This window comes from Telopea speciosissima, chromosome 1, assembly GCF_018873765.1.
Source record: "Telopea speciosissima isolate NSW1024214 ecotype Mountain lineage chromosome 1, Tspe_v1, whole genome shotgun sequence".
Lineage (NCBI taxonomy): Eukaryota > Viridiplantae > Streptophyta > Magnoliopsida > Proteales > Proteaceae > Telopea > Telopea speciosissima.
The window spans coordinates 82,577,212-82,843,835 of record NC_057916.1 but is presented as its reverse complement, the minus strand read 5'-3'; the positions used below and the strand labels follow the sequence as shown (position 1 = coordinate 82,843,835).

At 38.7% G+C, this 266,624-nt stretch overlaps 15 protein-coding genes and 2 pseudogenes across 23 annotated transcripts; 9 read left to right on the top strand and 8 right to left on the bottom strand.

Moving 5' to 3' along the window:
- The first annotated feature begins 19,835 nt into the window (after positions 1–19,835).
- Positions 19,836–20,592, top strand: LOC122640518 (protein SPIRAL1-like 5). The gene is made up of 2 exons (XM_043833735.1): positions 19,836–20,162; positions 20,249–20,592. The coding sequence occupies exons 1-2, from the start codon at positions 19,935–19,937 to the stop codon at positions 20,321–20,323; spliced, it is 303 nt and encodes a 100-aa protein (XP_043689670.1). The 5' UTR covers positions 19,836–19,934; the 3' UTR covers positions 20,324–20,592.
- Positions 20,593–29,744: 9,152 nt separating this feature from the next.
- On the bottom strand, positions 29,745–54,241 carry LOC122640510 (mitogen-activated protein kinase homolog MMK2). Its single transcript, XM_043833724.1, has 6 exons — positions 53,846–54,241; positions 51,279–51,408; positions 34,369–34,506; positions 32,416–32,748; positions 30,489–30,672; positions 29,745–30,373 (listed from the first exon to the last, which is right to left on the bottom strand). The coding sequence occupies exons 1-6, from the start codon at positions 54,013–54,015 to the stop codon at positions 30,201–30,203; spliced, it is 1,128 nt and encodes a 375-aa protein (XP_043689659.1). The 5' UTR covers positions 54,016–54,241; the 3' UTR covers positions 29,745–30,200.
- A 6,837-nt stretch (positions 54,242–61,078) lies between these two features.
- Positions 61,079–61,886, bottom strand: LOC122655691 (annotated as a pseudogene).
- Positions 61,887–63,877: 1,991 nt separating this feature from the next.
- On the bottom strand, positions 63,878–66,432 carry LOC122670743 (UPF0496 protein 4-like). Its single transcript, XM_043867722.1, has 2 exons — positions 66,286–66,432; positions 63,878–65,150 (listed from the first exon to the last, which is right to left on the bottom strand). Exon 2 carries the CDS (start codon positions 65,134–65,136, stop codon positions 64,063–64,065), a length of 1,074 nt encoding a protein of 357 aa, XP_043723657.1. The 5' UTR covers positions 65,137–65,150; positions 66,286–66,432; the 3' UTR covers positions 63,878–64,062.
- A 3,832-nt stretch (positions 66,433–70,264) lies between these two features.
- On the bottom strand, positions 70,265–73,465 carry LOC122649188 (probable serine/threonine-protein kinase At1g01540). Its single transcript, XM_043842563.1, has 7 exons — positions 72,858–73,465; positions 71,984–72,088; positions 71,679–71,801; positions 71,402–71,572; positions 71,143–71,272; positions 70,829–71,038; positions 70,265–70,681 (listed from the first exon to the last, which is right to left on the bottom strand). The coding sequence occupies exons 1-7, from the start codon at positions 73,448–73,450 to the stop codon at positions 70,520–70,522; spliced, it is 1,494 nt and encodes a 497-aa protein (XP_043698498.1). The 5' UTR covers positions 73,451–73,465; the 3' UTR covers positions 70,265–70,519.
- Positions 73,466–78,278: 4,813 nt separating this feature from the next.
- On the bottom strand, positions 78,279–105,474 carry LOC122663580 (CAAX prenyl protease 1 homolog). Of its 3 annotated transcripts, none has more exons than XM_043859168.1 (14): positions 105,344–105,473; positions 104,808–104,955; positions 104,581–104,665; positions 104,380–104,475; positions 103,391–103,456; positions 103,112–103,210; positions 102,219–102,332; positions 101,924–102,034; positions 100,860–100,922; positions 99,001–99,093; positions 92,058–92,171; positions 79,147–79,218; positions 78,957–79,022; positions 78,279–78,622 (listed from the first exon to the last, which is right to left on the bottom strand). In XM_043859168.1, the coding sequence occupies exons 1-14, from the start codon at positions 105,372–105,374 to the stop codon at positions 78,506–78,508; spliced, it is 1,275 nt and encodes a 424-aa protein (XP_043715103.1). In that variant the 5' UTR covers positions 105,375–105,473; the 3' UTR covers positions 78,279–78,505. The 3 variants fall into 3 exon arrangements, with proteins under 3 accessions (XP_043715103.1, XP_043715113.1, XP_043715120.1); XM_043859178.1 differs by having other exon boundaries at positions 105,339–105,362; XM_043859185.1 differs by lacking the exon at positions 102,219–102,332 and having other exon boundaries at positions 105,344–105,474.
- Positions 105,475–105,642: 168 nt separating this feature from the next.
- Positions 105,643–115,322, top strand: LOC122663565 (heat shock protein 83-like). Its single transcript, XM_043859162.1, has 5 exons — positions 105,643–105,654; positions 112,812–113,001; positions 113,088–113,229; positions 113,309–113,589; positions 113,702–115,322. Exons 2-5 carry the CDS (start codon positions 112,864–112,866, stop codon positions 115,157–115,159), a joined length of 2,019 nt encoding a protein of 672 aa, XP_043715097.1. The 5' UTR covers positions 105,643–105,654; positions 112,812–112,863; the 3' UTR covers positions 115,160–115,322.
- A 7,935-nt stretch (positions 115,323–123,257) lies between these two features.
- On the bottom strand, positions 123,258–126,460 carry LOC122649052 (40S ribosomal protein S10-1-like). Its single transcript, XM_043842412.1, has 5 exons — positions 126,395–126,460; positions 126,258–126,306; positions 125,878–126,157; positions 125,618–125,756; positions 123,258–123,592 (listed from the first exon to the last, which is right to left on the bottom strand). The coding sequence occupies exons 1-5, from the start codon at positions 126,395–126,397 to the stop codon at positions 123,515–123,517; spliced, it is 549 nt and encodes a 182-aa protein (XP_043698347.1). The 5' UTR covers positions 126,398–126,460; the 3' UTR covers positions 123,258–123,514.
- Positions 126,461–136,522: 10,062 nt separating this feature from the next.
- Positions 136,523–157,071, top strand: LOC122642814 (sphingoid long-chain bases kinase 2, mitochondrial). 2 transcript variants are annotated; one of them, XM_043836418.1, is made up of 12 exons: positions 136,523–136,736; positions 136,827–136,903; positions 138,524–138,577; positions 138,687–138,746; positions 150,753–150,830; positions 150,971–151,017; positions 151,126–151,166; positions 151,362–151,446; positions 151,529–151,643; positions 151,764–151,886; positions 152,017–152,117; positions 156,480–157,071. In XM_043836418.1, exons 1-12 carry the CDS (start codon positions 136,613–136,615, stop codon positions 156,607–156,609), a joined length of 1,035 nt encoding a protein of 344 aa, XP_043692353.1. In that variant the 5' UTR covers positions 136,523–136,612; the 3' UTR covers positions 156,610–157,071. The 2 variants fall into 2 exon arrangements, with proteins under 2 accessions (XP_043692353.1, XP_043692361.1); XM_043836426.1 differs by having other exon boundaries at positions 151,764–151,894; positions 156,480–156,613.
- A 4,368-nt stretch (positions 157,072–161,439) lies between these two features.
- On the top strand, positions 161,440–163,208 carry LOC122642829. The gene is made up of 5 exons (XM_043836437.1): positions 161,440–161,885; positions 162,274–162,428; positions 162,573–162,639; positions 162,872–162,923; positions 163,023–163,208. Exons 1-5 carry the CDS (start codon positions 161,519–161,521, stop codon positions 163,114–163,116), a joined length of 735 nt encoding a protein of 244 aa, XP_043692372.1. The 5' UTR covers positions 161,440–161,518; the 3' UTR covers positions 163,117–163,208.
- Positions 163,209–163,798: 590 nt separating this feature from the next.
- On the bottom strand, positions 163,799–165,319 carry LOC122660915 (protein ROH1-like). The gene has a single exon (XM_043856175.1). The coding sequence runs from the start codon at positions 165,119–165,121 to the stop codon at positions 163,853–163,855; it is 1,269 nt and encodes a 422-aa protein (XP_043712110.1). The 5' UTR covers positions 165,122–165,319; the 3' UTR covers positions 163,799–163,852.
- A 17,691-nt stretch (positions 165,320–183,010) lies between these two features.
- On the top strand, positions 183,011–183,299 carry LOC122655677 (annotated as a pseudogene).
- A 5,997-nt stretch (positions 183,300–189,296) lies between these two features.
- Positions 189,297–190,803, top strand: LOC122659074 (myb-related protein 308-like). The gene is made up of 3 exons (XM_043854251.1): positions 189,297–189,541; positions 189,643–189,772; positions 189,878–190,803. Exons 1-3 carry the CDS (start codon positions 189,409–189,411, stop codon positions 190,554–190,556), a joined length of 942 nt encoding a protein of 313 aa, XP_043710186.1. The 5' UTR covers positions 189,297–189,408; the 3' UTR covers positions 190,557–190,803.
- A 3,504-nt stretch (positions 190,804–194,307) lies between these two features.
- LOC122658918 (monodehydroascorbate reductase, chloroplastic/mitochondrial-like) lies at positions 194,308–209,284 on the top strand. 2 transcript variants are annotated; one of them, XM_043854177.1, is made up of 16 exons: positions 194,308–194,579; positions 194,658–194,757; positions 194,883–194,960; positions 195,462–195,533; positions 196,155–196,273; positions 196,368–196,452; positions 197,226–197,315; positions 198,015–198,116; positions 198,231–198,320; positions 198,542–198,622; positions 208,057–208,128; positions 208,221–208,315; positions 208,453–208,511; positions 208,626–208,688; positions 208,783–208,823; positions 208,975–209,284. In XM_043854177.1, exons 1-16 carry the CDS (start codon positions 194,416–194,418, stop codon positions 209,083–209,085), a joined length of 1,422 nt encoding a protein of 473 aa, XP_043710112.1. In that variant the 5' UTR covers positions 194,308–194,415; the 3' UTR covers positions 209,086–209,284. The 2 variants fall into 2 exon arrangements, with proteins under 2 accessions (XP_043710112.1, XP_043710049.1); XM_043854114.1 differs by having other exon boundaries at positions 194,309–194,579; positions 208,423–208,511.
- Positions 209,285–216,496: 7,212 nt separating this feature from the next.
- On the top strand, positions 216,497–217,282 carry LOC122655670. Its single transcript, XM_043849935.1, has one exon. The coding sequence runs from the start codon at positions 216,497–216,499 to the stop codon at positions 217,280–217,282; it is 786 nt and encodes a 261-aa protein (XP_043705870.1).
- A 4,801-nt stretch (positions 217,283–222,083) lies between these two features.
- Positions 222,084–233,390, top strand: LOC122665149. 5 transcript variants are annotated; one of them, XM_043861254.1, is made up of 12 exons: positions 222,084–222,315; positions 222,435–223,187; positions 223,300–223,398; positions 223,603–223,811; positions 224,707–224,900; positions 225,137–225,245; positions 225,373–225,692; positions 229,585–230,004; positions 230,216–230,303; positions 230,744–231,385; positions 231,467–232,330; positions 233,011–233,390. In XM_043861254.1, the coding sequence occupies exons 2-12, from the start codon at positions 223,120–223,122 to the stop codon at positions 233,172–233,174; spliced, it is 3,177 nt and encodes a 1,058-aa protein (XP_043717189.1). In that variant the 5' UTR covers positions 222,084–222,315; positions 222,435–223,119; the 3' UTR covers positions 233,175–233,390. The 5 variants fall into 5 exon arrangements, with proteins under 5 accessions (XP_043717189.1, XP_043717175.1, XP_043717162.1 ...); XM_043861240.1 differs by having other exon boundaries at positions 222,448–223,187; positions 230,744–232,330; XM_043861227.1 differs by having other exon boundaries at positions 230,744–232,330.
- A 2,845-nt stretch (positions 233,391–236,235) lies between these two features.
- Positions 236,236–261,351, bottom strand: LOC122648810 (protein REVEILLE 6-like). Its single transcript, XM_043842043.1, has 8 exons — positions 261,030–261,351; positions 259,814–259,871; positions 259,257–259,380; positions 258,988–259,164; positions 258,748–258,873; positions 238,201–238,310; positions 237,746–237,805; positions 236,236–236,378 (listed from the first exon to the last, which is right to left on the bottom strand). Exons 1-8 carry the CDS (start codon positions 261,263–261,265, stop codon positions 236,337–236,339), a joined length of 933 nt encoding a protein of 310 aa, XP_043697978.1. The 5' UTR covers positions 261,266–261,351; the 3' UTR covers positions 236,236–236,336.
- Positions 261,352–266,624: the final 5,273 nt, after the last annotated feature.

Here is a 266,624-nt window from a genome sequence, read left to right as displayed (position 1 = left end):
CATGCTTTCATTGTTCCCTGCGCTGGTGGAAAGGATACACAACTAAGCAATGATCTCTTGCTTACAAATTTTATATGAAGTGAAACTCGAGTGTGATTAAGAAATACAAGTAGAGAGACCATCCCCAAAAGTAATCCCAGTTGGCAAGTTGACCATGAAGTAGAAGTCCAAAACTCAACAGATTGAGCTCCTCTCCAGGGAGCCCAACGCCCAGGGAGTGCACAGGAGGCATTCAGCAGTTGGGCTGTGCTGCACACTTCTCAATGGTTGACTGGGCGCACACCGGGATGTATGTGGCACAATCCAGCCCATGGATGCCCCTTTGGGCACTCCCTGGGTGCTGGGCTCCCCTGGAGAGGAGTCGGATCTGAGTTCAACTCCCCTTGGGGGTCGCTAGTGCTATATGTACTACCGTAGATGAGCCGGCTGCCCATATCCCCATCTTGGAGGAGTCAACACCTATCCTGTGACCCAACCCAACAATAATTTTAAAGGAAATGTTCTAACTTAAAAAATATTAAGGAAAAATCACTCTAAGCAAGTGGTATAGCCTAGCCTAATCTCCATCTATTCATATGTTTTTTGGGAACATGTTTTCGGTTCTCTATCCAGGAGTGTAGTCCTTGTGCCAGCACTAGGGCCAAAAGGAGTGCGAACATAAATTTTAATTGGGGCAGAATTTTCGCTTTTCATGTGGGTGGGGTGATCATTTCACCGCATTTTGTGTTTAGATGTAGAAGCTACACCCTCGCACAAAGTCTTCTTTCCAAAGTTTTGTGGGTTTTGTGAAAGGCATTGCATAGGAGCCAATTAGAACAGGTGGAAGCATCAACTAGGGTGGGATTTTTGTCTTTGTTTACACCACGGATCCACATCCTCTACTTCCATCAGTGTACTTCCATCCTACTTCCACGATTTCTCAGCATGCCACCTGTCTTTTTTACCATTCAACGGCTTGTATGAAATTAAATCAAATTTTTTTTAAATTCTGAAGAGACCCTCTTTAAAACGGTTTAAACCCCTAAACCAAACCCACTAATCGAACCAGATTTCACTCAAACTAAACCCACTTCTAACCGAACCATTTTCACTCAAACTAAACCCATCTCCATTTCACTCATCCCCATTTCATTTAGAACGAAAAGCCCTCAAACGAGATGTTGCAGAACCTCGCCATCGCTCCATCATCTGGCTACCAAACTGAGACGGAAAATGGCTCCATCTTCGACCGACGATAATAAACAGAAGGAAAACTCAGCATAACCTTGCTGGCTCATTGGAAAGAGTTTAATTCCTGAACCACTCTCAGGCTTCAGTCCATTAGAGCTCTAGAGTCTTTATTTCTTACTGAACGAAACGCGAATTCGCACTTGGGTTGTTGGATTGTAAAAGGAATTAAAAATGCAAAATCAAAGATGAGACGAGCAGCAGCAGCAGGAGAAGAAGAAGGGTCTACCGCAAACCGCCTCAGACCTGTTCATATAGGGTAAATGGATAAAAGAAAGAACAAAATAAAAAATCAAAGCAGATGATGAAAAAAAAAATACAGAACACTGTAAATAAAATCTCCATGAAGTTTTTTCTTGTTTCTTGAATTCTGGGTTTAGTTAATCAGCCATAATAGGGTAGTTGGGGCTTGAGAGATTTTCACGGTTTCGCCTCATTTGGATCTGTTTCTGTGCTTCTCTGCTTGCATTTCCATTCGTCTCAAATTCTCTTATCTGGGTTTTCTTTCTTTCTTCTCATTTTACTGTTTCCTTGAGTTACCATCTAAGCTATTTCCTTTTTCTGCTTTTTACCTTTTTGATGTGTTGAATTTTCTTCTCGTTCTCTGTTTTTTTCTCCATCCTCATCCAGATAATTGTTCAACTTTTCTGATCACAACTTTCTATTGAAATTTCTTAGGCTTTTGTTTTGTATCTGCCCAGTTGTTTCCCTCATACTTTATTTGGGTTCTCTTCATCTCTCTTTTATTAACAATTTGAAGATTACGTACGGTGTTCTTCAACCTTCACCATTGTTGTCAAGGTCTTGGCAAACGATGAGGGCTTCTCTTAGACCTCGGCTCAGACTCGTTGCTTCCCAGAACCCCATCATGGTCGCCAGCTTCGTTGTTTTAAAAAAAGGAATAAAAAAAAATGTAATCTTCCAAGCTCCTCTCTGATTTTGTTCGCCGGAAGTTTCAAGTCCTCTCTTCCGTCGGAGACGATATGACGACCTAGTTAGGGTTCATCGGTTCATTCCTTGGAGGTTGGGAGATTCACCCAGTAGACCCTTCTTCTCTTGCTGCTCGTTTCATCTTTGAGCCAGTCGGGTTGGGTTGTTTAGGGGTTAAGGGTTTGGTTCAAAGGTTTCATCTGGTTTTGAAAGCATTTTGAATTTTTTTGAATGGTTTCATTTCTAGACGTTGGATGGCTATCAAGCCAAGTGGCACGCTGAGAAATCGTGGAAGTAGGATGGAAGTACAGCAGATGGACGTAGAGGATGTGAATCCTTAAACCACACATGCGCTGGCATCTTGGGGAGGGGTCAGGATTTCTGCCCCTACTAAATATAATATTGTCATACGTTTTCGTAAAAGATTTAGAATGGCAGTTTGGTAGTTTAAAATAAGGTGGAGGGCAAAAGACAGTTGCAATGGTGGTGCGTTGGTAACTGAAGGAAAGGAGTGTCAAAAGCGTTACGAGGGGTGAGGGGTGGGGGGTGGGGGAGAGAAGGAATGAGAGGTAGAGGGACCGCCGCGGAGAGTGTACGAGTGCCTCAGTTGTTGTCGCGTCGACGCAGATCTTCTCTTCTCCTTCTCTCCATTTTTTTTTTTGGGGGGTAATTGGGAGCTTTACATATATAGTTGATAGAAGGGCGGATCGGACTGAGGAGAAAATAAGATACCAGCCAAGAGATTTGAACTCGAGATCTCTTGGTGAACATGGACATGAAATGCACCACGACTCACCAACTGAGCTATGCAGTTATTGTTACCTCTCCATTCTCTAAAAAGGCTATCAATCGATCGATCCATCTCCAACTTTGTCTCAAGTCTCAACTCTAAACCCCGTAAACGCCAAACTGCCTTTCTCACTCGCCACTCTTTCCTTTGGTATGTCTGACATTTTCAATTTTTTCGTTTGTCTGTGATTCTACAACGTGCACCCACCAGGAAACCGGACTGACAGCGAGTGGGTCCTCCAGTTCCATGGCCAGAGCTAGGTTTCTTTCTGCGTTTAACCATCGGATGGCATCATTCGGATTCCAATTGTGTGATTCACCCGATCTGATTCTTTAAACTATATTTCATTAGAATTATTTTTTTTTGAGATATTATATGATTGAAAGAAAACTTTATGAACCAAGAAATTCTTCTTAGTTGAATAGAATCCTCGTCTGAAAACGCATTCAAGAATTGGATAGGGACGAGATGCAAGTCACGTCTCTGTTGGGTCAAATATCTACAAAGATATTGATATTTATTTTCATTATTTTTTTGTCCGACTAATTCCCCGAGGGATTGTGGAGCTTCCTTAAGTCTCGTCCCTTGCCAATTGTGCTATCCCTTGGGGTTCAAACTCCCATTTTTTGTTGCCAAAGCTTTTTGGATTTGAATATTAGTGATATAGGGGTGAGAAAGGCAAGTTGTATAAGAGTAAAGTTTATTTTGTTGGCCCAAAAATATGCTACTTGACATTCGGATGAGCCTAATATTTTGTGGACAAGTTAAACCCCAAACCCTTGACCCATTTGTCAAGTTTTAGTTCAATAAAAGTTTGAATAATGGAAAAAACCAAATCTACAAGTGGACTATGGGAAAGTACATGCCAATATCTGGGCCTGGCCTAGGGTCGGCTTGGGCTTGGGTTGAGCTAAGAGAACTCAGGGCTGGGCTAAGGTTTTAAAAAACCCGATCCAATCCGACCCTGTTTCACAAGTGGTTATCTAATAGTTAGAATTGTCACATCATCTTATCAGATAAACTTGTGTATTTGCACTGTTAAGTGGCAACTTTTCATTTAAATTCCATGCAACAATGGAAGATGATATTTTCAAGAAAAACATAAGACAAATCTCAGTCATCTATTTTTACCTTTTTTTTAAAGGGATTTTCTTATTTAACGCCCTCAAAGTGTCAAATAATTTGTAACCTTAGTCTTTGGTCCTTTTGGTATGACAACTTTTTTTTTTCAATGAAGGTAATAGTATCATTTCACATGTGTACTCGATAAATGTGCATGCCAATGGCATCTTACCTCCCTCCCTCCCCCCCCCCTCCAAAAAAAAACATAAGATTTATAATTTTTTGGGAAAATATCATCCCCCTCCCCTCTAAGTTTCCTTAATATCAATCCAGTACCCAAGTTTTGAAAAATGACAATTCCCTCCCCTACTTTATAAAGATTCTATCAACCGTACCTTAAGTGACTAACTCTGTTAAAGCAACATATGAAAGGACGATATTACCCTCATCGCTAACCTCTTATTCCAATTTTACCCTCTTTAACCCCAAAACCCTTCTTCATCTTCTTCCCCATATTCCCTGGGACCTGGATCCTCTACTGCCTAGCTGCTCGGCAGGATCTTGCTGCCCAGACACGGTACTGCGTGCAAAGACCGCCTTACCCCCACTTGGGCAAGGCATTTGAGCAGGGGTAAGGTGGACATTGCGTGCAGCACCGTGTCTGGGCAGCACGGTCCTGCTGGGCAGCTCGACAGTAGAGGATCCAAATTGTATTCCCTGCCCTATCCGATTCCTCTTTCAGAAACCCTAACCTCGTACCTCGTCTTCTTCCTCTTGTTTGAAACCATGGGTGTAACGAGACTGATAAAAGCCGAAGCAAGGTTGGGTAACTCAAGGCAACATTAATTACGATTGCCATCACCAATGATGCGATCATATTGAACCCAATTGCACGCAATCCTAAAATTAATTTCAGATCACTGAACTATTTCTTGCACAATTTTCATCACTGAATTAATTCTAATGGAGGAAACTACTTACTTTTGTACCTGAATAGGTTTCCCCAGGGTAGATGATACCGTTCTCGTCTTGATCGAAGAAAGCTACATGTTGTTGAATGACGCTCAAGTCGTTATGGTTGTCACCCAACGTTCCATTTGCATACTCTGTATCAAGCGCAGCCAAAGCCCTTGCCATGTCTGTGTTTACAATTGAAAAAATTAACAAAGAAAGACATCAAGAACCATGAACCAATAGAAAATTACAACAAACCCATTTGTTTGGAAAGCAAAGAAGAAGAGAAGATCTATTACATGAACAAGAAAGGGAAGGGGGGGGGAAGGAAGCCAACTTAGAGGGCGGGCTTGGGGAGATTCTGCTCCAAATCCTCCTCCGACTACTGCAGCGCCGTTGTTAAGTAACCTAGAGGGGGTGAATAGGTTACCACTAGTGGATTTTGCCTATTTTTCGATTAGTTGCACACTTAGATTAAATATAGCAATGTAAAAAGCAAAAGTAAATGAGGCACAAGATTTATAGTGGTTAGGCTAACTTAGCCTACATCCACTCCCCTCAATCTTGAGAGAATTCTACTAGTATTTTCCTTTCAATACAATAGGTGGGAAAATGACACATTTACAACTCTTTTTAACAAGATAGGAGGATCCTTACAATCTTAGTTTCAGGACAAGAGTATCCTTTCAATCTTAGTTACAGGATAAGAGTATCCTTCCAATCTCTTAAGGATGAGAGGGTCCTTGTACTAATCTAAGTACGGTCTAGATTAATACAATAATGCTTTTTCAAATCAAAAGCATAAACAAAATAAATACAGTAGAGTTGTGGTATAAATACCTATCAAAGGGTAGTGACACTTTACCCATTGAGTGATATCGGTGCACAATGATATGAATGATGTCGATGATAATGATGCACCTTTGATCTCTCAATGCACTTCTCTTGATGATACAACTTAGAGAAGATGTGGAGAATAGAGAGCTTGAGTTTTTGGACAAGAACAATAAGTTGGAGCTTTGAGCTCAACACTAAAGAATGCTCTCAATAATGATTTAAAACTCTCTTCAAATGATCTCAATTGGATGTGTATTTTTTATGTTCAAGGGCTGCTTTTAGAGCCATTTTGATGCTCTATTTATAGCAAAAATATGGGTGGAGTTTGAGTCCCAACGGATATAAAACGGTCATAATTTTAGTCTGTCGGTCGATCTATAAAAATTGTCGATCGGCCGTAAAAAATTAGCCGTTAAAGCCAATTTTTGGGTTGTAGATCGATTGTCGGTCGACCTATGGATCGACCTATAGGTGTCAGTCGACCAACAGTTCTGTTGGTTACAACCGATAGGCCACTGGAATCAGGCTTGTGTTTTTCATTTTCTGTAGGTCGACCGACAGATACTTTGTCCTGTTTTTCACTATCTGTCAAGTGATTTTGAGTCCGATTTGTTTGGGACTTCATAGGGTTTCGTCCAACACTTTTATGGACTTATTCTTAAGTCTAAGGCATGATGATTAGTACCTCCTAGAGTCTCTAAGAATGTATGCAATGCGTATGCAATTTGATGTGCATGTGTATAGATTGTGTTCTAAGTGCACTTGGTTCTTCTTGGAGCTTCTTCCACTTGTGGGTGTGAGTTCTTGGCTTCCTTTAGAGATGTTCTTCAATCTTCAAACCTCAATCTACGATCATTCTTTTGTAAGAATGGTGAGGTGTCTTGAAGTTCTTCCATCTTCAAGTTGTGAGAGATTTCTTCTTCAGCTTCCAAGTCTTGGGCTTCTTTTGAGCTTGATGTTGAACTTCTTTATTCAGCCTTTGTGCTATATCTTTCAAGTCTTGGCTTGTTCTTCCTTATTCTATCATCAATCCTGTTGACATAATGATACACAATGGCTTATACCAATGCATTTGTTATCATCAAAATAATCATGGATGGAGGGAAGTGTTCTCCCAACAGCCGTGTCGTCCCTTGCTGAGACTTACCACCCCTTATCGCCGCCCACCGTCTTAGTCGCACCCGACGATGATCCATTGTTATTTCCTTCGTCGCGATCCAGAGACCATCGAAACCCTAACGTCTCAGATAATTCATATTTAGAACCTCCATCTTACGCACATGTGATCTTCAGTCCATTTGGCGACGAGAACGACGATTAAATTAAAACATGTTGATTTCAATCTAAAGACGCTGAATCTAAAACGTTTAATGGTGTTTTGTGTTTATGGGTTCTTTGTTAACAGGAAGACAAAGATTTCTTTTCTTTTTTGTTTCTCAGATATTGGGGTAACGAATGGAAGAGACGAGATGAGGAGATGGGCGATTTCAATCCAAAGGTTCTATTCGTTTTTGTTTCTCAGTTGTGTAACGGAGGCAGTTGAGAACGAGATGAGACGAAGAAGACAGAGGCATTTCAGTTGCCTATGGGACACCAATGGCATTTCAGTCGCCTGTACCCAGAAATAATGAAACCTGTTGCCCTGCCCGGAGGTGTTTCAGCCTCTGTCTATATGATCCTGCCTTTCCCCATAAGTGTTCCTTACTCTGGTTCTAGGCTTCGAAAAACCATCGCAAGAATAGTGTTCAATTCCAAAGAAATCTGCAGGGGTCTTTCCCAGTTGAAATAGAATTTCAGATAATGGATAGTGAGAGGGTTTTTGGTTAATGGAGGAAAAAAAAGAAAAGGTGAAGGAGAAAAAAATGGTTTTAGAAAAATTGGAATTAAAATAGATTAAGGGTAATCTGGGGTTTTAGAAAAATTGGACATGTCCACGTGATCAATTAATGGTGTTTTTTAATGGTTAGGGTACGGTTGATAGAATCTTTATAAAGTAGGGGAGGGAATTGTCATTTTTCAAAACTTAGGTACTGGGTTGATATTAAGGAAACTTAGACGGGAGGGGGATGATATTTTCCATAATTTTTTTTAAGAGGGGGTAAATTTATTTTTGGTAGAATGAGGGGATAAATGAAATTGTGAATTCTAGAATATTCCATATCAATTGTAACACAAAACGGTCATCTAAAACCTGGGGTAAACCGTTACCCATGTAGCCAAGCGTGGTTTTCCCTTAACGTCCATTTGTTTAGCGGAAGAGTGGGATAGTAAAATGGGTGAGCCCACCCGCCGGAGGCTCACTAGGGCCCAAAAGCTCCCGGTTTGTGCGTGGCACGGGGGTCATGTACGAGCCCAGGGGGGATTTAGTCGGCCTAAAGTCAGATACCCCTCCTGTCTCAAAAAAAAAAAAAAAAAAGGTGGGGCCCATGTGTATTGGAGTAAAAGACCAAGAAAGGAGAACAAAGGGAAGGATGGAAAACATAACATTGTGGAGCCAATATTAAATAAAGGGGTGCTGTTTTCTAGGTGAGACGGGGTCACGCTGCACACAGTGGCACAAAAAGGGATAGAATTTCTGCCATACATGGGGGCATGTTGGTCATTCTGACCCCTATTGTGCATGGGCATGGCCCCTGTGTCCCACACAAAAAACATGACATTGTTGGGCCAATATTAAATAAAATATTAATTTCATGTTTTCTGGGTGAGACGGGGTCACGCCACACGCACCAGCCAATGAGAGCGCACATAGTGGCACAAAAAGGGACAGAATTTCCGCCATACATAGGGGCATGTTGGTCATTCTGACCCCTATTGTGCATGGGCATGGCCCCTGCGTCCCACGCAGAAAACATGACATTGTCGGACCAATATTAAATAAAATAATAATTTTATGTTTTCTGGGTGAGACGGGGTCACGCCACACGCACCAACCAATGAGAGCGCACATAGTGACACGAAAAGGGACAGAATTTCCGCCATACATGGGGGCATGTTGGTCATTCTTACCCCTATTGGGCATGGGCATGGCCCCTGCGTCCCACGCAGAAAACATGACATTGTCGGACCAATATTAAATAAAATAATAATTTTATGTTTTCTGGGTGAGACGGGGTCACGCCACACGCACCAACCAATGAGAGCGCACATAGTGACACAAAAAGGGACAGAATTTCGGCCATACATGGGGGCATGTTGGTCATTCTGACCCCTATTGGGCATGGGCATGGCCCCTGCGTCCCACGCAGAAAACATGACATTGTCAGGCCAATATTAAATAAAATATTAATTTCAACTTCTTCTTCATCTTCCTTCAACATCTTCTTCTTCTTCTTCTTCTTCTTCTTCGCAAGAGACAACCAGGCAAATGGTAGCACCTTCATTTCAAACAAAACATTCTTCTATGCAACACAACTCCTCAGCCTCCGCTATTGCAACTGATTGGGATATTATGGGAATCAATTTAATGCTACTATCCCAGGAAGTACCGAGCTAGTACCTGCTATAAATTGGGCCTTCCACTACTCCCTCTGAAATCATATGATTATTACTAATCGAAATCAATTAATAAATGAATGGGTGACCGGTGGTAGTACGTACGTTCCACCAACTAATTCTTGCGTTCTTATACTATAATCATAGATTAGGTATAAAGTTGATCTCAACCGTTCATTAAGTTTCACTCAGTGACAGGTTCTTGGCTCTTACGGTGAGAGCCCCGTGCTCTCTCTCTCTCTCTCTCTCTCTCTTTTTGCAATCCTTCCCCTCCCATCGACCTATTTGCATATCTCTCCCGCCCTTCTCTCTTTGTCTCCCCCCTTCCCAAATCCCAACCCTAGCTCCCTATATCTCCCTCCTTACCTTCACCATGAACCTTGCAGAAACCCCTCCCTACCCACTCTGTGCATCAGCATCCCCTCCCATCCCACTTATTTGCATCTCTCCCATGCAAAACCAAGAGGCTGGTCGATTCTTTCCCATGTTAATAAGATGGAAAGATGACATTCTATTCTTGCTTGCAATAGATGGTAGCGTCGCCGATTCGAAGTTCCTAAAACCAAATCGAACAACCAAACCGAACAGAGAAACACATTACATTTCGCGGTAATGATCTAACTAGGGTAAAGATTTTTTATAGATGAAAAGGAGAAAACAAGAGAAGATGTTAATTGCTATTTGCCAGACAACAAAGCAGCAGCTAGTAATTGATTTGCCCCTTCTCATTAACAAGGGGGGTGGCCAAATAAGAGGCAGATGCACTTCGAGAGAACCTTCAAATAAAACGATTTATCATTCGATTGAATTTTCTAAAATTAATGTTTGTGATTCATATATATATGCCTTGGGGGCAGCTCAATAAAGGGTGAAGGAGAAGATATCCTTGTACTCTCAATCAAACCAAAGATAACTAATGATTGATAGTAGGATGGGGGAGGATAGGAGCCAATAGCCTCTGAAATCAATCGCACTTCATCCACCTACCTCTACTTCAGAGCACAAGCTCAAAATATCACATCACTTTTTTGGAGGAGTAGCAGCGCGAAGGTTGCCACACCTATTCGCACCATTTCTCATGAAATCAATTTGTTCTCGGTTACCTCAAGCTATGCAACTTGGCAAAGGCGGAGAAGTTTGAGCCAACTCCAACTTCCCAACTCTCCAACTCTCTTAAATTACAAATCAACGATTTATAGGTATAGATAGAAGAAGATATCTGCTTCCTTTTCATGTCACCGAAGAGTCATAATGCTTCCTTGATGTTCATTGTAAGAAACGAGAGAGAGAGAGAGAGAGAGAGAGAGAGAGAGAGAGAGAGGTGGGGAAGGGGATTGCAGGAAGTGAGTTGCCGTCTTTGGGGAAGGGGGAGAGATCAAGTCGTAGCCGGTCTCAGGTAAATAGTTCAACGGCTGTGATTGGATAAGTTAAATCAACGGTTATCAAATCAAAGGAAGAACGAACTATCAAGTTGTTTTTGTGTACGTACTGCGACCTTTTAGCCTAAATGAATAGTTTTAGTTAAAAAGTTTTTATCATTTTCAGTTTCGATTTTGTTGTCGGTTCAAGTTAACAATTTTGGGCCCAATTGGGAATGAATCATTTTTTAAAACCTAAAACATGAAATCTGTTGCTGTTGGGCTTGAACCATGAGTGTGGCCTCGGCATGAGTCTCTCTCTCCTCCCATATGAAAAGACATCTCTATCTCCTTGTTCTCAGGAGGAGAGAGAGATAGACACATGGGGAGTGCGGGTGTTGGCGTAGACCACACTCCTAGACAGAAAACTACCTTCCTAAAAATAATTAGATGGATGCATATGGGCTGTACTGGGCTGGGCTTGGAAGAAAAGGTTTGGGTCCAGGGGGGGTCAAATCCTCCCTAGACAAGGAGTGTCTGCAATACAGTCTTATCCCACAGGCCCTGCCCTGCCATGGCTCTTCAAACCACTTGGAACAGAACTGCTCGTATTGTTTCTGCAATTAATCTTTAACTGACTCATCTTCTTCTGTGATATAGAGCCACATCACAATAGATCTTTTCGGGTCTCGTCTCATTGTTTAGTACATGATGCGTGAGTAGAGCAGAAATAGATGTTGCGAGTTATAAAGATATAGTCCCACATTGTTTATTTGGGACCTTAGATGTCTCTTAATATACCCTTAGACCATCTTCACCTAAAGCCTTAAAGGTTTTAGGTTGGACCCTAAGTGGTATTTCATGGGCTTTTTCCCTCTTTGTTTGACATCTTATGTGTTCCTGCTCACAGCCCAGATGTGCATGGAAGAGTATTTGGGTTATGGGCTAACCCTGATAACCTAGTTTTTGGATGGACAGGTTGATCTGGACTTGGTGGGCTTCAGAAACTTAGTTTAGGACATGTGAAAATGCAAGCCTCAAGTACCGGGAGTTGGCTTCATTGTTTTAGGAATGAGGTTCAATAAAAAGCAAATCATAAAAACCGGTTTTGGAAAATAAAATTTAATTTGGTTTCATACGGTTTGAACCAAGGCAGTCAATTTAAATTGAACTTGAACCAAATAAAACCGAAGTGAAACAAATAAACCAACATCGAAACGAAAAAAACGTAAAAGAACCAAACGTGAACTGAATAAAATTGAATAAGTTGAACCGAAATTTCAGAACCATATAAGAACCAAAGCAGACCGAAACAAAATAAGAAGCAAACCGAACAGGTTTGTTTTGGTTTTATTATTATTATTCTTAAAAATCTATTCAGTCTCGGTTTAGTTGCGGTTTGTAAATATTGTATCTTGAACCCAATCAAAACCGAACCAATTGACACCCTTATCATTGGTTGCCCTTTCCTGATGCTCTATTCGGAATGTGTATCGGTGGGTTCATCACCTGTTTCGATGGACCTAAATGATGGGCTTCCTATAATGGTTGTCTAACATGCAAATGTTGGGCTTGAAGACCCGCCCATTAACAGAAGGAGGTTATGGAGAGAGAGCTTGAGCTTTCCCAAGGCAAGTGATGATCCGTCCGAACCCAGGTTAAAGCTCCTTTTAAGTTTTAGTGGAATTTCCCCGAAAGCAAAAGGAAATTGTGTAGCAATTGAGAAAAAGAAAAGAAAAAAATTTATTTTAATGAAACATAAATTAAAATTGGGAAAAAAAGATGTGCACAACACTAGCTCAAAATGAAATTGCACATCTCCTCACATATTGTCATAAATTTCCCTCTCCCTATTGTCAGATTCCAAAGGGGGTTCTCTCATTTGTTCAAAATTGCACTCTAGCAGTGTAAGGAACCCTCTCCCTATAAAATTTTAGAAAATGACTTCCAATGTAATTTTTTAGTTTGTCTATGTGATAAAAGATTTCACATTCATCTCAGTGGTCAAATTTTAGGCTAAAGTAAGGAAATGGTTCAAACTATGACTCAAATTTGTATTAAAATACTATAATACTAAATGATATCTATTATAAGTTTAACCATTTCTTCTATTCATTTTAAATTAATATAGTACCAATGAGATGCTTTTCTGGTCCTCACTCACAAAACATATAGATTTTCCTTTAGTTTTTAAAGTTATTTCTTAGAAAAGGGCAAAAAAAAAAGAAGTGATGGTATCTTGGTCATTCATTGACTTGCCACCCCACACCCCCCCCCCCCAATTAACCATGACAATATATATATTTATTTTATTTGCATACACAATAAACAAGAAAGGAAACAGAAAGAATGAGAAAAGATTATAAAATAAATTTTGTAGTTACAGATATAGTTGGAAAATCGGGTTTTGACTGGAGCGAGTCGCCTGAGTCGAGTCAAAATTTTAGAAAACCTAGTCAAAAGTCGTGTAGGCTAGGTCAGAGTAAAAAATGATAAGACTGTGTCATAAATCATCTGAATCAAATAAGACTCAATATTTTTACCCGAGTCATGACAAACTCGACGAGTTTAGTAATTTTTTTAAAAACTATAAAGCCTGTTCACTTAGAATTTGAGTTGAGTAAAATAGTAAATCTGTATTCTAAAACAGTAAGAAATCCTCAACGCTTCGACTCCTTTCTCTTGTTCAATGGTATAAACTCAAAATGCATTGATTTGTGATTTGATCTTGTTTTTTTTTTTTTTTCATATGTTTTTTCTGTATTTTTCTGATTTTTTATTAATTTATACATATTTATTGTATTAAAAAAAATTTGACTCGCCTTGATCGGGTTTGACAAGGCCGAATCACCATGTTTTTCTGAAAGACAAGTCGAGTGAGAAAACCTGGTTTTCAAACTATGCTTATAGATTGATTTATTTTAAGAAAAAATCTTCCATTGAAACAGATTTGAGTAATGAAATCCTCTTGAAAACCCAAGCTTCGGATGGAGAGAGACCCTTTAAGGCCATAAGCCCAACAACTACACATTACTCGACCAATATGAGACTAAAACCCCTCCTATTCCTGGTCATGGAACGCACTCACTGCATCACTGATTGTCAGTTAAATCACACACTACCTTCCTCTATCGGATGTTTCCGAAAATTGTACAGAATATTCATGCTGAAACCAAGCCCGGCCACCTTCTTGGCTTGGCTTGAACATTGATAGTTGCAAAGTGACTGACCTAACATAAGCCTCGGATTCACATAGATAGCATCATAAAAAATTTGGAATCATTTCAAATAGGCCACAATGACATGCTGTGATCATTATCTATAACATCTACCAAACTTTTGTGACCATAGAACATTTTTTTTTCACCTAACCATCTGCACTTTTTTGTTCCCCTTAGATCTAAAAGTCATTGCTTTAATTATCTGGTTCTTAAAGAATTAAAAATCGATTGTCGGATTGAAAAAGTAACCTTCTAACCCAAGCTAGTAGAATCACCTTATTAAATCCATTCTTAATTTCAATATTCCCTCTTATCTCATAGCCTGTTTCATAATTGGATTCTATCAATGCTAATTTTGGAAAGGGTTCAAAAGCTCAGGGAAAGGTCTTGCTCATATCCCATTGCGAATCTATAGGATGGCGATTGCTTACTCAAATAAGTAATAGTTTGGAATAGTTTGAGGACTATTTTACCAGATGTACAAATCATTATCTGTTGGAGAGTTGGGGACGGGCATTCAATTGATATATGGAAGAAATGAGGCTCGATCTAATGTATGGGTAGTAAATTGGGCCAGCCTAATAAAAAATAGGTTGAAGGGTTTGATTTGACGTATTCCATCAGTTCTGGAATTTTTGACATATCGGTCGATCAAATACCTAACAATAACAAAATCCGGTGTCCTTACAACCAAAGCCACAACCTCTCACTTAATCTTACAATCAGTATCCCAACAAACAACAGATCCCGACTAAAGCAAAACTTAAAACCATTTTTAATGTTGATAGATGCAGATTCTATAAATGTAGAGGTGGAAACTGACTGGCTTCTATTTCCTTCTTGCATTTTCCAAAAAAGATTTGGGCTGCTGTGTAACTCTTGGTTTTCAAACTTAAAATCTGTAAGATTCTAGTTTAATGGTTATGATGAAAAAATTAATCACCAACCCAAGCATCTCCAAACATGATAAATCTGTAATCCACCGTATTGGATCTTATGGAATGCAAGGAACAATCTAATTTTCAAGAAAGAAGAAACCCAATCCTTATCATATACTTAAGTCTGATTTCAAGATGGGAATGAGACCTTAATCTTTCTCCATCTTACATTCTTGAAACCAAACACACACTCAGATAACCCCCTATGCACATTTGAACCCGCCTTGGTGAATTTTGGATTATGTGGCTGAAAGAAAACTGTCCTTATTCTTTTATGAAAAGTGTCATAATTCTTCTTCTTCCATTCAAAGTCCAAAACTGTCCTTGAAGACCCAAAGAGTCCCATTAGATCATGGTTTTAATGTACGGTATCGGAATGAGTATCAGAAACCTGCAAAACCGATAAGATACCGGGAGTGACGATAAAGTAACGCAGAGAATCATAGATAATTCAGTGATTCACCATCTTTGGCTAATGTGTTTCAGTATACATGCCTCCTCTCTCTTGATCATCTGGTTTATCTAGTCTATGGAATAAACTTTTCCGTGCCAGAGGAAATTCAATGAGGATTAAGTTTTCATTCACAGTGAAAAAGAGAGATTCTCTACCACCATGGGTGAAGAGAAACTAGGTCCATTCAATAATGCTTATTCTATTAGAAAATTCTAAATATGCTTCTCAAAAGATCTACGAAACATACTGAGTTTTTTGAAGACCAAAATTTTGTCTCATTATTTTGTTCCTGGTATAAAGAACCTAATTTGTGTCACTCATTCTTTATATTTGTAGCCAAGTAAATACATACCATCTACCCAAAAAAAAAATATATGTACTGACCCTCCCTATGAAATGACGCAAACAACCCTGGTTTTGGCTGGGCTGGATCCTCCAGCTCCCGCCATGGCTGGAGGAGAGCCGAATTAGTTATCTTGTGGTTATTTGGCTTAGCATTGTACTTGGGAGGCAGTCTTAACACAGAGTATTGAGTCATTGTCATAATGGGAATTTATTTGAAGAAATGGAGTAGGAAGTTCTAACCACTTCTAATTCGTACTTATAGACGATAATGAAAGGAAGATAGATAAATTTGAATCCCCTTATTCTTCTGTTATGAGAAAAGGGGCTTGGCTCCCTCCTAATGAATCAGCCAACTAAGCTCCTAAAACCTCTCTTTATCTATCGTTTCTTCTCTCCTTCAAGATATAGGTAAGCGTGGACCAACTCTGTACATACCACTTCTAATTTTATAAAGTTGAAAACACCTTATCTAGTTCAGTCCAAAGGTCAGATGTCGTGGCTTAAGATGTTCTTTAGCCGTGGGTAAAGGGAAACTCGGCCCAATAACTAATTATATCCTCAAAAATTCAGTTCACCATTTTACATCATAACCCATAGGGCTCAGGGAATGCCATGAGTCAAGTATTAGACAAAAAGAAGGATGCCCATGAATCATATTTCTGTCACAATGTCGACGAAGCACTAGTAATCCTATATGAGACAGGGACAAAAGCTGCGTTGCGTGTGTGGATTTAGTCCCACATCGGGTGTGTGCATGTTGTGTGTGTTGTGTATATCCGCCATTCCACCTAAAAGCCGGTTAACCTTTTGGGATTGATATGTGGTTTATGTGATTACACTTTCATTAAAAAACAAAAAACAAAAAACCCTTGGATCTAAGCTCACCAAGATATTGTGTAGCTGTGGTTTGGTGTGAGGTGTATGGTGGTGGTTAGTATGATTACACTTTCATCAAAACAAACTGCGCAGTGTGCATAGGTTGAGGTTGAGTCCCACATCGGGTGTGTGCATGTGGTGTGTGTTGTGTATATCCGTCATTCCACAGTCCTAAAAATTGATTAACTTTTTGGGATTGGTGTGTGGTTTGTGTGATTAATCTTTTATTAAAAAAAAAAAGATATTGTGTAGCAGATTAAACTCTGAAGATTAAATACAAAAGTATGCCTGTCACACTTGATGTTCATCAACCAACATCAAGAAGTCCTTGAAAAGCTTGGAGTGCTACAGGCTACCTAAGAAACATTTTGAGGGCAATATAGGTGCCTAAGTCTTTTCCAAAGATAAGATACTACACAAATCAAAGTCCATAATCCGAGAAGGATTCCTTGGTCCTACAAGCTGCCTTACAACTTCAAATCTGCTCCTTTTCTGCTTTAACTGAAACGATACAAGTCATTGAGGGGCCCAAATCGCAGTGCCAGGTCAATCAAGGCTTCCATTTCCCCAACACTAGTGATAAGCTACTTATGTTGTTTCTTCTTTCTTTGTTAAAGGTCACTCAACCCAGTATCTTGATTTCACATTTTGTAATCATCTCTTCAGCTCACATAGTATTGCAGTGGTTAGAGCTAAACCACAAAAGCTTTATGTTGATTGAGGACTATTGCTTTATTAGTAGATATTTTTGACAGATAAATAGAAGCATTCAGGTGTCTCTTTTCGAGTGGAATCATTTCTTGGTTACAGAATAACTAGTTACTTTTCAAGTCCTTTGGTTTAGATTATACTTATAGTACAAGGAGGCTTCAGCTATGATGTTACATCTCCATCACACCCTAAAAAGGCATATACTGCAGCTCTTTCCCCCCCCCCCCCCCATGGGTCTACATGCTTGTAAGCACTAATCCATTTGGACAATCAAGTATTTATTGGACAAAATGGTCCAGCTCAGATATATTTAGTGCTACCAAGTGATATGGAACCCAATGCTAATGGTCACTAAACCATGGTTAAACTCTATTAGTAACATTAATGGCACCCAGACCCCACCTGATACTGACAGCTGACCAACTTTGTCTTCTACTTCCCAAAAAGATGAATACATAAGATATGTCAGAAATACATCCATCCATCTAGTCAGTGTGGGCCGGAAGCGCCACTTGGTATGGTGGGGGGATTAACAGGATGTGAAGCATTTGATTGGGGGGTGTGGGGGGAATCGAACAAGCGATTTCTCCCCTGGAATTAGATATTTTTGACAGATAAATAATAGCTTTGCTATGTTGGCATTATCTTGGGTGTTTCCTACCATAGACCTGGGTTCATAATTTTCGGCCACGAAAAAAAAGACAAGAAGTGACCCACAGAGCAAAAAGAAAGGAAGGATAGGAAGGAAAGAAAGAAAAAGACCTATTTCCTCAACAACGAGAATAATAACCAGTATCTGATTCACAGTGACTGTTTCACATGTAGACATGTAAATGTACAGGGTAACTATATGCATGATCCATCAAGAAAAAAAAAACATTATTAATAGTAACCGACTCACAGAATAGCTTAAGATAAACGTATACAATGCAAATGACAAGCTACGCAACAAGTCAGTCTTTTATATTTTAAAAAGAATATACCTATTTGGTTCATTTTCGAAGATTTGAGATTTTAATAAGCCAAGCATGGTTGTTACTTGTTAGACCATCAACATCTATCTGATTCTTACCATCATAAGTGAATGGCATGTGGAACACCTCTTAGGAGTTTTTCTGTCCCAAATTCTTTTTCAATTAATACATTAAGTTTTTATCACATTCCTAAATTAGCAAATATTGTGTATTCTTTTAAAACTTAGAAATTCAAATTAAATAAATAATAATAATAATAATGCACAATACTTTTGAAATTTTAAAATAAATTTAGTTAGTAATTAATGATACAACTTGCTCACCTTAAAAAGTAAAATTTGTCAAAATGAGTAGTCTTTGTGGGATAGAGGGAGTACTAGTTTGGAATTTTTCAAAGTACTTTGTTTTCTATTAAAGAAAAAAAAAACACCACCATTCCCACCTTTTGATTATTTTGGCAGAGTGAATACTCTGCAAGATCAATTGTGAGAGACACAGAGTAATTTAAAAAAAAATTTGAGAGGCTGAGAGGCTTTGATCCAGTATATATACTCAACAAAAAGCAGAAGTCATAAATAATTTTAGATTTGATCCAGTGAAGTAAACTATGTATTCTATAGCTTAACCTAATTTTCCCTCTCCATGGATTAAATATTAGAAGAAAAGAGAATGCATGAATCCAGTAGAAGGAAACATTTACCATATGCATGAATATCTAGCCTAAAGCTCAGTGAATTGTTAATAGTTGGAAAAACATTACAATTTCATCCCAGCTTACCAGGCAAAGAAGGCTAATTACCATAACCGTTTACATTGATATAATTACTGAATTGATCACAATGTTCTCAAACATTTATTTAGAAAATTCCCTCACAACATATTTATGCAGACATGTATGATGAATCTGCTGAATGCCTCTTAATGGTCTCAGTAAAATTTCACTTTGAGTTTGCAAATTTACTGTTTAGACATGGTTACTCATATTTGTGATCCTTAATCTAATGACAGGAACCATAAAGGTGGGTTTGTTTGTAAATGGTAATTATCATAAAAGCACCACTACTTACTAATGGTTCTTTGCCATCTTACCTGAATAAAGAAAGCTAATTATCTGCAATTTTTCTCTTTCTAATTTTAGCGTTTGCATGACGATGGCATTCATAAGATCCATAAAGAATCCTTTCAAAAATTTTCACACATGATTATATCCATGCGGGTGAATTCACAGGATAACTCACATATGGGGAATTGATGTTCTGGTATTGGTTTGTAAAATCATTGCAAAAAATTTATTAATGTATTATGCCTATGCACATCATGCATATACAGAAATACATCCATAGAACTATTGCAGGTTTCTTTTGTTCTCCCCAGACTACCATAGAAATACATCCATGGATTATACAGAAATACATCCATAGAAATACATCTAATTTTAGCGTTTGCGTGACGATGGCATTCATAAGATCCATAAAGAATCCTTTCAAAAATTTTCACACATGAATGTATCCATGCGGGAGAATTCACAGGATAACCTCACATGTGGGGAATTGAAGTTCTGGTATTGGTTTGTAAAATCATTGCAAAAAATTCATTAGTGTATTATGCCTATGCACATCATGCATAAACAGAAATACATCCATAGAACTATTGCAAGTTTCTTTTGTTCTCCCCAGACTACTTCAATTTTGAATTCTTATAAATAAAGGTGTCCCTCCCCTTCTTGCTAAATAGATGATACAAAGAAGTTTAGAGGATAGCCATGAGTAGAGGTGAAAGCTCTGGAGGTGGTCAGAGTTCATTGGGCTACCTATTTGGGTCTGATAAACAACCAAATGCACCACCGGCCTCCCCAGTGGTTTATAAACCGCCATGGGGCGACGATAACAGCACAGAAAAAGCACCTATTATGTCTTCTCCTTCCCCGAAATCAAACAGTTCCAACAATTCTCCCAAAGCTCATGGCCAGAACGTAGCAAACATCATTACTGTGAGTATCCTCTTGAAGATGAGTTCTTTAGTCGATGAATTTCTTCATCTACTTCATTTTGTTTTCTTTACCTTTTCCTATTTCAGGGACGTCCAACTACGAAGGTTAAATCAGTTCCAGGTGGAGACTCATCTCTCGGCTACTTGTTTGGAGAAAAGTGATGTTGCTCTCTCCCAATCTCTTTCTCTAGTAGATTATTATTAAGTTGTGGGTTTCTACTAAAAGTCTTAGTGATTTCAGTTTCGATCATCATGTGGCTTTACTGAGTGCTTTATTGTTGTTGTAGTTTGGTCTATCATAGACAAGGAAAGGGGTTAGACTCACTGGAAAAAGGCACCAGATGGATTTCTAAACTTATTCTGATGTCTAAAATAAGGGATGAAGTTCCCACCAATGCATGTGTATATTTTGTTTGCTTTATTCATGGTGATTTTTGGTCTTAATTATGTGTTAAAGGATGAGAGTGATACTTCCTAGTTCCCATATTTGGCTTTGTTCCAATGCCTCTTGTCATAATGCTTAAAATGGACAAGTGACCCTAGTGCCTAAATAGATTTCCAAACATGATATCATTAAACTTCCTCAAACTCAATGGTGGCTAAAGGTATTGTTAGTGTGAAGTGCACAGAACCCTCTTTTCTAAAGTTCTTTCTTTTTAAGGGGGGAGAGGGGGGATCTCTTTTCTAGAGTTCATGGCAGAATTGATCCTATGAGAACCAGCAGTCCAAACATCCCCCCCCCCGGTTGATAACAACCTAAAATCCAAATGTTATTTGTATACTTTGCTTCCTCAACTTCTGTTCCCTTCCTCTCTTCCAGCTGCAAAACTCATCTATTTTCAATTATTAAAAAATGGCAGCAATCAAGGTTACACCAATGAAACACTATTCCACGCCGCATTGCACCTTGGTTTTAAAGTGATCCATAGCTGTTCAGGTTATTGATGAGTCTCTTATTCAACCTTCACTATGTATCAAGTTTGTGAGTGGATAAGTTGGATCATCTCACTCAGTCCCGATTATATTCTTCAAAGAAACATAAACTAGCTAGCTTAGTTGTTGAAGACTAAGTCAGGAAGTGTTGAGACCCAATAACCTACTAACTGCAAACCCAGCTAACTGAACAAAAGAACAACAATAATAAGATGTCTTTGTATTGAGGAAGGTAACTCTTAACTTCAGTTATATCCATGAATTTATTGAAGACGTCTAACTAGGTGATAACCACAGCAATGTGAAGAGGTGTGTCTACTTCATCAGGTTACCTACATCTATTTTGTTATCCCCAAATCACCTGACTAGGAGGTTGATCAACGTGTTTGCATTTTCATGGATCTAGAAAAAATTATCCTCAACTCAGTTTTCAGACTTAATCTTGTCAGCCAAGAGATTTAAGTTGTGCAGCAGTTTATTAACATCAAAACAGTCAGAATAGCAATCCAGGAGTAAACTTCATCACCAAGAACAGATAATTCCTCAAGGAAGGCCAAAAGCTCCCCCACTTTGCTCAACAACAGCACTCTCAAAAAGAAAAACTCAAGCATTCTTGATTAGGTATACCATCCTCATCCTAACAGTCATTCAAGACCAACCTTGTCTGCACCATGAAATAGTGCACTCAAGCCCTAGTGCATATTCAAACTTCCCAAGCCATTGGAACTATTACCTTACCTAGAAGAAACTCAGGAATGATTTTGTTGTTTCTAACAAAAGGAAACTCTTCTAAGATTACAATCACTATCAGCCAAGAGGCAAATAGATTCCTTTATGGTTCCCACAAATGTGAAGACTGAAGAGAATTAGTACTAAAATATATTGACTGATGAAACCCCAATCTTGGGGTGTCTTTTAGTCCATGTTTTCATCCATCGAATATGTCCTAGAATACATTTGTTCTTCACATACATCCATACGGGGATTGTGGACGGTACAAGAGCTGGGCAACCACAAACATGAGCCACAATCCAAAACCCAACTTGATTGGCTACTGTGATATTCCACCTTCCATCTATAAATAGAAAGGATAATGTTTGGAGATAATAAGCTGGCGCTGGAGGGAATTATTAGCATTGGGAGTGTTCTTGTTATCTACAAGCCGTGCATGTACAATAATTAGTTAGTTAGGGTACATTAAGCAATCGCTTTCAAGAATCAAATGAAAATCAAAAGAAGAAGCTACTGAGGACTATAATTAGGATTTACGAGCAGAAACAGACATCATAGTTAGGAGGGAATGGGCCAAAGCTTCGCCAGCTGGGAAAATAATCAAGCACCTTGCCTACGAAGTACAAACAAAAAGATTTGCCGTGCAGATAACTCTACGAAATAAAAAAAAATGAGAGAATCTTATTTGAATTTAAAAAGGATCGCAGAGTGAACAGGGTAACGATGTAAACAGTAAGAAAGAAATTGTAAAGAGTGGTGATAATTGAGAAATGGGCTTTGCAATAATCAAGATTAGAGTGCTCTAGGCAAAACAAAATCATTATCCATCGAAAACCCAGTTGAAAAAGGAGGAGGGAGAAAGAGAAAGAGAAAGAGAGAATTTACCTAAAAAACACGGTTGTTGGCAGGTGAAAGTATGAAATCCATCCATCAAAAGCTAGAGACCACACCAATTCGACAATTTTTATGTGAAACAATGTCGTCTGCCGTCACCAACTCCAAAAGACAAAAGGCAATGGCAAATGGGCAAAAACCATAAGAAACGATCCGAATTGATTATTAAGTTAAAATAACGAAAAGGAAGATTACCCACCGTTCACCCTTACCTGCAATTAATAAGATCATTAAATGGGCAATGGATCACATGCATTTCTGGCATTAGCTTACTGCATGCGTAATCTCTTGGAGGCTCCGAGAGGGGAGGGTCCTGACGATTTAAGAGTTTAGGAGTTTCTGAAACGAGCCTTCTTGATATTACCGGAGGAATGAAGATGAGAAAGAGTAGACGAACTATTTCACATATAGGGGCTTCAAGCAATTTACGCAGCATTGTAGTAGTATCTTTACTGAACCGGCCAGACCGCTTGATTTGACCAGGCCCAACATGATATATGTATAGACCAGACCAATTCTGGCCTCCAAAGCCAAACAAAACGTGCAAATTTCCATTTGATCGAAGAGAGAGAGGAGTGAACATCAACAAAATCACCAATAGCCTTGGTTGGTCCAATGGTTAAAACCTTTGTATGCTACCTTGGAAAGACAGAGGAGTTAACATCAACAAACTCACCAGTCACCAATAGCCTTTTTTGTTCCTTTTTTTTTCGATAGGTAACTCACCAATAGCCTTGGTTGCTCCAATGGTCAAAACCTTTGTATGCTACCTTGGAAACCAAGGAACAAGTATTGGTATGGTGGAGAGCAAGTCGAGGCTTCACCATTACAAGGATGATAAAGCCAAGGAGTGGAGATAGGCCATACTATTCTGCACTCAACGAACAGGCCTTCCTTGGCTAGGGAGTCGGTAATGTCGTTAATTACCCTAGGCACATGGGAAAAATGAGCTTCAATAGGGGAAGCTGAAAGGAGCCTAATATCATCAATAACTGGAGCAATCTCCAAGAACAAGGAGCTCTGGATGCGAAAGGATGTTGATCACCTCCCCCTGTTTCTAAATAAATTCCTCTTTTATCAAAAAAAAAAAAGTATTGGTATAGTGAAAACCCTCTTCTCTCAAAACAACAAACTCATGCACTTGTGGTGAGCCCAACCCTGAGTTCTCTTAGCTCAACCCAAGCCCAACCTGGCCTTAGGTTGGGCTGAGATATCTCAACCCTGATTGAGTCGGGCTTGGTTGGCACTGACTTGCCCTCTTTTTTTGTCATTTACGTTGTCCTATGCATTAAAAAAACGAGACACATGTGATTAGGTGTTGGTTTGTTTCATACTCAATTGACTATTAGACTTTTCTTTGGGTTAAAAAAACTTAGCTCAATCTTAAAATTGTAAATATTTTCCATTCAATAGATAATTAGCCATTTTTGGGTAAACCAATAGCTAATTAGATACTAAACAAAAATTGTCAAATGTAAACAATAAATTGTAAAGCATAACCTAACACAGGGCCGGGTCAGCCGGGGCTTAGCCCGAAATCTCAACCCTGGCTCAGCCCGACCCTGACGTAGTGCTTGAAAATTTCAACCCTAATCTGCCTCAGGGTTGAAAAAACCAGCCCAGGTCCTGTTTGAGGTCAGGGCAGGATCGGGTCGACAGGGCCAAACTTACACCCCTATCATGCATGCATCACAAGTACATGTGTATTCAATGATCTGGGCTAGGTTTGCAGCGTTGGATTTCATAGAAAAAAAGATGTAAAGAACCTCTGGTTTGCCTCAGACCTTAAAATACATCCAAATTAAAGTCAAAACTGATCTTAAGCTGATCTAGAGGTGGATTATTTTGACATTTTTCGAAACTTGTATTAGAAAGGCCTAGTCATCAATGGTGGACTCCTGATATTGATCAATTACCACGTATAATGAAATTGGTCAAATGACAAAACAAGGTTTTAAAAATCTAAAAGCATCACGAGGCACACAATAAGACATGAAATGTAGATAATATCTTTAACAATATGTACCAGTCCATATTTGGTGTATGACTAAAATCATCACAAGGCACACACCAAGATATGGATTATTTTGATCTTTTTTAAAATTTGTATTAGGTAGGCCTAGTCATCAATGGTAGACTCTTGATATCAGTCATATAATGAAATTGGCTAAATGACAAAATAAAGTTTTAAAATTTAAAAACATCACGAGGCACACACCAAGACATGGAATGTGAAGAATGCCTACACCAATATGTTAGGAAGATGATATATAATTGAATTTGGCTAAAAAAATTGGTGTGTGACTAATCCAAACCTTGCCTCTCTATCCAGTATTTTTTTTTTGGTCAAGCGCAAACGTCAGCTCAAAATGGTTAACCAATATTTCAAGCCGCGAAGTACAAATAAACACAAACACATACACTCCACCCACCCGATGTAGGACTAAAGCCCCACCATGGGAGGCAAGCTATATCTTTTTTTGGTCAAGCGCACACGCCAGCTCAAAAGGGTTAACCAACCTTTCAAGCCGCGAAGTGCAAAACACAAACACAAACACACACACTCCATCCACCCGATGTAGGACTAAAGCCCCACCGTGGGAGGCATGTTATATCTTTTTTGACCAAGCGCACACACCAGCTCAAAAGGGTTAGCCAACCTTTCAAGTCGCGGAGTGCAAATAAACACAAACACACACACACCCCACCAAACTGATGTGCGACCAAAGCCCCACCGCAAGGGGTACTATCCAGTAGTTGGAATTACCACATTATCCTACCACATAGCACTACAAGGTTGAATGGGGGTAATGCACAATGACGATGGATATGGAATGCATGACATATTTTTACTTGTTAAGGGAGTAGCAGCCCAAATTTGGGCTAGGTTGAGGTATGTGCAACTCATCTTTTAGTTACACAACAAATTGTCATGGGTCCAGTCCATACTACAAAAGGTGTATCTATTGGGGGTTTCTGTTCCCCACTTATAATCCTAAAACCTTCCTCAATAGTTGGGCTTATAAGTGAGATGGGAGGGGAGTATTTAAGGTCGTGACAACTCCCCTGTTCAATCCCAGGCACCCTGCCAAGGGACCCACACTATAATGCCCCGCTTAGTCATGGACCATCGCTAAGGGGACCCACACTCTAGTGTTACCAATCCACATCTCTAGTGCCCCTAAGTCTTGTTCTGATACCAAATGTCATGAGTTCAATCCATAGTTCACACTCTAAAAGATAAACCTATTGGTTGTTCTTTCCCCCATTTTTAAGCCAAAGACCCTTGCCAAAGCTGGCCGATGTGGAATGAAAGGTAAAGGTGTCAATTGGTTCGGTTTCAGTTTTTTGGTTCGGTTCAAGATACATGTGGAAATCGAAAACCAACTAGGAGTCTAATTTCAAAACCATAATCGAATCGTCACGGTTTAGTTTCAGTTCGATTTTTATTTGCTTCATTATTAGTTTTGATCCGGTTTAACTCTATTTTAGGTATTTGAGAAAACTTTTTACATCTTTACCAGCAAAAAAAAATCCCTTGATTGTTTGGGTCATAATCCACTAAACATTTTTCAAACAAAAAAAGAAATAGAGTTTATCATCCACATTGAGTAAAACATTACAAGGGAATAAAATTTATTCAATTTTTTATTTGTTTCGATTTGAATCATGATATCGTCCTTGAAACCGAAAAAAGATTCTATATTTTGAAATAATAATCAAACCAATTTGTTTCGTTTCGATTCGATTTGTATTTTAAATGGCTAATTTCAATTTTTTGTTTTATTTCTAAATTGGCACCCCTAATAGGAGGGAAGTCTTTAAGGTCGGGACAATACGCTCAGGTTAGGGGTCACAGATCCTAGTTTTTTTGCCTGCATTCCAAATGCAAGCTATTTTCAACCCACTGAATGGTACAAATTAATAGATGGGCCATTTTTTTTTTTATGGAAACAAAAATAAATTAAGAAAGAAAACTATTTACAAATGTGTTGATATCATCAACTGTCTCTAAAACAAAACAAAACAAAAAAAATGAGCATTTTCCTTTAAAGCTTTCTCTGCTAAATATTTAAACAAAAAAAAAAAATTTGATCTCCTTATTGGTAAAAAAACAAGATATCCATCCACCAAAGCAGTAAAAGATGTTGAAAAAGGAGACAAAAGAATTCTAGGGCCAGCAATACTTGTCTGGTTCTTTCACCATATCACTCAACAATTGCCGGTCCAAACATGCTTGACATTCCATCCTAATTGACTTGCCATAAGAAGACCTTTGATAAGACCACAAGCTTCTGCCTCTACAACCTTACTTGATTGCACAAAACCCAACTCTAGTAAAAAGAAATGGCCTTGGTATAAGATACCATAGGCTCAACCTGAACTGGTCAGAGTATTGTTAGTAATTCCTGCGCAAACCAAAATAGGATAACTTAAATTAGATAATGAAAAATTACTAAAATTATTAAGAAAATTAGAAGAGCATTATATGACTGAGAAGTATCAAAAGACATAAAGGGAGATAAATGAAGATCAGCAATTCAACAATTAATGTTTTATTTATTTATTTATTTAAATCATTAGTGGATTTTGTTGGATATTAGAATGAACCACCTGATTCCTATGTTTTCAGGTAAAGTAGAAAGTAATATCTATCACGCTAAAAAACCAAGATTTATCTTAAGTCATCAAATGAGGGGAAATAAAATAGAAAATGAAGCAGGATAAAATGGTGGATCTTGAAAAGAAATCAGTTCTACCACCCAATGGCCTAGTAGCTTATATTCTTTTAAAAGAGAAATCACATAAGGGAAAAATATGCCAAATGAATTCAAAATGAGTATGACAAAAGGAACAAGATGTATCCAAAGAGAACCACTTACCTAAGTTTGATCCCATGGAGATACCATTATTGCGAACTCTCCGAAGATGCAGTTTAAACTTAGGATGGATGTTGAGTTTCCAAAAAAATAACCACCATTTCCTAATAGTGGGGTAATTAAATGCCTCATTGGGATGGGAAAAAGGTGTCTCTATGGAATTTTTAAGTAAAAATATAGCAGCCAATTTGGTGGATAAAGAAACTGTTTGAGAATTTCACATACCAGAGAATGATGGGCCGTGTTGAGGGATCTCTTAATATAGGGTTGTGTGAACAAAATATTCCTAAAATAAAAAATAAAAAATTCTCTATTATCATTGCTTTTGTTTGTTGAACATGGACAAATAAATCAACCGTAGAAGTTTTGCCTATTAATTTAGCAGAGCTGGTTTCTCTCACTTCATTCTTCCTCTATCTTCTCACATTATAATGGATAAATTCAGGTTGTTTCTAGTCAAGTAGTTGTAGTCATTGAGTGTGGAAAAAAAGAAATGAAAAACGCAAATAACAGTCACACAATGTACATAAGGATTTACATTGTTCGATAAGATTGCCTATGTCCATGATGAGATGAGACCTGTTTCACTATCAAATAGAAAAAAAAATCAATGAAATTTATAAATTATTGAACAACAGGTGTAAGGACCCAACATGGTTTCAAAAATCGAATCAGAATACATACAATCGGCCAACTTTGATTTCAATTAGGGAAAAAGAATGCTAACTGGTTATGTGGTTAGTGTGGTTCCTACACCTAGACACAAAACCAATGTCTTTGCGCACGAAAAGACCATTCAGCCCCCAATGAAATAAAAAGTCACATCCAAACCAATACCTCTATGAGTATTTTTATTAGTTACCATGCTGATGTAGGGGCTACACGACCAGTTAGCATTCTATTGTTCTTTCAATTAATGTCAATTCTTACAACTTAATTTGAAATTGAGTATGAATACTTTTTTATTTTTGTTTCGGTCATTTTTCCTTCTTTCACTCAATCAAATAGCAAAAAATCAATGAAATTTATATCTTGTAGCAAGATCTTTTAGGTCTTTTAGCATGGCCTCCTAAAAAGCTTGAACATAGGGAACTCTAGGACTAGCAAACAGCTCTTGAAGAAACCTTCAAAGACACTCTCTGTTTCTCAGTAACTACTATTCGCTTAAACAGCTTTCAAAGGCTTCAAACATAAAAAGAACTATACCTCGCATCAGAAACAGCCTCTCCCACTCCAGCCATTAGAGCGACAAACAACAACAGCAGCACAAAAAAATAAGAGAAAACCACCTCAGAGAAACCGCCATTGTCGCTTCAAAACTATCTTTCCCTCTCTGAAAATGCAGCGACCTTTTGTGAAGCAAAACCCTCGATTGAGGAAGGTGGAGGATATTTGGTTCTCTTAATTAGAAGGATAGAATAGGTACTTCATGTCATAACAAGGGCAGTATTGCCTTCAAGAAAAAAATTAACCTACTGACATCACTACTTAACAGCCCTTGACTAACGGTAGGTAGTGTGTGTGTGTATTTTTTTTTCGAAATCAGGGGAGCTGCTGATAAGTTCCATACTTCGTGTGGGTGTCTTACAATATTGGCAAACCTCAGGATCCGGCGCTGATAATTTCCCTTTTTTTAATGGAAGGCTTTTCTCGTCCCAGCTCCATACAATACATTGGCTGTCCTTGCTTTAAGGTCAGACATCCCAGGTCAAGTAGACTTTACCATAAAAGTTCTTAATACTGGTAAAACTGTAGCAAGGAGCTTGCATCAAAATATACAAGCCCAACAATCCAAGACAGGCAGGAAGAAATGTAAGATCATCAAAATTTATCAAACAGATTCTTCAGTCACATTTGGATAAGAAGTGAGATCAGAAAGTACAGCGCCTTAAGACTTCACATAATATCTTCCCCAGAAATCTTTGGGCTAAACTTTTCCTAACACATCATTTATTATTTTGTCCTTTTTTTTATTATTACAATGAATTATATTTGGTCATATGGTTGACTGTGAAAACAATCCAACCATATGATTGGGGGTAGTTCCCCCTAGTGCTAACTCTAAGAACAAACCTGCGACAGCTGCAGATCATACAAAGCACCTGGTTCCAAGACAAAAGGCCAAAGAGAGAGAGAGATGTATGATCCAGTAAGTACATCAAAGCAATTTCTTGGATTCACACATTTTTTTATAATAAATTGAGAGATCCGAAGCAATGAGCCTCAAAGATTACACACAATCTCTTATTCAAATCTATTGTCAAAAGCTCCCTCTAGCCCTTGATACTAATGGGTTTGAACAGCTGCACCAAACATGGTTTAGACCTCAAGAAAAAGGCCTTCACTGCCATGTATGTAGGGTGTTGATATTCTGATGAACATTGATCCTGCAAAAAGGTTTGCGCCAATCTTCTACTGTGAGTTCTATGTTACAGGCTTCTATAGAATCTGAATGTGCGCTACAATGACAACTTGTTTAGAGGCTTGCAGTGTCTCTAGTGCAGTTTCTGTCTATTCCAAAGGGGTGGATAGGTGAGTTTCAGGAAACTGATTTTCCAATATCTTTTTACATTATAAGCTACAAATAGCATTAACAATCCCTAATGAATTGGGTCGGGATTGAACTTCACAGATTCCCTCCAGATGAGCTCCTTGATATTCTCCTCAGTGAATGATGGTCGCTCAAAATCAAAACAGAAAGGCCTAGTACAAACTGGCTCATCATTGATATCATGAAGAGATGACACATATGGGTGATGTAAGGCCTCATCAACTGCAGACAACCAATATGAAGAAAGAACCACAATCAAGGAAAATGAAATTAACAAATAAAAAGTAAAAAAAAGCTAGGTCTCATACACGTGTTCAAAAGTAAACATCTGCCGTACCCGTAATGCGTTTGTTCGGATCAAACACCAGCATTTTCTCTAGCAAATCAATAGCCCCAGGAGACATACTGGGGAATCTAGCTGAGAACTGTTGTTTTGGGTACTGCGGAAGCTGCCTAACATATCTCCTTGCATTGTCACTTCTGAGGAACCCAAGGCTGGAGTCATCCGGTGAACCTAGTAGCTTTTTAAAAGAAAAGGAAAAGCATGCAAAGTTACTTATACTCAATGTCAACCTAATGAGAAATAACTTACAGCTTTGCTTTCACCATTGCTCTGAAGTTTCTGTTAGAAACTAGAGGTACAAATTAGCAACAAAAGGAAAATCAAAGAAGATCACAATAATTGAAATTTTTTTTTTTTAAATCGTAGATAAAAGAAAGAGAACAGGGACAAAGCGAAAGCTGGTTATTCAAGTAAATTTGTTTCACTAACTCTTGCAAATGGACAGTAGAAATATCTTTTCTTTGGTCAAAAAGTAGAAATATAGCTATACCTTCACCTATTCCCCCCCCCCTCTTTCTTGTTCCCTTTTACCCTTTGCTGGTTCAATTGTTTGTTGGAAAACCAGGTTCTGACTCGGGTGTTGCCCAAGTCAAGTCAAAGAAATCCAAAACCTGGTCAAGATTCATGTAGACTTGGTTAATATTAAAAATTGACAAGACTTGTTCCAAGTTATCCTGCTGCCACCATGAATCGTAGATTTTACCCAACTGGAGAGAAAATGGTGAGTTATGGTCATTTTTTTTCAGCTCGCATTAGTTTTTATCTTGTACAACATTTCTTTGTGTATAAAATCCCCAATTGACTCCAAATAAACCCCAACCATCGTTTCAGACCTCCAATGAACCTTTTCCTTTCCTCTCCCGAAATTGTCAGACGGAAATTGCATGCCTCTGATGAACCACAAAGATCAACTAAGCCATGGCGCTTAGTGTTGTGTGTGTAGAATAATGGCATTGAGAAACTGAAACTCATCCAATCTCCCTTATCCTCCATCATCCTTTCCCTCACATGTGATTCTGGATTGTCCCTATATTCTATGTAACATATATTAAACAAAAGGCATGACTCAATTTGACTCGTCATTTGCTCATCCGAGTCACTAGGTTTAGCCTAAGGCGAGTTGAGAAAGAAAAACTGGTTTTCCAACAATGCCTTAAACAATAATTGTTAAGACTTGATTGAATTGAGTTGACATCTCAAGGGTAACATGACTTGAAACAGCAACAAAAGGTAATGAAAAAGTTTGGGTTAAACACCAGAAATGAACTAGTGCAAGAAACAGGAGCCAGCACCTTAAGTGGCACATTCTAGCGACTAGACTGAGGATAATTAGTTTATTTTCTTTAAGGATAAGCATAGTCTATTTTGAAGGGGATATCGGTGGCACATTCTTGATAAGTAATGGCGTCCAACCCAAAAGCCCGAAATTTAGAGTGGGGAGGCCCCTTCTAAAGTCATAAAACCCAGCAAATGCATACTACCAGACTGATGTGGGACTAAAAACCTCCCCATTCCTGGCCATGAAGAGCACTCACTACATCAACTGCTCCCTTGCTTTGCGCTATGGGCCCCCACATGGCTGGTGCACAGACAATTCACTCTGATAGCAATTAATGGTGTCCAACCAAAAGCCTGAGCTTCAAGGTGGACTGGCCACCTCTAAGGTCATAAGCCCAGCAGCCGCACACTACTCAACCGATGTGGGACTAAAACCCCTCCCATTCCTGACCATGGGTGCAATCATTGTATCAATAGTCCGGAAACTTGTACTTCATTTTCATGAAGTAAAAGCATAAATTGTTTAGGGGATATCTTGGATCTAAGAAAACAAGACGCAAGGACTCTCTAACATAGATTAATCAACCTATCATAAAAAAACAAACATAGATTAATAAAAAAAATGAATGTTTCACAGTAATACCTCTGTGATGAGCCTCAACTGATGAACATAATCTTTGCCAGGAAAAAGGGGTTCCCGGATCATGATTTCACCTAGAATACAACCCACAGACCAAACATCGATAGCAGCAGTATACTCTGAGCAATTTAGGAGCAATTCTGGTGCCCGGTACCATCGAGTAACAACATACTCAGTCATGAAATCTGTTTCAGAAGTCGTCCTTGCCAATCCAAAGTCCCCAATCTTAAGGTCACAATTCGAATTTAAGAACAAATTGCTGGGCTTAAGATCACGGTGCAACACATTTGCTGAGTGTACATACTTCAGTCCTCGTAATAACTGATACAGGAAATACTGCAAAAGTGGTATTCAGATATCAATATCATGCAATGATACCCAAGCAAGTCAATTACATAAAAATCATATAAAAAACATGTGAACTATTTCTGGGGGCAATCAAACAATACAGAATACATTGTGCCATTCTTATCTGGGTAGATTGTCAAAACTACAAAGGATGCTTTCTATCTCTGGCACATCTCTTCAGCAGACCCACTATCCTCTTGTTAGGTGAGCTGGATAGAAGTTTCAACATCAAGGCCAAAACAAATAGAGGATTCACTTAAGTTATATGCCCGTGGTTAGTGCTTTTTTAATGTCTCATACTGTGCACACTTGCAAAGTGCAATGGAGTGTGTTGATGTATGGCGATGGATGGTGTGTCTACTTGCTATCCAAGAACTAGCCATAGACCTTACCATCATCGTGTATGTGTTGAAGACTAGATTTTCATTTATTCTGATTCACCTACCTGTGTTGCTTGGATGGAGTGTGTACTTATTATTGGCTGGAGTTTACAGGTCTAAATGTATATAACAGCAGTTCTGAGAGTTGTGGTAGTGAAGTCAAGGATTGGAAATGTTGGAATCAGATCACTGTTCAAGTATTATGTGATAGTAGTGGGTAGAAATTCTGTCACGTGGAGATAAAAAAGCGGTCAATAGTTGCAAGGTCTAGTAATAAGGCAGGTTTCATAGCTATGGCTTATGGTAGCTGTTAATTTTTGTTGAACTCTTCTCAAGGAGCTGGGCCCTGCTAATAATGGTCCTAAAGTTCTTATTGCAACAACAAAGCTGCATCTCTTCCCCATTTCTCTATTTCTTTGCACTAGCATTAACTTTCCCAAGTTATATAATCATAATTCCATAATATCTTTCCTGATTTATTTTATATATTTCATTCTTTAATTTCCTATTTATTTTTTATGTTAATATCTCCTGAGACATATCGTAAACATATTAATGCTCTTTCACCAAATATGTGCTAGTTATTTTAAAAGTAAGTAGCATTCTTCAATTTTATAAATTTTGACATAAATAAGTTCTCTGAATTTTCCAAGTGAAAGAAGATATAATGATTTCCCCAACTTTTCTCCTTTCTCTTATCCAAAACTATTCATCAAGAGATCTAAGGCAAATATGCCATAGATTGATAGATCTAATGCATGCATTTAGGCTTGACATGCAAAACTTAGTTTCTTTTTATAGAAAGGGGAGAGCTTATATACTTCTGTTAAATGTTTTCTAAAACTCCCTGGTCATCTCAGTCAACAATTAACAGGTCTTGACACAATCTGAACCGGCAGGAATCTTCATTACATTCAGTCATTTTACTACATTGATTGTGGATTTCCTCAGGAAGCAACAGAGATGTATATCATGCCCAACATATTTTTTTCCCGTCTAAGACTATAACGATCAGCCAATAATACCATAGAAATTGGGCACCCTATTAACCAGTAACACATAAATAAAGAGCAAGTGCGAGTTCTCTATTACAGATTGCCAAATTCCTTTATACGTTCGCAGAAGGTTGGGAAGCACAATCTACATTAGCTATGAATATTGGAACTACTAGCAGTCTTGAGATGATAATTTCACTCTAAAATGTCACAACATAATTCTAATGTCAAACCTGACAATGATCATCTGCCAATGGTTGGTTGGAGCGAATTATCTGATGAAGATCAGTGTCCATTAATTCATAAACAATATAAACATCATTGAAGTTCTCTCTGTTTGGTGGTCGTATAATGTCTTTGATGGCAATAATCTGTCATGGTCAAAGAACTGAGCAGTTAGATCATTGAATCCAGCATCACTAGCAAGAACCATTTTTTAAATTTCTAACTAAAACAAAAACAGGGCAAAGAAAAGAAATACATCCAAGAAAGAACAGCATGATGATTCTACATAAAAAGAATGAAAGTAAAGTGATCTTCTCCCTCAAAATTTGGGACAGAAAAGTGTCCCAAGGAAACAGCCCCTCCGCGAAGCAGGGGTAAGGCTGCGTACATCTGCCCCACCTCAGACCCTGCAGTAGCGGGAGCCTTGTGCACTAAGACGCCCTTTTTAAATTGTCAGTGTCTCTTCCTACCAAGAAGTGAAACTGAATTCAATTGGTTATGCGTCAACCCTCAACATTTCAGGCTTATGTCATAATAACAAAGATTAACATCATGCTTCCTTTTGAAAGGCAACTCAAATAGTTACAAGTCTTTGGCAATACCCAATGGCTTAGAACCGTCTAGAAGATATTTTTCCCGAAATTCTCTTTGGAAGGAATTCTTCTGACAGGGTTTCAGATGCCCTCTCATTAGTCAAAGAGATATACTGTCATGGATTTTCATATGAACATATTGCTCTCTCGAGTTCCCTGCTAAGTGAACAATTTAACCAACAGTTTGAAGGGTTTCTAGATAAGAGCTCTGTTATGAGATGTAACCAACATTCACAGTTTTGGATTTCAACCCCTGCCAAAACCGAAATATTTCTCTGAAATGGCCAAAATCCCATAAAAATTTGGACCATTTCTGTGTCCAAAAAGTGGAATTTGCCTTCAGAAAGTGCCTATGTAAGCATGATTACATTTGAATCATTAGAAGGGAGGGAAAAACCCCAAACGTGGTACTTTGGCTTTGGACCCTAAGTTTCTAGTGTGTAGCGTAACCTACTATATCTTTCCCTTACATAATCTATTACAAATAATTTAATTCTAGAACACACAACATTCAAAACAATTGAAACATGCATTAGGAATGAAGAACCATAAAAGTGGAAAGCATTCTTTTTTTTTTTTTTGGGTGGAAGTGGAAAGCATTCCACAATTAACAAAGTGTGAAATTATTTAACATTATAAATTCATAATACATTGCCAAAAAGTGTCATCATAGACAATAAGTGTAATATATTACAAGTTTACCGCCATAGAACTCAATAACACATACGATTATGGGAAGGGTCAAAATCACAAGGATGCCCCATTGCTCATACTCAATGACAAAAGCTTCCCATTTCCCATTTCATCCTTTGCCTGAAGAAACGCTCAGGGTCCATCACAGCAGCCCTATAGGTGGAACCGTCAATATATGCAAGATAACCCAACCTAAGGAATAGATCAACAGGCTGTGAAGATGCATATGTCAACCCACTGTAACCGCTTGGTATGGTGGGGATAAATAGTTGGGAGGCCGGGTATGAGAAGATGCCGTCCATGAAAAATGACTCACTTTGTAATTGACCACCATAAACCCCCCCCCCCCAATATCCACAATAATCGGAACTGGAGCTATCTTGGGCGAAGGAGGGTGGATGCCATTGCACATACCCACTGTATCCACTACCCTCCTCTATACTTAGGCCATCAAGAGTACCAGGCAAGCTCATGACGTCTATATCCATGCTATCTTCCTCCTCATCTACTCTGAGCCGATGACATGGACCTCTTGAATAACCTCTACGAGCAGGAAGGGCATGTGCACCGTGGTCGGCATCCTATGTGGAATGATCAAGCTGAGTCTCCCTTGTGAATTGGATGGGCTCGTCAGTCCTCTCATGCTGTTCCTCTTCCTCTCCCCTCACTCCTGGATATCACGCCCGTCATCATCATCATCATTATCACCAACACCATAATGATCAAATGGGGACAGAGTGGCAAGTGGCATTGGAATCCGACCAGTCGACGTCTTCCTCCACGTTTCCCAAGCCAGATTGGGATTCAAAAGGATGTGGTGTCTGTGAATGAACACAGCCCCTGCATGACATAAATGCATCAACATCAGCACCTATCTTCTCTAAAATCTCAAAATTAGGCCTACACCCAAGCTCATCCAATATAGGGTACCTCGATCCTTCAACCATTCGTAGAGGGGATCCTCCTCATCTGAATTCTATTGAAAGGTTGTTGAGCTCAATTGGGCCCTTGTCATAGCTGCCAAGGCATCAGCACCTAGGCATCCATACTCTTTCTTGGGTCCCAGCTGACAACACACCTTGTTGGCCTTAACAAGTTTATGTTGATTTATGTTTATTGATTTGTTTTTTGACGAATATACTAATATTATATCCTATGCTTTGTTTATTATATGTTAGTTTTCTCATATCAGGCCATTACTAGCATAATTATATCATATTGCATTAATATGGCTTCTATGTTGCGTATAAACATAATAATATAAAAGGCATTTTCTTATTGACATCCCTTAAGAGGTCAAATAATTTAAAACCTTACTTTTTTACCTTATATTATAACACATTTTTTCAATAAGGGTAAATTTTGTCATTTCACATGTATATTTGAAAAATGTGCAAGACAATGACATCTTTTGATAATAAGGATTCATCTCCATGGTTGCCCATGGGAAACCAATAAGAAGCATCATGGGGTTTAATATAAAAATTTATGGGTAAATTACATTTAAGGTGCCCAATTTTTGATAAAAAGCCGTTTGAGGTGCCTTAAGTTCTAAAAGGAAAGTTTGAGGTTCTTTTGAGCTTAGGTTTACCCCAAATTGAATCAATTTACTAAATTACCCTTTTAATAATTCATCCATCCCCACCCAATCCGACCTCTACTCCCCCGGGAACCTGCAACACCCCTATGTTCGTGATCCTTGTGATTCTCGTGCTCAATGCTCAATGTTCAACGCCATAGTTGGGGTTTGGCAAAAAAAATTGAATTCGGTGAGTTTTACCCCTCTCATCCCCACTCTAATTCCTCGCGCAGGGTTGCACGCCGACACACTCGTCGGTGGTCTTTCCTCCGGCAAACACTGTGAATCTCAAGTTCTGGTCACAAAGGTTCCACTTGTCGTAATCCCCAGCCCACCCCGATTCTGATGGTGGCTAGATTTTATGGGTTTGACGATCAAACTGTTCCAAGACAAGCTTACTCACTGCAAACCCGCCCCCTGTCCTGATCCCTGGTTCGGCGTATCATCATCCTCAAGTTCTGGTTCATCATTGACCACTAGTTCTGCGCATGACTGGTCTTGATGGAGTGAGTAAGGTAGTGTGGAACCTCAAGTTCTGGTCAATAAAAATAAGAAAGAAATCAAGGAACAGAGAAGGGAAAAATGAAAAAAAAAGATTTGCTTCAAGGGTTGCAGCACCTTTCCCTGTCACAACCTTTCGATTCTCTTATTTTTCTTCTGGTGTTTCTCTTGATTGCAGACCCATAACCGACCAACCTATAAAATACAAACCAAAACAAAACTATCAGAGGGTTTTTTTTTTCCTGCGCCGCCTCTGTTCCTGCTACAATCGCACCCAACTCTGCATCGCCACTCCATCGTCAAATTCACCAAAACCAGCCACCATCAGTATTGCCACCTCTACCAACTCCAGCACAAAAAATAACCCTCCATTGCTTAATCCATCCGGACTGCAACCTCCCTGTGTTCCTTCATCAAACCTCACCACCACCACATCCTCAGCCTCTGGCACTGCTACCTCCGCATCTGCAGAACCAAATCTCTGCAAACCCGAGCCGTCTGCAAACTCACCTCCGCCCCGTGACCTCAGTTCCTTTGGTGGAAGACAAAGTGTAGTGGTGGGGCCGCGGGAGTGCAAATGGGGTAGGGGCGTCATGGGCGGGCATGGAAGAGGAGGGGTTGGGATTAAGGGGCTGTAATAGGGGGTGCACACGCTCAGAAAAGGAGTAGGTTGGGGTGGTCAGGCGGGGATGAGGGTGTGGTGTGCATTGGGGTTTGCAGAGCCGGGTGAGCTAAAGGGTAGAGGAGCATGGTGGGCAGTGTTGCAAGGAAGGGTGGGGTAAGGGGAGAGGGTGTTGCAGGTTGCCGGAGGAGGGACCATTGTGGCATGGTGGGACAGGGCTGCAGAGAGGATTGGAGTGGGGACGCAGGGTAAATGTGGAAATGTATTTAATATATGATCAAAGTAAACCACAATGAACCCCAAACGGCTTTTTATAAAAAATTGGGCACCTCAAATGTAAGTTACTTTTTATAACCCATCTCTTTTCTTGACCCATTAAAAATAGGGTTTAACAAAAAAAGAAAAGATCATCTCTTTTCATGCCATGGAACGAGGAAACCATCCCATACCCGAATGCACAGCGGAAAGAGATCGATTCGGGTTTTCTTTCACATCCCATGAATACCAAACAATTAAGACCTTAATGAATGATAAAAAAACATTAAGATCGCTAACATGTAGAGCCTCAAGTGTTGCTTCTCCTCCAAATAATGGTTCTTCTCCTAATGAGCACTTCAAGAAAGCCCAACTCGAATCTCCTTGATGCAGTAGAAGATCCCCAAGCCAAACCAAAATTTCTTCTCCAAGAACATGATCCAATCCAGCCCAAAAACTAGGTTTTCTAAAACCCTAAAGTGCTTCACCACTCAAGAGAGCAAGAGAGCAAGAGAGCAAGAGAGAACAGAGAGGAGAGAGAATCGGGTTCCATGGGGGAGGGGAAATTCGGCCAAGCAGTTGTGGCCGTCCCCCCCCCCCATTAGGTTTATATAGTTGGGTCTCTAAAGAGCCCCTCCTCCATAGGTGCCTCAGTGTTGTGCACTATAGTTATGGCAGCCTTATTAGCGCAATAGAATCTCATAGGTGCCTCAGTATCAAATCCCAACTCTTTGGACCAGCCGTCTCAACCATAGGAGTTGACACACTCCATGAGCCATAGCCCTGGACTCTTACCTCCCATAAATGTACAATGTCCTAATGTAAACCGTCTATCAAAAACTGAACCCGCCCAATCTGCATCAGTGTAGCCCTCTATCCTCAGATGGTTGTGCCTGGCATATAATAGTCCTTTTCCCGGGGTGGACTTCAAGTACCTAAGGATACGATACACAACATCTAAGTGCCCACTCTTGGGGGCATGCATAAACAAACTAACCACCCCAACTGCATAGGTGATATCTGGGCGAGTCAAAGAGAGATAAATCAACTTCTCTACAAGCCTCTGGTATTTCCCTACATCAACAAGGGAAGGTCCACAGTCTTCTCCTAGCTTATGATTCTGATCAATTGGTTTGCTGGTTTGCAACCTAACATCCTTGTCTCTTTCAACAAGTCTAGGACAAACTTCCTTTGACATATATTTATTCCCTTCTTAGACCTTGACACTTCAATCCCCAAGAAGTACTTTAAGGGACCCAAGTAAGTCTTCAGCCTAGCTATCTTAGCCCTGTCATCTCCAGTCACTACAATGTCATCAACATACACAATAAGGGCTGTGATGGTACCATTACCTCGCCAGGTAAATAAAGTATGGTTAGCTTGACTTTGGGAATACCCATTCTTCAAAATGGTCTGTCTAAACCATGGTTCGTGATCTCGGTATCGGCTGAATCGGATTGGATCGGGATCGAATCGATCGATGCGGATCGGGATTACCCAAACTCAGGCAAATATGGCACTTCTGTCCCTGTTTCCTTATAAATAAAAATAAAAATAAAAACTAATTTTTTTACATTTTTACCCCTGTCCGTACAGCTGGATAGGATCGGTATCGGGATCAGTCTCGGCCGATACCGATCCAATCCAATTGGATACCTCAAACCATGGTCTAAACCTCTCAAACCAAGCCTTCGAGGACTGTTTGAGACCATATAGTGCCTTCTTGAGCAGACACTTTTCCTTCAGCTGAGGGAAACTTGAAGCCAAGTGGAGTCTGCATGTATACTTCCTCTTCTAGACCACCATGGAGGAAAGCGTTCTTCACATCCAACTGATACAATGGCCAATCTTTATTAGCCGCCAAAGATAAAAGAATTCTTATTGAGTTGTGCTTAGCCACAAGAGCAAATGTCTCCTTATTATCAATCCCATACACCTGACTGTATCCTTTGGCCACCAACCGAGCTTTGTATCTCTCGATTGTACCATTTGATCAGTACTTGACTATATAGACCCATCTACATCCAACCGGAACTCTCCCCTTGGGAAGATCAACCAATTTCCAAGTACAGTTCTTCTCAAGAGCCATCATTTCCTCATACATGGCTTGCTTCCACTTTGGGTCAGACATAGCTTCAGTGACATTTTTGGGAATGAAAATAGAAGAGAGGGCAGCAGTAAAGGCAACACCTGTAGGAGAAAGAGCATCATAGGAAACAAACTAGGCTACAGGATTAATGCAAGCTCTCTTTCCTTTTCTAACAGCAATAGGAAGGTCTAAATCAGAAGGAAGAGGAGGGACGTCACCTGACTGAGGGGGACGTATCTCAAGATGTGGATCCAAGGAGGACTCTTGGTAGGTCTTCTTTTGCTTGTTCATCTTTCTCTTGTACACAATGTGGTAACCCTTCTCATTACCAGAACCACCACCTGAATTATCATCAATAGCAGCAACAACCCCTTCTTTATGTTTCCCAATATCAAACAGAAATGGAGAAGTAGGCAAAGGTAGGAGGAAAGGAATTTCAACAGCCTCTTCATTCCCACTATTCTCCCCCTGAAGAGGATGTTGAGAAGAAGTGAAGAAAGGTATAGATTCAAAGAAGGTGACATCTTTGGAGAGAAGTCGCCTTCGGGAAGATGGATGGTAGCACTTATACCCCTTGGTAGAGGAAGAATATCCAAAGAGAAGGCATTTGAGTGCCTTGGGGTCAAGCTTAGGTACCGTTTGATAATGTTACGCGTGTTTCTATTCCGTTTCTCACCAAAAATGTTTTTTGGTGTTTTTGGTTGCAGAAACATATTTTGGGTTGCAAAATGGTGTTTGACAATGTTACGCGTGTTTCATAGCAATTTTCTCCATCTTCACCTCTGTCGTAGCTAAAGCCTCTGCACTTCAAATCGAACCTCTCCTGAAATAAAATAAATAATAAAAATGAAACAAAATCAAAGCAGCAACCAAAGGTGGAGGCGATGAATCACAGCGGCACCGTCCGAAGCTTGTCGCAGCAACCAAGGTGGAGGCGATGAATCATAGCGACACTGTCCAAAGCTTATTGCACAATCAAAGGTGGTGGCAATGTAAAAGTTGTCCATCTTTAATCGACATCCATACTTAATTCTAACGACAAGTATCACAGGTCCATGATAATGGAGGAAATCAAAAGTGGAAAAGAGGGTTTCGGTAATGGTGGGGTTTTGGAAGGACATGAAGAAAGATTTCATAACAAATAAATAAAAAAAGGAAATAAATTGGACAGAGAAGGGATTGAGGGTTAGTGGAAGATTTCAATGGATGGAGAAGAGGGACGGTGGGGTTTTGATTATGGGATTAGGTTAATGGCAAAGTGTTGGGATTTAGAAATCAAAGAAATAAGTTCAGTAGCTGTGGTTGCAAAGAGAAAAATAAAAAGAAATGGTGGTTGGGGTTTCGGTAATGGTGGGGAGATGAGTTTTAGGTTAGACTAGAGAGGAAACAAAGAGGATTTCAGGTGGAGAGAAAGGGAAGAAGATGGAATTGGTGATGGTGTTCTCGGGTAATGGAAGGTATATAAAAAATAAATACATAAAATAGAAGAAGACGACAGAGAGGAAGAGGTGCAACGGCTGCGGCAACGATGGCTTGATTCTTCCCCAACTCAAGGAGCACCCAGCGTCTCTGTCTCAAACCATTTCCCTTGGTTCTCTCATTCTTCCCCCTATTTTTTATCGGGTAACACTTCCCTACATCTGGTCAAAATGGTAGAAACAACTTTTACTTGTTTCTACAAATCTGTTTCTGTTAGCATAAATGACCATAAATTTTGATTTATGGTACCAAAAACACATGAAACAAAAAAGGTTTATCAAACGGTTTTTTGGGTGTTTTTGTGTACCGGGAACACAAATAGCACAGAAACATAATGTTATCAAACGGTACCTAAGTCCTAGCAGATTTATTGACATGAACATAGCAGACACATCCAAACACCTTGGAAGGAAGAGAGAAAGCAGAAATCTGAGGAGACAATAAGTCTAAAGGGGATTTGGAGCCAAGAAGTTTAGTGGGCATGCGATTGATTAAAAAGGCAGTGGTAAGAACGACTTCAGACCAAAAAAATTTGGGAATATACATGCCAAATTGGAGACTCCTAGTAACTTCCAACAGTGGCGATTTTTCCTCTCAGCCACCCCATTCTTTTGAGGAGTGTCAACACAAGCAACCTGATGGATAATGCCATGATCTGTAAAAACTGTTGGAGCCCCCCGTACATATACTCGCCCCCTTTATCAGAACAAACAATTTGAATGCGAGTACGAAACTGGGTACAAATGAGCTGATAAAATTTTTTAAAGGCATTATAGACATCACTTTTTTGTTTCATCAAAAAAGTCCAAGTTGACCGGGAATAGTCATCAACAAAGGAAATAAAATAACGATAACCAAACAAGGAAGTAGTGGGAGCAAGCCCCCAAACATCAGAATGCACAATATGGAAAGGAACATTGGATCTATTAACATGATAGAGATAAGGAGAACGACAATGTTTGGCAAACAAACAGAGTTCACACTGAAATACATGGGAAGAAGAAATGGAAGAAAACAAGAACGGCAATTTTGTCCTCATAACACCGAAAGAAGGGTGGCCCAAACGTTGATCCCACATGCGTAAGACCGGGCAGTAGATAAGGGGGAGGTCCCTGGATTAAGAAGGTAGAGTCCTTTTTCCTCACATCCACTGCCAATAATCCTCTTTGTCACCAAATCCTGAAAAATACAATGAGATGAAAAAAAAAAGTGACACAACAATTCAAGGATTTGGTTAGGTGGCTCACAGATAAGAGGTTCGTGTTAAACTTAGGAACATAAAGAACGGAGTCAAGGGAAATAGAAGAAGTAACACAGACACTACCCTTACCATAGATAGAAGAAAGAAAACCATCAGTGACCCTAACTTTTTCCTTACCAGAACAAATAGAGTAGGAGTCATAACATTGGGATATGTCAGTCATATAGTCAGTGGCTCCAGAGTCAATGACCCATGAGGAGGTAGTAGAAGAAGCAGATGTAGAGGCCTGTAAGGTGAAAGCTGAAGAATATTGCACTGTATGTGTAGAAGAAGAGCTATTCAGATATGACAAAACCCTGCGAAACGTTGCAATATCATCCTGAGTGAGAGAACTAGTGTCTAACTGTAGTCCAGATAGTTATCCCATAGGTTCAACCTCAGTCATCATAGTGTGCTATGGCTCCCCCTCTCCTACTGCCATGCATACTAAGGGACATCCATAAAGCATCCAACATCTCTCTCTAGTGTGCCCAGATTTCCCACAGTGATCACAACTGAATCTATCCTTGTCATTCCCTTGGGGTGGCCGCCTCTTCCTCCAACCTTAGACATAATGTACGAACACACATAGACAGTGGGGATGATACTCAAACCAAATGGGGAGTACATTCTACCCCAAAATATCTTCTCAATACGCAAAAAAAAAAATTCCAGCAAGTAGGTAACTAGGTAACCATAAAAAAACTAGAAGAAAACCGACTCACATACACCCGTCACGATTTAACTTCATTCCATTACAACATATAAGTCTCAAATGATGTAACTCACCATACACAACATTTCAAGCAAATATTTTGCTTCTTCGAATAGCCTTCACAACCTTGGAAGCTTCGAATATCTCATAAAATCTTGAAAAATCTCCAATCAAGTGAGTATTACAAAGTGGAAATCCATTGTATTTTAACTTGAAAGCTTCACATACCATATCGAACAACAAACAACCACTGAATAACTTAAGCACAACTCTGACAGTCCAAACCTGGCAGTAAAACAGAGCAGCAAAGTTTGGTGTTACAGAGAATGAGGGCTAGGTATTACCAGCTGAGCCTATATAGGCTTGAAAATAGAACTTAGGGTGACTCCAAGGAACCTGGTGCCAACCTCTACAGATCCTAGACGAAGGAGAAAAACTGAGCCAAGCCAGTTTTTTTCACAACTGGTGGTACTGTAGCGGTGGCAGAAAAACTGAGTTGTAGACCATGGGCTTCCCTCCTTTGCAACCAAGCTTTTGGGGGCTTGAAAGAGAAGCCTAGGACAACTTCAATGAGCCAAGACCCAACTCCAACAGATGCCAGATGAGAGAGAGAGAGAAAGCCATTCCAACACAGAAATCACTGTGACGTGAACAGTGACGTGAACAGTGACGTGAACAGTATTTTCAGCTCATATTGCTTCATATACCTCCTTTTGATGTTCCTATGAACCTCTTCCAAGCTTATCTCATGGTTCCTTTGAGTTTTTCACACAATGGTCTCTTCCTTTGGAACCCCTTTGTAACTTAGGGTTCCAAAGAGAGAGAAATGGAAGCGGAGTACCGGTAGGACGACTCTCAAACCGAAGACCTGCTCTGATACCAAGTTGGGAATGGTGTAAGGATTGACTCAAGAGAGGAGACAAGGTAGGAGGTGAGAAGAGTAGAAGAGAAGATGAGGAAGGAAGAGAGGAGAAGAAGATGTGAAGCCAAGTTAGGGAGAGAAGATTCTTCTCCCCTATTTGATTTACTAACATGAAGTGAGAATTACATACACCTCCCTAGGGAGGTAAAAGGTGAAAAAGTAAAATTACAACGTAAGACAATAAGATACTAAACTAGTGCCCAAACTACCCTTATTACATAAACTCTAACATTCACTTCCGCAATTCCGGAAGCATCATCCCTAGATATAATAATATCACCTAGGGATATAATGAAATTCCTTGATTGGTTCTTGTTCTTTCCAAAGGAACAATCTTTTTTATTTTACTGAGGGAGCCAACAAACAATTAGAAAAAATTCTAAATTCTACATAGACAACTAGAACAACCACCTTTGAGCCCTGGCGTTGGACAAACACAAAGTGATCAGAATAGCATTGAGAAAAACCACTATGAGTGACAATAGAGATGAATTTGTTGAACCATGCTCTAGGTGATTGTTTTAACCCATAGAGGGCTTTGTGAAGTTTGCATACTTTAGCTGAATTATCCCCCTAAGCAACATACCTAGGAGGTTGCTCCATATAAACCTCCTCTTGTAAATCACCATATAGGAAGGCATTTTTCATGTCCATCTGATACAAGGGCCCGTCTAAATTCACAGCCAAAGATATTAGTACACAAATGGGCAACAAGAGAAAAAAGTATCAAAATAATCCACACCAAATGTTTGAGTGTATCCTTTTGCTACCAACCGAGCCCTGAGACATTCAACAAACCCATCAGGATTGTATTTGATGATGTAGACCCATTGACATTGCACTAGATCTTTACCTGGAGGCAGATCCACCAAAGTTCATGTCTGTCTAGACAACAGAATATCTATGTCCATTTCTATAGCCCCTTTCCCCTAGGATGAGATAATGCTTCATGATGATTCTTAGGAAAAGAATTAGTACACAATGGAAGAGCAAAACTATGAAGAGGAGATGGAAGATGAGATATAGACACATAATTCTCTAAAGGATAGGTAAAGAAGGATTTTTAAGTGCAGGATCGAGTACTTTCGAAGTGCAAATAGTAAGTCATTAGGAACCTTAGGTTCAGGATCAGACTGGATGGTGGGCTCGACAGGAGCTGTAGCTGAGGTGGAAGGCCTGGTTTTCTTGTGCCGCTGGTATACCTGTAGTGGAGGAGCATCATCAAAGGGAACAAATGCAGGAATAAGTGTGGTACCCTCAGTATTGACAGAGGGTGATGCTGGTAGAGAATAATAAGATGTAGTCTCAAAGAAAGTACTGTCAACACTGACAAACTGCCAATAAGAAACAAGATCATAGCACTTGTACCCTTTCTGAGTCCTTGAATAACCAAGAAAAATACATTTGACCGTTCAGAGTGATAACTTATCAATGTGAGGTTGTAAGATATAAACAAAATACACAGCCAAAAACCTGTGGTAGGACAATAAACAGGCGAGCACGAGGGGATACAAAATAGACAAAGGAGATTGGTTATCCAGAATTGAGGAGGGCATCCTCTTGATTAATTAACAAACAGTGAGGACAACATGATGAGTCAACATCACACTAATAATTGTTAAGAACATGCATATAAATCATAAGTGTCCAACAAATGTCTATTTTGTGTTCGGCTACCCAATTTTGTTGTTGGGTTACTGGGGTATATGAACAAGAAGTTTGATGAATTATACCATTAACTAAGCAAAATTCAGAAAATTCAGAAATTTCCCACTAAGTACATTCAAGAGCATTATCAGATCAGAAAATTTTAATGGAGCGTCAAACTGAGTTTTATCTCATGATAAAAGTTCTAAAAAGCATTTGGAAATTTGGATCAATCTTTCAACAAATAAACTCACGTCGACCAAGAATGATCATCCACGAAATTAACAATGTAAGAAAAACCTAATCTATTATTGATACGACAGGGACCCCAAATATCAGAATTGTAAAGAAAATAAAGACCGACTCCTAGACCCACTATGCGAAGGAAACAAAGACTGATGATGTTTTCCAAGTTCACAGGCTTCAAACTCAAGACGAATTTGCAACTTGGAACTATCAACTGAAGCTTGGACAAGGATAGATGCCCCAGGAGATGATGCCACTAAAGAGGAGAGGGTCCACTACGAGATGTAGCAGTAGTTGACGGTACAATACGTCAATACCATCCAGATAGTATAAGCTAACCTACTCAAGCCCGCCACCAATCATCATTCTTGTCTGAAGGTCCTAAAACCACAATAAGAAAGGTAGGAAGTAACATCACAATTAAGTGATTTTGTATGTTGGCTAACAGATAACAAACTCAATGGCAGCTTTGGACACGAAGAACAGATGACAGCATTACGGAAGTGGTAGGAGAGACTGTTACATGAGTGGAGGATCCATTAGGAAGGATAACTAGAGAAGAAGTTTGAACTGGTGACAATTAAGAAAATAAGTCCGACTTACCAATCATGTGGGAAGATGCCTTAGAGTCATTAATCCATAGAGTGGTGGACTGGTGGTATGGATGGCTGAGTTACCTATGTGTTCTAAGGTGGTGGTGGAAGTGGAAGCAGATGACTCAAGTTGTTATAGAGGCTTTAGTATTTGATTATAATCTTCTCAAGGCATAAAGATAGTGGAAGGAGCCTCAAATGCAGATGCTAGTGTTGTGTCACTAGAGGTCACTATCTCACGAGAACTATCAGTCATAGCTAGGGCTGCAATAGGGTCAGGTTGGGCCAGGCTTTTTAAAACCCCAACCCATCCCTGAGTCCCCTTAGTTGGGCCCAAGCCCAGCCCGGAACTGACTCAGGGCTTGAAAAATCCAACCCTGACCTTTCAGGGTCGGGCCGGGCTGACCTTAATTGGCGCTAACCATAGGGAGGGGGAAAAGAGATGCAGAGGGTAGGCCACACCGAGAAGAAGAAAAAGAAGAAAAAGAAAGAACAGGAGAAGACAGGGCCAGGCTCAACCCAAGGCCTCAACCCTGACCCTGACCAAGGCCAGAAATTCCCAGCCTTGACCCGCCCTTAAGGCCAAGGTATCTCATCCCAGGCTATGTTCAGGCTCATGGCAGGCCAAGGTGGGCTCGAGCCGATAGGGCCAAACTTGTACCCCTAGTCATAGTTGTGTTGACTAACTCATTTGCCCAGTATGGTTGACCATGTTTAGCCCAACATGTCTCAATAGTATGATTGGGCTCATCGCAGAAATTACACTGTCAAGAAGTTCTTTCAATTTGCTATCCACTTGTACCACAACCACGGTCTCTACTAGAGAAGGAGGAAGTGAGGAACCTCATTCTCAGCCAGCAGCAAACGTTGATCCTTCCCTAGGAGCATGGGAGGGATCAACTTTTGGTGAAGTAACTAAACGCTGAAGACAAGAGAAAATTTCATTCAATGAAGGTACTTTTTCCCTTGTAAAAAGTTGACTTTTAACCAACTGGTAGTCAGGGTGGAGGCTGGTCATAAATTTTGCAACATGGAACTCAGCTCATTGAAGCTTCAATTGTTCCATATCAGTATTAAGAGATTGATGGATCTGAAGTGCTTCAATAATCCCCTTAAATCTGTTGAATAATCATTCAATGACTTATCTCCTTGCTTGAAATTGAAAATCTTCTCATAGAGCTCATAGGTTTAGGATATATTCTTATCTTGAGAGAAGTTTTCTTTTAAATCATCCCAAATCCCCTTAGCAATAGTGTGAAACATGACATTGGCTGAAATATCAGGGTCCATACTATCCCAAAACCAAATCTTGAGTGTGGAATTTTCACGCATCCATTCTTCATAGGCGGCAATAGCAGTAGGATCCTTCGAACCAGCAGATGGAGGATCAAAAGTAAAATATTTCATCTTTCCGTTGGCATGAATGTAGACTTGGACAGCTTGAGCCCAGGAATCAAGGGGAGCATCAATCAAACAGCCAAACACTGTAGTAACCCAATCAAGCAACAAAAGCATTATGTTGAGAGGAGCCGGCAGCAACACAACTCCTAAACAGAGCCTAATAATCCCAGGTTTGGGAGATTTCAATGTACTAGAGATCAGCAGGTTAGAAAGACCTGAAATTAGAACCGAAGGAGCTCCCTGGGGTAAGGAAAGAATATCCCAAATTTTGAATCAGAACAGATGGTTAGATCACAAGTAATTCAAGTAATAAGAGGTCTGAAATTTGACCTAAAAACAGAGCAGTCAAATGTAGTATAGAGAAAATAAATTGCCGAAAATCAAATCATCAGAAGAGCCCCAAACTTGGATCGAGTAGTCCTCTAGGTGAGTGGAAACGAACATCAAAAACTCATCAACATCACATGGCAGAATATGGAGTAATTTCAGACATCAGCAACTTGAAGAAAATTTTCCAGAATCTGGAACACAGAGCAGTCGCATGTAGTATGGAGAAAATAAATTGCAGAGAATCAAATCACCAGAAGAGCCCCAAACTTGGATCGTGTAGTCCTCTAGGTGAATGGAAATAAACCTCAAAAACTCATCTACATCAGATGACAGAATATGGAGTAATTGCAGACATCAGCAACTTGAAGAAAAATTTCCAAATCTGGAACCGCAACCACCATGTGCAAAATTTGATCTCTGGATCAAAATACCTTCATGATCATCAAAGTATGAGGAGTAGAATGCCCTAGTTTAGCTTCGTATCATCATTAACTAGGCCAAAAACGATATATAGGCAGCATAGATTGCTGCAACCAGAGAACAATAAGAATCCTTTAATGGACTATCAAACCAACGATTGGATGAGGAAGATTACTGGTTAATAATGCTCTGATACCATGTGACAATACCAGAAATTAGAAACCAGTAACCATACAAGAGAGAGAAGAGAAGTGACTGCTGAGAAAACTAGCCATCAATAGTTCTCAGCAGTCCCCCATCGTATGTATATAAATCAGCTACCAGCAGTAGTTATCACTTAGGAAAGTATCCTAAATAGGATACAACAGAATATAAGATCAAATCCTAGCTAAGATAGAAAGAATATCCTAATCTAACTAGGAAATAACAAAACAAATCTAATCACTAATAACCAGCAATGATAGGGACACTCCCCCTATTGTGGTACACATAGACTTGAACCCCCACGGTACAATATGCAACCTTTAACAGTAAACATTTTATATATAACTATGAAAGTCTTATACATTGCAAATTAGCAATAAACAGATGGAGCTTCTATATTTGATAGCCCAAGCTGTGGTCATAAGAGTTGAATAAAGATGATTATGATAAACTTTTCATAACTTAAACTGAAGCTTGAATATTTGATCATCTCACTCACATAGTCAAGCCCCCTAATAGAAAAGGAAGAAACATGTCTCACCTGATCTAGAAAGAACAGATTCATTAAGCAAACACTGAACAAAAGAATCTACAAGCAGAAAATAACAGATTACAGGGCACTACTCCGCATTGCTTAAGCTTATTCCTTTCGATAAGCATGCATGGGCATGGTTAAACACTAATCTTAAGTATTAGTTTTGGTAAATCATGTGGATTAAAATAGGTATTTGGTTATTATGCATGAATGAAATAGCTTAGGAGAACTATTGATAGAAAGAGAGGTTATGATGGTAGTTTGGTCATTTGGAAATACTAATGAAACAGTCCATTGTTTAGAATGATCTGCAAAAGAGATTATGAGAACATGCCAAATCTAGCTTCTTGCAAAAACAACAAGCAATAGAAAGCTCTCCTAATTCTTTTGCATTACCCGAGAATGCAACTTAAAAGTTATCGCCAGCACTAAGCTGTAAGATAACTGAAGAGTCAAAAAGCTCCTCGCAATCTGCCCATGGTTACTGCTTTTTAATGTACTTGTCTCATAATGAGTGTACACACAAAATTTAGAAATGAAGTGGAGTGTGTTGACAAGTTGATGTATGGAGAAGGATGATGTGTCAAACTTTCTATTGACGAACTAGCCGTAGACATTAATGCCAGTATGTGTATTCAAGACCAGATTTTCAGGAAGGGACCTCAACTTGGCTGGTTTGGCTAATGGATCACCTAGTTTAGACAGATTTAAATGCAAAGTCATCCACCAAGTGACAGGGTGTTATGGAGATCTGATTTCCAAGCCCTCCTGGTGTCCCAGGTCAAACAGACTGGTTGAGCAAGGCCAATTTTCTTTCAAAAACTATTAAAAAAATTTATGATATGAATTCTTACATTTTCATGATCCATGTGACGAAGAAGCTTAATTTCTCTTAATGTCCTTTTGGCATCAATTCTGTTGTCAAAGGCATTACCAATCTTCTTAATTGCGACCTCTTCACGTGTCTCCGAATTTACAGCAGCACTGGAGGAACAGAAAGTTTAGATTAATCCTTTACTATTTAACTTGTGCAGCATAAATAAAAAACTAATACAACTCTCTGAGTATCTTAAAATGAACATGTCAATTACCTAAACAATTATCTTAATCTAACACATTTAAACAAGGGCATCTTGCAAAACCAAATTATTAATTAGACTTGGACACAAATATTCTATATGAAGATTAAATTAGACACATGGAAAGAAGAAAACTGTCGTGGAGTTTTTCCAAACATACAACTGGTCATCTAATTGGATGTTCTTCAGTGGGCAATGTGGAGCTGTAAATCACACAAGAAGCAAAGTATTAAGCCCAAAAAAAAATCAACCAACACAAAAACATTCATATAGAGTTTTTTATTATCCAAATAAAGATTGCTTTTGAAGCTTCCCATCTTCTTCTTCTTTTTGTTTGGTGGGATAGCATGCACATCAATTGTCGGTTGTTAGTAGATAAATATGAGTTTTGAGCCGAGGTCTTAGGTATGAATCTCTAGATAAATATGAATTTTGAGTGGAGGTCTTAGGTATGAATCTCCAGACTTTACCAACTTAACAAGCTGAGACATCTTCCTCTTAAGGGATTACAGCATTAAGTTATTCTTACAGTTTTACATTACCAAGAGCCCCACAAAATTAGGAAAAGAAAAAAAAAAAAAAAGAGGAGGCAGCTTTCCTTAGATTGTGAATGCTAATTCCTGGTATAAAATTTCCAGATCATTGCGTCATTGCGAGCAAAATGTGATACATAAAATACAGTAATACCCCAAGTTGAATACAATTTGGCTCAAGAAAACCAAGTCAGGAATATGCATACGTAAATCACAAGCCATTAAATATTAATCACATCTTGTGACACCTTTTCCCAGAACTTTGAAATCAAACAAAGATCTGCAGAAAGAAGATTTCTTTTGAATGTAAACATCATCCCTGAACCTTAAACATACATCAAACCAAAATAAATAAATAAATAAAAACAGAGATTATCCTCAAAGTCAAAACAAGAAATTAAGATTGCTTTCCGGAAATATAATGAAATTTGGACAAAGTTTTCAAGGGCACAAAGAAGACAAAAAACCAAACACTGCATCAAAGTGCAAGTAGTAGGCCTAAAATGACTTTGGGAAAAACAGTGAGAAAAGACATGCATGGGTTAGGGTTGACGAGAAGTATGGCCTTGAATAGAGACAAAGGGCGAAAAAGGATCTGTGCAGCCAACCGCATTCCGTTGGGACAGAGATTAGTTGAGTTGAGTTGATTACTTGCATTAAAGTTTCAAAGGAATATACTTAAGGACCTTCACAATTGTTCAAGCCTCTTACTTTCCTCTTAAGTGGAGCCACTTAAAGTAAGGATTCACATAGGAAGACATGAACTGCCGTTAAAACTTAAAAGCTAAAGAAAGCTCTTCCTATGGGGAAAAGTATTAACGCATCTTCCATCTTAGTTGTACATGGTTAGCAGAGGAAAGCTTTTGAGAAGCACGTTCTCTCAAAAGCGTAGAGTAATACATTTGACTCAATTTAATCAAGGAGAAATGAAATAAAAAAGAGAAAAAATAATAAGAATATTAAATAGTACATACTGCATCAACATATCTAATCATCTAGTGATTTTCCTAAAAACATAAGAGAAAGCATGCAGCGGATGAGGAGTCAAAGACATAATGGACCTAGGGTTGAAGGCTTAGTAGAAATTGTGATCGAGAACAATCTTCAATCAACGAAAAGAACCTGATTAGCCCATTCAAATTTCATAAGGAATTTATGCATTTAGAACACAAAGATGATATGTATCATAGAGGAGCAGGAGGCTGTGATTATCAAAGGTAGGGGACAGTAAAGGAGGGTTACTTCAGAAAGTAAGCCGAACCAAAAGTTTCAAGAGCTAATGAAAATTTTAAGGCGCTGTAGCCTGAGCTTCACCGTCAAGCAAGTCCAAATTCTAATCTAAAGGCTACTTAACACCTAATTATTTAGAACCAGACATTACTGAGGAGATTAAACATCTTTTTCAAAAATGGAACATCCACAACATCATGAGAAAAAAGTCAACCCCATGACAGACATCAACCTCTCTCTGAAAGTATCTCAAAGTACCTGTAAAATCTCAAAGTACTTATATTTTTGCCATGAAAATTGAAAATACGATTTGCCAAGATGTTTTTTTCCAATTAAATTACTTTGTATCGTATTCCTACAATATTGACAAAGAAATGGAACAAATTCATGTAACCACAATCAGAGGCCGTCACGCATTTATGCGACTGCAACAAGTATTAAGCTTCCACCCTCTGAAATTTCCGAATTCTCAGCCCTATTGCTAATATTCAACCCAAGTGGAGTTGAGAAGATTTAGATGCGGAAGAACAAGCAAGAAAGAGAAAGCTTGAAAAATAACCAAAAAAAAAAAGATCTTACCAGACAATGCCATAAGCACCTCTGCCGACAGGTCGCATCGGGGGAACGTACTTAGTAGGGAGCTCGAACAGATTTCCATAGATATTGTACTGAACGTAACGGCCGCCATGAGTGAGAACCCCTCTGATATTACCACCATCAGCTGAAGTGGAATTCGACTCCCCAGACATACTTGAGAGGCTTGAAGCTGAAGCAACCCTCTTCGAAAACGCAGAAGTGGGGATTCAGATAGAGAGTTAAAACGGAGAGATCAATAAGAAAGATTGCGCAGCAAAATTCAGCAGAGCAGAGCTTCCGCCGAAATTTCTCAGATAAGAGGAGAAAAGAAAAGGAAACCAAAATTAGAGGGGTCTGTCCGTTCCGATTTTGCCACTTGGGAGTTTGGTCTCTCGTCAATCAATCTTTTGCCTTTAAACGCAACTTTCCATCTAAAATCTAATGTTCCCCCTGAAAATCCGTGAAACTTTCCCCCTTTTCTTCTCTCTCTCTCATCCTCTCTTTTTCTCCTGTTTAACTTCAATGGCAGCTTGCCAGCTTCTGTTGTGAGATCAAATCGAAGTCAAAACGAAAATTCACACGGTGCTTCGAGTCTAAAGCCGCATCTGTTTCTTAAATATTGACATAAATACCCCTCAGATTCCTATCCGAAATTCCATGGAACCTGCAAGTCGGTCATTATCCTTAAAAATCCCAACCTATGAAATTCAAACGGAAGTGCGAGGAAATCTACCCTAGGTTACCGTAGTGGCCTAGTGGATTTTTTTTAATATACAAAAGAGGTGTAAGGTGAGGTGGAGCTTAATCCTTAATCTATTGCAGACCACGGAGTTCATCTGATACCACGCTAATCATGTGAGGCTCAGTTTCAAATTTTGCCTCAGTTGGACCAAACCCATCTGGGTTATCTTCCCCTGCTTAAGTGTTAATATGGAAATTATATTATATGGATTTAAGTATCGGTATCAGTATCGGGATTTGCTTACGACACCGATACATATCAATTCATACTATAAAAAAAGTAGGGGAAAAATGCCACCGGGTCGTGTTAGATACGTCGTCCCTGCACCTTGACTCAGGGGCAGGCGATATGACCACTGCACCTCTGGTCATTTCCGGGGTTCCAGGGGTGTGTCGATTATTTTGTGTGCCCCTATGTCAGGGTGCAGAGGCAGCGTGCCTGCACATGAAAAAAAAATAAAGAATAGCTTGTTACAGCCGAGATCTTCCTTCCACGGTCTGGTTCGATCCTGCACACAATAGAACCAAAGGGCAAAGCGGGTGAGTACCCCGAAATGGGTTCCGGGGGAGGACTCTTCAATGCCAAAATCAGATCTCAAAGCATCAGTCAACAGAATCGGAGATGGGAAGTTTGGTTCTAGAGCTTTTGGGCCTAATGGGATGGTCTGCAGATGCTTACATTCTTCTCATCTCCTCTTCTCCTCTTCTCTTATATATGACGTTGTCTCCTCTTGTCCCCATTCCTTAGGGTTGTTTATTCTTCAAGTTAGGTGGGAGATTCCGGCAAGAACCACTAACCGAATTTGTCAGTATTGTCAGTGATTGTGTCTTTGGTCGGCCACGTGTAAAGCTCTTTGCACACTCGAACTTCAAGCATGAGACTGTGGTTGGGGGTTCGATCGGGTTATGGGTCTTTATTCCTTGAACGTACCATTCCCTGATTCAACCTTTTACATGTGTTCTCATGGCATTTGAGGTCAGATTCCATATGTATCATAGCCAAAAATGAAGATTAAATATAAAATCAAGCTATTCGAAACAGAGTTGTAGAAAACAGTTGGAATCGGACTCAGATTCTTCTGTTTCAAATTCAAATCGATTCACCCGATAGGATTCAAATTTTGATTCCTCAAACCATGTGTGTTAAGTTTCAAACCAAGTGGAGTTCACCATGGAAGATGGATCATAATAAAGGTTGAAAATTTCTTATTCTTCTAAAGGGATTTATGTACATTTTGTGACTCTTAACGGCTTGGCTTTTTACCCAAAAAAAAAAAAAAAGGGTTTGGCTTGGCCTTAGCAGTCCTTTGCTCGATCAAAGAGTAGCTTCATGCCAAGGGATGCAAACACATGATTTGTTGGAAGTGGGCCCATCAAATTCAATAATTAAATTATTTAATTCATTTTATTAAGGAAATTAAATATTAATGGGTTATGTTTGTCATTAAGTTTTCACCTAAAAATGTTTCACTAGGGATAAAATTGAGCATTTCATTCATACGATAGTCACACTATATGTTTTTTTGGAATGATGATATACAAAACATTAGGTAAGTATACATACCAGAGTGGATAACTTGAGAATCTTTAATGGAGTATTATCGAATGTTTAAGGAGCAAATTCTTATAAGTAGCTTATGATTAATCCCTTAACTTGAGATCCTTATTATAACAGCAAGGCATTATGGGGGCGGGGGCGGGGGCGGGGGGGGGGGGGTGCATCAATAGTTGATGTTTCTCAGACTAGACGTCAGTGTGTTGGATTCATGGTGCCAAATTATGTATGAAAAAGATGCTCAATATAGGATCCACTACCTATGATCGCTCTCATTGGCTCCCTCGTTTGTGCAGGATGTTGATGAGAGAGAGAGAGAGAGAGAGATGGTAAATCTTATAAATCTGACTGAGTTTTGGGTGGGGGGGGGGGATGCATCAATAGTTGATGTTTCTCAGATTAGACGTCAGTGTGTTGGATTCATGGTGCCGAATTATGTATGAAAAAGATGCTCAATATAGGATCCACTACCTATGATCGCTCTCATTGGCTCCCTCGTTTGTGCAGGATGTTGATGAGAGAGAGAGAGAGAGAGAGAGAGAGAGAGATGGTAAATCTTATAAATCTGACTGTGAGTTTTTTTTTTTTTGGGGGGGGGGGGGGGAGTGTCGGTTCCTTTCTCTCTCCCTCCCTACCCCGACCTCTCTCACTTCTAGGGTTTATACTCTAATTCTTGAGTTTCTTCTTCCTTTTAAGATTGTGAAAATCATGGTTAAGAACCCTTGCAGTGATTGTGAGAGAGATCTCCCTCTTGTATTCGTTGGGCAAGCCTTGTGAAAGGGTTTTCCATAGAGTTTCCCTACGTTGTTAAATAGAGGGAAGAGATAAGTTACCTGACTGTTCTCACTTTCGAATGGTTTAACATTTTTTATTGTATCATATACTAACGTGAGAACTAATCATAGGGAGTAGTCACCTTAAATTTAATTTTTCCAATGCATTCTTGAACCAAAACTCTAAAATGGTTGATATAAATGGTCCTAATCTAGAGGGAACAAAGGTCGTTCACGCGCTAAGCTTCACCATCCATCTCCTAGATAGTCCTAGATTGAGGCTATGTTTGGTATGCTATCTTGGAATAGATCTTGGGTCTAGGATGCATTCTAAAACTCGATTTTTTTCTATTTTCTTTTTTCAAAATGCATTATAGACCTAAAATCCATTTTAAAATGCATACCAAATACAACTCAATTTTTGTGGACCATACAAATGTGAAAAGCCAACACTTGTAAGTTAGTAACATAACAATGGTTGGTAGTGTTTTCACGGGATGCAATATCTATTTGTATACGCTTTCTATTGTTTTTTCTCATTTTGCTTCTTCTCTCTCGTCCTCTTATTTTTTTAAGGTTCCTTCCATTGACGTAAAGTTCTGAAGCAAAGCCACACGCATTGCTTGTGATTTCTTTTTTTACCTTTTTTAATTCGACGAGTTGCCGAAAGAGACTGTGTTATTGATTCCTCGCTCATAATGTCAATGGAGAAGACTAGAATTGGAAGTATTATTAAAAAAAAAAAAAAAAAAAGACTAGAATTGAATGGAAGGGGAAGATTTCTCCTTCGAGAAGATGACTTATACGTAAAGGTGTCAATCGGTTTGGTTTCTATCATTCGGTTTGGTTCGATGTCTTAATGGTGTGATCCGAAATCGAAACGAGAATTGAGTCGGTTTTGGAAGCAGAAACCGAATCTAAACTTGTTCGGTTCGGTTCGGTTACTTGATTTGAGTTTCGTTTGAAAATCAGGGGGTGAAGTGTGATTTACCCAAAAATTAAAAACACTTTTTTAGTTATGTTTGTGAGTTATGACATCATTCGGGTTTTCGGAGGTTCTATGACGTGAGTCGTGACAAAGGTTCTAAAACTTAGATTTCGGCTAGATTTTGATCAGCCAGAAATCAAGACGAACTCTGTTTCGACTATATCTCGATCGAAACCTGGGACTATTTCCAGGCTAACTCGAACCTTGGTTTCAAGGCCCATAAGTTTATTTTTTATCCTGATTCTTGTTGTGCTGCCTATTTTTACATTTTAAACCCAATCCATGCATTAGTTTCATGTAGAGAACACTAAAATATTACTTGTGGTTTTGATCCAAGTTTGATACTGTTTATTGTTCTTGGATATGCTATCGAATAAAGTTTGATCGGAACATAACTCCTTCAATATAAGTGAAATTTAAGCAATCTTGGATTTATTGGAAAGCTTTCAACAAAGCTTTCTAACAAATCCAGGATTGCTTAAATCTGATTTATATTGAAAGAATTATGTACCAGTCAAACTTAATTTGGTATGCGCAAATGCTGTCAAAATCACTCTAAATGAAAATATTTTTTTGAACATCAAAACAAATGAATATTTTACCGCACTTTTGGTTTTTAGCAATGTTTTATCATATTAAGATTTATGGAATGTTTAGATTTGAGAAAAACCCTAGCAATAGAAAGTTGAAAATTGCATCTACTGTAGAAAATCCAGTTTTTGTTCTTGAACTAGGGGTTGACTTTTTTTTCCTTTGGGAATTTTATTTTTTAACTATGTTTATTGGATTCAAATAGGGGGTATTTGTTTATTTATGAATAATAACTTAAGTAAATGAAATATAAATACAAAAACATTTTCTGGTTTTTGACCTAGTTTCTGGCATAAATATCTATCTGTCCTAGTTTCGAGCCAAGTTTTCCCTAGTTTCGATGGACATCTATCGAAACCACCCAAATATGGTCGAAACCAATCGAAACCAGGTCAAATCTAGGAATTTTATAAAATCCCCCCTCAACTCGTCTCGAAAATCTGCGAAACCGAATTAACACGATGGTTTCAATAGATTTCGATTGAGTTTTTCTTCCATGATCGTGACACATGCCTCCTCCGGCATGTCAAATGAGATTGAAATTTTCAAACTACATTTTATATTTTGGATCAACCGAGTGTGAAGAATGAATCTCTTTACTCATGGATTCTAGTGCTTAGATGACACTCGAAGAACACATACTAAAGGAAACTTTAGATATTTGTCATAAATTTGTGATGGGGGAAGAGTTCCCTATGCCGCCAATCTCTCACACTACAACAATCATGATGTGGCAAATGGTTTCTTCAACAAAGGGTCCTACGTCAAGAAGGGGAAAAAATGACCCACATGATCATCGGATCCCTAATGGTCGGATATGAAACGATACGAAAAAATTAACCTCATACTATCACTCCTGTTGTTTAGTATGAAAAAAATCTCTCACACCACACCAATCACAATGTGACTAAAGGTTTCTTCAACAAGATGCCCACAATGTCAGAGAGGAAAAAAGAAGTATTAGTGTGTCCCACAGCAGGATGTCAAAGAGTATTAGCCTTCAGAAAAAAATGCATCATGCTTCATAGGGATTGTTTGCTAGGCATGGTCATCAAATTGACTCACCCACTTCTTTGAGCACTCTTCAAAAGAAGTGAGGAATCCTGCAAGCTCATTTTGCTTCAAAATGTATAAGTTTCTCAACAAACAAAATTCATCTGATCCAGAGATCTGTCTGATCAAAAGCTCTTACACCGACATGTCAAGCCTCGTGTGAATCACACAATAAGGAAATCTGTGTGTGTCTTCTTCACAGGGAGAGATCAAGGGCCTGTTTTTGACAATGTTTCTATTCTAAAAAAAAAAAATTGAATCAGAAAAATAAATTTCATTTGGAGTATTTTTATAGGAAAGAAACATATTTGGTAACGCTGAGTAAAAAGTATTTCTAAATCAAAAGAGAATTTTTTTTTTTTTTTTTTGATGAAATAAAGAAAATTGCATTAAGAGCAAATCAAAGTACAGCAGTCCGAAAAGGATCCACAAAACGTATTAACAGACTTAGATAGTCTAGCCCTATTTGCCAAAATATGAGCTGGCCTCACTACATCCCTGTCCACTTTTTTAATTACTATATTATCAAAAGAACTGTACAAAGACACTGCCAAAAAGGAGATGAAAGAGTCTCCATGGCCAGTTTGCATATTGATCCTTTTGGAGCCATGAAGCTAAATTTGCTGAATCAGTCCACACAGTCAAGTGCTTGATGCCTTTTTCTTTCGCTGATTGGATGCCTTGTGCGATTGCTTCATCTGCATTTTCCGACTGGCTTGTTCCAAAGCGTTTGAAATGCACATTAATAGAAGTATTTCATCCAACTTTTACAAAATCACATAAATGCACCATTCACTAATAATTACATAAATGCCATCATTTCACTATTAAGTCTCACAGTGATCTAAATAGGATTTTCAAATTACATCATCATAATTACAAAAACAAAAAATGCCATCATTTCAATATTCAATTTTCCCGTACATACTCTGATATTCAGTTCGAAAAGTATAAAATGAGAAACTATATGTGCATAATGGGTGTAACTGAAAACAACATAATGTTAGCATCACTTCTTTCATCTTCTCTGGAGTCTTTCTCAACTTCTTCTTCTTCTTCTGGTTTTGAGGGAAATGATTCAAGGGGATTTTGCATATATTCAGCATAATAGCAGAAAATGGTTTGGTTGAGAATTCATCCTCATTATTTAGGGTGCAGACTGTTTGATCCAGCATTCAATTATAGAAACTTTCCAAACCTCAAGAGTCCCTTAAGCCACGTTGAAAACCAAAGCTTGTTTACAACCCATAAGAAATGGGTGCAGGATGAAGGATGTAGTTGCCTTTCAAGTCAACATGACGTGCAGGCAGAAAGCTTCAAAGAACTGGGAGTTTCCCCACTAATGATCAAAAGATTTACCAAAACATAATTGCTCTGACTAATCCATCACCATTGTATTCATTGTGAGATAACAACCTCAAAAGTAGAGTTTCAGATGCACATACCTTGTCCACTGGCATATCCAGAAACTTAATAGTTAGTCTTCTAGCTTCAATGGCCCAAAACAGCCATGGAAGGACCAAGGGAAACACAAGCATATAAAACTACATTTAGCATCCTTCAGTATGAATCGCAATGAACTGAATCTGGCAAGGAATGTACGACAGCCTTAAAACTTAGATTGTCTGAACTCAACCAAATCTCATAGTGGTAAAAGAGCAATGTATCATGGGTATGTTTTCTAAGATACTCAAACCCTATACTTGAGCCTTTTTATATGCTCCTCCTCAGTCCCTTCCCCCCCCCCCCCAAAAAAAAAGTTGGGAACTGAATTATATATTGTGAGAGAAAGATCTGGCCATCAAAAGGTCTCTAACTTGACCGCCAACTTCTCCAGTCCTACACTCCTACCCAAACGAGCTTATCCGGCACGTGAAAGAAAACAACACTTGCATAGATCAAATCATACTGGAAACCTGAACCAAATCTACTGAAATTCATATCCTCACCTTTCAAAATCAAAGGGTAATTGTACAAAAGACCCTGAGATGGAAGCGCATACCGAAATGCCGCCATAAGAGAAAGCTCATCCGTTTCTAGGCAATGGAAGTGTTCTGGAATAAGGCAATGGATCAAATGCAGCCCAACATGGAGTGTACAACATCCAAACTCGAGGAATTGGGAGTCTAGCTTTAGCTGAACTGACCCTGCAAGAAACTCAAACACGTCGCACCCTCCAACCCAGGGTTCCCCGTAGTTGCTGTGGTGTTCCTCTACAAACAATTCTCCAGGGCATGGCAAGGAAATGTGATTGTTCGCTTCTTCTCCTTCGTAGTGCAAGATAACCCCTGAAACCTCATCCAAGGATCCAAATTCAAAATTAGCAATGTTTGAAAGAACAAAGAAACAAATAAATAGTTACTGCAACCGAGTAAAAATTGAATTTAAATTATATTCATTCCCACCTGGATATCTCCTACCTATAAATCTACAAAATTCTTTGTTTATTAATTTATATATAAAAAAATAATCAATTCAGGCCAGTTGTACCCCCACCCGCCTCAGTTTCTTGGCATGTGTCTGAAATTCAGGCTAACAAATCCCAATACATCAGCCTGAGAATTTCAGGGACATGGAACTTGCTTAGGCAGTTCGCCAACCACACCCGAGCCCTTTTATATTTGACACAGATGACAAAGTAGAATACAGAGGAGTCTGTCTCTTTCCAGATATCCAAAAGAATTCGAACCAACATTGTTAAACCCTATATCTGAAATAGGATATGTTGCACATTGTTACACTCTGTGTCAGTGTTGAACAAATACCCAACTCTAGGGGTGATATTCATCACTGTTGTAACTCTTTTTTTTTTCTGGGAAGAAATTATGCTGCAACTTGATGTTGCATGTTCAATTCGATTCAACAGCAAAACAATAAATTGAACACTCGAATATGAAGAGAGAGAGAGGAGCGTACTGGTTTAAATCTTCAAGCTGTTGGGCGCTGGTGCAAGGGTTAATGCCCTTGCGGAGGACATTGAAGTTGCAAATGTAGGTTGTTCTGCTGGATTTGATCTTTCACCCATTCAGTGTCTTCTGTGAGTTGAGAAGTCGGTCTTCAGTGAGAGGTCGATGAGAGAGATGGTAGTGTAGGAGAAGAAGGGGGGTTTACAGGTTTTGTGGGAATTTCTAATCGAAGTGTTCAATCCATTTGTATCTGGAATAGAAGAACAAATTAAAATTTTTTTTTTTCCCTCAACATTCGTGTTCAAGTTGGCTCATCAATGGAAAACATATAATACTGGGCCCTTTGTTCAAGCTACAAGGGTAAAGTAGAACCATCTCTGACAACGCAAATTTATATTCTTCGCTGGATGAATCAGTCTGCAAATGGGTTCCAATCTGCTCCTCAAACAATCAAAGGCAGTAACAAAGTTGCTACAAACTGGAGCCTAAAAATCATTTCAGAAACAAAGCAATTGTCGAAAACACCATTACCACCACCACTTCAAAGTGGTGTTTCTTCACTGGCAAATGACATGATAGACTTGCAGTATATAACAGTAGACAGTAGATGAATGAAGAGAATTGAGCACAACAACCAGCACAGGGAGGATAACTAAATAACCCTCAAGCATTTTCTAGATGCAAACAGTGCTGCTATAGACAAAGTGGACAACAAAGCCAAAACATTACAAAAAATAATAAAGAGGGGACATGGGCCATATTTTTGCGGCAGGTTCATTGATCAGTAGCAACAAATCATGAACAAGTTGAGTAGAACGTGAAGGTTATCTGTTTCAAACATACCATCAACACTTCAAGAAAAAGTAAGAACTTACCCAACAAATTCAACATACTTTGAAAAGGCAGGTGGTGCTAATATGGCCCTGCATCGGGTATGGGCATTTTAACCACAAAACTAGGTGAGGCCCACAAGTACTTAAATTGACATTTGTGGTTAAAAATGCCTATAACATTTGGGTACCATTTGGCTAACATTCACTTCTTTTAGATGAAAAAAGAGCTCAAAGCTTTATCATATGCAAATAAATCCAATCATGTATCCTCCAAAACCTTCAGTATGCTGAACCTGGCAAACAAATGGTATTATTTATTGCTGAAAGGAAGGCACAGATTACCATCATAATTTTTGAAGAGGACCAAGACATGGATAGCTTGTCTTTGAGGTACAAAATCCCCTTCGCCACAGCTTGCTTGAAGCTGAAAGCCACGACAGCATGGTAATGAGAGATTGTAAAACCTCACCGGCAATAAAACTCTCACATGTACCATTTACATAAAGACGATATGAAATCTACAAGTTCCAAGTTTTGTGGAAGGAAAGTATGACAGTTTCGGTAAAAAAAAAAAAATTTACAAAGGGAACTCAAATGCTCACTAGAAACAATTTTTTCATAAGTGTATCACGACAATACATAATACATAAATATATTGAAATACAACATCAGTGTCACACAACTTACACTCCCAAAGGCCCGAAAGTATTGTAGACAATTGACCAAACAGATAACTTTGTAAACTACTAAATATACAAGGTACTTTTGCACCACCTATTATCACCTCACAACCTGCTCTTCAGCATTGTTCTTTAGTCTGCTGTAAGAGTCAGAATCATCTATTCTTAAATTACCGAGCAAAGCATCACGACCAGTCAGAACGATATGGAAGAAACCCTCTACTTCCTTTGAAAGAAGATCCAAACCTTGCAAGAGCCTTTCAGAACTCTTTCTCAAGTTCAAAACAGAATTCTGCAATGTTTCTTCTTCAACAGGCACATTACTTTCGCTGCCAATCTTGGGATACAACCTCTTGACACTTACTTCAACAGCTTCAAGCTCTTTCAACAGTGTAGGACTTCCATTTGAAACTAGACTCCTAATCACTCCATTTACATTAGCTTGCAAATCGTTGAAAATCTCTGCCCACAAGAACTTGTCAGAAACATGCAAATTCACCAATGGCTTTGAAGAGCCTGAGAAAGCTGCTGCAAATAGGCTACAGACAAATGTTGTCTGAACCTTGACCCCATACATGGCTCGCATCAAAACCTTTCCCTTTGCTGAGTTCTTAACCTTATTCAAGTGAAGCGATTCGATGAGACCATGTAAGATGGTAGAACAGTTCTCAAGCTTTGGGTTTCTGAGACTAATCTGCTTCATCCAATCACCAAGAGAAGAATGAGCCCGCAAAAGTTGCTCATGTGATGGAGAGGCTTTAGAGATGTCCAACAGATGTAGAACGCATTGAAGCAAAAGATGAGCTTGGTTGATCCGAGAGAGCTCAGAGCTAAAGGCAAGACAAATGTCAAGCAACTTCACGCTATTATCCAAGTAGATATCCATCCATTTCTCATCCCAATCAGCGACCGGGAACTGAAGCTCAGCAATGAGAACTTTAATGTCAGCATATGTTTCAGAAAGCAACTCCATTGCTAATCTCATCCATGAAAAGCTAAGGACATCGCCCTGGTCTTTCGGCTTGAGCTTCTTCAGCCTTTCAGCTTGAGCTTCTTCGAAGGAATTTAACAATCCCACAATCTTCGGAGACAGGTTTGACCTCCTCGGAAAGATCATTCGTAAAGGGTTTCCAAAAGGAAAGGCTGGTGGATGCCCATCATGCGGCCGGCTCATTCTGATATGCACAACTATCAAGAAAGCTTATATTTAGAAAACTGCCTGTCAGCACAAAATGGAAACAGAGATGGCATAACAGTATTAAGGATGAGGATTTTTCTAAAACCTATCCAATAAAAAAAGGAGGATGAGGACCATAGTCCAGAAAACAGTGCGCCATAGGTTCTCTCATAGAGAAACATTCTACCAAAACCAAGGTTTAAAAACCGGGAATTGTACATGGGATTAGCCACCATCGATTCTGATTTGAATCAGTTGAAATCAGCAACGGATAAATTGGAATCGGGAAGAAGAAGCAATAATTTCCGCTGTGATTCTTTGGAGTTTTTAATTCAAAAGACTATTAGATCTTGCTAATTTGCCATTAAGTTTCTGTTATTTTTCACAGACTAAAAGGAGAGAAGAAAATTAAAAATCGCAACAATTGAAGATCAAAGAGCATTTATGACTGAATCCAAAATAGGTCGCAGTAATCAGAATTAATGGGAATCAGGGTCAACAAGGCCGATTCCAATCCGATTTCTGAAACCATGAACGAAACCCTAAATTTTAAAGATAACCTTAGGACATGGTTAAATCTACTGTAATCCAAACAAAACACGCAGAAATGAGTGAAAAAATGATACATTTATAAGGGCATCTGAAGCAATCTGAAATTATCAAATCGATTTCAGTCCATTTGCTCACAAATAAAGAGCCCCTTAACCGAAAAATAATCATCACTTGAGAATAGGCTTGGAATCAAGACTACTCAAAACAATCAAACTTCAGAAAGCAACAAAATCCACAACTACCAAAACATGCATATGCAAGTAAAATGCAAAAAAAAAAAAAAAAAACAAACAAACAAAAATGAACCGAAGCAAACAGATTCCCAAAATAATCACACGAAACCCCGCAAAATAGCTAACCAGATGTTTTTCCTCTTACTTCTTGCTTAAACTCCCCATCTACACCTCAATTAACAAAGACAGAGCACATAGTGACCAAATCGGGAACCTAAAGGTCAGGAGCGAGATATTAGACCAACACAAAAAGCTAATCTATCAAACCCTAATCAAATATTTTTCTCAAAACAGAAATTAAAACCACAACAAAAATATGTATAAATTAGATCTTCATCGGGAAAGTTGATTGTGTTCGTACCTGAAACAGCCCTAAGGAAAACGAAACTGTGAAAAAAAAGTTGCAGACGCTCAAACACTACTCAGCTAGCACGGACCCTTCAACACTTTACCATGAAGCTTCAGGATTAAAATTTGGTATCTTCTGAGTATAAGCTTCATATAATAGGTAAGGTCTGTTGTCAACGGTTGTTCATAGATCGAACGGTTAAGGAATCAAGAGTCTAACTTAACAAGTAAGCATCAACGGTTAGATCTGATGGTTACAATTGAGGTCTGCGATGCTTTGCTTGTTCACGCACGAGTCACGAGACTCACGACTTCACGTTTTCTGTAATCCTGCTACACACAACAACAACTACGAAATGTCAAAAAACTCCAAAAACACTCAAACTTGGTAGGCTACTTCTGGTTCTGGTCCTCTGGACTGGGGACCATTGGACCATTCAAGAATGGACCTCACTTTTGTAATCTGTTATACACGTGGCAGAAATCGAAAAGATGTGGAGGGTTTGAGGTTGACTCCAACCATCCGATGTTTTGATTTCGATACATATGTGTCAAACCTTGCCCAAACCGGGGTTTTAATAATCGATAACGGCACTGGTCTGGATTGGACAAATTTACCCCTGTTTCTTTTAAAGTTTGTAAAAAAAATTATATTTTTCAGTTGTCCGTACTGATCCATCGATACGGGATCGGCCAGGAATCGGTATCGATCTCCACCAATATTGATACGAATTGATCGATTCGATACCGATTGCTCAAACCATGGAATCGACTGAAACTAGCTTGAAACAAATTGGAGCGAAATTGAATCCAAACTAGATACCAACCCAAAATTCATAAATAATAAACTCAATTGTTTCCATAATTATGGATATATTTACATGATAAATTGAACCCAAAAAGTACTAAACCATAGCTTATCGATTGATGCACCTGATTGGATTAGTTTTGGATTCACCCATTCTTGTCATCTCATGCTAAAACTAGTTAAAACGAATCGAAACCGAGCCAAATTGACTGATTGACACCCATATACAATTAAAATCCTCTGTAGTACCGTCAGAGCAATGGTGCATATCCAGCGGCACAGTAGAGGCCATGTGTGCCACCTGGCCTCTGTTGTGCCGTCAAATGTGCACCGCCTCCCCACCAGTACTGCAGAGGATATCTGTTACAAGAGCATATTGATACTAATACCAATGTGTCTTACCAAAAAGAAAAAAAAACCAATACCAATGTGTAATTTGTATCAAAACATCATGACAATAACCAAATCGATACCTAAAACCATGAGACTAACGGCCTCTCATTGGGACGAGAGAAGGTACGTAAACTTCGTAAACAAAGGGTGAAAGTTAATAATGACATTCATTATTTTAAGACTCAATTCTAACGTCCGATTGAAAGGAGAATCAGTTTCTTTTCTCACTTTGCCTCTTCATAATCTATGTATACCATATGTTCTTATAGTAAAGCTTTATTTATCGAAAAAAATATATATTTGTAATTATTTTCTCCTTTTATTATAAGAAAAATCTTATTGTAACCAAAGTAATAAATTAAGAAATTGTATTCTTACTATTTGCCCTTTGAAGATAAGTTTGGTCATTTTCACATAAATATTGTATTAAATATTATGTTAAATAACTTTAACTTTTTAAAAATTATTTTTCACCCCTACATTAAATAAATTTTGAGAATAAAACAATTAGAATTAAAAAAGAAGGTTACAACTTCCTAGTTCCACCACTTTAGTGACAACAATTTTTTTTTTTAATGGAAAGAAGAAAATTAGTGACAACAAGTTACACCCTTTATTATATATTTAATACTTAATATAACTTTAAATTTTGATTTGATAATTAAAATATGATTAACAACACACACAATTATTGTACCCAAAAAAAAAAAAAACACATCCAATTCCAGTACACCAATAAATATGAAAGCACTATATTTTTTGGGGAAGGTATTCTTTCTCATGCTTTCTCACAAAAAGTGAATATCCTACACGTATTTACTAAAATAAAAAATATCCCGCATAAATTTTTGTATTTGTATTCTATCTATTTTGAAAATGTAGGATCCAAATGGATTGATATTTTTTTTAGGGACTTGATTTTCGTGCTTGGTCATGTATAAGAGAAATCTTTTGCACTGGTTTTTAGTAATCATCATATTAAGTACTTTAATTTGAACCGTCCAAGGATAAAATAATGGTAAAAGATTTTGCATAAAAGAAGTATAGGAGAAGTATCTACCATTACTTTATCCTTGAACAATTCAGATTAAAACACTTTAATCTGACAGTTACTTTTCCTCTTATCAGATTAAAGTATCTTTACATTTTGGATTACTAATTGGTGCTATTGTGATAACGTGCAAATTACTTCCCAGTTCCCATGCTGGATGCCTAGGGAAACCCACTTTAGATAATGAATCGCCCAAACTCGATATCGAATCAGCTGGATCGGCCAAACTCGAGCAAATATGACACTTTTGGTCCAGTTTTTTTTTTTTTTTTTTTAATTTTATCCTTGTACGGGTGGATTGGATCGGTGTCATCGGTGTCATCTAGACTGATACCGATCCGATCAAAATCGGCCAATCCAATCCCACCATTCTGTTGATACTTGTATAGTCATTAGGATTAAAAAACATAGAATTGAAATGCGGATCAATCTCTGCCGATCTCAGTCACGATCAAATTAGAATTGGCCTGGATTGATCTGGATCAGTACCAAAATTGGTGTTTTACAGGCTTATAGGGGTTTTCCGACAAGCCAAATTGTCCGGAATCGAGTTCAGTCTAATTGATTCTGATCCAGATCAGCCGGATTCGGGATCAGCCTTGGCCGATTCTGATCCGGATCGGCCAATGCGATCCAGATTCTTGAAGCCTTGACAGTCACACATGGATAATGAATTATAATCAATTATTAGTCACCCATTAGTCTTTTTTAAATCTGTGAACGAATCTATTGTAGTAGTAAGTAACTAAAGATTGATTCCTGTTAGTCGTCACCTCCCCCACTAATGATCACAGTGTCCATAAGGATTACCTTTCCCATTCCACTCAGCCTCCAAGCATTTCTCTCAAAGTTTTAAAATTTGGAATCGGGAATGGAATCGGTCAGAGAGGATTCCGATCCGAATTAGACTGAATTGGGACTCTTATTATTTTATGATGAAAATCAGAATCGGTTTAAGAATCAAGAATCGGTCCGATTCAAAATGATTTATGAAGAAAATGACCAAAAATCGACTAATTCGATTCCAATTCTGATTCAGAAAACAACGATTAGGAACGGTGAAAATCGGGATCGGTGTCTCTTCATTACCGCTTGGAATATCTTCAACAACCAACATATAAAACTTCAAACACCATGTGAATGCACGCGGCCCCAGCAATTAAATATTTCTCTTCAACTTAAAGAAGAGCAACTGCAGCCTGCAGAGACAGTAATGGCATCGAAGTGAGGTGCTTTACTGGTCAATAGCCAGTATTTCATCACTGCCATGGCATTTGAATTCCTTCATAAATTATGCTCCGAGCCATGACATCCATGAAACCACAGTCCAAAAAATTCATTAAACTCAGAAACCCTGGGGTTAGAGAGAGAGAGAGAGTTATTCAAGACCCAGAAACCCACCTCCAGCCTGCCTAACAGCTGGCCCTTGTGGTAGGCAGCCCAGATCGGTGGTCTATGCCAACAAACCAGGACAAAACCAGTTATTCACTCTCTGTTACAAGCTTACTCTGAATCACAAGTGAAGTTTTTGCTTCAATTTAGTACATAGATTAAGAGGGTTCTAGTTCTACTTCCATAGGGCATCCGGATGCTATGTTTAGCAGAGACTGATCGAATAAAAAACTTTTATAAAATAGAATTTGTTTCATTAGAACAAGATGGATACATAGTGAGACAAGTGATCTCAGAACTGTTAACAGAACATAAACGAAATTGTTTAGAGACCTATATAGGAATACACAATCATTTCCAATTTTGAAATGGCCTATTCATCAGGACTAGGAATCAATATACCCTATCATATACAAATGAATCCCAATTCAAGTTAGGGCAGCTCAACTAACTACCTACCATCTATAAACATATAACAATGCTAGTGAAGATTTTTTTTTTTTTTTCAAATCAAAACTAAAGTGAAAGATTGATGAACGAACTAAGGGGGAAAATGAATTAAATAACTGGGAAAAAGTTTGTCAGTAGACCTATTTTAACCAATCATCTCCATCTAGTTTGCTGGTTTGGATTTCTGCTGCTCTCTCCTTCACTTGTATCAGAGGTTCCCTTGGTTACCTGTTTATCACCCAGTCTAGGAACAACCTGGTTTGTTGGTTGATATTCCTGATGAGATCGCATACTCTCTCGCCCAATTCGACGTTCCTGCAGAAAAGGAAAGAATATATAGAGATAAGGCGGGAAGTGAAAGCAAGCAGTACAAGCTCTCTCGTAATTTTTCTTTCCTGAATATCTGCTAAATAAAATTTTGAAGAATTTGAGAGATTATTTGAAGAAAACCTAGGAACTTACATCACGGAATAGTAAATCATCCGCCTCAAGCATGTGGATCACATGCCCCATTTTAGGTCTTTTTTGCGCATCAGGGTCAACACATCGCAGAGCAACCAAAAGAACCCGCTTGAGTGCCTTTGAAGAAGGCATTTCAGGCAATTTAGGATCCACTACTTCCTCTGATTTCCGATTTCCAACCATAGTCTTTAACCAGTCCACCAAATTCACCTGCAAATTGATGATATACATTTTAGTTGTAACCAAAACTTATGAAAGTTTGATATTAAGTGAGGTATGAAGAGTAAACATGCAAGTATTTCAAAATTAACAACCTCTCCAGGTGGTCGATTGTATTCAACAGGATTCCTCCCAGAAATTATTTCCATGATTAGTATTCCAAAGCTATAAACATCACTCCTCTCATTCAACATACCAGTGCAAGCATATTCAGGAGCCACATACCTATAAAATACATGACTTAATTAGTAATAGTCAAGAAACAGCTTTGATTACCCCAGAACATGTATATATTGAAGGAAACTAAGAAACAAAAATCCACCAATCCAGATTTAAACAAGGAAGCTGACTAACCCAAACGTTCCCATGACACGAGTTGTAACGTAACTCCTCTCGGAACATAAAAGTTTAGCAAGACCAAAATCAGAGACTTTGGGGTACCACTGTCGGTCAAGTAATATATTACTAGATTTTACATCTCGATGAACAACTTTTGGCTCAAGACCCTCATGAAGATAGGCCAAACTGCAGAGACATTTTCCACCTGGGTTAGATATGCGTGAAAATGAGAGGAGGGGGAGGAGGAGAGAAAAAGAAAATTAATACAAATTTTAGAGGAAAACTGCAGTACCCTTTCGCTGTTCCAAGGATAATATTCATTCGAATGTCCCATGTAAGAGGGGTGACTGGCCCCACCTCCCCATGAAGCCATTGATCCAGATTACCATTGTCTACATACTCATAAACAAGCATCCTAATCAAAAAACACATGAAACAGTAAGTCATACATTTATCAAGCTTCAAATCAGATTGTAATAACTCAGTTTCCACAGAATTTCATGCCCAGGTAGAACCTAACTACCATCAGCAAAAACGCGCCATATGGGACTTGAGCTTAGAGACAATTGCACTTAAATACATGTCAAATATTCATACCTGTAAGCTCCTTCCACACAGTATCCAAGCAATCTGACCAGATTTTTGTGTCTAACTCGGCCAATTACCTCTACTTCTACTTTGAACTCCCTCTCAGCTTGACCCCTGATAATTCATTAGTCCAATCAATTAACTAGAATATCATGAAGCAATATATATACAATCAGAAAGAAATTTCCCCATACATACAAGGATACTAAGCCAAGACGCAAAACTAAAGTGTCTGTAGTGAATCTATTTTCTTAACAGTTACACAATTTCAGGATAACAACACAAATTTAAGTTTACACAGTTGAAATTTTGTTTAGGCCATCCTTGAAGTGATGTGAACAAATTGTCAAAAATATTTAGGATATTTTCTCAGCTTGACAGTCCATAAAAATAAGACAGCAAGTTTCGAAATATCAGTATGGAAGCAAGAACTAAATTGAATTAGAACCCCAAGATCTTTTTCTTTTTCCCACAATAAATTAAAGCAGCATGGGAGGGTTCCAATAGCCTATTTTGAAATAAGAAGAAATTGAGTCTCTGAATTCAGTTAAAAAGTTTTGTAGAGCTCCTGTTCTCAGACGAGAACATATTGGTTGTGGTTCATAAAACCCGGTTAAAAGTGAGATAAAAGTTGCTTCTCTTAGAAAACAGTTTTCCTCTGTAAAGAATAAAGAACCAAACATGAAGCCAAGTAAACAACAAAGCAACAAACGCCACTGAAATGTAAGGGAGTAAGGGACCTTGGTCCCTCCAGCTTACATACACCAAGAAAAAAGTGTAATCTATCCATCAAGAATTCCTTCTTCTATAAACCAAAAACTGTAAATAAGCAATTCCGCGTTCGTAGAATAAAATACGGCAGACGATTCGGGCGCTTTCTTACCTGTTATTCAATAAATTCTTCACAGCAACTTGAGTGTTGTCCGGCAAAACGCCTCGATAAACGATTCCATAACCACCTTCCCCAATCACATTCTCGTCCGATAATCCGTTGGTCGCCGCTTCAAGCTCCCTGAGAGTGTACCAGTGACCCCAACCCAGATGCGAAACCTCGGGAGGGCCGACGGCCATGGAAGTGGAATCGGTGGCGTTAGTCGATCGGCTCTCTCCACTGGCGTGGGATGAAAGTCGGTCGGAGAACACCACACGATGCTCAGGCTTCCCAATGTCGATCTGGATCTCGGGGAAGGCAGGGGGCAACGCAGGGCGCTGATCCGTAGCAGTAACATGTACAATCTCTTGGATTTCCTTGGAGACCACGGGGGTAAGCTCACTGGCACTAAGCTTCTTCCCCTGACGAATACGGTTGTTTGGAGATTTACGGCGACGAGACGCAATGCAGAGAGAGAGGAGAAAGAGTATGAGAACGATAAAAGCTCCGATGCAGATTCCGATCACGACCCATAATCGGAGACCGAAGATTGAGGTCCGCTTCGAGAGCTCACTGTTTAGGAACGCCGCATCATAGACCGACATAGTTGAGACTCGAGAGCGAGATAGACAGAGAGATAAGGATTGAGAGAGACGTCAGTCGTCAGGTTTCTTAGGATAGCCCAAACGGGGATATTGTAGGGGTATATATTACATTATATCGCCAGAAAAGCGGAAGTTTTCCGGTGAAGTTCCGGCGAAGAGGTGGTTGTGTGTGGGAAGGAAGTGAGAATTAGCTACTTCGCTTGCAGAGGACAAATTGAATGTGAAAGAGAAAGAGAGACAAAGTGGAGTCTGACAGTGAGTGATCTGTGAGACCATGACTTAATGGAAAATTGAATTACGTAATTATATTATATTATATATCTCCTTAAGATTAGCTAGAATGCCATAATTGTCCCAAACTTTTATATTACACGTCTCTATAAACCTGTCTCCCCCCTAATAGAATGCCGTAACGAATTGATAGACATAAGCCGAACGGTAGTCCGTACAAAACTTCAAAAACTTCGTATCAGAAGCACGTGGCATTCATGCATAGAAGAAACTGGGCCCCTTTTCATCCCTGCAAGGCAGCAATTGTGCAATTATGGGCCTGGGCCTGAACCTGGGCTGAATTCAGGATCCGACCGTTGAAATGATGAACCAAGGATTCAAGTATTGGATTGCATAGAAGAAACTGGGCCCCTTTTCATCCCTGCAAGGCTGCAATTGTGCAATTATGGGCCTGGGCTTGAACCTGGGCTGAATTCAGGATCCGACCGTTGAAATGATGAACCAAGGATTCAAGTATTGGAAATGGGTTTGACTGATTACGGTCGGTCGGATTGGAATCCGGAAGACCGGATCTGGATCTTGATTCCACTCTATAAAATCATGTGATGGACACAATAGCCCTTTTTAAAGTTTGTTGATTTCGAATATATATCAGATCCAACCGAATTTATCACACACATGATCGTCCAATTGGGACTGAGAAAGGATATTTTGGACGTTGCCAAGAGGGAGAGAGTTAATGATATTTAGTATTTCAATAGTCTATTCATAACTCCAAATTACCTTCAACGAAGGGTGGTGGAAAACTTTCTTCATTATCTTATTTTTATTTATTTATTTTTTTTTAGGAGAAAACTTTCTTCATGTCATGAAATGTGGGAGTGGGTTCAGGGGTCGGGAGGTTACCACATGGGGAGAGGATCCAAACTAGGTTTAGGAGGGGAGGGGAGGGGAGGGGAGGGGAGGGGGGAAGACAGGAGAGTTCATAGGACATAAAGGGGACGGGACCATAGTTAGCAAAAATGGAGTCTTATGGTACAGGTTTTAAGTCGTATAAAATTGCAAACAGATGGTCAAATTAACGGTCAAAAAATTAAAGAATAGTAACAAAATGAAAAACAGACGGTATGGATTTTGAACGTTTATATTTTTTAAAAAAAAGAAGGTATTATTCTCACATAAATTGAGAAATTTTTATTTGAAATAGATGTTTTTAATTTCGGTGTTTGTGCATTGACCTTGAATTGAAGGTGATATCATGAAAAATATAGCTCTTTAAGTCATCTTTACGTTGGTGAAAGAATCAGGCCGATCAAAGTTCGGGAGAGAGAGATGTGGTCAGTTAAGTAAGTCATTGTTCAACAAAGTCCAATGTCTTGAAAACACCCAAAAAACAGGAACGTGTTTTAAACAAAAATGCTTATCGTTTGCCATTTTTTCCCATATATTTGGGGAACATACGACGAAACATGGTTAAAACAGTAAAAAACAGGACTATGTTTTTGCTAACAGAGGAGAGGACTACCCACCGGTGCCATAAGGCAGATGTGAACTCAGGAGAGTCATACCTCAACCTCCTGGGATCCTGCATCCATCAAGTTGACTACACATCCAGCTACGCTACTAGCTGGTCACAAGAACGTGGAATATATTTAGCATAGAGTGTGAAAAATGCAGTTTGTCTAAGAATCAACCTAGATTATTATATAGGAAAAAGTTCTCAAGACACCAATATACAATCGGCGTCTTATTCTCTCCTAACTTAACTATGTGAGTCTAATATCATTATTAATGTCGTCATTGATGTGGTGTGAGAGATTTACTTGAAGACTCCTGAAGAAATTTTATTTCCAGTAAAAGAATAAGTATCAAACGATATGCCACGTAGGCCATCGCTTTCTCTACCATTTATATCATCTATCACCCCTTTTCCATGTGATACAACTATAACTACTGAAATAATAGCAAAGGGTGAGACCTACTTCTCAAGAAAATTCAGTTGAACCTAACCAGCCAAATCGCACAGGGCACTCTTGCTAGACTTCTAAGCATTCACCCCATAAAGCATGCTCGTTATGGATTGATATTTGACCACTTAGATGAGTCTCTTGTTCCTATCACAAGGATCTAACCATGTAGATTAATGTGAAGTATGAAATGATAAATCTAAATTTTTATTGTTGGAAAGCCTAAATAAGACTATTTATTTTGTTAATACGTTTAGTTTCGACGGTATTGAAAAAAAAATAAAGCAGAAAGAAAAAGCGTATATTGGGAATTCATCAATGATGTCCGCAAAATAAGGAAATAAGTTGAGTTTTTTCTTCTTTTTTAATCAATTAGAATCCAAGGATAAAACCTTCATGCAAGATCATTAAGTTCATCAAGGCGAACCAAATTTTTGTTGTTGGAAAGCCCAAATAAGACTATTCATTTTGTTCATATGTTTATTTTTGACGGTGTTAAAAAAAAAAAAAAGCAGAAAGAAAAAAAAAAGTTGGGAATTCATCAGTGATAAAGTCCAAAAAATATGCATGAAATTCATAGAAATTAAGGAAATAAGTTGAGTTTTTTCTTCTTCTTTTTTAATCAATTAGAATCCAAGGATAAAACCTTCATGCAAGGGTGTCAATCTGGAACCGTAGCAAATCGCACCGTTGCAAAAACGGTACGGTATGGCATGGTCAAACGGTATTGACCACGGTACGGTTTGGTAACGGTTTTTACATTCATACCGTCGGTATGTACCGAAACCGTACCATTTTACCGAAATTTGTACCATGTATCAAAATTGTACCGTCTTACCAAATTTGTAATGTAACCGTACCATTTTGAGGTATAAACATGTAAAAAAGAAAAATAAAAGAGTATACACCATACGGTGATACACTAAATACTAATACTAATATGGCATTCTTTGATTTACCAAAAAAATATGGCATTCTTTGTTTTAAAGATCCCATATTTAGACCATTTTTTAATACCATTTTTGTGAAAATCAATTTCATACCGTTTTTACCGTTTTGTATATCGTATCGAAACCATACCATAGCAGTACAATAATGGTATTGGGAATAGGATTTCTAAACGGTATGGTAACGGTATTAGGTACCTATTTTTTGTATCGTACCGTATTACCGAAACCATACCGGTTGACACCCTTGCCTTCATGCAAGATCATTAAGTTCATCAAGGCGAACCAAATATCTACCACATGACAAATTAGATGGAGCCCAAATTTTATTTATAGGTAGACCCCCAAGTACCTACTCACATGTAAAATTCCGGTCAATACAAAGATTGTTAAGTGACAAATTAGAAATTTGAAAATTCAAGAGTAAGGGATAATGCACAGTTCTACATGCCTCTCTCCTATATGGTTGCTTGACCAAGTCACTGTCTGATGGCTCTTGCCTCAGTTTCTTGGGATGAACCTGAAAAACTGCATTCTATAGAACTTGATAATAGACACCATTAAAGAACAAGCACGAGGCTCATTTAGATTCTCTGATTGTAGGGTCAAAGCTGCCATCAATGATTACTAGGAGATAATTTCAACTCGGAACTTTGAACATGGTGGTATCCAAAGGAAATGGGAATGGTAGGTAAGGAAGGATCATCAAGCATATGAAGCAATTTTAAAATATTCACTCATCTGCAAATGTTTTTTTATTAAAGAGACTGATTCTTTTCTGACAAAATAAAGTGAAAAAAGAAATTGCCACAATACTAAAAATCCTCTTCCTTTTTTTCACCTCCAAGGATGATGTATTAGGATTGAGAATTAAGTGACTTGAAAAAATAAAGTAGGGTGGGACACTTATATGTTCAATTCACAGAACTAATGGACCTGTTGACCATTAGATTATGCTATTCCAATGGTGAGATCCCCTTCATCGGCAATGAATGATAAATTTTCTCTTTAAATTTATGTAAGAACTAGAACCCCTCAGCAAAATATGTAGAGATGAACTAATGCAAATTCCCTTGAAGCAAAAGGTAGTTCAATTTAGCCCCCTTTTCTCGCTCCTCACAAGCCAATTCATAGAATACGAACCAGGCTTTTTAAGAGTGATACAGAATCTACAACCAAGGTTCCTGTCTATAAACTATGACCATTCCTCAACAATGAGAGAATCCATTCTAGTTGTACTAAAGAAATCTAACACCTTGTCTCCACTATTCTAATCTTCTCATCCAAAAAATCAATATGAAGCAACCTAGAGAAGATTAAGCTACCTTTTGACATATGGCTGGCAAATGGGCAATGCATTGAAATGGAACCTTGCTGGCAAAAAGCTGGATCTCTAGGCAAAAACTCCTTCGCAAGATTTCATTTCATCAGCAGTTAATAAAGAAAGTAAATGTCTTACTCCAGGTATAATGGTCCAAAAATTCAATGGCCGAACTCAAATGCAAATCGCATTTCAGCTGGACTTCCAGTTTCTAGTGCAAGAATAAGGTCTGTATTTGGGCCAGGATTTGTAAGGTCACTGTAGAAAAATCAACAGAACGAAACAGCTAGAAGTAGAATACCATGTCAAAGCGTTGTTCTTGTTCCTTTTCTTTCTATTTTCGATGATGGCAACAGCGTATCAAATAGTTTGTTTCATGAAATGGGAACTTTTGCGGTGCTACAACAGAAATGTGAGACTCTCAGTTCCAACTTGATTCATATGGAAAAAGTAAAAGAAGATTGATTAATGCTCATCCTTGCAATGGTCCAACTTGATGACAAGATGGAACATCTCTAATGGGTGCAGCAAGGCAAGGCACTCATATATGTCGTTTCCTGTCAAGAAATTATCCCTCATTCTTCCTTTGTCAGTCTGCTTTCTTGTCAGATTCATCAAGCGCTGCCAGTCTTTCAACAAGTGGAGGATGAGAATAGTGATAGGTTGAGTACCATGGATCAGTGTTCATTGACGAAAGATTTTCTTCCTGCAAGCCAATAAGCCCTCTAAATCAAGTGCACAATTAGCATATACAACAAAGATGAATGTTCACCTCCGTGCGTGTCATAGTCAACTGCAGTGTTTTCCATCAATAATTGAGAAAAGCTTGTCGCTTTGACAATTCTAGTTCAAGAGCTTAACTTAAACAAATTAACAGACTTATTCCCCAGGTGGATAAGATCGCTGGACCTAAGTTTCAATGCCAGAAATGTAAAAATGGAGGAACGGCGGAGCATTCCCACATCACTCCATTCCAGTCCATCCTAGATGAAGAGAAACAGAGACCAATAATGTTTATATATGAAACTGACAATAATCACCTGTAATTTCACAAGACCTGCTTTAAGTGCCTTCACAAAACCAAGCTTCTTAGCAAAAGCATCAGCCTGATTAAAGAAACAACCATTTCAGTTTGGGTAGAGAATCAATGACACTTCAAAAAAGTTTGAGGGGGTGAGACAGAGAGATATGACAACAAATGTGACCAACATTACAGTGACAACTAGTTACCTGGAATTCAAAAGATCGACTAACAAGATTAAGACCAAAGCTAACAAGATGCTGGAGAGGAATTACGGTGTGCTGCAAATAACAAAAAAACCCATGTTAAGGACAAAGGCAAGTACCTGCTGAGAGAATGCATTCCCCCCCTTGAGAATCACACGTCCAGACAAAAATAAGAAACTAAAATAAACCTAGTAAACCCAAATTATGTTGACTGAAGGATTGAATAAAAGTAGTAATACGTGCAATATCGAAAGATCAACTGAGATTATTTAACTTATGCATGTCCAAAATACATGAATATACTATATGTCTATAATAATGATACCATGTAATATGTAAGAGGATAAGCTAGCAAGGGATTGAAACATATCAGGAGCACAATATGGTGTAGATTCACATATTTCATTCTTTACCATTCCCTACTGTTGTATCAGTTTTCTCTTCTTGGTGCTAGCATGTTATTATACTTTGCGTATCCAGTGCCCTTCTCAGGTACTCTACTCATAATATGATTAGTATTCCTTAAAAAAAAAAAGAGGAAACAAAGTAAACTCGCTTCGAACTATTGATAAATACAACAACCAACAGTTATCCCAGTTCCCACACCAACAGTTGGGAGGCCATTCCCCACTATCAGCTCCATTCTGCCACATGGAAAGCTAATCTGCTCATTTCGACCAGTGAGTAGATAAGGAAATTCTCTAGATTGACGACATTTCAAATTTAGTGGCCCATACAGCCACACTAAATAGAATGGTCGACAATGTAAATTAAGTTTACTCTCTTGTTATGTTGATAGTCTAAGGGGCTGATTGATAACACTCTCAAAAAGTGATTCCAGTGTTTTTTGATTCACGGGAGCAGTTTGGTAGTGGAATTCCGCTTGGCTACTTCGGTTTGATTTCATTCTCCCAAACAAAATCTTTCATCCTCAAACTTCTCCATTCTCAACCTAGGGCAAATCTGCTTTTGTTAATATCTTAACAGGTGAAGGACTAAAGTTTTGGAAATACCTTCTTCTGGCTTCTTCCGCTCCTCAATGTCAACCTTAGCCCTCCACATGCTAAAAACAATTTATCAAATCTAAAATAGATTTAGCAAAATGTAAAGTAAAATCTCCAATGGCCTCAGCAACGGCCTCAGCTCCTATACCCGTCCTCAGACGTACTTCATCTTTACTAAGCCTTCTTGTCAGCTTGAACCCCTACAACATATTGTAAATATGGGCAATAGACCCAGAGTCCACCATCCATGTATTAGTAGGTTTCTCCGACAAATTAGACTCATAAAAGACTAGGCTTCTTCTTCTGAGATGCCAGGAAAGCTCGGCATTCCCTCTTCCAATGCCCGTTCTTCTTGCAAAAGAAATAAGTTCTCTTCTTCTTGCTTTTCTAAGTTTTCTTTGACTCGACCTTAGTGGCCTTCCCCTTGTCAGTCTTCTTCTTACCCTTATACTCAAAGGAAGAAGGCTTATTCTCTGTTGTCAAGACCTCCACTTTTTGGATGCAGCCTTTACCTCTTGCAACATGTTGCCAAGCTCAAGAAGTTCGATGGAGAATTTATTCATATTATAATTAACAATAAAAGATCTGTATATGTCCTGAGACGGAGAGTAGAAAATGACATCCGTTTTGTATTCTGCTTGAAAGATGTCCCTCGGTTCTTTAGCTCTTGGAACAAGTTCCGCATTTTCTTCACATGATCTATAACTAGAGTTCCTTAGGTCATCTTCGTGCTAAGGAGAAATGTCACCAGTTGATGATGGGTATGTCTTTCTTCTCTCCCATACATCTCCTTCAACTCCTCCATCATGTCCTTTGTCAAGAACAAATCCTTAACAGAATCAGCGATGGTCTTTTCCACATAATTCAATGCAAGGAGCTTGGCTTAGAGTTATTCTGACGGAACAACTCATAGCCCGCTTTGGCTTTAGGGTCCTCGGGGTGTTAAGGAAATCAGGTTCTTCTTGCTCAAGGATTGACATCAGACCTTCAACAGTTAGGAGTAACTTGATGTTCCTCCTCCAGTATACATAGTTTGGGCTAAGTCAAAATATGGACTTTGATAAGGTTAACGTAGTTGATTTGGGTCGACATAGTATTAAATCTACATGATGTACAAAAATAATGATTAACACGATTTACAACCATTGAAAAATGGTTAATCATACCTTAAGCTTCCCTCTTATCTTACAAGGTATGTATTGGAACTTATCAACCCTTACGCTCCTGACTTAGCCCATCGGAGTTAATCATTTGCATGTTGGTTGAGTGGACCATTATGTCCGTCATGTAGACTTTCAATGTAATTTAACCACTGAAATGTCATGCCCATTCTTATCGACTGACACACTCAAGTCAAGTGCAGACCCTTAATTTTGGAGAGAATTATGATATTGTGGGTTAATGCCTATTATCGCAGTACACGTACCATTGACCATATTCTCTACCTATCACATATGAGATGGGAGTAGACAATCTTATCAACCTATCCAAGTATTATACTATCGGCATCTACAAGAGTACATCGACAAGATCTCTACGCTCACAAACTAAGGAAGTCCATGGGAATCCCACCGACCAAGGTTTCCCATATCACACTTGCTTTAAACAATGAGGGATAAAGGGAACACATAATATCATAACTATACATCCAATGTATAAGCACATAAACACATCCATCACCAAAAGAATAAATACCAATGGTTATGGGATAGCACATATAGTCAACATGAGCTATCCAATGTAAACTCACTTTGATTACATGATAGAAGGGAGTAATAATAGCCTCATATGTCGCTCCCACTCATAACAATAATTATGTGACAATGCAGATGCAACTAATTATTACAAGGAAATAAATCAAAAACACGTTCCCATTCATGAACAGTAATAGTAGGTTTTGTGTTTTTAATAAAAAAAAGAATTTTTGGTTTAGAGTTTTTGAATGGTGATCTCTTGGAGATGATGCGTAAAGGGATTCTTTCCCTCACCCACCTTCACCATTTTGCATAATGACTTGTTTTTAAATAAATAAGAATGTATGTGCATTGGATACACATGGCCATTGTGACATGAGTTGTCATGGTAATGGTGATTTTATGTGTATTTGGCTTTTCTCACATAAAATATGGAATCTTTAACTTTAGCTTCAAGTATAAAATGAGGATCATGGTTATGGGATTTAAAATTAACATGCATTATATGGATGTGTGTGGTTGACATGGCATGGATGTGGTTTTGGATGTAAATTTCTCTTTTTTCTCTCCTCTATATATCTTATGTAAATGTTGTAATTCCCCTAAAGGTGTCCAAATTGGTGGACTGGTTTCCTGAGTTTTATCTTTTATTTAAAGGGGTTATAATAATTTTAAATTAGTTAAATTATTTGATGTAATCGAGATCGTGATTGTGATCATGGATCCATGCTCTTGACGATTCCGTTGGTAAAAAGATTGGAGGAGGGACTTGCTCACTCGGAGTGTTAAAGTTGTTTACAGTTTTGGATTTATTTCCTTGTAATAATTAGTTGCATCTACATTATCACATAAATATTGCTACGAGTCGGAGCGACATATGAGGTTATGATTACTCCCATCCATCTTGTAATCAAAGTGAGTTTACATTGGATGTGAGCTCATGTTGGCTAAATATGCCATCCCATAACCATTGGTATTTACTCTTCTGGTGATGGATGTGTTTATGTGCTGATACATTGGATGTATAGTTATGAACTTATGATATTATGCGTTCCTGTTATATCTCATTGTTTAAAACAAGTGTGATATGGGAAACCCTGGTCGATGGGATTCTCATGGCATCCCTTGGTGAGCGTAGAGATCTTCTCGATCTACTCTTGTAAATGCACCGATAGGATAATACTTGGATAGGTTGATTAGATTGTCTACGCCCATCTCACATCTAATAGGTAGAAAATATGGTCAGTGGTGCGTGTACTGCGATAGTAGGCATTAAACCACAATACCATAATTCTCTCCAAAATTAAGGGAATGCATTTGACTTGAGTGTGTATCAGCCGATAAGAATGGCCATGACACTCAGGTAGCTAAATTACATTGAAAGTCCACATGATAGACAGAATAGTCCACTCAACCAACATGCAAATGATTAACTCCGATAGGCTAAGTCAAGAGCATAAGGGTTGATAAGAGGGAAGCTTAAAGTATGATTAACCATTGATTGCGTTTAACCCATACTTTTCAATGGTTATAAATCGTGTTAAATGTTATTTTTGTACATCATGTAGATTTAATACTATGTCGACCCCAATCAACTACGTTAACCTTATCAAAGACCATATTTTGACTGACCCAAATTATGTTGACTAGAGGAGGAACATCAAATTACTCCTATCTGGAGAAGGTCTGATGTTAGTCCTTGAGCAAAAAGAACCTGATTTCCCCAACACACCGAGGACCCTGAAGCCAAAGCGGGCTATGAGTTGTTCCATCAGAATAACTCTAAGGCCAAGCTCCTCATATTGAATTCTGTGGAAAAGACCATCGCTGATTCTGTCAAGGATTTGTTCTCGACAAAGCACACGATGGACGAGTTGAAGTAGATGTATGGGGGAGAAGAAAGACATGTCCATCATCAACTGGTGACACTTCTCCATAGCACGAAGGTGATCTAAGGAACTACAGTTATAGATCATGTGATGAAAATGCAGAACTTGTTCCAAAATCTGCAGAACCTAAGGACATCTTTCAAGCAGAATACAAAACGGGTGTCATTTTCTACTCTCTGTCTCAAGATATATACGGATCTTTTATTGTTAATTATAACATGAATAAAATCTCCGTCGAACTTCCTGAGCTTGGCAACATGTTGCAAGAGGTAGAGGCTGCATCCAAAAAGCAAAAAGTGGAGGTATTGACCACAAAGGATAAGCTTTCTTCTTGAAGGTACGATTTGGAAATAGGTATTGACCAAAAGCAGATTTTACTTTACATTTAGATCTCCTTAGGTATTTATCCTTTCTAATTCTTACGTAGTGTAGCTACGCAACTATACTACGACTCTTAACAATTTAATACTTGCTAAAACTATTCCTACATATCCTACCCAAATTAAAGATCTCCTTACATAGTTATCCCAAGAAAATAAATAATAAAATCCTAAATATCTACCAGACTAAAACCCATATTTGGACCCAATTCTCAATCTGGGTTCCCAAACGGGTTTGGGACAATCCAAGGTAGTGTATTTGCATCAATTACCCCAATGTTGAAAAAAACTCGACCTCAAGTTTTGTAGGATGGTAGAAATAAAAGCTCACGAGCAGGAGCTATAAGGTCCATGTCTGCAGTTTGAAGAAATCCAAAATATAAAGCTTTAGGAGTGCATCCATAGTAGGAAAATGATGGGCAAGAACGAACTAATGATGTAGAATAGCTTTCACTACACTGGAATCCTTTATTACTTGATCCACGATCTGCCCATCTTCCATTGCCAATATTGGCTGTTCTAATTGAGGTTGTATCACTGGTGCTGCTTCTTTTGGCTTGGAACAAACATCATCAACTAACCCATGAAGAATGAATGTCTGGGGCATGGGAAAAGGAAGTAGAGTGCACAATCCATCACGATCAATGATGCCTTTTCGTTCGTCTAGCCATTCGCGACCCAATTTAGTAACATGCCGAGGAGAATCAAACATTTCACAATGAGCACCATAACAATAATAAGAAACGGAGAATTCGACGAATACATAATCCTCAAAGTGAATAATGATGTAGTCGTTCCCGGATAACATCTCTACCACAGATCATGAGGCAAAATTATTGCTTTACCCTTCATCAATAAACAACATAGCAACCTTTCCACTGGGCAAACGCAATCTAAATTTGAACACAAAAGAATCCATCGGTATAGACCCAAACAACTAAGGAGACTCAAATCAAGGAGGTATTGAGCTTAAGATATTAGTAGCATAATTATAAATAAAGTGAAGAACAATAGAATGGCAGTTTCGTAATATTAGAGTTAAACTAGGAAACACATGGGGGAAGGGCAAACTTGGAAGCACAAAAACTTAAGAGTTTAATGGAATAAAAAGTTGGTGCAGGGGGGTAATATGGGAAATAGGAGAAAATTAAAAAAAATGAATATAAGGTTTGGAAAGTGAAACGTTAAACAGGTGGGGTTACTTCTGGAAAAATAAAGAAAACAAATAGACAACACTTAAGGGCAGGGTAATATGGAGAGAAAAAAGGATTGTACCAAAAGAACTTATCATGGAAGAGGGGCAGACGACTTCGACTAGGAGTCTCCTGCATCGGGAAAAACTGAAACACTGGGAACATCGAGTTGGAGTTGGAGTCTACCGAACCAGAGAGGAAATGGCGGGAGAAGTGCTGCGATGTGAGGGAGTCGACCAAGGATGGGACGACTCGCGGCTGGGAGCTTCAAACCAGGTATGTAATTGTGTTTTTTTTTCCTGCTCGCTGTCTCGCTCTCTCTTCTCTTCTTCCTCTTTTTTTTTTTTTTTCCTGGTACTGGCAGAACCAAGAAGGTTGGTGGTAATGGGTTGGGGATTATGCTTAGGGAATAGAAAGGGATGGGATTGGGGTCTGAGTTAAGGTTTGGGTGTTTGTTGGTGGGAATTGCAGGGGTGGGATGGGTCACTAGAATCAATGGAAGGATGGGTCTGTGATGCAGATTCATCATCGAAATGGGCTTATTTCTTTAGAAATAAGTCTAGGGTTAAGATATATACATATGTTTGGCCTTTGATCCCAAGGGTTTTCTATGTAATAAGCCACTTTAATGGGCCTAAACTAGGGGTACATAGGTTGCATACGGGATTAGCCCAATACTTAATTAATTTTCATGTTTTTTATGTTTTAAATTGAACCATTCCAAAACTGGTTTGAACCAGTGGTTCAATTTTAGTGATTTTATTAGTTTTTCTTTTAATTGTTTAGTTGGCTGGATTAGGACTCTATTTTGAGTCTATTTCAGTTTCCTAGTCAGTTTAAGTTATCTAATAGGTTAGGGATTAGGTTAGACCTTTCCTTTTTAGTGTAGGAGTCTAATTTTGAGTCTTTCATATAAGGTTGTAAGGGGGCCAAGTATTGACTACAAATTTGATTAATAAAAATAGCTTTTGCTTGCTGCCATTGCTGTTGCTGCCCTGCTCTGCTGAGTGTTGCCTTGTGAGTCATATCAAGGTGAAAGGACTGGTGGATCTCCAATTGATTCCTTGCGTCTAGTAGTACCGGGAGGATCTTCTACTCATCGCCTTGCATCTTATAGATCAGGAGACCTTATCTTCTTCAAGCTGCTGCCATTGAAGATCTGCTCAACAAGTACTTTACAATTTCAGCAATCACCCTTCTTCTCCTAATCCTCTAATGGATCTATGGTATTAATGGTGGATGAGGAAAGTAGTAATGATTGAGGATTGGCAATGGGGATCTGGTCACATGCAAGGTGATTTTCGCGAGAATTCTGCCCAGCCAAATCTAACCGTTAGAACCTGCTAAAATTTTGATCGAATCTTCCTCAAACCCTAAGAGAGACTCAATCCAAATTTCAGTACTATCCACCCAGCCAATTGTCTGAAATTACACTTTTATCCCTCTCCTATGTCTACTAGGAAACCTCCATAACTCCAGATTTAACCATCTGATTTAGCTGTAACTTTCAGCATATATTCCCCTCCACCCTACCCACATTCAACCTAAATATTAAGCCCATTCGACAACCTGATTTCCTGTTATCATAACCCTAGATTCCCTCATCTCCCTCATCTTCCCCCTTTCAAAACCCTAATCCTAGTTGCTGCCCAGATCCATCTAACCTACTTCTACCCATCCAAAACTCATAAAACCTAGTTCATTAGACTCCCCTACACCTGCCCAGCTTTATCATATAAGATTGCTATCCATTACCCTAATCCTAACCCTAACCCTAAACTTGACCTACAACTCCAATTATGTCCCATCGAACCACCAGCAGCTCGACAGGTCCTGGATGTCTGGCTCCCTAGTAGGTCTCCTACCTATCTAGGACTACATTAGTCTGGGTTTTCGATTCGACCTCTGTTTCCACAAAGACGACTCCTCTTTTTTTTCCGGTCACAGACGGGGAAACAGAGAGGGGTTGAGGAAGACCTGGGAAAGGAGTTACTGTGAGTCGGGAGGGTGAGGGAAAGGAAAGTGTTTATGCAGAGTTTTTTTTTTTTTGGTTCACTGTTGCTGGTCTTACCACAGAATAGTAACAGAAGGGAAGAGATAGAGAAGAAAAAGAAGAACAGGTTGAGAGAGATTAACAGAAGGGAAAGATGATGGATCCTACGGCTCTGATACCAAATTGGTGGAAGGCCAGTTAGGAGAAGAGAAGAAGCTGGGAAAAACCAGAGTTGCAGGCGCATAAGAAAGCAGGGGGAGAGAAGAGTGCACACACACAGCCACACTAGCTTCAAACCATAATTCAACTACTCCATATTCAATCTACTCAATACGTTGGTTAAAAGCATATAAATAATAAAAGAAACAGACTTCAATATGGAAACAACTATACTAGGACTCTTAACAATTTAAAACTTGCTAAAACTATTCCTACGTATCCTACCCAAATTAAAGATCTCCTTACATAATTATCCCAATGAAATAAATACTAAAATCCTAAATATCTACTAGACTAAAACCCATATTTGGACCAGGTTATCGATCTGGGTTCCCAAACAGGTTTGGGTCGGTCCAAGATAGTGTATCTGCATCAAAACCTCCGGGTCTCCTGTAGCTCAGCGACAGCAGCTTCCCATCTCTCTCTCTCTCTCTTTCTCAAATCCATTGCCATTCCGGTTTCAGGGCTGAAGTCCTCTCAGTCTCCTTATGGTGTTGCATATTTCTATCTCAACAAGCATCAGCCCTGGTGGTGTGTATTTCTAGCTCAACAAAAAGGTATGAGCTTTAGTGAGCCGAGATTTCCCCTTTTATCTTTTTATTTTCAGAAGCTAGATTGAGTTTCTTTTTCCACTAGTTTTTATTTGGGATTTAACAGCGGTGTCAGTGTTTTGATCTTTGCACCTTTGTTTGATTTCTGTTAGCTGAGGTTGCATCTTCTTATGGGTTTATTTTTTGATTATCTGTTTGGGATTTAACAGCAACCTCAGCTAACAGAAATCAAACAAAGGTGCAAAGATCAAAACACTACTGCATCATAACACCACTATCAGTGAGCTCATCAGCTTAGGAGTTGTTAGATCTTGCCCTTCAGGAATTTTGTCAGACATTTTCAGTGGCATCTCTTCTAAAATGGCGGAACACCAAGTGTTAGGCCGTGGGGATGGTGAGCTCCAATCTAGAACACCTTAAATCCTTTTGGCCCCATGATAAAAATAATGATGGAAGAGCCTGATAGGAGAGAGACGGGTCATTGCAAACTCTTCTCAGGAATTCTTAATTACCAGCATTGTGAAGTCAATATTGAACAACTAATTCCTTAAACCCAACGCTTGTGTAATAGTTCAGATTTTTTAATACTGATATTGAAGGGTAGAAATATATCTTCTGTTCATCTGCTCTCTGTTGCTGTCTAATATAAACTAGAATGTTTTGTTGATCTTTCTCTCTACCCAATCCAGTAATGATTTGTACATGGGCCACATCCACGGATGGATTAAATTATGGGACTTCTTGTGTTTCTTCTTTGCCGGTTAGGAGTTAGAATTTGTATTGTTAGCTGAATATTTTCATGCATCCGTATTAGTTGATTGCTGGATTATTTCCTTGAATCCTTTGTCTTTCATAAACATAAACCAGATCTTAACGATTTGCAGTTTAACCCATTGCTCTGCAGCAAATCATTTCGTTGCAAATATCTTAAAGACTTAAGTTTCGGATCTTTATAGGTTTCAGTGGTGGAAATCGGATATTTTTCTTTAAGTTTCATCTGATCTCAACTTTTTTTTTCATTTTCCTTTACTCCATGTTTGCATGCCCTCATATAGGGCATGTGCGTTCCAATATGCTTGAAGTGGGTTTTAACCTAAAGTCTGTCAAGTGCATGTCTTTGTTTCCATTTAAGATTTTGTTGTGTGAAATGTCTTAATTTGAGTATATGTTGTATTTTCTAGGTTGTATCATACAGTTAACTAGATTTTTGTTGGAATTTGTATGTCTTGAATTTGATTTCTCTATCTTTTCTTTTGTATATGCTCATATGTTGTGACACATGGCTCAGTTTCTTTGATTTTATCCAGATGAAGGATAGAGACATTGTTTTGGCTCCTTGTAAATTCTAAACTCTACTTTATAGGTCTTTAGCTCAAATTTGTAGAGCATTTGAAACATGAGCATATCTCAAGTATGTTCCAAGGGGATGGTGGTTCGAATCCATCAAGATCTTTTTTATTCAACTGTTCATATCATAGTTATTAAGACAACTGTTCATTACTTCAATTGTCCAAGGGGATGGTAGATCGAATCCATTCTTAGACATATCTATACATAGATCCAAATGAGTTGAAGTAATGTGTTGACAGACTATTGCGACTATTTTCTTTTGTAGATAGGTAAGAGGTTTTGGTTCCTGGCCTAACTTCATCTAGCTACTAAAATAGATCCCCTTCCTCCCCCAACCCCCAACCCAGGAAAAAAAAATGTGTTGACAAAATGAAGATATTGCTTACACTATTATGAGGTTAAGGCATATGAGCAGGGCTGGTCTATCCATTACTATGAAGTTCAAGTTAAACAGACTCTATCGAGGTTGAGGCATATTTTGTGCCTTCAAAGAATTGTAATAATACAATTAAAATTATCGGAATTATTAGTTGTAGTGGTACCCTTGACAACATTTTAGTAGTTTCGAATGTTAGTATCATTGGATACGGTTAATGGCATTTTGCAAATATTAGGGAGGTTAAAAACTTGAAGAATGACATTTGACTAGTTAAAGTGACAAATTTGTAATTATCAGTGTAGGAATTGGAGTTATTCTATCAATTGCATACCAAGCGCTGATTTTTTAAGAATACTTCTCCATAATTCATTAATTCCTTTTTCCGTTTGTCAAAACTTTTTAAAATTCTGCAGATATGTTATTTTATTAGACTAGACCACTCAATCTGAGTTCTAATCTATTCTGATCTGTCTGTTGCAAGTTACAAACTTTCTCCTATTTCTGGCCTGTATTTTTCTGTTTTTGTTTTGGGGTAGGCTCTTCTTTTGGCCTACTACTACTGATCTTCTTCTCCTACTTATTATTACTTGTTCAATTATGTCATACCTTGTTTTAGATAAATTTTCAGATTGCATTCGTCTTCAATGTCTCTCCAGTATTGGTCTGTTTCACTTCAAATTTCACTAGTTTCTGATCTTGTTCTCTCTGAAATTTTTTGTTATGATTCTTAAAGAATACTGGTCAATATTGCTGTTCAAATTCTGGCAGTAGTTTTCTTAGTAGCAATAGGATTTATCCATAATTCCTTTTTCTGTTGACCAAATTTCTTTAAATTCTGCAGATCTGTTCTTCTATTAGAATAGACCACTCGACCGGAGTTCTAACCTATTCTGATCTGTCTGTTGCAATATACAAAACTTTCCCCTATTACAGACCTGTATTTTCTGTTTCTGCAACCCTGTCTATACTCCATACTAGTCTCTATGGCGTAGATCACAGGTCCATGTGTAGCCGCAGGAACAAGGTCCCAAAACCAACCCAGTGTAGTTCTGGGATTCAACTGCTGTAGAAGGCAGCCTGGTCTGATGATGTGGCAGGTTTTTGTTGGTTTGATGGAGCATCTCATAAGGCAGCCTAGTCCAGAATATTGACTTGCATGGAGGTCAATATTTTACATTGTATTTTAGCTACCTTCAATTTTAAATTACTATTATAACCATGTAATAGCTAGATATGGTTTCTAATTTCAGATTTAGAAAGTAGGCTTAGCTTTTATTTAGAAGTTTCAAGTTCAGTCCTTTGTTTCCTTTTAATTAGATTTAGTTTCTATTTTCGTTTGGTTTCTATTTTGTAATCCTTCCAAATAGCCAAAAGGGGAGTAACTATTTTGTGACCATGCTTTAATTATAAATAAAGGCAACAGGCTGTATTGATCAGCCAATGATGAGATTAGAAAAGAGAGAGAGTGGTTGTTAACCATGTAGCTGTGAGAGACAGGTACGGTGAGAGGTCGGTAGTGACAGACCCATCCCCATAGTTGGCACGTCATCCAGGCAAATCAAGGCATTGGAGGGGGCCTGGATGCAAGGCAACAAAAACGCCCACCTAGGCGACCAAGGCGACACGGTCGTCAAGGCAATTTGATGCCAAGGCAGTCACCTAAGCAACACCTAGGCAACGCCTTGACAACTACGCCCATCCCTATCCCCCTTCTTCTATCTATCCATCTTCTTCTACCTTTTATCTTCTTTCACTTTCCAATCAATTTGTGTGTTTGGTGATCTGCTACAACCTGTAATCGATAAAGGTAATCTGCTGCTGCTGAGGTCACAATTGATTGGGGATTAATTGGCTGAGATCCTGCCTGGGGCTAGGTCCTTCGTGATCCAGCCTTACATTACTTTTGGTGAATTTTTCCATTTGGGATAGGCCTACATTATTCACATTGCATATGTGGGCAACCAACCCCCCAAAAAAATTTAATCAAATAACTGTCAGACAATAAAATATTACAGGACCCACTACACGGACACATGTACCTTGGATTATGCCACACATAAACGAAGAGAACAGGCAAAATGTTAATATTAGCAGATCAAAATAAATTCATGCCCTCTCACACCACAAGCAATTACCAATCGTTTATGCATACAAAATAGAAGAAACATGTTCAGCACAAATTCATACCTGAAAGAATATTTAACAAAAAGACGAAAAAAAATAACACCTGAAGTATTTACCAACACAGGAAAAAAATTACACCTGAAAGATGATGAGCCCAATGAGCACTGGCTGTGTGTCAAACCCAAAACTTTGAAATAGATCCTTTGAGTTCCTCACAAGAGTATATCCTCCAAATTGCAAAAATGTAAGGACCTGCATCAATGCTAAATGTAATATACAAAGCTGAGAGATTGGACCAAAACCCTATATCCACACGAAAGAATGCCATTAGCCACTTCAGTGGACTAGACAGCCACTTAAACGAACTAGTCACTGAAGCGGATGATAACAAAGAAACGGCTCTTAGGGCTGATTTAGTATGATTTGTATGTCAATTTCATGGGGTGATTTCGATTTTGGAAATTGTTTGGTTTGATTTTTGCACCTTATTTCACTGAAATAGAAATCAAGTGAGAGAAAAATTCTGAAATAGGTGACAAGCCCTTTCAATTTTGAAATTGAAATTGCATTCACGCTGCTCTTTAATGAGCACATGGTAAACAATGGCTCTTTGATAGGTAAAGTAGTAATTTGCAATAAAAAATAAGACGTTCCCCTCTCTTTCGTTCTCATCTCTTCTCTTCCAGTCTTCCGTCTCACAAATCTCTTGCCCAACAGCGATAAAAGTAGAAAATGATTAATTAGGATTTTTCTTCATTTTCAACGTTCACCTCTTTCCGTCCAAGCCTGTTTGCTCTCACTCCACAACGGTGAATAAGTTGGTGAATAACAAAGAATAGTTGGTGCTTATCTCGCTTACTGTTCCTCTAAAGCCTCAACATTAGGAAGAAGTTCAATCTATATTTTATCTGTTTCAATCAGTAGAAAGATAGAGTGCTTTATCGAATTCAATGGCAATTGAAATTGTCATTTCAGTTTTTTAATCTGTTAGTGTAGAGCTTTTGTCTCCTTAAAGGAGAAAGGTGAAGTACCAGAAGAGTTTAAATGGATGAACCTTCGCTGTCATCTCTTCATTTGATGTAGGAAACAACATTTAAATGACTCAACTATGGTACAGAGATGGTGAACATAACAAAGTTCTAATAATACTAAAAATTCTGGGAGCCATGAACTCTGATTTATCACAGAAATGGTAGCAATTTAGAATAGCATAGTTGAATTGGTGTTTAAGGATAAGACATTTAGCGTAAGATTAGGAAAACTCAATCACAGTATTATTTTGATGTATTTTATTTGTTTAGAAGCTTAACCTCTTTGAAAAGAGTTCTAATTACATGTAAGATATAGTTTTCATTTTTTTAATGTAAAATATGTTCTGAAATTAAGTTATGTTAGGGCGACCTGTGGAGTGAACATGTTTCTAGATATTATGAGGTTTCTGCTTTAGAGAATTTGTGAAATGTGCATTGCAACATGTTCCCTGGACTGGACAGTATATTTTGTATTCAATATATTCAACTTTTGACTAAATGACCCATTGGTTTCTCCTTCTGTGTGGTGATGCCGCAATTGGATGTCTTTTGGGGAATATTCAGTACATAGATGGCCTTCTGTGGATATTCAGGGCATATATGGCTTTTTGGGGATATGTAGGACAAATTTGGCTTTTCAATACTGTAGATGCATTTCTAATTTTGAATAATCATGTATTAAACTTATCTGGTACTCTATAAATGATCCATTTGATTTTGCAAACACCATTATCGCAATTGAGGATGAACACATAGTGTCTATTGTGTTTTTTATTTTCATGTAATTTTTTGGTATATTTTATTAAAGACTATCATAGATGAACTACAACAACAACAAAAAAACTCAGCCTTATCCCAACTTAATGGGGTCGGCTACATGGATCCAAACAAAACAAGGTAGGGAAAACTGAGGTCTAATACAAAAAAAGGGGAATGAGGAGATGGGATATGAGATAAACGATAAGATGGGGTCTCTAAAGGAAAAGTGAAAGATGCAAGATAGAAGATAAAAGATAAACATAAGAGGAAAGAGGCACAACCTAGCAAGTCAGGAAAATCTCAGCTAAATGGGGTCTCTGCGTGGATCCTTGCCCTCCAATAGGCTCTATCTAATGTAGTCCTAGGTAGGAGTAGTCCCACTAGGAGCCAGGGTAATGGGATCACACACAAGGGCTGGCCGATTGGGTTAGGTTTTACTAATTTAGGTCAAAAACTAGGGTTAGGGTTGAATAAAGGTAATGGGGTTTATAGGGTTTTAATATGCAGGTCTAGGAGGCTTTAATGGCATATAAATATTAGGATTTGGATGGGTTCTAAAATTCTGCAATCCTAGGCAGAATCGAGTTGCAGGTTTTAGGTTTAATGGAGTGGGGGAATGGAGAGGTTGTAGTGGAGACTAAGGGCTAGGCTTAAGGTCGAGTGTAGGGAGAGGTGTGGGGGATATAGGCTGGAAGTAGGGTTCGAAATTGATGGCTAAATCTGGAGTTATGGGGGAGTCCTAGTTGAGGTAGGAGTTGCAGGTTTAATGGAGATTAGGGCTTGATGGATGGAGGGGAATGTGGATTAGGTCTAAGGGAAGATAAAGGCTGGTAGAAGAAAGTTTAAAAACAAATAGTAGGTTCAAACTTACTGGATTGCAGAGAACAATGGCAGCAGCTTGATAACTTGAAGAAACCTCCCGATCTTCACGATGCAAGGAGTCGCAGGAGTCCACCCACCCTATCCACCTTGAGATCCACAAGGATATACACTCACAAAGAGCAGCAGCAATGGCAGCAAGCATAAAGCTAATTTTTATTAATCAAATTCGTATCTAATGCTGGCCTCCCTTACAAACTTATATAGAAGACTCAAAAATAAACTTAGACACTAAAAAGGAATGGCCTAACCCTATCCCTAACCTATTAGGTAACTTAAACTGACTAGGAAACTAGAATATTAAAGGAAATAGACTCAAAATATGGCTGGACTTAAAGAGTCCTAATCCAGCCCAACTTACATCACATGACCACTTAACCAAGTCACATGATCACTTAAATTGAACCAGTTGGATGCAACTAATTTGAACCGGTTCAATTAAAAAACATAAAAATAAACTAAGTATTGGGCTAATCCCGTATGCAACCTATATATCTATATTTTAGGCCCACAAAAGTGGCCTATTACATTAGAAACCCATGGGATCAAAGGCCCAACATGTATGTAACCCAACCCTAGACTTATTCCCAATGAAACAAGCCCTATTTGGTGATGAATCTGCATCACTATCAAAGGTCATACTTGGTACAAGACCTAAACTATGCATGTCCTTCCTCACAACTTTTCCTATGGTCATTTTAGGCCTAACTAGGATTATATAACTCCTCCTTACTGGGGCATCCCTAGGCCTTCGTTGAACATGACCATACCACCACAAACAACTCTCTCCGAGCTTGTCATTGATCGGAGCAACTCACAAATCAGCTCTAATACGCTCATTCCTTACTTTGTCAATCCTAGTTTTTCCGCACATCCATTTTACCATCATCGTCTCTGCTACACAAAACTTCTAAATATGACACTTATTAACTGTCCAACATTCTGCCCCATACATCAGAGTCAATCATACAACAGTCCAATACAACTTTCCTTTAAGCTTTCAAGGAATACACCAGTCACACAGCACGCCAGACGCATCTCTCCACTTCATCCATCCCACTTTAATCCTCTGTGCAACATCATCCTCTATGTCACCTTCTTTATTTATGATTAACCCCAAATATCTAAAATAGTCACTTTGCACCGTGTCCGTAGCCATCATAGTATGACTAAAATTTCACATCACATACTCCGTCTTCATTCTACTAATCTTAAAGCCTTTTGTTTCCAAGGTTGATCTCCAACGCATTAGTTTAGCGTTAATCCTAGCTTTTGTCTCATCCACCAAAACAATATCATTGGCAAAGAGCTTACACCACAGGACCACTTCTTGAATGCTCTTGGTTAGGTTGTCCATGATAAACGCAAAAAGATAAGGGCTTAAGGTTTATCCCTGATGTAACCCATGGTAATTCCTTGCCTTGACCTTCCACAGATCTCACACTAGTCACCAGGCCCTCATACATATCTTTAATTACATCTACATATCTACTCGACAACCCTCTCTTCACTAGGACATGCCAGATTAATTCGCTAGGAACTTGGTCATAGGCTTTTTCCAGGTCAATAAAGGCTACATGGAGATTTTTCTTACTATCTCTATACCTTTCAATAAGCCTCCTCAATAAGCAGATAGCTTTTGTCGTGGATCTTCCTGACATATAGACAAATTGGTTCAGCGAGATATTAGTCTCTCCTCTCAAACGGGCTTCAATAACCTTCTACCAAAGTTTCATAGTATGGCTCATTAGCTTTATGCTCCTATAGTTATTGCAGCTTTAGTTATCGCTGTCATTTTTGTAGATTGGGACTATGATGCTTCTCCTCCATTCATCTGACATTTTCCTTGTGGTCATAATTAAGGGCGTTAAACGGTCCGGTTTCAGTTAAACGGTTTGGTTCAGTTTGGTTTTGACTGCTTGAGGGTAGAAACCGTAACCAAATCTCATAATCAAAACCTGGACCGTTTGGTAAATGGTTTCGATTAAATGGTTCTATACGATTTTACACGGTTTTGGTTAGACGGTTCTGAACACATTTTCTACTCTATTTATTCATACTAGTTATTACTTATTACTTACAAAGTTATTAGTTTTTTTATTGGAAAAAAGAAATCATTAATGAAGAAACATGACTACTCAATAGTTGTTACTTGCTAGGCTTTGATTTTTTGTTTATAAAAAAATATTTTTGTTAAGTTTTTAAACGGTTAGGTGGTTTGGTTATAATCGGTTTTAATTGAATTACACGGTTTGAAACCATTGGATTAATCGGCCTAAACCGAACCAAACCGATTAAATAAACAGTGTCATTTCTAAAACCATAACTGGACCATTTAACTAAATGGTCTACCGGTTTCCGTTTAAACGGTTCGGTTCGGTTTCGGTAAACGGTTTCGGTTTAGTTTTGACACCCTTAGTCATAATCCTGTTAAACAGATTGGTTAACTATTTGAACAACTTTTTGTCTCTCCTCCCTTGACCTTGCGAGTCACATGTGGATGGTGCTATTTCCCATGCCACCAATGGGGTGGTGTGGGAAATTCTCCCACATCGAAGGTGTGGGGAAGCCCCTCCCAAAGAAATATAATCAATTAAGAGAGAATCTATTCTCAAAAATTGATCTACAAAATAGATTTCTTATTTTTGAAATATTTCAGATTAATGTAACCATAACAATTTCAGTTTCTTGACCAAAAATCTATTTGTTGACTAATTCATGAAATCAATCTGAAATTGAAACCAAAATCTTACCAAATCAGCCCATAGACAATCTATAAACTATGTAACTAACAAGGACAATCTGATTTTGAAAATCACCATGTTGAGATGCACATGTATGACATATACTTGTTTAGGTGTGATGCAGTTAGGAGATGGGTCCAATAGGGATTCTTTTTAAATTTTTTTTTACTTTATTCATTTTAATCATAGGAAGGTAAGAGTCCAATTTTAAGTTTGTTTTCTGTTCTGAACTAAATAGAGTTAGAGTCTAGGTTATTTCAGTTTCAAAGTAGGAATACGATTTCTTTTTTTTTTTAATTCTATAAAAGAGCATGTACTCCCACGATGGAGAGCAATTTTTGGAAATGAATGAAATTTATTTGGGTTAAGACGATGGATGTCATGAGCCTTGCGTGCATCTCTTCCCTCTTCTGAATTCTTCTTCTCCTCTTAATTTTCTGCTTCTCCTTTTCTGTTTCCTCTTTTCATACTCTGTTCTTGACGGTATTAGCAGCCCAGATATTCTGGTTCGATCTCCTCCCTCACCAATCTTTGTTCCTCAAGCTTTAGGGTTAAGATTCCCCACCTTAGGGCGACTCAAACCCCAAGTGCTTGTTCCATTAGTCTTCTTCTGCTATGAGACTCGACTCCTTGAAGAATCCTGAAATTGTGATGTCGCAAGATGTGATTTCAGAGCTTCAAATTTCACTAGGGTGTTGATGCTTGGTCATGCTAAGGCCTATAATCGATGGAGAATCGAGTCACTGCCCTTCGCCTAAAATTTTGAGTTGATTGGGTTCCTAAAGAAGGAGTTCTCTTCTTTGAACCTTGCTGGTTTTCCTGTCTTAAAGTTCTGGGTTTCTATTAATCGAATGAAGAAGAAAATGCAATTTTGCTTATTTGCAAGTAAGAACATAGTTCTCTATTTTGTCCCAAATCTCATGAAATTACAAATTTGCCCCTCCCATTAACACATTATACCTCCTTTCACTTGTCTCTTTTTTTGTTTCCATTAAATTACGGTTCTGCCACTCCTCCTTTATAACTTCAGATTAATTTCAATTCTGCCATTGCTCTTTATAAATATTAATTTATCTACTAGTTTGTCATTCAACTTTGGATTTAAGTGTTTCTTTCTTGGGTGGGGCCTTAAGCAACCCAATAAGGGTTATTCCAAATTTTCAACCCGGGTCTGCACCAGGGTGAGGTGAAACAACTTAAGAATAGATTGTCTTGTTCTGAGTTTACAAGGACGTGTGCCCGACATTAAAACACTAGTTCATGTCGGCCAATTCTTTGGCTGATGAGCTTGCTACAGTTGGCACAATAAGAAATCTTTATAGTTGGGTCACTACCCCATTGATTGATTTGACTCTATTATGGTTTTGTACACTTGGCTTACTGTCGTTGTCATTGTACTGTACGAATTGTCTTCATTTTATCCGCAATAAGGTTTTTCAGTTACAATCATTAAAAAGGAAAAACGAACAGCATATCATCACATATGTTGATAGCTTGTATCTGAGATATATCATGGTAAAACAAGAAGGTTCAAGATTCTTGGAACAACTTGATCGAAAAGCAAAAATGTGATTTTCAAAAGCTCATACAGAATTTCAATAGTTCTTTTCATTTATTTCTAGGGAAAAAAAATAAACAAAAGCTGTCTTTTTGGAAGGTAGGACATACCTGAACTAAAATGAACGTATACATTGTGTGATTAAGTTTCCAATGCCCTAGTTCATGGGCTATAACAGCGACAACTTCCTCATTATTTTGGCACTGCAAAGAAGTAATTTTGTCGTAGGAAATAAGATTCAGTGTGGAATATAGAATAGAAGCAAATAACATCAATATCTCCGCCAATAAAAAAATTAACATTAAAAATTTAAGACTTCAGAAGAAAGAGAGTTGCAACTAGTAAATAGGATGGTTTACTCAAGGATCCTCATATTACTTGCACCAAAATTCTCACAGAACTAAACTGTGATTAGTTTATATGAGTAATATGACGCATTAACATTTAATGTAATTCATTACTCAACCCCAAGGAGTTTTCACAGAAAAATAATTACACCCTATAAGCACAACTAGAAACATAGATCCAGTGTGTATCGGTTTGTATGGAACTAGCAGGGGGAGAGATCTTTTTGACATCTGATCATGAGTATAAGATGGGCCTATTTAAGTTCTGGAACTTGTAATTATGTCTAATATCGAACCTCAGAAAATTGTCATTAGCAAAAGGAAAAAAAAAAAGGACTCTGAAAAATATATAAATTAATATACACACTTGAACAACAAATTGAAAATTCGGTCACACAGCCGTAACCCAGTTAATTTCCGAGCTTCAAGCCCTCACGTTGATCAGGAGCAACCAGGATTTAGGACCATGACAATGCTTGTAGGAGCTACAGGCGAGAAGGCTATTCCTAATCTAACCCCGAGATTAAATGGTACAACCTCCCCTCCTACAGCATGAAACCCAGATATTAGAAATATGACGCCAACAGGAGGCAAACAATCAGAAGGATCAGGCCAAGTTGATGTATGATCGCAACAACTTTGAAAAGGCCAACAAGAGTCCTCTGTTGTCAAGTTGGCAGGTAAGGCCAAGCTTGCCGTTGTCTGACTACCCAATACCAACAGCCATGGAACTAAATCTCGGTTGAAACTGACAGAAATCTACAAGTTGTCTCGGTTTCAGGCCTGGGCGAAACGAAACCCAGGGTCAAAACCCGAGTTTCAACCCTGGTTTTCAATCCAGGGAAGCCCAGGGTTGAAACCCAATGTTGAAAAGCGATCCAGCGCATCTCGATTTTGGGCCTGACTGAAACCAGGTCCGAAATCGAAATTCCGATCCTTGCAAACAGCACACAATTAAATATCTCGCAGCATTAAATGGAAAGAAGAGATTAGATCTAGGTAAGAAAGAGAGGAAAAGATAGAGATGGAATGATGTTGACTGTGGATGACGGTGGAATATCAAGAACCATCTAGCACTCAAAGGAAGCTCATGCTTTGGAACATAGGTTAAAGCCATACTGGGAGAAGGTTATATGCCGTCTCAGTATGTTGAGTTAGATAGAGAATATTAAACTTTCATGGGCCCCTTTGACTCTAATAAAGTTCAATTCACTTTAAAAAATTAGAGGAACTGCAGACAGGTGAACAATCCTAGCTGTAAGATCAAAAGGAAAACAGTCAGAAATGCAATACATCTATAAATGCAATCCATTCAATAATTCTTCTCATTACCACTCGTGGTAAAATGATCCCACAAGCAAAGGAATTGTACAGGTACAGTACGAAATAACATAAAACCAGACTCATCCTTTAAAAAAAAAAAAAAAGACGTGGACCTTCCACTGAAATTGTTCGTTTTTGACAGGGATAACCAATGTTAGCATATTTAGGGAAATGCTACAGGATACAAATACCCAGCAAGATATTTTCCTAGTTTTTCAATGAGTACAAAAAGAGAGAGAGGTGAGTAGCAAGAAACATAGGCCATTTTTTTCTGTTCTCTGGTAAAATTGTCTCCATACCTGCTGAATTAGTGTATCATAGAGGACGATGCGCTTATTTTTAAAAAATCCATACATGTAAGCCTGCCAAATATTGATGAGATGAATTAGATCACCACAAAATGATCATTGATATATCAAAAAAAAAACAGATGAAAATTTCTTCTTCACTCATTTATGGAATAAATGTGAAAAACTTAGAACCAAATGGGAGGAGACCAACAAACTATCATTTGGTTCCTTGGGATTTCGTTCATAGAACCAAGAGGATGTTATACTTCAATGCCAACTATCCCATGGGAGAAGACTTCTTTTACAGGGGGAAGTTTGGAGGGGAGAGTCTATTTGCTAGGTGACTTAAGTGTTTTGAAATCTAAGAGACATTATTCTTCTGATCTCCTAACCCCTGACTTTCCCATTTCTATTTACAGAAAGGGTTTGCTAGAGTTAGATTTGTCCCCTCTTCACCTCACCAAACCCAGCTAGATGACAGGGATAGTTCTATGTCTAGTAATATAAATAGCGGATTGGGTTCCATGTCCGGCTGTGTAGTGTACGCTAGCGCCTCCCTGTGTCTATCTCTCTCTTCTCACAATAGGAGGAAGATATGTCATTTCATAAGGAGGAGGAGAGAGATAGACACAGGGAGGCGCTAGCATACACTACACAGCCTGGAAGCTTTCTTTTCCCCTAAAATAGTTCTGCTTCTATTTTTCAAACTTGTGAAAGGCTGGGTGGGTTTATAGGAGTTAGAATAGGATGAGAGTAGAACTATTCAAAAGCCACCTTGTTGCCATCCCTTCTTCAGAAAATTTGGGACAACCTTACTTAGATGTGAACTTCAAGGGCTTACATCCCAAAGGCCTTTCTAAATGCATGGGCATGAAGGAAAACATCACTTTGTTAAAGTAAATAATTATTGCCAGTAAAATCAAAATCAATTAGTAACAAAGTCAACCCCTCATCTCATTGATACTTCTACCATGTACTCGTTATTTTAGATAAATAAAGCTTATTAGTTGTCAACTGCTACAATAGTAAGAAGTAAAATATACTAGATCAGACTATCAGAGTTCAATCCTCACATTGCTATGGCTTGACCTCGTAGATCCATCAACAACAAAGAGTTTTTTTAAAGGAAACATGAGTGATGAAGCAAGGTTCTCAATTTTCTCTCTTAGTTCTCCGTCAGGAAGCTGAGGGCAGTAGCACAGTCAGGGCAAAAGGAAAAAGTTCATCATTAATCAACTATAAGCATCTTCTGGTGAAAACAAGCAGCTATAAAAAATCTTACAAAGATGTTAACTGAGATCAATTATTAATGAAAATCTGCAATCTATCACTTAATTAAATAGGTCAGAGATATAAAAAATTACTCACAGGGGTAAACTTGTTGAAAAGTGGAGCAATTAATATAGGATAAAGGGTCATCATCACAATGGACAGAACAAACATAAATCCCCACAGATAGATGGCCAAGTAAGGACCTCCTTTCTGCAGAAATATAAAACAATGTAAGTTTAATTTATCAACTGGATCAGCACTCAACAGGAATTCAAAGATAAGGAATGAATGGAGATGTTGTAATTATGCCAGGAGAAGGGGATGATTTGCTGCAATTTAATTACAGTTTAATTATTATAGAGCAAAAACTGACATCTCCACGTCTGCTGTAAGCAACAACTAATTGTGTTTAGCAGCACATTTTGCAGACAACAAGTCAGCCACCAAACAAAAACATGACCAATTGCCAACCCCTGTTTGACGGTTATGGATGCAGTGACCAGCTTCCAACCACAGAATACGCTGCCAGAATGCATAGACTGACATACTTAACAAAAGAACATTGTTCCAAGGATGTGCTTCAAATTAACACATGGCTTAATATACAACATCAGCAAGAAAATATCCAGTTGTTCAGGGTGGCTGTTCTAGTGATTCCTTGACTGGGTCATATTTCAGCCCACTCCACAATTGACGGCTCCTTTATTATCTCCTAATAATTAAATCATTTTTAAAATTTAATAATAGAAATAAAATTTTAAACAAAAAAAAAATCATCCAAAAACATTTAAATGTCAAAGCTCCATTTGTGAATCATGTACATCAATAGCTAGCAAAGACTAAATTAGCCACAGGTGAACTCAACAGTCAATGCAAAGCAAATGATTAATTCATGATACCTGTTCATAGACATCAATAGCTAGTAAAGATTAAATTAACCACAGGTGAACTCAACAGTCGATGCAAAGCAAATTAACAATTCATGATACCTGTACTATTACAATGATCGCCGCCACAATTGGTGGTCCAAGTATGATTGAAAGGCAGATTCCCTTAAACATATCCCTAAAGAATAGCCATACAGTTTGCTGTACAAACAGATAAAGAAAAAAAATTAGAAATTTTTTCAGCACAAAAATAGCAAGATAAAATGATAATATATTTTAAAAGAAAATGATGGGTAACAATCGAAGTGCAGATCTAGTACACCAACGAAAAATGACAAGATATACAACGCATATGAAAAAGATCCAAGTAAGAAGACAAACTTTATTGAAACCATGTCGAGCCTCAATCACGAAAGTTGAGTACAAAGAAAATGGCAAGTCTGTAACCTGCCAAAAATAAATTTTTGTACATATCAACTGCATAGAATACCAGATTTCTCACTAAAATGGAATAGGGAGAGAGAAAAATATCAATCAGATATAATGGTAATTTGCAGTGGCAAAACGCTAATAATAGGCATAATGCAAAAGGGAAAATTAATGTGTGGCAAACCATTTTTTGATTCAGCAAAAAGGTGAATTCACAACCTTTACCCATCTAATAATATGCTATACTTCAGGCCCTCAATAAGGCCCACGGAATCTGAATGAATTCCTTGATCTCCACTCTCCAGGTAGACCATCCTATCACATCATCATTTGGCTCAGTTTCATTTGGTTTATTTCTATTTTGGCACAAGGCCTTGCATGAGTCGAGTTTGAAACCTTCTTTGATCCAGCACCCATCAAATTTTTTGATACATGATCAGAATCTATTCAATGGATAAAATTTCGGGGAAATAATAAGTTTTGCACATTAAGTTTTGATTAACGGCCTTAATATAGACCATCTAAAATAAAGAAGGTAGAAGCTTCACCAACATCATATAAGTTCTTTATAGTAAACAGGAAACATTATTTAAGTTTGAAGAACATTATTTTAGGCTTATCGAATAAGATCTGCATAAACAACAGAAAATACTACTTTGTTTTAACAAATTTGATCACGGATGAACTAGCAAGTGAATTTTATTTTTTTTATGGAAATAAGTTTTTTATATAAAAAACATAAGGGACGGGGTACATCTGATTTTGTTTAGTCACACTATTCCTGTACAACATAAACTTGATACTAGAGAAGTTCTCAGTTTCTTCAGGTAGAACAAAAAACATATTTATAAGGTTCCAAGGTAAAGGTGAGTTTGTTGTAAAGGTTAATATGTCAAAAAGGGGTTTGTTGCATAAGGAAAGAGTAGACTTCATATCCACACCTGCGACCAAATCATAACCCCAGCCAAGAATGCAAGGGTGTGAAGTATTTCATTCTCTGGGTTTTGGCCAACGTAAACAAGAAATTCTCCTGATAACTGCAGCCGACATAAGGAAATGAGTTGAATAATTAGTCCAAATGTAGAGTGAGGATGGAGGGGAGAGGAAATAAGTTGTCCCGATCGTCAGTGATACCGACTCACCTTCCAGAACCAGGGCAATACACCGAAGTACAAAATAGCAGTGTCCATTAGTATGGATACAGCCTCATGAACAAAATGAAAGTGACTGGAAGACATAATCAACAGATCAATCAGAAAAATACCATAGACAACCAGAACCCTAGAACCAGATCATTGTATAAATATAAAATCTTGATCATCATAGAAACTACCCAAAGAAAATATTCGTTGAGCAAGCAAGAACAAACCTTTTATCAAGACTATAAGCTCGAGACTTTTGAAATTTTTCCGAACTGATAATTCCTACCAAAGGTTTAGGAAGTGTAGGCAGCTTAAGAGCAACATGTTGCCGCAAATCCAGATATGTCTCGAAAATGTACATCAAAATCATAAAACCTAAAAAAAAGAAGTTATGGGTCATGGCTTTGGTTAGAATGAAAGTATGTCGCGCAGAATAAACACAAACAAACGTAGATGTCAATGAGAAACAGAAAACCCAAAGAAGGAAGGAAAAAAAAAAAAAAGAAACTGAACCCTCAGGGGTTTCTTTCGAAGTAAAAACCTATATGTAGAATCAAAAGCACACCGTCAAATACCAACAAGTCGGAAGTTTAACATCGAAATCGAACAACGTAACCAATAAGCCAATGTTAAAGAACGCAAAAATCAATGAAGAAACAAAAAAGAGGTACAGAAAAACAATAATCAGAACTCCCCTTAAGCATTCAATCGGTTGTGCATGAGAATCAGGATCCACTAAAGAGAAAGTGGAGAGAAACCCTACCCAAAACACCTTCCAGGTACGGAAACGCCATTGCAGATTCAGTCTTGAGAGCCGACCGATACAGACAACGAGACAGAGAGGAGGAGCAACGAGAGAACACTGCACTAAGATGATAGATGACGCCGCTTAAATGATTTCGAAACTTAAGATTTTCTAGGGGTTTTTACTAGGGGAGCCCAAAATAAAATGAAAATAAAGGAAAATTTTAGAAGAAGATGCAAATATATCTTCCCCTTTTGTTTACGATGGATTATATAGATAATCAAATTTTAATAACTTCTATTAATGCAAATTCGTTTTTTCCTTCTTGAGTAAGCAAGCTGGGTAACGGGTAACCCGCTTGCCGCTTGCACAGTTCGGCTGAAATGGAAAGCGGAGGAAAACCGAGACCAAACAGCCACTGGGTCCCAACCGTTTGATCTTTCAACTAATCCAATATGCTTCTACAAAAAAAAAAAACTTATCCAATAAGCAATTTAAAGTTTTTTCTACGGCTTATAAACGATCATAAAATTAAGTTTGAACCCATCAAAGATTGGAAGCCTCCGTCAAATTGCCATCCAAATCATGATTGGAAAACCAGATTTTGACTGGGCGAGTCATCCGAGTCGAGTCAAAATTTTGAAAAATCTGGTCAATAGTCGTGTAGACTAGATCAAGGTAAAAAATGACGAGACTGAATGGGTCATCCGAGTCAAATAAGACTCGGTATTTTTATCCGAGTCATATCAAACTAGACGAGTTTATTCGTTTTTTAAAAATTATAAAACTTGTTCACTTAGAAGCTGACAACAGCAAGAAATCCTCAACTCCTGGACTCCCTTCTCTTGTTCAATGGTAGAAACTCAAAATGCATTGATATGTGATTCCTTTAGTTTTTTTTCTTCATCGTTTTCCTGTATTTTTCTATTTTTTATTATTTTATACATATTTATTGCGTTAAAAAATTAAAAAAACGTTACTCACCTTGACTGGGTTTGCAATGCCGAGTCACCAGGACTTCTTGAAAGACGAGAAGTCAGAAAACCTGGTTTTCCAACTATGATCCAAATAGCCATCAATCAGTTTGAGCCCCGTTTATTTGTAGGGTAAATTGGAGGGAATAGAATTGAAATTTTCCCAAAAAAAAAAAAAAACTTTTATAGTCATTATGTTATATAGAGTTACAAATTACCTAAGCGTAATAATATTTTGGGAAAAGGAACGCTAATCAGTGTTGTGTGTGTGGGGGGGGGGGGGGAGTGTACCTGTGCCCAAACACAACCTTGCATAAAAAGACCACTACACCCCTAAACCTTTCCACCTTGCTAAGGGGCTGTGGGCCGTCTGGCAGCCTTTCACATCGTACTGTGTATGAGCATAGGTACACGCCCACACATAGCATCGATTAGCGTTCTTCCTTCCAGGAAATTCTAGTTATTAAGTCAATCTGCACCATGAAAGTCAATTATGCAGGTTATTCAACTGCAAACTTTAAAAATCATGAAATGATACATATATATCACTTCGCCATAAGGAAAAGTGATCTAATTAAATTGGTTAAAGATGTCAATGGAAGTATATTCTACCACAAAAAAAAATGGAAGTATATTGAGTTGTAAAGTAAACTATGTTTTGAGACGGATTTGGTCATGGAATAAGAAGTTTATAAAAAATAAAAAAAAATTTGGAGCAAAAATAATTTTTTCTTTATTAAATCAATTTCATTTAAGACTGGCTAGATTCGTTTGGAGGATTATACGGCTCAATGGGAGCTAGCATTCTAAAGATGCCTTTCCTCCTAAACCCTGTCCTCCTTCCCCCACCTCTTTCAACCCTATTTGGTCCTTTGCCAAGAGGAGGAAGAAAACTAAAAAGTCTTCTACTTATTAGGTCTCTTCTGATATGAGTCTGGAAGTTGTGTGTGAGGGAGACTCAATTATGCCTCTTTCCCCACTCCTCAGTTTAGAATCTAGAGTAGCCCCTCAATGTAAAGTAAATCTTGAGATTGATAGTTCTTCTGTCGCTTCTTCAGAGGAGCTTTCAAAGTCTATGTTAAGTGATGCCATCAGCCATCGTGAATCCAATATTGGAATCTCTTTTCCTTCGCATTCTTGATTGGCAGCCTCTTTCTTCAGTTGGTCTTCTGCATGTCTCTAAGGTTTATGAAAAATATGATGATTTTGATGGCCATGACGGCTATACTTCTACCATGTACTACTTTCGTTCCAAAGAATGGGAAAATTAATTTGTGGTTGACCATATCCATCCCCTGGTGTTTTGATGTATCATCCCTTTTACGAGTTGTTCCCCCCCCTCCCTATTATGATGTTTCGATCATTTAGAAGATTGTTTTGTTTCCTTTGTTTGATCAACCACAAATTTATTTTTCCATTCTTTGGAATGAAAGTAATACATGGTAGAAGTATAGACGTCATGGCCATCAAAATCATCATATTCCCTTTTAGTGCTTCCACTTGTAACTAAACAAAGCCTACAAGAATCTTAACCCTATATGTGTGTGTGTTTTTTTTTTCCCTTTTTCTCCAACTAAAATAGGTGGAAGCAAAAATAGAATGTTCTCTTTAATTAATCACATAGCCTATTTTACTAGAATCAAATATAATGTATAAGTAAACACTATGGTATGACCTTTTGTTAGCATGTGGGTTCATGATTAGTAGTCTAACCATGGGTAGAATATGGATGTCGTGGAGGATATGTTACATGTCAATTTGGTGAATGAATTGTAAGACATACAACTAGTACCATAACCGGCATGCCCAACATTTTCCCTTTATATATATACATATAATTGTATATCCTTTATAGTAGATGAGAGGGTTCACTGAGCAAGTGGCATAGAAGAGTGCACCAATGAGGTGCAAGGGCCAGTTTCGCATGTATATAGGAGGGCAGCAAGATCATTTCATGTGAAGAGGCAAGAAATGGAGAGGGGGTGTTAAAGTACCCTCCTGGTGTCTCAAATAAACATTTTCTCATCATTTTTTTTTTACTTCAAAGCATTGTACATCAAAACAAAACGGTATTGAACAGAAAATGATAAATTTCTAATGACCGAAGAAGATTGAGACTGAAAATCTTGGATCTTTAGAAACTATTAAAAAAATGTGAATTATAATTGTGGTTAAAAAGCGCCTTATTTGGTTTCCTACGAGGGCTTTTAAGGGGGTTATGCCATTTGATATTGATGCAACAGAAATGAAGAACACATTTTTAATAAAGGGCGTACCTAGTGCACGAGACTTCTACCATTTAAAGGCCTAGGAAGGGTTACAATGTACGCAACCTTACTATCGCTTCATTGAGAGGTTGTTTCCCAACTCTAACCTTCAACCATTAAAATTACCATTAAGAATGATTTTAATGCATCCTCTAAGTGACTTGGCTTGGTAGTTAGGGATCTAAGGGTAGATTGTTGCTTTGTTGGGATTAATGAATGGATGCACTTAGGGGTGTCAAAAAAATCCGGCCATCCCGAACCGACCCTGACCAGCCCTGAGCTTGTGTTCTTGCCAGGCTCGGGCTAAGTTTAGTATTTTCCTGGCCCTGGTAGGGCCGGGCCGGGCCTAAGTTGAGGCCTAGGCCCTAGCAAGGCCAGCCCGACCTTGTATTCACTTAATAACCCACTAGTGCATTTTAAGGACAATGCACTTAATAAATACGGGCTTTGTTAAGTGGGCTGGGACTATGTGAAGTCTGTCTAGGCTTGGGAACACCTCACTAGGGTTGGGCAAGGTTGAGGGTATGTTTGACCCTGATAGGGACGGGCTAGGCTTGGGTTTTGGTTAAGGCTGTCAAAGTTGGACTAGGGTCAAGACCAAGCCCGGCCTGGCCCGTTGACACCCATAGAAGTATTGATGCTTAATTGTTATAGAAGGAGAAGCATTTCACCTCTTCTTTTTTTTTTTTTTTTTTTTTGTTGTTGTAATTTATACATACCATCCTTGAGATATCACGAAAGTATAATTATATCCTCGAGTTGTGAAAAATTCTGTATACTCTCCTGAGGTTCACAAACATTAACATACACATCCATTCCGTCATTTTATGACTAACACCATTAAAAATATGAGATGAAGTAACAAAATTGTCCTTGAAAGAAAAGAAAAAAAAAATCCTGCAACTCATCTTCCCCGAACTGACAACTGAGATGAGACAGTAAAAGAAGAATTTTTTTATGAAAGGTAACTAACCAGACTGATCTTGAAACCCCTTCGACATCTTCATCTCTTGAAGCAGAGTCGTAGTTCCATTGACCAACCCTCCTGTTTTGATCTTCTCATTAACGGATGCCATTCTTAAAATCCCCTAGCTTTTGCGAGACTAGATTAATGGATGAAAAGATTTCATCTTCTCCTTAACAATCCCCAGCCAAAACTCCAGTTGCAGAAACCTTTGACCACTGCTGAAAACCCAACGAAGACGTCTCAAAATCTGACCTTCCCTCCAGAAAACCACAGGAGAAAAGATAATCACGTCACAAAATCTCATTTTCTCCACAAGCTTACAAACCCATGCCACAGAATATCATTTACCCTGAGGAAAGGAAGAAAAATTCCAAAATCGACAAACGTGAAGCGCCAATGCTCAAAATCCAAAACCGAAGAACAAAACCTGATAAAAGGTTTCCTGAGCCCTCACAAGGAAAACAGAGAAAGCAATTTCTTATCAAAGCATGAGTGATCTTGATTATGGACTATGGAGTGCTTCTTCTTTTCCTTTTCATCTTTTGCACAATTGCACCAAAGGGGAAAGAAACCGACCTTTCAATGAGAGGATGGACTCAGAGCTGCTGAGTCCATCTTCTCCATTTCTTTGGCCTTCTCGCAAGAGCCTTTACGTTTCATTGATACTTCTTTAATCAGATATTCCCAAATTCATCCTGTTTGTGTCCCTCCCCTTTCCGACGACATAATTGGGTTCTCATTCAAAAATGGTGATCTTTGATTTAGTTGAAAAGGAGAATAAGAGAGGAATTGGTTTATTATTCTTACTGGGGATGCACGCACTCGCATGCAATAAGTGAAATCGGGAGGATGAGTGAAGGGAATGAAACCCATGGTTTTTCCTATAAGGATACTTGCAAAGTTGCAAATCATCTTCCCCAAAAGGAATTTTTTTTTTTTTTTTTTTGTTATTTTTTTTGTAATGGCAATTTTGTCCTACCTTATATTTTTAAAGGAAATTTACGAAACACCCCCTAAAAATGGGTCGAAACTCGGATCACCTCCTGAAATTTGAAAATACTTAGATCACCCCCTCGAATAGAGCCCAATACTCAGATTCAACTCTACCGTTAATCAACTAATGAAGTCAGCTAGTTAAAATTTTTGAAAACCCTAAACTATCCTTAGAAGAGTATAATTTCTGTTTTACCCTTAGATCTAAAAACCCAATATTTATTTATTTTTTTCTTAATTAAAATAAAGAATCGGAGAGGGAATATCCCCTCTCCTTCTTCCCCAAATGGCTAAACCAAATGGAGTTAGGGTTTGTACCCCGTTCCTACACCTTCCACTCAAACCACTCCACCTCTCTCTCCTCTGGCACCGGCCTATGAATCTCCCCACTCTCCCCTTGATCTCCTGTTTCGTTTGATAATTTAGCCTTTATCTTATCCCCTTGACCTCCACCTCTCTCCTCCATTTCAATCTGATCTTCATCCAAGTAGCACACTAACCAGAAATCAAAATGCCCCCAAAAGCAGGTCGAGTGGAGGCCCAGGTAGGGCTTTATGCTCCAAAAGTTTCACAACAAACAGATCAGAGGGCTGGGTTTAATTGAAGGTTTATTATGCTAAAAAAAAAACAGAAAACAGAGTATACAATGAAGCCTTAAATCTGGAATTAAACCGATCAGATGTTTCCTGTTATTAGAGATTGATTGAGAGATAAAAGGACCGCCCATCACTTCTCTATTGATTATGCTGCGAATCATGGAACTGGAGGTGAATTGGGATGAAAGGGATGAAGAACAGGGGTTGGGAGTGGAGGTGGGACGATGGATTGCACCATCATCATACCAATACGGCAGTTCCCCCTCATCAATTTCTTCCCTTTCAACTCTCATGGCCAACGACGAAGATCTCCACTCTCATTTCACTCATTTTCACTCAAGTGAGAGAAGAGAAAACGTGGAGAGGTGGAATTGGCACATGAGCACATCAGAGATTTGGAACAAATTTAAAAACAAAAAGGAAAAAATTAATGGAAAAGTAATTTTAAAACTACAAGTGAGGCTTTTATTTTAGAACAGGGAAGAAGAGGTGAGGGAGAGAGAGAGAGAGAGAGAGAGGTGAAGAAGAGGCGTAAGGATTTGAGAGAAGAGAGAGGTATGGATCAACAAAAGTTGACAAAGAAAAAGATGAACAATCTTTTATTAGACTTTCTTTCAATTGTGTCTTCCCAGGTGTCGTTTTTCAGAGGAATAAACGAAAGGGATTTCTGTACTCTGTAGATTTGTAGAGTATCGTTGACGTTGAGGAAGTTGCAGGCCGGTCGAAAATGACATGCCGAGACTTCCATTCACTTTTCCCCTTAATCTATACCCTTCCCTACTCCCATTCTCCATTTCCACTAACCGAAAACCCAAACAAAGCTCACCGAACCACCTTCATTTCTGTTATTCCCATAACCCAAAACCCATTAGATTTGGTTTTAGTGTTGCAGGTTACGTGAGAAAGAGGGTTGGGGTATTTAAGGTTGAAGATGAAGGAAAGGGTAATATTGTAAATTTGATTCTAATGATTTAGTACAAGGGTAAAATAATCTTTTATACCAATAATTAACAGTAGACTAACATCGTTAGTGTAGAGGGGGTGATCTGAGTATTTTTAAATTTTAGAGGGTGATCTGAGTTTCGACCCCTTTTTAGGGGGTGTTTCATAAATTTCCTTATTTTTAATGTTGCTAGTCGTAAACTACCGGAATGAATGTATGTGTTTGTTCGTTAATCTCACGGGAGAGCGCAGAATTTTTAGAAAAGGAGAAAATTTTCAAGAAGGGATGGTATGTGTAAATTACCTTTATTTTTTATAAGAAAGGTTACACCTTTCACATTTGGCTAAACCTAGTAAGGGTTGTGATTTGGGGAGAAAATATTCGATATGCTTCTTCGAGATATTTCTCTACCTTATTCGTATCTAATAGCAAATTACATCCATAAGATCCTAATCAAACGGTAACCCGTTCGAGCACAAACACCTTTCCCTAAGCCTGCAGTCCACTAGAACATTTTCGAATATGCAAAGGAAGAGGGCGAGAGATGAGAAGGCGGTAGAACACTCCAGAAAAGGTGGTACGAAAGAACCAACACTCCAGAAAGGGGAAATGTAAAATACCAGAAACTATTCCTTTTCCCTTTATAAATATCATCTCCAATCTTCTCTCACCTTGCGTTTTGAGATTGAAAGGCATTCGAATAGCGTTCAGAGAAGACCTTCGTTTCTCACACTTCATTGGAAAAGTTCTGTTTGATTTCTTTCGTCTTTGATCTGTACAGGAAGGGAATCATCGGCAATGGCGGATGCCCACATGGGAGAAATAGAGACCTTCGCCTTTCAGGCCGAGATCAACCAGCTTCTCAGTCTGATCATCAACACCTTCTACAGCAACAAGGAGATCTTCCTTCGGGAACTCATTAGCAATTCCTCGGATGTAAGGTTTTTTTTTTGTTTTTTCCCTTTCGAGTTCCTTTCTCTGTGAAATTCGAGATTTGTTTCTGAAACATAACCTTGTTTCAGGCATTGGACAAGATCCGGTTCCAAAGTCTGACTGACAAGAGCAAGCTTGATGCACAACCAGAGTTGTTCATAAGGCTTGTTCCTGATAAGTCCAACAAGACGCTTTCTATTATCGACAGCGGCATTGGCATGACCAAAGCAGGTACTGTATTAATTTCATTGTAACTGAGTTCGTGTTTCTTTGATTGGTAGTCTCTGATAGAAATTAATGATTTTCACAGATTTGGTGAACAATTTGGGAACAATTGCCAGGTCTGGAACCAAGGAATTCATGGAGGCAATACAGGCTGGAGCGGATGTGAGCATGATCGGTCAGTTCGGTGTCGGATTCTACTCGGCCTATCTTGTTGCGGACAAAGTTATTGTGACTTCAAAGCACAATGACGATGAACAATATATTTGGGAGTCTCAAGCGGGTGGTTCCTTCACCGTAACGAGGGATGTCAATGGAGAACACCTTGGCAGAGGAACCAAAATCATCCTCTTCCTCAAGGACGACCAGGTACAGTTAACATATCCTCTCTGATGTCTTTGTTCGATACTTCTTTATATGTTTGGACTTTGGTTTGATGTATTCTGGCTGCCGATTCACGGATGCTGACATCTTAAAATAGCTGGAGTACCTGGAAGAGAGAAGATTGAAGGATCTCGTGAAGAAGCACTCTGAGTTCATCAGCTATCCTATCTACCTCTGGACTGAGAAGACAACAGAGAAGGAGGTTAGTGATGACGAAGACGATGAAACCAAGAAAGAAGAGGAAGGTGATATCGAGGACGTAGATGAAGAGGAGGAGGGCGAGGGCGAATCCAAGAAGAAGAAGAAGAAGGTTAAGGAGGTGTCTCACGAGTGGCAACTCATTAACAAGCAGAAGCCCATCTGGATGCGCAAGCCAGAGGAGATCACCAAGGAAGAGTATGCATCCTTCTACAAGAGCCTGACCAACGACTGGGAAGACCACCTTGCTGTAAAGCACTTCTCCGTGGAAGGGCAGCTCGAATTTAAAGCCATCCTATTTGTTCCAAAGAGGGCTCCCTTCGACCTCTTTGACACGAGGAAGAAGATGAACAACATCAAGCTCTATGTTCGAAGGGTCTTCATCATGGATAACTGTGAAGAGCTGATCCCGGAATACCTGGGATTCGTGAAGGGTGTTGTCGATTCTGATGATCTGCCACTCAACATATCTCGTGAAATGCTTCAGCAGAACAAGATTCTGAAAGTGATTAGGAAGAATCTCGTGAAGAAATGCATGGAAATGTTCTTCGAGATTGCTGAGAACAAAGAGGACTATGCCAAATTCTACGAGGCATTCTCCAAGAATATTAAGTTGGGTATCCATGAAGACAGCCAGAACAGGGCAAAACTGGCAGACCTTCTCCGTTACTACTCGACTAAGAGTGGTGACGAGATGACGAGTTTGAAGGACTACGTCACCAGGATGAAGACCGGCCAGAAGGATATTTATTACATCACTGGTGAGAGCAAGAAAGCCGTTGAGAACTCCCCATTCCTGGAGCGACTCAAGAAGAAAGGTTATGAAGTACTTTTCATGATCGATGCCATCGATGAGTATGCGGTCGGGCAATTGAAGGAGTATGATGGGAAAAAGCTTGTGTCGGCCACCAAAGAGGGGCTGAAACTTGATGATGATTCAGAGGAAGAGAAGAAGAAAAAAGAGGAGAAGAAAAAGTCCTTCCAGGATTTGTGCAAGACCATCAAGGACATCCTCGGCGACAAGGTGGAGAAGGTGGTGGTTTCCGACAGGATAGTTAATTCACCCTGCTGCTTAGTGACAGGTGAATACGGTTGGACGGCTAATATGGAGAGAATCATGAAAGCCCAGGCTTTGAGGGACAGCAGTATGAGCTCTTACATGTCTAGCAAGAAGACAATGGAGATCAACCCAGAAAATGGAATCATAGAGGAGCTGCGGACGAGAGCCGAGGCTGATAAGAATGACAAGTCAGTGAAGGATCTAGTGCTGTTGCTCTTCGAGACTGCCCTCTTGACCTCTGGTTTCAGTCTCGATGACCCTAACACTTTCGCTGCAAGGATCCACACAGGATGTTGAAGTTGGGACTAAACATCGAGGAGGAAGAGGCAGCAGGTGAGGATGCTGACATGCCCGCATTGGAAGAGGAAGGCAACGAGGAAAGCAAAATGGAGGAAGTCGATTGAAATCCCTGATGAGCAGAGACAGTACTACGAGGTTGCTTCAGTGTGTTGCAGAGGCAGGAGTAGCAGAATGTGATTAGACAAGTATACATAACTTTCTTTTTTCTTTCTTGTTTCGTTATGCTGTAATCTCTGTGGTTTCATGTAATCTGAGGTTTCATCTCTACTTGAACATTTTCTCCTAGAGTGAGGTTATTCAGAACTTCTGTCTCTTCGATTAAGTAGATAAATATGATTTGAAATATAGTATCTTAAAATTTGTTTCCCAATATTTCAGAGTTTAGTCTTCTTAGCAATCAAATAGTGTGTCATTGGCAATTTGGAATCCCCTTTGTTAATCTTCTTACGATATATTACTGTTTTGCTGTATTAAAAGCAAATTTATTAAGCTTGAAAAGTCTTTTAAATTTATGATGTTTGACTTAGATCACTGCTCCACTAGTACAGGTCTATTAACATATATCATTGAAAGACCCAAAATCAGGATCAAATCAAGTTTCTGTTGGAGGATTTCAAGGGTCCTCCCTCCCCCCCCCCCCCTTTGGCCACTCGGATTCGAGTATGCTAATTGAAGAACTCTTCTCCTCTTTTTTGTTGCAAGATTGCTGCTCACACTCCAGCCAAAGGATTATTATTATTATTATTTTCTCCAGAAGAAAGACAGTATTCTGGGATGAGGTCACTGACTCAGATCAACACCCTCTAGGGAACTTCAGAGGATATCCCTTGGGATCAGTCCAGTCATAGCTGAATTAAAATGTCTATAACTGACTTATCTTCCCTCACTTTTGTGTTATTCAATCATGCAAATCATAGTGCTGGTTTGAATTTGCATAAGGAATGGGTAAACATGCCTCTATTGCCTTGGGCACATATGCTAGCTTACTATCATTATTTTTGTTCAATTCATCTTATGATCTAAGATTAATAAATACATCAATATACGAGCTAGGTTCTTCTTCTTCCCTTTTATTTTCCTTGGTTTGGGTTTTGGCTGAGTTTGTTTACCGAGAACCTCAACTGTAACCCAACCCAACCTGACCTTTTGTTCTATCTTTTAACCTAGTACCACCCCAAAACCTAATATCCCAGCCCAAGATGATCACTGATTGTTAAATAAAGATAACATCCAATTACTAGTTATAATTGTTTTTCCAACACATTTACAGATTTACTGTAGTTTGAATAGGTTATAATAAGGCTGAGGCCAACGGATCCCCCCGGTGTAGTTCAAGTGAAGAGCAAATTTCTGATGGGATCTGTCCAAGGTGCCCCCTGTTAACTCTGGCCCCTCCAGCTTGATCAAATATCTGCTGTTGCCGACTCCATAGACCGTTTGGAGACTATGGTCCAAGAGAAGCATTGTTTATTTACTTCTAAATTACTGTTGGATGCCGTACAAGAAGTAAATGGTTTTAGTGAAGATATACTTGACCACATCGTTGAGTTGTTCATGACAAATGAAACTCAACCAAGACATGTTTAGTTAGGAGTGTGGAGCAACTGAAGAGGTGTATCTTCCGGTTTCTTGATCAAGGCCATTGATGCGGTAAGATAAATACAAAACAGTACGGTTGATTTTATTCTGTACTGAAATGTATCCTTTTTTTTTTTAACTTCCTTCTATTGAAATATTCATTTTTAAGAGAAGTATGATATTGGATGTGGTACTGAAGCTTCAACATGGTTGATGGGTTCTTTTTTGCAGCATTATTCCTAAAACTCTCATGCCTAGAGAGGTACGTACCGAAACTTTGATTGAGATTCATGATTTTCATGCTAATGTCTAATGATCAAGCTGTTCAAAGGCACGTTAATTACATATTCATAAGAAGAAAACTATGTTTTACATAATTATTAATGGATACCCTTGATAGCTTTTATATTGCAAGATAGAATAAGCAGCAACCTCTTTATTTCACACGCTGCCCATGTGCTTTCTGTCCAGGTATTCCACGCAAAGATAAGTTCCCTTGTTGCTTAAGACTCCAAAACCTTCAATATTTTATCTTGGACAATTAAAGAATGGAAGATCAAATACAATTTTCTACTAAATCCTCATGATCTCATCCTCAAAAGCAGCAATTATTTTACTGAAATGCATTATAAAGAATTAGAGAAAACTTAACATTCCTTCTTCTGATTGTGTATGTCTCTTTGTGGGCTTGTTACTGATGTTAACTATAGCGAAGTATGTTTGTAACGACTGCCAGAATCTTGATGTTTTGTTTTTGATAGAACCATTGCTGAAATTTCTTTCTGTTGGCAATAATCAATTTACCCTGATGAGATGGTGTGATGAGGTACATCAAGCTGAAAAGCTGAACATTTACCTTCAGTGGATGAAGTTTTCTGTTGTCAAGATGCTGCATGTAGTGGCCACCATACTGTTTCATGGTTGAATTCCTATTTTCAGCTACTGAATGGGTAAAGGGGAAACAGATGGAGGATGTCTTAACAATAAAAAATATGCAAGTCTGGCTTCCTTATGTCCTTCATCTTGTTCTATGTAGCTGTTGTCCGTTATTTACTTTATAATTGTGAAATTTAATTTTCCAATTTATCAATTATGTTAACGCCATTGCTAAATAGAGTGATTAATTGGTAGCTATGATGTAGTATTGTGAGAAAGGTGTTACTTTTCAATTGAGCTCCAAATTTGTTTTGTGGTAGAAATTCCTAGAAATTGAACCGATTTTACTCTGTTTCCTCTGGGTATTGCTATTTTGTTGATCAATCTTATCAAATTAATAAATTGGTTCCCAATAAATAAACCTTCGAATTTAAAACCCCCTTTCCAATCTCTCTCTCTCTCTCACGCACAAACACACATATGTATAGAACCAAGGACCCGTGTTGTCTTGTATTAGGAAGGTTAATCATTTAGATTGTGCTGTTGGGCATTTGCACTTGTACCTTCAAGTCCCTCCGTTTCTCCTCTTTCATATTACTCTAGATTTGTGAGTGGTGAGGTGAAGCTAGTTTCATGGTAACCAGCTCCTTCAAACTGGCCCTCCACTAAAGCTACTTACAAGTACAGGCACAAATGGTTGAGGAGAGAAAATAGAAATAATATGGCCAAATATACGTATAAGTGTATAACCTCACTCGTCCCTTTGTTCTCTCATCATTCAGTACTATATTATTTGCATCTATTTCCACAAAATGAGATTATTTAATGTAGTTCAAAACAAGCTTGAAGGGGTGACTACTGCAGATTGCAGGAAATAATTGTAAATTGCATCAAGAGTATCAGTTATGGATGTTCATGAGGTTCTCATATTGGTTGGTGGTGATGTATCCATTCATGCTGAAACAGAAGTGGATAATTGAGGTTTTTGGAAGGTAGAAAGAATCATATAAATATATATTAACCCATGTTGGAAAGTGTGGATTCCATTTCATCTGTGTGGAAAACAGAAGCTGATTCAGTATTGATAATGTATCATTTGTTTTAGAGAGAGAAGAATGTGATTCGACCCGCAGCCCAAGTAACACGAAAGATATTTGAAACTATAACCTTGCTCTGTACTTCTTTGTAGATAGTTCAATGGACTGATTATTTTTTTCTGGCTCTCTCTTGTGTTCCACCTACCTTCTAATATAATGGGTATACAATCTCTCACCAATGCACTAGCTTGGACTTGAAATTGTCACAATTAGGTTTAAGAGGGTCAGTTAAATTTAGGAGTACATCTCTAGCCAACTTCAGAAGAAGTGACTAGGATATTTATTAGCATATAGTCTACTCAGGAATTGTTAATTAAGTTTCCATTTGTTTTGCTAATCCAACAATAAAAGAAAAAAGGCATCGGTTTGTTAAAGCATTGTGCAGACCTAGTGGCCTTTGGAATTGGATTTCATTCTTTATGTGGAATGTTTGTTTGATTTGGACTAGCTGAAACTAAAAGAAGGTTTTTAGCTTGGTGAGGAGATTTGGGAAGGAAATGGAAGAGGTTGCACTACAGTACCGACAGGATGATTCATCTCCTTTATGAACAAATAATCGACACTAGCTTTCTTCTTAAGAAAAACAATCTGAATGTTGACTCTATTTTCACTCAGAGTATCCAAGACGTTTCTTTTTCAACTGCACCTAGACGATCTGTCCTACTTTGTTTAGGGAGAGCTTGGAAGTAGGCGTGGAGGCTTACATGTCCCTTCTTGCTCTTGCTTCTCGGTTGTTTTTATTCATTATTATTTTAAATCATCATCGAGGGATAACCCTACTCGTCCCTTTGACTATAATTTATCTTGATAAATCAGGGTATGCTATACTTTTAAATTCGAACCCCGTATATGTTGATTGGGTTGTGCTTAAATGATCCATTAAACATAAGACTCTACTATTGTTGCTTCTTGGAGTTCTATTGAATGCTGAAGATGAATTGATTTTTATTTTTTGTTGTTTTTCACCGTATAGCAACTCCTTTCTTTGTAACTCATCGTCATTGTTCATAGGCTTGCTGCTGATTTTTGAAAACCCAAAAAGAGAAAGGAAAAGATTGAGAGAACCCTTTGTTTTTTTTCCTCTGCAAGGATAGAGGTATTCAGGGAGTGTTATTATATGTGTTTCTCTTCTTAGTGCAAAAAGCTTTTCCTAGACCCATTACTTGATTGAAAATGGGATGTGTTTCTTCTGAAGTCGTGGCCAGATTAAATAGCTTGAAGGAAGACATGAACTAGAGTTTTCAGAGAATGGTCAAGGGCGTTATTGTTTTGGAAGAACTATGTTTACTTAGGAATGGTGGTGATCCCATCCTTGCTCTTGTATGCAGTGCTAACATAGTAGCTAGAAAACTTCAAATTAGAAACTTGACATTGCAATTTGATACAAACATGCCATTGAGGTTGGTCTTGTTTGTGGCCATTTCTGATTTTTTTTTTGCAAGTAAAACATGCTCTTTCGTTGATTGAGGCTGGTTGTAGATTGCATTTCCTCCTTTGCCTAGTTTGTCATTAGAAATCGTTTTATTTTTCTCTTCTCACACAAGGTTGAAGAAATGCAGAAGAGGTTTGTTGAATGTTTGTATTGTAAATCATAAGACCCAAATTTACAGCTTGGTTTTGCCACAATGGTGATTAATGACTATAAATGTCTACCCACCTATTTATGAATGTCCAATAGCATCCCCCAACTGATGCGGGATACTCTCTCACGACCATTCAAATTGTTAGAATTCAAAGCCTCTCTAATTGCTTATGCACATCTATCTATGGATTTCAATGGGGTAGCTATGATGTGTTTTCAAACACTATTTCAAATTCATCAAAATTCAATGATATATAACAAAAAATTTGATGTCAGTATGATTCATTAAAATTGAAATTTATGCATTGAGATTAGCTGTTTTCTTTTGAACTTCAATATTTTTGTGCATGCTTTTTTATTTTATTTTGCAAAATGCAAATTAGTACTGTGGATTGAATTACAAATGTTTTAAAAAAATTTTACATCAATTTTACAACCAATCAAACAACTTAGCCAAATTAATTTCACTTCACTTCCTTTGCAATCAAAGGACTTAAAAGAATAAAAAATTCCATTTCCTTCCCCATTTCTCTTGCAACCAAAGGGAGCCATAAGAGTCAAGACATGGAAGAATGAGGTGAATTGGACCGAAAATGAAACGTGGAAGGAAAATCTATTTGCTTTGTTTGAGCGTAGTCACAGCTTTGGCTGTAATGAAGCATCAACCTTAAGTTTACATTAATTGTTTGAAAAAATTACTTAGACACCAACCATACTATGGTCATTTTGCTTATGATTACCAACGTTTGAAACAATTATTTGACACCCCTGAAACCTGACGGTGTTAGTCTACTGTTATGTTTAAATAAAAATATCTATTGTACCCTTATCATCTATTTAATAGAAAACAATAAAATTAAAATTACCAAAGTACCCTTCTTCTTCTTCTTCTTCTTAACCCCTCATACGAACCCAATCAACAGGGGATTTTAGAACTCGATGCCCAAATCTAGCGCTTCTGAAGTCCAGGTATTAACTCACCTAAATCGCAAGTCCAGTGTACCTACATCTGAATCTGTACCTAGCGGTAACAATGGAGTTGCAAATCTGACGCACTGTTGCATCAGATTTGCAACAGTGGGAGCTTTAGCAACAGCAGCTTCTTCGATGATGACGAATTTGAAGCCGCTGAAATCCTGCTTCAACTGTTGCAGCTGATAGCCCCAGAGAAATATGGATTTGGTTCTTTGTTTTCGTTCTCTTGGGGTGCTAAAAGAAGGCGATCTGCAGCCGATTCAAACCCATTACCTCCTCATCTTCCTTCATCTCCACCTCTGCTTTCTAACTCCTACAATAGCTGCAAATCGAGCCTCAATGTTGAGTCTTCAAGTCCTGTAACCCATTTTTCCTTCTCTCCCAACGAATTCGATTCCAAGCCCGTGATGGTATATAACAGAAAGATGGTAAGTTGACTCCTCTTCTCCTTCCCTTTTTTTAATCTTCGCAATCGTTCTTTGCTGCGAACGGCTATGGGTCTTTCTTTATCCGCCTTTTGCTTCCGCTTCTTTAGTTTCTTGATTTTAAGGGGTTAGGGTTTGCATTCCCCCTGTTTTTATTTCATTTATCCTGTACTAACTTGTCTTGGATTTCTTTTGCAGACGACAGGAAATGCTTGAAATCATACAGCATTTAGGAGAGAACGCAAGAATACTAAAACAGGTAAATTTGTAGGTTACTATTACAGATTAGACTCTTTTCTTTGAAGTTCGCTCCAGAGTATGATCCCTATATCTAAATCTTACGCAAGTCCAGAGTATCTACATCTGAATTTGTTGGCCCTCTTATGGTAAAGACCTTCGAACCTAATCAGAGGATGATTCAAGCTTTTGATGTTGTGTAATCAGTTTTCTCCAAGGTAGCTGGTGATGCCCTGTTTTTCTGGTTTTTTTGGACAGCTTTGAATGTGAGAATATTTACAATCAGACCATCAATTATGTCTGATATTTTTGGACATTATTGGCTTACCTAAAAGGCTCCCTTGGCCTTAGTTTGGTGTCAATCTGACACCTTGAGTTGCAGGGTTTTTTTTCGGTTGCAGGAAAAAGAAGAAGAAGAAAGAGAAGGGGGGCACATATGTCACTTCATTACAGTTTAAGGGTAGTTTAGGCATTTAAAAAACATTTAACTCATGGTAACGGTGACTGACTAACGGGCAGGGCTACTTGAAAGAAATGGTAAACTACGGGGGTTATTCAAATAATTGTCTCAAACATTGGGGAGACTACACAAAATGGCAATAGTAGAGAGGGTGTCCAAGTAATTTTCTCTAATTGTTTTTTGGACAAGGAACAAAGAGTTGGTTAAGAAAAACTTTGTTCATTTTATTTCACAGAACACACTCGTCAACCCATTATGTAAGCCAATAAACTTTTCATTCAGGAAGATAAGCAAATTTAAGAATACACGTATTCATTGTTTCAGAGGATTCAATTGAGAGAGTTCACAAAGGGTTCTGCTGCTGACTACAGTTAGACGGCAATAAAGCCTTCATTTCTTAACACTCTAAATGAGTATTTCCGATGTTCTTTTATTCGACAAGAACACAAGAATTAATGGCAGTACTCCAATTAATATGAACGAATTGAATCGCTATTTTCATGTAACCAGGACAAATCCAATTTATCAGTTCATTTGAACTAGACAAATCCAAATTATTGAAGCCAAAAAGTAACCAGGAGTGTCAACTATGGAACCCTGATTCATCCACATTGCCCATAATTGTTTTCAAAATCAGTCACATTGAACTTACAACTGACAAAAATTTTATAAAAATTCAGTATGATTATTTTACTCTATTATATTTTATACCAAAATTCATTGATCTAAAGAAAGGAAATACAGATCCCATTTGGGAAAAATGACTAATTTACTAAGAGTTTAAGATAGTCTAAACAATGATGTTTAAACTAGTTTCCTTCTCTTTTTTAAACTTCCCTTCCTCTACCAGCAATAACATGGAAACTAAGCCAAAACAGAGGAATAAATCTAGCACTCAGCAGAATTACTAAGAAGAAAAGATGCTGAGTTTCAATCCATAAACTTGCAGATGAAAAATATTATAGGTTACTTATGCCATCAAAAATATTATATCACTTGACAAACTCAATTGAGTACACACCTCAAACAAAAAAAAACAGAGACCGTTAACAACTGCAAACTAACGACCACTACAGGATTTCAGCTGCTCACTAAAACAGCTAAAATTGAGACATCTGCCTCCTAAGCAGGACTTGAGCTAGCAGGACCTGCACCATAACTGCCACCCCCACGGCCAAATCCAGGTCTTCCACCAGGGCCCTGCATATTCAAGGTGACTGTCAGAATATTGAAGAAAGGATCACCAAAGCTGAAGTATGTAAATCACCCTGAATGACAATGAAATTTCGAACACATAATTTACCAAAAAAAATTAAAAAACAGCAGGTATAACAATAGGGGAAAGGTTTCCTTCACCCATGAAAATCTACCAAAATAGTTGTCTGCCCTCCCAACATGTTAGACGTCTGAAATTCCCTTTCACTGTTCCCAAACACTCAGTGAAGCGCAATGATTGCTATCAGTGAAGGCAAACTCACTCCATGGCAGTATACAAGATTGTGTGCCTGGTGGAGGGCCAGTTAGGAAGGAAGAGTGAATTTTGAGAAGAAACTCAGAGTTACTGGGGAGAGATGAAAAGAATAAGTGGGGGGGGGGGGGGGGCGAGGAGAAGAAAGCTCACACACGACACAAGTCACATAAGCTCACGTCTCACAAGTTCAACATCAATTCATTCTCAATCTGTCTAATACATTGGTTACGAGCATATAAATAAGAAAATAAGACACTTAAACAAGGAAACAACCTCCTAAGATTCCTAACCGGAAATAAACACTAAAACTTGCAAAAATATCCCACTTCTAAAATAAACTGAATAAATTAAAAGAAATTTCCACCTAAATAAAATAAATTCCTAAAATCCTACTAGATTAAACCAAGATTTGGATCTGGTTCTCGGTCTGGGTTCACAAATGGGTTTGGGTCAGTCCAAGGTAGGGCACCTGCATCAGTGCCTATGTGAAGCATTGTCACAACAATCAATCATACCTGAATGCCTAACAGAAATTCTCAAAAGACCAGTCCTATAACATGAAAACCTTTCCCCAGAATGGCAAAAATAATGGATAGCATGAAACCATTTCTTCCCAATTCCATTGAGATGATACCAAGGTCCACTCAAACACCAGCCAATGAAGTGTATCCAATCATACGTACTGGTCAAACACTGAGTTTGTAACAATTCTATGATGATTTGTGTAACATTAAAGACCCTCAGGAAAAAAGAAATACAAGTATCAGAAGTTGTTAAAAAAAATCTTACAAAACTTGTCAAAGAACAAAAGACGAGACAACAATATTTCATGTTAGGCAAATTATACAAACGGTCCCTATCATCATCTTAACTTTGAACAAATAGTGGGATAAGGCTTGAAAATGAAAAGTACAATTTCTCCAACAAAAGCAGCAATTGACAACCTCAAGGAAGTACAGCATGGAAACAACAAAAGCAACAATGATAACACATCCAAGTTTCTATTTGATCACATCCTGAACCTATCTGGCCAGTAAATCATTGGTTTGAGCACTTTCAAGGTTCACAATTTGAATTCTGTTACTCGGTCCATAATCCAAAACTTATGATCCAGAAATGAGAATCTTAATTTATTCATTTGAATAGGCAGACACAATTATGACACAATTCAACGATTCAACTACAAGTCTATTACTTTTCATTTTGGCTTTATTTGCTTCATTTCGGTTGTATATAATTTTTATGTAGCGATTAACAATTTCAAAAATATTGAGCTTGGAAATTTCCAAACTTGGGCACAGGTTAACTCTTCAAAACTGTGAATTCACAAAAAAATTGTTCTCCAAATGAACAGAAGAACATCTATGATTTGCTGATACAAATTACATATGAACACAAAATTAGGTGAATGGTTCACAAAACAAAAAGTTATGGATGGATTAGATAAATTCTTTACATTCATAACAAAATTATTTTCCTATTCTCCGTACTATATGTGTATATTCATACAATAGAAAGTGATTCTTAGGCTCCTGTGTGCTGTAAACTGTAAATAAGCCAGGTACCCTATGGTGAAGAACCCTAAATTTAAGACGGAGGGATTAAGGGGGGCAAAACAATAGCATACATTCCCTCCAATAATGATTCCTTGTACACAGCCTGTGTTAAAACGCATTAAACCACTTTAAAACCAAGCACATGGTTAATGACATGCATGATGGATGCCACCAAAGGATGAACAACATAGTTTTTACCCTAAATGCCGGCTGGTATTCTGGTGGAGCTCCTCCCTTATCACCACCAAACTCTCCTGGAGGTCCTCCGCGGGGTCCTCCTCGGTACCCATCACGGTCACCAAATCTAGGCCGATCTCCCTCAAAGCGAGGCGGTCCACTGCAATTCACAAATCAGATTAGAATCCATTCCTTTTCTGCTTTTGTGTGTGTGTGTGTGTGTGTTTCACAACTAATATATAGAATACATCAACAACGAGTATAAGCAGATAACTAATTACCGGGGGCGATCACCAGGAGGGCCACCCATTGGTCTACCGGGAGCCTTGAGGGATTTCTTCAATGTGGCAGGGACGATCTCAGATGGGAGGTTGAGGTATGTCCTAAGGAATTCAATACCATCGTTCGTGAGATACCAGTAGTAGTGCATCCAAGCAAAAGTCTCACGGACATATTCCTTCGATTTGAAGCTCTGCATTAACTTGATGACTTGTAGATTTGGAACATCAATATCAGGATGTTTAGCCAGATTGAAGTCCTTCTTTGCATAGCAAACCCCCTCTGCAGATAAAGAGAAAAATCCCAACTGAGAAATCCACCAATAAAACAAAAATAAAGAACCTAGTAGGTATAGATCAACAAATCAAGTAGAACCAGTAACCTTGAAAGAGGTACTTAGAAATCTCTCTGCGATTCTTCTCTGGAATAATCTGCAAGGGAAGAGAGTATACGATAAAGAAAACGAAACATTAACTATAAATAAATCCCTAAGACGAAGTGTTATGAGAGAGTAATCACCATTGTTGCGACTAGGGAAGACGGCAAACAAAGAACAGCCCCTTCTGCCTTCTTATCGTTATCCCCTCTCACGCTCTCAGGCAGTTTCGTAAAGAAACACCAAAACCCTAGGAATCTTTCTTTTATAATTTATGTTGGGGCCGGGTTTCTGTTTGAGGGTTTTTTTGCGGCCCAATCCTAGTTCTAGGTTTGTTTCTTGTTTGGCCTCTCCTGGTCTTTTATGGTGTCGGTTTGGTCTTTTTGTTTGTAATATTTTACACATTGGTTATTAATCTTAAAAATTTTCAATAAACAGGTAAGAATAAGATGGTGATTGAACCGTCCTCTATTGGTGGAATAAAACTTAATCCAAAACTTAAAAGATCGAGTTTTCCTTCATCTATAGTGAATCCCTTCACTTGTGGGTTTCAATGTTGAGATGGGACATTGGGACTCTCGTAAAAATATTAAGATACTTTGGACTAGGAGTATCAAAATTGAGAATCGATGTATTATTGGACAGGTTTTGGTAGGGGTGTCAATCGGTTGGATTTGATCGGTTTTAGTGTGAGAATGGTGAATCTGAAACCAAACCAATAAGGAAGGTTTTGTTTCGGATTGTATCGGTTTGTTGTGTATGTTTGTTATCAGGGTCGGCCGGGTTTGGATTCGGTTTAACATACATATTTAGACAAAACTATGGAAATTTTGATTTTTTTTTTAATGGGTTGTAGGTTGTTATCATTTCTTATAGTGGTATATCAGTTGGGTTTTGGTTTCGGGGTCTTAGTACCCCAATCAAAAACTGTCCAATAAGACAATGGTGTGGTTTGGTCTATATATTTGATTTGATTCAAGTTGATTTATCCGGTTCAGTCTCACTTCTGACATCCCTAGGTTTCGGATTATGGTATTACGACCCCAAAATTGAATTGAACCACACCAAAAATTGAAAAAATCTGACACTAAAACCGACCCCTACTGAAATTTGGATTGAGACAGAAACCAAACCGATCTACAGCAATAAGGAAATGATAACAACCCGAAACCCATTAAAAATCATATTTTTTCTGTAGTTTTGTATAAATATGTAATTTAAACCGAAACAAAACTTGTCTGAAACCGAAGCCGACCCCAATAACAAACTGATACAATAAACCAATACAACCAGAAAATCAACCTTAAGCCAAACTTTCCTTATTGGTTTGATTTCGATTCACCATCCCTACACTGAAACCAACTTTGAAACTGGCCCAAACCGATCAATTGACACCCTTGTTTAGGGATGTAAACGGATCGAATTCGGTCGAATAGTGATACTAGCATCTTCGTATCCGATTATATTCTGACAGATTCGGATAATATTCTATCGATTTTCGGACGGATTCGGATAATTTCCGAATATTGATTTTTTGAATATAGGTTCTCCTAAATGGATATGAATATGAATTGAATACGATTTTTCGACTATCATTTGACATATTTACCGTTTTTATGATGAGGGTTAGGGTTGAAACTTGAGAGTTCAGTAACTACCCTTTCTTCTACTCTTCTTAGTCTTTTATTCTCTTACGTTTTTTACTTTTGAGTTTTTAATGGATATGTAATTCCATGTATCACATTGCATAAAACAATATATATAAACCAATAGCAAATCTAAAAAAAAGAATCACATTATCTTAACTTGTAAATTTATAAAAATAAGACAACAAAATTCAATAAGGTAACTTAAAAGGATAGACAAACACAGAGTTATATTTCAGATATTTTATTACTGTCGGACTGCTAAACGAATTGGATAATAATCGGTCGGATAGGGGGATTGTCATATTCGTATCCGATTAGTTTCAGACGGATTTGGATTCTCCTAAACGGTACGAACGCGGATCGAATACGGATCTACGAATATCCATTAACATCCCTACCCTTGTTAGACATTTCACCAATTTTTTTAATTATTTTTTTTATTCTGGACATTATATAAAGGTCATTATGGACAAGGGGTGACATGGTGGGTTTCGGTCCGGTGTCGAGCAGAAATTGGGTGAAATTGAAGCTGGAAAAAAAATAATTTGTCATATGTTTTACACAAATCAAGTTTGATGGTCATTAGACCAAATTTGCCTTTAGAAGATTTCATATGGAACATAAATGTTACTATAAATAATTGTAGGGAAAATTTTACGGACACCCCCTAAAAGTATCCAATATCTCAGAAACTTACCATACTTGGTCAAAATGTCACAGACACCCCAAACGTTAAGCACAGTTAGTACCCAAAGGGGAAATATCTATTTTACCCCTTAATTATTTAAATAAAAGGACAAAATTGTCATTTCATCTCCTTCCCTCTATGACTCTGGCTCCGGCGAGCATCACCTGCTCTGACAACCATCAGTACTGGTTTCGGTTCATTTTTTATAGGTTAAAATGAAAGATATAAGAGAAATGGAATTTCTCCGGATCTGCTTCATGAGGTCTTCGAAGACCAATCCTTTTAAGGTTTTGCAGAGACGGAGATCTGACAAATCTAGCGTCGTCTCATACACAACACCCACATGATGATAACACCAGAGAGCCGGTAATCAGTAATCGACGCCATTAGTTACCATCACCACCCATACCAGTAGCACCACCACCTGCAACACCATAACTTCCACTACCAGCACTGCTGCCATCGCCAGCAACATCTCCACCACCATAGCCTCCAACACTGCCATATCCACCGCCGCCACCACCATAGTTGCCAGTACCACCAAAACCACTGCCTCTAGAACCACCATAGCTGCCCCCTCCACTTCCATAGCTGTTATCACCACCACTGCCGCTATAGCCTCCACCGCCATAGCCACCACCACCACTGCGGAATCCTCTTGCCCTATCTTTCACATAGTTCACTCTTACCCTTCGGCCTTGAAGATCCTGCCCATCCAAAGCCTGAATGGCAGAAGAAGCCTCCTCACTAGATGTGTAACTAACAAAGCCAAAGCCTCGAGATCTGCCCGTTTCACGGCCCATGATTACTCTTGCTTCAATAACCTCCCCATAAGCAGTTAAGGCATTTCAAAGATGACATGCATATTATGGCTTGGAAAATAGAACGATTTGATGCTGACAATTCAGCATTAACACGTCCGCTCACAGTCTGTTTAAGTACATTCCCCAATTTACTGATGAAAGCCATTGTCAGAAATCTTCAAGAGGTTCGCTGAGAGTTGCTTCTCTGCTTTCTCTTCTCCAAAAACCCTTGCTAGGTTTTCTAGGTTTGAGAAGGATTGTGTGAGAATTACCATAGCAGCAACGGGGAAAAAATTGCAGCGGCTGATTAGCCTGATTAGCCACGGCAATGGGGTGGGGGTGGGGGAAAAATTGCAGCGGCGGTGGGTTAAGGGAAAACAGAGGAGGTGGGTCCTGAGACTTCTGGCCGGAGAGAAGGGGAGTAAGAGAGAGAGAGAGAGAGTTGTAGATGCAATCCTCGACATTGTTGAGGTGCAGAACAGTTTCAGTCATCGCACGGAGACGGCGCTACAGGGGAGCAAGAGAATGAGGGCTGCAGGGGGTGGCGGTGGTGGTGGTGGTGGTGGCGGCGGCGGAAGAAACAGCAGAAGGAGAAGAAGGAGAAGAAGAAGGGAAGAAAATGGGTTTCATAGGTAAGGGTAATTTCGCCATTTAAGTGGAAAATGAAGAAGTAGGGGAAATGGGTTTCACAGGTAAGGGTAATTTCGTCATTTAAAAAGAGTTAACAGACACTTAACTGCAGAGACTAACGGAGTGGACTAAGTTGAAACAAATTCATAAAAATAGGGGGCGTCTGTGACATTTTGACCAAGTATGATAAGTTTCTGAGATATTCGATACTTTTAGGGGGTGTCCGTGAAATTTTCCCATAATTCTATTAAGAACGAAAACACTTTGAAACTTGCTATTAGGGAACTATAGTCCTGTAATACTGTAGAAAACATAACAAAAGCTAATAAGACAGAAAATGAGTAACCTCACAAGGGTATTTAGTTTATGGATAAAAATCACAACAGTTCTATTAAACCCCCTGACATAAAACTAGAGCTAAAAAACAATTGGATAGCCTTAACAACATCAGGCACAACGATATGCCAATGGGTTTGGAAAAATTTCACCGGCATACCATCTAACCCTTGGGGCCTTGAAAGGATCAATTTGAAGGGTTACTTTTATGATTTCCTCACATGATAAAGCTAAGCATAAAGAAGCATTCTGACCTTTTTTTTATTTTTATTTTTTGTGGTTTGAACAAAGTTTTAAAACTCGGGTTTCGACTAGGTTTCGATCAGTCAGAAACCGAGCTTGTCTTGGTTTTGACCATATCTCAGTCGAAACCTGAAACTTTCTCCAAGCTCACTCGAACCTAGGTTTCGAGGCCCATAAGTTATTTTTTTGTCATGATTCTTGTTGTGTTGCATATTTTTTACATTTTAAATCCAGTGCATGCATTAGTTTTACATAGAGAACATTAAAATAATATTTGTGATTTTGATCCAAGTTTGATACTATATATTTTTCTTGGACATGGTATCAAATAAGATTTGACCGGAACATAACACTTTCAATATAAATCAGATTTAAGCAATATTGGATTTGTTAGAAAGCTTTGTTTTGACAGCTTTCCAATAAGTCAAAATTGCTTAAATCTGGTTTATATTGAAGGAGTTATGTACCGGTCAAACTTACTTTGGTGTGCGCAAATGCTGTCAAAATCGCTCTGCATGAAAATATTTTTTTGGATATCAAAACAAATGAATATTTACCGCACTTTTGGGTTTTAGCAAATGTCTTACCATGTTAAGATTTATAGAATTTTTAGATTTGAGAAGACCTTAGCATTAGAAAGTTGAAATTTGCACCTACCGTCGAAAATTCAGTTTTTGTTCTTGAATTGGGGGATTAACTTTTTTTCCTTTTGGAATTTGATTTTTTAACTATTTTTATTTGATTCAAATAGGGGGTTATTTGCTTATTTATAAATAATATCTTATGTAATTGAAATACAAATACAAAAACATTTACTTAGGCATAAATAAGTGTCTGTCCTGGTTTCTGACCTGGTTATTGCTATACTTAAGTATCTATACTGGTTTCGAGCCAGGTTTCCTAAAGTTTCGATGGACATAATTGTTGAAACTTGCAAAAGTATCAACATCTCGGTCAAATCCATCGAATTTTGATCGAAACCCTGAATTTTTTAAAATCACCCTTCAACTCATTTCGAAAACCTACGAAATTGAGTTAACTCGATGGTTTCGACAAGTTTCAATCGAGTTCTTCTTCCATGGGTTTGAATACAAGTTTCTGACCACCAGTACCTCTAAGAGAAACATAACTCAGAAAACTAGGAAAAAGTGTAGTGTGGAAGCACGCAAAATGGTTAAACCCAAAATTTGTTCCTCTTACAATGTATGGTCTGCTAAGTAGTCACGGGTTTGAGTCTAGAAACAGTTTTTCAATGAAAACAAATGTAAGGTTGCGTACATTATGACCCACCCTAGATCCTACCGTGTCAATAGCTTCGTGAGTACACCCTAATGTATGATCTCCCATTTGTCTTCGGAGGTTTAATTCTATATCCTGTAGAAATTCATGCAAAAGGGTTAGACTAAACGGCTTCTAGATCATCAATGAGTCGGGGGATTTCCAAGCTGCTATTCTTAAACGTGGCATCATTCTAACCACGTAGTTGATGTCCGGAAAGACGCATGGATTATTCGTTGGACTCAAGTTAATCTTGGTGTGAATAGACCAATCTCCCATATGTTTCTAAAGTTTATAATCTCTTGCTCAGGAGGTCTTCGGATTTACCTTAGCGTAGTTCTGTATTCTCTAGTGATATTATTCATCTCATTACTAAAATTCCACTTGCATCATCTGTGCTTGGTGATTTTCTTTTCCATTCATTTTCCAAAAAATGGGGTTTTGACATCTAAGATAACCATAAAATATTTTTGTCTAATATTGACTCTTCTAAGTCTCAAGAATATATTCAACATTCAAATGGGGCAATCACATTCTTTGAAAGTATGGCCTCTATTGTGGAAATAAAGTATTGAATTTCGAGTCTTCTTGTAAAAATTGTTGAATAAATGTCTTAAAATGAAAGATAAACAATGCCAATTTTCAAACAAAGTTGACATGTGTGTGTGAAAAAAGAATTTGTTGCATCTTTTTTATCTCTTGTTATTTTTCAAAAATGATTTGGGCCACAAGAATATTAGAGTTACAGTCCTGAATTTATACATGGTTCTTCTTTAATGCACTGTGTAACTCCTTTGCATGGACCAAAAAGGAATTATCATTTTTTGTATATGTTTTTGCTATTACATGTTATTTCTTGTGGATTCAATGAATTATTGTATTGTAATAAAGTCCCCACCCAATCCAACGATGATTATGAAAAACATTGATAGGTGGAATGTCGATTTGAATCGTCTTCCATTAGATTGTGATTATGTTGTCCCTAAACCCTTAATGTTGTCCATATTTGATTACCACGGGCTTCTTTCTAAAAATTATACTGTCATTTGTGTCACGCCCTATTCCGGACAAGGAATATAATATCATATAAAGGGTGACTAGGACGACGCGTGTCATCCTACTAAACCGCCTATCAACGACACGGTGTCCCAACGCATACCATATCAATATTAACACAATATAATATCGAGAATGCGAGAAAAGAGGAATATTACATTCCAAGGATCGAGTATTATGCGAGCGTATAAATCGAATAGTTACAAGATGTTCAAAGCTAGATGATAAATACAATAATTAGTTACATTTCCAATGATCATCTAATAACTATCAAAAATGGTATTACAATAAGTATTTCACCATAGGCCTTAGCCTCAAAAGTAATCAAAAGGGATCGAGTCCGAATATCCTCACGGCCCGTAGGCACAATCATCGCAAGGACACCGTCGCCATGTTCCTCAAACACGGCCTCCGATTCCTCCTCACCGATCTCATCGTATCCCGAGGGCTGAACTCCAAGTCCCGCGAGATATCCGTCACCGCACCATAATCTAAAAAATGTGCGCACGAGGGGTTAGCTCCACGAGCGGTGAGGGGATGGGAATGCACAAACACGCAATTCACATAGTCCATGATGCATGCACATGTTAAGTTCATTTTTCCACCTAACAAACAACTAAGTCAATGACATATGCTACTTGTGACAACTCGGAGACACTGTGGGTCACTTAACTTATCGCCACAATGAAACCTCAATTGTCACGTGGGACCTACGCCGATCGAAGCCTCCAAGACCACTCGGCGGACCCCGATAACCAATACTACCATGATCGGCCTCTCCCACCTCCACGAATCCGGTGGATTATTCCAACACCTAAACCCCTGTTGGTAAGGGTCGTAGCATAAGGGTGTGAAATCCTAGCCACAATATACTACATGCAAGTCCTATCGTCCCGAGAGGTAATCCGGGCGCATCAACTTTTCATCTGGTTTAGTGCCCTGTTACGGACGCGACAGCGCATCTGATTCAACATGACATTCAACATAATTTCTTCATAAATGTTTATAGAGTTCGGTTCCACGGTACCCACCGCACGACCCATCAAGATACAACATTACCAATCAACATTATAACAAATAGATATAAAATTATGCAATATGCGCAAACATGCTTATTAATTATAATGAGTACATAATATATAATGCAATAATAATAACAAGCCCATACAACCAAACCCACTCACAACGTATACGCCAAGCACCCGTTTATCGGTTGTCGCCTCGATCAAGCAATAAGCCACAAAAGTGAATATTTTAACCTATACAAAGAGTGGAATAAGGTTAAACGAGCGAAAGGAACGGATCCCAAAAGATCTCCCATAAACACTTAAGTATAAGGTTTCGAGAGCGAAGTGGTTGCGGGAGTGGTTTCATGCCCAAATTCTGCAACCACATGTAAATCCTAGGAAACCTGGACGATTTTAGTCAAGGTCGGATGCGGATGTGGTTTCGAAAAGCAATCCAAGTGTAAATCCGAGCTTCACGGGGCTCAGGACAATTTTTGTCAAGGTCGGATGCGGATGTGGTTTGAAAAGCAATCCGAGTGTAAATCCGACCTTCACGAGAATCCTTCTCGGAAGGTAGTTTCGGGGGTTTCTTGCGGTGCGAAATCACATGTAACCCTCACACCTTCGAGTCCAAAATCCAAGGATTCCCTCCAAGGACCCCATTTCAAGTGGTTTTAAGGCACAAGGACTTCTAGAAAACTCTATCCTAAGCTCCTTAGGGTCCAACCTTAAATCTCCCAAATGGCAATGAGAACCCTCACATTAGAGCTCATAATGGAGTGAACTAACTCCACCATAGCTTGGCTTTAAAGCTCCATCTACTCCCTAGGTTCCAAGAGAGATCTAGGTCAAGCTCTCCCATTACCCAACCCCTTTTTGAAATCCAAAATAGAAGAAGGAAGAAGCTTACCTACCCCAAGATGAGAGCTCCACGATTTCGCCCAAGAGATGGGGTCTCCACCTTCCTCCAAGCCTCTCTCTCCTTCCTCTTTCTCTTTCTCTCCTCTTTCTCTCCTCTTTCTCTCCTCCACGATTTAGGGTAGAAGAGGATGTTGAAGAAGAAGTAATGTTCTCTCCCCTCCTCCTCTCTTTTATAATAAATGGGTCTATGGGTACCCTTAGTCAAATGGATCATGAGGCCTAATGGGTCAACCCATTAGTCCTATGTGGGTAAATGGATGGAATAACCCATCATTGGGTCAATAGGTTATATGGGCCGCCCACAACCTCAATTAGGGAAAAGCCCATTCTTAGATGGGTTTAAGTCCCCAATGTACTTCCTAAAGGCACGCGGACCCGAACTTAAATTATTCCCTTCTCTCATGAAATAGCTCGAGCGGTTCAAGCCCGGACCCGCACTTCGAGGTTACAAGGGAAGAATAATTAATAAGACTTGAGGCTAGAACTTACTTTTCCCCCTGTCATGGTTTATTACCCATGACCCGACGATTCGCACGGCAACGCTAAGCTCATCACCGAACGAAATATCCAGGAGGTGACGGTCCAGGATGCTCTCTCCGAACTCCTCGCTTCCGGCTGGTACTTGGAGGGTAGTCGCAAGTCGCCGTCCACGAACTTTCCCCATCGGCGGTTGAGGAATCTTTCCTCCACAGGCAAACCCGTCTTGTGGTCAACGATTTTGTAGCTAGGTTTGACCATCATGGAGAACAGGTCACCAGCATACATGGCAGCGGTATCTACACGTCACGAGAAGAAATGATATTTAATTATATCCCGGGGTACGGGTATAACAATTTGTGATGGAAATTTCATTACAGGGACTAATGAGACTAAGTAAGCATCAATTATTGCTTGTAATAAAGATGTATGTTGGTGTTGTTACGATGGATTTTGGTTTCGTAGGAAGCTCACAAGAATGTGAAGCAAAGACCATATACAAAGGTTTGCAAAAAAGAGCAAAGGATTTAGGTGCCATAAGAATAGACGTTTGAACTGATTGCTAAAATCTGGTTGTATGACTGGAGGAAGAAAATGGAAAGTGACCATGAGATATTTTTACTCTCATTTTGGATCTGCTCATGGTCGATCTCAGATCGCCAGATACAGCTGATACTGCACGGTTTTGAAGGTGACTGATATCACTATTTGACCAAGACAATATCGGTGGAACGGTACAAAGCTACGGACAAGGGGTAAAATAGTCAAGAAAAATCATTTCTAAATAAATCCAAGGGTAAATTTGTCCGATACAACCGATACATACAGATACCGTATCGATTTTGAAGATGGTCGATACCGTGCACTAAAACCATGGACCTGCTCTAAAATGAGTATTCTAAAACAATGATAGAGATCGAAGTTCTATAGCCCATAGGCTAGATCTTAGGGCTCAGAAATCAGGCGAATCACCCCCGATTGAACCGATCATTCTTCCTAACTGTGAGTCTGTGATTACAGTTACCGCAAATTTGATCAATTTTTTCCTCAAATCTTATCGCCATTAATGAGCTGCTGAGCAAGAGAGCCGTGCAGGTCGCCAACTCTCGAATTATTTTGACTTTATCGAAAGCTACGGTCAGAGCATTGAAGTTGAAGGTAGAAAACTCCAAATGTTCTTAAAGAAGAAGCAAATCAAGCAATAAAATACACCTTCCAAGACCGAAGTGGCAGAGAGGAATTTTTGACGGTTCATAGGGCAGTGGTCGTAGCAATGGCGCAACCCTCGTTTCTCAGGGCCGATTATTCCATGGTGCCGGATCTCCCACTGGACCCTTCGGGTTACAGGAAAGCCTCCACATGCGGACGCGATCTCGTTTTCGTCGTCAATCCCAGAGGTTGCTCTCCATCTCGCTATCTCTAATACTTTGCCTAATGAGCTTCAGTTTCTGAGAATTCGAGTTGTTCATTTATATGTTCAAAATCAGGTGCCAATGGCAGGACAGGTAAAGAATGGAAGAAATTACTGCCTTATCTCAGGTCTCGTCTCGGTATTGACTGCAACGTGAGTGTCCCTCTCAGATTATAAATGATCATAGGATTCTTTGTTTTCAAGGCGATCTCCAATACATTACAGTGATTTTGTTTGTTTTGAAGGTATTGCCCACTAAGTTTGAGCAGACTCATATGTTTTCTGAGGCGTACTTAAAGATTTTTAACTAATAAAGCATAATATTCGCTCCCACTGTTATCTCAGTTTAGTTTATAAAATGATTTCTGGAGTGGATGTTGCAAGAGCTAATCCATTGAAAAATGGGAAGTGGTTAAAAATCTGACATATTTACAATCCTTATGTCTTGCTATGTAAATCTGGAAAAGACACTAGGGCAGTTGTTATACTGGCAAGCTCAAGAACAATGATCTAAGCCAGAATTGAGATCTCCCTGCCCCAATTTGCTCTTCTAGGAATTGATTGCCATCTGTCTTTTGCTCCATAATATGAAAGTGATGAGCCAGCTCTTGACTAAGATGGCCCCAAATTGACTTTGTGATAGGGTTTATCCTACAATTTAATGATTTCTTTGCTTGCAGTCATGTAACACATGTACACACGCAAAAAAGAAGAAAATCTGACATATTTACAATCCTTTTGTTTTGTAAACCAGGAAACACCAGGGCAGTCGTTATACTGTGAATCTCAAGAATGATGCTCGGCATCTAAGCCAGAATTGAGACCTCCCTGCCCCAATTAGCTCTTATAGGAATTGAGTGCCATCTGTTTTTTGCTCCACAATATGAAAGTGATGAGCCAAAGTGATGGCCCTAAATTGACTTTGTGATAGGGTTCCCCTTACAGTTTAATGATTTCTTTGCTTGAGCAGACATGTACACACACAAAATCATTAGTTTGCTGATTTATGTGATCATGATAAATATAATGTTAAATGTCCCTAATCAAGAGACTTATTAATTATTATTGAGTGGTTTATGAATGTTTGTAATTTATTTGTTCACATGATAATGGCCAAGTACACAATTTAGTCATTCCAATTGGGTTTGAGTGACTTTGTAACAGCCAGCCATATTGTTCAAATAGAGTTAATTTTGGAAGTTGAAAACAGAAAGGAAGAATGAAAGTGAGACACTAACACATCATGCAAGGTTAGAATTTGCTAAGTGAACTTCTCTATTTGTAAATGTAATGGCTGTTTTTGCCATTATGTGTAACTTAGGTGTACCTTATTGGAATAATGTTTTAGAGTTCTGGAAGTTAAAACAAGGAGTTTCTTGCTTCATTGAATCGAGAGTCCTTATGTCTTAGTTGATTTAGGTTATCTCAGGAGTTTTTAGCTCCGTACTTGTGGACTCAACTACTTGGTCTTCTACCAATAGTCTAGTGGTTGGTGATGAGGATTAACTCCAACTGGATGCTTCATAATTCATCTAAACTTTCGACTTCAGTCAAAACAAAAAAAAAAACTAATTTGGCAACATTGTTTGCTACACCATTGCACAAATCATGTATTTTTCCATGGAGTTTACAGTAATTTGATAAACCTTGACAAGGGTTAATACAGTTTAAACCATTAGTATGTGTCTGTTATTTCTCTGCAGCGTTTTGTTAGATATGTTATTGAGATTCCATGTGTTCCTATTCCTAATTGTTTCTCAACAATGTGGCCAGGTATGTGAATCTCTGACTTCAGGTCCTTCACATGCCATTGACATAACTAGGGAGGTACATATTTTCCTCCAACGTAATATTGATGAGTCTAGTTTGGGCACAGTAGTTCAGTTGCACTTGGTTTCATGAAGCTGTGGTTCCTCTGATGTTATACACTATACAGGCTATACGGGAGGGTGCTGATGCTGTGATAGCAGTTGGTGGTGATGGTACTCTTCATGAGGTGTCTCACATTTCTTTTTATCATTTTGAATATGTTTCAGTACAATGTTTATCATAATTGGAACAACATTCTAATGTCACAAATTAGTTGCATTTTTTATGCCTGAATGTAAAATTGAACAGTGGGTTAGAACATTAATAAGGAGAACTACTAAAATATAATCACAAACTTCACCACACAAAGATGCTTATGAAGTAACTAAGTATTTAATTAATGTTACTTCTATATGCATGGACTGATGGACCTGTGTACATTTATGGACAGAACAATAAAAAACTATCAAATGCATGTATGAGAATTGCCGAGATTGAAAAGGAAAAAAGAATATAATAAAGGAGAAAAGGGTTATTGTGAAGATTTTACTTTCAAGGTATTGGAGTTGGTATAAGTCAAAGGATTGTGCTGTTAAATCAATTTGATTGTTTTGCTCTTTACTTCATGAGTGGAAATTTAGAAGTTAAGACTGATATCTACAGTGATATTAAATAATAAATTAACTAACTGAGATAACATATGTAGATATGTAAGCGGTAGAGCTTTTTCCCAAACAATCTTAGGGCCTCTTTGGTATCACTTTTCATTTTAATTTTCTGACATAAACGTTTTTACAAGTGTTTGGTACAATTTATGGACCCTATTTTTATTTACAAAACATCAAAATAATAGAAAAACCATAATAGAGTTGAGACCTTATTATGGCTTTTGCCCAAAAATTCATTTTAGTAATTTTTCGGTACTTTAATGAGCATGTACTTATAAAGCTCCAAAGTCAAGGGTAGAAGCATCACTTCTTCTTTAATTAGAAGACAAGTCCTAACCTTCTTCGTCTTCTTCTTCCTGCAACCCCACCCGCCGGCTCCTCCTCCTTCTTCTTCCTCCTCTTGCTGGAACCCCACCGGCCCCACCCCTTGCTGCAACCCAAACCAACCCCCCGCTCTCACCCACCCTCCGTTCCCTGCAATTCCCCCAGTCCAAGTTCGGAACTGAAGAAATCCATGATCTTTCCAGTCTAAAGTCTGTGAAGCTGCTCTACAGTCGAGACAAGGCCGTATGAGAAGTATAATATATATATTAATACACGGTCAAATATCAGCCCTTTTTGCACCCTGAGCAATGTTTGTTAGAGCTGCTGATCAAGCTCACCTCGCACCAATTCAAATTAGTTATGCCAAAACCCAATAACTGTTGATTGTTTCAGGAAGAAGGTAAAAGAAGTGTTGGGGGGGGGGGGGTTGTATGCAAAATTGCATAAAACACGATAAAGGAAGGACGAATATTAGAATGAAGGAGTAACAGAGTCGGTCAGTAACGAAAAGACGAAACCTAAACCGCAGCAGACGATGAGGTTACAATATTTATTATAAATGAATCAGAAGAAATAAGAGGAGGAACCCAAATCGAAACTATGATCTGTAACGGATGGGGGCACTGTATCAGAAACAGGTGGCATCCTCCCAAAGAGTGGGCTGTGAATGAACTCTGCTGACTCAAAACCAAAGCACGACGTCTGATCAACAACCCACCATTGAGTCAATCAACCCATTATTATTCACTACTACTTGCTGTTGTGTATCTGTGAACCCAAAGAAACCTAGCCCTTTTACCCATCTCTGATCCTTCAACCCACCGGAACCCATCTCAATCTCAATCTCATGGAGTGGGACAAACAATGAACCATTAACAAGAAGATAATAAATCCAATATGTCCTAGGCATACTGCAGTAGTTGAAGAACATCGTGGGATGTTGATTTGGGAACTCTGGTTCTCTTCATTTTTACCGTTGAAAGTTTGATTTGGGAAAGAAGATAGGTGATGAGAGAATTTCTTCACCCATTTGTTAAAAAATGTAATAAAATTTATTTATACATTGGTAGTTACCAAACTTATTTTTCATTCTACAATCTATTGTGTTTAGTAGTTACCAAACAGTTTTTCATTTTTGATCAAAATGGATTTTAGTAATGAATTTTTTATTTTATTTTTAAAATAGGCCAAAATGAAAATGAAAAGTGATGCCAAAGAGGCTCTTAGTTAGATCATTATCAAAGGATTTACTCGTCAAAATTTTTTTTTTAAAAATTTTTTATCTTAAGTTGGAAAGGAATTTGACATGGTTGGAGCCATATTAATGTAGACCAGTCACAAGTGGTAACCTGTCCACAAGAGGATCACAAACTTCAAGTCCAACAACAGTAAATACTTGAGTAATTTACTCAAACCTCCCTTGTATTTGGGCTTAATAACACTGACCATCCCCGAGGTTTCACAAACTACACTAACCACCCATACTGTATAAAATTTGTTACCCAAGGCCCCTTCTGGTAGTCAATTGCTGTTAATTGCTTACTTCAGATGGGAATAAAAATTTCAAATGGCAAGTCTACCCTTGGTAATGGAATGAACTTACCAAATTAACCTTAAAGCATAAAAAATATGGTTCAGAGCTTTGTGCACCTCATCGCCCAAACCCTAACCTTCTACAAGTCATCCCACTAAACGACCTAAGCTCCCCCGTGGCTGAAGACCTGAAGGCATCCTCGCCCGCTTGAGGTACTGCTCAACCTTCTATCTCCATCTCGTCCCTCTTCGACAAACCAAACCTTGATTATCTGCAACTCATCAATGGTATTCGACCTAAAGTAAGCTCCGCTAGACGGGCAGGGAATCATCCCCGTCATTCAACCGTCTATGCATCTCCTCCAGATTGCTTGCAACTTAGCCCCCCCAATTGCAGGTGTATCAGCGCAAGAGGTATATTGGGCAGCCCAATACAAATACTATTGGCCCATTTTCATCTCTTCCTGTACCATCCTCAACCTCTGGTGCGGATCCTAACTTACTTGCTCTTCCTGACTTACTAGCTGATCCAGATGACTTGCCAGTTGCCGTTTGTAAAGGTAAAGGCTTATGCACCCAAAAATCCTTGGTTGCATATCCCATTGATAAGTTTGTGTCCCTCTCCCATCTTCAATCTTGTTACCATAGTTTTGCTCACTCACTGTCTATTTATACCATTCCTCGCACCCACACTGAGGCCCTTGCTATTCTTGCCTGGAAGAAAGCCATGGCTGTGGAAATGGATGCCTTATTGACTTGTCATACATGGGAGTTGGTGGATTTACCTCATGGCAAAGACCTGGTGAAGTGTAGGTGGGTGTATACTATTAAGTATCACTCTGATGGTTCTGTTGAGTGGCTTAAAGCTTGGCTGGTAGCTAAGGGATACACCCAGACTTATGGTGTTGACTACTTTGAGACTTTCTCTCCTATGGCACGATTGAATTCAGTTCACCTGCTTATTTCTATGGCTGTAAATTTTGATTGGCCTTTATTCTTGCTAGATATTTAAAATGCCTCCCTCTGTGGTGACTTACTCGAAGAGGTCTATATGGAACAACCTTCAAGGTATGTTGGTCAGGGGGAGAAAGGTGGACGAGTGTGTAGGTTGCACAAGGTTATTTATGGCCTGAAACAGTCCCCTCAGGCGTGGTTCGAGAAGTTTAGTGCTATTGTGACTGGTTATGGTTTTTCTTAGTGTTTTTCATAGCATTCATTGTTTGTTCATCGCCAAGGAGAGAAATTGGTTGTTCTTGTTGTCTATGTAGATGACATCATTGTCTAAAGAAATGATGAGGGTGGCATTAAGGAGGTAAAGGATTATTTACAGCAGTATTTTCAGACCAAATACTTGGGCCAGCTTCATTACTTTCTTAGGATTGAGGTTATTACAAGCAGAAAGGCGGTCAACTTATCTCAAAGAAAGTATGTTTTTGATCTCTTGACTGATACTGGTATGCTTGCTGCAAAACCAGTGGATATTCCTATGGATCCTAATAAAAAATTTGGGATTGATGATGGTGAATCTCTTGAAGATGTGTACTCCTACAGAAGCTTGATTGGGAAGTTAATATACTTGACTGTTAATAGGCCAGACATATCATTTGCTATTGGGGTTCTCAGTCAGTTCATGCAATTCCCTTGTAAGTCTCATTGGGATGCAGCTGTTCGGGTTCTTCGATATTTAAAGGGTGCTCCTGGAAATGGGCTTATTTATCGTCCCAATAGACATATAGAGTTAGTTGCGCACTCTGACGCAGATTGGGCAGGTTCGGCTAGTGATCATCGGTTTACAACAGGGTATTGTACTTTTGTTCACGGGAACCGAGTTACGTGGCGAAAGCAAGAAACAAACCACGGTTGCTAGGTCTAGTGTTGAAGCAGAGTATAGAGTTGTGTGTTGAGTTGATGTGGATTCAGCCGTTACTTCTTGAGATGGGTTTCCCGGTTATGACTCCTATGAAGATGTATTGTGACAATCAGGCAACCATCTATATTGCTAGTAATCTGGTCTTTCATGAGAGGACCAAACATATTGAAGTGGATTGTCACTTCATTCGCAGTGCCGTTTTGAAGAAGTTGATCGAGACACCGTTTGTTTTTTTGTCTGATCAACTAGCTAATGTGTTTACCAAGTCACTATTTGCTCATAGTTGTTGTTCTTGTTGTAACAAGCTGAGCATGGGTGATATATATGCTCTAGCTTGAGGGGGAGTGTTGAAGTATTAGTGTTAGGGGCAGTTTGGTCTTTTCCTTTGTGTTCTATCAGTTCTTGAGTCCTTTGTGTCCTATTTTTATTATGATTTAATTATAAATAGAAAAGGGACAGACCTGCGGTAGAACATTCTGTTCTAGCCGCAGGTTCTCTCCCACCTTTGAAACTTGCGTACTCCTCCTCCTCTCTTCTTCTTTCTTTGTTTACTCTAGTCTGGTTATAGGATTCTGATGTTCTAACACAGTGAAAACAATAAACACTACAACCACCAAAGCTAACATTATATGACCCCCAATCTTTATTGTTTCAACAACCTTCTCCAGCCTGATGTAGTCCTAGGTAGGAGTAATCCCACTAGGAGCCAGGGTAATGGGTTCACCTAACAAGGCTGGCCGATTGGGGCAGCTTAGGCTAAATAGGACAGAAATTAGGGTTAGGGTTTCGAGCTAGGGTTTTATTTGGTAATGATGTGCAGGTTTTTAGGAGTCTATTGGTGTAGGTTTGGATTGATTTGAATGAAGTTGGAAATCTAGGGTTTCGGGTTAGAGGCCTTGTAAAAATGGTGTGTTTTCAGGATCTAGGGTTTAGGGGTAGATTTTGTGAAAGGGGTTTATAGGGTATTAATGGCTAGGTCTAGGGGGGTTATTTTGGTATAAAGAAGTTAGGGTTTGGATGAGTTACGAAATTCTACAATTCTGGACAGAATTGAATTGCAGGTTTAATGGAGGTTAGGGTTTGATGGATGGAGGGGGTGTGGATTAGGTTAGAGGATGAAGGGAATAACTAAATTAACAAGCAACTCACCGGATCTGCAAATCTGCAGTAGCAGCAAGTTGAGGAAGCTTGATTGAAGAAGAAGGACATCCCGATCTACAAGATGCAAGGAGTCGATCGGAGTCCACCAATCCCTTCACCTTGATATTACTCACAAGGCAATCTTGATATTACTCACAAGGCACACTCATGATGGAGCAAAGGCAACAACAAATGCAACAAGTATAAAACTGAGTTTTTATTAATCAAAATTCGTGTACAATGCTGGCCTCCCTTACAAACTTATATAGAAGACTCAAAAATAGACTTAGACACTAAAAAGGAATGGCCTAATCCTATCCCTAACCTATTAGGCAACTTAAACTAACTAGGAACCTAAAATACTAAAAGAAATAGACTCAAAATATGGCAGGACTTATAGAGTCCTAATCCAGCCCAACTTACATCATATGACCACTTAAGTTGTCACATGACCACTTAACCAAGTCACATGATCACTTCAATTGAACCAATTGGATGCAACCAATTTGAACCGGTTCAATTAAAAAACATAAAAACAAACTAAGTATTGGGCTAATCCCGTATGCAACCTATGTACCCCTAGTTTAGGCTCATTAAAGTGGGCTATTACATAGAAAACCCTTGGGAATAAAGGCTCAACATGTATATAACCAAACCCTAGACTTATTCCTAAGAAAAGAAGCCCAGTTTGGTAATAAATCTGCATCACAGCCGTTTCAGTTTTGTCTTCAAACTGTGAACATCCTCCTTTACCAGTTGCAAATTGCAATTCAGGGCTACATTCCTGCACAACTCTAGGTCCATCTATGTTAAACCCCGGTTCTCTTGGTTCATTTATGGGCAAACACCAAGAGAAGTACCCGCACTAGTTGTCGGAACAGCAGTAGTAGAGCTTGTTCATGTTCTGATCAGACTCTGAAATCCTCAATGCAGCTCTTCTACGACACTCACAACTACGGTTACAAATTTCAATGACCGCGAGTTTCTGTCATTGACACCTGATGAAGACATTTTTATTTGCAAATAAATATGCAAATTTGAGTTATTTTTGCTTTAAAGGGAAGTCTGTAGCAGGTGGTTTTTGCAGGTATGACTTTTGCAACTATGTGAACCAAACCCTTGCTGGCGGGGAAGTTAATGAGCCAAACATACCTAGTTTTTAAGTGTGTAATGGAAAGGGTAAAGTTGGCAACTCACGTATTATTTTAGCACCGTCAGCCTCTTGGGGCCATGAGTAATAGGTTTTGAAAAGTAGGGTTGGTCAGTATAGTTTGTGAAACCTCGGGGGTGGTCAGTGTAATTAAGCATTAGTACAGGGGAGGCTTGAGTAATTTACTCTAAATACTTCAATCGGTTCTCAGATTTGCGGGAAATTTCAGAACCAAAAAAAAAAAAAAAAAAAAAAAAAGAAATCGAAGAAGGGAAGAAGAAGATAGGGTAGTCTCTCTCAGACTTGGGTTTCTCACCCACGGCCTCTCATTGTATTTTGGTCTCTCAGCAGTGGCATCTCAACATACTCTCTCACAGAGCGAAGCACAAAGCTATGTTTTTTTTTTATCAGTCATTAATCAAATTCGTGTACAAGGTTGTAGCCCTTACAAACTTATATAGAAGACTTAAAAATAGACTCAATCACTAAAAAAAAAGGCCTAACCTAATCCTTAACTAGTAAGGTAACATAAACTGATTAGGAAACTAAAATAATGAAAGAAACTTACTCAAAGCAGTACCCTAGTTAAGCTAATGAAGTAAATCTTGCTTTCCTATTTTCTACCCATATTTAGGCACATTAAAGAGCCATTACAACGAAAACCCATGGAATTAAAGGTCCAACACCTACATAACCCAACCTAAGGCTGATTTCTAATAAAATAAGCCCTTTAAGTGACTTATTTGCATAAATTCTCCCCTGCTTGGAAAAAAAAAAACTCGTCCACGAATTCGATAGAGATGTCGAATCAGACTTGCATGATCATCCTTCACAAGTGCTAACTCACCATACTAGTATTATGGAAAGTAGAATTCAACAACCTTTTGACTCCATCTGCCTTCCCTCCATGGTTCTGATACCAAATTAATGTAGACCAGTCACAAGTGGTAACCAATTCACAAGAGGATCGTAAACTTCAAGTCTACTCTCTCAAACTCGGGTCTCTCACCCACGGCCTTTCACCAATGACATCTCACCATACTCTCCCTGATGCAGATTCGTTACCAAATAGGGTTTGTTTCATTGGGAATAAGTCTAGGGTTGGGTTACATACATGTTGGGCCTTTGATCCCATGTGTTTCTAATGTAATAGGCCACTTTTATGGGCCTAAAATATGGGTATATAGGTTGCATACGGGATTAGCCCAATACTTAGTTTATTTTTATGTTTTTTAATTGAACCGGTTCAAATTGGTTGCATCCAATTGGTTCAATTTAAGTGATCATGTGACTTGGTTAAGTGGTCATGTGACAACTTAAGCGGTCATGTGATGTAGGTTGGGTTGGATTAGGACTCTATAAGTCCAGCCATGTTTTGAGTCTATTTTCTTTAGTATTCTAGTTTCCTAGTCAGTTTAAGTTACCTAATAGGTTAGGGATAGGGTTATGCCATTCCTTTTTAGTGTCTAAGTCTATTTTTGAGTCTTCTATATAAGTTTGTAAGGGAGGCCAGCATTAGATACGAATTTTGATTAATAAAAACTCAGCTTTATGCTTGCTGCCTTTGTTGCTGTCTTTGCTTCATTGTGAGTGTGCCTTGTGAGTAATATCGAGGTTGCCTTGTGAGTAATATCAAGGTGAAGGGATTGGTGGACTCCGATTGACTCCTTGCATCTTGTAGATTGGGAGGTCTTTCTTCTTATTCAATCGAGCTTCTTCAAGCTGCTGCAGCTGCCTTTGAAGGTGATCAAACTAGTAAGTAATCTTAGTTTCCTACATATATCCTTCCCCTCTTCATCCTCTAACCTAATCCACACCCCCCTCCATCCATCAAACCCTAATTTCCATTAAACCTGCAACTCCTACCTCAACTAGGACTCCCTCATAACTACAGATCTGGCCATCAATTTTGAACCATACTTCCAACCTATATTCTCCACACCTCTCCCTACACTCGACCTTAAATACAGCCCTTAGTCTTCAGTACAACCCCTCCATTCCCCCACTCCATTAAACCTAAAATCTGCAACTCAATTCTGTCCAGAATTGCAGAATTTTAAAACCTTCCCAAATCCTATTATTTTTATACCATATTGACCCCCTAGACCTGCCCATTAAAGCCATATGAGACCCATTCCCAAATTCTCATCCTAAACTCTAGAATTGACCTAAATCCTAGTGCTGTCCATTCGAACCAGCAACCCCTTTTATTATTTGATCCTGTTGTTTGGCTCCTAGTAGGTCTCCTACCTATCTAGGACTACATTAATTGGTATCAGAGACATGGATGTATATGGCATTCCAGTTCTGCCACCTCCACCAGATGAACAAGGCTTATTTGCCCTACCCTCATATGATAGTGATGATGGGGCTGATTACTATGAAGACTTGGGTGAAGATTATGAAGATACCCGAGGAGTACATGTTGTAGCACGTATATTGATGGTTGAAACTGAAGGTGAAGATTGGAGACGTAGATGCATATTCTATACTCGTATGAAGGCTGGAGAACGCACTTCTCAGATTATTGTTGATAGTGGCAGTTGTGTTAATGTGGTTTCTGAAAGATATGTGCAGAAGGCCAATCTGAAGCGTGAAAAGCATCCTCTACCTTACAAGGTTGCTCTGCTGAATGGCAACAAATTAGAGGTAAATGAAAGGTGTTATGTTCCTTTACAACTCCAACATTATGCTGAAGAGGTTTGGTGCGACATCATCCCAATGCAAATGACTGATGTGTTATTGGGAAGACTCTGGCTATATGACAACTATGTTGCTATTTATGGAAGAAAAAATCAGTGTGTGTTTCAACACAAGGGACAACAGATCCTTCTAAATCCTCTTAATCTACCCTTCGAGATGCGCAAACGACAAATTATGCGCACCAACCAGAAGAGGACAGATTGTGAGAGTAAAGTCTTAGTTGTACCACAGAAGGAATTTGAGCAGACCAGCCATGATTCAGGTCTAATCTTAGACGTGGTTACACAACAAGTTGCTGCCCAGCCTGAGGTCAAGTTAGCACAGCCCATTAAGGAGTTATTGCATGATTTTTCTGATGTAGTGTCAAAGGAGCTACCAAACAAGTTACCCCACTGAGAAATAGTTAGCATGTAATTGATTTGGTGCCTGGTTCTACTTTACCAAATCTGCCAGCTTACAAAATGAATCCTACAGAGCATGATGAACTCAAGAAGCATGTCGGAGAGTTGTTCCAAAAGGGTTTCATTCAAGAGAGCCTAAGTCCTTATGCTGATACAACGGGAAATGAAGAGGTGATTCCACAGGAGAACAATGACCTTCAAGATGTTGTTCTTGAAGAGGTGGAGCTTGTGTCTCAAGCATTAGATGAGAAGGTTACTAACACTGAAGACTCTATGGATAGGACATTCACAGTTGTTGTTGATTCAGAAAAGGAACACATAGAGTTTGTTATGCCACCATGGTTCTTCGAAGAGAAAGCTCCACGCCTTGAAGATTTTATTCCTAATGTCCCTGTTTCACCGGAATTCTGTTTGGGGATGGTCAAAGCTGCTGATCACCTGTTGATTCCCCTCATCACTACAAAATTCGAGGACGAATTTTTTCAAGTTGGGGAGAGTTGATGCAGATTTGTTACCAAATAGGGTTTGTTTCATTGGGAATAAGTCTAGGGTTGGGGTACATACATGTTGGGCCTTTGATCCCATGGGTTTCTAATGTAATAGGCCACTTTTATGGGCCTAAAATATGGGTATATAGGTTGCATACGGGATTAGCCCAATGCTTAGTTTATTTTTATGTTTTTTAATTGAACCGGTTCAAATTGGTTGCATCCAATTGGTTCAATTCAAGTGATCATGTGACTTGGTTAAGTGGTCATGTGACAGCTTAAGTGGTCATGTGATGTAGGTTGGGTTGGATTAGGACTCTATAAGTCCAGCCATGTTTTGAGTCTATTTCCTTTAGTATTCTAGTTTCCTAGTCAGTTTAAGTTACCTAATAGGTTAGGGATAGGGTTAGGCCATTCCTTTTTAGTGTCTAAGTCTATTTTTGAGTCTTCTATATAAGTTTGTAAGGGAGGCCAGCGTTAGATACGAATTTTGATTAATAAAAACTCAGCTTTATGCTTGCTGCCTTTGCTCCATCGTGAGTATGCCTTGTCAGTAATATCAAGGTGAAGGGATTGGTGGACTCCAATCGACTCCTTGCATCTTATAGATCGGGAGGTCTTTCTTCTTATTCAATCGAGCTTCTTCAAGCTGCTGCTGCTGCCTTTGAAGGAGATCAAACTAGTAAGTAATCTTAGTTTCCTACATATATCCTTCCCCTCTTCATCCTCTAACCTAATCCACACCCCCCTCCATCCATCAAACCCTAATTTCCATTAAACCTGCAACTCCTACCTCAACTAGGACTCCCTCATAACTACAGATCTGGCCATCAATTTTGAACCATACTTCCAACCTATATTCTCCACACCTCTCCCTACACTCGACCTTAAATACAGCCCTTAGTCTCCAGTACAACCCCTCCATTCCCCCACTCCATTAAACCTAAAATCTGCAACTCAATTCTGTCCAGAATTGCAGAATTTTAAAACCTTCTCAAATCCTATTATTTTTATACCATATTGACCCCCTAGACCTGCCCATTAAAGCCATATGAGACCCGTTCCCAAATTCCCATCCTAAACTCTAGAATTGACCTAAATCCTAGTGCTGTCCATTCGAACCAGCAGCCCCTTTTGTTATTTGATCATGTTGTTTGGCTCCTAGTAGGTCTCCTACCTATCTAGGACCACATTACTCTCACTGAGCAAAACACAAAGCTATGTTTTTTTTTTCTCAATCTCATTAATCAAATTCGTGTACAAGGCTGTAGCAACTTACAAACTCATATAGAAGACTCAAAAACAGTCTCAAACACTAAAAAGGAAATGCCTAACCCAATCCTTAACTAATAAGATAACATAAACAAACTCAGAAACTGACTCAAAATAGGATTCTAACTAGACTAATGAGTAAATCCCATTTTCCTACTTTCTACCCATATTTTAAGCCCATTAAAGCGGCCCATTACAAAGAAAACCCTTGGAATCGAAGGCCCAACACCTACATAACCCACCCCAAGGCTTATTTCCAATAAAATAAACCCTTTAGGTGACTTATCTGCATCACAGATCCAGGCCATGCCATTTCCCTTGACTGTACCAATATGGTACACATTGGATACAGGCATTCTGGCCGCATATGGTGTACAGGTATTCTAGTATTAGGTACTTGACTATGTGGTTAGATTTACCGCTTGGGTGCTTTCACTGTTCTATACTCAATTTGCTTCAGTTCAGTTGACCCCTATATTGGTCACCAAAAATTTCTTTTCGGCTACAAATTTCATGTTGGCTTGTGCTTAGCTTTCATTACTTTTGACCTCACCAGGAGATCTCATCTTACTATTTTCAATAGTAGGATAACTAGATATTAATAGATCGAAGCCCCCCAGATTCACCTTTGCTCGTATTGGCAGGTTGTGAATGGCTTCTTCTGGGCAGGGAAACCTGTTTGTGCTCAAAACCGGGGTCCTACACATACGACTGCTCTTGGTGTAAGTGATTCTGAAATACCAGCACATTTTGGTGACTAGAATTCTAGTTCTTTTTTTTTTTTTTTTTGGCTTATGCGCATGTAAACTGCTTGATTTAGATTGCTTGAACGAGGGTGTGATTATACTATCCTTCTTAACAGCTCATTCCCTTGGGTACTGGATCTGATTTTGCTAGGACATTTGGCTGGTTGGTTGATGCTGCTATCACCTTGTTATTTTTGTTGTGAACTATGAAGTTGAATATTAATGACTCTCCAATGGAATGACACCATCCTTCTGTAACTTGTTTGATCAGGAAAAATGACCCTCGTGAAGCTGTTGAGCGCATAGCAAAAGGTTATTTCACTTTCTGCCTTTTCCACCCCCTATTTTCCTCTTTCCTTAATCCTTGATAGATGAATGGCCACCAATACTGTATAATGTATTATGTACTCTATATTTATTCTTGGTGCAGCCTAATCTATAAGAAGCTAGTATTTCATATACCTTTAATTATCGTTTTTATACTGAAAAAATGATTGTCTTTTGCAGGGTTGAAATCTCGTGTAGATGTTGGCGTTATTAGTAAAGGAAGTGGCGAACCCCATTATTTTATAAATGATGCTGATATTCATTTGTAAGGTTATCTTCAGTTTGTGCTTATGAACACCACTTTAAATTTGAAATGTCTCACAACTATATTCTGTGGAAGTCTGCAGGAGCGCAAAGGCAGGCTACTATGCTTCTAAGTACAAAAGATTTGGAAGTCTATGTTACGTTTTTGGTACTTTGAGAAGCTTTATTGGGCACAATAATCAGGATCTCAAGATTAGGGTTAGTGGTTCTGAATTTCTTGACCAATAAAGTTCATTGACTGTGCGTCTGGATTATGTGATTGATTAATTAGTATTTTCTTGGTGTTCCTTTAACCTCATAGAATGTAATTTACTCTAGATCAATGGGGGAGAGTGGGAAATGTTTCCTAACGTAACAGCCCTTTGCATTGGCAATGGAAAATTCTTTGGTGGTGGCATGAAGATAACCCCAAACGCAGACCCTCGCAATGGAAATTTTGAGGTCGAACAGTTTTCCTAAACCATCTTGTCCTCACTGACTTTTGTATCAACTCAATACCCCTGATTTTTTTTTAAAAAAGATAATGTTTTTGCCATTAAACTTGACTCCTGCATTACATTGTCTATGCTAGGTTGTCATTCTCAAGGACTTTAAATGGTATGATTTTATTGTTAAACTGCATAAGCTGTACAAGGGGAGACACCTCTCAGAGAAAAATGTGTATTCAAGAAGGTAAATTTTTTCTCTCTTTTAATGATGGAGTTTTTTCTTATATCAAATGTTTTGTTTAAGCTGTCATCTTTGTATTAAAATGGACATGACATGTCCACGACAATATCTCTAGAGGCCTAGGGTTTTTTTTCCCACATTGCATTTTAGTTGTAACTCAAATTTTATGGACATGTCCATGTCGGTCTCAATTCATGTGTTAGATTTCAGCTCAATCAGAGTTTGCCATGTATCAGAATGAATATTTAAAATTGGTCAAAAGCCTTTGAAATGTTTTCCACACCTGGGAAAATAGGGGGGAAGCATCCAATTTATGGTAGGGAGTATGCTTGTGAGCTGTGAGCTCCTTGAAGCAATCATAGGGTCACTGCAATGCGTATCTCCTTGCAAGGCAGAAACCAGATTCCATGGAGAATACATACCATTATTATTATCCTATTCTTTTAGTTATATCTGAATGTGAACTAAAGCAGATTCTTAAGTACAGATTATCCCCAGGATAGGTTATTTAACTTAAAAAGTGATTGCATCAATGTTCTGGTGCAGTATGTCACTGAAGCTTTTAGCCTTCTGATAACCTTGCTTCCCCGGGTGGTAGTGCCTTTAAATATGCTTCATCACAAACCAGAAGATGAATGGAAGAATTGAGGTTAATGTTCATCAATCATATACTGTGTCGATTAAATTCCTCATCGGCTGTTATATCAATCTGATGGTAGGTATGGCCAACATTTAGTATTCCTCATGACCTGCTATAACCGCCTTCAAGGTGGATATGGTAGACATTTGGTAAAAGGAGGTTCTAACTCACCTAACAGGTTTAGGGTTACAAAACTTGTGCGTCTTCCAGAACTGCAGGATAGGAACCAAAACTAGCAAAAGAGAAGTTCAAATAATTCAATCAAAACGGATCAGATGGGGTCCAAATTCTGGTTGAAATAGTCTATTGAGTATAGAGAACAAACCCAAAAAGTTTGTCTGAGATCTGACAGTTAGATTCAAAGATATGAAACCCTTCTCAAATTAGGAAAGTGAAACCCAAATAGAAAGTCAGAATCAGAATTGGTAATTCTTGATTTGTAACTTCCAAGATTAGAAACTACTAAAATAGGAAGTATCAGATTTAGAAAGTAAAGGTGATAAACTTTCCAGAAGATGAAATTTGGATTTATTGATAAAACAGAAAATAGAAACTTCAAGAGATTACAACCAGAATTAAAAAGTATTGCTGGAACAGAATTAGTAACTGATGGAAAATTGAAACTGTAAGAAGAAAACCAAATTAGTAACTGAAGAAGATAATAGCCAGCGGTTAAAGTGTTAAATACAGCAAACAATAAATAGAAACTACCAACCACAGATACAGAAGGTTCAGAAAACTGAGATTTAAGAATCATTATAGCAAGTAGTTTCTGAACTTGATGGACTGATTCTGGTTCTACAAACAGAACAGAAGAGTTAGCAAACTTGAGATCAGATTATGCAACTAAAAGAACAGATTAGTACTGGTTTGCGCAGGAAAGAAGTGCAGGAAACAGACCTTAGTTGACTGAAGAAAAAGAAATAGATAGAGAATCAGGTAAGGGAATATGATCAGCTTTCACTACCTTATCTACAAGGTTGGCATCGCACCAGTACCCCAACTTGGAATCACCACCCGAGGCTTCCTACTGAATCACCACAGCAGGGAGTATACAGAATCACTACAGAAAGGCACAAAGCCAAAATTACTTTCGACTATGTGAGGCCCTATCCTAGTTAGCAAATTCGGATTCTGGAATTATTCGGAATATTTCGTTTTGTTAATTTAAGAATTTGGTCAAAAAAGTGGACAAAATAAAATTCGGATTCGAGAATTATTTGTGTAAAAAAATTAATTCGGACGCTATTTTTAATATTTGTAGTACATGTTTAACATTATCAAGCAATTATCATGTGTGCATAATATATAAATGATATAAACATTGGGATAACATTTATTTCATTAATCAAAAAGCATAACAAAGATTAAAAATCATAACCAATAGGATCTCCCTATAAGGATCTTAAGTTATACTTTGGACTGACATGCTGTTCATGACTATATAATTTTTTCCTTGATAAACCTTGACCATATGATTGTGATTAAAACATTAGGTCATGTCTTTTACATAAAATTCAAGTTGAGACAATTTGAATTGATCATGGATATTTTATTGAGTCATGTGTGCCAAAATGTTTGTTCTTAACGATTCTATGGTTTTAAACCATCAACAAAATAAAAAAATATACAATTACTCGACCAATTTTTTTTGCTATTGACTACTAAGTTCTAACCAAGAATTTCTACAAAAAAAAAGACTTCTAACCAAGAATTACATACTGGATAATTAATTTTTATCTTTTTTTGGGCAATCATAAGTTTAGTTGTTTAATTCCCGAATCCGGTTTTTTTTTGTTTACAAAAAAAACAGGGTTTCTGAGTTTTTTTTTTTAAAATTTTTTTTTTATAATGACTGAATATTTTGGATAAAATTTGGCTTTGGCGAATTATTTGCGAATAATTTGGTAAATCTCTATATATCGTGATTCTTTCCGAATCTTTGAGTCCAATTCCGATTTGGGCGAATAATTCGTGAAATTCACATTCGCCGAATTATTCGCACTATTTCTGTACATATATTTATTACATTGCCTCGGACAGACACAAACTTAGAAAATTGAAATTGACACCTAATCTCGTATAGAACTCAAATCCTTCATATGCATGGCCCATTAGTGTAGAAATCCCAAAAATACTTGGCCCATGACCTGTATAACCCATTTGGGACTGAAAATTGAGTTTAACTTGAAACAATCTTGAGCCGCAGGTGTTGGTTTGAACCAATCCAAACCAAACTGCAGGAAAAAAATTTTCTTCCTCTTCTTTCTGCTGGAAATCTGCATCATTTGGTTCTGTCCCTCCTACTCTGATTCAATTGGACATCGATTTTTTTTTTTTTTTGTGGTAAAATTGGACATCGATTGAGTTGCCTACTTTCTCTCTCCTTGAACTATATTCAGTACCTATCGATCCACACAGGTCTCAGAAAAATGCTGGTATTGTAAGAGCTGTGCAATTTGAAGGATTATCGTCCTACTTGCTGTAAGGCAAATTTAGTGTGTTACAGTCATATCAAAGAAAGAATGAGAGCAAGAGGTAGATTCTGTGATGCAGATACACTACCTTGGACCGACCCAAACCTAGTTGGGTTTCCAAACCAAGATGAACCGGTTCCCAACCATGTTCTGGATCAGTAGGATATTTAGAATTTATTTTATTGGGGAAAGATATGTAATCTTCTATTTTGGGGTCACTATTAGACTGATAGGGAAATTTTCAATTTGAGTTTTATTGAATTTCTATTTGAGTTAATCTATGTTTTACGAAGTAATTAAGAGTCTTTATTTTTAGGAGCCTTTTATTTCTCTTTATATATGATGTAATCCCCATCGTTGGAGACAGATGTGAAGAATGAATTGAGTTTATGGTTTGAGTAGCCTAAGGGCTGTGCACGTGTGCACTCTTCCTTCCCCACCCCCCACCCCCACCCCCACCCCCCCTTTTTCTAATGCGATTTCTTCTCTCCCCCTGCAACTCTAACTCTTCTATTGCTTTCTCTGTGAAGCCCACCATAGCAGATCACCACCTTGGTCTGCATTATTCTGTGGATTAGCATTTACATGACTTAAATGTGGACACACATTCTTCTTGTACAGTATATGGTTCTTGAATGTTGATGGTATCATTTCCATAATTTTGGATGTGCTGCTCCTGGATCCTTCCAAGGTCAATCCCTTAAATCTACTTAAATCATGCATATGCACAAACAAAAGGTTCCTAATATAGAAATAGAAAAATGTGTACTGTGCTCCCCTTGTGAAATTCTGTGTGGACAATGAGATTGGAAAATTTTTACTGCTTTTTAGACATATGATAAACATCTAGAGAAAACAGTTCTCTTGTATTTATGGGGCATTTTTATTTTTGGTTGTTGTGTTCTGCATGCATGCATAAGCAGGCTTTGGTTGGTTGGATGTAAAATTAAAACTAAATCAAAATTGAAATCAATCTGACAAATACCAACAATAATTGCATAACTAAGCCAAATAGCTTGGATTTTTGCAGAAAAGTATGGCAAATGTGATATTTATCTTCATTTCTTTACTACTATCTGAAGTTACTATTTTGTGCTATGCTATTTGTCTTGTCTTCGTAAAATATTTTGCTTCACAATATTCCATATCCAACAAGAGAGATCTCTGGTGAATACATTTACATGAGGCTGTCATGCCAGGTATTTGATATCCTTACACTTAGGAGTTGTCATCCTGTTGCTCTTGCAGTGCACTGACTATTGAAGTCGAGGAAATTGTAGGCAGCAATAGCATCTACGTGCAGTCTGATGGGGAACATCTAGGGTTTCTTCCAATGAAGTTTAGCATTTTACCCGCTGCAATTGAGATGCTGTGCTAATTATCAGTCGTGAAGACAATTGCATTGACTGGGTAGTCATTCTCCCTTCTTGTCTTGAGAGTTATACATCTGTAACATGGACACTGATCTTTGTGCTAGTACATTGCTGAGTAGATGGGTTCGGTGTTCCAGAGTGTTTCTTCAATGTGCAGGTGGCTGCTATACTATTTTTACCATGAGAAATGAAGATGAAGTAAAGGAAAATCCGAAAATACAAGAAACTGGACTAAACGAAAAGGGCTGCTACTAATCAGATTTCTGATTCCTGTTTCTCAGTTCTCTTTTCTTCAAGGGTTCTGCTAGCACAGCAATGATTCTGAAGCATCCTCACTGACCTATCTTAACTGGGCTCGTGGGATCTTAGGTATTGAGAAGATGGGAACCAAATTATGAGCTGTACCCATGTCCGCTACATCATGTAAGCCAATAAGAGTGCAAGAAATTGAATATTTTCCACACCCAGACGTATTCTTTGCCAAGTCCAGGTAACATATTAAGGAATCCACCCTCGAACCCTATGAAACAAGCGTGAAAAATTAATAACATTTGATTGGTCAGGTATTGGTCTATGACATTACAGGCATTGTGAGATTAACAATTTCGTTTTTCTGGTCTTCCTGGGACACATCATACTTTAAAGAGTGTCCATTGGAAAAGAGAGAAATATATGAATGCGTGTAAAACTTGGTTTCACTTCCTTGAAGATCCTTTGTTGTAGATGTGCTCATGGTGTAGAGCCAGAAATATGCAATTAGATGGTTAAAAATATGGATTAGATTCACATATGCTTATCAGATAACCATTTGCATAATAAATGAATTCAGTTGTTTTGGGTTGAGTGCTTGGGAGATTTTAATTGATATGCTCCAGGTCATGATGGTGGGTTGGTCCTTTTTTTCTATTCATGTTGGGTTATTCTTAAATTTGTTGTTTTTTGTCAATCATATTTTGCTACCTGGGGTAAAAAAATACCGTAATCACTTTAGTTCCTAAACATGAAAAGCCCCTAACTGTAGAAGATTATAGACCTATTAATCTTTGTACCATATTTTATAAATTAGTACCAAAATTACTTGCTATTTGGTTAAGGCCTTAACTTGGATCATATTATTTTTCCGTTTCAAGCAGGTTTTGTAAAGGGTAGGCAAATTGTGGATAATGTTGTTGCTCCCGACCCAACCCGACCCTATCTTCGTGTTCCTGTTTTTTCTTCTTTTTTCCTTTCCCTCCTTCCTGTTCTTTCTTCTTTTTTCTTCCCAGCTAGGCCAGCTCATGCATCTCCCTTCCCTCCCATTGTTAGGGCCAATCAAGGTCAGCCCAACCCGACCCTGTTGCAGCCCTAATTTATAAGACCCAATTGTGTGGAGGAAAAGAGGTTCAATTGTCTGGAATAGTATTCTTAAAGTGTTATCCTTTTAAAAAAAAATTGGTGTGTTGACAAGTAGGGGATATGGGGCCAATATTTCCATGTGGACTAATCCTTGGATTCCAAAAATTGAAAATTATAGTCTACACAAGAATTACTTTCTCATTCTGCATACTTTAAGGTGAGTGAGTACATGGACTGTTAATTTAATAAATTTAATTTTTTTAACCTACGTTTCAAGAGTAATTTCACAAATTCCTTTGTCACAGAGTTATTTTCAAGATAAATGGATGTCCTCTTACTAGAAATGGCATGCTTACCTCTCAGGTTGTTGCTAAATTCTTAGTTATGTCTAATAATAATGTAGTCAATAAATTTTTTTTTTTGGATGAATATAGTCAATAATTTTAGTAAGCTGTAGAAATAATTGTGATCCATTTCAGTTCAACCAAAGTTTAAAAGTATTTATATTAGTTTTTGCACGGGGAAGACTTTCAAAATTTATGGATATTAATATTAGGATCGAGTTTCCCATCCACACGGTGCAAGGGATCCCATTCATCGCAGGGCGGTAGAGGGCAGAAAAGAGTATCGGGGTGGTATTTTGGAACATACTAAAATCCTAGGAGGGTTTGTGAACCCTGAGAAGGTGGGTGAACTGCTCTCTATGGATAGAGGGAAACTTAGTCCTTAATGTTGTATGTTATCTTTGTAATACAAGTTCAAGATGATTGACATCTCTTTTTGTCATGGGATTGTAAGCATAATAGGTAGCAAGACCATTAGGTCTTCGAACGGAGTATATCTTCATGCCTCTTCTATGCTTCATCTACTTTATGAGTTTATTTCTAGATCTCAATTATCGAAATTTGTAATTAAAACTCTACTCTCAGAGATTGATATTACTTGCTATTTTTTATGGTATATTAGGAATTAGAAGATTTTTCAATGTAGGAATCTTAATCCTTAATTCCTTATCATTTGATTTCGTTAATATCATGATATGTTTATGAGTCTAATGTCATCCCCTTCCCATCTATTCCCTCTCCAAATACTGTTTCAATTGATGATTCTCTATCAGATGTGTCCTTGGTTGATATTTACCAAAGGCTTCACCTATGGATCGCCTTGTGACTATATGTGAAGGTAGCTATGAGTCTATGACCAACAAATTGAGGCATTCAGGTTGGCCATCAGTTTTTCTTCTTAACCCCTGTCTTCTTGTCGGTTTTTATGAATCATGCATGACTGAATGCAGAAGATGCGAAAATGAAGGACTACTATTACAATGGTTACAAGCAGGATAGAAACGGGGATGGGAGGAGACAAAAATTTAGACGGATTGTTAAGAAATAGTGGATTAGTTTTTATAGAACAGTAAGAAAGGGCGATCTAGGGATTGTTAGGGACTTGTGTCTCATCCTCAAAAGCTAGCTGTTAAGGAGAGGGTGCCTAAGTACCTATTAACCCACTCACATCTCCTTTCGTATCCGATGTGGGACTACTTTTTTTTTTTTTTTTGCCTTATGCGTGGATATCTCAACAATCTCCCCCTCCACGCGGATGGCAAACACGTGGAGCCTGAGATTCCGATCTCCCCCTCCACGCGGGAGTTGACGTGGAGCCTGAGATCAAACCCCGAGAACCCTCGGCCAAACGAAAATTTTCATGCCCCGGCTCTGATACCACTTGTTAAGGACTTGAGTCTCATCTTCAAAAGCTAGCTGTTAAGGAGAGGGTGCCCAAGTACCTATTAACCCACCCACATCCTCTTTCGTATCTGATGTGGGACTATTTTTTTTTTTTTTTGCCTTATGCGTGGATATCCTAACATGGTATCAGAGCTAAATCTTCATCATCAATTTTTACATCTACTGCTTTCAAATCAGTAACAATAGAATTGAAATAAGAGATATGGGATTTAAGTGAACTACCTTCACCCATACGAAGGGTATACAAACGTTGCTTTAATCTCAACCTATTGGTAAGGGATTTGGTGAGATACAGGTTCTCCAACTTCGCCCACAACTCAGCAGCCGTCTTCTCTGAGAGAACTTCTTGCAAAACATCATTTGAAAGACATAACTGGATAGCCGAAAGGGCTTTGATATCCATCTTGTTCCACTCCTCCTCAGACATAGTTGTAGGTTTCTTCGCCTTCCCAAGTAGGGCTTCCCTCAAGTCTTGCTGTGCAAGAACAGCCATCATTCGAACTTGCCATAAGCTGAAGCTAATGCTCCCATCGAACTTGTCAATATCAAATTTCGTTGATGCAGGAGCCATGGATGCAGTGATCGAAGCAACCAAGAGCTCTGATACCAGTTTGTTATAGCAAACACCAACAAAATCACGAAAAGAAACAAGAACAAAGCAAAAGAACACAGAGATATAATGTGGTTCACACACCAGTATGGTGTGCTACATCCACGGGCGAAGACGAAGATGATTCACTATGCAAATCGGAGAAAAGATTACAATGAAACTCTCAAGAACACCCAAATCGGTACTGCTGCTCTCTCTCAGAAACCCTAGAACGAAAACCCCAAATCTTACTCTCTCTTTACAATAAAGCGGGTAAGGAACATAAATACTCCTCCATCGGATCCGGGTTGATCCATCACAAATCTCAAAAAAAGTTCTATTCGGGTCGCCACCAAAAGTGTCAGAGCGGGTCATTCTTCGAAACGGGTCCAAGAATTCGAGACATACATAACAGGGATCTTTTCACTTTAGGCTCTGTTTGTTTCGGCGTAAACTTTTACCTGAGAATTTTTCCTTGGTAAATTTTACTTCATAAATGTAAAATTTTATATGTCGACAAAATTTTCAATATTTTTTTTTTACTTTTTAACACGTAAAATCTTACATGTCAAATTTTTTGAAGTGAAAAATTTCAAGTAAAATTTCCCTGAAACAAACGGAGTGTCAAGGTTGACAAACACTAAACTCTCTCAAGTCAGTCAAAATATTTAGTGGTGGGTAGCCCATGATTCGGCTAGAAAAACTAAGCTTACAAAATTAAACTGTTGTGTGTAAGATGCATATTCATTTGACTTGCTTAATGAAAGTTTTTCTTGTCATTAAAAAAAAAAATAAAAAAATAAAAAAATAAAAAATTCTTCTTTAATCTCTTTACTCCTTTTTTGGTAGAAATCTTCTTTAATCTCACTGTCATCAGAAACCAGGGTTTTAAAATTAGGATCCGCATCCGGTCGATCTCAATCCAAAATCTAACAATTTTGGGCCGATTTTGATCCATTTCTCACCCATCCTATCAATCCGGATCCTCATTCTGAGTTTAAAATCCGTACCAAAGAGAAGGAGGGAAGGTACAGCCAAAATTTAGCCACGTGGAAGAGTTGAACTAAAGCACAATTCTTGGCAATCTCTAGTTAGTGGCTACCATTCGCTCGCTCGGCGTTCCACTTCATTTCAAACAAGAAACTGGAAACTGGAAACCGCGAACTCTCGACCACCAGAAGTCACCCAAAGTCCCTAGACTCCCAACGCCCACCCTTCAACTACCGACGGTTGTCCCTGAAAATGGCTTCCGTAGTATCCTTCAGTTCTGTTAGTCCCCACTTCCACTCCCATCATAGAGGTGTCACTTTCCGATCACTGTCTCGACCAAAAATCTGCATTTTCAGGTGTAGTGAAAAAAACCAAACCCCAACAAGTAATTCTACTTCATCCATCAATCCAACTTCCGAATCCGACAACGTGTTACTCAGGCTGGCCTGGTATGGCTCCGAGCTACTTGGGATTGCAGCATCGTTTGTCCGTTCGCCGTCAAATGCTGGAGCTCCCGGCACGGATCTTGAGCTTGAGGAAGATGGGCAGGGAGTGGTTGATCGTACCCAGGTTGTCGAAACCATTAAGGACGACTTCCAAAGATCGTATTTTGTTACAGGTTTGTACTTTGTTGATCTCAATTGGAACTGATATTTCTGCCAGTTGATGCCAGGGAATATATATATATATATATATATATATATTTGTTGATCCTTCTGAAGATAATTGAATTTTTTTTTCAATTGGAGATCCCCAATTGAAACTCAGCGACCTGAGACCAGTTTCTTATTGTTGAGTTCACAATTGATTTTGAATTTGTACATTTCTGAGATACATGTAGTATCAAACTTCTGGACAACCCTAAAGGTTTGTGTTTCCTTACGGGTTCACTGAATTCAAACTACATATGGAGATCGACCTACTCTAGGTTGAAGAAGAATGTAAGTTCTTTATGCTTACTGAAGTAGCACTTGTGTTCTAACTGGGCAATCTTATATGACTTTCAGGAAATCTGACACTCGCTGCATATGAAGAGGACTGTGAATTTGCTGATCCAGCAGGTTCCTTCAGAGGGCTTCGCCGTTTCAAAAGGAACTGTTCTAATTTTGGGTCCTTAATTGAAAAGTCAAATATGAAACTTATGAGGTGGGAAAATTTTGAGGTGAGTCCAGCATTTCACCCAGTTTAGCTTTCTACTGCTGTACTGTACCCAATTGAACTAAGAAACTAAGCAAATCCATGGAGGAGAAGTATATAGTTATATAATTTGAGCAAACTGGTGATATCCAATCTTACACTGCTACAGGATAAGGGAATTGGACATTGGCGTTTCAGTTGCATCTTGTCGTTTCCATGGAGGCCCATTCTTTCAGGTATGCTTGGCTCTGCCAATCAAATTACTGAGTAACTATATTTCATCTTAAATTTTCATTCTTCAGGATAATCATTCTAATTATATGAAGATGATGCTTAGACTTTTATTTCCCTGGCTGATATATGCAATCACCAGCCCATGAAACTTTAGAATCAGCCATTAATTTAGACCGTTTAGATCTCAAACTCATCATTATGTTAATCTTGTTTTGTGTTTTAATTCTCCTACAGCTACTGGATATACAGAATATTACTTCGACGATCAATCTGGAAGGGTGTGCAGGTGAAGTTGTATGGAGATGAGACCAGAAAATTCATATTATTTTCCCTCTATCCAATCCAGTTCCTAATAATTCTGTTAACTCTGTTGGTTTTCAATCAGGCATGTAGAGCACTGGAATGTTCCAAAAATGACTCTACTGAAACAAATACTAAAGCCTAGCCGGGGCCTTTGGAGTAAGAAGTCTGCAAATTGAAGGGATAGAAAGGCTCTCATGAACTCATGAAGATTCATGTTTATTCATCAGCTTTCAATCATTGAAAAAGTAAAGTGGTTGCCAGAAAGAAAAAAGAAGCAATTCTCTCTCTCCAATCTGATAAGCTGACCTTTTTATAGCCTCTGATATGCTCGATATTGATCCACAGATCAGAGCCATGGCGAGCATAAGCATCCTCGAAATACGTAAGAAGATAATTTACTCTGTATTATGGTGTAGATTGTAGGATTATGTGAGAAAAGATTGTTATATCTTAGCTTGTTTTCAGTCTAGTCCAGGATCTCTTGATGATGAACTAGTACATTGAGTCCTAAAGATTTAATGGGTGTGGGTTTATTGTTGTTTTAGGTTTTGGTGCAGCAAAATCTTAGCAGGTTTCAGTTCACCAAAACATGGCCAGTATTATACTTCAGTGCAATAGGAGAGAAATTCTTGCTTCTGTTTTGATGATTTGGTTTTCTAGCTTTCTCCAGCATTGACGGTGTTATCTTCACAAGCAGTTTCTATATGGTTGCCCAGATTGTTTATTTTGTTCACCATGATTGAAGTGAGAATCCTTTGATAAAAAAAAATCTTGCTCGATGAAGCACATGACCTGATGGGCTATCAGCTATATCTATAATGGCATTACGAACATGAAGATTATACATTAAAAAAAGAAGAAGAAAAGATTGAATTAAAATTTCCAAGGAATATTTGTCTGTTACCCATTTGGTTACAAAACCAGCGAGGAATGTTTATCGTTTTGTTCCAAGACACCAAGGATCTCTGTCCTGCTTCTCACGATCCGGTGAAACATTTCCCTGAGTTGCCTCTGCAAGGGAAGCAAACCTTCTTCCATCTTCTTGCACATCTCCGCCAACTCAGTCACCTGCACACCTATCTCCTCTAACTTCTCCTCTTCCGCCGGGAACTGAATCGAGTCCGTCAATTCCATCAACGATTGCCCACACCTCTCCAACCTCTGCATCTCGTCCAGTAACCCTGCGGATTTCTTCTTCTCCTTCTTCTTCCACTCCTCTGAGATCCTTTCCTGCAACCCAATTATGGGTCCCGCCCAGCCCAGCTGCCTAGGCAGAGCGAAATGGGTCAGGAGTCCGGTCCGGTCCTGGCACGGGATCGCCGCCACCAAGGTCCACGCCACGAACACCAGAACCGTGCTCATGATGAAGACTGGCATGGCCATTCCTGTAGAGTCCGTCCCACGTGGTATCACCAGATTGGAGGACATCGCTTGGATTTGCTTGGAAGCTGACCAGTTCTTCGGAACGCTCCACGAAGTGAACAGCCGGGGAGGCCCGGCAGGTCTCCGCTCCTTGGAAACAGCGGCGGCTATGGCAGCGGAACCTGACCCTCTCCGGCCGAAAGACCACGTCCGTTCCGCCATCTTACTGGTCGCAGCGTCCTTGTCGTCGATGGTCATGGAGGAGAGCAGCGAATGCAAAGCCTTCTTTGCACGCCGAACCTGGCCTTCTCCTAGAGGACTCTGTTTGAGTGCCGAGAGTGCGATCTCAGCCAGTTTCTGCCAATGGTGGAGCATCTCGATGCCATGGGTGATGGTGTTGCAGATGTCGAGGGCTTTGACCGTGCGATCGAGCAATTCAGGGGTAAGGCGATCAAGGGGAGGCTTGGACATTTGGGAAGCGTCGCGGCCGAGGAAGATGACAGCCTTGAACTCGGCTTCGCAACAGAGGAATACGTCGAGAAGCTTCCGGAGCCAAGCGATGGAAAGGAAGTTGTCGACATCGTTGCTGGTGGCGGCAGAGGCAGCAGCGTCGGAGGAGGTGGTAGTGGTAGTGGTAGTGGTGGTGAGGGAGGAGGAGAGATCGAGGAAACGATCGGAGACATGTTTCTGAAAGAGCTCGAAATCATCTTGGTCTGAGTTTCCTTCCATGGAGACGATTTGGTTTCTGCGGATACTGAGGATCGGCCGGCTTAAAAATCCTAAGGGAACGGAGGAACCCTGGAATTCCGTTGCGGGCATTTTTTTCTCCTGACCTTCTTCTTTTATTAAATAGGGAATGGAGAGGTTATAGAGAAGATTGCGAGAGTCAAACGAGGAAGAGAAGCAGAGACAGAGAAGGATGAGACGAAGAATAGCTTTGACAGTTATATATGTGTCTATAGATAGCTTTCTTTGCGAGCTTTATTTGGGTGGAAGAAATGGAGTGCAGAGACCGTTTCTTCTCCCAATGCTGGACTAGTCTCTCCAAGTCTCTCCTCCTGGGTTGGAAGGGTTTTTCGGTAAAATCAATGCTTCTCTATTTTGGGCCGAATCAGGACCGGCCCGTTATAACCCAAACTGACTTGTACCAATACTAGATGAGATGAGATGGCTTTCTATCTCTCTTCTCCCTCTGTAAATGACCTCTCTCTTTGCCCCTATTGATGAACATATAGGGGTGCTCAATTTCATGGTTCTGAATCTCGGATCGGATTGGCCGATCCTTGATTGATCCGATTGAATATTATTTTTATCTTTTTAAAGTTTTAAAGTTTTTTATTTTATTTTTTATATTATCTTGACCAATATTGATCACTGATCGTTACCAAATGATATTGACCAATCCGATAGGGATAATATCGATCGATCCGATCCCGAGATCAAAACTCCCACTAAATTTGGCCGATACATGACCCGATCCATGAAAAAACGATTTTGGGGGGTTTTTGACCGATCCTGACCAATTTGTACTGATTGATCCCGATCTGGAAAGGTTTTGGCAATGACCGATACCGAGTCCGATACCTGGATTTTGAACCTTGGTGCTCATTGACTCTCGCCTGCCTGCATAGCCCCTATTGCCAAGTAGGAAACACCCTCCATTCACTACTTTAGGGTTAGTTAATACTTTATAGCCATAACTTATATAAGGTTTATGAACTAATTGTAAGGAAAAGCGATCGATTATGTGTCAAAGAAGTGTTTGAGATTAGAACTCAAAATCATTTACGAATTATGTTGAAATTATAAAGAAACACTTATAAGTATGGGCAAGAGATCACTTGCTTGGTCGCATAGCCTCTGCAGCAATGCGGGGGCCAATGAGAGCACATGCATGGATATCAACGTGGATGGGATGGTTTCACAAGGGTGGGATAACAATTTTGCATGTTCCTTAGTTTGGGCAGAGGTTCCCAGTGACCAGGTAACCTTCTTTTTCTCTTTAAGTATTTAAGATGAGATTTGGGAAAAAGAACGCCACCCGATCGTGTCAGACTCGTAGCTCTTACGTCTTGACACAGGATTGCACATAAGTAAATGAGACTAGATCCTAATTTTAAGAACATTAATATATGAAGTGATTGGCCCTTTATTATCCAACCAGTAAAAAATTGTGTCAATTACCCAAAGCCATCTTATTTTTTTGTTTTAGGCTGGATCAGGTTCTCGTACAAGAACCATTCTTGTACACTAGATGACACACATATGGAATCCACTAACTCTCTTGGATTCCATTCGTGCGTCATCTGGCATACTATAACGGTTCTCGTAAGAGAACGGCTTGAAGTATGTCGATATCTGGCATAACGATACCATACCACCTCCCATACCAATACGTATAACCTTAGTCACATACCTTTTAATAGCCACGTCAGCTGGCCGGACTGGTGGAAGTTATGGGAAATCGGAAGTGGTACAATGCTGAGTGAGCAGGACAGAGGTGCTACTTGGCAGATAGACAACCTGGTAGAATGTCAGAAGTAGATACGCCAAAATGCTCATTTTATCTCTCTCTTCGGTCCCCTGAACGACGCGCACGCACGTTCCAATTCGTTCTACAAGCACTTTCTCGTATTTTTCATTCTTTTTTTTCCAGATTTATTATTTTATTTTATAGAAGACGACACGGCTCACCACGGCCGGCTGGCCGGCCCACACTGTTCGATCATTGAACAGTTATTCCATTTTGGCGGTGGAGATGTACATTTCAGACAACACGTGGGGTGCATATCAAGATTATGATATCTCTCTCTATATTGGAAAAGTTTCTTGTGACGAAAGTCACCAAAACAAAGACTAGTGACCTCCAGCAAAGTCAAATGGGCTTACACTTCCTCCGCCGCCCAGCCTGCTGTCGGGCCCATCTCCCATTGTTACGATTTAAGATTTTAAGTGATTAAAGGAAGGAAGAGATTTTTTTTTTTTTTTTTTTTGGGTAGAAATAACGAGAAATGGGAAAAATGTGAAGCACTCTCATGAGTTTATCATTTTTATCTCTCCGCCTCATATTCAAAATATCTTTGCTTCTCCCCTTCTTTGTTTTGAGGAGCAGAGAAATAGAAACATGGGAGTGTTGGCGTACGTCAAACTCTTGGTTCTGATAGAAATATGAAGGAAATAATTTTTTTATTTATAGAAATAAAATAGAAATAGATATCGACATCAGTATCAGTCACCACCATTATCGAGACTTGATCGGATGATTTTGCCCTCAAAATTTTGATCTCCTTTTTTTTAAAGGGAAAAGGAACACCACTCGGTCGCTTAGTGCGGTATGTACGCTGTGCCTAGACACAACTGCACCTGAAATGATCGGTGCATCCCCTGGAAAGGTAGAAAGGACTAGGGGATGGGCCGATCATTTCATGCATGGTTGTGTTTGGGTATAGGTACACACCTCATTGCGTGACTGAGTGACGTTCTTTCTTCCTTTTTTTTTTAAATATATTTTACCCCTAAAATATTGTATCACCAATCAGGTATTGGCCAACATGGCCACTCCAATACTAATTCCTAAATCCATGGTTTTTCATTTTATTGCACATATTTGATCATATTAAAACCAGATTAATAAAGTATTCCATCTATTTTGAGTTTTTGACAAGAAATAGATAGAAAAGAAAAAATTTATTTTTTTTCAATTTAAGGAGAGAGATAGACATATAAATCAATCATTGTATCATCATGGTTTTTTTTGTTATATGATACAATCCTTGATTTATGAGCAAATAAAAAAATTTTGAATTTTTTCGTTTCTGCCAACCAAACATACCCTTAATGGTTGCACAGTTTTGGTTTTACATATATAAATTTGGAGAAAAATATAAGTACATTTTGAATTTCATTGGCTTTAATTGTTTTTCTTTCCTTCTCGATTTTGATCCAAACCATGAGTTTCGGCTAATCTTATCGACCGGCCTGGTCTGTTCGATCTCGGTAATTTAATGATTTTTTAAAACCAGAATCAAAAGGGACTTCGATTGGTTTTGGTTGGTTCAACCAGTCCGATCGAATTAGGCTGAGTCTGATCTTTTCCAGGATGATTTGGACCAAAATTGATGAAGACCGATCTTGTACTTGATTCTAAGTTTTTAAACCTTAACTACTTGTCCATTGGACTAAAAAAGAAAAAGAAAACTGCTTGTGAACACTTTAGTTGGTGAAGATGACTAGGGGAAAATTAATCAATATGGGAGAGGTATGGCTATGCTAGCAGTATACGGTTTGCTACCACCCTATATGTCTATCTCTCTCTCTCTGCACCATTTTGAGATGACTCCCTTACCCCTCAAAGAGATGAAGATAGAGATACACACATATGGTGCTAGCATACGATATACCGCTAGCATACCCAGCTTTTTTCCCTTTGCCTTTTTACACTTCTCATATATATAAGGTTATAAGCCTCTTGCATTATTGTTGTTTTGTCCTTTAAGTTACGTTAATACTTAATACTTGTTTTATATCAATAAAATTACAGCTTCCACCCATTCTAATCTCCAATCCCCACCTTTGGCCCACTTGGTGTATTAATTAATGAAAGAGATAATCCTATTCTCACGACACAATTTAATTAAATCTAAAATATAGAAATCCGTTCTCATGGTTCTACAAAAGAAAGAAAGAAAAAAATTATAAATCTTTTCATTGCATCTTAAATTTTGATTTATATCCTTTACAAACAAAGATAATCTCTATTTATAGGCTTGGGCCATGCTTTTTATTTCTTGTATTAACTTCAAATTTCCTTAGGCCCGCATTAGATATATGCTCTGCCAACTAGATTGTCTAATGAACTGGCTTTAAGCTGTAGCTAGCTTAATTTAGATTTCCTCATGAACACATACACACAAAAGGTAAACCCACAAGTTATTCACGGAGATTGTAGCTTACCTCAGGATCTCTGAACGATCTCTCGCAAGGATGCAATTGGTCTTTCAGTTTTAAGATTATAATTTTGTATCTATTTGGGTTTGGTGGTGAGCTCTTGCTTTGAGTGTGTGGGCGATAATATTTACGCTTGCACTTGGGGTTAGGCGGGAATGTCTTCCTCATTGTTTTCTTTATTCTTTGGATTCTATTTAATAAAATCATAAGGGCTGGCCTGGATCCTAGATAATATTCGAGTTTTAAAAAAAAAAAAAAAGTTATTTATTAGATACTGATTTTAATGGGTCAAGTAATTAGGCCCATATGTGAAACTAGGCCCGGCTTGTAAGCCCAGAACGTATATTCCAATGAACAGTTGGTCTAAATATTCAGGCCCAGTTGAAGTACGCAGGCATAGGAAATAAAGTAAGGTTGGATACTTGTCAGGCCCATGAGAGCCCATAAGTCAATTGTACTTTACTTGGGGTTGGAAATTGGAATCTGTTTGATTTTTAATTTGAAATAATAAATAAAAGTGTTTTCTTTTCTGTCACTATGCCTAGTGAAGTGTAACGTTTCACTATTTATCACATGGTTGTACATGGATTAGTCCATGTGATAGAGAACCAGACAAACATTTCATTGGTATAATTGAAGCGTACAATGAGTAGAGAAGTAGCTATAATTAAAAAAGATAGCATTTTATATTTTATATTCATCTCCATTTGATGGTATTTTGGTAATTTTACTCAAACTTTGAATCAGAGTTTGATCATCAATTTTCCTTATTTACTTTGGACTCTTTTTTTTTTTTTTTTTTTTTTTGGGAATTTGGAGCTATTATATATTTTTCCTTAAGGGCCGGGGTGGAGGTAACAGTTAGGAGATTCGAACTCGAGACCTTCTGGTGAGCATGGGCATGAAGCGCACCACAACTCACCAACTGTTAGGTAGATATTGTTTCTGGACTAAAATTTGGCTATTGAGATATATGTGGGGTCCTCAATCCAATGGATTAACCGTAGGTATTGTTAAGTAGCAAAAAATGAAGCATTTATCTAGTGACACCTAGAAGGACTGTAAATAAATAATTAAATTATTCCTCTCCCTTGGTTAACTCCTCTATGTCTTCGGCCCCTAACCTCACTATAAATATTTTTCTCCTGTGGCTTCCTTCTCTGTGGGGGAGTATTAGTAAATATATGCTATGTATGGGAGTAATAGTAATTACCCTTGTTTTTTTTTAGTTCGTTAGATGCCATCTTGCGTTCGTCATGCAATATCTGATGACGCCATATGCCCACCTTTCGAATATTCGAATCAATTAGATCGGGAGATCCACATCGGACTCTCCACATAGGTCCATTCTGTGTCGACCTTGGCTGATTCCAGTCTGAATGATTGATTTGACTGATCCAATTCTGATTTTTGAAACCTTGATCAGAATTTGTAACAACCCCCTAAACCCAAGGGGTCGTCAGTTAACAATAGATCAAGCCTTTAAAAGTATGAGTCTGGAGTTCACTCTTCTCCATCAGATGAAGCTACTCACACAAGGTTTTTGATTCTCATGGGTCTCAATCTTTTCTGTTTCAAATGGGTTGCAGGTGTTTTTTACATGGGCCCGGGTTTGTCTGGCTTATTCGTTCGACTCCCCTTGCCTCACCTCATCGGCCCGCCCCATAATAATAAGATAAGCACACCACCTGCATGCAATAAACCACCTGGCGACCCCAATAGCCCAACAAGGGCATGGGACCAAGCAGGGGAGTCATTTCAAGGGAAAAAGAGAGTGACACAATGGGCACTAACTTGGGATAAGCCGGTGGTCTGCCCAAACTTTTCCCTTCAAAAATTTGATTTTCTTTCTGTTTATGAAAAACATTGATTTTATTTTAAAGTTCTTTAAGAGGTGGTTGGCACGTAGGGTAGGTCAGATAGGGCCTGTGACATTTAACCATCCTCACTTGATAAGATACGTCCACACCACTTCAGGGAAAAAAGAGTCAGCCCCTAAGGGCGCGTTTGGTAACAATCTCGGGAGCTGTTTTTCAAGCCCAGGAGTGTCTTGGGACCAGAAAAATGGAATCTAATGTTTGGCAAAACTGATTCTGATTTTCACTCCCAAGAACGAACCGGGTACCAAAGCTGGTCTGGAGATTGGTTTGGAGAAACATGGTTACCCATGTTTCTCACTCCCAAGATCAATTTTAGGGTAACTTGGTAGGTGAAATCCCGATAAAATCTTAAAATCTTTAGGCTTCTCCACGATAAAAAAAAGGAAGGCCGCTGGACGTCTTGATGGCAAGACGCAAGACTCAAGAGCATCTCAGGTATTCTTCTTCTTCGTTCTTCTGCTTCTTCTTCTTCTTCTTCGTTCTGCTTCTTCTTCTTCTTCTTCTTCTTCTGCTTCTTCTTCTTCTTCTTCTTCTTCTGTTTCTTCTTCTTCTTCTTCTTCTTCTTCTTCTTCTTCTTCTTCTTCTTCTGCTTCTGCTTCTTCTTCTTCTTCTTCTGTTGCTTCTTCTTCTTCTTCTTCTTCTTTCTTCTTCTTCTGTAAATTCGTTTTTTTCCTTCATTCTTGTTTTAAAATTTGTATTTGTATGCTTCTTTTTTTCTTCTTTAAATTTGTATTTGTATGCTTCATCTTATGTAGTTTTAGAAAATCTGCAGTTTCCATTAGAGGATGTTCTGAGAGAGAGAGAGAGATGGAAGCTATACACTATTTCTTTTGTTTGGTACGGTAACCGTCTCTGTGTTCATAGGAAAAAAAAAATCAGAATCTTTTATGTGGTAGCTATTGGGTATTCTCAGCTGGATTTGATTAGTGCTCGTTTTTTGGAGAGGTAAATTTCCTAGTTACAAAAAGATTTCTCTAATTCCCTGGTCACGTGTGTGTAAACCAAAAAGCTGTAGTGGTTTGGGTTTACATGAGCTTTGTGCACAATAAATCTGTTCTTGGAAGACTTGGCTTGAGTTGTGTAGCGTCTAATATGGAAAACTAAAGTGCATCCAAAATTTAGGATTTTTAACTGTTGAATGGTGGAATTACTACTAGGGGGAATCTTACTCGGTTTCTTTATGTTGGGGATACTCATGTATTTTGTTCAAAAGAAAAAGAGACTGGTTGACATTTATTTTTATCATGTCCTTTCTCTAAAGGTTACAGGCAGCAAGGGTATTAGGATTAAGATCAGAATAATGGCAATAGTTTTAAATTTCTGTCCCAGACCATGTTTTACCAAACACCATTTGGTTCAGGAATGATTTCGAGAACAGTTTCAGAACAGGTTTACCAAACGCCTAACAGTAGGACAAAAATGATCTTTCGAAGAAGAAACAGAAAAAGATCATTTTATCGAAGAACACCGTTCTCAAAACGGAATCGTTACCAAACACGCCCTAAGTGTATCCTCTGGCGGCTGTATCCGTCCATAGCCTCAAGGGGCCTCAGGAGATTCGCCAAAATAAAATGTGACTTCTCATCAAATCAAAAAATAATCCGCATTTGGAATCAGATAAACCAATTCCAACCACCGGAGCGAGGGAGCGCATAAGAGCATTTGAGTTGCAGTTTCGCCCCATTTCTGTTTTCAGGGATTGCAATTAGAAAATATTAATGCTGTGTTTAGTATGTGTTAGAGATAAGGATAATCTCTTCTCCTTATCAACTACTCCAAAAGAGTCCCACGGCTTAACGGATAAGAGCACCACCACACACAAAGGATTATCACCTAATCCTGAAGAGCTCAACCGATCAAAGGATAAGAGCATCACAGATGTTATCCCTACTTCAACGTACAAGGCTGCTGTAGTTGTTGAGTTTCAATCAAACTCCTCCAAGCTCAAGGATCATGACCAAGTTCATCCTAACTATAAGACCTGCTGTATTTATCCATCTCATGAGATTAACCATTGTAACCTCATCAAACCTATCTCTAATAATCTATATATAGAGAGGAGAGATGAAGGCTAAAAGTGTGGAAAAATACAAGATCTGTGGACGTAGGTTTCCAGTGAAACTGAACCACATTAAAAACGTTATTGTGTTCTTCTCTTCTCTGATCTCTTCTCTTCAACTTCTTTAAACTCAAACATGGTATCATTCGACCAGGGTTCTTTGGGCTCTGCTAGTAATCTTCCCACTATTGGCTCGGCTTCCTCATCTTTCTCTCAATTTCCATCTCTCAATCATGCCATTGCTATAAAATTAACAGATTCAAACTACCTGTTATGGAAGTCACAGTTCGTCCCTCTTCTTAGAGGATATGACCTATATGACTTGGTCACTGGTGTCTCCACTTGCCCACCTCAATATCTTCCTGCTGTAGCAAACACATCTCCTACAGATCAACAGGGGACTGAAGCACCTATAGTCACACCACTACTTAATCCAGCCTACATCACTTGGCAACGACAAGATCAGCTTATCATGAGCTGGTTAATCTCATCACTATCTGAACCTGTGCATACTCAAATCATTGGGTGCACAACATCACATGAAGTTTGGAGCGTGCTCGAAAGCTCCTACAATAGTTTGTCAACTGCTCGGGTGTTGCAGCTTCGATATCAGTTGTAGACAACCAAACGAGGATCCTCTACAATACAGGAATATTTGTTGAAAGTTAAATCAATCACCAATCTACTTGCAGCCGCTGGTAAGCCTGTAGGTCATGAGGATCTGTGTCTCTACACTCTTGCTGGTTTAGATTCAGAATATAAGGACTTTGTGACTTCGATCACCACCCGCACTGATGTGATCTCATACCCTGACCTACGTGGTATGCTCCTTACACAAGAAATCAGACTTCTTGATGCCCAAAAATCTGAAACAAATATCATAGTAAACACTGTTACTACTACTGATAATAAGGGTGGGCGATCCAATCGTGGTGCCTCCACCCCTCGTGGTGGCAGGTTCCCATACTGGGGTGGTCGGAATGGTCGTGGAGGATACAAATTCGGCTATCCCCGTCAACCAAATCAAGGGGCAGCAGCTCCACAACCCCACTCTCCAAATCAGGTTATATGCCAAGTTTGTAATCATGTTGGCCACAAAGCTCTTGATTGTCGCCAACGCTTTAATCATGCCTACCAGTCCACTCAGGGTGCTTCCCCACTGGCTGCAAATAATGTTGATTATAATAGAATAGTTGCTACTGACAATACTTGGTTTCCTGATTCTGGTGCAACAAATCACATCACTGCTGACATGGACAACTTAAGTTTCTCAACAGAGTACACTGGCACAGATCAGGTTCAAGTCGGAAATGGCTCAGGTTTGAAAATTCTTCACACAGGCTCCACTCAAATAATTTCTTCACCCAAAGATTTGATTCTTCCTAAAATATTGCATGTGCCTGACATTACAAGAAACCCGCTTTCTGTTTCTTAGTTTACCAAGGATAATAATGTTCTATTTGAATTTCATCCTGACAGTTTCTTTGTAAAGGATCGATGCACGGGGAAGTGCCTCCTTCAGGGCATCACTAAGGATGGATTGTACCAGTTCACACTAAATAAGGCTACGAGGAATCCACAGGGGTTCATTGGCGAAAGGACATCGTTGAATTTGTGGTATAACAGGCTAGGGCACCCTGCTCTACGCCTTGTTCGTCAGATTACTAGTCATTTTAATTTACCTATTAGTACTAAAACGGAGTTTAATATTTGTAATGCCTGTCAACAAGGCAAAAGCCACAAACTACCATTTTATTCATCTGCTCACAGGTCATTTGGACCATTGGATCTTATTTATTCTGATGTATGGGGCCCTTCTTCCATACCCTCTTCAGATGGACATCGCTATTATGTTCATTTCCTTGACGATTTCAGTAAATTTATATGGCTGTTTTCGATAGTACAAAAATCTGATGTATTGGATGTATTTACCAAGTTCAAGTTACTTGTTGAGAACTTGTTTGACAGGAAAATTAAGCGGCTGCACAGTGATTGGGGGGGTGAGTACCGTTCTGTATCTCACTTCCTAGATGCAAATGGCATTGAACACCGGATATCTTGCCCACACACACATGAACAGAATGGTTCAGCTGAGCGACGCCATCGCCAGATTGTTGAGACAGGGCTGGCTCTTTTATCTCATGCCAGCATTCCTAAAAATTACTGGCACTATGCATTTACTACTGCTGCATTTTTAATTAACAGATTGCCTACTGTTGTGCTTAGGAATGTTTGCCCTTTATTCAAACTGTTTGGGACCCAACCGGATTATATGACTTTGAAAGTCTTTGGTGCAGCATGTTACCCGTTATTACGACCATTTAATAAGCATAAACTTGACTATAGGTCTGAGCTTCATGCCTTTCTGGGCTATAGCTCCCGGCACAGAGGGTATACTTGCCTCAATATGCGCACCAGGGGAATTATCATATCTAGGCATGTTGTGTTTGCTGAGGACCGGTTTCCATTCAAGGAGGCTACGGATAAGGTTCTCATACCCTCTCCTCCCTCCTCCATTCTAGGTCCTCCACCACTACTTCCACTATTTCCATTAGGCCACCACGAGACCGCTCCACCAACTGGTCCAACACCATCGCCACGCTCACCTACTGCCACTACAGCTCCTCAAATGGCACCACTTGCAGGAACCGAGGCTCCAACACATTCCACCAATACAATGGAACCATTACCCTTGGTACCACTGCCCTCTCCACTTGCTCCATCACAAGCACCAGCTCCACGACATCCTATGGTTACTAGGACCCGTGATGGCACAAGGCGGCCCAAAGTCTTGCTCACAACCAGCCATCCTCTACCCATCTCCTTGTTAACCGAATCTGTGGCTCACTCAATGGAACCAATGTGCTACACAACTGCCACCAAAGATCCCAATTGGCGTCATGCAAAGGACAAGGAATTTAATGCTCTCATTCACAATGGGACCTGGACTCTAGTTCCCTACCAACCCAAAATGAATGTAGTAGGGTGTAAGTGGGTATACAGGGTCAAACACCTAGCCGATGGGGCTATAGAGAGATTCAAAGCTCGCTTAGTGGCCAAAGGATTCCATCAACAAGAGGGTCTGGACTATATAGAAACCTTCAGTCCTGTTGTTAAGCCAACTACAATTCGGCTTATTCTATCTCTGGCTATTTCCAAGGGATGGGTAATCCGGCAACTTGACGTACAAAATGCTTTCCTACATGGCGTTTTACAGGAAGAGGTGTACATGACTCAACCACAGGGATTTACAGATTTACAATATCCCAATCATGTTTGCAAACTTCATAAGCCCATCTATGGTCTAAAACAGGCTCCACGGGCCTGGTTTGAACGACTAAGTATGTTTCTTCAAGATTTTGGCTTCAAAGGCTCCAAAACAGACACATCACTGTTTTTCTATAACTCAGCCGTCACTACTATGTTCTTATTGGTCTATGTTGATGATATCGTCCTCATAGGCAATAACACCACATTTATTGCAGGCTTTCTTGCCACACTTGCCGCCACCTTTGCCATCAAGGACCTAGGACACCTCACTACTTTTTGGGAATTAGTGTGAAAAGACAAAGTACTGGGCTGCAGCTCTCTCAACGCCGATATATACTTGATCTTCTTGATCGCACCAACATGACTGGGTGTAAACCGATCTCTACACCAATAGCCACCACCCACTCCCTATCAAAGGAAGCGGGGACACCAATGGAAGATCCCACTCTTTATCGCAGTGTTGTAGGAGGACTGCAGTATGCAACCTTGACTCGGCCAGACATAGCTTTTGCCGTTAACAAAGTATGCCAATTTATGCAACGGCCTACTACTGATCATTGGGCGGCTGTTATACGGATACTGCGCTATCTTAAATCTACCATTGATCATGGATTGTATCTTCAGCCTCAACAGACTCTGCAACTATATGCCTACTCTGATGCTGACTGGGCTGGATGCCCTGATGACAGGAAATCAACCGGTGGCTATGCCATCTATCATGGCACCAACCTAATATCTTGGAGTTCAAGAAAACAGGCTACAATTGCACGCTCCAGCACTGAATCCGAATACAGGGCTGTAGCAAATGCCGCAGCAGAACTCACTTGGTTGCAATCTTTAATGAGTGAACTAGGCCTTTACATGAGCCATGCACCCGTCCTATGGTGTGATAATGTAGGCGCCACCTACCTGACGGCAAACCCAGTGTTCCATGCCCGTACCAAACATGTAGAAATTGACTTCCATTTTGTCAGAGATAAAGTTGCGAAGGGAGATCTTGATGTCCGGTTCATCTCCACCAAGGACCAGATCGCAGATATTTTGACCAAGGCACTATCAAGGCAGCGATTCAGCTATCTCAGTTCCAAGCTCAAGGTTCTACCACCCTTGAACTTGCGGGGGCGTGTTAGAGATAAGGATAATCTCTTCTCCTTATCAACTACTCCAGAAGAGTCCCACGGCTTAACGGATAAGAGCACCACCACGCACAAAGGATTATCACCTAATCCTGAAGAGCTCAACCGATCAAAGGATAAGAGCATCACAGATGTTATCCCTACTTCAACGTACAAGGCTACTGCAGTTGTTGAGTTTAAATCAAACTCCTCCAAGCTCAAGGATCATGACCAAGTTCATCCTAACTATAAGACCTGCTGTACTTATCCATCTCATGAGATTAACCATTGTAACCTCATCAAACCTATCTCTAATAATCTATATATAGAGAGGAGAGATGAAGGCTAAAAGTGTGGAAAAATACAAGACCTGTGGACGTAGGTTTCCAGTGAAACCGAACCACATTAAAAACGTTATTGTGTTCTTCTCTTCTCTGATCTCTTCTCTTCAACTTCTTTAAACTCAAACAGTATGTATTCTAGGTTGATTTCACATTCTCAGATGATAAAAACAATTATTTTTATTATTTGAGAATGTAAAATCGACCAAGAATGCATACTAAACGCAGCGTAAATAAAGAAAATAATTCTCTTTCCCCATTCGATGAAGGTTCATCATACCATTTTAGGGTTTACAAATCTTATAAGATTTTAGCATGTGTTCCAAAATATCTTTCTTTACGCATCTGAAGCCCTTGTGGCTTAAGAAAAACTCAATCCTTAATCGAATACCCTGTCATGACTCAACATAAAGAACAATTAAATCTAACATAGAGGTTTTTTATGATGCTAAAGTTAAAAATCCCACCAATAAGAGGAGAGAGATGGATTCATCCAGTGGTAGGTCCATGTTTAGTATGAGGAGAGTAGGGGTGTCAATTGGTTTGATTCATTAATAGTTCTAGTCCTAAGGGGTTAGGACCAGAACCGGACCAATAAGTTAATCGATTTCAAACTTGAGCTCCAGGACCATTAACTAATGGGTGGACAGGTTCCGATTCCTAAACTGTTCCAAGCAGTCCAATCAAAATTAAAAAATAAAAATTCCCTAACACATGCTACATATATTTAATAATATTATTATAAAACACTAATTTCAATCACATGAGATATGCTTTATTTTATTTGTATTGAATTAATTAACAAATAGCCACACCACCACCCTCATAAGTTAGGATTATTTTAAGGTATGTTCTTAAGTTACCAAATGGACCTTAAAAATTTACCGTCAAATCTTTGGTAAAATCGTATATGAGACAAGTGGTACCAGCCAAAATTGAAAAATTAAAAAAATAAAAGGGTTTGACATTGGGTCTCATGAACTTGAGTCTTAAGAATTAAGGTTAAGATGTGAATTTATTTTGACTCTATCAGTTCCACTGGTTCCTAATTAGTAGATTTGAAACTGGACCAATAAACTATTGGGTGGATTGGTTTTGGTTCCTAATGGACTGGTTACGGTCCGATTCTAGTTTTGATCCTAAATTGACACCCCTAGAGGAGAGTGTGTTAATATAGGTCTACAGCTGATTATGTAAGAGGGCAGGTTAGGAATTGTCATTTAGGTAATTAGGTATCGTGGGAATCTTTTGCTTTAAATCTATTAGGAGAAAATTTTTTGCCACCCATAGAAAAGATTGATGCATGATTAGAGTCTTGGTGTGAATGTCATCAATAATCATGTTCCTTATTTACAAATGTGAAATATCTTTTCTTGATCTAACCAGAAGGTTAGATCCCGTGGATTAAGATGCTCTCTCTTCATCATGGGTGAAGGGAAATTTAATCTAATCAACGGGGAAAGGGATAGGCACATTGCCCATGTGTGATAAGCTAGTGGATGACACCAATATGGTAATAGGAAAGAGCATCATATAGGAGGGGCAAGGGAAAAAAGTTTGCTAGCAGCCAAGCAAATTTGCCTCTGATCCAATATCATATCGGTCAACCTAAAAACCGATATGGATTTGGATTGGTATGGACACAGATCGATCGTATCAAACAATTTGCTCGTGATTCTCTTTTAAAAATGGAATTTTAACCATTTTATTCCTTATTCGTAACATATCACCAATACAGTATTGGCACAATATCTCCATAGTATCGTGATCGATCACTTGCAAAATCGATATGTATCGCCTGATACCTTCAAACCATAATAGAATCTGACCCTTTGCTTTAATGGAGAGAGTATACCTTTAGTAATAGAGGTGTAGGAGTTATTGAGACTCATTGTTCAAGTTTTCAAATCACTACATCAAATCACCGTTGACAAAAACTTTGGCCTTGGTTAGGGGATTACGTGCGGCTCCCGAAAGCAGGAACCAATTAAGGGTAATTCCGATTTTCTGTTATTTCCTTAAAAAATCTTAATCCTAATTAGCAATTTGTATTGCTGTTATTAACAATCATAATGACCCTTCTAAAAACTATGTTTGAAAGAGTGATAATGTATTTTAAATAAGGATGTCAAACGGTGCAGTTTTGATTATACGGTGCGGTTTTGGTTCGATGTACGGTTTTGATTATACGGTGCAGTTTCGATTCGGTATACATTTTGCAAGGTAGAAATCAAAACCGCATCAGATAAAAATCACCCAAAATCAAAATCGTTTTATATGCGGTGCGATTTTTACGATCTCTATTCGGTTTTTATTATACGACTAACAACCGGTTTACATGCGGTCTGTCATACCAGTTCACATCTGGTTTCAACTTTGTACCTTTTAATTCTATCATCCATTTCCTTGTTATGTGGGAGAAATTATATATTTCATAAACAAATTAGAATATAATTAACAAATCAAAATATCACTAACAAAACCTTATAATTAATACTCAACCTTCCACCTTTGTATCCTTTAATTCAATTAACCCATTTCATCAACAAATCAGAATATAAGCAATCAACATAGAACCCTATAAAAAATTAACACCAAGCATTAAATAAAAGATCTTGATCTTGTTCAAAAGATGATTCCATAAGGTTTCCAACACCACCAAAATCAAGCAAACAAAAGAAGTTCTAATCATCAAAATTATCCCCAAGGAAAAATGACTGAATAATCTAATATTTTGTAATGTTATGCTTCCAAGCTCCAATCTCTAATCTCCAATCTCAATCCAACAGTCCATAATTAACCATAGACATTCTACAAAGATGCATCCATGTCACTTTAATTTGCATTCTTTAGCTTCTTCTAAGAGTTCCAACGCAACAAAGATGAGCTTAGATGTTCCCGTCTCCACCCATTAGAATTTTCTGCTCCAGAGATTCCAGCACCTCCCTGCTATGCAAAGTGAATGTAAATTTTTCTTGTTAATTTCTTAAGTGTAATAAAAGATTAATGAAGAAATAGTAAGTTGATACCTATACTGAACAAGCAAACCCTCCACGGGTATTATACATTAGTTATGGACTCTTGGATTCTATCCGGTTCTATTCGGTTCAAAATTGGCGGTTAACCAACGGTTATCCAGTTCTGAATCGAAACGAACTGGATAGAGAACATGTGAAATCAGAATTGCACCATTTTTTTGCGGTCCGATTCGGTTCGATCGTAAATGATCGGTTCCAATTTTGGTATTCGATTTCGATTTCATTTTGACACCCTTAATTTTAAAAACTAAAATATCGACTAACAATTTGAGGAAGAAATTGATGCAAGAGAATCAAAATTATGGTAAATCCTGAGGTCATAGAGCATTTAATTGCATCTTCATGAGTGTAGTCATCATCATCTCATCTTCATGGTATTGTCTCTATCTCATTGAATGAGAATGAGTTACGTTCTAACTTCTAACAAAAAGGATTGAGTTGTCTCCAATTCCTTGATCGCCAAGTGCGGTACAGTTCAGGGTTGAGACTTGAGAGGTTGACATTTGACAGATGCGATATCCAGTGATTCGAGGTCGATTGAGTCAGTTTTTTGTTTTTTTTCTTTCTTTTTGAACTCAGCACCGTTGGATGCCGTGCCTACCGAGTGTCAAGCTTTTAGTCCGAAGTGCACCACTACACTTCTAGGGAATTGGAGAGGATTTTTTTTCCCGTCCTTTGATTCCAAGAAGAGTTATTGTATTGGGAATTCATGGAACTTCATGCTATTGTGGGTTCATGGTATCAATTTCTTAGAAACTAGGTTGTGTTTGTAATGCATTCTTGGTTGATGATGCACTCTAAGAAATCATGCCAAACACAATTAGAGTATTCCATCCATGATCTTATATATATCGAGACCCACTATTTATTTCATGTATATTTGTCATCTCATTTTCTCAATCTCAATATTTTATGGGTCCCATGCACCCCGTCCTTTGAAGATCTCAACTCCACATCATGATTAAAGAGAATGAATTAAACAATTATATTTCGAAAGCGTTGAAATCGGATAGTAAATCTTTTAAAATTAAGGCTGCGTTTGGTATGATTTCTTGGAATGCATTATCAACTTAGAATATATTTAATGAATTCATACCAAACACAGTCTTAGTATCACAAGGGATGACCCTCTTACAACTGCTATATTAAGTGTGCCTGCCACTCATTTGATGCCCATATCAATCCAACCCTCCTTTATCCGCGTTTTAATTTTCAATCCAAATGGGACCTGCTTTTGGGATCCACATCCTCTACTTCCAAAAGTGGCGCTTCCATCCTACTTTCGTGCGCTATAAGGGCGCCAGCTGGACTGACAACAATCTAGCGGTCAATATTGCAGGATTTCAAATTAAAGTTAAAACCACATGGGATTTGTTTGAACCCACCTTAAACCTAAACCCAAAACCAAACCCACCCGACCGGTTCAAAAATTTCAAACCAACCCATTTCACTACTCTCACACTCATTGATTCAGCTCTTCTTCTCCGTCGAGCTCTGAAGGTGAATGCCTAAATCGAGCTTATCCATCTAAATCCCCAAAAACTTCCATCGCTCTCTTCCTGCAACGGATGAAAGAACATACAAGCATCACTTTTAAAACTCTTATCATCCAGATTGTGGGCTTTTGAAGATCTTTAAATCTCTCTGTGGGTGTGAACCTATATGAGAATCTGAGAAATATAAAGTGTGTTTAACATCCAGACTTATGAATGAAAGAATCCATGGTGAATCAGAATTTCAACTTCAAACTTTACCACTGAGACTTCTCTCCCTCTTCGGATTTCTACCCCAATCTTCTTCGTGTTCTCAACATCTTCAGGAGAAAAAAAAAGTTGCAATAGTTGACAGAGACAACTCCTAACCAATGAAATTTGAAGATTTGGGCATTCTTTAAAATGATAGCTACAATTTAACCCAAATAATCCTTTATTATCTGTAAAAGAACCGTTGAACGATCGAAATCATGGCTGGGGAAAGCAAGATTCATCGCCTCCATTTAGGGTTTCGAACGATTGAAGGCAAGAGTGAGAGGGGGAGTAGCAAGGGAGAGCCGCAACCATGGTGAGGATTAAGGTTCACAAGCTCGAAGGAAAGTCAAAAACAGATCTATTGAACCAATTGAAATATCTGAAAGTAGAACTCGCTCTGCTCCGACTTGTGAAGGTCACTAGTGGTGCACCTAACAAACTTTCCAAGATCAAGGTGGTTAGGTTCTCAATTGTGCAGGTCTTGACTCGCAGAAGCAAAAAGCAGTTCTAAGGGAAGCCTACAAGAGAAGAAGTTCCTGCTGCTTGATCTTCGTCCGAAGAAAACCAGAGCCATTAGAAAATGCTTGACTTCTCAATGAGGAAGTATGCCATCAAGGTGTAGGGTTGGATGAATTTAGAGACGGAATTGTTACTTTTTTTTACAGAAATTTTGTTATTTGCTTTGAAGAATACAAACTTCGGAAGATCACTCCCTTTTAGTTTTTATTCAGAGAAGCTTTCTTTCTTTTTTAACCAAAAAAATAAAAAAAGCAAGATTCATCACCATGAAAGTTTAACCTTGATGTGCTCAAATATGGATGGCTTTATCTTTTTTTTTTTTTTTTTTTTTTCCCTTTTCCCATTATCCGAATTTTCTACCGACGAATTGAGTCCAGATTTCAGAATCCTTCCTCAATCACTCAATCTAGATTCATCTCCGTTATACTTGCCATTTGAACCAGGGATTCAAAACACGGAATGGGGATTTTGTTTTTGGGGATTTAGATGGATAAGTCGATTAGGGTATTCACCTTCATAGCTCGACGGAGAAGAAGAAGAGCCTGATCCGAGCGGAATCTAGATGAGTGTGAGAGTGAGTGAAAAGGGTTGGTTTGAAAATTTTGAACCGGTCGGGTGGGTTTGGTTTTGGGTTTAGGTTTAAAGTGGGTTCAAACAAATCCCATGTGGTTTTAACTTTAATTTGAAATCCTGCAATATTGACCGTTAGATTGCTGTCAGTCCAGCTGACACCCTTGTAGCGCACGGAAGTAGGATGGAAGCGCCACTTTTGGAAGTAGAGGATGTGGATCCGACCTGCTTGGCACTCAAAATAAGAGAGAGAGAGAGCAAAGATACCAAGAAGCCACCAACCATTGTTGGCTTTGGTTCCTTGATTACAAGTTGTTGCTATGACCCAAGAGACCACTGTTTAAGTCTTCTTTGCCTTCACCTTGCACCAAAAATGGCAACCCCTCTCTCCTCCAACGCTTGTGATAGCGTCTCACAGTTGCGAGGATTTAATTTACGGTATTGGCACTAGTATTGGTCGATATTGATACGTATTGACAGTATCAAAACATAATTTTTTCAACAAAAAAAACGCTCATACTTTGTTAACGATATCAATCAGGTAGGTATAGATTTCATTTAATTGGCCGAAACTGTCAGTTCAAGAGCACGGATCATGTCCTTGTACAAGTACCGTCCAAGACCCTCCAAGGTCACTCACATAGAATCAATTGCAGAATCCCACAGGAGGAGTGAATTCCATGTGAATGGAATTGGAGGGCATTGGATGGTACTTGTACAAGGACACGATCCGATCTCTCAATTCGACACCGATATTGGAAAAAAGTGATACTGGCTGTCAAGTCTTAAAGGCCCTGATTAATGCAGGGCAAATTGTTAAGGGTTGCCACCATTATTAACTAAAGGACCATATTAGGTGAGAGATTAATTCTAATGCTGTGGTCATGTTAATATATAGTCGTGTCACACAACTCACAACCCCGCTAAAGCAATGGGTCCCACGGTTTAAAATGGTGGGACCCACGATGTTGGTTTGTTGTTTTTTTCAGCATGATTTAATATCTTTAGAGTGGATTTTTTTTTTAAATAAGAGCATCAAATCATCTAAAAGCTTAATAGCTTACTTTATACTGCTTCTAACTCGTGCTCCATAATCCCTCTCACTGTTGACAACTTCCATCATGTTAATTCCAACTACTTTTCACATGTATAGGGTCAGTAGCGAGGACATTCAACCGTTGTAAATTTTACTTTGTAACTTTTTCTATTTTCATAACAAAAAAAAAAAAAATCCATTCACTTTCATAGCTCATGATATCAACATGAAGAACTTGGAATAGTAATTTTCTGTTTTTTCTGCATATTACATTTTAATTATATATTCCAAGGTTGAAAACCTAGAATCTCCAATGAGTTCAATTTTGAAGAAGTAAAGATCTCTACAGATTTGGAATTTTTAGAGCTTTCGTATTTAAAAAACTTTAGATACGAGGGATAAGTTTCATTGATTTTTATTATTTTACATAGGGAAAAATTTTCATGCACGACCTGCATGGAGGCCAACTAGATGGGCATAAATGTCAATCTAAAATGATAAAAAACATCGATCATATCCCTCCCACTATGGGACAAGCTCGAGATAATACGAGTCTTGTCCCCTTTTACTTATTAAAAAAAAATGAAGAGATGAATACATTCATGGCCGATTCAAAAATGTGTTTTTTGGGAAAGGGATTCAGAAATCTTCTAATTCTGATATGATTTTATGAAACCATGATGTATTCTCTTTCTTGGATCATCTTGTCATTAATGTCATGCTATACGAGGATTACGAGCACACATCCAACCTTACAGCCCCATTAGGCACAATACCACACAGCTTTTACTAGTGTGAATTCACTATGGCACAAAAACTCTATATTACCCTCATAAATGAGTCGGGATCCATCCCTGTGGGTAACCACTCCACCCCATCTCACACGGTCCATGGGGATATGTCTAACTTTTTAAGAGGAATCAAGCTTCTCTCCCTGCGGATAACCACTCCATCAGTCCATCCCATCTCACACCATGGGGTGTGGTTGATCCTCACACCCCATGGACCGTGTGAGATGGAGTGGAGTGGCTATCCATGTGGAGAGGAACTTGATTCTTCCTTAAAAGTTATACATGATAAATAAATTAAGGGGAAAGTTTTCATACACGGTTGTGTAAACCGTGTATATAAGAGGGCCTCTCACAAAGAGTTGGAAAAGTCATAAATCTCTACCCATTAATTAATGCCTTGAAACTCCCACCCTCTCACATACACGGTTTACACGATCGTGTATGAAAATTTTTTCCATTAATTTAAAAATAAAAAAAACACATAAATATCCAATGCAAGATCCAAATCCTCTATTGACGAGTTGCCCAGTAGAATTGTGCTTCCCAAACACGGTGCTGCGTGCAATGATCGCCTTACCCCCACTCGGCTAAGGCGTTTGGGCAAGGGGTAAGGTGAATATTGCACGCAACACAGTCCTATCGGACAGCTCAGCAATAGAGGATCCAAATTGATCCAATGCATGAGGCTCTCATCATTGCGAGTTTTGGGGAAGGTCATAATGTACACACCCTTATCTTTTTGCTCTGCGTATCAAGTGTTTTTTGAAATTAAAAAAAATAAAATAAAATTTCTTTCCCCTAAGGTAAAGAAATTCCCCTGCTGATTTGACGCTTAAATGTATTCCTATGATGATGGTGAATGACATCATTAACTTTCTACCTTTATTGTGGAAGGTCTGAAATGTCCTTTGATTCCAAGGAAGAGTCATTGCATTGAGAGTTCATAGAACTTCATGCTTGTGTTTGTTCTGGGTTCACGATATTAGTAAATATAAAAACCCTTCAAGTTATTAGGTAATGACGTCATTAACTTCCCCCTTTGTTAGGCAAGTTAAGTAGGGACAGCAGGAATTGGGATGAGACTTGGGCTTAATACAGTTTTACTATCAAGAGAGAGATAGAGAGACAAAGAGGGAGAGAGCTGGGGATCCAGATCCTCTATGGCGTGCTGCTTGTAGTGACCTGAGCTGTGCAGACTGAGCCGTGCCCGCAAAGATCATTGCGCATGCGGCTCGGTCTGCGCCGCACAGATCGCTACGAGCAGCTACGCCGTAGAAGATTTGAATGGGAGGAGACATACATGGGGAAGTTAAAGTTTTAAATAGAGAAGAACACAAGAGAAGAATTAGGAAGAGAATGTGAATAATGAGGGCCACATTTAAGGACAGGGTGTATGGTGGAGACATTACATCTATGACTAAATAACCCAACCAACCATGCTTAAAAGGAAACACTCTTATTCTTTCAACATTAAAATTTGAAGCCTAAAATGGTAGGCCCAAATCAAATTCCATTGCTCCTCCGTAAAGCTAAGTATCATCATTTCTTCTTTTCAAACTCCCCCAAGAAGAGTCTGAACCTTTCAGAATGATTTTTATTTTTTTAATTACTTCCATTGTTAGCTTGCGATGCATCCAAGCAAAAGTCACCCTTCATCTTCACATCAATGGTGATTGATTTGTATCAGTCAACAGACGCCCTCATTTTCACCTCTTCCATCCATCCATTACTTCTTTCTCTGTATTGTTTATATCTCTGTACGTATATAAAACCTTGCAATAGTACTATTTGCAGAGATATCAATAAGAAATACTCTATTTCTATATTCCCCAACTAAGTCATCACTCATCAACAAAAGCAACCTTCATCTTCAGCAAAGCTAGCCAGCTACTGAAGTTAATATTAATGGCTTCCATGAATGTGAGAAATTAACAGAAATATAACTCTTACTGTTGGAGGTTTGACGATATTGATGGCTTGTATTCCGTTGCTTGCATGTGTTGATTCCCATCTAAGAGGTTGTAGCATTTTTTAGGGTTATAGGGGTATTTTGGTTAAATTCTTGTTTAGGGTTTTGCTATAAATTTGTAGCCCTAGTTCTTTTTCTATAATCAATTTGAGAGAGGTGTGAGGAAATTTATTAGACCTGCCCTCACTAAAATTGGTGTAAGCTTAATGTGGATGGTTGTTCTTTAGGGAACCCTGGCAGGTCGGGAGCATGAGGTACTATTTGTGATGATAGAGCTCAATAGTGTTCTCATACAGGAAATTTTTGGGCATGAAAACGAACTTTGAGACAGAGTGTAGGGCCCTCGTTTATGGTGTAGAATATGCAAGGAATCTTGGTATTAGGGAACTGTAGATTGAATGTGATTCAGTAGTTGTTTTGATAATGGTCTCTCGTGGTAAAGTTCCTTGGTTTGCTTGGCAAGGGTGGTCTGCTCTTCAAGCCTATCTTCTCTCTATTGAATGGAAGATCTCACACTGTTTTAGAGAAGCGAATCCTGTGTCAGATTTTCTCGCAAAATCAGCAGCCAGATTACTTGATACGTCTACTATGGTTGCCTTGCCCTCGCTAGTTCAAGATGATCTATTGATTGATGCGCAATGTAGACCGAGATTTCGGGTCTCCTCTTATTTATTTTTATTTGTTAGCTGCTTCCCTCTCCTGTTGATGGCAATGCCGTAGGTGGGAGTGGTTTAGCTTGCTTCATTGTAGTTGTGTTTGACTTTGTCCAGTTTTTCTTGTATCATTTCCCTCCCTTTTTTTTTCTCAATACAAATGACCTTCTAGCCACAAAAAAAAAAAAAAAAAGAATTGTGAGGACAAACGGTTGTAAACCTATTCTGCATTGATAGTAAAACTAATCTCATCTCACCGTGGACATAGATAATTTTATCAAACCACGTAAATCCTTGTGTGCATTGTGTGATAGTTTGTTTATGATTTACATTCTTTTCTGCACTGTTTTAGGTTAAGTTTTTCTAAACCGAGTGAGTTCTCTTTTAAAACAATGCCTGCAGATATTAAACACAGGAAAAGTGCATCCACAACCTGTTGATCTCTTTCAGGGATACTTGTATCATTGCACCAATACTAACAATGGAACATAATATAGTTGTACAACTTTTGTTATGGCACACCTGAGAAGAGCATGCATGGTCCACCTTTTTTGTTTTCATCCTTTCTTGATAGGTCTCACATCGTCGATCTTGTGGGTCAACAAGAAATCTAAATAGCTGACTCTTGGGGTAGTTCTATCTGGTTTTATCCAATTTTCTTTCCTTCCTTTCTCTTGTTCATTAAGCAATAGATATCAATTATATAAGAGAAAGAGAGAGAGACTTGATATGTTGACCATAAGATTCCCCTATTATTACGCCTACAAGTATGCGTGTGAAGAGTGAACCTTGATTGGGTTCAGTTTCAACAGCGAAGTAAGATTTTGTTGATGAAGCTTCAATGAATGATTGGCTCTTCGATGTTGGTTACATAATACTAAGTGTACGTAGAGAGAATACTATATATAGATCAGACAAGTCGATGCCAAGTCTTTTCATGGTTAGATGTAAGTTTGGGTCCCACCTTCATGGGTGGTCCCCATCCGGTGTGATTGTCGGATTCTCCTTCATAACACTACTTTTTTTTAAAGAGAGCTAGAAAGAAGGGTTAGGGTCTTCTTCAGTTCTTCCCCCTTCTCATCTTAACCTCAGTTGCAGCAGCAGAAGCTCTAATGCTCTATCCTATACAAACCACTACAAAGAAAAGGCAAGAAGAGGGCAAAACAAGATATGGGTCACCATTCTTGCTGTAACCAGCAGAAGGTTAAGAGGGGTCTCTGGTCTCCTGAAGAAGATGAAAAGCTGGTTCGGTATATAACCATCCATGGCTATGGTTGTTGGAGTGAAGTCCCTGAGAAAGCAGGTCCTCTCTCTCTCTCTCTCTCTCTTTCTCTCTCTCTTTCTTGTGTGTGTGTGTGTGTGTGTGTGTCATAGAATATTAACAGATATGGTTTTGTGGTGTAGGGCTTCAAAGATGTGGTAAAAGCTGTCGGTTGAGATGGATCAACTATTTGAGGCCAGACATCAGGAGAGGCAGGTTTAGCCCAGAGGAAGAGAAGCTTATTATAAGCCTTCATGGTGTTGTAGGAAACAGGTTTAAGCTGGCACCTTAATTTACTTCCTTCTTGCTTGTAATTAGTTTGTGATATATACTTGATGACCATTACAAGTTATATAATCTGTATTTGGGGTTTTGTAGGTGGGCTCACATTGCAAGTCACTTGCCAGGGAGAACAGACAATGAAATAAAGAACTACTGGAATTCATGGATTAAGAAGAAAATAAGGAAGCCATCAACAAACCCAGTAGCAGGCATGACAACATTTGCAGCACCGATTAATGCAGGTCTAACGCAGCAATCGGGTTACGATTCATCAAATCAACTCAACTTGGTGAATCAAGAACTAATGACAAAGCAGGCACCAATTCAAGAAACCCTATTTTCTTCTCAATGCCCACTTTTCATGTTTGACATTAATTTGATGGATGGGTTCTCTAGTAGTACTAGTAGTAGCAATAATACAGCACAACCAGAGCTATTCCATGAAACATTTGCTACTCTTCCTCCTCATCTTCCTCCACCTCCACCTCCTTCAACATTTACAGCTCCTAACATGTACTCAAGTTATTTACCAACTTTGGAGAATGTGGAAGCCATGGTTCCTATGGAGGTTCAAGCATGTGGTATGGAAGAAGATGGAGAGTTGGGCTTGGATTGCTTACAGAGACAGGACTTGAGTGAATGGATTGAGTCTCACTCATGCCCAAGCTTTCTAATTTGGGATCAACCCATTGAGCCACAGATGTGTGGGGAAGGAATTGCACAAGCTTCTTCAAATGCTGCAGCTATGCTATCTTCCTACCCCTCTCCATTTTAAGGTTATGAGGTAGCTAGTGTGTTTTTATTTATCAATTCTCACTCTCTCTCTCATATTCATTTTCATAGTGGACTATAAATGAGTGGTGATTTAAAGGGTTTGTTTACCATATGTGTGTGGTTGGAAGAGATATGAAATGTGGAGAATGTAATGAAAGCAAGCACGCAATGTTTGATGGAGTTTGGAAACAGAAGGGTGAGGAAATAAATGGGTCAAGCAAGCCCAACAAGTGATGATTTCAAATTTGCCTTCCACTTTGTGTCTCAAGTAGTATTAATTGAGATTCCCATTTTCAAATGGGTTTGTCCCTTTCCTTTTTGTGCAGCTTCTCCAGTTAGAAGAGATCTCTCTACTGGTGATGGAAATAGTAGAGAAGAACCTCCTCTAGGAAGCTCTAGATATTAACTTAAATTTGCACACATGAATGAGAATCGATTGCCAATTTAAAATCCAAGGACTTCTGGTTTAGGTTTTTTCTTTCGTTTGGAAGGTTGAGATAGAAAGGAAATTACCTTTGCAATTACGGAGCACTGATAATGATCCAGCAACGATGTTCATAAAAAATTTATGGTTTTGTTTGGCTGAAGGTAATCACGACAGAAACTTTGAAAGCGATCCCCTACTACTCTAACCAGAAGAAAATGATTTATACTAGCCTAGTCGTATGCCACATATGATCAAGTCAGGAGAGGATAAGACAACTAGATGGAGGCATGAAAATAACAATTGGTAGTAAGCCTTAATCGCTACGCTCAAATGAGCTCTGCAACCTCTCCTGTCCCTGCATGCATCCCCTCCGCTCCTGTTGGCGTGTTATCTCTCTGCCTTTGGGCGTGTAAGCTCTCCATCCCAGTGGTGTGTCTCCTCCTTGTGAGGTTCAGTATCAGTTCACCAACCATGACCCTGAGTGTCGTCGACGACGCTGTCGAAGCCGCCGCCGATCCTCCACATCACCCTCACCACCACCTCTCTCACCCCCACCCCCCTCACCGCCACCTCCATCGCCCTCACTGACACCCCCTGCTCACTGCCCCCATCCACCACGCCATCGCCCTCACTGTTCCCATCCTCCACGCCACCACCCTCACTGCTCCCATCCCTCTAGCCATCGCCCTCACCGACGCCTCCATCCTCCACACCATCGCTCACCCTCACCCCTTGCTCACCCTCACACTCACCATACCCCACGGCTCATCTTCTCCCCCCTGTTTACCCTCACTCTCACCATACCCCATGGCTCACCCTCTCCCCCCTGTTCACCCTCACCGCACCCCCCTGTTCGCCCTAACCCGAAGACCTCCTCTCTCACTCCCCTCCAAACTCCTGCTCTAATTTCCTGTTCCAACCTCAGTCCCCAGCTCACCCTTTCCACCCCTATGCATCCGCCTGGCTCTGTTTTTCCTTTTCTTTTTTTGCATGTGGCTGTGTAGCGTTTCCAGGTTCCGGCGTTAGTGGTGCCTTGGATTTGGCTGGAATCGAAGCCCCACCCCCTTCCAATTGGGCAGTCACCGTCGCCGACGATGGTGAAGCTACTCGAAATATGCGTCCTAGAATTGATGCAACAACCATCAAGAACTTCATTGGACCGCGTGCATACTGTGACTTTCCTTGGCTCCCAGGGTCGTGTCTGGCATGTGGCATAAAAAATGATGTCTTCTTTTTGTTTATTGTTGATGTATTCCTTTTTTATGGTATGCTCGTGCATGTGTTTCATTATGTAAGTTGTGTCTATAACGAGTTTCCTTGGGATGTGGTTGTTAACCATTCCCTCCCCGGACCGGTTCTGCTTATGACATGTATGTCAGGACCATATGTCTCTCACTGGTTTCTGAACCCGTCAGTTTTGAAACCTTGTGTATCACATGTCAACTATTTGCGTTATCTGCGTTATGTTTCTTGTTTTCTTTCTTTTGGCGTTGGGCGCGCATGAATGAATAGCCTTGCTTTCTACCCAAAAAAAAAAAAAAAAACTAATAATAATAACAATTGGTGTTTTATTTCAAAACCATTTTTTTAAGGGTTCAGTTTCCTAGAGAATGTTCGGGTTTAAAAAAAAAGGTTCAATTTCTCGGAAAATTATCTCCTCCAGTTCCCCCAGTGCCATTAATAAGGGGAGTGGACCCCACCAGAGCAGAGTGTTCGGGCAGGGATAGGATGGTCAGGGTAGGATGGTCATTGCACCCCCTTATTACAGGCACTGGGAGAACTGGGCCAGGCAGGGAACTGGAGGGGACAAAGATCCCTAATAAGGGGGAGTGGATCCCACCCAGCTAGAGTGTACGGGCAAAGACAAGATGGTCATTGCGATCCCCCTTGTTAGGGGCACTAGGGAACTGGAGGAGATAAGGATCCGAAGGATGTTTTCTAACACTATAATAAAAGGTGAGAGTTTGATGAAAATCTAGTAATCCAATCATATGGCCACATCACCACCGTCGGAAAGAGATTTCTCTAATCCACTTATGAAGGAAAAATTAATCTTTTATTGTAGTTTCCAACAATAAATAGAGATTTTATAGTAATAGATAATTGAAGGTCTTTCACCAAAAAGATAATTGAAGATCTTTTTTTGGTGGGATGGGCCGTGGGGAGGGTCGTCAGGGAAAAAAAATATTAGTCAGAATACAACTGAAACAAGGAAATCAAACTTTTAGCCTAATTAATGATAAACTTTTATAATCATTACTCCAATCTTATTAATTAATATTGTACCCAGTTTATCGTGTAGTCACTAATCAGAAATAATTAGAATATATCCTACATCTTTTGAAACCCCAAAATGTCCTTATGATTGGGCTTGCCCTTGAAACCAAAATGAATTATCAAATCTAGAACACTATCCAACCAACCATAGCTCCATAAAGCCTTCCATAGGTGCTATTAAGACCAGGGTTATACAAATCAGATCGGCTGATTCAGGTTGGTTTGGATTGGAATCAATAGAGGCTGATCTCAATTCCCTAAATCAATTTCGAGCTGATTCTGTATAGAAAATCCCTAGATACCTAGAATATATCGATTCCAAAACCAATCGGGATCAATCTAAGTTTATTTTTATTCGAATCTTGATTGTAATTTTTATTTTATTTTTTTTTTAAGGGAAAAAGTTCTCTATCCGGGAGTGTGGCCTACGCCAGCACTCCCATGAGTCTATCTCTTTCTTCCTCATATGAAAAGACACTTCTGCCCCCTTATTTAAAGAGGAGAGAGATAGATACATGAGAATGCTGACGTAGGCCACACTTCCGTACAAAAAACTGTTTGATCTACGTTGGAGAGGAGCCCAATCCCAACCCTACTGATCCAAAATCCAAAAACAGCCCGAAGCCGGATCCGGCTCCTCTCCAGCTGCACGATGTACGCCGCGCGGGAGAGGAGCCCAATCCGTGGACATCAAAGTAAAGCATCGAGAACAGCCTCAATAACAGAACGAGACACCTGGTGATTGGTGGGGCCATAGTCTGATGTAGCCACTAAATAGTTTACACGTGGCTATCGAAGGATTTTCCAACTGTCAAGAAGTCTGATCTCCACGTGGCAAAAAGAGCCAACATGTCGGAAGGGTTTCGGGCACTGGCTTTTGCTGTTTTTCCACTCTCTCTATTTCTCTTGAAAGGAGCATCGAAGATCGAACTCGTAATGTCTTTTGCTTTCGCCATTGATGATTTTGACGTAACTGAAGCTGCTTGATAGCTAAATTTTGGTTCGATGGTTTCAGGTCTGACTGACTTCATCACTGCGAACCAATTTAAAGTAGAACAGCGTAAAAGATAGTGTTGTTCGTCTTTTCTTTTTGGATTTAGTTTTTCTTCTTCTCTAGCCCCTAATTTGTCTTCACTGAATTACAGCTAGGAGATTAATGACAACCATGACAAGCTCCCTAAGCTTGAAGAACGGACTTTCTCTGTGGTACCCTCACTCTGCTTTACTCAATCGAATTCCTCGATCCTCTACAGTCGCTTTTGCTAACTTCCCAAGAAGCTATGTCGTTGCTTCATCCGCTTTCGCCAACGAGAATCGAGAGTGAGGGCATTTCAAACTGATATAACGCTGTGATTGATTGGTTTCAGTGAATTTGTGAGTTTTCTGCTTGTTTTGCAGTTTCGTAATCGTTGGTGGTGGCAATGCCGCTGGATATGCTGCTCGATCTTTTGTCGAACATGGGATGGCCGACGGGAGGCTCTGTATTGTCGGTAAAGAGGTATTTTTTTTCTCCCAATTGCTTCTCTTCTTTGATGGTTTCATTTCACCTCTGATTCCCAGTTAGAATTGGCTTTTGTCATTTGGAAGTTGGGATTTGTTTTCTCATGACATTGTTTCATACAGGCTGTTTCACCTTATGAGCGCCCTGCTTTGACTAAAGGTTATCTCTTTCCTTTGGATAAAAAGCCTGCGCGTCTACCCGTAAGAATCTTTCCGTCTTACACCCATCTTCTATACTCTTCTACGTTATGATTCGGAATTGGGTAAACACTGATAAGTTTTTTCATGTTCAATCAAACTAACAAGAATTTCCGCCAATTTTGCTTTGGTTTTGGAAGTCAACATCAATTCTTTAGTAACTCATGCAATTTCATTGTTATTGAAACATTGTCTACTTATTCGTTTGATTTAATGCAAGTAAGTTTTATTTGTTTTTTTTTTTTTGGTGGGGTGGATTGTCAATAGTCATGATTACTATTACTTTTGCAACAAGTTTTCCCTTTGCAATCCCCCCCCCCCCCCCTTCAAATGTACGTTAGCCAAAAAAATTGAACCCAATTCTCATTAATAATAGAAGTACCAAGGATCAAGGTTATTCCTGTGAACTTTAAGGAACTGGTAGTAGTTAAGATCTACTTGTTGCTTCAGTTGTTTATGTTGGTCTTTTTCTATCCTTGACTTTGTGCTTTTATATTATTTTAGGGCTTTCATACTTGTGTTGGTTCAGGTGGGGAAAGGCAGACTCCTGTTTGGTATAAAGAGCATGGCATAGAGGTATGCGTAATTATTAGTGCCAAATGTTTTACTTTTGCAGAACAATGTATCTTGTTTCATGTGAAAACATGTAATTTAAAAATTGGCTAATAAAAGTTACCCGATGCCTATCACAGTCCCAAAGAAAGTAGGAGCCAGAAATTATTTATAGTCCTATTAATTTGGGTTAATTTAATAAACTTGCAAATATTTGATCTTTGGAAATATCTTTCTGATATGCTGTTACTTAGCATGAAATCAGCAGATCAGCACTTGCATTACTATCTCTGCAGTAATATCTTCTGTGACCAGTATACCTTCCCATTATTGAAAACTGCAATCCAAAAGAAAATGTGTCTTGATTATACCTCATAGAAGAAGTTAAATATTTTCAGATATTTGTGGAGCATCTGCCAAAAATTGGTACCTCAAACAGTAGATTCCACTCATTATGAAAATTGACTCGGCATAACTTGATGCATCTAAAATTCTTAGGCCTTTACCTTTTTTTTTTTTTACAAGGTTTCATGAGTAGTGTAGTCTATTTGAGAGTTCTCCCCTTCTTTCATTTTACTTTGTTCTTGTTTTCCGTTCCTCGTATATTTTATATGTTCATAATGGTACTTCTCATTCTTTTTGAAGATGTTATATGAAGATCCAGTGACAGGTCTTGATATCGAAAAACAGACTCTGACTACGTCCTCAGGAAAACTTCTTAAGTATGGATCCCTCATAATTGCCACTGGATGTACAGCTGTGAGGTATCCTTTACTATTCTGATATTGATCGTTAGATAGACCTTGTAGAATTGTAGATTGATATGATAAATTAAGATGTCATCCTCCTTGCTGCCAGATTTCCAGAGAAAATTGGAGGGAACCTATCTGGTATTCACTATATTCGTGATGTTGCTGATGCTGATTCACTAATAGCATCACTGGTAAATTCCCCTTCATGCATATTTTACTTATCCTCTGTTCTATGATGATTATTATTTCAAAATTTCCTAAATTAACAATATAGAAGTAATGGAACATATTTCAGCTTTGGAAATGGGCACCTGTGTCTAATACTTTACACTGTTCAGTGAATGGTTGGGATTTCATTTTTCCAAATGTCATAGCTTCTTTATGCTTCCACCACCCATATATGTGCTTCTTCAAACAATGAAGGGAAGAATCATCTATGTTTGTTGAACTGAAATGGATTCTAAATGCTGACAACTGCACTACTAAGGCTGAAATGAGAAAAATTAAAGTTGCCAGAAGTACTCTTACCATTATGCATCTTATACTTGCATCTTTTAAAGAATCCTATGTTGGATTCCAATAATTTTTTTAATACAATTGTTGTAATGTTCCAGCATTCTGGAAAACTGTGGAATTCCTTTTCTTATCCTTTACCTTAAAAGCATTATTAAATTTTCAAATTCTCTCGCTGAACTCTATCTGAAAAGAGAAAATTTCGCGCAAGTTAGCAACAATAACTCTAAAAGCTTTCGGACTACTCATGTTGAAAGTCAGCCTTCAATTTAAGCAAGCCTGATATTTCACTCAAACACAAGAAAAAACGATATGAGAAATCTGTCTTCTATATAGTTGAATGTCCAAGGCCAGATAGTTATTTAATCATTTTTAAATGGTCTCAATTCTTCTTCTTCTACTTTTCCCCCCCTTTAATGAATACTTGTAAAGGACTTGTATTTGCTTCTAGGAGAGAGCACGGAAGGTTGTTGTTGTTGGCGGTGGTTATATTGGTATGGAAGTAGCTGCTGCAGCTGTTGGTTGGAAACTTGATACAACGGTATGATTGCAGTTCATATTGATGCATTTTAGATACGTTTTAGAAGTGCAGTGAAAAACATTGCAATAGAATATTTTGTACTTCTATTCCTACATAAGCATGCATCATGTTTTTGGGACTTGGGAGGTCTGTGGATTTCTGCACAAATGATGTGCATACTTTCACGATCACAGAAAATGCACAATTCTGGTCATCACACTTTCCTTTTGACCTTTTCCTTGCATAAACTCAATTGATCAGCGGTTGTAAATGATATGTACACTGGTAGCTCCCTGGGAAGCTACTCAAATTTCTCAACTCTTGAGTTGGTTATTACGGATTTGTTGGTTGCATTTTTCACTTCTCTGATGTTGTGATGGCAACATGATTGTTAAAGAACCTATGCTTTGTGAGTCCTTAACCTTTCTAGTTTAATCTGAAGTAAATTTCCCATAGAGAGAGATGGTTTTATATTATATTCCACAGATTTCCTAAGGTTGTTTAATCCTGAAAAGATAGAGAGAGCTTGGTTATATTACGTTTCCTCTAGGGTTTCTAAGGTTTTTAATCCAGTAAAGCTCACATTTTCCTGAAGGTCCTCAGTTAATCCAGAAAGTTTTACATAGAGAGATGGATAATTTTAATTTCTCCCCAGAGTCCCTAATGTTGTCTATTGGTTACACCATTGGTGATATTTTAACATAACTTTCTTTTTAATAGGTCATATTTCCAGATAATCATTTAATGCCAAGATTGTTTACTCCTTCTCTGGCTCATGCATATGAAGAACTTTACCAACAAAATGGCGTTAAATTCTTGAAGGTAGTATTTTTCAACTTTTACGTTGGTTAACATTAATATTCATTTATTGTTGAGGAGCTGTATACTTTCATCTAAATATACATATAATGATAAGTTCATTCATTTATTAATTAGGGGGTTCGTACCAAAAACTTTATAGCTGGTTCTGATGGACATGTGACTGCTGTCAAACTTGAAAATGGATCAACAATAGAAGCTGATACGGTACATACTTCTATTACTTAATAGATTTGCTTTCAAAGAAGAATAAACCCTTACTTTGGAACAATGTGTATGGTCAAGTTCTTTTGTATGTAGTACTTGATTTTGCATCTATCTAGGGCTCCCTTTTTCTAAAAGCATAATTTGGTTGGATTGTTTCTACTCTTGAAGACAAGTTAAAGAAATTGCCAATGTAAAATAATATTATGCCTTTTTAAATGCAGGTTATTGTTGGGATTGGAGCAAAGCCCGCTGTCAGTCCCTTTGAAGCTGTGGGCTTGAATACCACTGTTGGTGGCATACAGGTTAGTGAAATGGTTCACAGGTCCTGTTATAGTCATTTGAAAGCATGCACATAATTTGACTGATTTTCCTCTTATGCCTGTGTACACCAGTTGAAAGCTAAACATGAATAGACAGTGAGATTACCTGTCTTAATCATAGATCGCTGCAGAATAAATATGACCAAGTGTAATTGAATTGAGTGCTTCAACTATGCACATAATTTACTGATTTTCCTCTTATGCCTATTTACACCAGTTGAAAGCTAAACATGAATAGACAGTGAGATTACCTGTCTTAATCATAGATCGCTGCAGAATAAATATGACCAAGTGTAATTGAATTGAGTGCTTCAACTAGGCTACTTGATGGTCAACTATTATAGCAGCATATCAATTCAGAACATGTAAAACTGCAAGAAAGTATTGGCATGTATGTATGTCTTAACTCTTAACAAAATTCAGAAAAAATAGTTTAGACTAATGTAACAGTATCTAGACTAATAAATCAGTAATACATCAGAGGAAGAGAAGAAACCTGGTGTAAAGGAGAAACAGAATTCGTGAGATCTCTTGATCGCACCTATTGTCAATATATAAGAACAGAATTACAAGACCAGAACCTTCCAATCGTAGACTCAATAGGAAATCAACATAGACAATGAATAAGTGACTAACACACTAACAAAATAAGTAGGTCCACAACCTATCCATGCTCAGCTTGAAACAATTCTTTCGGAAGACAGGCCCAAACAAAGGCTTAAAAAACATATCGCCAAGCTGATCAGTGGAGGAAACAAAAGGTGTGACAATCAGTTTCTTCATAACAGCATCCCGCACAAAATGACAATCCACTTCGATGTGTTTTGTCCTCTCATGAAACACTGGATTGCTGGCAATGTAGATAGCAGTTTGGTTATCATAGTACATCTTCATAGGTTTTTTGACTGGAAAACCCAACTCTTGAAGTAGAGACTTTAACCCATAGTTCAAGAACTCGCCGAGATCTCGGTAATATCTCTTTTTTTGTAAAAAGCGAGATGAGACTTAAGGCGAAATGAAATATTACCCCAACTCGTTTCGACCGAGATTTGGGCCAAACTTACCTTTATAATGTACATATCTCGACCGAGACAGTCGAGATCTCTCCAGAACTCGACTGTCTCGGTGAACTCGACAGAGAAGTGTGCATTTGACTTGATTTTTGAGGATTTTCGATGGTGGTTTATGATAGAGATATATGTAATATGTTAAGATTGATGTATTGCACACTTTTACATTTGTAATGTTTATTTAAGTTGTTTTATATTAATTGTATGATTTGATTGCTTTTTAAGGCCTATTAGTACATTGTCGCCTATCAACTTAGGGTCCGAAGTGAAACTCCTATTTGGATTTTGTTTTTGCAAAATCTGATCGTGTCATTGTGTTTAAATGGCCTAAAATAGGCTGAGTACCAAGTTTCAGGGCCAAACTAGGTCTAAAACCCACTGAAACCAGCCTTCGAGTTCAAAAAAAAATAAATAAATACACCAACTCGCTGAGATCTCGGCCCAACTCGGTTTTTTGGCTGGGCGAAACCTGTACCGAAACCAAGTTCTTGAACCTTGCTTTAACTACATCAACTCTGTCGTAGTATGGGTCATAGCTCTATACTCAGTTTTAGCACTAGATCTAGCCACAGTGGTTTGCTTTTTACTACACCATGTGACTAGATTACCACCAACAAACATGCAAAATCCTGTAGTAGATCTCCTATCGCTATCAGAACTAGACCAATCAGCATCAAAATATCCTACCAGATCAACATTCTGATGAAGACAATAAATGAGCCCCTTTCTTGAAACCCCTTTCAGGTACCTCAAGATACGATACAGTGACACGCTGCCTCCTAGTGGATCTTTTTCGGTGACTGCATAAACTAGCTAATAACTCCAACTGCAAAAGATATGTTAGGCCGAGTAACAGTCAAATAAATCAATTTCTCCACTAGTCTTCTATATCAAAATCTTCACCAACAATAGTACCAAATTTCTGATGGGGATCCATAGGAGTATCAACTGATTTAAAGGCAAGCATACCAATCTCAGATAATAGGTCTAACACATACTTACTCTGTGACAGACTAATTCCTTTCTTACTTCTTAGTACTTCAATACCCAGAAAATACCTGAGAGTGAGTACCCAAGTCTTTCATCTGAAAATGCTGATGTAGATAAGCTTTCACTTCTGCTATCCCAGATGCATCATCTCCAGATATTATGATATCATTAATGGAAACAACCAATACAACCACCTTAGATCCTTATTTCCGGACAAACACAAAATGATCAGAATAGCACTGTGTAAACCCACACCGAGTAACCATAGAGCTGAATTTGTCGAACCAGGCACTATGTGATTGTTTTAAACCATAGATGGCCTCATGTAACTTACAAACTTTGGCAATATTCTCCCCTTGAGCAACATATCCTGGAGGTTGCCCTACATACACTTCCTCAAGAAGATTGCCATAAAGAAAGGCATTTTTTATATCCATTTGATAAAGAGGTCATTCTAAATTCACAGCCTAAGAAATTAGAATATGAACAGAATGTAAGCGAGCCACAAGGGAAAAAGTCTCAAAGTAGTCGACACCATAAGTTTGAGTATACCCCTTGGCAACGAGCCGGGCCTTTTGTCGTTCAATGGAGCCGTCAAGATTATACTTGAGGTGTCCACCCAACGACACCGCATAAGATCTTTACCTGGAGGCAAATCCACTAGAGTCCATGTCTAATGAGTCATTAATGCATCCATTTTTGTGTCCATGGCCACTTTCCACTAGAATGAGTGAAAGCCTCATGATGATTATTTGGGATGAAATGAATGTGAAGTTCCCAGGCAGACACTGAGAGGGGGGGGGGTTGTGAATTAGTGGTCACTGAATTTCCCCCCCCCAAAAATGCGACCTTAACTAGCACCTCGGATATCGAGCTGCTTGCCAACCAATTTGCCGAGCTGAGGCTGTTTCACTATTATGGTGGAATGATCACACAATTGTGTGCTTGTCTACCTTCAATCAATTAGTGGCCAGGTCTACCGGACAAAGCACACCCACCCTGCACACATACACATTTCGCACACTTATATATCCACCTGAACAATCACACAACACTAGATATACGTGGTTCAACGAGTGCCTACATCCACGGAGCAATATCCTAACCAGGGTTTCATATATTGCCCGATACACAACTCAATCTTAACTGCTTACAGCTTTTATAGTCTCTCTCCAAGTTTAGATGGCTTGCAACACAAGATCGGTTTCGCGTGAGTTGCACCCCGTAATGTGTCAAAATGTCAGGTGATGTTTCGACTTCTGATTGGCTTGCCCGACACCTTTTGTGCTGACCCATTGGATGTGACATATTTGAGCGGGAAAGAGATTTGACCTTCGGATCAGAATATCTTTTGGTCGAGTAAGGTTACCAACCCAGATTAACCTTTGAATCTCATCTAGTCGAGCACAATCGCTGAGTTCCCTGGCTGAGCACAAATATCAACTGATCGAGCATATACATCAGCTCATCTTTCTGAGCTAAATAACGGCCTAATCAGACCTAGGTTGTCTTTCCACTTTAACCACTTTTCATTTCGGACGACCCCTTCACCTCTTCTCACTTCGGCACTTTAGCTGCTCGGTTGTTACTTTGAATGTCTCATCAACTCGGCTCAGTTTTAATCATCTTTAGTAACAAGAAACCTTCAGGTTAACGAATCGCTATTAAGACACTGCTACTAGGGGTGTCAACCGGTCAGTCACGGTCGTTTCGATCGGGCCTAATCGGGCACCCCCAATTTGAAACTGCACACCGTTCCCGACTGTTTATGAATTCAGGTCTTCAATGCTTAGGCATGGACATGATCATTTTCGGTCGGTCGGTTACCGGGCAATAATCGGTCTCTTACTAATCGATGCATCCGGACCATAAACAATCACTAATCGGTGAAAAATGGACTTAAAATCATACCATATCAATCTGATTATGGGAGAAAGAGGCAGATTTGAAGCTTCAAGGATTTAGATGGAACACCAGTATCATCAGGGTTACACAGGGACATGCAAGGTCAGAGAAAAAGAGAGGGAGAAAAGAAGTAATCCAACATGGGTAATTGGGCAAGGGTACCTGAGATGGCTTATGATTTTGCTTGCAGACATTGAAGATTTTATACTATTCATTCTCACAGAAGATGAGATGAGAACTCAGAGCATCAAATGGAGATAGATCACCCTTTCTTGCTTACGCTTACGGAGATGATTGCGACTACTGTGGTGTTGGTTTTGTTGGAAACTTGGAACCGTCTCTGTGAAGTTGGAACGAGGAGGGAGAAAGAACAGAGAAGGTAGAAAGAACAGAAAAGGTGAGAGAAGAGAGGCGAGACAGAGAGAGACAATGGATTAGATCAAATTAAAGTTAGTTGAAGACAGGTTGTACGTAGTGGTAGTTATAGACTATAGTGCGTAATTTAAAATTAAAAAATAAATATTGAATTAATGAAGTCTCGAATAAAATAAGTTATTTAAGATCATAGTTGTCATGGCGCCATGGCGACGCCAGGCGTCTGGCGCCGAGAGGGCTGCATGGCGACCTACGCCATGGCGACCCTCTTTGATTTCTTCCTCCGACTCTCTTTCCCTCTTCGATTTCTTCTTCCTGTCTTCGATTTCTTCTTCCCTCTTCGATTTCTTCTTTCCCTCTTCAATTTCTTTCGATTTCTTCTTCGATTTCTTCTTCCCGTCTTCTTTCCCTCTTCGATTTCTTTCGATTTCTTCTTTCCCTCTTCGATTTCTTCTTCGATTTCTGAATTTTCTTCTTAAAACTTGAGAAACAATAGAGAAAAAATAAAACATGGCTTGAGTATACATCTATTAACACATTAAAAATAGAGAAAATAAAAAATAAAACATGGTCGACATGCTCGCCATGGCAACGCCATGGCGGGCGACATGTCGATATATCGACGTGACACCCCTCCACCGACTTGGATCGCCGTGACGCCGTGACAACTATGTTTAAGATGGGGTGGGACACAATTGTCGGTCAGAAACTCAAAAGTCATATCATACATTAAACATATAATATATTATATAACGTCAATCACTACAGATTATTAAACTTCCCTATATTAGTACATTCGGTCATGTCGGTCGGGAAGACCGTCGGGCTCCTCCTTCGCACCGTGTACGACCATTTAATAATCGGTCAGGTGCCAAGCCCGGCATGTTTATTATTCGGTCGTGTCAGTTTCGGGTTATTACAGGTCGGGATAGGTCGGTTCTATCAGTGCGGGTTTGGAATTGACACCCCTAACTGCTACACGACCTCAGGCATAAGTTGCTCTAGAGCCTACTTTCACTTTTGGAGCTTGGCTGCCTAGATTGGCCACTTCATCATATGTTGGAGATTGCTCACTTTGGTCAGTTCAATTAACACTGTCGAGAAGTGTGCTAACAGAGCGCAGCCACTTTGAGCTCAAGCAAGAGATTGCGCAAATATAATTCTCAGCTCGGCTACGAGGTTACCAACAATGACAACCCATTGAATAATCATAGTTCGAGAACGCCGAGTTTCTCGGTTTTTCGAAATCCTGAGACGAGATGGAGGTCGAGTCACAAAAGTACAATATCTCACAGAGATCTTGACATAGGAAAATGCCCATCTAGGTCCTTTATATGAGTGCCAGATCTCGAGATCTTGCTGGAAAATCTTGGTATACAGACACCTATCTATGCCAAGAACCAAGACAGACAAGACAGACACTTATTTATGCCTAATATCATTTAAGTAAATGTATATTATTCATACATAAGCAAATACCCCCTATTTGAATCCAATAAAAATAGTTAAAAAATAAAATTCCAAAAGGAAAAAAAGTCAACCCCCTAGCTCAAGAACAAAAACTGGATTTTCAGCGGTAGGTGCAATTTTCAATTTTCTAATGCTGGGGTTTTTCTCAAATCTAAAAATTCCATAAATCATATTATGGTAAAACATTGCTAAAAACCAAAAGTGCGGTAAAATATTCATTTGTTTTGATGTCCAAAAACTATTTTCATTCGAAGCGATTTTGACGACATTCGCAAGACACGAATTAAGTTTGACCGATACATAACTCTTTCAATATAAATCAGATTTTAGCAATCTTGGACTTGTTGGAAAGCTTTGTTTTGAAAGCTTGCCAACAAGTCCAAGATTGCTTAAATCTGATTTATAATGAAGGAGTTATGTACCGGTCAAACTTAATTCGATGTGCGCAAATGCTGTCAAAATTGCTTTGAATGAAAATATATTTTTGGACATCAAAACAAATGAATATTTTACCGCACTTTTGGTTTTTAGCAATGTTTTACCATATTAAGATTTATGGAATTTTTAGATTTGAGAAAAACCCCAGCATTAGAAAGTTGAAAATTGCACCTACCGCAAAAAATCCAGTTTTTGTTCTTGAACTGGGGTGTTGACTATTTTTTTTTTTTGGAATTTGATTTTTTAACTATTTTTATTGGATTCAAATAGGGGGTATTTGCTTATTTATGAATAATATCTTAAGTAAATGAAATGCTATTAGGCATAAATAAGTATGTTTGTCCTGTGTCTGCCCTAGTTTCTAGCATAAGTAAGTGTCTGTCCTGTCCTGCTTCCCCACTAAGCGAAATTCCTATTTGGACTTTGTTTTTGCAAAATCTGATAGTGCCATTGTGTTTAAATAGACTAAAATAGGCTGAATACTAAGTTTCTGACCCAAACTAGGTCTAAAACCCACCGAGATGAGGCTTCGAGTCGAGAAAAAAAAAAGTGCACCAACTCGGCGAGATGTCTACTCGACTCGGTTTTTCAAGGGTCCGAGTTGGCACCAAGACCCGAGTTTTCGAACCTTGTGAATAATGCAGTCTAACACTGGCAGAAGCCCAATAGAATGGATAAGGAAAAAAGCAAAATCATGTAATGAAGATTGAAAATTTGAAATAGAAACAAATTTTTTATGGGATAGGCAGTCAAGGATTTATGGGTGCAAGTATGTGTACCTTGCAAAGAGCAACTAGTACATCAAGAGGAGGAGCCTCGACCATGTCAAGGCGGCAAGGCGACCTAAGGCGGTGCAGGGGTGTGGGTGCCTAAGCGCTTAGGCGACAAGGCACCCAAGTGTTATTTTTTATTTCCCTCTTTTATAACATTATTTAGTATGCTACAATATGTACCTTATATCATAAAAAATCAACATTAAGCCACATCAAGTCATAAAAAATCAACATTAAGCAACATCAAGTCATCAAAAATCAACATTAAGTCACATTAAGTCATCAAAAATCAAAATTAAGCCACATCAAGTCATCAAAAATCAACATAGATCTAGAAGATAGCAGAACTGAAGAAGCAAGCTATTAGAAGTTTGAAACAATCAAAACATATATTTGGTTTATATTATTCTTGGAATTGGTTATTGCCCAGGTATACCTAGCCTCACATTTGGTTTATACTGTTCTTATAAGATATGATCTTTCAATAAGTAATTAAAACTGCTGTCGATTATAGAATATTCTTGTTCTCTAAGAAGTTTGATTGATCAAATGATTTTATTTTTACATGTGACTTTTTGTATTAGGTAGAGCACAAAACCAGCTTTCTAACAAATCCAAGATTGCTTAAATCTGATTTATATTGAAGGAGTTATGTTCCAGTCAAACCTTATTTGGTGTGCATGAAGGTTGTCAAAATCGCTCTGAATGAAAATATTTTTTTAGATATCAAAACAAATAAATATTTTACCACACTTTTGGTTTTTAGCAATGTTTTACCATATTAAGATTTATGGAATTTTTAGATGTGAGAAACACCCTAGCATTAGAAAGTTAAAAATTTCACCTACCACCAAAAATCCAGTTTTTGTTCTTGAACTAGGAGGTTGACTTTTATCCTTGTGGAATTTAATTTTTGAACTATTTTTATTGGATTCAAATGGGGGGGATATTTGCTTATTTATGAATAATATCTTAAATATTAAATGATATTTGGCATAAATAAGTGCCAGAACTTGGTCCGATACGGCGATACCAATTAAACCAGTGCAAGGTGCCTTGCACTAAGGCAACAGTCGACTAGACCCCTAAAATCCGCCTGGGGCAACGCCTTGACAACTATGGCCTCAACACGTCAGGTTGTGTAAAGGGCAGAGTGGAGGCTAGAGCTCTAGTTGACGGCACTGTCTGGCGAGGTGGCTTCGGAGGAGGAGGATCTGCATTGGGCACAACAATAGGAATGGGAGTTATGATCAACAGCCTGCATCAGGGGAAGATGCAGAAGGAATAAGAGAATAAAACGAAGTATTCTCAAAAAATGTGACATCAGCACTAACATACTGCCGATGAGTAGTAGGATCATAACACTTGTAGCTCTTCTGGGTCTGAGAATAACTTAAGAAATGCACTTAACTGCACAACCAAAAAACTGAGGAAGGGAAAATAAGGGAGTATTGGGAAACAGAATGGAAATAGGAAACTGATTAGATAAAATAGAGGAAGGCATTCCATTAATTAAATAACACACAGTTAGAACAGCATCACACCAAAATGTTTTGGGACATGCATATGAATCATAAGAGAATGAGTAATTTCAGAAAAGAAGTCTACCTCAGATGTCAAATGGCTGAAGAGAAAGTAATTTCAGATTGCAGATTCTAAGAAAAAAATCTTCAGAAATCGAAACCGCAGCCATTATGGAGATCAACTCTGATCTTTGATTCAAGAAATCTTCATATGCAGTAAGTAAAGAAGTAGATGACCCTAGTTGCACATTCGTATCATTAATAAACAGGGTTTTTAGCTACAGATAGGCAACATAAGGTGTGCTGCAACCAGTATCGAGTTGTGTCCTGAATCGACCTTCAAACCAGCATGAATGGAGGATCGATTACTAGTTAATTAATTGCTATGATACCATGTAACAGTATCTAGACTAATAAATCAGTAATAAATCAGAAGAAGAGAAGAACCCTGCTGTAAAGGAGAAACAGAATTCGTGAGATCTCTTGATCCCACCAATTGTCAATATATAATAACAGAATTACAAGACCAGAACCTTCCAATCCTAGACCCAATAGGAAACCAACATAGACAATGAATAGGAGCCTAATACACTAACAAAATAAGTAGGCCCACAACCTACCGTCAAGGCGCCAATACATGACTAATATGCACCCCACGGTACATATTAGTCATGTACCCCTTACAAGCATATCAAGAACTTTAACAACTAGCATCGGTAAAAAAAGAAGTTTAAACTAGATATAGGACTGTTCATTTCTGTAATAAATCAAGTTGGAAGAAGTTTCTTTTCTACCAACTGACATTTAAGAATCTTTGAAGGTAAAAGGATAATTATTTTATATGGCTGAAGTCTACTGTATTATATTCCTAGGTTGATGGTCAATTTCGAACAAGTGTACCTGGTGTTTATGCCATTGGAGATGTCGCAGCATTCCCATTGAAGGTATTCTTTTCTGAAATTTTTTTTGTCTTTCTCTTTAATTTAAAATTCAAATTGAAAATCACCTTGTGTTACATCTGGTCCACGTTGAACAGATATATGATCGGATTGCTCGAGTTGAACATGTTGATCATGCTCGTCGGTCTGCTCAACATTGTGTGAATTCATTATTAAGTGCAAAAACACACCTGTATGTATGATAATTCTCAATTCAAACTTACAAGTACTTTTAACACATAAATTGTGCTATCGTGTTTTGGCTTAATGTCACGTCTTGATAATTTGCATTGCACCCAGATATGACTACCTTCCGCACTTCTATTCAAGAGTTTTTGAGTATGAAGGCAGTGCAAGAAAAGTGTGCTGGCAGTTCTATGGAGACAATGGTGATAGGCTATTATATGCATTTTAGCTTCATATCCTAAAGTCCGTCATTTTCTCTGATCATGCTTTATTCTCATCTTAAATCATGTACTCACTGTTTTTGCCCCATGGAGCAGTTGGTGAGACGATTGAAATTGGAAACTTTGATCCAAAGATTGCTACTTTCTGGCTAGATTCTGGTAAGTAAATATTTCCTGATTATCTTACTTATCTTTATAAACTTGTAAGAAATTTCTTTTTGTTATTTTTTTGTTTCTTTTTGTTGTATCATAGGTAAATTGAGAGGAATTCTTCTAGAAAGTGGAACTCCTGAGGTATTCCTTGTTATTCCTTCACTAAACTGCTCTAATGAGAACACCAAAACAATTAAGTCTGACGGATTAGTACCCGATAATGCCATTTGAGTTTATGCATCTTGCTAATTAAGCATGATGAATTTCAATTTTGCTGGTGGTATTCCTTCAGGAATTTCAACTCCTGCCTAAACTTGCAAGGATCCAGCCGCTTGTTGATGAAGCCAAGCTTCAAAGTGCATCTTCTGTTGAGCAGGCGCTACAAATGGCTCAAAGATCCTAAAGGTTGAAGCTTCATCAGTGTAGTTAACCATGACATAGCTGTATACTTAAACAGTTATATTGTGAGCAAATTTCTTATTTTCTTCTGTGCCCTCAATTTCTTCTAGCTCGTTCCTTCCTCTTGTTAGAGTTTAATCTCCAGTAAGTTTCATGTATAACAGTTTTGAATAAATTAGTTGCCAATTATCTCTCTTAAGTTTTACCCAAGCATTCTGTTCCAACCATCCAATATTTGTCTTCCATTGTAGTCTTTCTATCGTAGTATGCTACAAATTAACCACTTTATGGTTCAATTAGAAGAGGAAAAAAACATAATCTTATTTATGCTTGGCAGGATGGGAGTGAAGGTCACCCTTGTTCCAAGAAAAGGTTATTTGCTGTTGGCTCACCCAGCTGAAAAACCCCAGTGCGCTAGTGCGCACTTGGGCGGAGTAAAGCTGATCGTATACTACCGTTGCTTTTTTGGTTGTAGATCAGCTAGCGCTCAAATAGGGGCTCAGCCGTTTCTTCTTTGGTATACGATCAGCTAGCGGGTCATGATAATGCAAACGACTATTCATGTTCTTTTGCCTTGTCAAGAGGCTAATCTGTCTTCTATTCAAGAAAAAAAAATGGACCTTCAAAGATCTTTATGTTCTTCCTATTTGGTGGCTGAAAACTTAAATTTGAAGCTAGATGTGGCTCTGCTTGGTTGCAAGAGAAACTAAAGTGAAGGGAAGTAAAAAAATTTCAAATCTAAAAAAGAAATTTTTGTATTCATTACCCAACATGATTGTTTAAACTATTTAAATTTCTTACTATATTTAGTAATGATACTATTTAAACATATTTTTTATTTTACATTTCAAACCTAAGGGATTTGGATGCAAAATAAAGTAAAATTTAATATTCAAATTTGGAACGATTACAAAAATTTATTTTTTAGGTTTGAAAATTTGACTTCCTTTCCCTTTAGTTTCCCTTTCAATCAAATGGAACCTCATCTTCTTCCTCTCCGGTGCATGAAATCTTAAATTTAACATATTTACGAAACTAGCTTGAAATTGAAACTTTATATACCCTCCCTTTCTTTTTTTGGTGTGTGTGTGTAAAAGTAAATTTGTAACATAAAAGCTTGATCTTGAAACCTAAACCCTATGGAGCTCCAGTTGAATGGAATTACTAGGTGGGTACAAAAAAGAGGTGCGAAAGGGTGCAACATGTAAAGATAGGAATCCCTAAGGATGCAAATCTCTTGCTAATGACACATACAAACTAAAAATTACCTAAAATATGAGGTGGTCATCCGTAAGTTAACTATGATGACAAAAAAAGAAAAAAACAATCAAGTTTAAGATATGATGTATCTCTTGGAAACTGTTCTATGTTATATAGAGTTATGGGGAAAAGATTCCCACGATTTCAGAGTGCAGATTCATTTACATATTCACTTACATCCCACCATATACTCTTTCTCCTTATTAAACTTTCCCCTACTAGACAATTCGTGTACAATTTTCCTTGTTGGTAAGAAACTATATTCTAGCATCGTTGCGATCCCTCTCTCTAATGTTATATCTTGTTTTTTATGTATGTATCCAAAGCATAAATAGACAAAATGTAATGTTTTTTTTTTTTGATAGAAAGCAAGGCTATTCATTCATGCGTGCCCAACACCAAACAAAGGAAAACATAAAACATAAAACCGATAGATAACATGATAGACGCGAGATATGAATATACAGTATCCAAAACTAAGGAGTGAAAATTGATCCGGTCTCACATGTCATTGACTGGGTCATCCAGACTAGGGGTTGGTTTACAAAATATTATATTTGCCAACATTTTAACCAATAGGGCCCAATGGACACCACCATTTGTTAGAATCAAGTAATCAATTGGTCACGAGCGGTTAAAAACCACATAGTTGGATGATTCTAAACTGGTGGAAAATGATAGAAATTGTGCAATATATGATGTGATATCTAATTAAATTAGGACATGAAATTTGATGTTTAAGTAAAATGTAAGACCTCTTTCCATTTAAAGGTTTGGATTGCCCCACTTAACAAGCTACCTCGATTGGTTGTAGTATGGTCTTAAGATCATGTTCCACCTTCACTAAGAAGTGGTTGGGTGGGGAGGGGTTTAAAGTGGTGTTAAAATACAATATATCTTTCTTTTAAAAAAAAAAAGGATTTCTTTTTGACATCCTTCAAGGTGTCAAAAATTTTGTAATATTGTTTTTTAGCCTTTTTAGTATTGATAAACATTTTTTTCGATGAGGGTAATAGTGTCACTTCACATGTATACTTGAAAATGTGTGTGACATTGATACCTTCTAATGATGTCATAATGATTTGTCACTTTTAAATTATTTTTGAAAATCCTTTTATACCTCCTATATTAAAGAACTTTTGGGAATATGACAAGAGACAATTAAAAGGTGTCAAGTTCTAAATACACCTATAGATGTGCCATTCATATCGTTTATAAAAAAAATAATAATAATGAAAAAAAAAGATCAACACATTTGAGATGCATCTTAATACCAAAATAGGGGGTGTATTGGTATTGTAAACCTTTGTGATATGTCTCATGTAAAAATGTCACATTTTCTTGCAACGTGGTTTAATGCACATAAGTGGAATTATGAGATAGATGACTTCATGCCCATCTCATCTACCAAATTTCAACTTAAAATAAACATGAGAAATGGTTAAAAGTTTCATAAATTATAGGGATACCATTTCACTATACAATAACCTAATGGCATTTTTATAGTTTTATTATTATTTTGGGCTCAATTTTAATCCACTTTCCCTACTTATCTTGACATGATGTTTGATCAATGAGATATGTGGGTATAGGGTCGTATATCACATGGCATGAGGCTTGTCTAAAACCTATGTGACATGAATCATGATATAATAAATATTTTAAAAAAAAAAGCAACTACATATTTTTGCCATATATAGACTTTTACAAATATTGTGATAATGAGGCTCCTGTGGTTTCTTTGTGTGATCTAGCAAAATCTTCTCATTCATTGTAGGAATGTAAATACATACAACAATTGTAACCAAATTATAACCAAAAGATAAAGCATCAAACACATAATATGGGGCATAGAGGTAATGTGACTGGAATGTGAGGCTCAAGGATTTCCAAATTCATCATTAAGAGAAGTTTTTTTTTAGCCTAGCAATACTAAAGGTTTTATCTAGTCCATGTTCAACACCATAATTTGTGAAGTAGCAGATTGGATGAACAGGTAGACCTCAAAAGACCCATGCTTACGTGCCAAGTTTCTTTCAAAACAGAGTTGACTAGACGGTGAAATGAAGTTTTAAAAATCTAGTGAAAAAAAACGAGGTTTTTCTTAAAAAAAAAACTAGACAGATGTAAATGCAAGGGAATATATATACCAATATACAAAGAGGATGTATGATTGAATTTGAATCTCAAATTTAGCATTTAACCAATCTATACTATTTTCTAGTTATAAGAAATTGTCACATCGTCCTCCCATGTGGCAAAACTAAGTACTAGACTAGAGAAATTCTCTTAAACTAAAAAAGCTTTTTCCATTTATTAATTAGGGAAAAGGGTGAGCACGCTGCCAAGGTGCCCATTTCTCTCTCTCTCTCTCTCTCTCTCTCTCTCTCTCTCTCTCTCTCTCTCTCTCCTCATGGGAAAGAACCATCCTGGCCCTCCCATTGGGCCAGACCGCCCCGCTTACCAGGAGCGAGTGGCGTGCCCAACCCTCTCCCTATTAATAATTAACAAGGAAAGTTTATCTTGATAGGACCATGAAATGACATTTTTTAGTATTCATATAGTTTTTTGTTTTTTTCATTTTGGGATACTATACATAGCAATATAGTTTGGTGTCAATGCATTGAAATTCATTCTCTGCGTAAAGGATGGTATAGTTGATCACCGACATGTAGATATCTCTAAGAATATCAATTAAAACATATAGCAGGCGTGATCACCTATTCTCTTCTCAATGACACCCAAAAGAAAATTATTTTTCTTTTGCCATTTATATGTTTTCATAACCCCATCCCACCCATCAAAAACATTTCTTAAAGTTTAGGATTAAGGTATACTTCAAGGTTTGGTTTTTAATAGGTGGTTTATAACATGCTTAATGTTAATGGGGTGATGAATTCAAGGTAAATCTTTGCATTACAAATTTACTCAAATGAAACTGTAAGGATGACTTCATAAATTACCACTTTTAGTGGACTTGCAATCTTTGATGGTGTAACTTTAGCCCTAAGATCAAATAGTATGATTTGTTAAAACAATTATAAATATGACTTATTTGTTAACTTTATAGGGTTAAGTATCCTATTAATGTATGCAATACATAGATAGTGTTCTGAAACATTATTTGCCTTACATTTTAGTTATACTCATCTTCCCTTCTTTTTGTTGGGGATGTAACTCATCAAGCTTTCATATTAATTTTGGAAGTGAGGACATATAAAACCAAACATACGACAAGTTATTTTTTTTTAATTAAAATTAAATTAAATATATTTTGTTATTTAATATAATTGTACTTTTTTTTGTGTGGTATTTGTACATATAATATGTATTGATTGACCGATTACAACAAATAGTAACAACAAATCAAACGTATAATGAAGATGATAAATAATTAGTTGAAAGTGCATACATAATTTAGATGAACGAAAGTTACATTTTTATGGGCTATGGTATAAATTTATTTAAAATTATTATCAATTTTATGAAAATTATGAGAAATTATTTAAGTATTGGGTACTACTAATAAAAGGAGGATTGCTCAGTCATGAAGTTGCAAAGGAAGATTGTTCAATTAGTCATGAAGTTCCATTATTTTGAATTTTAAAAAGGTTATATATTAAATATGCTAGTTCCAATATTTTGAATTTAAAAAGGTTATATATTAAATGCACTATCCAACATTATTATAGGTGTACACCGTAAGTACATTAGAAGTCCATATTAAATGTCTTGTCAACCGTAGAACCGTAGGCTGAAAAACTACATGTTTGGTCGACATTATTAATCACTCTAGTCTCTAGTATAATAGTGAATCATTGATAGAAGAAGATTGATTATTTTAGGGACATTGTGAATGAAACATTGCTCAAAATAGAACTATTCCAATAAAAACACCAATATGAAATTATGAATGCCATTTCTTTCATTAACAAATGCCACGCAATTACCTTTTAATGGCCATTTTTTTTTTAATAGAAAATAAAAACTTTATTAATAAAGAAACAACATGAAAAAAGAAGATGTTGATGAAAGAATAGGAAGAAAAATAAATATTGTGTTTGAGCACAGAGTATGTTGTAGGCTCAGAGAACCCTTGCTTGTAACTATAATAGTCTTAATTCTCTTGCTTCATTAACGTGAAGATTCACGGGGGCCCATTAATTAACATTAGCTCTACACTGTGTCTGAGCACAGGTACATGCCAAGATACATCACCAAGTAGAAGAGGATGGATCGGGATAATACTAGGGTTTTTGCCGCCGTGCGTGTTGAAGGCTCTCCTCTCATATGCTTGTCTCTCTTGCCATTGTCTGACCATTAAAGCCCTTCTCCTGCCCTTTCTTCTTACATCGATACCCCTTTCCTCTCCCACCTTGCCACCTGCACTGGGTTGACTTTCTTTTTACCAACCTGTCGTTTTTTGGGTGCGTTTTGGAATGGATCTGAATAAACTAAACCCTGAACCAATAACCCCCAACCCTAATCCATAGTTATAACTCCAGGCCCCCCTCCCCTACCCACCTCCTGCTGCACTAGTTCCAACTACACCTGTTCCCTCTGATTCCCCACCCATCCAACAGAATCCTGTTTCTGATGACGGCACCCATGTGGCAGATGAAGAGGATGCCTTCGATCTTGATGATGATCTGGAGGAGAGAATAACTCAAAGATGGGATAATAGCCTCGTGGGTCAGATTGTCATGTGTCGACCTTATCGGAAGCAGGCAGTTACAGAGGCATTACCCCATGGCTGGAATCTTCGATACCCAGTTAAGATCGTTCCTCTACAAGGTAATAGATTCCTTTTTCAATTCCAACACCTATTGGATTTATCGAATGTAATGGATGAAGGACCCTAGTCTGTGAATGGGAACCTCATAGCCTTGGAACCATGGCGGCCAGAGGAGGACTGGACCTTTCGATGGGTGGAATTCTGGATCCAACTGCATGATGTACCACCAGAGTTATTCAGTTGGAGTTAGGGGGGCCGCTAGCCTCTATGTTGGGTACAACTAGCCAGGTTATGATGTTTGATGGCTTTCAGTTTGGAGTGAGAGTAAAATATATCTGCTGTAGGGTGACCATTGATATTACTAAGCCATTACGCTCTAGTATTTTGATTAAAAGGAGATCTGGGAGCCAGTCTAGAGTATCTGTGAAGTATGAACGCCTGCCTAGTTATTGCTACTTCTGTGGTATGTTAGACCATGAGATGAAGAGATGTGAGATCATGTTTGAGGAGGAAATCAAACATTCAAAGGTGCATCACTATAGCAGAGCATCTTCCTGCCCTGAGTTTCTTGTGTGTCAATTTGGTTCCAGCCTACGTGGCTCTGCCCCTTTGCCTAGATAGTTGGAGAGTATGGAAACTGTTTGGCTAGTGGATGGTAAACCTGTAGACCATGGTATGTCTCAAGAGAAGCAGCAACCTAATGCCTAACTGCAGAGAGGTGGTTCAGATCCAACTAGCAGGCAACGTAGTGTTGGTGATGACACACATGCAGGGCCCTTGGACAACACGACATCTACTACTACCGCCAGAAGCAACCCAACTACCACTGTGCCCCAGGCTTTGTCTCAGTTGCCTAATTTCCCACGTCCCTTCTTCACTAATCCCCTACCACCATCCACCTACCCAATGGGACAGGCCCAAAATATCATGGACTTGAACCTATCCACCCTATTGCAAAATCCAGAATATTCAAACTGGCTTGCTAACCTACTCCCTCAGTTATCGAACATCTCCCTTGCACCTCCATCCACTTCCCAGTTTCCCATTAACCCCCTCCCTCTTCTCACCAACACCAACACCTCTATGCCTTCCCCATAACAAGTCCACGCCCAAACCCACAACAGTCCCCTACTTCCACTCCTCCCTCCCACCTTGGCCTACCCTTTCGCACAGCTAGTCCTTCACATCTTCACATATCCCCGGGTGTCACCCTAAAAATCGTTACGATGAGTACCACGCCCTCTCTTCTGGTTGGGACAGACAGGAAAATTAGGAAGAAAAAGGAGACCCAGAAGTGCCCTCGTTTATCTGCAGCACAGGATTTGAGTGGAGAGGTTGACATGGAGTAGGACATTACTTCTGAGTCTTTTTTAAGGCTCAATCCCGTGGAGGCTGGGGAGGATCAGCTCCACGGGAAGCCATGGAAATTCTTTCGTGGAATTGTCGGGGTTTGGGGAGGAAACCGACAATTTGCTCACTCAATTACCTCTCTCGCATGGAAGAGGCTGAAATTATTTTTCTAATGGAAACAAAATGCCAAAGTGCTAGAATTGAAGGAATCCGAAGAAAGCTAAAACTGCAGTCTTGCTTTAACGTGGACTCTAAAGGAGCTTCAGGGGGTTTGGCGCTTCTTTGGAAGGCTAACATCAATATTTGGGTTCTGGCTTCGGGTCCTCACTTCATTGACTCGAAGGTTTCCTTGGACAATGGATCCTTTTTTTACATGACTGCAGTTTATGGTTCCCCGATCAAGGAGAAAAGACAACAGGTTTGGGAGGATATTATTGCTCTCAGTATGGGGAGAAATGAGGATTGGATTTGTTATGGCGATTTCAATTCTTTTTTATCTTGGCATGAAAAGGAAGGTGGTGATAGATCTGGGAAGGGGGACATAGCCATTTTCAGGCACATGGTGGACACTTGTGAGCTGTTGGAGCTGGAATCCCATGGCCCGGCCTTTACATGGAATAATAAGCGGAAGGGAGCTGCGAATATAAGAATTAAGCTTGATAGAGCCTTCTCGAATCTGGCTTGGAGGAGAACCTATAGTGAAGCTGTTGTGTTTGTCAAAGCTACCGTGAACTCTGATCATGCTCCACTGATCATCGATACTGAGGGGGGGAAAGCCAAAGGGGTTCGGCCCTTCAGCTTCGAGTCCATGTGGTTTCGCCACCCTGACTGTAAGCCAATAGCCATAAAGGCCTAGAACCAAACTACAGTTTCTGATGGCTTGACAGGTCTCTCTCAAAAGCTTGAAAATTGTAAAACAACTTTTCGTAAGTGAAACAAAGAAGTCTTCGGTCAGGTTCAGGCATCTATCTTCAAGCTTCAACAAAAACTCAGCCAGCTTCAAGAAGCTCCTAGCACATATAGCACCCAGCAGGAGGAAATAGAAATATCTAAACAGGTAAATGAGGCTTTGGAGCGAGAGGAAGAAATGTGGAGGCAGAAGAGCAGGAATCTGTGGTTGAACGGGGGCAACAGAAACACCAATTTTTTTCATATGTCTACTATCTAACGTTGAAGCCATAACAGAATCCTTCGTTTGAGAACTAAGGATGGCACTTGGACGCAGTCAGAGGAGGAGATTTATAAAGAGATGGGAGACTACTATACTACCATTTTCAATTATGAAAGTGTGGAGCAGGAGGCCTTACATATTGTCCTAAATTCCATCAAACCTGCAGTTTCAACCGATATGAATGAGAGGCTCTGTGCCATTCCCACTGTGGAGGAGATGCGATCGGCCTTGTTTGAGATGGCTCCCCTCAAGGCCCCGGGCATAGACGGTATGCCACCGGCTTTTTTTCAAAAATTTTGGGATTTTACATATAATGATCTATATGCTTTCGCTTGTGCTTTTTTTGAGTCTGGATCCCTACCACCTCATTGTAATGAAACCCTTCTCTGTCTAGTTCCAAAATGTGCTAACCTTGAAGGTGCAGATCAGTATCGCCCCATTAGCCTGTGCCCTGTTGTAGTTAAGGTGATAACTAAGATATTGGCGACCAGATTGAAGGAGGTTCTGGAGAGATTGGTGTCACCTGTGCAATCTGCCTTTATCCCTTGATAGTTGATATCAGATAACATTTACACGGCTCGCGAACTTTTCCACTACATAAATCATAAGAAGAAAGGAAAGCAAAAGTTTCTAGCCCTCAAGCTGGATATGAAGAAAGCATACGACAGGGTGGAATGGACGTTCTTAGAACAGCTTCTCCACCCATTTGATTAATATGGTGCTCTCATGCTTTACCACTGTTACATATAAGCTTCTTATCGATGGTGGGGTTCAGGGTTCTGTGATACCTTCTCGGAGCATTAGACAAGGGGATCCCCTGTCTCCAGCTCTCTTCATTCTTTGCTCTCAGGCGCTTAGTAGTGTGATTGCGAAGGCTAGTAATGCACAGTTGGTGAGAGGTATCCGTGTTCGCAATAGGGGTGAGCCGGTTACTCATCTGCTTTTTGCTGATAGTTGTCTGCTCTTCTCGGAGCTAAAATTGGAAGAGGTTTGCCATTTGCGTGATTGTTTGGAGGCTCTACTACAAAGCCAGCGGCCAGGCCATCAACTTGCAGACAACTTCTTTGTCTTTTAGCCCTAATGTTCCTCTTAAATTCTACCAATGGTTCTCCCGTATCCTTAAAGTTAAATATGGGAAAGGCCCTAATAAGTACTTGGGACTACCTACAACTTTTGGGACCTCTAAGGCCAAGTTGTTTCAGGACATCTCAAATAAAGCTGGACAGCGTTTTGCAAGTTGGAAGCAGAAATTACTCTCTCATGCTAGAAAAGAAATTATGTTGAAATCAGTGGCCTTTTCCCTTTCTAATTTTGTGGCTTCCCACTTTAAATTACCGGCCTCTCATCATGCCCATCTGTGGAAGTCAGCAACTAATTTCTATTGGGGTGGTGACTCGGAAAAAAAGAAGATCCATTGGATTGCTTGGCAGCGTTTGTGTCACTCAAAAGAAAAAGGTGGGCTGGGTTTTAGAGACCCCTCTCTACATAATAGAGCGTTGTTAGCTAAGGTGGCTTGGAAATTGTGGAGTGAGCCTGACTCTTCTTGGGGCTACTTTATGAAGAGTATTTATTTCCCTAAATGCGGCTTTCTAGAGGCAACATTGGGTGCAAGCCCATCGTGGGCCTGGAGGAGCATTCTGGCTGGTCATGAGGCCCTTATAGCTGGGCTTCTATGGAGAGTGGGAACGGGGGAGAGCATTAATATCCAGAGTGATAACTGGTTACCACAGGCGCCAGAGTTCAAAATTCAGTTCCCCCTACTGGAATATTGTCCTTTGATCAAGGTGAGTGATTTGATTGATCAAGATAATCGACGTTGGAATAAGGGGGTTATCGATCGCTATTTCCACCCAGTTGACAGAGATAGAATTTTCTAACTCTAGTTGGGCTTCTTTAACTATGCAGATTGACTCGTTTGGGGTGGTTCTAAGCAAGGGATGTTCTTCGTTAAAAGCTGTTATCACCTCTTATGTAACCTCAAGCAGGATTCGACCATCAGCGAACCTTCATCCTCGAAAACTCATGTTTGGGATGAGGTTCCATCTAGAGTCTGGAAGTTGATTTGGAAATGCGACACACTCCCTAAGTGTAAAAGTTTTATGTCGAGAGCATGTTCTGATGGTATTGCTTCAGCATCAGCTTTGCACCAGAGGCAGATACCGGTGGACGTTACGTGCCAAAGATGTGGTCAAGAAGTGGAAACTAGTACCCACATCCTTCTTACTTGCCCCTTCGCAAAGCAGGTTTGGTTTGGTTGCTCGCTCTCTCATAGGGTGCCTTCAAGGGAGAACATCAAATTCTACGAATGGTTGGAGTCGTGGTCGGCATTCACCCCCCTTGACAAGCGAGCTTCAACGGAATTATCCACGCTTTGCTCCTTCATCCTTTGGTACATCTGGTTGGCTCGCAATGACTTACTCTTTGAGCAGAAGAAGTGGCGCCCAGAGGAGGTGATACCTGCGGCTGAAAGAGCATGTGCAGAATACAAGGAAGCCTCCAAGGATGTTGCAACTCCGTCTACTATGGTGAAACCAGCAACTAGTCTTGTGTGGACTCCCCTCCTGTGAGATACTCAAAGCTTAATTGTGACACGTCCCTTCTCAAGGAACGCAATCGAAATGGGGTGGGTTATCTCTTGCGAGACCATCGGGGCTGCTGCCAGATTGCCGTCTCTGATCCAATTCAATTCTTGGAGGCCCTAGTGGGAGAGACGCTGGCAATTAGACAAAGATTGCTAGAAGCCATTTCGGAGGGAGCCATGAAGCTGGAGGTGGAGAGTGATTGTCAAGATGTGATCTCGGCCTTGTTGTACCCTCATAGAGACTTTCCACTTATCATCTGGCCTATCCTTGAGGATATTTTACATCTTGCTTCTTATTTTGATGACTGTAAATATCAGTTTGTTTCAAGGGTTGCTAACGTTGTAGCAGATACCCTTGCCAGGAGGGCTCAATCCATTTCGGATTGGATTGTCTTGCCCAATTCCGATCCCTGTCTAGCTACTCCCGTTGTGGTAGATGGCAGGAGTGTTATCCGTTCTCTTGAATAAATGTGTTCTTTACCAAAAAAAAAAAAGATGGTGATGAAATAATAGGAAGAGGCTCAAAAGCAATTTCACCTAAGCCAAAAACCTACAAACCTAAAGAGTAGAAAACAATGTAACAGTGAAAAGAAAATCACTGAACTAATCAAATCATAAAGCCCATTGCTGAATCATTTCGCTAAATTCTTTCCTCTTAGCTTTCCCAAGCAATGATGTGAGAAGATAAAACATTTCATGGAGCTCTCAACAATATCCGTTTGGTCAATTTTTTTTTTTTTTAATTTCTTCCTATCAACAATACCTAACTAATACAACAAGAAATCATGGACAAACGATTTTTTTGTATAGGTCAACAAGTAAAATTATGGTCATATACATAGATATCTTTTGTGAACAATGGAACCATCCATTGATGAAGAGTAAGAATAAAGAGCAAATATTAACACCCAACAATTTAAATGGATGAGATATGTCATTAAATTTGAAAAGATGTTTGTATAATTCGACAATATATAAGGATTTAGTTCACGATATCGTGTCGATATTAATCACCATCGATAGCAATACAGATCAACCTTGTTAGATTAGAACAGATGATTTTGCCTCAAACTGAGTACCTTTTTTTTTTTTTTTTTTTTTTTTTTTTTATTTACTATTTTACCTTTAATATTTTTATATTTTGTAGATCAATCAATATCGGCCAAGTACGGACAATTTCGATTCCTAAATCCATGACAATATACAGAACTAGTGTGTCATTTATTACTTTATATGTTACATAACATTTCCATTTTTTGGTTTTTGTAATAATCATAATTGGAAAATCCGGTGATTGGGCCGAGTTGCAAGAATCAAGTCAAAATTTTGGAAAACATGGTCAAGAGTCATGTAGATTAGGTCAGGGTAAAAAATGACGAGACTCGATCCTAAATCGTCAAAGTCAAATAAGACTTAATATATTTATCCGAGTAATGGTAGACTTGGCGAGTTTAATTGTTTTGAAAAACAAAAAACACATAAACTTGATTAACTTAGAAACTAAATTGAGTAAAATAGTAAATTCGTAATCTAAAATAGCACGAAACCCTCAATTCTACGTCTCCCTTCTCTTGTTCAATGGTATAAACTCAAAATGTATTGATATGTGATTCCTAGATTATTTTATTTTTCATAATTATTGCATTAAAAAATAAAAAATGAATACTTTGATTGGATTTGACAAGACCGAATCATCGGTTTTTTTTTTCCCTCTTGAAAGACGAGTTGAGTCATAAAACCTGATTTGTTTTTTTGGGTAATTATAAAACCTGGTTTTCCTTTTTTTTTTTTTGGTAAAATAAAACCTGGTTTTCCAACTATGGTAATAATGACATTTCCATTGTCCATTTCATCATTTTTTAAACATTTCACTGCTTCGTAAGTTTGATTCTTACTTTATATCTAAATTTGTTCATTATTTCTTCTAGCTGTTGCGAAGGTTGGGGAACGTCATTTCTCGGCTTTGTTTCTGCAGCCTCTGCAATGGGGAGGGACTTTTAGCGGTTTTTATCTTCCGTTATTTCGCTTAACGATCGAAAAGTGTTTGGAAAGGAGAAAGAAAGTGAAGATTGAAGCCCTAATTTCCTCTTATTCCTCGTTACCCTGTGAATGATTTACCATCTTTCTCTGGATTCAGGTAGCAGTTTAACATCGCTCCCGATGTGTTTTTTTTTTCAAGATATTTTGCCCTAACGTGAAATTCAACGAATTGGAGATGAGAGACTGCAATTATTCAATTTAATGCTTCTTTGGGAGTTGTTCATGTCAGAATTTTAGCATTTACGATGATATTCTCCTTGGTTGGAATTTTGAGGTTCGGTTTCTGATTTTCCCCTGTTTATGATGACTGCAAACTGTTGATCATATCTTCTGCTTTTAAATTCTGAGTTTGATCTTCGAGGATATTGTTCTGGCTATATTTGTGAGAGGTAGCTTACGTGGTATTGAATCTTCGTACTTGGTATACCATCGCTCTGACATTAGGTATCTTTGTTGGAGAATGATCAATGATACAACTCCGCACCAGTCTATAGAGTTAAAGGTCAATACGTTATCTTAAGTATATCAGTGGTGGTTGGTATCTGTGGAACTTGCATCAATGGACATTGAAAACGGTATAAGGAAACGGAGAGTTCTTCTGCTGGAAATGTGGGATTAGCTTTTGCGGTATCTGAATTGAATGTGCTTACTGGGCGTTTTTTTAAATTGGAGTCCTGTGGTAAATTGCTGATGATCCAAAGTTGGAATCTTTTATTGGGTGGGAATTTCCAATTATTGCTTCATTCGTGGAGATAGTTGGACTTGGGATTTGGATTTAAGACTCTGCTTAATGGATGTTGGCCTGTATTACTGAAACTTTTGGGGGATGATTGGTGCTCCTCATTGTTGAGAATACACAAATTTTTCGTCGTGTAGATAGCAGTATTCCAAGTATCCAACAATGAGCTCAGTGAATATTTATCAGGGCTCACCAGCACAGCCGGTTGAAGTTGTACTGAAATCTCAAAAGTAAAGCACTTTGTTCCATCACTTTTCTTGTTCTAGTTTGTATATTTTGTTTCAGTTTCATCTGATGATTTTTCTTCCCTACCCACCTTTTTTTTTCTGTGACGGGATTCAGGCAGTCCAAGATTTCTTACACAAGAGATTTTCTTTTTTCTTTGAGTGAGTTGGATGTTTGCAAAAAGCTGCCAACTGGATTTGATCCATCAATACTAAGGTATTCTACTGCTATATTTTCCCTTATTGAAGTTATAAATGTATAGTATTAATCGAAAAATGATTGTTTTTTCTGTGCTTCATACTTGGAGTATTGCTCTCCTATTTATATTGATCATACTTGCTATTTCTGAGTTTTGCTTCTGTGCTTCATTTTGAGTTGGGGAAGGTGCTGCTCTAAATTTGTTGTTTCCATTTGAAACAGTGAATTTGAGGAGACATCTCATAGCATACCAGAGTGGCAGAGAAATCCTGGAAGTTTATCTTTGCAGAGTTTCAGACGTGGCGAGTATGGATCTTCGCCACCTTCCCGAGGTGATTCCGGTAATTATTCTCGAGGTAGCCATGGAAGGTGGGACAGTCATTCGTCTGGTTCAATTGATAAAGATTCTGACTCGTATTCAGATTGTTCAGGTACTCAAGGCTTAATGTTTACGTATCATGTATATTATTTATTATGTTTGGACATTGCAATTAATAACTTGATTATTCTTGCTTCTCTTTATTATTCTTTTTTGGACTCTATTTTTTCCCCCAAAGAATAAGAAAGCATGGATATTGTTCCATTCTCATATGATGTTGTGGTGAGATGATTCAACACCAGAGGACTATCTACTTAGAGAACAGTTTCCACTGCCTTAAATATACAACGAAATTTTAATTCAGAACTTCTTACCCATCAATGAAACTCTTTCCAGCGTAGAACTCAAGCACTTGTTTTACAAATCCAGATTTAGCACAAGTGTTGAGGCTTACATAGCAGTTAAAGGGAAACTGACAGTGGGACTTTTGACCAATGATTGTCATCTCTGTGCCATTAACCGCAATGATTTACCAGAGTTAATGTGTAATGAGATACGTGACCAAAGGAAAGAGTTTCAATGGATATATATATTTTTTTAATTAAAAGTAGTTCAAAATTTTCGCTTTTGATGTCACATGAATGTCTTGATTTTAGCCTTTTCTTTTGTTGTTGGGGTTTGTCTCTATTCTGTTTTATTATCATTAGGTGTTAGTTTTGATGGGCTGTTGGTTTTAGTCATATTCCCATTTTGACCTCGCGAGATATCGGCAGATTCCTTAAAACCACTTTATGTCAAAGGTGGACTATCCAGGGTCAGCTTGTTATGTATTTAAATAGTCTCTTGGTTGTTGTTAGTTAGATAGTGTCTGCTACCATCATGAAAGGTACCAATCAATTTGTGCCCTGCTGAAACTTTTCTTGATTATGGCTTTTCTGTAACTACAAACTAAAAGATAGGTTTGGATTAATTCTTTATTCTACTCAATGTTTCATTTTGTTATGCAGATTCTGGAAAACGTTATGGTAACCAAGCTCGACGTTCTTGGCAAAATTCAGAGCATGATGGTCTTCTGGGAAGTGGTGCCTTTCTAAGACCACCTGGATATGCAGCAGGGGCTTCAGCTCCAAAGGTTCGAGGGAATGGTCATTATCAACTCACTAGGAGTAACGAACCATATCAGCCCCCACGCCCTTATAAGGTTTTCTTTGCACCGCTTATACTCCTAGTCTTGCTGGTTTAGAGCATTGGCAGTTTAGTTCTTATGATTCTGGATTTTATTTTGATAATCATAGTATGTTGAATGATGCTTAAATTTGCTTGTTAGCTGAGCAAAAGATATAGATGAATAGTTTGAAAGAATAAACTCCATCTGCGTTTTGCTGAAATTACTAAATTTTGGCAGTATGTGATGTTACGTTCTTTCCCTCTCCCCAGGCAGTACCTCACTCAAGAAGGGATGCCACTGACTTGTATAACGAAGAAACTTTTGGTTCAACCGAATGCTCTAGTCAGGATAGGGCAGAAGAGGAAAGAAAAAGAAGAGGTAATTTTCCCCTTTTCAGATGCCTGGTGTTTGCCTCAAACCATCTCTCGTACTGGTTTTGCAAGTCTTGTGTGTGTGTGAAATAAATGGGGCTCAAAATTTACATTCACAACTTTTTGTGAATCAGCTTCTTTTGAGTTGATGAGGAAGGAACAACAAAAAACATTTCAAGAGAAGCAGAAACAGGTTTCAGGCAAGCAGAAAGAAATTTTTGACACAGATGTCACTGCATTGTTGGAGGGTTCTGAAGATGAAAAGAAGCTTCCTAATAAGGATAATGTATCCCAGACCTCTGTTCTACCATTGGTTTCAGAAAATGATTCTGCCAGGCTTTCTTTTCCCACACAAACTCCTGCATCCAGACCACTTGTACCCCCAGGTTTCATGAGCTCTATTCTGGAGAAGAATCTTGGATCAAAAACACCGATTCCTCCCCCTGCAGCAGAGGTAATCACACATTATCAGAATTGTTTTGCCACAAAAAATTAATGCTTGCAAAAATTCTTGCTTAATGTGGTTAGTTTTTCTGCTTGGTAATGTAAGACCAGTTTACAAGTACTGACCTCACAATAGGATCACCATATAACATCACCCACAGGCTACAGTAAGAACTCAAGCAACAGAAAACTGACAGTAGACCTTGTCAGCAAGTGAATATCAGATTAAGCAACCTAATCAATCCTCACCAAGGTTAAGAGACTTTGGTGACACAAAACCCAGACCCAAAACTAGTCTCTCGGCTGACAATATAAGGGAGAAATTAACCAGAAATCAATGGCAACAGAATTAGTAACTCAGAACCTTTGATGGAACTGATGTTCCAATTGAGGGTAGGTCTTGGAGGGGCGATTAACTCTTTAGAATTTCAATCCAATCCCATGGATTATAAAGATCAAAATTAGAAAGTAGGCACCACAAAATGGTAACTACCAACATCTACCAAATCAGCCATCAGATCAATCTGAAATTTCCGTGAAGGGAGACTTGTGGATGGCTATTCCCGCATCAAAAGATGGACAGCATCGGATGAGGGGATCTGCTATTTCTGGGGCTGGAATGTCTCAGCAATAAACTTCAACAACAGCTGTCGCAGGGAGTGTTCTTCTTGATCTCCAGCCAACACCTGTTGCAACAGCAAAGAATAATCTATTATGCTCCAGTAGCAATTCCAGCAGCAACACAAGGAGGTCTCTCAGAAGCTATGAATGTCGCAGAACAGAAATAGAAACAATGGTATCGATTGATAGAAAATAGAAGAAGAAGATAGGATAATGGATCGAGTATCTCACTAGCACCTAAGCCTCTCACCTAACATTGGACTCTCTCGTACACTGTTTCACAGAGCGATTGGTAAATACTAGAACTGAAGCTTCATTAATATCGTGGGGGAGACTCTAAAGGTCTTGGTACCCAGGTTCAAGAACTCGGTTTCGGTACAGGTTTCGCCCTAGACAAAAACCGAGTTGGGCCGAGATCTCGGGGAGTTGGGGTATTTGTTGTTGAACTCGATGGCTGGTTTCGATGGGTTTTAGACCTATTTTGGGGCTGAAACTTGGTACTCAGCCTATTTAGGTCATTTAAAGTTTTAAACACAATGACACTATCAGATTTTGCAAAAACAAAGTCCAAATAGGAGTTTCACTTCCTACCCTAGGTTGGTAGGCGATGACGTACTAATAGGCCCTATTCTACACATAATTTAGTAATTGAATGCAATCAAATGATACAATTAATAGAAAACAACTTATATAAACATTACAAATGTAAAAATGTACAATACATCAATCTTAACATATTACATCTATCATCCCATGCCATATTGCCGAATCAAGTATTCATCTCCATATCGTGCCTTATAGTAGTCCCATGTCTAGTGCTGCTGTAGTATCACACATAGTCTGCCACACAACTCATATAAGTGTTGTCATCAACATATTCCAAGTTCCCTATCCTAGGGTATAGAAGAGGCGGTTGCGATGAGATCGATCCACTGCTACATATTTCAAATGTGAGCTGATTTCTTACAAATCTTTCAAATTTGTAGATTTTGTAACCTCTTCCTTGTCTCCGGTAAGTTCTCTGTCAAAACCACCGTAAAAATGACCAAAAGCCAGCTCCACAGCACACACTTTTCTGCCGAGAGAGTCGAGTTCTGTTGAGATCTGGATGACTTAAAGGGTGGTTTGGATCGAAATCTCTGTCGAACCGAAATCTCGACTCGACCGAGATTTCGACCGAGTTGGGGTATTTTTTGGTTTTCGACCTCCATCTCGTCTCAATAAATAAAAAAAAGCGAGTTTTTACCGATCTCGGTGAGTTCTGTACCATGCTCTTGTTAACAGGAGAGAATTAGAGCTCCATGCTTAGATTGATCAATGTGATCCATAGTTCAAAATCTCGATTTCGGAAATCTTGGCGAGATTTCGGAAATCTCGTAAATCTCGACATAGCCGAGATGAGATATGATACGAAATTGAAAAATGTCATGTTTCGAAAATCTCAGTCGATATCTCGCGATATTCTATTGGAGGATGGGCTTCTCCCTTCTATGTCCTCCCTTATCCCCCCTACTCCTATAATAAAGTGCATTCGGTGAGACTCTGAGAGAATGGGACCAATTGCTTCTGGTTTATCCTTGACATTTTCTGGACTTTGTGTTCTGTATCCCTGTTTAATTTTCTCTCATTGATCCCTGTAATTTAAATTCCATAGTAAAGTTGGCTTTTGGTTTCATAGGCATCACCCAAAAGCACCCTTTCTGTCAGCAAACCTTATTACCTGCTGTTCACTGAGTGAACCCCTCATTGCATAGTGTTGCCTTTACACTACCTACACCAGGGAAAATTTAGTTGTTCCTCAGGTTCTGTAAAAAAAGGTAATATTTTGCTAATTTTTTTTACAAATTTAAATACCTGCAATGCTATACTGCATCTCTATGAACGTGTATGCAGGCTTACTCCCGATGCACTCCCTGTATATTGTGGATGTGCTGTCAAATAGTCTATAATACAATTGAATATATTGTTCTGTCTAAAATGATGCAACCTTTTTGTGATTCCTCTGTAGTGTATTATGTGTTTACTCTCCATTATTTAAAAAGGGCGTTCCCAGTGCACGAGGCTCCCGCCACTGCGGGGTCTGGGGAGGGTCACAAGTACGCAGCCTTACCCCTGCTTTCACAGAGAGGCTGTTACCAGACTTGAACCCATGACCACTTGGTCACAATGGAGCAACCTTACTGCTGCGCCAAGGCCCACCCTCTCTCTCCATTATTTGAAAAATTAAATAATGGTGAGGACCCAAAATGCTCTCTTTTTTTTTTTTTATAAAATTATTTATTTTTAAAGCCATTTCATTCGTTGATAATCAGGATGGGGGATCAAAATACTTGAATTTTAAAGGCATTTCTCATCTTCAATTGCTTAAGCTACTATGTTCTTTTTGTGTCTAAAGCCAACTGATCCACAAACTTATTAGGATCATTGGCTGTTTTCTTTTAAAATTTTGCCAAGTATTTTTGGTTGTGAGGTGGAACACTGGCCACAAACCCGTTTATTGCTTGTAAGAAATTTTTTTTTAAAATTTATTATGGGTGTAGGTGTGCCATAATACCCCTTACATGGCCCGTACCTTTGCCCATAGAATACCAACCTTCTCTTTGGGCTAAGCCTATGTAGGAGTAGGATCTTGTAGATGATCCATATTCTCGAACCTACACCTCTACTATCTATCTAAGTTTTAAGGCTCTAATAGAAATGTTGGGAGTATGGTACAGATCTAGAGATACTTCCTCTTGAGTTTTGGAGCATGGAAGATCTAAAGACTCGTTAATAAATTTGGATTCAATGTGAAAGGGATTTACTCCAGAAGTATGGAGGCAACCAATTTTTTTTGCTGCCCTTATTTTTCATCTCCAAATGGCAGAAACAAATTTCAGGGACTGATTCTGTTTTTGCTCCCCCAATTCTGTCCCGTTGGAACACAGAAAATGAGTCTAATTTACTGTTGATGAGTAGTGTATTTGGAAAAAATTTTGATTTGTTTGCACATGCGTGGGTTGTTGCACATGTTTGAACTTGCAAACTATTCAAATTTGGGATGGACAATTATTATATTTTCACATTCAGTCCAAAGTGTTGAGGCAAGTGGCTTTCTGGCGATTGACACTTGCTCTGTTTTATAGATGATGCAATTTGGCTTGTATGTTTTTCATTTATTTAGTTTTGGGAGAATATGATTAAGAAGACTTGTATATTGGTTTGTACCCAGAATTCATCCTTGAAATGATCCAAGTTTTCTTCTCGTTCTGTTGATGGTCTGCTATTTCATATTTCCACAGGTTGTAAATGTTGGATTTGGGGATAGCATTAAGCATGCCGAGGATAATCTAGTGGCAAATGGGACTTATAATAATCATGACGAGAAACAATCATGGTGCATGGACTCCACTGAGCAGCATTATGAGGCTAAGAGTGCTCCTGCTCCCTTATTGGATGACAGTGAAAGGATTGTGTCTGCTTCTTCATCTGCCGAAGTTTCTGGTAACTCAGCTGCTGTTGATTCATTGTGTGAAAGTTCTAATCTGTCAGAAGCTTGTGAAGGACAGAGTTATGGTGAAGTTACAACAATAGATAATGACAAAGTGACGGGGCATAAGATATTAAATACGACTGGTCAGGATCATTCAACTTCAATCCTAGAGAAGCTGTTTGGCAGTGCTTTAACAGCCAATACTGTTGGTTCATCTAGCTTTATTGAGGTAAGCATATATGTAAAGAGGAGGTGGTTGATGGTTATCTGGTTTTATGCAACAACTATTGACTTGGTTCTCATCCTCATCTTCATCATTATTGTTAATCAAATATTTCTTGTGATTTACTTTAGATCTTGTGTTTTCTCAAGTATGATGAACAATTACTTGTATATGTCCAATAGAAGCTGATACCCTTCAATTTCTTTTGCTTCACCAGCATCATGATCATGATATTAAAGCAGATGATTCGTGGAGCTCTAAACCCTTCCAATCATCAAAATTTGCACAGTGGTTCCTTGATGAAGGTAGTCCCATCTCAATATTTAATGTATAATTTTAAGAAACGGTTTGATTAGTAAATGAAGAAATAAAATTTGATATCAATGTTTTGGAGTTGAAAATTCTCCATTGAAGTATTGAACCTATGTACGCTGTTCTCTGGATATTTAGATTTCGTTTTCTAACTGGGATTTCGACCCTGGTTAAAACCGAAATTTACCACCGAAATGGCATGAAATATGGCGCTGAATGGCCGAAATGTCACCAAATATACCACTGAAATGGCACTGAAATATAGTCCATTTCGGTGAAAAAACTGAAACATTAAATACCTGTCAATTCACATGCCATAGCATTTTGACCAATGTCGACATTTTGGTTGATATTTCAAACCATGCTCTGGAGTGTTGAGGACTGCAGATTATGATGTAAGGCTAACTTTTTCCAGTTTTGGTCTTAACTGCAGAAAAGAAGCCAGTAAATGATCTCTCTTGTAGCAAACCTAGGGATTTACTTTCACTGATTGTAACTAGTGATAGAGGCGGATCTCAGGTGTCTGGAGTCTCTGATGAGAAAGCCATGGAGCACGTCCCACCAATATTTCCTCTCGAAGGCAATGAACTTGCAAACATGTTTATCGCTTCAACTGCTACTTCTGCGTCTGTTGGAATCTCTGAACCAGTGTACCCTCATAACAAGTCAGGCACCACTCAGGGAGTGCTTACATGTGAATACCTTGAACAGTCTATCCTACAAGAACTAAACGAAAAGAGTTCAATTCTGCCGCACTCTGTGCAACCCTGGAGTGTAACAGATTCAAAAGCTGATGTTGACAATGGTGCATCTCAGCACCTCCTTTCTCTGTTGCAGAAAGGAACTAGCATGAAAGATCCAGCACTGTTGTCCAATCTAGATGTGTCCCCGGACAAACCTCATGTCTTTGGGGTGGGAAGTTTTGGCCCTGTGGTTCACGGATCAAGTGAGGAGAACACGGAAAACATTCAGAACTCTGAAAAGACTCTTACTCTTGAAACATTATTTGGGACAGCCTTCATGGAGGAACTGCAGTCAGTAGGAGCACCAGTATCAATACAAAGAGGCTCAACTGGTGGGGGCAGAAGAACTGATGTTTCAGAGCCTAATGGGTTGCCATTTCCAGTTTCTGATGATGGTTTGATTTCTTCCACAGTTGGTGAGTTTGGATTGAGCAACAGTAGTACTGAGGGCAATTATTTGGCATCAAAAGTAAAATCTGAGAAGATTGAGGGGCATTGGTTGGGCTTTGGTGATCCTCAAATTGATTTAGGGTCAAAGTTTGGTGCTGCTGGTGGCTTTCAAGATAGAGCTGATGGGACAATGGAAATTAAACTGCCTGAAGAGGATAGCTTGATCGCAGTAGCTGATTCGGTGAACACTCAAAACGCCACATTTATGCCTGCTTTCAATGCAACTAAAGACAATTTGTTATCTCCCTCAAACACACCAGTTGATATTGCTGAAAAATTGGCAGCTCTGAATGCTACCCTTAAAGATGAAAGGTCTAAAGTGCCAGGTTTGGAAGGTCCTCCATTTCGTCGTGGTCCTTATGATCTGGTGGATCCTGAGATGCTGTATCATAATCTGCCTGGCCAGCCATCGTCTCCTCATGTTCATCATTCTACACTGAATCACGGAAGACCTTTTTTGCATTCATTAGAAGCTCATCATGCTCATATGAATTCTCCAATAAAATACGTGGGTCCAGAGAATATTATCCACCATGATCCACCTCCACACCATCATTTTTCTGCAAATATGTTCCGCCACCCTCCTTTCCAACATGTATCTGCTGCGCCTCCAAGGTTTGATCAGCCTCATCATTCAATGTTACCACAGATGCACATGCCAAACAGTTTTCCACCTCACCTTATTCAGGGACTGCCTCGAGGTTCACCACTGCCTCCTCATGCCTTTAATCAAATGGCTGGTTACATGCCCGAGATGAATCCGATGCAAGGTTTTCCTGTAAATCATCGACAACCGAACTATAATGGCCTTGGGTTTCCAATGCCAGGTAAAGCAAAGCTTCACTTTTTTTTTTATATATATATATATATATATTTTTCTGCTTGCCTGATCTATGTGGTTATCTTGAAGTGCAAGCTCAACCATTTTATTTTGGCACTGTGTGGACTGTAGGCTATAGGAGTAATAGTTACTGTTGATTAATGTAGCATTCTGCAATTATTTCTGTTTTTAGGTTTGATGGTAAAGTTCATGCTCTCCTCCCCCACCCCCTCCCCCTCCCCCTCCCCCTCCCCCTTTTTTTCTTTGGAGACTTGTGGTGGCATCATCGATAATGGGTTTAATATTGTACCCATGATGTTGGTGATTTGGGATTTTGTTAATTCATTGCCTTGGTCAATTAGCATGTAGTTTCTTTGTAAAAATTAACGATACATACTTTCTTCTCTTCCCTCTGCCAAAAATAGCACCTATAAACCAATCATTAGCAAAGCTAATTCAGTGCAAAATGACTGGTGAAATGGTATGGCTGTCTTCTGTGTCTATTAGCATATTCAAATGCCAAGTTTCCTCGTTCCTCAGGAATTCTCTTGTTTTTGTTTTTCCAGCATATTCTGGGATGTGGTTTACCAACTATGATTGCTGATCCATAACATGTTTTTCTTGGGGGATCAATTTCACTAATTTTTTTTTTTAAACATTTATTTTATTTTACTGTGGTGTTTTTAACTCCTGGTGTTTGTGTTGTAGAGACCAATCATCCTGAAGCATTGGAACGGCTGTTTGAGATGGAACTAAGAGCGAACTCAAAGCAGATGCGCCCTGTTGCTTCCCCAGGCCATAGCATGGGGATGTATGGTCATGAACTCGATATGGGCTTCAGATACAGATAGTAGATCAAACATTGTTGGTGGGATTGGTCATAGTGGTTCATCTCGAATTTGGATGGCAAACCCTTGCAGTGGAGGTGGGTTTTGAGTTTTTGTATGTATTATATTGGATTCCATTTGTAATTGGCATATGGTTGAGATTTTGGGTTTACTATTCCTTTATTTCATAATTCAAAAAATGAAAAAGAGGAAAGAAAAAGAAGAAAAAAAAAAAAAAAAAACTTATTCAAGGTCAGAGATAGAAAAAGGAGTCATCTCGGGGGTGAGTTGACACCATGGTAGCTCTTTCCGTTGTTACCTGTGAGCAAGGAGGTGGTGGACTTATAAATCATACTAGGGATGTCAACTACTGATTTCTTTTTTGACAACTTTGTCATTAATCTTGGTTGGATTTCAACCATGCTTCCTTAGTTATAGGGTGAGCAGAGAGAAAGGGGGGGGGGGGACGAATTTTAAAAGGAAGCATTTATGGGAGGAAGGCTACTAGGCATTGCAAAAGGGCCCACCCAGCATTGGCATGGGGCCCCTGCAATTGAATCCCTGCCGTCTGATCCAACATGTGAATGTGTATTCGTTCTATTCAATATTCATACTTGAATTTGATTGTTGTCAACCTCCCTCACCATATAGCCTTCAGCCTACATCTCTCTGTGGCGACCGTTATGGTTGTCATGAAAACAAAGACATTCCAGTGAGCTTATCATGGGTGACAATGCGTAGAGCAGGGTAGTGTACGGCCTTAACCCTCCAGGGGATGCAGGGAGTGCTTTACCATTACTCTTGGATTCAATTTTAGAAAATTGGGGATGCGAGGGAAATCATCTCACGCACGTTTGAGAAGTTGGAATAAATTGCCTCTTTCGCTCCAACCTTTTCATGCGTTTCTTAGCATCTTCACCATTACAATGGATCACATGGTTATATCAAGTTTGATGCCCGCGGTGCTGTGAAGGGTAACCTGGGCACAGCAGCTGTGAGAGTTTCTTCATGATGCACCAGCCAATGGTTTCTCGGTTACTATACATTTTCGGTGTTATCGACAAACTTTGTTACAGAACTCGTATGAACAAGAGATGGCTTCTTACTGGACTGGGATCTTGGCTACGGTAATTTCATTGTGGAATAAGACTCTTCAGGCCTGGTCCCTAGCAACCATTTGCAATTGGGATTCTCATGCTGTTGAAGTTTTCGATTAAGTGAGCTTAATTAATTACATTGTTAATAATTTGGTGGGAGTCTACATTCATAAATCGGTTACGTCCGTCACTCTTAGAGATAAATTAATCTTATTTGTTGTGGAAGTAAATTAGGGTTGGACAATAATATAAATACTATTATCTTGGGTCCTTTCAGAAGCGAGGATTGACAAAAGACTGCAGAAGAATTAGATCAAAGTTGTTGTCATTGAGTATCTTGATGTTCTTTGAAAATTCGTCATCGACATACAAAAGATGTAAGGTACGCTCGATATCTTCTGTGTTTCATTACATCGTGTTCTAGGTTTCACTGTATGATTTACGATTGGGGTTTCATCCCAAAGGATTTATTCTAACATATGCATCCTTACGTAAAGACATAATCTCCTACGTAATTGAGCTTGATCTGAGCTTCAAGTATACCTATGGAGAGGCAGAGATTGGAGTTTTTGTGCGGATAAACTTGCAAATCTGGTGATATAAGCTCCTGATGTTCCTCTATTTTGGATCAACCTCCTACTCAAGGGTATGAATTGTAAACCAAATCGAGCGGTAAACCGTTAGTTTTGAATTGATTAAAACCAATACTACTGAACCAATAATATACTAAACCAAATTTAACAAAAGAAAAAAAAAAAAATGCTAGTAATGACATTCTAAATGGAAAAAAAAAATCCTCTTAAATATCTAATAATTACAGTGCAATACTGTTCGGGGATGAGAGCTCAACACATGGAAGATGTAGTATAATTGTTTAACTGAAATTGTTGTTAATTTGTTTCGATTTAGTATTAAAACCATTTAATAAACGGTTTATTTTTTATTTCTACCCTTCGTACCTTTAACTGAACCAATTAACACCTATATTCTACCGAGGTCATTTTGCCGTTCTGTTTGACTTGTATAGCGGCTATTACTGATATGCAGGTAAAAAAGGAGAAAAATAGTTGGGTGGCTACCTGCACAAATGTTAGTCGGATGGAAAACATGCTAGTCCAAGTTTTTGAAGTTAAAAACATAGTAGGAAAATCGGATTTTAATTGGACGAGTCGCCTGAGTTGAGTCAATTTTAAAAACCCTAATCACAAATTGAGGTAAAAAAATGACAAGACTCGATCTTTTTAAAATTGGGGTAAAAAATGATCAAACTCAATATTTTTACCCGAGTTATGACATGTTTAATTGTTTTAAAATAAACCATAAAACTGGTTCACTTAGAAACTAAGTTGAATAAAATAATAAATTTATATTCTAAAACAGTAAGAAAACAAACTCCTCGACTCACTTCTCTTGATCAATGGCATAACTCAAAATGCATTGATATATGATTCTTTGAAAAAATAAATTTGTTTTTCCATATTTTTTCTATATATATATTTATTTTATTTACTAATTTATACATATTTATTGCATTAAAAAAAAAAAAACACAACTCACCTTGACTGGGTTTGACCAGGCCAAGTCAACCAGGTTTTTCTGAAAGATGAGTCGTCAGAAACCTGGTTTTCCAACTATTTGTTAAAACAACATTCAGTCTGGTCTCTAAATCATTCATTATTCCCTTCTGCCAAAACTCAAAACAAAATATTACAGCAAATATACAATCAAAACTCAAATACATAGAGACACCAACTCTGTACAGGATGATCTCCAGGTAACTACAGCTCCAAGAAGACTTAGAGCACCATATATTTCTACATTACAACGGGCATCTCTTTCTAACGAAATACATAACACGATAATAGGAAGTGTCTTGGATCAATCTGCACCTAAACTGCTACTTCTACCTTGTAAGAACATACATACAAGCAGTACATCTAGATTTTAGTAGAAGAGGAGCTCACTGATTGTTCCACCTCCTCCTGATATTTTGCCAACTTGCAGTTGGCAAAAGCTTGTGCAGAAATTTTCTTACCAAATGGAGCTCTTGGACTCGTCTGCATTGTATATGCTATATGTAACACCAGATTTATTCTTGTGTGTCAGCATCATATGTTGAGAATAACCTTCTCTGCATTAATGCTGAAGAATTAGATTCATATGCATATCCAAAAGAAAGAAAAACAATCTCTATCATATTATTTGATTCCTGAAAAACGAGAAACTCTTTTACCACTATTAATTTAAGCTTAAGCACCTCCAAACATGGAAGTAGTGGACTGATAGATACTACAAACATGCAAGAGAGGGTTTCACGAAATGGAAGAGTTATCAACACTAAACACCTCAGATTGATGACCTGAAGTCTAAAGCATCGGCAAACTACTAACTAGAGTAGGTTTAACAGGTAATCAAGTAAACAGGTGCCAATTACATCCCTAGCTTCAATATCTTGCTGATGGGATTGGGAACTGAAGATACTCTTTTCCAGTTTTACATGTGACATACTAAACTTATTAACAGCCAAAAGATGAATGGACAAGCATCTTGTAAACAATGAAAACGATGACACCTAAACCATGCTGTAAAACTTCAGGAAAGGCCGTGTTACAATAGAAGAAGCGAGAAAGAAACAGGGGGTACACAACTAGCACATTCTACATATTATATATTTATATGGTCTTCGGGAATTCAACACCATGAGTACTGTGAAGCCATATGTTTGACGCAAACAATGCAACCTAATGGGCTTGCTTTTCCCAGAATACAGAGTTCAAACACTACAAACCATTATGTGGCACATTAAATCGCACTACACCATTTAAGACTCTAGCTTGTTAGCTTCCAAACTAAGCCTGAAGAAATTGGCACCATAACGATACTCTTCAGATATGTGATTAGAGGTCTTGGTTCCGGGAAAGCACAAAGTGGATGCATTTCCTATCTGGCCCAAATTTCTGCCATGTGGCCCTTAGGATGGAGCCCAAATTTTGTGGATAGATCCCCTGTTTACAGTCAAATTTCAACCCAAATGGAATTTGCCAAGTGGAAAAATAGAGCTTTGAAAAACTCAGGAGTTGGGAGTGCACAGTAATGGCCAGATTACCAATAGACATGCATAGACATACAAGATGATGCAAGCCAATACAAGGGGATACTTGATTGAATTAGACTCTTAAATTTGCCACATGGCTAATCCAGACCAAGTCCTCTCTATCCAACAATCAGAATAGGCACAACATCAGCCCACGTGGCACAGTGAGAAGGCTGCACAGGAAGCCCTTCCTACTTGGGCCGCACAAAAGTTTTTTTGCCCTGTTATAACACTGCTGATTTAATAACTACATCACATTTACAAGAGCATGAAAATAAACAGGTTCTATCTCCAATTCAATCCATAAAATTATTTATGGCAGAACCTAAAGCATACGATTATCGCCCCCAAAGAAATGAAAAAATGGAGAGACTCACAGGGGATCAGTGGAAGAAAGCACTTACATGATCTTCAAAATCAGGACTTGATAGATTGATGGAAAGGTTTCTCATTAACAGCAACACCTGCACAGTGGCAAAAAATAGGTTGCATTAAAATAGAACAGTTGTTCATGAAGATATCTCCACCCATGTACAGATTTCAGGTAACAAATAGAGAAATGATCTTTCAATTCTGCATGCATAAAATCAAGAAATAGAATTCTAACTAATCCACTATTTACTAAGTAGTTGTTTTATTACCAATATTTATTCCTACAGCGCCAATTAAGAGTTTTTATTGCGCTAAATTTAGTGATGTAAAATTCAGTATTGAAACAGCACCTCAAAACCCCAATTTAACAAGCTAGTGTTCTCCCAGAGTAACCAGCATCACCATTCAGCATGATTCACTGTATAGACATCCTATTTCTTTGTACATTAAGAACGACAAAAATGGTATAGGAATTTAGAAGATTTACAGTTTCAACATCAATTGGATCCATCTCCCTTAGTTTCTGCAAGTGGCCACTAGTGTTCGGGTCAAAGACATTTCCAATGAAGCTATATACTTGAGCAAAGTCTGGCATAGCTGCACCCAAAAGGAATACATTAGAGCAAATAATGCATCTAATTAAAATAGAACTCTGACAAGTGGCAGAAAATAAAGAAAGTGAATGCCCCCAGAATATATTAAAAAACATGGGGGAAGGGATGAGATATATGTCAAGAGAGAGCAATGCATAAGCAAGTAGATAAGTTCCACAAGCATTGAATATATCATGCATTATAATACTATGTATATACAATTTAATTGAAAAACAGTAACCATAATAACAAGAACCAAGCAAGCAGCACAATATTAGATAATTACAAATTCTCATGCACTTGCTAGGATTCATTTCTTAAGCTAGAATTATTTCAGGAGAAGCCATGTTGTCAACAGCAGAGGTTAAAAGTTAGAGAATGTGATTCTTAATGCCAAGCAGCACATCCATTTTAGATTTCCGATGCACTTGTATGTGCAACTTTCCTGTCGGTGGGAAGGTTGTAGTTTCTTAACCTAGGAACAGAAACTAAGACTGCAATTTGAATGTTAAAAACATTATAATGATTTTCAGTAAGCTTAGATAGCCAGTGACATCTAGACACATCCTATCACTTGTCCAAAACACAGTTGATATTTAGGAGACAAACTTTCTTTTCCCTCCCAGAAAATGACAAGAAGCAATTCTAAAATGTATGTCAACGCCTGCCACATATGTTCGTTATAATCTTTTACTTTTGGATTTATATAACATCAGTTTTAAGGAGAAAATGAAACCATTTTAACAAAATCAAAACAAATGAAGCAAAACAGTAGAAATTTGAGACTCCCATTTACGCTACCAAGGACCATGGTGTAGACACCCAAATTATGTCACCCTTTTCCAAACAGATCCCCTACATATTTTTCAAATTTTTAAATTCGTCCCACGGACAACCAGGTCATTTTGCACTTGTTTCATTACCCCGAGGGTAATCAGGTCTTTTTTTTTTTTTTAACTTTTACTGGGACATGTGTGTCATTTCCAACCCAATAGATTTCATTCAAGGGTCTAAGGACATTTATCAATTTAACAAGGGCATTTAAGTCATTTAGAGTACACTTCAATCGATTCAATCAAATTGTTCCTTAAAGCGGTATATGAAGAGGAAGTGCCACCATACCTACGGACACAACTATGATGGGTAAAACCAGTGTTCCTTGTCAAGGGGACCCTTTTTTTTTTAAAACCTAGTCTATTTCAGAATGCATCATGTACGTACATAGATTAAAATATGGGAACGACACAACTAACTTAGCTTAAGGTTCAAATTAAAATCCCTATTGTAGTTAGTATTACCCATTTCAGTCTTTCGCTTACCAACGGGGACTTCGGGATTCTATCCTTCCCATTAAGGTGCAGATGTCATATTCTTTAGAGCAAATTACATGCACCCCCCTGTAATTTGAAACAATAACAAAACACCCCCCTAGTTTGACTATTTACGTGCACCCCCTTGGATTTGTGGACGACTTACAAATAAGCCCCTACCGTCAAGTGTAAACCGTTAGTTGTGGTTAAACTTTTTAAAAACCCTATTTTACCCTTAAAATTTTCCCATGGACCATTTTACCCTTATGTACCCTTCTCCCCTAAATAACGTTCCATTTTCATCTTCTTAACCTATCCCTTTCTTCTCCGGCGAACTACACATAGGAGAATCAATGCCGGTGGTGGTGCTGCTGGTAGAAATCCCCAAACCGTGCACTGCTCCACAGTGATGCACAGTTTTAGATCACACATATTTTCAAGAGAGAAAATTGAAGATGCTTCCGATTTTAAACTTGAACAACGCCTCTGCACCTGTAAGAATGGACAGCCACGGCACCTTCTAAGATTGCTAGTGTTGCAGGCACTGGTACTCTCTCTTCTCTCCACCTATCTCTTTTCACTCTTTTTAAGGAAAATTTCTTTCATTTTTAAAAAAATTTGTACTTTGAAGGGATGGCCATGCTTCTGAATCGAACCGGCCATGCTCGATTTCGTCAAGGACCTTCTCCTTCCTTTTCTTATTCTTTTTCCTCTGCTCCGCATCAGTCTTAAACCCTAAACTTAAATCCACACCCAACTCCGACTCGAACTCCGATTACGGTCACTCAACCACAACCCCAAAGCCAATGCCAAACCCAAACCCTAACGCTTGATTTCACAAAGCCGAATCTTGTAAACACCCTAATTCCATTCTCCGCTTTCTGGTTTTGTATATGGCTCATAAAGGGTAAAACGATCACTGAACTAAAAGGGTAAAATAGGTCAGTCTCTTGGGAGAAACTCCTTCTCAAGTCTCATTCCAGCGTAATAACTTCACAGGGAACGTGCCAAAAGAGCTGATGTGGTTGAGAAATCTAACTATTTTGGACTTGAGTGACAATAGATTATCTGGTGAAATTCCTTCCAACATTGGAGACGTGAAGGGTCTGCTGGTTCTGAATATGAGTGGTAATGGCTTCTCAGGGAGCCTAAGAGTATAGGATCACTTATTCACTTTTGCAGCTCAGGATTCTGGATTTCAGCAGGCGGAACCTCTCCGGCGAGTTACCTTTAGAGCTTTCCAGCTTGATGGGTAAAATCCCAGAGCATGGAGACGCGAACAGGCAGAAATCCAGAGGTTGGAGCGGCAGTGCAAGCAGAAATCTACTCTTGTCTTCGTGCCCTTTACCTTCAGAGAGCTCCTCCCAAGCAGATCGCCGGAGAGGACAGTGGAGTTTCCGGAGAAGAAAGAGGGTTTTGTAATTTAAGGGTAAAAGGGTAAAAGTACATTAAGATTTGGGTTTTGTGACATTAGGGTAAAACAGTAAAAGTACATTAATGAAGGGGGATTTAAAATAGGTCACTGAACTAAAAGGGTAAAACGGTCTTTTTACTTACAAAACTAACAGTTTACTAACACCGTGAATCATTAGGGAGTTTTTTGAAATAGTGAAACTAGGGGGGTGTTTTGATATTGTTTCAAACTACAGGGGGGTGCTCTATTCTTTATTAGTCAATGTTTCATTCCACTGTGCAGGCGGTAAAGTAGGGTGATACAACTGATACCTACATAACCATCCTAAAGTTATTATGATCAGGGTGATGCCTACATGATCAACCTAAAACAGTGCATATGTCTCAACTAGTAAGGAGTTGCACATTTGTATCTTGATGTTAGGAGTGGATCCAATTTCAACCACCACACGGTTTTTGAAAGACTGAATTGATTTAAGGCCACCTACTTTGACGTTCTTGTTTGAACCACCTTGTTTGATTCGTCAATTGAAAGTCCCTTCAACTTGGGGGCACCTTCTTTTAGTGTGCCGTTAAGTTGATGTCACTTTCGATTGAGCTAACCTTGTTTTGGCATGTATTTGTGTGTGTGTGTTTCATAATTGTCCTAATTGTATGTCCACTTAGTGTACCGTCATGCATTCTTTTTACCTTAGCTAGGGGACTGACTAGTCCATTGGTTCAAAATTGCTCTTTGATTGTGACTTGTCTTGCTTGGATAAGGTACAATTCCATGCTAGATAGAGTACTTATTACTTGTGTAGGCTTGTTACACAGATCGTTTGACCAATATCATATCTACCCCCATTCCCTTTTGACTTGTGAAAAAACACAAATAAGACTCAAAAGGCCAGTTTCCTAACAATGATAGCATGAACCCCACAATGGATGGGCACTCTATGACCCTCAGATAGACCAACTGCAGACCCAAGCTCATGCCGGGGACAATATGCCTCCACCACCACCACCTCCACCTATGAAGTGTAGTCAAAATAGACCTGTCACACCAGGGGCACCACGGGCCACACCCCAAGCTCCTCAGAGGCTAGTAATAAAAGAGGATGATGACGTGATGAACCCCCATCAAGAGCAACCAGAGATTGAGAGAGAAAAGAGGATGAGGGAAAAGATTGAAAGGCTAGAGAACACCATTCGGTACAGAGATATGGCGGCCGCAAAGATGTGGAACAATAATGTAGTTCTAGATTGGTAAAAGACCAACTAGAAGCCAATAACCAGGATCTGTTCTTGAATGGGTAATTCGGCTAGGTCAAATATGTGAAAATTGTAAAATTAGGGTTAGGGTTTGATGGGACCTAGGGTTAGATGTTAGGGTTAAGTTAGGAGAGAGTAGATTTATGGGAGAAAAGAGATGTTGAAAGTTATAGTTAAATCAGATGACTAAATTTGAAGTTATTGAGGAATCCTACTAGAAGTAGGATTGAGGGGTAAAAGGGTATTTTCATACAATCAGCTGGGTTGATGGTAATGAAATTGGATCGAGTCTCTCTTAGAGTTTGAGGAAGATTCAATCAAAATTTCACCAGGTTCTAATGGTTAGATTTGGTTGGGCAGAATTCTCGCGAAAATCACCTTGCATGTGACCTTCTAGAAGGGAAGAAAAATAATTGCAGAAATTCAATTTCAGACTTCTTGTTTGAAAATATCTTGAACCTTGCATAGAATTTCCAGCAACTGAATATGTTTCTTCAAGAGGTCAGCTAGGGCAGAACTGGAGCTTGAATGGAGATCGGTGGAATGAGGTTGGGGAAGGGAATTGCTATCTCAGCCTAGGCATCTCACCCAACCTATCTCAGGATTTTCACAAAGGCTAAAGCCAATATTTCATTAATCAAATTCGTGTCTAATGCTGGCCTCCCTTACAAACTTATATAGAAGACTCAAAAATAGACTTAGACACTAAAAAGGAAAGGTCTAACCCTATCCTTAACTAATAAGGTAACCTAAATTGACTAGGAGAAACAGACTCAAAATAGGACTCTAACTAAACTAATGAACTAAATCCCGTTTTCCGACTTTCTACCCATATTTTAAGCTCATTAAATTAGCCAATTACAAGGTAAACCCATGGATTCAAAAACCCAACACCTACATAACCCAACCCAAAGCTTATTTTCAAAAAAATAAGTCCTCTAGATGACTCATTTACATCAACCGTCCTCCAGAACAAGAGTACGTAGATAGGATCATCAAGAATCTTCAGCCTAAATACTGTGATCCCTTGTATGTCCAAGATATTGAGACTTTCAAACCCCTTATGAAGACAAGAAGAAGAATTAAGGAGAAGTTATACCAGGATGCACAAATTCAAGCTGCAAGCTCATCCTAGGAAACAAGCAGGGGGAGTTTTCGTTCAGAAACAAGAAGGTACTAAAGATAGAATAAGGGTACTAGTTCAGAAGTGAATTCAGTGAACTCGAGCCACCAGCCTAATATTTTTCTTATACTGCAGTACCCCCAATGGAACAGACTGTAACATGGGCTACCCTTGTGGTGCAACAAGATCCATCACCTCGATCTATTCAGAGACAGTGGCGTCAGTTTATTGACTTGGGAATGACTTTGACTACATTGTTCCCCAAGCTTCAAAAGGCAGGATTCCTAGGCAGTGTTCTCCCCCACGACCTATCTCAAACCCCACCCCATCAGATTGGTATGATGAAAATAAGTTTTGTCTTTATCACATCCAGAAGGGGCATCCTACTGATAAGTGCATAGCCTTGAGGGATGCGGTACAAGACTGCGGTACAAGACTTGTTGGAAACTGGGATGCTCAAACTGAGAAAGAAACCGAATGTGGAAACAAACCCTCTTCCGCAGCATTGATTGAACAGTTAAAGGAGAAGAATTCAAATGACAAAAGGAGAATCAATAAGTAGAAGAATAAGTGCACTGAAGCCATGTGAGCATCAACCTTGAGAGTGTTGTTGAGAGAATTTCCTTTTTCGGCTTTTCGTTTTTCTTTCTGTATATTTCTTTTCTGTTCCTTGATGTAGAAATCACATTTTCCATATCAATAAAATGTCATCTCCAAGCAGGGGTAAAAAAACGAAAAGGCCTCTCACAAAATGAGACATTGGAGAAAAGAAAGGAAGTTTGTTTGGTTCCCAAAAAAAAAGTCCAATTAGACCCTAGGCATATTTTGAGCTTTTACCATTCTTTGGAGCCCAAGGCCTAAGCCCCATTACAACCTAATAAAGTCATCCTAGGTTGATGATGATGAGATTTTTATCGACGGCTTTGAATTCATCCGGCTATGATGAAACTTAGCTATCAAAGCTTTGACACTAAATCATCTATTCTTGAACTAGGTTGGTTGGATCCCCATCCAAAGTATGTAGGTAGCTTGATGAAATAACAATCAAGTCCGATCCACTTATCCATCTAGTTTTCTATTCATTCACATTTCCGTTTTATCTTTTCTCTCATTGATGCGTCTCTTTTGGTCTTTGATGCAACTGGTGATGTAGAAAGAATAGAAAGGAGGTTGTCTACCAGCATTGGGAGGGTTATAGTTGGTAACGGTATGATCACAACGGTTAAGGTAGCCTTCGAGGTTTGCTACAAGCAATGGTCACACTATGCTCCTCCTTGAGATCACACTGGTGGTAAACCAGCTTGCTAATGGGGGGCATTTCACCTCCAAAAAAAAAAAAAAAACAGAAAGGATGAGAATGAGAAATGATGGATGATAAAGTGATGAGAAGTGAGAATTTGTTGCTACCAGGGGACAATGCCCATCTAACATGATGAGAGCACAGGAGAATGAAGAGGAAATTTTTGTTGCGGTTGAGAAAAATCTGCTGGGTCAAAAAGGATGAAGTTGAAAGGGTACACATGGAAATGATCCCTGATCATTAGGAATCCCCAACCTATGGGATGAAGAATCTCATAGAGAGAAAGAAGGGTGTCACTTGGAGGCAAGTATCATGACTAGTCTTGCACATCCATGGGAAAAAGAGATGAATGGCTTATTCACCCATTTTGTTTACGACCAAACTTGTTCATTGACCACTCCATTCAGCTTCATCTAATATCCGTTCAGTTTTGACCTGCCAACGGTGTTCAAGCCTATGCATGTAACGGGAATACGAATGACAAGTAATGCAAACTCGAACTCGAACCAGTGGGAGATCGATTGCAGCAGGATCAAAAAAATAAGGGAAAACAAAATTGAAAAACTGATTTTTTTTTTATTTTTTATTTCTCTTTTTCTGTTTACATATGAAAGAAGAAAATAAAAAGGCATGGAAGAAGAAGAAGGAGATATGGAAGGGGGATAGGGACTATAGTTGTCATGTCGTCATGGTGATCCAAGTCGGTGGAGGGGTGTCACGTCGATATATCGACATGTCGCCCGCCATGGCGATCATGTCGACCATGTTTTATTTTTTATTTTTTATTTTCTCTATTTTTAATGTTTTAATAGATGTATACTCAAGCCATGTTTTATTTTTTCTCTATTGTTTCTCAAGTTTTAAGGATGGCAATCTTGTAATTAAGCAGAATCTAAGAAAGTGCATAAAAGGGTTTTGATTTAATGACTAAGGGTAAACTTGGAGGGATGTGTAAAGTATGGACAAAGGGGAATAAAAGAAGAGAAGGGTACTTTAGGAAAAGGCAAAAATAAGGGTTTGTAATAACCTACGATCGGATTATGGATTTATGGTTGTCTTCAACCTTACGACTTCAGCCTGGGACGGAAAACAGCGCAGTACGAAGGAGATAACTCCTTCAACTCTTCTCGGTCCAGTCTAAACCTTCAGGCGAAGCATCGCCACATCATGTTCTATCAATTCCAACAAGAACTCATCACAAAAATCAACTAAACAAGGAGTATTTAATTCCTGGAATCAGATCTGGCGACTTCTTAGTTGCAAAACAGAGACAGAGAGACAGGAAGAAGAAATCGAAGAGAGATAGAAGAAATCAAAGAGGGAAAGAGAGACAGGAAGAAGAAATCGAAGAGGGACGCCATGGCGTAGGTCGACATGCATGCTTCTCCAGCACCAGGACGCCATGGCAGCCGCCATGACAACTATGATAGGGACTCTCTCAGTCCAGGGTCTCTCACCTACGGCCTCTCACCTGCATCCCACACAGCCACTGCATCTCACAGCTTCAAGCCATAGCTCTCTATTTTCTTCAATCTTCAACTGTTGGAGGCCTCTAAGGGCATTACATTATATAGACTCAAGGGTTGAGCCCAAAATAGAAAGTGTTTGCTACCTCGTAGCTTACAACCAGAATAGAAACTTCCTATTAATCTAGCTGCCATACATCAAAATAGAAACTCCTAAAAACAAGAAGGCAGAAGTTTTCATGCACGGCCTGCATGGAGACCAGCTGGCTGGGCATTTATGCCCATAAAGCATCCCCACACAAGGCAAATATGGGCTGTGACACTGTTCACGTAAACAGTACCGTGAACAGTGTTTTGGTCTTTTTTTTTTCTTCATATTTCGATCTACATCAACGGGTCTATACGGAATTGTACATTACCAAGTCAATATGAATGACCATAGGTTTTCAAAACAAGAAAAAAAAAACTTCCATAAATAAAAGTTTCACAAAATTTTCATAAGAGAACTTTAAGAGTTTTCAGAATGTCAAAAGGGTAAGTCATAATCACAATTTAAAAAAAAAAATTGATCTCATTTCCCAAGCTCAGTTTGTCTTTGTAGTAAGACAGTTGATCACCGAAGGCCTGTGATGGCACTTTGTATTGATGGTACCCCACGTGGACATATGATTATGTGCTAACCTTTTGCATGACAAGAAAAAGCATAGTTTGATCATTTGATCACTCTTAGACCGGCGTACAGTTCAATCATGATCCTTCGATCTCCGCTAAACTCGAATGTAGTTTGATCGAAATCCTTTGACCTTCACTATACCCGTGTATAGTTTGGTCAACCCTAATTTCTTCGACTCATGCTATACCCGCGTATAGTTTAGTCAACCCATACGTCCTTATCCCCGCTACACCCGTGTGTAGATTGATTGAAACCCTTTTGACCCCCGTTCTACTCACGTATAGTTTGGTCAACCCTAATTCCTTCAGCTTCCGCTATACCCGCATAGAGTTTAGTTGACCCATACATATCCTCGATCCCCGCTACACTTGCATGTAGATTGATCAAAATCCTTTTGACCCTTAATGTACTCGTGTACAGATTGGTCAATCCTAAATCGTTGACCCTCACTATACTCGCGTATAGTTTGGCCAACCTTAATTTCTTCGACTCCCGCTATACCCACATATAGTTTAGTTGACCCATACGTCCTCAATCCCTGCTACACCCGCATGTAGATTTGATCGAAACCCTTTTGACCCCTGTTGTACTTGTGTACAGATTGCTCAACCCTTATTCTTTTGACTCTGTTGTACTCGCGTACAAATTGGTCAACTACTCAACCCTTATTCTTTTGACCCCCGCTATACTAGCGTATAGTTTCATCAACCCTAAATTATTTGACTGTTATACTCTCTGATGACAAAATTTTGGTGATCTTTTCCTTTGACTATCTTCCGCTAGTGCCCTCAATCAAAGGGGGGGCATCTGTAGACACCCAAATTTTATCACCCTTTTCCAAACATATCCCCTAAATATTTTCCAAAGTTTTCAATTCGTCCCAAGGACAACCAGGTCATTTTACACTTGTTCCATTACCCCAAGGGTAATCAACTTTTTTTTAAAACTTTTCCTGGGACCATGTGTCATTTCCAACCCAATAGATTTCATTCAAGGGTTTAAGGTCATTTATCATTATAATAAGGGCATTTAAGTCATTTAGAGAAGAATCCAGATTCTTCCAAGGGAGGTTGAGAAGTTAGTTTCTCCAACTAGGTTAGTTATTTTCAGTTACTGGTGAGTCACATGGGTGGTGGGCCCACTTGGCTTGCTCCCAAGACAAGAAAAAAGAAAATAAAAAAAGGAAGGAGAAAAATCCAAAAGGAAATAAAGTCATACATAGAGGCAAAGAGTTTTTTTTTTTTTTTTTTTGAAAATCAAAAAATTAGAAAGAGAATAGGGTGTGAGAGAGAGAGAGAGAGAGAATACAGAGTCAGAAGAATCGGAGAAAGGAAAAAGAAGAAGAGAGGGAGAGGGTTTGAGAGTGAGACCAGAAAACAAAAGAGAGCAAGAGAAAGATCGATGGAGAGACGGATGAGTTTCTTGGAGATTTCAGCATTTCCTTGTTAAAAACTCAGTTTGACAATGGCGTCCAGATCTCTGGCTTCAGCCATTCGTTATGCAGTCCATCTTCTTCGTTTCTAATGAGTTCAATTTATCTTCCGTAACATCGAACGATCACCCCGAATTTTAATCGACATTCATCTTCAAGGTAAGCACCTCTCCGATTTAGGTTTTAGAAGGCTATCTTACTTTTAAATCACCATTCTTGCTCGATTCAAGTTTTCTCATATTGATTAGTTAAGGTTTGAGAATCGATTTCGTGTGGTATGATTTCTTTTTCCTCTTTGATTTTTGCTTGTTATTAAAATCTTTGTTTATGCTGGAATCAATGGAGTTTACCATGGTTAGTTCTTGGTGAATTGATGTGTCCCAATCTGAGTTTTATTTTTGGCGAGAAGATTAGTCCGTCTCCCAGAAATTAGAGCAATCTATCTTCATGAATTCCGGTTCAGATGATTGATGATGGCCAGATCTCACACGTCGTGATTCACGCTCGCATTTCCTAATTTTGTCACGACCTTAGTTGGTTTGTGATTACGGAATCAATTTGAAGGTCTATGACTGATTCGATTCATCTCCAGACGTCATTGGCTCTGTAATAATCTCCCATTTTTTTTATCGATTCATCCATCCTTCATCTCTTCTGCAACCGACTGTAATCTAAGAATTCTTGCTACCAGACAAGACACCTCGTCATCTCTTCCGGTATTCTTTTTCACTGTCATTCATTTGTTTCTTTTGTTTCATTTGTGGTTCTCTATGTTTGCTATATGCAATCCATGATCCCTTTCCCCTGCTTATTTTCGTGGATTAGCTTAGCAAATAGCCCTTGCCAAGGTTTATCTTCATGGGAAGTTTGATTGATAATTAGTTTTCTAGTCATTTCTTACGACGACCCCAATCCCTACCCTGAGGTCATGACAATGTAATTCAGAGTAGCTCGTTCTCCATAATGATTTCCCCCTCAATCTCAGGGGCTATACTTTGTTTGAACATGGGCCTTGTATCGAATGGTTCTGATAGAGCCTGGTCAAGCTCAGTCAGGCCTCTAAACCAGCAATGCTGGCTTCATTTTGAACAGATATAAACCGATATGAATGGGATCTCTTTTGGCTAAAGATCAGTCTAGATTTTTTTTTTTTGGGAGTATTTCTGTTTAGTCCAATGATTGTCTTGGTTCAGATTTATCGACTTAAATATGGATCAGATTTCCCATTAAGTCACGTTGGAATCTAACATGCTATCATCTTGGGGTTAAGTTTGAGTCGTGTGTGCTCGGTCTTCGCTAGATCCAGATTTGGATTTTGGTTTTAGGCCATCTACATTTACTAAATCCCAATTTCGAGATTCGAGTTCTTGGGCCCCTTTATATTGTAGATCACATACTTCAAATGGTATAGGGGTTTCAAGTTTCAATTGATATGGGCCCATCTTGGCTTATATGAGCTGGATGTAACCTAGTTTAATACTTCTCCACATTGGACTTCATTTTCCATGAGCCCATCTTGGTTTATATTAGGTAGGCATAACCTGGTTCAATGTTTCCCCATGTTGGATTTCATTTTACTTGGGCCTACCGGGCTTATAAATGAGCTGGGTATAATTTGGTTTAATGATTCTCACATAGATCTCAATTTGCATGGCTTAATCCAAGTCTAGCTAAGTCTTGGTTTGCGTCCGATCTTCGGTCTTAATGTTTACAGACACATTTTGGTCCATTCTTTCTTCTTTCATTTGGTTAGTTTGGTTTGGGTTTGGGTTTATTCGTGTCGTGTTTTGTTAAAATTGAGTTATGCCCTTTTCTTTTGAATAGTTTGCATTTTAAAAAAATAAAAAAATAATAATAATAAATGATTACAATTTAGTTTACCTTTTTACTAACAAAAAAATCGCTTTCCATTATAGCCCTAGTCAAGGATCGGGGTCACCCATAACCTTTGATCTAAGACAATTTGGGCTTACATCAAATGGCCTTTAGGCTATAATCAATAAATGGGTTGAATATAGAGTCGGTCCATTGGCCCGAAGACCTTGTTCTCCAATCATCACTTTTTGACTGGGTTCGAACATAAACCCTTGGGCTTTCAGTCAAGCCCATTGTCAACCTTTGACTGGGTTCATGTACCCAGTCGGTCTTCCAAAATCATATCTTTTTTCTTGAAAGGCATATCATATCATTCCAGAAATGGGCTGTCAATGGACCAAAAGGTATTCCCTAATTAGGAACGAGTCTGGCGTTGCGCCTTGGGTAAAATATTTAAGCTTAGGATGCTCGAATATCGACCAGGTCAGTATCTCGATAATACTAAGGGCCTACATTCCATTCCCTGCATTTTTCACAAGCAAACTAAATCAAATCATGTGAGGGGAAGGTAAAGCCCGCCATTTGGGTTAAGAGTGTATACAAAGTGACTACTAAGTGAGACATCGCCGGGATATGTATGTACCGATTAGGCACCCAATGCTCCCCAAAACCAACTTTAGGACAATCAAATGGGATTAGGCTGGCCCATCATCCACCCCCTACATGGTTGTATGTGAATTGTTTGAATGTTTTAATTTAGTTCAAATTGTTCTATCATGTGTTAGCATAATTCATCTTTTTTGATTTGTTTGTATGTTATTATACTCTTGTTCTGTTATTTCATATTTCTAGAATAAAATAACTTAGAAATTTGGTCTAGGACAGCATTGTGCTGTACTTATATACCAAGCCTAGACAAAATGCCCTATATAGGAGAATATCAGTAAATGTCTAGTCAAAAGGAGACCGACCTTAGGGTCGGGCACCCAACACCTTTCCAACCTGTAAATTGACACTCATCCAGGGTTTTGGATACAGATCAGTGCCTTGTCCATTTTGAGTCTTTAGTTTTATCTCTTCTAAAAAGAAGAGAAATATTTTGGGACCCAAGCTCTTCACCTAGGTGGCGACTCTCCTTTTCGGTTGATAGGCCCTATTGCGATATTAGAGCAGTCTATCCCATGGGTACCCTTATATCGCATATGACCATGTGATAGATTCCCATTTTAGAGGTATATGGGATTTTTTCGATCCGTATCTCTACACATGGCCCATTGATCACCAGATCTTGGGATCAAGCGATTCAAGTCCCCCCTTTACCCTCTCCTCTCTTTGATGTAGATTACAGGTCCATAGGTCCATGTGTAGCCACAGGAACAAACCCTAAAACCAGCCCAGTGTAGTTGTGGGATTCAACTGCTGTGAGAGGCAGCCTGGTCTAATGATGTGGCAGGTTTTTGTTGGTTCATGGAGCATCACATAAGGCAGCCCCACTCCAGATAGAAGCATGAAGGAAGAGAAGCGACCAAAACAGAAATTTTAAAAAAAGGTTACTGTTCACATGAACAGATCCCGAGTTATAGGAAGTTTCTATTTTGGTTGGCTGCTAGATTTTATAGGAAGTTTCTATTTGGTTGTAAGCTACTTGGTAGCAAACACTTTCTATTTTGTAATCCATATCATCTATATTATAATGAAAGGGAAGAGGGCAGCCTAACCCGACGACTCAAATGGAAGGGAAAAGGGTTGTTTTTACAACCATGTAGCTGTGAGATGCAGTAACGGTGAGAGGCCGCGGGAGAAAGGTCTGGGAGAAAGTGAGGCTCAATCAAAACTATCTTTCTTCTATCCTATCTTCTATTTTTCCTTTTTGTTTTTACTTTCATTGTGTGATCTGCTACAAGTTCATCGATTGTTGCCCAGTTTTGAAGGCCAAACCAGCATTAAACATTGTTCAAGAAGATCCTGCCTGGGGCCAGGTCCTTCGTGATCCAGCCTTACATTACTCTTATCCCTCCTTGTTTTCCCCCCTCCCCCAAGTGAATCTAATAGGTCAATTTGTAAAGATCACCTGGTTTGCTCACAAATATGCTAGTTACAATAGTATCATCCACATACATGAGCAACTAAAAAGATATTGAGCAATAAGTTGGAACTGCAAAGACTAAAATAGAAGCCATTTTTTTTTTTTTTTTCTGAGACCAGGAGTTCATAGCATAGTTATCAAGGCACCTAGGCGAACCAAGGCTGTTGAACTGGTTTCAGCACTGAGAGAGGGGAGAATCAGTGTAGTAAAATTTTAACTCTTTTTAAACTGTGTGAACGCTGCAACTACTGTACTGATCCTGAACTTGTGGCAATCAATCTGAATTTATAGCAGGACCCTGCAATCACAACACTGGCTGGGGCAATCCCAATTTTACCAGTTTCACATTCGTATGCACTCCCGCACTGCAACCAAGATTGGTCAGGCCTACCAGGAGGTGCACACCCACTCTGCACACACCAATGCACTTCTATGCCAATACAAATATCCACAACACACAATATACGTGGTTCGGGAATTTGCCTACATCCACGGAGCAAAATCCCTTAGGATTTCGTATTTGCCCAATTCACACCAGTTTTCAACTGTGGTTATAGTCTAGGACTTCTCCTGCTTCCGTCCTTGATAGTACAGGAACTAGGGTTCTATCCACCCCGATAGTGATTATGGTTGAGCCAACAACCCAAGATCACCCTACCCTGCTTCTACCCTTGGTATACAAAGGCTAGGGTCTATTCCCCCCCCCCCCCCCCAAAAAAAAAAAAAAAATTTCACAGCCCCTACTTTGAGGATGTTATAACACCCCTTCCGTACTCTAATAGACACCCAACACAATAACAAAGATTGGCCTATCCCCCCCCCCCCCAATTTTCACAGCCCCTACTGTGAGGATGTTATAACACCCCTTCCGTACTCAAATGGATACCCAACACAATAACAAAGATTGGCTTATATATTGCCCAAGTTACAAACACCATTCCCAATGCACATCCCCCAATGATAACGCAAGCATTGACTTAGGTATTTTAACAAGTACCTCACCTATAGTCAATCTCCCAACTACTAGCACAATGCATATGGGTATACAAATCCCCGCAATCTAAACCACATTATGACTTGGGCATTTCATCAAACACACAGCCTACAAGTCATTTACAATAAAAATGAGGAAATGCCAAAATGGATTACCTATTTAACTTCCCAGAGTAATCCCCAACTTAGAGTGCTCCACCGATGCGCAGACAACTCCGATGCAAGCTTCAAACTCCCAAGGATGCTCACCTTCAATTTTCAGAACATGGCACATGGCATAGGTGATGCAGATACATCACCAAAAGAGGCCAGAATAAGTCTAGGGTTTGGTTCTGTACATGTTGGGCCTTTGATCCCATGGATTTTCAATGTAATAGGCTACTTTATGGGCCTAAACTATGGGTAATAAGGTTGCATACGGGATTAATTAGTTTGTTTCTCTACTTGGAATAAGTCTACGCAATCCTAGACTTATTCCTAATAAAATAAGCCTCTTTTGGTGATGTATCTGCATCAATAGGCATATTCACTCTCACATTTTTTCCTTTCTTTCTTACACAACCCCTTCTATGTTTTCAACAAGGTTTTAGGTCTCGGTTTCGCCCCTGGTTTCGCTAGGCCTCGAAACCGAGTTCTGCCGAGATCTTGGCGAGTTGGTGTATTTTTTTCCTGTCTAGACTCGGTGGTGGGTTTCAGTGGCCATATGGCCAAGATGGGTCCTAAAACTTGACATCCACCCTATTTTAGGCCTTCTAAAAACAATGGAAACATTAGATTTTAGAAATTCAAACCCAAAATGGTACTTTGACTTAGGACCCTAGGTTGGTAGTCTATGGCGTAGGTGAGCTCTACCCTTGGCTATTCCACTCAATATTTAGAACATATATAATTAAAGTACAGGTGTAAAACAACTTAATTAAGCATTAGGAATTAAAAAACATCAAACCATTTAAGCAATAGGCATCATATTCATAATCATGCATGGTGATTATGAATATGATCAAGCTGTCTGACACTCATTTGTTAATAATTGTTAGAAACTTGAGCATCAAACCCTAATGAAAGACCTACCATGTGAGTGTGTAACAAGTCCTACCTATTGAGAGTAGCTAGTACTGAAACGAGTGTTGGGTCGGATCATCAAAATGACCATGTTGTTGTCGAATCAAGCTCATGACAAGACCTACCATTTAGGTTTTTTTCTTTTACCTAAAACTGTTCTTAAGATGCAATGCAGCTCCCTCTCTTGATGTTGAAGCTTCAATCTTGAATATCCAAGCTCGAATCTTCAGTTGATGTGAGATTTGCCCCCCTCCAAAAAAAATCCTCACTTGGAGATGTTTTTCCTTCACAACAGAGTGAGAAAGGCGAGATTTCAAGTTGAGGTCAAAATATCGCCAAGACAGTGCCTTTTATAGTCTTGGTTCGATCTAGTTAGACTCTAGATCAAGATATAACTTGAGATCTCGGTGAGATACCGAGATCTTGCACAAATCCTGTATCGCCTATTGTCTCGTCTCGAGACTTCACGAAACCGACATTTTTAAGAGATCTCGCCGAGATCTTGTACTATAGTTTTCAACAAAGCAAACCATACAACATTTGTCTTTGATGGAGCTTGAAGCAATCAAGCTTGAGCGATGGAGTGGGCAATTGCACAATGGAAACTCTCAATTACTTCTCTCCTTTCCTTTCTTCACTTTCTTTTTGAAGCCTTGCAAGAACATTCAAAGTATTCAACAATAGGTCACATACATTCCCATAAGTTCAAAACATCACAAGCAACTCATGGAATGGATGATGAATGGCTTCAATGCCCTTTGAATGATAATTAGGATGGATTCAACGCAATACACATACAAAAACCCTCTCAAATCTTCATCAATGCTCACCAACCTTTCAAATTCTTCAACGGAGCTTTAAAGAAACCAAGAATGGTGGTTGGGGATGAATCAATACACCATCAATTTCCTCCCTTCTCTTTCTTCTTCTTCTCTTTTCTTTTCTCCTCCTTTTCTCTTCTAGGGATTTTCTACCTTTTGTTGTTGAAGAGATATTAGAAATGAGCCCTAAAACTCACTTAAAAAGCTCAACAAAAGCCCCAATCCCATGCATGTTCCAACCAACTGGTTAAGCCCAGTTTCAAGTCTGGCAGACGGACATTTCCTCAGTCCAGAAGCCATAACTCCCTCTCTATAACTCTGATTGGGTCGATTCTCATAGCATATAAAAGAAGACTCAAAATGCAACTTCTACAGAAATAGCCGTCCACTAATTCCATCTAGAACATGCTCAAAAATCGATCCAAAGTTAGATGAACCGAAATGGTCATGTGTATGAGAGCTCCCTTCACGAACGTTCATCCATATCAAAAACTGGGTAGAATGAGCGTCTTCCACTGAAACGGTTATATCTTCCTCGTCCTAACTCCGATTGACCTGATTCTTTTTTTTTTTCTTTTTTGAAAGAATACTCAAAGGGCTACAACTTTTATGAGGACACCATCAACCTAGGTGCAATGCACGATTCCCAAAAATGCCTTGAACCTGACTAGTTTGCAAAAACTGCTATCTTTAGCTTACATGTCTTGCCTGAAGATCTTGCCATAACTCTCCACTCTGATATTGGATTGACCTCATTCAAATTTTCCTAGAAAGCTAACTCACATATCTTCATTTCTTATGTTTTGAGCTCTTCCAAATTCTCAATGTAGGACAGCTCAAAACATCAGAGAAGTTACTGATACAAAATAAACATGCAGTTTTCCTCCCATAAATTCTTCATTTTAATGAATTTTTTAACATAAGTTTCACCACCATGCTCGAGACAGGGAGGAGCTTAACTCCACAAACGCAATCTCAGGAAAAACTCACAGAATGCTCCTCATAATTTCAAAAACTCTCCCATTTAACTTCTATTCTGCACGACAATATGGAAATTATAATAACACTCTCATCCGGCATCAAAACGACGCACTTCCAATGGTGTTGGAAAGGTGACTCAACGAACTACATTTCTCATGTAGATTTCTCTGCCCAGTTCGTCCATTAAATCTTGCAAAAATAGCTCCAAACTTGCTGTCACTGCATGAACCTATGAAATCTCAACTTTTACTGTACGGGGCCTTCACCTGCTAGTTCCACATGCTGCCTGGGACTATATAACACTGTGATATGCTGCCAAAAGCTGCCACATAGGCCCAGATGTCTCAGTAACTCTACCAAACTGCCACATATCCAATTTTCACTGTCTGACCTGCCCAGTTACTATCTGACATCTCCAATCACTGCCATGTATAACCTCAGAAATCACTGCCAAACGCTGTTTGATACCTGTGTACACTGCCATGTCACCCTGTGCAGCATTTCCAGCACTGCCCAACTACCACATGCCACATAAGCTTCCCACCTTGTCTTTGCAAGCTAAGTCACACCACTGTCTAGACATCACCTGCACTATCCACCTCATGCATATTCTAACCATATACATGAATTCATCATTGCCATGTATACATACAGACCATACTGTACACATACCAAACTGTCAACACACATCAGTGTCACTGCCATCAGTACACTCAGTGACACTGCACCCATACCATGACCACTGCTACTACAGTTTTTGCAGTATCATATCTGTACTGCCACTGTAAACCTCACTGATATAAGTATATAACTGTACTGCCTCACTAGCTGATACAGACCATACTGCCAGCTCTTCAGTTCTGCTCACATCACTGTGTGAGTGTGTTGCTCAACTAACTGTGTTGACAACAATGACAACCACAGTCCAACAAAGGCATCATCCAGCAAGGGGCGTCTGGACACCTAGGCGACACCTTGACAACTATGGTTCATAGAATATGTGAGACAAACCAAACTCAAGGTCCTAAAATATAGAGAAATTGACTTTTTCGAGGTAACAATTTCTTGTCTTAGTTATGGGGAGAAAAAGGGAACGAACAGTGATACACAATCTACTTGCTGATGCAGAGACATTTCCCTGGACTGGCCCGAACCCATTGGGGAGTCCAAATGGAGATGAACTAGATCCAATGGGTCTTTGGTCTAGTGGGATATTTTAGGATTTTTATTAATTTATATTTTGGAATTCTTTGAAATTTTTAATCATGTTTTTTTTGGCTTGTAGTTAGAATTAAAGTCAGAGTCGTAGGAGATAGGCCAGTTGGTTTGGATTCTATTTTGGTTTTAGAGATTGAATACAAGTTTTATTTCTTTTTATTTTTCTATATATGTGTACCCAACATTACCAAAGACAGATTTGGATTGAATTGACTTTGAAGAATGGGTTTACCGGCTGGTTACCGATTGTGGATATTCTCTCTCATCCCAGGTACTCTCTCTAATCTTCTTCCTCTCCCTCTTCCTTATTATACTCTGTTTGTTACCTCTACATAAGAGATTTGATTGAACTCCCCAACAAACAGTGTTGAAGCTGAGATTTTGGGCAAAGCAAAGTCTTACCTGCACGATTCAAAACTCCCCACCCCTCACCCCAGAAAAAAAAAAAAGGTCTTCTAAACTCCCTTCTGTTGTGTAATTAAACCCTAGCTTCAGGTTGAAGCTAACATTATAACTGGACTCAGCTTCAGGTCTCTGAAACTCTTGCCTTGCTTGCTGTTTACGGAGATCATCAGTTACCCTCAAGAGAGTAGTGAGTTGTGATTACCTCCCTAAATCCCCAACTCATTCCGACTTATAGTGGAGGAGTTTTCTTCTTCGAACCAGTTTCTTGTTGTGAACAAAGGTTGAAGAAGCCTTGTACTGTGGCTTATTTTAACCCCTTTATTCTGTTTTCCGGTTATACCCCTATAATGTGCCCTATTTCTATTTTGATCCTAACTTTAATTTCCATTCGAAGTTTAGCTTCTATCATTATTTTTAAGCCCAATCTTACCCCTCCTTATCTATAATCCATACCCATTAAGATTCGGTTTAATTACCTCTTACGTAACTATGTACCATGGGGGTACATTTATTGTGTATGGGTACGTAACACAATTGGGGGAGCATCCCTATCGTATATCTTGGGTTAGTTGGTTAGTTTTTCTTCTTTTCTGTTGTTTCCTAGTTAGACTTCTAGTCCAGCTAGGACTGTCTAGGGAGTTTTCTAGGCTTTCTATTGGAACTAAATTCTATTTAAATAAGTGAGAGGGGGTCTGCCAAAGATCTATTGTTTCGGCTCGTCTTTGGGAGTCTCATTTTACCCCTTCTCTCCATCTTCTTCTCCCTTACACTTGATATATTTGCTGATATTGGTTATCTGATCCTGGTATACTCACATTACCAAACTGCCACTCTCTTTGTGCACTTGAGATAAATTACCGAGTTGCTAATATTATTGTTATTTGAGTTGTCTATCATCTGGTTGGGCCCATAGTGAACCCAAATAGGGTTTTGAGACCCAGGTTCTGTATTACTTGTGCTTTATACAATAAGCACGGGAAATGGAGAGTGGAAAAAAGCCAATGGATTTGGCCCACTGGATACTATCAAAATTCTGCCCAATTCAACTCATCTGTAAAACAGCAATACTACCAATGAATAAGTAACTACCTCTGACTGGTGGACCTAGATTCCCTTGATCAGCTGTTTCGCAAGTTGGCCATGTCCTTTGAGTACTTTCAGTGCTACTGCAACAACAATTATTTACGACTGTAGGCCCTGCAGATCCCATATCATCTGAAAGAAATAACATCGAATCAAAATATTTGCAAAAGAAGCCACTGATTTTGAAACAAGAACTATGTTAAGTTCATCAAGATAAAAGCAGGCAACAGGTAAGAACATTGAAACCTTTTGCCACATTGGACATACTGGCTGGTGGTGCAGAACTGTGAGCCCATGAAGATGCGGTTGTACTCGTAATAGGATTTCCAAGCATTGACGATGAATCTGGCCTGAGAACATATCCCGGTTCGAGCAGAGCAGCTGAAGATTGAAATGCTCCTGTCACTTGTGAGAGCACTGGAGCTGCAAAATTCATAGAACATGCAAGAGCTGCGAGGATTTAATTAAGACATTTAACTAGGAAGAGACATATAATAGAATTTAACTACCCTAACCATTTTTAGAGGCTTTCTGTGGGTATGGATGTGCAGCTTTTCGCTTCGGCCGAGGGGGAGGTACATGCTCACTTGTCCCATTCTTCTGAATCTTCAAAAAATACTTCTGTGCATGACTCCGTATCTGCAAAGGCCACCCTTAAATATCTGAAACATAGACAACATATCTAAAGCAATTTATGATATTTATTGGGCAATGTCTCTTTTCATTAGACTGAATGCCCAGCAATATCGCAACAAACAGAAGTGTAAGAGAGCAAATTTTGGTCTGCAACCTAGTAAGCAATTGAAACATATATTTCAATGTTCCGAACTCAGTAAGTGCAAACATGCACAGAGCAACAAAGAGCACTTGTCTACAGTAGCTATAGATATCCATGTAACACTCCATAAAAGAAAAAGGTAAAAATAACTGAGTCTCCAAGCTATGAACAACTAGACAGCTAAGGCATTCAAAACTGGCCACTTAATTCATTTTCTCTACATGGACAGAAAATGATACACTTTTGACAGGTAGATCATTTATGCAAGAGGGGAGGCATGCATTTTGAAGTTACCTGGATGACAGTCTTTGACCCAACAAATGCTTCAATCTTCTTCCAGTCCCGATCAAAGCTGAAACAATGGAAAACAGGCAAAATATTATGTAAAACTGCCACAACCCCTAATAGTAAGAACAAATCTGAAAGGATTAAGCTCCCTTTCTTCAGGGTGTATAATAGAATCTCAACCTTGAATGAAGCTCATGAACAAAATCATTCTGACTCGTTGGTGGCGGTAGGATGTACCACGCTAAAGATAGCGCTGAATCGTGTAAATTCAGATGTTCATATTGGAAATCCTTTAAAAATTATATTAACTACAAGGAGTCCATATTGAGTTGGCCTTTGAATGGTTTTGTATACTCTGAGCAAGCAACTCAAACTCTTTTTTTTTTTTTTTTGGTGGAATCGAATGCAGCAAGCAACTCAACTCAATTAAGCGTTGTAACAGCTAAATGGGGTCACGTACAGGAATTCTGTTTGTCCATTCAACTCTAGCAAACTAACAAAATTTTAAACCAGCTAAACAAGCTCTCTGTCTAGAAGTTATGAATAGATTTCATTAACAAAAGGAATAAAAGATAAAATGAAACTTCAGTTTGTCATTAGAACTCGTATGACAGTTCCAGTTCTGCAATCAGATTTTTCGAAGTCTAGACTTACCAAAGTCATTAACATAGAGTATTCTGACGACATGCTTCAAATCAGGAGCTTGAAATTGTTTTTAGTAAGGTGAGTTTGAAGACCATTTGCTGAACTAACAGATTAGCGGATGCAAAAAAGTTCTGCAGTGAAGTCAATGGAATCTGCTGACGTTCACGCCACAGAAACCCAAACCCTAAACATATCCAACCTAGTCAATTTACTATCTTAAGCAGGTACGCGGGAAACCTAGGTATGTGTTCAGTAGCCGCAACTGAATCGCGATAATAGGAAAACCCAGAATCTTAAACTGAGACCAATTGATATCTATCAATTCCGCGCTCTACAAGCACCCCGGGTTGCAAACCCTAAACAAGCTTCGCCGTCAAAAATAAAATAAAATAAAAAACCCACCGCAATTCCTACTAACCAAATGAAAAACATTGGGAGATGTAGCAAAAAATTAGACTGAATCCAACTGAAAAAACAATTCCAGACCAATGCATAAAAACCCCAATTGAAAAGACCAAATTACGAATCCCAAACACAGATTAATCAAGTCAAAAGAAGATGGATTGAGGGAACGCACAGTTGAAGAGCTTCAAGGAACTTATCGTGCTCTTGCTCGGTCCAGCTCTCTCTGGATTTGGTGATTGTATAAGGTTTCCTAATCTTCTTGGAGGGATCATCTGATGAAGTCGTCGTCGTGGTAGCGGCGGTGGCTGTTGTAGTGGTAGTTAACGAACCGAGTCCAGGGAGAGCCATTCCCGTGGGATCCAAGTAGAAACCTTCGGGTGGATTTGTGTTTGGATTTATGGAAACCATAAGCTACGCCTCTTCTCTCTTGTCCCTCTCGACTTTGCTGGTTCTGCTTCTTCTCATCTGCTGAAGTTGCTTCTTCTTTCGCTCTTCTTGTGTTGTGGTTGTTGTTGTTGTTGTTGTGGTTCACTTGTAACTTGTTGGTCAGATGAAAGAGAAGATTGTGTTGAAGTCGCTACACCGCCCAATTTTATATATACATCATAATAATAATATAATAAAAATCTGTAGAAATGGTTTTTTATAAATAAAATAAGAGCGGGTTATGGGTTATCTGACCAAGACATTTAAAAGGATCCCACCGATGATGAGACGTGACGAAACGATTTTCGTATATAGGAGCCAAGGAGGGCAGTGAAGCCATTACATGTAAAGAAGCAGGGCCTAGGGAGATCTAGAATACCTTCCTCTAATCCTCTTAGTACTCGGCGAAGCTCTCTTATTTAGGAAAATTTGCATGTACCTCCCTTAAAGTATCATGTAATTATAAAAATATCCATCAATTTTAGATAATTATTCATGTCTTCCTGTTTTTGTTAAAAGTTAACAAATGCATCCATGTCGATATGTGGGCTTGATTAATTATCGGGTCAGTCATAAATGGGAATCAAAATAAATTGATTGATATGGTTTGCTACTAGTTATTTTTGAGTTGAGACCAGACCAGCTTATTGTAGAAGTGGGTTGACGTTTGAAAGTATTATAAATACATTTGGTGAGAGTCCATGAAGTCACTTTTCTCTTTTTTCTTTTCTCCACAAGAAAGAGAGCTCTAAGAGAAATTTGGAGACTGTAGAAGATTCTCAACGCAGTTGTACAAGTTTGATCGTGGATTCGCAATCATTCTTCGTCATCATATGTAGGTACAAGATACACATCTCTTATCTTTTCGATTGTTTATTTCACTGTGTTCTAAAAATTCATAATCATAACCCAAGTCCCTGGAAAGCTCAACTAAGAAAGAAGGTGGATGTTTCATGGAGCCAACGTTAAATAGGTTTCTCCAATCTAAAAGAACATATTTTTAGGGCTTACCATCTATATCTTGTTGTGCGTCCGTTCAAGAAGCTTTCTATGGTTCTCTGTTGTTAGGATTCTTCAAGAGTATAAATAAGGGAAATAATGGAAGAAAGATGTTTATTTTAGTAGGAAGGGCAATTTGGTCAATATTTACTTTATTCTAACGTTTTTAGTCCCAAGTTAACAGCATGAGTGCATTTATTAACTTTTTTAAAAAGTAGAGGGCATAAATAATTATCCAAAACTGACGGGTATTTTTGTAATCACATGATACCTCGGGGAGGTACGTTTAAATTTCCCAATAAAAGGGAGAGGGTTGGTTAAAAGCTAGCGTTATACACCAATTACATTGGACCATGGTTCCTAATCTTGGATCGGATCAGTATCGATCGAGGCATCGATCTCGAGATTAGATTGAGCTATCCAGGTTTTAATGGATCAGACAACTTGGTTGAATTGGTCGATCTGATCCAATACTTGCCATTTTTTGGGGGGTTTTGTTTTTTCGATGGCTTGGGGATTTTGACCTTTTTTTGAATTTATGACTGATCCATACCAATTTTTAATATTTTATTAATATTTTTTATTGATCCAAGCCCGATCTAGTAGAACCTGGATTTTGATAATTTTTTACTAGTCTAGGCCAAGTTTGACTGATCCAGATCGTATCGACCATGACCGATCCCGAGTCCGATACCTAAATTTTTAACCTTGCATTGGACAGAGGGAGGAGAGAGGGTGGCAGATTTGTAGATGTTGTGCACTCTAGTGGTGTGCCCAACCTTTTCCCAAATTTTTTTTACAAAAAAAAAAAAAACAAAGTTAGGTAGAAGAAGATAACTTTGTTCGGCAACTTGGCAAGTTGTTGCCTAATCGACTCGGACCTGCATCATTGCCATGTTTTTAGGGGGTGTTTGGTGGGTGAAAAATAAATAAAAAGGGAAAATTTTGGGCACGTTGGCGGGGTGCCCAGATCTGTGTCTATCTCTCCCCCTAATGGAAATGACCCCATGCTTCCTTTGTGTCTTGTACTCCCATTGGTGCACACCGCTAACTTACAGCACGTGGGGCAGCATGCACAATCCTTATCCCCGTTTTATAGAGAGGCTATTTCGTAACTCAAACCCACGACCATTAGGTGGCAATGGAGCAACCTTACTGTTGCGTTGAGATCAACGACGCAACACTGTGTAACTAAAAGATATGAATCAAATCATGAAGTTCAATGTGTTGGCCATTGATGCATTATTTTTTGGGTTTTTTGATAATTTTAGCAGTCTTAGTTTTGTCACTACCAAGGACCCTCTTTTGTTGACTCTTACTACTCTCTGGGCTTACAAAGCTCGGCTGAACAAATCTTCTTTTGTCCTCAACATTACTGTATATTTGTCATCTTTCTAATATATTTTTTGCCCTTTTTTTCATGAAAAAAAAAGTGACTTCACTTGGTAAACGTATTTTCTATATTGGAAATTTTTATCCATACTTTTTCATATCGCATTCATATTATATTTTTATGGTCATGTGTATTTTAGTCTTTGAAACTATCATATCAAATATGGCTCCTTAGTGTTTGCTTTTTGCTAATGATATTGTTTTGATGGATAAGACAAAAGCAAGGATTAATACCAAGTTGGAGTTGTGGAGATCAACCTTAAAGTAAAAAAGTCTTAAGATAAGATGAACAAAGACAAAGTATATAGTGTATATCTTTAATTATATTAGGACAACGGCTAATGATGTGGTGAAAATTGATGAAGGAAATTCCACAAAGTGATTATTTTAGGCATTTGAACTCAATCATAAATAAAGAATTAAGGTGATATATATGATGATGTTGCTTATAGAATTAAAATAAAATAGATGAAGTGGAGAGGTGCACTCAGAGTGTTGTGTACGTGATTGGCAGAAACATTTTATCAAACTGTCGTACAACCAGTTATGATGTATGGTGTGGAATGTTGGGCAATTAAGAAGCGTCAAATATAACTAAGTGTAATGGAGATGAGGATGTTGAGATGGATGAATAACAAAACTAAGAAGGATAAAGTGAAGGATGACCATATTATAGTTGATTTAGGAGTAGCTCTGATACATGATAAGCTACAAGAAAGTCGTTTGTTGATGGCATAATTGTGTGCAACAGAGGTCTTGGGATGCTCTAATACAGAGAAGTGATTTGATTTAGATTGAATGAACTAAAAGAGTTAGAAGCAGGCCTAAAATAACCATAAGAGAAATGGTGAGGAAAGACATGCATAGCTTAAGATTTTTTGTAACTTGTATAACTTCGAACATAACTGATTGAAGAGCATGGAACCATGTAGTCGATCCTTTTTAATTGAGATATAGCTATGTTGTTATTGTTAACCATCACATTAAATATAGGAATCATTTTATTGAAATTTTATTTTAACTTTCACAGAAAATGTTTAACAAAAATGCACACATATATATGCTTTGTGTGCGTATGTATGTAGCCATGTAGGTATCATGTGGCAACAAGTCCTTCAACAAGCCACCTAATTTAATAGGTGGCTTATCTTAACGACAAAGCCAACCGTGTATCAAGTCATACTCCTTTGTTTTTCTTAAGGTTGGTGCTCTCTAAATTGTCTAAACTTGAAGTTTCGCACAATTTTATTAGCATCACGATTACATGTGAAAATTAAAGTTGAATTGGTCTAAAACTTCATCGTAGACTTTAACATGTATTAAATTTGGGGATTATGTGGCAACTGTAACACCATATGGACAATCACCCTTTGGCATGCCACATACCTACTTTTTTTGAAACATAATGCAAAATGTTGTGGACCCATATGTTTTATCCTGTCGGATAGTTTAATTTATTTAAAGGAACTATTTAAATGACCCATTTATTGGTGTATTTAGAATTTAACATCTTTTTTTAATTGTCTTTTGTTTTTTTTCCTGAGAATTCGTTAAGTTAGGCAATATAAAGATTTTTTCAAAAATAATTTGAAAGTGATTTAATCATTTTGTCATTATCAAAAATTGTCATTGTCATGCACATTTTTCAAGTACAAATATAAAATGACAGTATTTACCCTTGTTGGAAGAAAAAAAAAAAACATGTTATAGTAAAATATCAAAAAGGTAAAATTATAAATTATTATACATCTTAAAGGTGTCAATAAGAAAATCCTTTATTTAAAATAATCTATTTTGTGTTATTTTTACATTAATCTTTACTTGAGAAATTTTACATTTTTTTCTTTCACTTCACTTCATGCACTTACTTCATTTCATCTCAATTTACCTCCATCCAATCATGGCCTTAAAAGTAAAAAAAATAAAAAATAAAAAGAGTTCAAAACTATAATTTTATAAAGGGGAAGAGTTTTACATGAATCCGCATGTCTTGACATCTCCCACGCCAAGCCAATAGGCATATGGGAGGAATGCCTCACATTTTGTATATAGGAGACTCACTGGTTAACGAAGAAAGATAGTATAAAAGAGTGTCAAGGAGAGAGTGTGAGAAGATGTGTACAACTGGCAATGTATACATCATTTTTCCTAACGTAAAATTCATAGGGAAAGAATGGCTGGTGAGTGCTAAAATATATGCTCTCTCACGTAATCTTTTTCATCATTATATCATGGCCCCGCTATCGTATACTCCAACAGCTATGGAAATGGATGTTTTCCTCTCTAGCGTATATAATGTCAATGTATCAAGCTAGCGTATAGATCCCTCTCTCTATTCATAAAGGAGTTTTCTCATTGACACCCCTTAAAATGTCAAACAATTTGTAACCTTCTTTTTTTTTTTTTTTTTTTTTGGCCTTTTTAGTATTACACAATTTTTTCCTCATTGAAAGTAAATCCTTCAAAGGATTTCAATTTAGAAACGAGACCGAAAATGATTGTTTAAAATCAAACACACAAAAAAAAAAAAAAAAAAAAAGGTTTAATTTTGATTTTGAAAATGAAATTTGATTCAATTTCGGTTTTAACCTAAAAATCGTCAATTTGAACCAAACCGAATAAAGTGTAATCTACATGAACCGATCCAACCATACCTAAGCCCTACAATCATGTGTGCTTTTTGGGTTGTGCGAATTTACGTACTATGGGTTTCTTTGTTTGATTGTGTAAAAAATGATTGAAAGGTTCTAGATTTGACATTGTGGGACTCTATGTTCGAGGGGTTGTAATTTCCTTCCCAACTTTATTTGTTTCGATAGGTTATTTTCATTTTAATTTACTTAAACTTTATATGAACCAAATGAAATCAAATACAAAAAGCGAATAGAGGTGATTTTCATTTTAATTAAGTTACTTAGACTTTATATGAACTAAATTAAATCAAATACAA

Excerpts from the sequence above, each read along its gene's own strand:
- LOC122642814 (XM_043836418.1), top strand. The coding sequence starts at position 136,613 with ATGGCGCAACCCTCGTTTCTCAGGGCCGATTATTCCATGGTGCCGGAT. Across the intron at positions 136,904-138,523 it reads GTCTCGGTATTGACTGCAAC|GTATGTGAATCTCTGACTTC; the intron begins GTGAGTGTCCCT and ends CAATGTGGCCAG. Across the intron at positions 151,887-152,016 it reads CTCGCAATGGAAATTTTGAG|GTTGTCATTCTCAAGGACTT; the intron begins GTCGAACAGTTT and ends TGTCTATGCTAG.
- LOC122649052 (XM_043842412.1), bottom strand. Across the intron at positions 126,158-126,257 it reads TTCTAAGTACCTCTTTCAAG|AGGGGGTTTGCTATGCAAAG; the intron begins GTTACTGGTTCT and ends CTTTATCTGCAG. Across the intron at positions 123,593-125,617 it reads AATACCAGCCGGCATTTAGG|GGCCCTGGTGGAAGACCTGG; the intron begins GTAAAAACTATG and ends TTGAATATGCAG.
- LOC122663565 (XM_043859162.1), top strand. The coding sequence starts at position 112,864 with ATGGCGGATGCCCACATGGGAGAAATAGAGACCTTCGCCTTTCAGGCC. Across the intron at positions 113,002-113,087 it reads TCATTAGCAATTCCTCGGAT|GCATTGGACAAGATCCGGTT; the intron begins GTAAGGTTTTTT and ends ACCTTGTTTCAG. Across the intron at positions 113,590-113,701 it reads TCTTCCTCAAGGACGACCAG|CTGGAGTACCTGGAAGAGAG; the intron begins GTACAGTTAACA and ends ATCTTAAAATAG.
- LOC122659074 (XM_043854251.1), top strand. The coding sequence starts at position 189,409 with ATGGGTCACCATTCTTGCTGTAACCAGCAGAAGGTTAAGAGGGGTCTC. Across the intron at positions 189,542-189,642 it reads TGAAGTCCCTGAGAAAGCAG|GGCTTCAAAGATGTGGTAAA; the intron begins GTCCTCTCTCTC and ends TTTGTGGTGTAG. Across the intron at positions 189,773-189,877 it reads CATGGTGTTGTAGGAAACAG|GTGGGCTCACATTGCAAGTC; the intron begins GTTTAAGCTGGC and ends GGGGTTTTGTAG.
- LOC122663580 (XM_043859168.1), bottom strand. The coding sequence starts at position 105,374 with ATGGCGTTTCCGTACCTGGAAGGTGTTTTGG. Across the intron at positions 104,666-104,807 it reads GCTTATAGTCTTGATAAAAG|TCACTTTCATTTTGTTCATG; the intron begins GTTTGTTCTTGC and ends TATGTCTTCCAG. Across the intron at positions 104,476-104,580 it reads TATTGCCCTGGTTCTGGAAG|TTATCAGGAGAATTTCTTGT; the intron begins GTGAGTCGGTAT and ends TGTCGGCTGCAG.
- LOC122655670 (XM_043849935.1), top strand. The coding sequence starts at position 216,497 with ATGGAAATTCTTTCGTGGAATTGTCGGGGTTTGGGGAGGAAACCGACA.
- LOC122658918 (XM_043854114.1), top strand. The coding sequence starts at position 194,416 with ATGACAACCATGACAAGCTCCCTAAGCTTGAAGAACGGACTTTCTCTG. Across the intron at positions 196,274-196,367 it reads ACTGGATGTACAGCTGTGAG|ATTTCCAGAGAAAATTGGAG; the intron begins GTATCCTTTACT and ends CCTTGCTGCCAG. Across the intron at positions 208,512-208,625 it reads GCAGTTCTATGGAGACAATG|TTGGTGAGACGATTGAAATT; the intron begins GTGATAGGCTAT and ends CCCATGGAGCAG.
- LOC122670743 (XM_043867722.1), bottom strand. The coding sequence starts at position 65,136 with ATGAGCCGGCCGCATGATGGGCATCCACCAGCCTTTCCTTTTGGAAAC.
- LOC122649188 (XM_043842563.1), bottom strand. The coding sequence starts at position 73,450 with ATGTCGGTCTATGATGCGGCGTTCCTAAACAGTGAGCTCTCGAAGCGG. Across the intron at positions 71,802-71,983 it reads TGTGTGGAAGGAGCTTACAG|GATGCTTGTTTATGAGTATG; the intron begins GTATGAATATTT and ends TTTTTTGATTAG. Across the intron at positions 71,273-71,401 it reads CGTGTCATGGGAACGTTTGG|GTATGTGGCTCCTGAATATG; the intron begins GTTAGTCAGCTT and ends TGTATTTTATAG.
- LOC122640510 (XM_043833724.1), bottom strand. The coding sequence starts at position 54,015 with ATGTCTGGGGAGTCGAATTCCACTTCAGCTGATGGTGGTAATATCAGA. Across the intron at positions 34,507-51,278 it reads GTCACATGGATCATGAAAAT|ATTATTGCCATCAAAGACAT; the intron begins GTAAGAATTCAT and ends TGACCATGACAG. Across the intron at positions 30,374-30,488 it reads TCCGAACAAACGCATTACGG|TTGATGAGGCCTTACATCAC; the intron begins GTACGGCAGATG and ends GGTTGTCTGCAG.
- LOC122660915 (XM_043856175.1), bottom strand. The coding sequence starts at position 165,121 with ATGCCCGCAACGGAATTCCAGGGTTCCTCCGTTCCCTTAGGATTTTTA.
- LOC122648810 (XM_043842043.1), bottom strand. The coding sequence starts at position 261,265 with ATGGTTTCCATAAATCCAAACACAAATCCACCCGAAGGTTTCTACTTG. Across the intron at positions 259,872-261,029 it reads TTCCTTGAAGCTCTTCAACT|CTTTGATCGGGACTGGAAGA; the intron begins GTGCGTTCCCTC and ends CCATTGTTTCAG. Across the intron at positions 237,806-238,200 it reads ATCCAATTGATGTTGAAACT|GTGTTGCTGTTAATGAGAAA; the intron begins GTAAATCTTCTA and ends GCCACTGTGCAG.
- LOC122665149 (XM_043861240.1), top strand. The coding sequence starts at position 223,120 with ATGAGCTCAGTGAATATTTATCAGGGCTCACCAGCACAGCCGGTTGAA. Across the intron at positions 223,188-223,299 it reads GTTGTACTGAAATCTCAAAA|GCAGTCCAAGATTTCTTACA; the intron begins GTAAAGCACTTT and ends GACGGGATTCAG. Across the intron at positions 232,331-233,010 it reads CCTTGGGTTTCCAATGCCAG|CTCCTGGTGTTTGTGTTGTA; the intron begins GTAAAGCAAAGC and ends TGGTGTTTTTAA.
- LOC122640518 (XM_043833735.1), top strand. The coding sequence starts at position 19,935 with ATGAGTAGAGGTGAAAGCTCTGGAGGTGGTCAGAGTTCATTGGGCTAC. Across the intron at positions 20,163-20,248 it reads ACGTAGCAAACATCATTACT|GGACGTCCAACTACGAAGGT; the intron begins GTGAGTATCCTC and ends TTCCTATTTCAG.
- LOC122642829 (XM_043836437.1), top strand. The coding sequence starts at position 161,519 with ATGGCTTCCGTAGTATCCTTCAGTTCTGTTAGTCCCCACTTCCACTCC. Across the intron at positions 161,886-162,273 it reads AAGATCGTATTTTGTTACAG|GAAATCTGACACTCGCTGCA; the intron begins GTTTGTACTTTG and ends TATGACTTTCAG. Across the intron at positions 162,429-162,572 it reads TGAGGTGGGAAAATTTTGAG|GATAAGGGAATTGGACATTG; the intron begins GTGAGTCCAGCA and ends ACACTGCTACAG.